This window comes from Leptonotus elevatus, chromosome 3 (genome assembly GCF_054856555.1).
Source record: "Leptonotus elevatus isolate MCC_2025b chromosome 3, RoL_Lele_1.0, whole genome shotgun sequence".
NCBI classification, from domain to species: domain Eukaryota; kingdom Metazoa; phylum Chordata; class Actinopteri; order Syngnathiformes; family Syngnathidae; genus Leptonotus; species Leptonotus elevatus.
Genome location: NC_141241.1, coordinates 18368908 through 18632480, shown reverse-complemented (window position 1 = coordinate 18632480; position 263573 = coordinate 18368908). Strand labels below are relative to the sequence as shown.

The window sequence follows — 263573 nt, the reverse complement described above, 5'->3', positions numbered from 1 at the left end:
TTCTCAAAGTGCAGGAGTTGAAGCGAGTTGGAGCCTACTTCTACTTTTACCAGAGACTTTTATTACACAAATATATGTACTTAACTTAAGTGCCTAGTGTGTGTGTGTGTGTGGTTTTGCCACCTAAATTGTCAGACAGTAGTTTTCAAAACAGTCAACTAATTTCAGGCACCATTGAATTCGTTCCATCAAAAACAAAGCAAACAAAAAAAGTATTACTTTTTTTTGGTTGTTGACAGAAAAGTAGGTAACATTCCTCTGCATCCCAACAAGACCACGTGTCTGTTGGAGCCCTGCCAATTCACATAAAGTTCCAATTTTATACTCCACTTACTACTACTACTGTTGCTGCTGCTGCTGCCAACCAACACTGCGTGGTTCACCCCCCCGCCCATCTTTGCTTGGAGCTAAAAGTTCACCACAGAGTGGTCATGGAGAGGGTCCAGACGAGGGAGGGAGCCGTCTAATTCTGTGACAACGAAGGCGAGCTGCTGCGGTGAAAACTGTCTTTTCAATGTGGCCACTTGTCATCACAACACAACATTTGTCTGTGCATTTTTAAATGCACTTGCAATGTTTGGATGCCAGAGAATGGCAATACGGGAGCGGTTGTATGTAGGGAACTGGGTCAGTAGATTGTTATGTAATACAAAAAAAATGTAAAAAAAAAATAAAAAATAGAAGCATTCTGGAGGCTTTAACGTGAACACGATTTAGGCTGTGTGGTGTACTTGCAAACGTAAAAAATGCAAAAGTACTGTATGTTTTCAGTACTGGTACTGATGCGCAGTTTGAAAAATAGCGATCATTTCTCCCAAAAAAGGTGTCTTACACTCCTTGCTTCAAGTTGTATATTAGTTACTCCTCTAAAATATGTACAATAATATTTTTGTATGTATTGTAGCATACTCTTTGAAAGATATTGCAATATGTTTTCAAAGCACCAAAATGTTCAACCTTACCACTTGATTTCATCAAATAAAAGTCCGTTAGCTTAATGCTAACAATTCCAAACTCACCAGTGACAGTCACCATATTTCAAATTATTAGGACCGTGACAGACTTTTTTATAAGGTTTGTAAACAATCGGCGCAGGATAATTCAAGGTGGCAAAAAAAGTGAGTGACTACCTCTGATCTGAAAAGAAGGAAATCGGAGAAAGATGAACCTTATGGAAATCTGATGGCACAAACCCTCAATACATCACATTATGGTCATTATTTCAGTTCAGGTAGTAGTAGTACAAGTCACACAGGTGAGGTGATCTCTCATGTTTTGTTTCCCAGAAGTTAACCGGAAACATATTGCTTAAGAAAATGTGGATGCACATGTCAACTGCATCTTTTAGTCAAATTAAATGTACTACTCACGGAACATTAGGGATATTAGGCTTTTGGGTGAAAGGTCAGGATGAACCGAAAAATGTACTATTACAACCTTTGGTGAACTTAATTTGCCATTTTCTAAACTCGCGAATGTCTAACTGTTCACTGTTTTGTTCTTTGCATTACTAACAAATAGCCTATGCGTCGACCCAACGGATATTTCAACACCAACATAAGTCGACAAAATATAACAGTAGTGATGAACATATATTTATCCTCTGCACTCTGAACTGCTCATTTGGCCAGAAACGGTTTAATCCTTTACATTCTATTGAATTATGTCATTACTGTGTGGTTCTTTTATAAAGTATGTACAATATTGAAGGATGCTGGGTGTTTTTTTATTTATTAAAAAAATACATTTGTTGCAATGTGAGGTTTTGAGTTATTAGCATGGTTACGGATATATATATATATATATATATATATATATATATATATATATATATATAATCACTGGGTATGATATTCTTGGCAGTTTAAAACGACATAAGACAGTAAAGGAAGGACAATAGTTGTCTTGGTATGTGTACTATTCCTAAATCATTGTTTCCCCCCCCCATATAAAAACACCACTGGCTAGAATTAGTCAATTAGACGCTCTTCCTGCAGGCGTGGGTGCACGGCATGCTGACAGTATGGGTTGCGCTCCTCCAAGTGTTTGGTTTGAACTGGTCTCCGCTTTTAGAAAGTTGGCTGTCAGAAAAAAAACCCCCACACAAGCCCCCTCCTTTCACCAAGCCACAGACACGGAGCAGGAGGAGATGATGATGTCGTAGCGGCCTGGCTTTCCTGTCTCTGTAAACAGTGATTCAGACGGACGGCTGAGGAGTGGGAGGCTGTGGTCTGCTTCAGACAGGCAGCACCAAGCCTCTCCCAGAGTCGCCATAACAGGATATGGTCCTCGGGCCCACACCGATGACGGCTGCGCGGTGTAATTATTTCCCTCAGGTTTTTACCATTGGGTCGGTGTGCCGGCATTTGTGCACGATGTTGTTTGGCCTTGCGTAGAGTTTGACTGATGACTCTGGAAAACATATCGCTTTGTGGTGTTTTTGACCAACGTGACAGCAAATGAGGTTACTTTCCCTCTCGCTTCGCCACCGCTCCTTATATAACTTCATACGCACGTCTGGCTTAGTGGACAGGGAGAACATTAGTAATTAAGTGTCCGTGACTCAACAGATACTTTAAAAATGGAAACTTAATCGAAACAGTTTGCTATGTGACCAATGGGATTTTCCAAAACGATATAAATAATCTACAACCAAAAACACTGCACTTGCAATGTCGTGAAATTGTGAACATGGGATATTTTTTTGGGGGGGGTAGACCACAATTAGCAATGATATTACAAGTTACAATGCAAGATGACGTTTACCTAAATAGACCCTTGGCATGTTTTTATAGCATATAAAAAATATTTTTAAGGGCTTCAAAAATTATTTTAAATAATCACATTCAAGAACATATAATATTGAGAAAGAGCAAGAGAAAAGGATAAGACAAAGCCGATTCCTCTATGCTTAAAGTGAGAAGTGACAATTACAATAGACACGAATGATTATGCCCGAAGATGTACATTATGAACCAGGCGCTTTCTGTGGGTGTAAAAAACAGGATTACAAAGGATTTTAACATTGAATGATCTGCAGAAAAAATACAATCATTTTGAAAGTTTACTTGTTTTGATTGTCCATAAGCCGAGTACATTAGAGTACACTTGGAACTGGAACTGTGTACTTGTTAACTTAAAGGTCTGAATAGTTTAGCTATACTGCATGTTTGGATGTCTGATCCCCTCGCCTTGTTGTGTTGGTATTGTGGCCAATTTTCTCCCAGAGGCAGACGAACTGAGAGTAAACACAGACGTTTGTGGCCAAGCGCAGGAGGTGAAGAGTTGTTTTTTTCCCCACCAAGCCCGCAGGTGCAGCGCTAGGCGGCTCTAAAGCACGGCGGTCTCGCCACGGTCACGTTTTCAAAACAAACCTTTGCAACAACTCCAGTGGTTGCTCAAGTTTTTACTGCCCAAAACCAACGCTTTCATCAGCTCCTCGTAGACTAGTAAAATATATAAATATAGCACATACTCGCTAAACAACTAAGTAGGCTTTGGGGATTAATCAAACACATGTGTTGGACACTTTAAGGTTAGGCTATATACCACAAAAACGACAGTCATCTCTCTTCATGTGTTGTCCTGTTTCTAAATTTAGGCTTATTTTTCGTTGTACAGACAAAAAACAATTTGGGACAACGTGGAGCTTGATTAAATGGTATTGTGTTGCAATTTCTTTCTGCCACTTTATTGGTAGCATTTGTTTTTGAAAATGATGCATTTTAAGGGTATAAAGCAGTGGTCCTCAACCCTGGTCCTTGGGGACCGGTATCCAACCTGTTGTCCATGTCTCCTACAGCCAACACAGGTGGGAATCGTTATCGGGCTTCTCCAGAGCTTGCTAATTAGCTGATGATATGAATCACCTGTGTTGGCTGCGGGAGACATGGAAAACAGGTTGGATACCGGTCCCCGAGGACCAGGTTTGAGGACCACTGGTATAAAGGACTTACATGAGGGTGTCGTTAATGATAGACCTGAAAAAAGTTTGTATTAGTGTTAGGCTTTGTATTAGAAAATGGCTTGAATGATGACTTTAGTATTCTTTTCTACTATCATAGTAAAATAATATGGTGCAAGAGGAAAAATTGCTCGGAAGGGAACTGGAACACTGGCTGTTATTTTCAATTTCGACAGGGAAGTCGATAATAGCAATGATGTGGCCTTTAGATGCTAAAATTCTGCTCAATTCCACAAACCCAACGATGGAGGTTTGGTTTCCGGTCAGCTCTACTACGCCATATAGTATGTGACTTGTGATTGACTGGTGACCAATCCATGACTTTCACCCTATGCCAGCTGGGATAGGCTGCAGCTCCCAGCGACTAAATAAGCGAGAATAGAAAACAGATGACTCGCTCTCTGCTTGAGTAACAAAGAAAGACAGTATGACGCAAAATAGTATGCATCCTCCCGAGGTGCCAAGACAAGTCAGTGTTTGCAAAGTCTGACCTGAGGTGAAGATGTGAGGTCTGAAGGGAGGATTTATGGTGTTGTTTATGTCTATTTGAGTCTACCACAGCAGACTGTTGCTTCCTCTGCTCCTCGGATCCACTGGGCTGAGGTGTGTGTAGCCCATTGGATAGAGCAGTAAATGCACACAGAAAAAAAAAAAGAAGTCCCCTCACGTATACAACAAATAAGATCCAGCAAGATCCAGTGCTGGAGGCCTACTAACCCCAGAGCGGCGGTTGGAGTGGTTTGAGGCAAACTTCAGGCTTTGTTATTGTCCAGAGACAACAGTAGTGTCAAAAAAACCACAGGTGGCAAAAGTACTCACACTCTACGAATACTTGTATAACAAAATGCAGTGGTGCCTTGAGATGGCCCAAAGACACAGAATTTAGATATTTTACATTCTTTTTTTTTTTAAACTCATTCACTGCCATTGACGGCTGTAAACGTCAAAAATTCATTTTTAACTATTTCTATTAGTTTTTTATAACTTTTTTTTTTCCACTTTTGTTAACGAGTATGAAAACCTAGACATTTTTTTAAATAATTCTTTTTTTTTTTAAGAAAATATTATTAGAAATTAGAGGCGTCAGGCGATTAAATTGTAAAAAATTAGGGGCGTCAGGCGATTAAAAATTGTAATTGTAATTAATCGCATGACTTTAATAGTTAACTCACGATTAAGCACAAATTTTAGATCTGTTCGAAATGTACAATAATTTTCTTCTAGGTTTTCATACTCTTGTTAACAAAAGTGACAAAAGAAATAAGTGAAACTAATAGAAACAGTTCCAATTTTTTACGTCTATAGCCGTCAATGGCAGTGAATGAGTTAAAATTATTGACTTCAGTAACTATGTCTGTCCTGCATTAAATAAATAAATAAAATAGGCCTACTCATGTTGTAGTGCACGGCAGTATAAGTAGACCCGTTGACATTTGGGTGTAAGTGCAACTAAAGCCATGTCTGCCATGTAGTGGTGAATGGTGATATTACAATTTAAAACAACAGTTGATGCATATTCACAGTTTGGCACCTGCAAATTCCCTTTTGTTTTTTTCCTGAATATTAGCCACCCCCCCCCCAAAAAAAGTTAAAAAAGTATATTGAATATTGATCAGTGTTTTCTGATTATGTTTTTCGTTTTGTAAAAAAAAAGGATTATTTCTTAAATGTAATCCATCGCCCATTCAGTGTGGCTGTGCATGCGGCCCGCGGGCTGCCAGTGGTCCATCCCTACTCAATAGTGCATTACCGCCACCAACTAACTAAATGCTGCCCTTCCACTGCAAGGAAACCAATATGAATCGATGGAGACGGGATGTTGTGAAGTTTGCTAGCACCATCTAACCAGTCGGGGGGGGGGGGGGGGCTTAAGAGCACATGCATGCTTGTACTTCAAGACAAAGAAGAAGAAAAATCAGCAGAGCGATAGACACCACTGTACTCTTGTAAAAGTACAAGTAGTGATTTAACTCCTTTACTTCATTAAAAGTAAGAAAGTACAAACCTAAAAGTAAAAAAGTGTCAATTATATGCAAGACACAATGTTTTTAACTGTAGGGAATCATACTGCAGCCCCCTCTTGTTTATGGGACTGTGTATGTGGATGCAGCATAATAACTTTCATCTCAAATAAATGTTTAATAGTCTTGAATGACATTGAATTCAGGAATAGAATAAGTTTATGGTTTTCAGGCTGTCAGAAGGAAAACCCATTCACAATTAATTATTTGTGGAGCTAAGCAACGTCAAACAATTCTCTCAAATATGTGTGTGAAGATAAGGCTCATTACATTTAAAAGAAAATTCTTCTTCTTTAAGGTTAGACTCTGCTTCACAGTCACAACGTTCCTCCTTTATTTACTGTAGCAAAAAGTGCTTAGCACCCATGACAAACATTTTGCAGCTTTTCACAAAGGCAGGCCATCTTATTTTAACATGGGTGTTAGGGCACAAAGCTTGCCAGTTGGTCAGAGTAAACTTGAACGTGTGAGATAAGTGGTTACATAACTCCACTGCTGCTGTTGGCCGCCCCCTGTGAGAAGAAGAGGGAAAAAAGGCTTCAGGCTGTCCCCAACACTGCAGCCATCCAATCCTAAATGATTGACTTCCTTGTGTGTTTGTGTGTGAGTTTACACAACATGGTGCAATAGTCAGCAAAAGGTTCCAAAAAGAGAAGTCATTTGAGTCCATATTTTTAGCATAGCGCTCGTTCGCTCAAGGGAAGCTATTGTGAACTTATTGTCTTTGGATATTGTGTGAATGTTTGTGTATGGTGGCGACAGAAGACTTTGTCTTTTGCAGTGGTTGGTTGTAACCAATTAGCTACAAATACTTTGTAAATAGATTTTTCAGTTATCTGTATTTACTGACAACTTTTTAACGGGAGGCTTAACCACAATAATGCGGCAGATTTGGAGAATCGAGTTCTCCGTCCATGGATTTGATATAGTTTACTTTACATACCCAAAATACACAGACATTCCGTGTCTACTAAAAATGAGTTCTTAAATTTAACAGTGTGTGTGTGTTTGTGTGTTTATGTTTGTTGATCTGGGTCAGTACAGACGATCTTTTCGTCATAAAGCACTTGATGGAAATGCCGAAGCACTTGCCGAAAGGTGCGCATTCATCAATGATGGGCTGACGTAACGATAGAAGTTCCCACTTCTGGTCTTTGAAGTGTCATGGGGGAATATCGGTCAATAGTCCGAGTCATCCTCATAGGCCAGTGGGGTCACTATTCATGGGGGACTTTGAAACACACCCGAGGACTGTCTGTGTTTACCCCATATTTTTTTCAGTTAGTTTTCACTGTGTTCATACATAAATAATTTTTATATTTTTTTTTTAATCATCTAAATTCTCAGAAACAATTGCCCTGTTGTGGCCATTTTACAATCAGGAACCATTAAGAAGACCCACATCAAAAAAAATAAAAATAAAGAGTAATGATGACATTACCGAATGAACAATACTGAGCTCTTTAAAAAGAAAAAAAGAAGAAAAGAAAATTGCCATTAATTTCATGCGATTTTAAGGAAAATGCTATATTGGGTTGTATAGATCTTTCTTTGAAATGAATTGCTTTGGGGAAAATTTTATGTATCAAAAGTACTAGTGGTATCGGTGACTACTCAAGAGTTGAGTACTTGTACTGGTATCGCTCTTTTGGAATTGCTGTACGTTTGTAGAGAAGAAAGAACGTCAAACATTCTTGCACTTGACAAGTACTCCATAAATGAAAATAACTAATGCTAAAAAACTAAAACGAAGCAAAACGAAAAGCAAAACAAAACCCAATAAACCTGCTTTGGAACTAATTTAAATTGAAATAAAATAAAAAGTAAAAATAAAATAAAAAACTAACTATAAAGCAAAACCCAAAATTATTATAACCCTGTCTCAGACAAGCTACTACCACATTTTAAAGAGATTTAGTTCATAATTTGATGCAGACAATTACAAGGATATTCTTGGACTGAAAATGAACAATATATAAGCAATAAACATAAAAAACACAATAAATAGACAAAAGCAAGCATTTGAATGTTTGTTCTGAAGGAAACTAAAGTAGGTTGCAGGAAATTCCCCCAATGAATAGTTTGTAATGTAATCTCTGACTTGCTCACTGCTCCCCAACTTCAGTTCACACCAACCGCCATTAGAATAACTACAAACCCAGTAAACCCGAGTGTCTATTTTTTAGCTTGTCATATTGTAAAATTGTGTACAGCTTGAACGCTTCCACGTGACTGAAGGCTCATATAGCAGCTCGGCTGCCTGTCAAGTCATGTGCAGTACTGCAGAGGAACTGGGTGGAGCATCACAACTGGCATATCTTTAGGCCCAGTCACGTGACCACATTTGAAGTAAATGCCAACCTAACAAGATTCGTATTATGCCATTTCACTCAAAAGGCTGCTCATAATTGGAATTCGTTATTGTATACAATACTCTAGAATGGAAATTATTTTCACTCCATATATAGGCTTTCCAACACAGTAAGGCATTGACCTAGTTTTGTGTCCAAAAGCAGTATGCTTGCACTATGTAATGAGAATAAATTCAAGAACTGTCTGAACTGCCTTTGGCTAAACATATTTTTAGTACACTATATATGGATGTTTTTTTTTTTAATACAGTAATGGATACTTTTAGTTTGTACAAGACAGTCAGTGAGTGGAAGCATAACATGTTATGCAACATACAGTATGTTTGGAAAAAAAAGAAGAAGTGACTCCCTGTGAGGCACCTCAAAGGGTTGTGGACTTGTGACTTGCATCATTGCAGCTCCGTGCAGTTGCTGTGCTTACATTTAAGTCATGTTTGCTTTTACAGATAACAGGCCATGGCACACTAATCTATATGCAAAATGAATCAATGATGTTGGATTCTAGGAAGTCAGTTAAAAAAAAAAAATGCATTACATCCACATGACCACGTGATAATCTCGTTCAGATGTTTCTTCACCGTATCTGAGCAGCTTCACCCAATTTGATCCCATGCAAGAGATGTGTAGTTATTACAAATGACACACAACACTACAAATGATACTGGATACAAATGACACACAAAAAACACACTGGACCTTATTTTCTTTGTATGGAGTTTTGAACATCTGTTTCTGTAAATAAACATTTAAGAGTAATTTTTAAGCACTTGCCAAAATGCCTTTCACTGGCAATAGTGTGAAAGGTTATCTTCACAAGGGACAGGCCATGTGTTTACTTTCTCTGTACGCCACATCAGACATCATCATTGTGCATCTGTCGTCATAATATGTATTTATTTTGAGGAACCCAGGCCCTGTCTAAATATAGATAAGGCACACGCACTTCTAATTGGAGGTGAGGAGGGAGGGTCTCAATCTCGTGACTCCGCTTATCACCCGTACCAAGAGCAGCACGGCCTCCGATAGTGGGCATCACATGCTTAGAGTGGCACGTAAGGGGCGCCATTTTGAAAAGGTCTTATGACTTATTGCAAGTTGAATTGACAAGACGTTTTCCAGTCATCACAACAACACAAAGTTGGCTTGAGGATCATTTATTGACGGTATGCATCCATCCTCTGAATATATCCATCCACTCTCTAGTGTAGGCCGTATAAAGCAATAAATACGCTTGATATAAAATTAAGCCAGCATTTGATGCCGCCAGTTACATGTGTATACTTTTTTTTTGGAAGGTTTAAAAATCATAGCAGTCAGCTAAATAAGCTGCCAGGTAGAAACTTAAGGCGAGCAGGACTGCAAGCAGGCTGGGCTGAATACGTGCTCCTTTTTAGCTGATCAAGTGACCTGAAATACAGAAAGATAATGCAAATGTTGACTTCCAGAAAAAAAAAACATTTACAGAAGGAAGGATAGTCTTTATAAAAGGATGATACCTTTGTTAAAGAGAATGTTGGATATTATTCAGGATGTTCCCATAGACAAAGTTGAACAGCTGTTCCTTTGACTTGGTTCCATCTAGTTGCACTGTAGTGGCAAACAAACACAAAAATTGGCGCCGTTTTATTATTAGCAGTTTTTTTTTCCAGTTCAAAAATGTCACGAGAGTGGACACTTACAAACATCAACACCTGTCCTCTCCATGGTGTTCTTGTGTTTCAAGTACATGGGCCAGACGTGGCCGTCAAAGAGGCCGGGGGGGTCTGGCACCGTGTAGTTCCTTGAGCTGTAATGAACAAACAATACATGCAAGCAAGAACATTTCTCAAATGATGTAAAATTGTCGAAATACCGATTGAGAGACTTTAAGTTGGAACGGTTCGAATCTGTGGAGTCATTTATGTACATGTGTCTGGGAATTTTATTGTGAACAATTGGTAATAATCGCCATGGTGACATGAATGAGCTGAACATTTTGAAGTTTGAGTCCGTCGAGACATGTGGTAGTAAGATAAATATGCGATGTTCTGAACTAGTTTAACATTTAGATGTTGGAATGGGTCAAGAAATGAGGAAACAGTAAAATCTCAAATTTTATTTGTAAAATTTGGGCACAGTTCCCAAGAAGTCCTGAATGAGAAAGATTATTATTTTATGTATTTTTTAATATTATTACGCCAAGAAATATGGAAGGAGGAGGCAAATATAAGAGATACAATCGAATAGTTCAAAACTAACTGAGATGTGTTTGGACACTTACCACCTCCTCTTTTTGCATTCTTCATAGGGGATGGAAATAAAGAACCGCTGGTTCAGCACGTCGATCAAAGGTCTGCAAAATGACAAATGAAATGAATTTCTCTTTCCCGCCCAAAAAAAACATCACAGGACAGAAGTGTATCCTTACTGGTAAGTGTAAAGCAGGAAGCCCTCCACAATGAGGATGTGAGTCTCCTCTTTCTGGTCGGGCTTGGGGAGAATCTCCGCATCCAGGGTGTTATTGACTCCGTGAGACTTCTCAAACTTCACTGGGTTTTCCAGCCATGCGTAGATGGTGCTCATCATGGCATCCATGTCCAGAGCAGTAACGACTGGAGATGGATATGAAAGTTGGAGGGAAGGAAGAAGAAAAAAAATGCAGCACACAAATGAAAACCTAACTTTTATAAAGTCCACAAAGCATGCATGTTACAGATGCACACACAAATCCTTCCATACAAACACAGGCTTACCATCATACTGCTTAAAGCCATCTTCAACTGCAATCTGATCTTGGGGCTGAAACATACATTGATAAGATGTACCAAGGTACATACACTAGTGCTACACGCTAAATGGAAGGCTCTAGAAGTGGGACAAAATCTAGTAACGACATGGTAATAGCCCACCAACCCCTGCTGGCAATCCTGATCTTAATACCGAACATTTGAAGGATGAAAAAAAACAAAAATGTGGAAGCTCACCTTGAAGAAGTCATCCTGGTGTACGACACAGCAGTTGGGCAGATTCTTGATCAGTCGGTTGGTGAGGGTGGTTTTCCCTCCATTTGTTACGCTGGAAGGAATAAAAAAAAAAGGTTTAGGTTAATGGTAAACAAATGTTGAATGAGTCATAGTATTTATCAGGAAGCAAGAACAGCATTTATCAAAACTACATTGGTGTACTCTATTGTGCATTTCTGAACTTTGGTTATCAGATGTTGATAAATGTTAATTATAATTTCAAAAATACACAAATGATAAGTAACATGTTACACACACAGACACACACACACTAGAGTTCATTTTAACAGCATGCATCTTTATATTCTGCTTTCTCTCTCTTTCTCTATGCTGAGCAATATTAGCATTAGCTCAGCGTTACAAAGAATTACCAAGGCTCGTTTTCACGCAGGATCATCACTTTCAATGCAAAAAAACATTTTAAAACAGGAATGTCCTCCAACGTGCGCACAATGAGCTGAGCTAGGTTTCATTTAGAATACACCTGAAGAGCGCGGATGTCGCGACCGCTCCCCACGTGTCATGGCCTCCTACCCGCTTAGCAGCTCGGCTAACCCCGGCTAGCTTAGCAAACCGCCCCCCGCTCCATTCATTCTTGTTACTCACCCGCCGATGCCGATGATGTACTTCATGATTTCCGCTGGTAGTTTGCTGCTGGTCGAAAAAAAAAACGCCGCGAAGTCAAAAACGCCAATAGACAGGTGATAAGTGATCGGACGGAAGAAAGCTTAAAAAGAGAAGGTTACAGGAAACGTCAACTACTCGACTCATCCATGGTAACGTTTGGTTTTTGAGTGGTAAGGTTAGCGAGATGTCGCACGGACGCGGTCTTGCACCGAGAGAGGACAGTGAGCTGCTTGACACTTCCACACATACGCCACAGAGCCACGCGATTGGCTATTTAAACACTTTCTCCGGTTGACTAAAGGCAGCGCGGCCAATCAGAGGCTTCCGCAAACCGCAGGCCGCGCCCTCTAAAACGCCGCCCTCTTTCACACGCACCCATTTCAAGATTGAAAAAAAAAGCAAAGCAAAAGCAGGCGTTCATCTCTTGAACTCATTCGGTTTATAGCTATATGTTAACTAACATGTAGGTTACATTATGCCCCTTATTTACCTCCTTCGTGGTTAATTTCACCTGACAAATTCTAAATGGAAAGCGTTTTTTTCCCCTCTCAGTATCATTGATAATATCCATGTACTAGTAAGCAGAACAACCGTGTCATATTAGATGTCTAAAAGTGGCACAAGAAGTGTGGGAAAAAAACTACAGTCGTTCTAGTAGTGGATTGAATTGTCTGACGAATGAGGACAAAGTGTGTACATAGAGCTTTATATGAATATCAAGGTCTGCTTCTGTCACCTGTACCATCACAACTATTAAAGTATTATTTACTCTGTGGTCCTTGAGAACAAATCACGCCAGTGTGAAAATTTGTGCGATGACGACGTGACACCGCTCATAAAATTACTGGATGTACTATCGTGCATACATTACATGCCAAATGTTTCTGTCACCATACAGAATGAGAACATTTCTCATTTTGTTGAATACATTTTTTTTTGTTATCTTCCTGAAAATACCAGGTTAGTGTACAAATTGTACATTTATATTTGAATGTTTCACTGAATTGTGCAGTAAAGTAGAGGGAAGAAAAGTCAAATGTGATTTATTTGGTGGTTTTAACAATAAGCACTCTCACTTTTGCTGCTCAGTATGGCCTTTTGTAGTACACTGGATCACTCACATCAAATGTCAACAATATGTCAGCGCTGCAGATGATTCGATGAAACTAATTCATTTCCTATACAGTATTGGTATGACGCGCAGTCAGATGCTTTTGAGACATTTTCAAGACTTTGTCCAGCTTTTCTTCCAAGTAAGCCATCACTAATTAAGATACTGCAATGTTTCTCAACCCAGGTCCTCGGGGCACACTATCCAGCCTGGTTTCCATGGCTCCCTATTCCCAACCCAGGTGATTCCAATGACAGCTCATCAGCTAGCCTGCTAACGATCCTCACCTGCGGTGGAATCGGGAGACATGGAAAACAGGCTGGATAGTGTGGCCCGAGGACCAGGGTTGAGAAACACTGATATACTACATGACTTCATTATACGTTTTATTACCCACATCCAATATGGCAGTTGATAATATTTGTGATTAACAGACATCCTCAGTTCATCCAAAATACTGAGTGTCCTTACATTAACCTGAAGAATATAAATACTGTCCTACAGTAAAATGGAGGTTAGTTAGTAGTACTAAAACTTACATTCTTACTTTATGGTAAGAGGTGTGACACAAAGTTTACTGACTAGGAATTTACAGTATGTACTGTACATAACGAGCAAGTATAGCACAGTACATGGTGGCGGAAAGGCAGAGGCATTCCTATTATTTGGTAAAGGCATATATATATATATTTTTTTAAAAACAACCCTGCAACAAATTCCCCCCACTATCCCAAAGTTGACCTCTCCTTGGAAATGTATTTATCAGATCCATATTTTGAGGTTGAGTTCTCCTCCTGCAAAACTATGATCAAAGTCGCCAAGTGCATCATGGAAGACTTCTATTCGTAGCGTGAGTCATCACCATTTGCAGTCCAAGAATATGTTGTGGATTCTTGCATGATAAAAGTGTTTCCAGATTAAAAGATGATATTCTTTTTGTTCATGACCATGAAATACACTAACAATGACCTGATGTCACCCCTTCAAAAGTGACTATGAGCCCGAAAGCATCGCAATCGCTTGATTCGATTTTTATGCGAAAAAATGTCTTCCGGCCTGCGATGTGTGCGCTTTTCAAGTCACTCACTGACATTTGAATTCATTGAATTGGATTCATCCCCAAAAAGTGCTCATACTCAAAAGGGTCTATGCAGTTTTATGCTTGGATTTGTGAAGGGGAATTGAAAACAGAGAGCAACGTAAGCAATTGCTCTGAATCTGTTATTCTGTGTCAACCCTATGCTGCTCAAAGCATTTGCATCTAATGATTGCTTGGATTTGCTGTGACGAATCAACTATACATACTTGACTTCATTGGCGACATCATTGCAAAACAGAGGGGTGACTAAATAACTGATTGACCATAGACCAAAGAAGTACATGATAACCATTTACTTCTTCATTCTTATACATTTCCCCGTACATAATCAATCAATAATCATATGATTATTATTATTTTTTTAATAATATGGCTCTAAAATTCCACACAACTCAACAGATCCCAACATCAACAGATTGCATTGAACATAATTCCACTGCAATCCAGCCGAATCTCTCACCATGAGAATGAGTCAAAGTATTTTGCTGGCAAAATTCTAAACTTTAAAGGTTTCCTAGATTATTTATCCCCATACTTTATATACTGTATATTGCAACTTTAGATTAAAAATATTTATTCAGAGGTTCAAAGTGATTGGATTCCTAGCAATCATTTGTTACCTTAGCTGACGATTCCACTAGTCTTAACGCGGAATTCTGATTAAGATTGCTTACTGATAAATAAATGCAGTATTAATTGACATACCTTGATAGTGATTTCAAGTGTTGTGTCTTACATCACATGTCCCACGTACACGAGAGATACTACAGGCGCTATTAACATACTTGACAGACGGTACATTGAGTTATTTTATCACTCCGTGCTGCATGTCAGTAACATTTCACCTCAGACATCTACTTTTCACATCACATAGTTATCCTTCAGACTTCATATTTAAATTATATTTCACAAAAATTATATTTAGCACGACTACAGTTGCAAACGATATAAATCAAATACCGGTAGTCCGGTACTCAGTTTGAGTGTGCGATACAGTTTTCATGCGTCATGTGTTAACTTTATATACGAGTGCATAATATTTTAAAACACAATATCTGATTATCCACTTCGCTCTGCTCTCGAAGCACGACAGCAACACACATTTGAATTCTAAGAAGACATATCAATTTTGTGTGGTTGCTCTGACAAGTTTGAAATAAGAGCAGGTCAGTCTATCACATTTACATGAGGGGCTGCAACGCCGCGTGATGTTAGTTGGCCACATTTCATGCAAAGCAAACAAGCAAATAGCAACCAGATCAATCACAAAAAGATACAATGATGACATATCATCCGGAACCATCAATTGTCAGTAGTCACACTCGTGTACTTTGAAAATTCTCAGAACGATTGACTACTCCTTGATGAATAGAAATTGCCATTTGACCATCTCACATGGCTTGAGCGGATTTGATGTTTTTTTTTTTTTTTTTTTAAACCGAGCTGCTAAGTAACATTGTGACTTAATACAAAGAATGAAGGACGTTTTGACTTATTCTTTCTCTAAATGGGTTTGACTGCCATCTAGTGGACAACAGGTAACGTCATTTTTTTCTCCCTTCTACATACTGTATTCAGTAAGAAACCAACGTTTTCATGTTAACTTAACTGCCCATGTAGTTAAAAAAAAAACATTCTAGTCACACACTGTCTGGAAAAAAAAAATAGAAAAAAAATGAAGCCATTATTTTAGGAAGACGGCAACGTACCTTTACGTCAATAACAGATGACCACATACTTATGGAAAAGGGACTTTTCAATTGTTTGTAAATAGTTGTGTCTCTGGAAAATTGTACGCGTCGAGTGTCCACCCATAGTTATGAAATTAAATGACCAGGTACATCGCAAAACGTGTGTGAGTGAGATGCTCAGAATTTCCGCCTCACTTTTATGCATCAGTGTGACTAATTCACATGTTATTACGACAACTGGGAAACGTTCCTGAACCCTGTTTTTAGAGGTTCAGTCAACTGTCAATGTTATTGACCAACTTAGCTCTTAGGCGTGAATAGACATTTCTCCAGCAGAGAGCGCCATTGTTGTCTGTTTGAGAAAAACATATGGTAATCTTTAGTCGCACAAGTGTTTTTACTAAATTATAGTATACAGAAGTTATAATATTATTTATCCCCCACTCAGTATCTTCCATGGCAACACCGCAGCATGTTGGTTTGCACATTTGCCTCATAGCTCTGTGATCTGGAGGTTCTTCCATTAGCCTCTACCATGCGTGTTCTTGGAAATGTGGGAAGCTGTAGTGCCTACCTGCAGAAAACCCACTCAAGTGGGAGAACATGCAACTCCACTGAGATTCAACCACATTGGATGGATGTTCTTACATGTTAACAACATTGTTCAAAACCCATTCTACTGACATGTATTAAAAATAGTCATAAAAAAAAGAATTCCAGAAAATATGATTCTTTTTTTGTTGACATTTACAAGAAGGAATTTTGTATATTTAAAGAGATGTCATTATCAAAATGTTCCCCTTTTATGGCTTTTAGCACACTCAGCATGAGGAAGCCTTCAGAGTAAAAGACAATATCATTGAGTCACCTTGCTGAACCTCTGGCAGCCCAGAGGCAAGAATCCAGCTGAGATTATATACTGCAGAGCTGCACTTGACTGTGCATACACCCGACAGCATGTGTGTTCTTTTCTGTGGGTAAATTAGTGTGTGCATAAACACAATAAATCACGTCAAGGTCAAAAAAATTTAATTGGATGAGCCGGGAAATCAGAAGGTTATACCGCAGTGTGTACAACAATAATACAATATTGAGTCTGTTTGAAGACAGTTTGAAAAGGGCATAGTTGATAAACAAATATGAAGGAAGATAATCTTTATTAATGTTTCACAATTATACTTGACCTTACACACAGCACTGCCATTAATTGACTGTTAGGTTACTATAGTACTTCTGAAAATCTGTATGTGTAACAAATATTTGGATGTGCAGCCAGTGAATCCTGTGAATGCTCACAGGAATCTACAATAGAAGTTATCTCGCTTCTTCCTGCACTCAGATGCCCTTTATACCGTTTCTCTATACAAAGGATATACGGTAAACAGAACCTGTCAGGATATATTGTCGATGCTGTGCTCGGCACTCGGAAAGCCTAAAGTGAAATGAAGCTCTGGTAAATAACACTGTTTAATGCAGTGTAAGCACATGTCAGGAAAGGCTCTCTCCTCCAAACAACATTACAAAGAAGATGATGCAGCCAAAAGCTTCACTTACTGTATGGTATACACTCACTTCCTGCTGATGCATAGATGCATGTTTTTGTTTATTTTATACAGTCACAATGTGGAAAATAAATAAAGTTACAACATCTAAGGTAGAGCAAATTATGTTCCTTATGTTCAAATTTCTAAACAGGTTTTCCCACGGGTGCAAACCGAAGTAAGGTGTTTCAGGACCAAACTGACCTGATAATCATTGTATATATACACACATATATAAATATATATACTTACATATACATATATATATATATATATACATACATATATATATATATATATATATATATATATATATATATATATATATATATATATATATATATACACACACACACACATATATATATATATATATATATATATATACTTACATATATATACACATATATATATATATACTTACATATATATATATACACATATATAATATACACACACACAAACACATACAGATTTTGCTTTGCTGCGGCGTAAAGAAGTCAACACGCTGCTTATTTAACAGTGCTACAAATAACACAACAAAAGTGAGTGTACTCCGAAGTGAAAATGTTCAAATTTGGCCCAACGGGTCAATATATATTTTTTTGTGGCCACCATTATTTTCCAGCACTGCCTTAACCTTCTTGGCCATGGAGTTTGCCAGAGCGTCACAGGCTGCCACTGGAATCCCCTTCGACTTCCCCATGATGACATCACAGTGCTGGCGGATCTTGCAGACCGTGTGCATCTCTTCTAACTCACATTTCAGGGTGCCCTGCCAGTTTAAATCTGGACACATGTTTGGCCAATCCATCACATTTATATACTCAGGTGAGGTTCTTTTAGCAAGGCAGTAGACGTCTTTGATGTGTGTTTAGGGTTGTTATACTGGAATACTGTCCTGGGGGTCAGTATGGCTCAGAACATTTTGCCATTCGTGGGTCCCTCGATGAAATGTAGCTCTCCAACGCTGGCAACAGTCATGCTAACTTGAAGGCAAAACACACTTTTCTTCATATTTCTTACCTGGATGCCGCCACACAAGTTTATCTTGGTCTCATCAGACCATAGGACATGGTTCCAGTATGTTAATGCATGTCCTTTGTCTGCTTGTCTTCAACAAATAGTTTGTGGGCTTTCTTACGCATCATCTTTAGAAGAGTCTTCCTCCTGGGACAATCAATTTAAGATACAGTGAGCGGTGTATGGCTTGGACCCTGTCCTGTTAAACTGTCGTATGGTTGTAGCTGCCAGGCTGTTTTTCAGAGTTCTTGCAGTGACCAGCATGTGAAAGTAAGTCAATTCTGTAGAGTACATTTTACTCTCAACTGAGTCTATTTGGACCCACTCTAAATAGAGTTGGAAGAGAGTTAAAAACAAGAAAGAAAGTTACACAAGGGTTGAGGAACAAACTCACGACCTTCATCTTGGGAGACTGCCACTCTACCACCTGAGCTATGCCACTTCAAATGTTCGCTTATATCCATGAGGAGCTACGAAGATTGCCAGCTGACACGAGCGTTACACCAACACATTGCAGGAGCTGCGTGGCTCAGGGAGTAGATTGGCTGTCTTCCAACCTGAAGTTGTGGGTTTGTTCCTCGACCCTTGAGTGACATTTTTATTTTTATTTCACTCTCTTCCAAGTGCAAATTTTACCAAATAAACCAAATAAACTCAGTTTAGAGTCAAATTTACTCTCTAGAATTTACTGTGAGCGATAATAGCAAATTTAACACACCTGAGGCCTTGCAACACTATCAGGTCACATGGCAACGAGAGAATATATGGCTGATTAGGCCAAAGTATTTTTACATTTTCACTTGGTACTGACTCATGAAGTCGGGATTTTTTCCCTTGCCATAAATAGGTTTTCTCACAATTTAAAAATCTGTGTCTACTGCCTACCCTACTTTACAAGGCACATTTTATCTCGTGGGCCACATGCTGGTGTTATATGCCAGCAAAGCAGCACATAAATCCACTATGCACCCATTACAGTTCTCCACTACATCTTTCCTGTGGACAACTTCATTGAATATTCAATTGTTAGCTGCAGGTTAGAACTTCAGCCGGACACCACAAATCAGCCCCTATAGACAGACTTTGGAAAGTTGTTTGAGCCTTTTTTCGACACTGGTGATATTCACGCTTTTCGGCTTCAAAATATGTAAACTCGGTGTCTAACAATTTAAATAATCATTAACAAATTCTACCAAATTGCTTCTCGTTAAATGACTGTCCTCCAATCCTAGAATATGGAGATGTATGAAATGGGTCATCTTGAAAATCAATCAACTCGAATACACTACACAAGTTGGGCAACATATACCACACTGCCATCTGCTTAGTTCATTGGCCCTCGCCACTCATGCAGTCAAATTGTTTGGTCTAGTTGATCTAAAAAACACTCAATAACCCCATCTTATATTCGCTATCTGCCCACCATGCATACCACCAATTGTATTAACCTTTTCATTCCTAAAGTCCGCACTACTTCTTTTCACTTTTCTGCCCAAAATGACTGGACCACTACAACAAATAATCTTTCCTCACCCGCTGGGTCGGTATGGTATCTCCTCCAAGATGGTGTCCTCTACCAGATGCCTAGGAGCTTGAGGATTCTGCACAGGATCTTGGCTATTACCAGAGGTTGATCCTGGTATATGCTGGAGGCCTTCATTCATGCATCTTGGAGGTTACTGACCCCAGTATCCCCAAACACTACTGGCACCACCATTGCATTCACTATCTCCACATCCCCCCCCCCCCCCCCCCCACACCCCCCCCCCCATCCTGCTCCATTAATGTCTTGCTTTTATCTCAGTAAACAAATTCTCACTAGCGTCCTGGTTCCCATTCACCAGATGAAAAACTTGTTGACAAAGGCGACAGCTGAGTCATTATGACGCTGTCATTAATTACATTTAAAATGTTTTTCTTTCTTTCTTATTTTGAATTGCTAAAATTACAATCAATTAAGAATTAAGAATTTGAAGCTTCATGTTTTGGCATTCCACAGCTTTTACTCATGGTTTCAGATTACTTATGGTATGATAAGTTACAACACTAGTTCTAGTAAACCACAGTCCTTCTACTAGTCAGTGTAAGGAATTGTTCTACCGGTGAGAACAAAGAGCGTACTAGTAGCTGGCAGTGAAGGATATGGAATAATTCTCATACGGCTTTGCACAACAATCGCTGCAGCGGCAGCGCGAGGTCGATGGCGCCTTCGCCTTTCGGCCCCTTTAAAAGTATGCAGCTTTAGCGGTGGGATTATTTGAGCGACGACAAGTCGGCGGAGCGAGAAGGGACGAGCAAGAGAGAAAGAGAGAGGGACGGCGAGGGGGAGGAAGGGGGGAGAAGTAGAGCCGGAGAGGAGGAATCATGGCGGCACCGCTTGGACGGGACACCCTACCTGACCACTGGTCCTACGGAGTTTGTAGGGATGGCCGCGTGTTTTTCATCAAGTGAGACACTTTTGATATAGTTACCCGTCGGTACTTGTTGGAATACTCACCGCCAGGTTTGTTCTTAGATTGTGCGCTAAGTAACAGGTGTCTTTCTTCCAGCGACAAAACTCGCGGTACCACTTGGCTTCACCCGCGAACAGGCGAACCTGTTAATTCCGGACACATGATACGTTCAGGTACGCCACCGATTGTCCGATTCGCGGACGCCTGCCGTGATTTGGCGGACGTCTCGTCGTAGTTTTGATTCGGTGTCCTGTTCCTCTTCCAGATTTGCCAAGAGGATGGGAAGAGGGATTCACGGACGAAGGAGCAAGCTACTTCATCAAGTGAGTGGCTCGTCGTTTCATTTTTTGGCTGGTTGAAATGCGATCCCGTTTGTATTTTAAGTGTTTACCGTGTGCAGTTCAGGCACGTCTGGAATGCCACGATCGTCATCAATCGCTGACGCTGCAAACATGTTGTCTAATCAGTTTGAGTTGAGAAACAATAATAGAGTAAGGAGTGCCACTGGGTTGGTGACAACTAATTGCTGCTTGCGGTGTGAGTAAAAGTAGCAGCCTAAGCAGAGCAGGAAGAAGGAAATTAAAATTCTCCTCACATGCTCCATGCAGGACCTCTACTCTCTCCATTAGGTAGGTGTGGAGGTTGTGTGAGTGTGTGTGTGTGTGTGTGTGTGTGTGTGAGAGAGAGAGAGAGAGAGAGAGAGAGAGAGAGAGAGAGAGAGAGAGAGAGAGAGAGAGAGAGAGAGAGAGAGAGAGAGGGGGGGGGGGGTGACCTTGTGGTGACAGAGATGTATAACATGATTGCATTATTGAAGTGGGGAGGACAGATTTTCACAAAGTCACAAACTACAGTGTGATTTGTTTTGGCCATTTTTCAATTGAAGCGTTGATAGCAGGCTAAATCACCAATAGCGCAGTGAAGCATCCTTTACAACTTTTGGAAGTGAAGGATGCAGTGTTGTATACAGTATTTGGTTTTACATCAAAAAGTGGATTGTGTACGTTTTAACATCTACTGGAAGGGCATTAAATAGTTTTGACCATCACCTTACTTTACATAGATACTGTAGTTGAACAGAGATACATCATTCGTAGTAAATAAATAATTTCCGGACCAGGTACATTAGTGAAATTGGATGATTTCCCACAGCACACCTGACTTTCTTTTAATGCAAACATCGCTAATGCATCAAGCAGTTGAGCAACGCACATCTACTGGCCCGCGGCGACGGAAAAAATGTGAGCCTGCATCAGGTTTTGAGGCTTCATACTGTAGTGTATTGTTTAAAAATATATATATATTGAACCACAAAAACATGCCGTGATTGTCAATAAAGACTCTGATACCGTAGCTCTAAAGAGATGCAACGGGTGACAATAAAGGATTACGTGTGGATTCTGAGGGGCTGTTGGCAATGATTGATCAACCCTTTCATTGTGACCTGCACACCGCGTGACAATACGAACCCTTTTTGCCGCGTGGCCTCGTTGTGCGGCAGAGGTGGGAGTAAGGGAAATACAGTGCGTGACACGTGCAAGTCTCAAGTCGCAACCTTCAAATCTCAAACGAATCCAAAGTTACTGTGAGAAAAGGATCAAACAAGTCAAGATGAGTCAAGTCATTACTTGTTTCAAGCAAGTTGCCAGTCAAGTCATAAAACATTGCTCAAATGGAACAAAATACTAAAATAATTTTCACTGATCACACTACAAAAAAAGTAATTTATCTCTATAAAGCAAATCATCTTTTAAAAATTAAGTGGAACAATTTAAGAATATTGAAATGAATGCATACACATACATGATTATAACATTGTGTAATATTGTAAGCCTTTGGTCTTTTGCATTTTGTCATCAATCACTTTTATGGCAGTAATTTGAAGTTTATTTAGTCTACGTCAGGAAAAAGTCACCATTTTGTTTGAGTGGAACACAGCAAAAGATCAGTGACTGTGCTCATCAGGAAGAAGGATCAATGTGCCCTGTCCACCATTTTGAATGATTCATGCGTCCATCATGAAGTAAGATCAATTTGTCCAACTCTACTGTATTATAAAGTTATATTTAGTCTACATCATGTAATACGGTGGCATCCACTGAAATGTGTAATTCATCGTAAAACAAATCAATATTTCCTACCGAAATGCCATTATTGCATTACAGCTCTTCAAACAACCACCAAACTATATTGCACAAAAACATAATAAAAGAGAATGTAAATGAATGGAACTGGTTTGGTAAACTATATGTACTGTACGCTGGGTCAAGCCAAGTCACAACAACAACTGTATAGTCTTGCATTTGTGTCTTTAAACAACTGGATGTACATTTCTCATTTTGTAGTCGCACGTTTGGCTGTTTGGCCCATTCAATAAACGTCCGAAAGTGGCTGCATGTCTGAAGTCTGCCTGTAATTTTGGCTTGCAGCGCAAATTCGACCATGTTTTTGCTGCAATGAAAAGCAACACAATAAATAGTAATTAAAAAAAAAAACACATCACAAATAGCCAGCATTGTGAAACTTGTATTTCTTTGAAGACCTGTGCAAATTTTTGTTTTGTTATACAGAGAAGCCTAACAGCAAACCTCATGCACTTCCTTTTGGCACAAAAATAAATTATGATTCAAGAAAACAAACCAAAACAACACCCCCATCACTAGAATTTTCATACTGTATACAATTGTTAGCTCTGCAGCATTTCTTGAACGCACAATAACCTTTAGGTCCCTAAGCCACGTCATTATTGACTGGGCAACTGCCTCCCATGAATAATTATCACTGTATCCACCACAAAGAAGGATCGGCTTTTCCAACCTTAAACCGTGACATGCACTGCATCTTGCTGAAATCATGCTCATTCTGGAGAAATCACCACTGTGTCTGCAGTGGCAGCAGAGAGCTCACTGCTCCGGGGACCAGCGTAGATTCTATGCAGCTGGGTATGCTGCAGGCCGACACAACTGCAGCAAAATCACATCTAGGCGGAGGTGCTAAAAGTAATTACATTCTACTTAAGTAGAAGTAGTGATGCTTTTCTGATTCATATTACATGTGTGGAATATGAGTTATGAAGCAAAATCCAGCCATTTTTATCCATCTCAGTGGGCGGCCATTTTGCCACTTGCTGTCGAATATGAATATATATAATATATGAATATGGCATCAATGATGCTCAGGGCTCTGGCAACGACAAATCACGGCTCACCTGTTTTCTGAAGCTGAGCTAGGGCTGCTCGATTGTGGAAAACATAATAATCATGATTATTTGGTAATAATTTAAACCAGGATTATTCAAACGATTTTATGTATATCATACAAATCACAATTCTCATTTAGTACGATTCAGAATCAATTTTAAATGCCCCAAAATCGATTTTATTTAAATTATTTTATACTGTCTTCCCTTTGTTTGTGTGTGCATTTATTGGGAGCGCTGTTCATGTTGTACCCGATTTGGCCACTTAGGGGCAGTGTGGTTCCACGCGGTCTGATACACTGTTAAGTTGTAGCCAAATTAGAGAGTAGAAGGAAAAAGTCACGATCAAGTTATTCCAATAAAAGTTTTTTTTTTCCAGCGTGGAGCCGTTCTTTTGAGTGATGAAAGTGCTGCGAGTAGCGCGCTAATTAGCATTAGCGCGTCAGACTGGAGTAGATCATCTTGAACATCTATAAATTGAAGCAAAAATCATTGTCAGTCAAATCAATTTGAATCAAAAATTATTCCTGTTCTGAATCGAATCGCACACCCAAAAATCGGAATCGAATCGAATCGTGAGACATTCAAAGATTCCTTTTGGACCAAAACAAGATTTATTAAATTAGTAATATTAAAATAAAAGTGAAAATATATACATTTAAACAACTCAAAATCATCTTTTATTTTTGTTCACAATTACGCCGATTTTGTGGAGTGTAAAAATTGTAATTGTAATTAAATTTCGATTAATTGCACAGCCCTAAAGCTGTGATTGGTTGTTACCTGAGACCTGAGCAACATTGACGCCATCTTCAGTCGACAGCAAGTGGCAAAATGGCCGCCCCCTGAGATGGATTAAAAACAGATGGATTTTGCTGCTTAACTCATATTCCACTAACACAATATCAACCAGAATACCATTTTTTTTTTTATCAAGGACTGTCTAAGTAAACCAACTTTTAGACTCCCGTGCAAATTGACAGATCCCCTATGTATTTCAAAATCTGTTATTGTTACTTGCATGTGAACGTGTTTGGTCGGAAAGCGTTTCCCCACCCTGTAAAACCCCCTTTTTTTTTTTTATTGTCGGAAACAGGCTTCCCATTTTCTTGTTTTTGTTTTACTGCCGGAAACGATCTTCCTGTCCTGTTTAGTTAATACTTTCTGGTTCACTGCTGTCCCTGTTTTTCCGCCTTATAAACTTACCGGTACGAAGATCCCAATTACTCACTCAATCAAGAATCCAAATGCAGCTGTCTTTCTCTGGCTTTTTCTTATTACATCGTGATGTCATTGATGGAGGTTAAAAAAGAAAAGAAGAGAGCAATACTTCACACCGCTGCTTCTAGGTAATATTTGGGAAATAATGTGAGTAAATTGCTCGATTCTTTGGTGATTATAAACTCATGAAAAAGTAAAAGTCTGGACTGTCAGCCGCACACAGCGCTCTGTCACTGCCATCTATAAATAATTGGATATTCAAGACAGGTACATTTTGGTCTGACATGCTTTATAAGGCCCTGGGTTTTAAAATGACTTGTTCAAGGTTGGTTTGTTGCATCACCCTTAATCTTGTCATGACCCAAACTGTTTTATATAAAGTGCAGTCTTTCTGTTTGTCGCTGGCTGATAAGATGTTTGTACTCTATACGCTTTACAAGATGCTCTAAGTATGGAATTGCTTGATAGCAACTGCATTTGTTGTTGCGAGGACATTTATTGTGCTCGGAATACAGATGTATTTACTTCCTTCTGCCCCTGCAAAAAGACAGCACGGATTAATAAATGCGAGCTTGAATGTCAAGCCTATCAATTCAGTTGGCAACGTATTGCCCAAATGCGTTTGTGTGAGTTTGTTTCTCAGGCTGGATTCACACCAAGTGCGGCGAGGGTCTACGCCGTGTTTATTTGTAACGGTCATGCCAAGCATACTGTACATCACAGATTAACGTATTCCAGTGATAGCAAGCTCAAATTGAATTGACGGTGCAGATCCGATCTGTTCTGTTACGCTGCAGTCACATCGGCAGATATCTGACACATATTGGATTATATCAGAAAGAAGCCTGATTCTAATGTAAGAATCCTATTACATGTGTTTTTTCCCCCCCTCTTTACATTGTCACACGTTAATACATACCAAATTGCGCACCTCTTTTTTTGCTGACTTTTGCCTATATATTTTCTTGTATCATGTGACTGATTGTAAAATTAAAACTTGTCAGGTAAAATATCAAATTTAGCATCTTCTACAGTGAAGGCATGCTAATTGAAACGTTAATCGAAACAATGAATGATTCTTCATTAGCTGTAACCACGGCAGACAAAAAAAAGAAGAAGAACAACACACAATCAAGTACCGTAGCTGTACTTCATACACGCATTCCTCTCTCCTCTATTTTTCTCGCTGCCACCCTCTGACTCACTCATCCAAATGTGCACTCAGACACCTTCGTGACATTGCAGTCGGAATTTATTGAAACGCCAATTCGCATAACATAACTGCAGGGTCACTATAATACCTTTTTTTTAGTAAGTCTGAAGGATACTTTGTTTATGATATATTTACTTGTTTAAAAAAACGGCACGCGCATTGCAAACATGACCAAACGAATCCACTTTTTGATGAGACGTTGGCCGGTCTCCGTTGGCTCCTTAGCTGTAGTCATAGTGAGCTGTAGCCATGGCAAAGACTTCAGTCAAGTTGGCTGTGACATCATTGAAGCACGGAAGACACTTCAACATTGACCACCCGTGTTTTTGGAATTAAACACATTTTCCCAGTAGCCACAAAGCTCCTTAAAAGCCTCGCTAACTTTTATTTGGATTGGGCCCAAACAGACCAAATAAAAATGAATATATATTTTTTCATATCCTTGTGATGTGGTTAAAATGAGGGGAGACACTTTTCTGTGTGTTAATAGCTTTTAAACTGCTTTGTTATATTCCAAAACATGCACAAAAAATGTGCCCCCAGAAGTGTGCATTTCGGCACGTACACTAGATTTATTTGCACATTTTACACACGGTAATAAATGACATTTTGCAAAAGGGGGAGCCCGGCCCCCACAACGCCCATGGCTACTTTAACACACCACTGACCAGCACTCTCATTCTTTTAGCCACTATTCAAAGGTTGTGACTACGGGATACGGCTGGAACTTGAATCAACCGCTCAGTCAAAGGCTCAGCTATGGAAATTAAGATGTTGTTTGTTACACCCCAAATTTCTGACAAAATAGTTCATATACTGATCGTTCTGCCTTATCTGCTAACCAATGCAAAAAAAAATAAAAATAAGGAATACTCTCAATATTAATATTATTATATCATAGTTACCTTGATTAATTTGTCGATGTGAATGTTGCCAGGTTTCGCCATTTGTCGCATGTGTATCATGGCTAATTAGACATCTGTGTCAATTAAAAGTGCTGTATATGTTTTGAACAGCAGCCAATTAAAGTTTAAGAGGGAAGACTTAGCCATGGTGCATTTTACTATGTTGCTCTTAAAATATGTATTTCATTGGACAGCTTAACGATCAAGACTTTCAAGGAATATTCAACAGCATTTGGTGCAAATATCATCCACATGCTTTGAAACTCAATGTTCATTTATGATTTAATTACTGCTTTCGAAGACACTCTTCAACTGAACATTAACTCATTCACTGCCATTGACGGTTATAGACGTCCAAAAATCATTTTAACTATTTCTATTAGTTACATTTTTTTCCTACTTTTGTTAACAAGAGTATGAAAACCTAGATTTTTTTTAATTGTACATTTAGAACAGATATAAAATTTGTGATTAATCGTGAGTTAACTATTGAAGTCATGCGATTAATTACGGGTAAAAATTTTAATCGCCTGACGCCCCTAATTTTTAATGATCATCTCGTCAGGCGATTACAATTTTAAGTTATAATTAATCGCATGACTTCACTAGTTAACTCACGATTAATCACAAATTTTATATCTGTTCTAAATGTACATTTTCATACTCTTGTTAACAAAAGTGGATTTTTTTTTAAACTAATAGAAATAGTTCAAGGGAATTTTTGACCTGTATAGCCGTCAATGGCACTTCCAGCACAGTGTTCTTTAAAAAATAAAATGTTCCAGACTTACCTGTACATCAATCCATCCTCTCCCAGTTGACTTTGGTCGAGAGGCACAGCACATCCAAGCCAACCCAAACCTAAATATTCACAGAGCCTTTGCTCAATACATTTTTGATACAACTTTGGCAGCATTTACAGACTCACGTCTTTTTGAATATGATACCACAAGTTGGGCGCACCTGCAGTATGTTTGGCAGCTTTTCTCATTGCTATTTGCGGCAGCTTTCCATAAAATTTAAATCACAGTGCTCTTCTAACACCTGCTGCTCTATTTAACTGGTTTCACATGTAAACGTATGGAACATAATTCGGACAAAGCAATATTGAGATAGCACAGGTTGAAAATGAATACATAACAGACTATATGGCCTAAACTAATGGAATATGGTAATGGGATGTATGACTAGAATCCGATTGCCAGGATGTTTTTCTCTGCAGCCTCAGGGAAGTATCCTTGAGGAAGGTACTGAACCCTCAGTTATTCTACAGTATGCCGACAGCGTGTGAATGAAGCAGTGGTAGCATACATCATCGTCATCATCATTATGTGAATGGCTGACTGAGGTGACATTGGAAAATCACACCTTGAAGGGAGTGGGTCGCTGTATAAATGAAGCCCGTTTACCATTATCTCCAGCAGTCAGACCAGACTTTTGTCAAATCTCGGAGGAAGCATAAATGACGACCATTTCAGGGCTAGACGGATGATATGATATTTATAACACGAGTCAATATGTTTAAAATTCTAAAATCAAGCAAGAGGAGAGGAAAATAGTGCAAAAAATCAGGAACAAAACATGAAATATGCTTAAAAGAAAGATAAATGGTTACCATAACTAGTCAGATGTTACTCCATAGCAAGTTACAGGTTCACAGATTTTATTTTATTTTTTGTATAGTAGAGGTGTGAATTGCCTAGTACCTGGCGATTCGATTCGATACCGATTAATCCCGATACGAATCTATAAATAGATTATTGCGATTTTTTTAAAACTCAAATTTAGAAAATACAAATCAGTAAACTTGTACATGTACACTGTAAGATTTGTATGAAAATTTATTTATTTATCTGAAAATTCAGGCTTATGACTGAGCCACTGCGTTTAACAAACAGGTTGCAGTCTGTTTCATGTTTGAACAGCACTGAAATAAAATATTAAAGCTTAATGTTCCATTAATATAACATTCTTCCATGCTTAATGTGTAAATCCTAACCCTAAGTAAGACATTTTGTTGAATATTCCCATAGAAAATTAATGTTTAAAAATCGATTCTTCCGCATATCGAATCAATTCGAGAATTGCGCGCTGTAATATCGCGATATATTGCCGAACGATTTTTTCGAACACCCCTATTGTACAGTTAGTAACTCTATTTTGGTCTAACTCTCCTGTATACTGTTTTAGGTGCACCGTAATGCCACTTTTGACCCGTAGGGGATGGCACTTATTCTTTTTTTTTTTTTAATGGTGCAAATTTGAAAGAAGAAGAACAAAAGCAGCCTAGCTAGTTATCCACTCTAATCCTAATTTTTAAGCATAACAAACGTGATGGCTGTAGGTCCATTTAATGATGTACACCTTTGGACATGATTATTGGTGTTTATTGTGAGATGATAAGTTTGTTAATTATTTGCTGTAAACGGGGCTGGTTCACTGTTTGAACCATATTTTTTTTGTTATCTATTGCTCCTGCTCTCTCTCAATATTTTGTATTATTTTGAAGTGGGTTTAAAGACTTAAAAAAAGTTTCAGAAATGCTAGAAAAAAGATGCCTATAGTGTATTTAATTAGCATATTTCTATATCCCTGCAGGGTTTTTCCTGTGTACAAAATTCAGAGGTGGCCACCTCCACCTTATTTGCTCATCACCACCTCCGGCCTGAGTGACTGATAATGAATGAATGCTTTAATATGATAATAGTCTTATTCTTATTGGAACTATTATTCTTATTATTGCAACATGGACTTATTATATGTTGCCTGTAAAAAATGAAAGCAAGTCAGTTGAATTTACAGAATACACGTCATCATGGCGCATGGTCCGGATTAGGGATGTTCGATACCACTTTTTTCCCGACCGATACGCAACTCTTGATTAGTCACCGCTACTGAAACCAAATACCGATACCACTAGTGAATATAATTCCCCACCCATAAATGACAGATGATTTTAAAGAAAGACCTATATATCCCAATATATTATTTTTCCTTAAAATTGCATGAAGTTAATGGCAAATTTTGTATTCATATCATTTCTAATTTCTTGTCCCTGATCGTAAAATGGCAGCAGGAGGGCGGCCGATAATGGTATCGGTCACCGTAAGACTGGTATTGGCACCAATACCGATACCTGGTATCGTATCGGCAGTCACATCAATTTGAGCCAGGAAAAACCCTGCCCTGGATTGGCTGGCAACCCGTTCAGGGTGTACCCGGCCGACTGCCCGAAGCCAGCTGGGATAGGCTCCAATACCCCAGCGACCTTCGTGAGGAATAAGCGCTTAGGAAAATGGATGGATGGATATTTATATATGTATATATATATATATATATATATATATATATATATATATATATATATATATATATATATATATATATATATATATATATATATATATATATTGCATATTTCAATTCTTGCGGGGGTGATCTGGAACATAGCCCCACAATTGTAGCAAAAAATCAAAACAATGATCAAGTAGACGTCATTGGTCAACTCTGAAGAAGTTAGTCTCTAAAATGACACAAAATTGTCTTGTAGGACACAGTTCATTTTGTGGAATGGGCCAACGATGGTGTGTGTGTGGCAGTGCAGAAGGAAGTGTTTGTTAACCGCAATGAAAGCTAAAGCTACCAATGCTTCCGCCTAAACCTCATCAAATGTGATTGCTCTATCAATATTTTATTTTCTCTCTGTAGCAAGCCTGTAGGCGCTTATCTTAATCCCCATTTAATGAAGCTTTCCCCTCCTGCAAACACAGCATTCTATCTATTCCAATCACTCAGCTCAGAAAATGTAGTTCCACCAATTTACACCAAATGACCTTTGTCTTCTTCGAAGTACTTCTGAAACCATTTCATGCTTCTAATCAAGGGGGATGAAAACATGGCACTTTTCAAATTGTCAATATATTTGTTGAATTTGACACTTTTGTTTGTATCTCAAAACAGTTTTTTGGATTTGATTTCTAGTAGCCACTGAAAATGTTTTTTTTCTCTCTGCATACTGTTTTTTTTTTTTTTCAACTGACTCAGCACAATTCGCACTGACTGCCTTCTAAACTTTTAAAAGCAGGTTGTCCAAGTCCATTCTGAGAGTGAAACCTGCCAGGATATGATTACCCTTTTGAAGATTCTCTCAACTCAAATTCCTTTGGGATCAGGCAGGATGAAACCCTGGAAAGGATATCAAACAGAAACTTGAATGGCTTGTCAGATATTGCTGTCCGCAGAAGAAATACTCACAGTATCCCCCCTTTTTTTTTTTTTTTTTAAGTATGCCAAAGAATTTGGTGATATTAACTCATACACTGCCATTGACGCCTACAAACGTAAAAAAAACATTTGAACTATTTCTATTAGTTTACATCCCCCCCCCCACTTTTGTTAACAAGGGTATGAAAACCTATACATTTTTTAATAATCTTTTTTTTAAATCAAAAGATTACTAAAAATTAGGGGCGATTACATTTTTTAAATTGTAATTAATCGCATGACTTCAATGGTTAATTCACGATTAATCACACATTTTTTATCTGTTCTAAATGTACAATAATTGTTTTCTAGGTTTTCATACTCTTGTTAACAAAAGTGGAAAATAATTAAATACATTTAAAAAACTAATATGAATAGTTCAAATGAATTTTTGACGTCTATAGCCGTCCGTCAATGGCAGTGAATGAGTTAATCTGAAATGTCTTTATTACAGTTGAGGCTGACCTATAGATTTGAGTGTACAACAAATGATGGTTGTAAATGACCTCTGTTTGGTAATGGGGAGAAATATACATGTTAAAGACAAGGGCACCATTACTAGATATCAATCAGATAGATCACATTGCGGTAGCCTGGAGGAGCGTCAATAAACTCACTCGACAGTGCAAGACACCTGCTGTTGACAAACGACAATACAGCTAAATTAACCTTTCATAATAAAATGAAATATCTTGTTTAAGATTATTTTTAGATTACTATGATTTGTCCATGTGTGTGCAAATAAGAAACATGTAGCAGCACTTGGCCATATTTTGTCATGTTTGGGATAAAGAGAGGCTTTGTTAACATTTTCTGCAAATGAGGCCCTTTGACCATGCAGTTAAATTGCTATTGAAGTATAGCGCCAAGAACGAAATGGATGACGAGCTGAACTATTTCTGACAGGACCATTAAGCCGCTGCTTCCTCGTTTAAAACTCGCAAGTTGATGCACTACTTGCCAAATTCCCAGCGTGGCAGCATGTGTTCTGAAGGTGAAACACATTTTAAGGTCAAGGCATTTGCAACGTGTTTGCGTGCTTCAAACATCTGTCTTTGCAATGCGCCGACACCGTGGCAAAACATTGTTTGTTTGCTTCCACACACTTGTTTCTCTTATTAAACAGCACACACATGCGCATACCTGGTCTTGACGTCTGAGTTATTAATCACATAAGGCATGCTAATGCCAACTGTCTCGATGTCAGGATTCATGACCACTAAATTGCCTGATGGTGATATAATTCATCCTCTTTCATGTTTACGCTGATTTATGGTCCATTTATCTATCCATCCACCTCGAACCATTTTTAACGTCAGCTGTAGCCAAGCAAGAAGGAAGTTCTGCACCTCGCTTTTTCCAGCTGCCTCTTGACTGCGTGCGTGCGCCCACCCTCTGATTTAATTCAGATGAAAGTTGCCGCATTCTGTCAGAGCCCAGTGTGACTGGAGCCACTGCAGAGAAAGAAGGTGCACTGTTCTTGTCCCACCTCACAGGTGAGAACGGCAGTGATTCGTTAGTGTTCACAAAGGTGCGTTTGTGAGATGAGAGATCTGAGAATGGGTGTCATTTGGTGGTATCAAGTGAGCGCGAAGGTTTTGGCATTCGATTAATAGAAATGTTTCGGTTCACTGGGAGGCTTCAGCATGTGACTTCTATTAATTGCATACTAGGAGTCGAAATAATGAGTCGACTCATTGGTCATAAAGTTGGTCGTCCATGTGAAATTGATTTTTGCTTAACTCATTCACTGCTTTGGACGTTTATATTCTTCCATTTTTTTAAAATTTATTTAACCATTTACTGCCACCGACTTGTCAAGTATGTTTTTCAACGGGTTATTATTATTGAGTTTTGAGTTCACAAGTTTGAGCTTGGAGAAATATGTGCATCACTGAGATAATCTCACATAGGCAAAACTGCATAGATTTGTTAAAAGTACGGTTTCCGAAATAATTGGTCATTTAGAAAATATAATAAACAACAATTGATGATGAAAATTGGCAGTATAAAAATTTACAGAGCTGCCAGCTTTTAAAGATTGTCTGTATTTTGTTACGGAAATCACTGAACTTGTAACTGACCGATCTGGATCATACAAAAAACAAACAAAACAAAAAAACATTGTTCAGATTACTCAATCAGGTTGAGAACGAGCAAACATACTTTGGGAATAATTGCGATCATTTGACAGCATGCCACAGATGCGTTGTTCTTCTCCAGTGATGTAGTAGGACAGTGGAAGCTAGCTGACAAGTCAGATGTTAGCCGAAAGCTAACAACTTCAGGCTATCATTGCTAACACTAAAAGATTCATATCGGTGTCAAGGAAGGGCAGTGGCACAAAAAGTGAAATTCCTTCGCCAGATTATGATGTCCGACAATGCGCAGACAACAACTGTGTGCTAGCGACAACTTTATTCACCAAAGAATAACAAGCGCTGTGACAATACACCGGGTCGCTACTATACTTATAATTATCACTAGCTAGAATATGCCCGTTAAGGCGTAGCTACTAGCTAATTGGTAAGTGATACTTTGAATCATTATCATAAGTCACAATTTGGTAAATATAATATTTTTTCCAAAAAGCTATACTTTTGGTCAGTCCACACCTGTGTAAGTGTCATTTTTACGAATTATTGACCAATTTATTAAAAATGGCTTGTTCTCTCTGATGATGCAACGTTAATGGTGGAAAAAAACAACATGTCGTTTTTTGGGTTGTAGGTACAAAGTTTTGGACCAACGCCAGCAGGTGTTAATGCCAAATATTCCCCCCCAAATAACATTTCAATAAGCTCCTGTTCGTTAATAGCGTGTGCGGCGAAAACTGTTTGCCATGATGGCTTGATTCAATATTGTTCTGAAACAGAATGGAATATTGAGTACAAAGATGAATAAACAGCTTTATATGACTGATGGGAGCTGGTCTTTGGGTTTGTGCAATTTGTGCCGCTTTTGTTGAACTCAACTTTGTCAATTCTCACAAATGAATCCATATGCAATTTTGTTAAGGGCTGCAAGTTCCAGCCTCATTTCTTATTCATGAAACAACAAATAATCAATGTATTCTTTTGAGCTCTCGATTAGGCTCCAATGTGATACGATGCCGCTTATTTCCGAGGCACTGCAGCACTGGTGTGAATAAGTGATGATGTAGATTAGAGGCAGATGGGATCTGTCAGAGAGCAATTGAGACCAATGGAGGAATGGGTTGCTGTTCTGCGTCTTGCCACTAGATCTTGCTGTTGAGGCTGCAGATTTTTATTTATCGCTTGTTTTGGTCCTTGGGACCTATGCTATGTTAAAACCCCGAAAGTGGTTGTCAAGTGTAAAATATGAACATCGACCTGGTGGTCCATTTGATGGATGGAGCACAACCACCCTCATCCACGCCTTATTGCTCTTATCTATACGTCTGTCTGCGCGTTATTGACTTTTCTGGCAAGTCGGACCGAATTTGCCACTCGGCTATAGTCTGTCCTGCATCCTTGTCTCCCTGGCCCACTGGTGTCATCTGATAAGGGGAGATCAGGCGCAGACGCAACGTTTTGGTTGCAGACAGAGACCAAGGTCAGCATTTTACGTAGAGGTGAAAGCTGCTCATCCTCGGTGACCAATAGGAACGACGGCTCCCGGCGGGGTTTCCTCTTCCTTTTATCTTTAAACGGAGGAAGTGGACGCTGCTATCGTTTTATTCAGCCCCTGAGAGGCTTAAGAGGGCTACACAATGAAAGTGCAGGCAGTTTGACTCGCAGTGATCAAGACTGGCCAAAGAGAGAGAGACAGCTGAAACAGCAGCTATAGAGGATATTCCCATCTGGCGTTGCTCTTCACTGAGCTTCACACTAAAACAAGTCAAGAGCAACCCACACTACTATTTTCTTTGCCATCAGGACATGATAGGAACTTTGTTTGAACTTGAGTTGGATTGACTTTTTATTGCTTAAGGGTGAGTAGCAACTTTCTGTTTAAAGCTATATTGTTATCACATGCACCTAAAACATGCAGCTGTTAACTTTATGCACTTGGTTTTATGTAAAAATCAGTTAAAACGGTGAACAGTATGTCATCATTATTTTGAAGTGGCATATCAGTAATGAATTTACCTTGGAATTACGGTGCTAAGTGTTATTTTATTACACTTTTGAGCTTGAACAGAAGTTGCTTCAATGCGTAACTGTTGTACAAATTGAACACAATGCCAGAGCTGGAGCTGACTCACCTAAATGGAATGCAGCCATCATTATGTCCACTGTTCCAATAGTGGAAAATTCAAGTTACAGTTATGCTCGCAATATTTGCGAGGCCTCTGTTCTTGTGAGAATTTAGACAGATTTTTAGATCAAAAGTCATTTGCAGGAATTAGTCCAGAATGTACATTGTTTAATTCGTAGTTAATATTTAAAGTAATATGTTCTAAACATTTCGAAATATAATATATGTTTTGTTGTGGCCACATGGTGGAATAGACTCGCTGTTGTTTTATGTGGTTCATCTTTTCATTGTGAACTCATTGTTTATTGCGCAATGCAGATGCGTTGATACAAATTTGTGTGATAACATGACAGAGGCAGTTCTTTGATGAAATTGTAAGTAACGACTTCATGCTGAACATGGCTAGATCTATCTATCTATCTATCTATCTATATATATATATCTATCTATCTATATATATATATATATATATATATATATATATATATATATATATATATATATATATATATATATCTATCTATCTATATATATATATATATATCTATAATATACACTGGCAGCCACGCTTCCGTCAGCCTGCCCCAGGGCCGCTGTGGCTACTTAAGTAGCTTACCGCCACCACAGTGTGAATGTGTGAGCGCATGAATAATGCAACCACTGTGAAGCGTCTTTGAGTATCTGATTAGATAGAAAAGCGCTATATAAAAATCCGATGCATTATTATGAGATTTTTAGTTATATACAGTAAGTCTTATGTTAGTTATTATACAGCATGCCTTGACATATTTTGCTAGGCGTTGTTTTATTTGCTCTTATGATTTACTATTTACATTCTGCAAAGCACTTTATAACCATTGTAGCCACTCCTTCAAGGCAATGGCTGGGAAACATTATTATCTTATGTATACACTCTTTATTATATTGCACTGTTACAAAATGGTACTCTTTGGATATCTGGACTGCATGAAAAGAAAAAAAAACAGTGGAACTGTTGAACACAGTCCAAGTATCGCTTGAACTCTTGACTTGTTTGAATGTGGAAACTTTTTTTTCTTTTTTAAATAACACAAGATGTTGCCATTATAAAACCTGACCACAATTTATTTTAAACATTCTTATCATTCTTAATCATACATGAATAAGTTAACTGCTCCGAGTAATGTTTTAAAACTGCTGTCAAGGGCCACATAGTTGGTTTCCCTCAGAGAGCCATTGAGACTGTGAAAATCGGAATATCTCATCATAATACAATTCACAATTGGCCTTGCATTTTAATTATTACTCACCAAAATTGTAATTTTAAATGAGAAGTTATGCTAAACAGTCACAACCAAATACTTCAGTATACATTAAAACTTATTTTTTCAATTCATGTTAAGACAGGGATTTTGTGAAAAAAATGCATGTAATGTCTATTAAAATTGTAGAAAAATTGCAAATCCGATACAGATTTTCTCCCAAAATGAAAGTAACATGAAGTAAAATGTGGTGGGGTACATAAAATGATGAAGCTGGGAACGGGAATTCATAAGCTTCGGCTTCATCCTGTCAGCCCTTTTTCTTTTTGGATATTGTCCGGAAAAAAAAAGAACAAATAAAAACAAATAAACAAATGATGGCAGGTCTGATCTGGCTCCTGGCCCTTGAGTTTGACACCTGTGCTTTAAATTGCGACCAATATTGGGGCTTTTCAAATTAATAATAATTGCCCAGGGAGGAGATTTGTCAATTAAACACCGATATCATCTTACTTTCTCAATTAACAGTAAACTCTGTTGAGTCGATATGGGCAGAAAGTAAAGAACATGCGTGGCTGACAAACCGTCATTCTGAATGCATTGTATCCTTCTCTTCGTCTCATGTCTCAGTCATGTAACTTCACGTGACATGTACAACTTTGTAGGCGTACTTGTACCACAACTTATGTTCAATTTTTAATTGGCCCACCTCAGGTACATTAGTTTCACTGCGCTCTAATCACAATTGACTTCATCTGCCAGAAGCGTGACTGTATCCCTTTCCTGTCACGACCCCTACATGCACGTTGTTTCTGGATGACTGCAGAGAGAATGGAGCAGAGAGGGCGTCCTGCTCGGGGAAGCGTTGTGGCTTTGTGAGAGAATATGGCTACGGGGAGGGAATGTGAGGTGGTGAGGACGATTATGGCTTTTGCCTAAAAGCTTTATACCTGCGGTTTAACTTTAACTCTACGGGGGCCTCTCAAAAGATACCTCGTTGAGGTTGACTAGTCTTAATATCCATCACAGTGGTAATGCCCCCGGAGACGGAACAATCCAGTTATTGCGCGCAATTGCAGCTGCACCTTAGCGGGCTCACACGGGAGCGGTGGGAAGGAGGATGTTTTGAATGAATCAATGCCAGCGTGCTCAGCAGAGGACGTCAGCAGCCGGAGCAGCAGGAGCGGCGCAGTAAGCCGAGCGAGCAGGCGCTCGCTCAGCACACCGTTGAGGAGAGTGCAGCAAATCACAGACCTGCCGCTAACATGTTGGGCCAACCAGGACGGTGCGCTCAAGTCGGTTACAAGAGGCGGCCGGTGTATCGCGCGGCTTCCAGGTGTGTATCTCACGCCCTCACCCTCACGTGTAATTTATGGCACTCGCTTGCCAGCTAAGGCGCTTTGGACTGCACGCCGTTTAATGTTAATGTGAGAGCAGGGGAGGGAATTTAGCGTGCCGTGCATGCGAGCTGATGTATCATCTGATCGAGTGGGCGAGGGGACGGCGAGAGGTCCTCACTGCGGTGCCTCGTAAACGCAGGTCACTGACCGTTTGGCGGTTTATCTTCTCGAGGATCAAGGGATGCGCTTTTGTATTCACGGATATACGGCGGCATCTCTGTAGGTAGCGTGTGCTGCAGTCCTAAGCACTCCTGGGGGGAAACAAAATTGAATGTTTACATCCGTCCTGAGCACAGCCCAACCGACGAACAGATTTACAATACAGTGATGTATCGCATGCAGTACACTCAAGGGATGGCAACACAAATGTCCTTCATCTATTGATCTGGAAAATTAACGGCCAGCGATTAATTGTCATGCTTGATGAAGTAGAAACTACTAATGAAAGTGTTTGTCCGCCCAAAATGAAATTTATTGTAAAAATAGTTCTCTTTAGAATATTTAATACCTTGTTTGATGAGATTTCCATTTTGTCACATTCAAATCACCTGTCACAACATGCAGTATACTGCTTCATGATGAGAAATCTGATCGTCAATGTCCACATGAGTGCATACTAGTGACAGTCCAGCAGATGAAAATCATCTGTTCCGTATGCAGTAAATTCACGAGTGATATTCTGTACATTATGCTATAGTTATGTTGACCTCTGCGTGTTGTTTGAATGGCAAGTTCACATTCTGTTTTGCTACTTGTGGAACTCAGCATGAAACTAGAATATATACCTGTAGTGGTGCCTTGAGATAAGAGTGGCATGACTTACGAATTCTTTGAAGTTTACAATTTTGTTTTGCAACGCAAACTTGACTTACAAGCGGCGTATGGCGACAGTGACTCAACTCATTTCACAACAATTCCAATGATAGAATCTTTTTTTCTTCTCTTTTCAAAATTGAAGAAAGGAAAGAAGAGGGAATTCAAGGCTGCTAGATTGGTGATAACACATAATGGGAAACGCCAAAGGCACAAGCTAACAATTAGCATCTACTTAGCAGTTTAGCAGTACAGTAGTGACTGCTGAGGCGTAACGTGTACAAACCACAATGAGCAGCACAATGCGCATTGAATTAAAGGACAAATTGTGTGGAAAACAGTTTAATTTTGAATTGTTAAGTCACTACTCTGTTTTTACAAAATGCTATTTTTAAAGTGTCATTTTTCTTTATTTAAAAAACACATTTTTTGTTTTCTTTTGGGAGGCTGAAAGATTAATGGTGTTTCTTTTCACTTCACTGGGGCAAGATGATTTGAGATATGACTGTTTTGACTTAGGAGCAAGGTCAAATCTTAAGGCGCCTTATTTGTATTGTATGTGTCCCCAATGGTTTCTGCCAAGTAGTGAAATCCATTATGGCTCCTTTCTTTGAATTTTAGCTCAATCAACATTCAATGACTATAAATTTTAATCTTGATAATCAAAACTCAAATCTACTTCCTATTGTTTAGAATGTCTCCGTCTTGTCCAAGTGAGTTGTTTTCGTAAGTCATCCAAGTTACACTTTCTCTACTGCACTGTGGAAACTCTTATCAGTCTATTCTGGATCAATGCACGTTTATGATGGATCTCAGTGTCAGCTGAGGTTTTTGTCCCCATTTATAAGCCATCTTGCAGTGGTCAGTGTAAAATGTCGCCGAAGAGCAGCAGGGAGTTATTTTTGTTCGTGAACTTTTAATAGGTATCGTGCCCATTTCTGTGTGATGCCATTTATGCAGCGTGACTGAGTAATATCTACTCTGATGTCAAAACTGTTGGGATCTTGTGGCCAGCAGTCACTGGGCCTCATTTGTATGCTTAGTTGCTACAGGTCATGGCTTTAATAACTGCAGCTTTGAGTGTCCGGACTTGAAAAATGACACACCTAAAATTGGCTCATGGGACATTACACCCAGAAATAGGGAGGACATTTCCTGGGAGACGCCTTCGAAGAAGAGACATAATGGTGATACTGAGAAGGTTGCGGTATTTAAAAATGAGGAGTCTCTTCTCTGCTTATTAAAACTGTAACCTTTTACATTCCCTTGATTGTAATAAACGCAAATCACCCCGTGTCAAGCAAATTCCAGTGTAAAGGCGACGGTTCAGCTAAAATCTCACTTCTGCTCGCAAGTCTTCTTTTAGAGTTGTTCGACTGTAGACCTTCCACCACTTTACTGACTTAATGAGCCTCTACACAATCTTCTACTCTCTTTATAGAGAGATCTAAAAATAACCAATGAATTCAGTTATCCCTCTCAGCCAAGTAAGCCAAACTCCCCCGAATGTATTTAATTAATCTGTTTAAATTGATTGCGCGATAGCCTGCCAGCGTCTGTGAGCAAAGTAAGGCAAACCATGTGGGTAAACCTCAGCCAAATGTGTCTTGTTAATATCCGTCAAAGAGACGTCGATTCAGATTCCGACTACAGTTCAATGATAGACGGCAGACATTCTTCTTCTTCGGCGCTTGTAGCCCGACTTATTATTATTTGCTTGGATTTACGAGCAAAAATTAGGTGTTGGCAGCATGAACTTAACAACACACATAAAAGGAAACCAAGTCTCAGTTGAAGTGAACTGTCAAGCTAAACATAAAAAAGATTTTTTAAATGCATATTGAATACAAACAGTGCAGCAACACATGCAGACAGACAATATAACAATAGTCACAGGGACATACTCTTAATATTCTGTGAAAAACAATTACTGCAGCTTACTGAGCATTTGCTATCGTCTAATTCTTGAATGGACAATTCTGAACATCTGGACATTTCTGATATTTCCGAAACGCAACAACGCCCCTTACTCTCTCTCAGAAAATCATGCCTAGAAGTAAGTGGTTGTGTGGTTAGATGTCCCAACCATAATCTGATGCAGACTAAATGATCATTTCATGTTTTTCTAATGGAACATGAACAGGTGAGAAAATGTGTAAAAGCAGTAAAAGATTCGAATTGAACGGTTCGAAAAGGAACCAAGACCACAGTGCTTTGTAGTGAGCACTTACGAGGTTGTTTATGAGTGTGATAAAATGTATTATTTTTGTTTTCTACATATTTTAGCCATTAATCAGTTTACATCAGTAAAGACCCTCCGCTCTCCTCAGAGTGATGACATTTAATTGACATGTTTTTCTTAGCAACATCAGGGCATACATAAGGATTGACTAAATCAAAATAGGAGAAACATCCCTCTAATCGTCGAAATCGCTGAAATTATTGACGCAAATGTCCTACACTTGGCTGGCCTGCTTAACTCAACCCGAGATCAAACCATCACAGCTCTGTGCTAGCAAGTTTTTACATTGTTAGCCTAATGTACCAAAATGAATTTTTTTGGGGCAGAACCGAAAACCGAAAATGAGAAATGCTTGGCCGAAAACCGAAACACCGAAAAAAAAGCACATTTGTTATTATCATTGCATTTAATTAAAAATTACAATATTATTATAGAATATTTAGGCCTATTTAGCACAGGCATTTTAACAAAGCACAATATAAATTGAAATGCGTTCACACCAGAGACATCAGAGACATGTTGGCGAATGGTACATTAAACACCAAACGCGGGGTGAGCAACTGAGCATTTTCTTGTGGTGCGATTGCACTTTATAGCCAATATACAGTAGATTGCATCGGCGGGCATGGCGTGCGGTGCGGTGCGGTGCGGTGCGGATGATGCATTTGGCTATTTGGAGCTGAACACGGTGCGGCGCACTTAAAATTGGCACATTCACATATTCACCGTTTAAAAATAAATACATAAATTTCTTCGCACCAGCCAATCGGCTTTGGGAACAAACTGCAAAGTCACACAAGGCGTCCTGTACAGATCTGTAGTTACCTGGAGATAGGGGTAAGTGTTTACTTGCTTAAAACTGTTGATAGCAATAGTGCTAATATTAGCTAAAATATTTAGCACGGCCACCAGAATGCAAGTGAAAAAGTGGAAGCACTTGAGGGCCTCTCATCAAAGAAAAATGTCCAAATCTGTATGTCTATTTTATAGTGCCCCTTGGTGGCTAAGCACTGCATCTTATGTTGACGTGCTTAAATTATTTGCATCCAAAGAGATGACAATCTAATCACCTGCAACTTTAACAATTCCAAAGGACTAATGGTGTTATCAATCTGCATTATTTTTGATTCTGCATGCTGCATTTTACATCTTAATTTGATAGACTTTCTCACTGTCATCTGTCTTTTAATAGTTTTTGTTTCACTGTAATTTAAAACAAGTTTTTAGGTGTTTGACAGGGCAATCAGGTCAATCTCACTTTTGGAAATGTCGACAGTAATGCATTAATGTATCGCTATATACACACACAATACAAATATACACTGCACACTTACTGCTTATGCTTGAATGGACAGCAGTACCACAGTCTTTTATCTTTGGTTGGATGTCTCGCAATAGTGAAAAGTGCTGCGCTAAGAGCTAATTGTATTTAATTAGTCTGATGTCCAGGCTCAGTGGGGGTTTAATGGTGCACTAAAATGAGAAAGCACGGGGTCGTTCAGAACCCGGAGATTTTGTGTCTGTGTGTGTGTGTGTGATTTGTTTCGGATGTTGAGGGATTATGGAGATCAGAGATCAGAAAGATAATCTTACCACGAACATATGCAATTTGTGTGAGCGTGCGTGGCAGTTGACAGGAGTGTGTATGTGGATTGAGCGCTTGTCTCGGTCAAATCAGACAGGGTCATGTTGCAGACGAGAGAGAGAGAGAGATGACAGACCTTTGCATAAAAGTGGCACTGGCAACTTGCAGGTAGGCGGCGTTTGATGAATTTAGTAGATTGTTCTCCATTTTGAGTCCCTGTTTGAATGTCATTACTTAATCATCAATCATCAGAAGTATGATGCTAGTTCACCATATCAAACTTGCTGGAAATTCTGCTGACAGTGCAGTGATTGTTTGCTCGTTAAGACTCCTACACATTGGTGGAGCTCTCCTGAAGGGACTCGAGGGTGAGTCGGTCAAATTTAAATGAAATACTGTAAATAATGTATTAAGTGTTCTAAAATAGACTGTTTTTCTTTTTTTTTATAATAACGGCACTGTCACACTAAAGTAATATTAATAGTAGTATATAGTGTTTTATGAAGGGCCGTTTAGTAAATTTGATTTGTATAGAATATTTTCACATTTAGTTACCTCACATAACACCCTGCCTTGCTTTTCTGTCTTTTCTCGTCTTGAGCTTATTGTGTTCAAGCCCATTGTCTATTTCCTGCTGGAGATGTTCAGCTTTCCCTCTTTTCCAAGCACTTAGCATCCCCTTCTGTCCTACATTGCACGCCTAAGCGATTAGCTGTGTTTGGCTTTGGACTGTTTAGCTGCAACAGATGCGCAGGATCAGAGATTTGCGAAACTGACAAAAGGAAACAGTATGGAAATAAAACAATTCCGATTTCTGCTATATTCAGTAACTTAACACAAGCAAAGTCATCTCAAACTGCAGAGCGGGATTTGGTTCAAGAGGAACCGAGAGGCACCTTCATCAGGCTTGCTCTTGACGATTCATTTTTTAATTATCTTTCCATCAACTTCGGTCTACCATCAAATAGTCTGCTGTCAGATCCAATTTGCAACCTCATTTTTTTCAATGACAAGAATCATTGTGATAATGTCAATATATGGGTGTATAACCAAGACATAAAAAAAATGTGCTGCAAATCAAAGAAAGTTAATTCATCAGAAATATATGTTCGATTTATATTGAATGCTGACTGAACGGTTGCTTAGACTTATTGTATTTTGTATATTTGGAGCACTCAGTAATTGGTTTAGGTGATAAATGGTGTAAAAGGGTTGCGGATGACATATGTCTCAAAAATCTTTGTAGCAGTCTTTGCATAATTCTATCTGTTCTGACCGTATTGAAAACAGGACGAGATGAGATGACAAATGTATTCAGTCTCTATTGTCGAGTTTATCTTCAGCGGACCACAAAGCAATCATGCATTGCAGTCACAGTATGTGCTTTTCTCAATGTGAAATATAGAGCCAGAATAGTTTAAAATTCAATTCAGATCCAAAGTGTCCCACGACATCAGTTGTTGCTGTTGTCCTGCGACACTTTCCACGAGATGATGTACATGCGATTTATCCTCCGTTCTCGTTTAAGTGCCGTTAATCTCAATTACATTCTGACCTACGGTACAGTATATCACAGATCATGGAGGTGAAAAGTCATTCTGTTACTGTTAATTAACCTGAGATTTCCTGAGGCCTTTATGTCGATGGGCTTGTCGTCTGAGACCGGCCCTGACCTTTATGGCGCTTGGCACACTTCAAAACTATCTATCTGGTCAAAGTTCCTGTAAAATGTCTTTTTTTGACACACCGAAAATAAGACTGTAATTGTGCCAAATTTGATTGTTAAAAAAAAAAGGCAAGTATATAAAATGAGGCTTTACATTTGTGAAAAATCAAGTCTCCTACCTCATTCTTCTGCTGTCTCTCTGCGACACTCACAGCCCCACAACAAGGCACTCTAAAAGCCATGCCCCAAGCCCTGTCCAAACACGGGCTATTGTCGGACCTTTTTGTAGGGGGGGAAAAAAACTATTCAACCTCTCTCTGTGTGGCATGCGTGCGCTCACCTTGACAATAAGGCGCTCTAAATTGGCCACGACAGCAGACTATTTGAATGGATGATTTATTTTCGTGGTGTAGACAATGAGCATAAGTTGCATAGAAAAGATGGATGGATTATAGTTGTTGCAAAAAATGCAGTTATTTAAAAGAGGTTAGTTAAAAAAAAAGAAGATATATATATATACTCTTTTGTAGTACACCCACTCTCACAAAGTCCTATTTTCTATGACTTACAATGCTTTGATACTCAAGCTGCACTTCGCTGCACTTTTAGTGGCTGTTTGTGGTTTGAGAAGCCACAAACTGTATTTCCAGCAGTGTGTATAAATGTAATTAAAATGTCTATTGTGAATAAGAACTCCAGAACAAATTTCACCCTGAGCATAAACATAGTAGCATTCATAATTTGCTGAGAATCTGGCCACACAGTTAGCCGGCTGCCTTGCTTGTATTTGTGATTGCTTGTGTTTTTGAGCGCACCACCGGGACGACAATAAAATGTGATGTGTCAGAAGGGTGGGTGTGCCTTGAATGTTAATGAGGTGTTAGCCAGGACCTCTCTTTCAAATCGTGCCAAACCCTTCGACCGACTGTATTTAAGACACCGGCAAGCGTTGGGACATGTTTTGGAATCTTTGCCTTTCGCTTCAGCTGCAAACTCCCTCAAGCGTTTTATACCTCCGCCAAGGAGGTGCCGTTATCATTTCATGTGGTATTGATGTTGTCTTAGATTGCATTTATTAGCAGACAGATGACAGAGTCGTAAATGGCTGCAGCCTCTGTAGAAGAGCTGCTAGTGGTGATAATGACAGTCATGAGTGACAGTGGGTCATTATTTGATTTGCAGTAGAACCAACCAGGAAGGATGACTGGAAAGGCTCAAATGTAAGGCTGCGGTGAAACTGATGGAGGTCGGTCAACATGTGCAAATCTGGCTGCAGAATGCTTATCTGCTTAATGGCTCGCTGAGAGACAGCGTGCACTATTATTAAGGCTGATTTCATTCAGCTTGCCTGACTGGATGCTGCTGCATGATGCTTTGGGGTATTTCTCTCACACTCACACTGGGTGGGCTGATTGACTAGAACTTTGCTGTTGTGTGGGTATAGAACTGCCTTGTTTTCTTTTATTTATGTATTGCTATTTGTGACAAAGCAAAGCAAGTGAGAAGCTTAGCTGCGTTAAATAGCTGTTGTTGGGTACAACGTTGATATTTGATTTGACTCATTGCTAATTGAAACAATAACAATATGTTGTTAGTAACATTGAGCTACACTATCCGTGCAAATTGAACTGCAGTGTAAGGGCTGCGACCGAGCATGAATAGCAAAAATCCACGATTGACAGGCACCCCCGCCAAAAAATGTATAGATGCCACAAGATGGTGGCAAAGCGCTACTTATTTCTAAATGGAACTCCTCAACCCACTGCAACATAGTTCCTTGTCATCGAGCTGTCACAAGATGGCAGCAAAGGGCTACTTTTGTATTAATAAAAGTCCTCAACTCACTTCAACAGTTCATTGGCATCAAGATAGCAGCGAAGGACTCCTTTTGCCTAAATGAAGTTCCTTAACTCACTTCAAAATAGTTTCTTGGCACCAAGATAGCAAAGTGATATTTGTCAAAGTGAATTTTGTTTTGTCCAAAGCACTTTTTTTTTTAATTAGTTACTCAGCAAATAACAGCGTGTATGATCCTTCCAAAAGTCTGCAAATAGATGAATATATGAATGCCCATACATGAATAAGTATGTAAGGGTTCACTGTAGTGCAGGAGTCTCCAACCTTTTTTTCAACGCAAGCTACTTTTAGAAAAGCAAAACAGCAGCGAGCTACTCATGTTTCACAACATTTATTTTATAGGCAAATTTGTATTTGCAGTGGTCACAAAATGCATATGTTGGCATATAAAATAAATGTACCAAAATTATGCTGAATATGCATGCTAGTAATGCAACAGATCACAAAGGCACAGTATAGATCGGATCGTTTTTCGGATCAGCAAAAAAATTAAAAAAAGATACATAGTATTTGTCTTAATTTATTTTGTAAAATGCTTTTGCCCATTAAAAAACTAAACATTTCTAATATTGCCGATTACGATTTAAGAACACAACTATAAGTGCAATATGAAGCAGATACATTCTTATTTTATGCATGGTCCATGTGTAAAATAACAAAGTATTAATTTTAACCCGCCGGTCACAATTGTGATGGATCTGGGAAAAATTTGGGATTAAATGGGTTTAATGGAGAGTTAATTACAAAGTAGCCTTCGTCCAGAATAAAGAACGCAAGCTAGGTACCAGCTGTCAAACTTATTTATGTTACGAGCCAGGCATTCGTTACTAATGCTAACAGCTAGCTGCTAGCCACTAATGTCGGAGATTTGTGCCATGCCATACAATGACGACGTAATTAACTAGCGGTTTCTTAGTGTCCTAAATTAGCGATTGAATATGAGTTTGGAATAGCGTTGTTTTGATGTTTGTCACAACTATATAATGTCAATAAAAAGTATGATAAAGAAATCCTTAAGGTCGAAAAGGGAAGTTAAAGTAGCCATCACGCCACGAATTCAAAATAAAAGTCAAGGCTATTTCCATTGCCATCAGTGCATTATTTAGTCAACTTTATTTTGAAGTTAGCCTTGGCTATCTGTCCGTGAGCTACTCAAACTACGCCACGAGCGACCGAGCTACTGGTTGGAGAAGCCTGCTGTTGTGTATATCTAAATATAAACTATATTTGTGAATTTATGCGTAAAATACTCTGCTTGATTTACTTATTTTCCATTTTATGCCCCATATTGTGAAGATGACAACTCAATAAACTGAAGGAATTTCTGCAATTGGACTGATTACACATCATTTCTTGTTAGATGTCACTTAAGGTTTCTCACAATTTACTCAAAATGAATAATGGTTCAATGTGATGATGATGATGGTTTATGAGGATACATTTTTTTACACATTTCTTGTTATCATGATTATACGTAAAAAGTATGAGAAGACTAGGTATCAAATAAGAAATACCATTTATGTATATTTGGCAAATCCCTAAAATGTTCCTCCATAGTGAATTACATAAGCCAGAAAAAAACAAAAACAAACCCTCACACAAGTACAACTCATACCATTCAATATTTACTGGAAGCTTGTGCTGGTACCACCTGCTCCCTCGACCCGCATACCTCAGCCAGGATTAGTTTGGAATTCCTTATTAGCATAGATCACAGGTCAATGTGCCTGATAAACGAGACCTTGCGGTGCCCTGGCCTGAAATTGTAAGTTTATTCATGTGTCACTGGACTGCATAGTCAACTGCATCTTGGGTGGATTTCTGGTTATTTAGCCAATTAAAGATCAATATGTGATTTAAGTGATTGCCTCTTGTTGAGTTCATTGTGTTAATTCCTTTCCTGACACCGGTTAAGAAACACAAGAAGCTTTTAACCCATTCACTGCCATTGACGACTATAGACGTTAAAAATTCATTTGAACTATTTCTATTAGTTTCACATTTGTTTCCACTTTTGTTAACAAGAGTATGAAAACCTAGATTTTTTTATTGTACATTTAGAACAGATATAACATTTGTGATTAATCGTGAGTTAACTATTGAAGTCATGCGATTAATTACAATTAAAAAAATTTAACTGCCTGATGCCCCTAAATTTTAATAATATTTTCTTCTTTTTTTTTTAATTAGGGGCATCAGGCGATTACATTTTTTTAATTTTAATTATTCACATGGCTTCACTAGTTAACTCACGAATAATCACACATTTTATATATTTTCTAAATGTACAATACATTTGTTTCTAGGCTTTCATACTCTTGTTAACAAAAGTGGAAAAAACTAATAGAAAATAGTTCAAATGAATTTTTGACGTCTATAGCCGTCAATGGCAGTGAATGAGTTAATGACATTACTTTGACGAATGACTCGCAGTAAAGAATGTTCTCTAGGGCTACATTTCACACATTAATGTCCAATACTTTGAAAAGTGGGAGTGTAGACTTGTGTGTGGAAGTAAAACATGGAGAAGGAGGAGGATCTGCTAAGCAGCTGAGGTATTCCCCTGATGGGAGGGAGTTGGATCTTTATCATCCCGGACCGGACACTTTGAGGCACCACGTTGCTCCGATTCATTTGGATGCCAGCCACTACAACAGACCACCTTCGACATCCTACACCTGCCCTGATTGTTCTGAGAGAATTCCCATGAGCACTTGCAACACAGCTGATTCACCATGACTTGGTGTCCGACACCAGGTGAGATACGGTACCGGTTCTAGTAGGGGTGGCTATTATGTGTTATGATGATCAGATAAACGTCATGTTTGTGGTTGACATGAGGCGTCTATGCAAATATTGTAACTGCTTTTAGTTTATGGTTTAGACCAGCACACAAAACGCTCCAACACAAGAGCTGTACTGAAAAATGACCTTTAAATAATGCTGAAGATGGTGAAGTTATGATGTAGTGCCCTGCAAACCACAATAATCAACATATTAATTGAATATCCTTCCATTTATGGCAAGCAAAACTGAGCATTATCCTCTTTGTGAAGGCAGCTCAATAGAAACAAGGCCTGGCGAGTGTACACAAAAGCTTTGAACTTTGGTTTATGTTTTACTTTTACTGCAACACACCTTATTTTCCACCAAGGAATGCAGCTTACGATTGTAATGTGCATTTGCACTGTGAATGTAAACAGTGCCACATTGAGAAATGTGTCCATGAGTCATCCTCCTCTGCTTATGGAAAAAAAACTCCAACTGACTAAGTGGTCCGGGTTTCGTGTCCAGCAACATGATGACGACAGTGGCTGTGTCCGAGAAAGAGCACCGTGCGTCGGGTTGCTAATCAAATTTAGTTTGGTCGTCTGCTGGGAAAAGTGCAGAATAACTACGACAAAAAATACATAAACAACTTGATCATTAGGTATTAGTTCAAAGTGTGAGTTGAATTCCGCCTTGACTCGTATGTTAATGAAAACAATGATGATGGGATGCATGAACAAGCACTTGAAATAGCTTTAGACTTTTAAAGTTAAACCACAGATTTATTGTATTTACAATATTTTATTATTAAGGCTCAAAATGTATGAAAAGTACTGTAATGGATGTTTATAAACTTTTTTTTTTTAATTACCACAGCCATGCATTACAGCGTGAATGAGATGTTTGGTTTGTTGGTTAGTTAGTCATCAAAAACTGCAGAAACAATTTTCATGGAAGATTAGTACATAAAAAAACATTAAAACTGACTGCAAATCCAAATGGATTTATATACCGTAAATAGAATACAGAAATTTATCTTTTCTTCGTAAGCTTAAGTCACACACAAACTATTCTTAGTCTTAAGGCATTCTTTGGTTACGAGTTTCTTCTCTTTTCCATTTTTAGAGAGATTAATGTTATTGACTACCAGTTGGATACACACTTCTGAAATGACAAAATTGCTCAAATTATCTTACTATGATGTCCTTATTATATTATATGTTGTTATTAATAATGATTGATTTTCACTTTTGAAGAGACACCACATTAATGATTTCTCACAATACACAGTAATTAGGAAACAGATAAATATTAACATACACAATTTTATTTCTGTAAATCTCTGCCAGTGTTTACATTTTGAAACGATCACTTTACCAACATTCCTAAAAAAAAAAGAAAAAAAAAAGATCAAAATGCCCCACCAGCTATTTTTAGAATAGGCCCTCGGGCTACTCATGTGGACCACATTCTCTATTTTGTTCTTCCGCCAGTTTATTTTGGGTGTGATTCCACTTTCGACCACTAAATGGCAGCACACCATTTTAATCCATCCATCCATTTCCTTAACCGCTTGTCCTCACAAGGGTCGCGGGGGGGTGCTGGAGCCTATCCTACCTGGCTTCGGGCAGTAGGCGGGGTACACCCTGATGAACTGGTTGCCAGCCAATCGCAGCACTATTTTAATTCACACGTAAAGCGACGGCTTTTATTGTTGATTATATATAGGAGGACCCAAGCTTTTCTTAGTGTGCAGTCACTCCAGTGAACAGTGCACATCCACGCCACTCCGTTCTGTTGGTTAGGTTATCTACAAGGAGTATTTTGCCGTTAGGGACGGCAGCGCCACGAGCACCGATGAAGCTGGCTGCAAACAAATAGCTGTACTGTGCTGCAGTGTTGCCGCACTAACTGGGGATGCTGCGAATTCCGTGACAAATAGTTCAGAAGTAATGTGGCTGAAACAAAAGGCTCAAAGAATGCAGCTTTCTAATTAATGATGTGTCGGCGGTGCAGTGCTCGACAGTGAATGCAGTGCAGCTCGGCCCATGATGAGCTGGTACCAGGAACAAGCCTGGCCCAGTGCCGGTGCATGATTCGTGTATACAGTGGATGGGCAGTACACGAGTACGTATAGAATTTTTGGATGTTTGTGCGTGCGGAATCACTTGGCATCAATCCTGTTCAATATGTTGTCGGAACTCTCCCAAAATGTCAACTCATAAATCTCGATGCGGGAGGCATTATTGTATGTTTGTATCATTCAGCACTGCTGTTGTTTTAACCCATCACTGCAACACATCAAGTAATCTATTCAGTGCATTTTAAGCGACGAGTGTGCTGATATTTTTCATGAGGAGCGTGATTATAGAAAAGCCACAGGAGCACTTGTTAGCTCTATTTTTAGTCAAGGCTTATAAAATGAAAGTTATGATTAGGAATGAAATATTACCTCTGGCTGATGGTGATTAAAGATTAAAGATTAAATGGTCGGGGTGCTGGGCATAGCAAACAAGCTGCCCTGCTTACATTTGGTGGCATAAAATGGTGCGTCTTGAAAAACAGTTTGGTCCTAATCCAAAGTAAAAGAACCTTAAAGGATTTGGTGAGTCAATGAGAGTTGCCATGACCGGCCTGCATGCTCCCGTTATCTTCTTTTCTCGCTACTAATGTGAAAGATACACATGTGGGTTTTTTGAGATCGATAATATTTCTCTGTTTTAACAGTGATTCTTGCCCTGAAAAAAATCTGTTCTCAAAAATCTGTTCTCAAATGTTTTACACATGGTGCTTAAATAGAAATAAAGATTAAATACAACTGTATTGCACTTCTAGGAGGAAGTCAACCTTAAACATTTATTGACAATAATATGTTTTATGTGACCTCACTAGTCTAAATATGATATTCTGGTTAATATTTCGTTAGTGGATTACGAGTTATGAAGCAGCCATTTTTGTCCATCTCAGGGGGCGGCCATTTTGCCACTTGCCGTTGACTGAAGATGACATCACAATTGCTCAGGCAACGACCAATCACAGCTTAGCTGTTTTCTGAAGCTGAGCTGTGATTGGTTGTTACCTGGGACCTGAGAAACTGTAATGTCATCTTCAGTCGACAGCAAGTGGCAAAATGGCCGCCCCCTGAGATGGATAAAAACGGCTGGATTTTGCTTCTTAATTCATATTCCGTTAACGCAATATTAACCAGAACACCATATTTAGACTAGTGGGGCTGCGTAGAGGATATTACTGTCAAAAATGTTTTTGGGGTTGAGTTAAATACAATCGTGAGTATGACTTACTGGATAAAAAAACAAAACATGAATCATATGTTTGATTGTATTTTATGTTTTAAATGTTGTACATTGGAATTGTATTAAATCCAGAGATTCATTCACGAGCCACACTTTGAGACTCACTGATTTAATGTACAGTGTGTGATGTGCCACATTTTTACATCTGCTGAACGTTGAAAAATAGTTTTCTTTTTTTTAAAGAATACGTTATATGTGAGACCTTTAGTCTAACAACAGCATTCTGATTAAAATGGTGGGATAATTAAACAGATTAATTCATCATGTTGGCAATATCGCCCTCTGCCGTCGGCCAAAAATAACGTCACAACTGCTCCTACTCGTACCCGTGTGTATGCTGTGCACATTTTTGGTTTCAAGTTTGGTTTCAAACCATCATGTTGTCAATGTTGTCTGTGCAAGAACCCGATTCCTTCATTGACATTTCTCTTCATTTCTCTTCTCCTGCAGCCACAACGTGAGGTGTACATCATTTCGGCACCCAGTTACCGGGCAGATTTCACCCGAAAACACCGAATACACGCTACAGGACAAGTGAGTGCGTCTTCCAGTTCAAGGTCAGGGAATAAGAGATCCAAATTAGACTAGGAAAGAGCCTAGTCAATGTTTAATCGCCTGGAACAAGCACAGGAGAAGCTTTCAATTAAGAGTTAATGAGAAAATGAGTACAGCCACGCAACACTTAGAGCAGTGGTTGTCAAACTTTACATAAAACATCACCTCATAAAATACACTGTGCTTAAATAGAGGAAATCACTAAAAAACTATTAAAATGTATTGCCTGTAACAGTATATAAAATAATAATAATTAGATGGGAAGTCAACCCCAAATTTTCATTACAATATGTTCTATGCAGCCCCACTAGTCTAAACACAGAATTCGGATTAATACTGTATTGTGCTTGTGGAACATGAATAAAGCACTCATAATGCAATAAAGCGTCCTTCTGTTTTTGCTGCAGGTCCCAGTACCACAACAGAGTAGCCAGCCTTTATGAATAAAGAAAGTGTTTGTTTTTTTTAACCTTTATTTTCCTTTCCCTTAGTATGGAACGTCTTGTGTGGCAACTGGATTTACCGCCTTTTATGACATTGTCAGCATGTGATGCTTTCAAAGCCATCAAAGCCGCTTGATGGCTTCACAGCACAATTAGAGCCATCTTTTTTTTGCCGCGATTATATTCCAGTCGGCAGGTGGAACATGAGGCGCATGCAAGATGATTGAATGTTGTCTGCTCGAACAGCGCAAACGTGACGAGGGTTGATTCGCATTCTCAAGTTTGTAACGTGTCAGGTGAATGTCCATCAGGGATAAGCAAGATGTCCGGGAGCCAATTTTCACAACGTCGACATTTATACAGTAAGTGCAGTATAAATAATGGCAAGCTACGCAACCCTTTTTACACATCAGTCAGTTTGTGTTAAATGTTGTTCTCAAAGAAGCCAATTTTTGCTTGACTTGCAGAATCTTAAACTTGCATCAAAAGAAGCTACCAGACCAGCTGAATTTTATTTGAATTGAATCAAACGCACTTTAAATGATGGCAGGAGTGCGCTGACTCCCATTTAACATAAGTTGAAGGGTTAAAGTGACAGTGTGTAATCTTTAGTGCTGTCTAGTGGTAAACTAATAATTCATTCAATTTAAAATCCCACTACAGTATTGATTTCAATAATATGCAAAAAAAAAAAGTCATATCAACATACATTTTTTTGTTACACAATCGTAAATGTAGTAATGACGAACCTAACAAGATGCTGACATGTATTGCCGCCATCTTGCTGCTACGGGTGCCCAAAGGATAACTGCGCGAATGTCGGACCCAATGGGTCGACCGCCGCTTACCTTCCACATCTGGAGTCTGCCGGTGCCCGTGATTCGGGATCCCGTCGCTTGTCACCTTCTGCTATGCTCTCGCAAGCTTTTACTAGCTTTTATTTTTATTTTTTTTAACTAGCTTCTCCCACTAGCTGCTCGTTAGCCACTCAAGCCTATGGCTCAGACTAATTTCCGCTAGCCGCTCTTGTTAGCTGATCCAGCTAAATCTGGCTCACTCGTTCAAACAAATCAAAATTTTGATCAACAAAGACCATTGGGAAGATGAACTTTTGCATCAATCAACAACTTGATAATCCACACAACTAGATATGTGACGGATTACCACTTTGATTATCTGTGGGAATTAATAAACGTCGGCTTCATCCCGTCAGCCCTTTTTCTTTTCGGGTATAATTGTATGTGAAAAGTGAATGTTGTAACTTGTAAATTGTCTCTATTATTGTCCGAAAGGAAAAACAAAAAACTGTCACTTTAATTGTAAGCACAGCCACATCAGTTAAAAGCATACTTACGCAACCACATTGTTTCAGTTGGTTATTTTTCAATGCTTTTTCTCCCTCCTACTGAGTTGTACATGTTTTAGGCACCATTTATGGTAGAAAAAGTTTGTAAAAAGTATTTTTTATTTATTTATTTATTGGTAGCACCAAAACTTGATGTGTAAAATTTTTGTATAAGTTTTCATACTCACGGGATGGCAGCTATGGATTCACCTATTTGCGTATTTAAAAAAAAAATAAATATATATATATATATATATATATAGTTTGTATTTTTTTACAACTACTACTTCTAATGAGGAGGAAGCAGGTTTCTCCAGGGATTAAATGACTGTAATACAAAAAAAAAAAGGTTTCGTATTTGGCTTACCAACAGCTTCCCCAGTATATTTTGGCCTTTTAAAATTGGACTCTTTTATCAATTATCACACAGATAATTAGCTTCTCAGCTAAACCATCCATTCAAGCGCTTATCCTCACAAGCGTCTGATAGCACAAAAAGGACCAACATTTAATATGATCCAATTCCCATTATTGCAGCAGGAAATCCAGCCTCGACCGTCTAACAAATGTGAAATATAGCCCCTCTTCAGCGCACACGCCACAACAAATCTCCGGGGAAACTATTGCAATGACGGACGTGGTAAACACTAGTGGGTGTCACATAAAACAGCCCCCTTCATATGACAGCAAACATCCCTGGAAGAGGAGACTGCTGCAGTGCAGATCGTGCAGCAAAGAATAGATAACAAATGTTCACTTGGATTTGGCTTTCTGCGCTCATTCACTCGTCCGTCCCCAGCTTGATTGTAGCGCTGCACACCAAGCAGGAAGAGGTGAAAGTTTATTTTCACCTCGCTGCGAAACAATGCAGGAGCGTCGCTGGCAAAAAGAAGGAAGTGGGTCACGCATTGTTTTTGATCGTGAGCTCACTCAAATTGGGAAGTCGATTTCAAAGCGATGGACCATTGGAAGTCGTAAAGTACGAATAATTTGTTACTGTACTTTTTTTCCATCGTGGTTAGCACAACATTCTTTGAAGCTTTTTGTCCTCAGCAGGACAGATTGTGGACATAGTAAAGTGTTAAATTGCAGCTTCATCTCTTAAATATCTATTTAATCTTAACGCTAGTGTGTTTGTGTCAAAATACATTGACATTTGCATAATCAATGCGCATGATAAGACCACTGATGTACGAAATCAATAAGGCTGATGGGACAATGTCATGCAACCACCACTACAAATCAATGATATGCCTTGCATAGCAAGTATTTGGAAATGCAGTTTAACGGCTCAATCCAAATGCTGGATTAAAAAAATGAAATAAAAAACTTGTGCAAGAGACACTTTCGTGATATATGGAGTGTGCTGTTTGTTCTTATCAATGTCTCCTCTTGGCGTTATCTTGCTGCATGTTCAATGTTCTCCCTGGACTCCATCACAAGTGTCGCTGGTGTCCCGACAGGCTGTGTTGCTTATGCCAGGAAATCGTCACATCCGTGTTGACCAGAAATCTGTGTTACAGTGCAGTTAGTCAAAGGAAATAAGCAGAGGTGGCCAAAGTAAGTACTATACTTTAAAAAAAGGACTCAGGTCAAAGTGGACGTACTGATTCAACTCCTGTGCTTAAGTATAAGTAACATTAAAATGTCTAAACCGCTGGCAACAAACGTGAGCACACCCCTTGGTGAAAATGTCCAAATAAGTTAAATATTTTGCACGACCAACATTATTTTTCCAGCACTCCCTCATTTAGTTCACTAGAGCTTTAGTGATTTCTTCATGGTTGCACCTGAAAAATATACTTAACTCATTCACTGCCATTGACGGCTATAGACGTCAAAAATTAATTTGAACTATTTCTATTAGTTTAACATTTGTTCCTACTTTTGTTAACAAGAGTATGAAAACCTTGATTTTTTTTATTGTACATTTAGAACAGATATAAAATTTGTGCTTAATCGTGAGTTGTTGTTTTTTTTAGTTTATCAGGGGCAGACAAAAAAAAGTTTTACTTCTTTCTGTCCCCTTTAATTCTTTTGCTTTACTTGGAATTTGAATATTGTTTTTTAATGTCTTTTTTCTTTTAAAAATTTATGAAATCAATTGATTAATTGAGTTAACTAGTGAAGTCATGCAATTAATTATGATTAAAAAAAATCACCTTACACCCCTAATTTTTTATAATCTTTTCTTAAAAAAAAGATTATATATATAAAAAAAAACGAAAGAAGAAAAGATTATTAAGAATTAGGAGCGTCAGGGGATTAAATTCCCCCCCCCCCCCATAATTAATCGCTTTACTTCACTAGTTAACTCACGATTAATCAAAAATTCAAAAATCTGTTCTAAATGTACAAAAAAAATGTTTCTAGGTTTTCACACTCTTGTTAACAAAAGTGGAAACAAATTTAAACTAATAGAAATAGTTTTGGGGAATTTTTGACGTCTATAGCCGTCAATGGCAGTGAATGAGTAAAATACAGTAATGGATGTGAGACTGAACACTCACGTGCTGCCTTTTGTCAACCGTAGGATCGAGTCCCGCATGTCCAATCACCGATCACCCATTATGGTCACGGAGTCCTCCAAGCTTGTGACCACAACAGCAATGGACGTCTCTTCGGTGTCAAAGGTGAGAGGATTTGTCCCGAAAAGTATTTCTTTTTTCGTATATATGTTGCTTTTTAATTGTTTTCTCCACTCTGGGTGACAAGAAACACTAATGTTGATAAAGTGATTTAATCAACTCTAGACGACGCTATCTTCATTCTGATTAATGACCACATTGTTTCATAATTTAGTCATGTTTCCATACATAATACAGTAACTGGATTGCAACACAGCAAAAGGCAAAACTTACAAAAGTCACACCATAAAAACCTTTCGCAGATTTTTAATCATCATTTAAGATGACAGATTTTTCGCTATATCGTGGGATTTAGTGGTGGTCATTTTTTTCCACATGGACAAGCAGCAATATATGCGTACCAGGAGGAAAGAGTGTATAAAATACATCAAAGAATTGATGGTCATGACAGACAGCCGCGAATAAACTTTCCATCGCTTTATGTAACAAACGGTAACAAAATAAAGAAGTAACAAACCCATTCATACACTATCTGCATGAGGTCCAAGTGTTTACCGTATAACGCAGACTGACTAACAGGTTAGCCAGGGAACACCAACTCGACACTCTTTCGCTGACTCCCACGTCACTCACCAGGTCAGGCCCCTTCTTTTAAAGCCACATACATTCTTATACACAGAGTTGTTGTTGACGTTTTTTCGCTTGTGTCACTGTAGTGAATAAACACTTTTCTATACATACACAACAATACACCTCCTGTTAGTGAGCCTTTCAGGGAGACAGCAGGTCAAAGAAAAACCTGTGAAAAGTAATTAAATGTCACACACTCTCGAAAGACCTCGTATGGTTTTAAATGGATGTGCACATCCTTGGTTGGTTCAGTTCTCATCTTGTTGTAAGGCCATGACACTTTTTGCAATCTACTTTTTGAAGGTTAATACACTCCCAACAGGTAAGCACGCTATTGTTTTTTTTTATTTTATATATGTGACCATAGCATCTTAGTTTATCCTTGTGTCCTTGCAGGTATCGAGAAGTCTGAGCAAATGTCATAGTTTTGGCAAGCGGGATCAAGCTATTAAACGGAACCTCAACATCCCGGTGGTAGTGAGGGGCTGGCTCTATAAACAGGTGACTGATCATGGCATCGAGGCAAAAAAGAATTCTGCAGTACTTAGCATGAAAGCTAATGTTTTGGAACAGTGGTTCTCAAACCTCTCACACCATCCCGAAAAATACTTATCTCCAAGTGCTACAAGTATGACCAACGTGTAATGTACTGTAGTAGCTTGGCGGGCCCAAGTGTTGATCAAAAATATGGATGAAATTGTTCCTAAAATGTATCTATTATATCGTTAAGCCACTCTGTGAGCAACTGTGATGTCATTTGTAGTTGACAGCAAGTGGCAAAATCTGAGATGGACAAAAACAGATGGATTTTGCTGCTGATGAATTCATTTTCCGTAAATGCAATATAGAAAAGAATGGCGTGTTTAGACTAGTGTCGTTGCTAGGTGCTGTCACCATTGAATATTTTTAGAATCGATTAATCTATCGATTATTCTATCGATTAATCAACTAATCGGACAAAAGCACTTTTTCCCTCTTGTTACTGTTTATTAACCAGTGATTGGTGTTTATTTCGGACTTCGTATTCATGTAGTGATTAAAAAAAGGGATATTGATGTTGTGCTATGTTACCGATTCGGTCATTCTTTTCCCAAGTCAAAATAGATGTTTGCGCTGAAATCAAAGGATTTAGACAGTTTTAAATTAAAAAATGGCTCCAAACGATAAAAGCTGATAGATGCAGTCAGAGTAATACAGTCAGGGCTCTAAATACTCATCTGGGCATTGATGATGTAGAAAAAACTTTTTAAACACAACAATGCATCTTTAAAAGTTAAATACAACTGAACTGTACTGTAAAAAAAAAGAAAGAAGTACTTCTCTCTTGACATTTCAAGGTCTTTAAATGTGTCTTGTTTCCCAATTTTGCAACCTTCTCATGGTTTCATTGTAATTCCCAACCTGCAATGCATCATTAAAATGCCATTGAAACTGTTATTTTGTTACGTTGCTAACCCGTAACCGCAGGCGCAATTTCCCTGTGAACTTCCAGGACAGCTCTGGAATGCGACTCTGGAAACGAAAGTGGTTTGTGCTGTCCGACTTCTGCTTGTTTTACTACAAAGGTGAGTGTGAACCATTTTCGATATCAGATTTACATCTATGTATACGGGAAGATCTTTTTTTCCCCTTTTTTTTTCAACTAATCAACAAACTCCCGAGATGTTACCATGGCACCTCTCCTCCCATTCTGCTTGCTCAATAACGGATAAAGCAAAGGCCTCGTAGTGCCACATGGCCTCGCTCATACAGTTGTCACCCACGAATTACAGCACACTTTCCCGCCACTCGTAAATCCCAAATCTCTTGTAAACATCGTAAAACATCTTGGCAGAACTCTGCGTTTTGTGTGTTTTGGGCACAATTACTGACATGTTTGTGTGCTTGCTCGTTGCTTCAGACAGCCGCGAGGAGACGGTCCTCGGTAGCATTCCTCTTCCCAGTTATCTCATCGCACCAGTCGCGCCTGAAGACCATGTCAACCGCAAATATGCTTTCAAGGTAACAATATTTCTTCTTGCCAACGTGATGGTCAACACACAGAGTTGCCGCTGCTACCAACATAGCCACAAATTGATACACAACAAATAGAAATCTTTAAAAAAGAAAAATTGTTTTATCTAATTGAGCAATTTAAGTTTGATTGCTTACGAACACTTCATTTTTGGCAAGGCTGGCTAGTATAGTATTTATTTCCATTTATTTATAGCATATTTGTCAGCCTCCCACTATTGCTTTTCATTACTGTATCACATTTATGCACACTATAGAATAATGAGTTAGTAGTGAGTCAAAATTCTAGTAGTGACGCGCTATATGTAAACTAGTAGGAATTTATTACATCACTACTAGTACTAGTCTAGTAGCACCTAGTAATGTTTATAATTGCCTATAGAAGCCACGGGATGGCGGCAAAGGCCTGCTTTTGTCTAAATGCAGCTCCTCAACTCATTTCATCATAGTTCCTAGTGTCACTAGGCGATGGCAAAGCACTACTTTTGTCTAAATGATGCACTTCAACGACATTCATTGGCACCCAAGATGGCGCCAAAGCAACGCTTTTATTGCTTTGGCTGATGATGAATCTATCACACCAGAGCGTTGTTGCTTTCTGTTGTGCTGAATATGAAATGTGGAACAAGAAATATTTTGCTAGCACGTCAGTGAACGAGCTCGGAGGAGTTCTTCCAGATGGTCGGGGTCTGGTTGTTAACCTTTTTTTTAATAACAACCCCCCCCATGCCCCCCATGCCCCCCATGCCCCCACCCCCCCCATGCCCCCCCCCCACGTGATGGCTGCCTCTGCTGCAGTGGATCTTTTACGTATTCCAGGCATGATTCCTGCATGAATTAGCATACGTACAGTACGTCAAGGACAGCAGACCTTTTTTTTTTTTTGCGCGCTGATGGTGGGCAGGGAGCAGAAACATTAGGGTTTTATTTTCGCTAATTGTGCTAAATAACAATCCAGTTACTGTGAAATAGAGCAAAATCACACCGATTTTGTAATGATGTGAATAATTGCAACGGGCAGCAATACTGCAGCAAAAGTAAAGTTTGAACAGGTGAGCGTGATGCATAACATTTAAAAGCGAGTTTCCTTCCAAAGGGCGGGAAATGCATTCATTTCTTTCCGCTCCAGTGACAATGTTCTATACTGTACCTCGCCTCTGTGGAAATATAGTGACTGAATATTTGATGTAGCTCTGCAGCTGTAGGCAATTCTATGTTGTACTTACTTGTTGGATTCACATGAAGTGTATGTGCCTTAAACATCTGAATGAGTCACACGTGCCTTTAAATGTCATACTGTAATGTGAGTTAATTGCGCAACTGGGAATATACATGATGGATGGTTCTTGCTTCCTTTCCCTGCAGCCTGCAGTTAACTGCGGCTTATATGCAAAGTGGAGTGAAAAGAGCTTGTCACGTTTCTTTTTGTTTTTTTACACCTATGAGAAATCATCCATTTAATTGTATATAATTCATAAATATCCTGACGACTCACAGTGTTAGACTGCAGCAAAATGTATAGTGAATGCTGTGTTGGATGAAGACATTAACTAGAAATGATGTTAGAATCATCATTATTGGGATTTTTTTTTTTTTTTGCGTGTGTGGGACGGGGTTGATGAAAGTGTAATTAACCAAAATGTCCACTAAATAGAAACTCCGAAGGTGACCGCATTTTGTCTCATGAAGTTGTTTATAATTAAGTTATAATTGAAATATGAATTCAAGCTGCGCTTATAGACTAGTTGTCATTTAACTGCCAAAAATAAGTGACACAAATAACTGTAAAAAAAAAAAAAATTAAAAAAAAAAACGTGCTAATTTTCTAACTTGCTTTTATCAATAAACACGTACTGGCCGTGTCCCCTGACCTGTCAAGGGAAGTTAACAGTCTGAGCTGTTTATTGTTTTTCTTTTTTAAATTATTTATTTATTACTCATCTCACTGTGTCTCTCTCATTCCCTGTTGGTCAATTGCCTTCCATTGTGACCGGGTGTGTGCGCGGGCGGGCGGGCGGCGTGAGTACTGTTCTCTCTGCGAGCGGCCGTCCTGTGAATCGCACAAGCTTCCTGTCTTGCATGAATACTGTACGTATTTGATTTCACTTCAGCATCATCACCAGTGATCTCCCGTCACCATGCGATTCCACCTCATTCTTCCTGGCGTACAATGCGCATTCCTAAATGTGCATTAGTAGCGCGTTGTCGTGATACCAGCAACATGCGGTGCATCGATACCAGAGCCCTTTGGGGTGCTATTAATTTGAGCAAATTGTGTTTGCCTTATTTGGATGGCGACACATTTGATATTGGATCTGCACTTAAGGAAATTGGATCAGCAGGAAATTGCAGTGTCAGTGCTGGAGTGACATACACAGTGTTTGCACTATTTACCAAATATGCTAATGGCTTGATGATTCTGGTTTTCTTACAACGCAGGGCAACAAAGGTTTAATCGAGTTAAGCAGCCACCATTAACAATAGTGCTCCCATCGGCTCTGGTCTGTGTCCTTGTCATGCTTTTTATCGTTCATCATTTTGTCATTGTCATCATGGAAAAGACCAGTGGTGGGAGACTTTTTTTTTTTTTTTTTACTCAACTCATTCAATGCCAGTCAAGTCATTTTCAGAATAGACAACCCCCGAGAGTGCTCGACTCAACAGATTGGCCTGTCAGCCGTTAGTGGCTGTTCACATGACAACCTCACACATACTTCTGCTAATTATGGGAACATATACTCTGTGTATTCTATACATACTGTATATGTTGCCTGTCCGAGTGTTTGTATTCAGATTGTCCGAGTGAAAGCCGTTATTAGTGTTACAGTGCACCACCACGGAAGTTAAAGTCCTTCCCCCCCCGCACATTGTAAACAATTGGGAAAAAGAGGTGATTTCATTTCAAAAATGGTAACTCACTACCCTCTACTGACAGTTTTGCGTCATTACCACTCCTCAAAGGTTTGGAGAACTGCACCGAATGTTTTGATTTTAAATCGTTTTTGCGTATATTCTTTACATGTGTATTTTTTAAATTTTATTTCTTTCTAAGACAGCACATTTGGGCCACGTATATATATATATATTTTTTTTTAGGGGGATATTATTCAGAGAAAAAACACACAAATGTATGAGAAAAAACTTGTGTATTTGCAACATTAAAAAGTGGCAAATTTGCAAGAAAAAAACCTCACAAATATATGAGAAACAAACTCGGAAATTTGTGACATTATAAAGTGGCAAGTTGACGAGAAACACTCAACGGGACGCTAAAGTGGTCATATCAGTGGACTTAATTTCCTAAAAGTTCTTAATTCTACTTTTACGAAAGTCTTTTTTTCTTTTCAGTTTTTTTTTACACAAGTATCTTTATTCTTTACTTTTATGTACTTAAGGATAGAGTGCGAGTACATTTGCCACCTCTGGAAAAGACACATTTCACATTCTGCACATTTCATTGTTTTTATTTTTTTAAACATTATTACTGCTTGTCTCCATGAATACCTTGTAGTCCTGCAGTTTCTAAATCATATTTAGGATATAGCCAGTGCATTTTATTGCACCGTATCTCACAAGTTCCCCGTTATAACTGAGCGCTGTTTCTATAACGGAATTGTTAAATTGCCTCAGTGAGTTTAATGGTACGGCTCCTTTCCAGACTTTAGCTCCATATGTGTGTTTTCAAAGGCAATACGTTTGACTTCTAAGTGAAATAGTCTACCAATTAAAGCCATACAGCCTGTACACTGACAATCTAGTTTTGATAGATACTTCTGTTTTTTTTGGGTGCAAACGACCCAAATCAGGATGATATTTATAGTAGTAATTTGCAGATATCCCATTACTAATCCGTCTTTTCCATTGTATGGTTGGTAGCGAGTTGTTGCCATAAACTGAACAATGCTTTTGTTTATGATGCGCCACTTTGCTTCCTGTTATTCTTTATCAGACTTTGCCAACTTTACTGCTGGTCATTTTGGTTGTCACATCTGCATTCGCTCTACCTCCCTCTGACAGGCGAGCCACACGGGAATGCGCTCCTACATCTACAATAAGAACTCTGTGATTGGCTCGCAGGCGGAACACTGCGGGATGCGGACGTATTTCTTTAGCGCGGACACGCAGGAGGACATGAAAGGCTGGATCCGGGCTATGAAGCAGGCGGCGCTGATGCAGCAGAGTCACACCATTAAGAGGTTGGTCTCGCCCCGCGGAGTAGAGGCCTCTCCTCTCCCATTGGCTGGGGGCTTCCAGCTGTATAACTAACGTCCTGCCCCCTCCATAAAGCACAGCAATCTGTGTGAACCGAGTGAGGTGATGTCGTTAAAAAGCAGGGGAAAAAAACTGGATGCAGCATTTGGACACAAGTTCTACTTACATTTGCATTACCATCGAATATGATTGATAGCTTCCCTGCCTTCTGAGGCTTCATTTTAGCAGGTCAGACTCTGGCCATCTGTTCGGGGCCTTGATAATGTTTGACGTGCATCTAGATGACGACTGAAGCCCTCAGCCAGCTGGACATAAGCCCCTTTTCTTATTACATCTCAAAACGATGTGAGCAGTCCCCGTACGACGTAATAATCAAAATGTAATCATGATTTCAATTTTTACTTCTCATGATCTTAAAAATATTAGAATTTAACTTAATGTGTGGAACGGCATGGTGTGTGTTTACAAGTTCCTATTAGGCGCCCCTGAATGCGCCGTGTTGCTTGTGCTATTTTAAAAATACTATTTTACTTTTGTTTCATTGATGTTATTTCAAGTTAAAAAGTTTAGTTTTCCACCAAGCCGTAGCTAATAGTGTTTTTTTTTTCACATTCAGCCTCGTTGTGGACTGTGTAATATTGCCACCTGCTGTGTGTGTTACTTAATAGCAACACGCTTAACATCATGTTCCCCAAACATTATTGAGCCAAGGCACATTATTAGTAAAATCAAGGCTCAGTATCACTATAGAGTGCCTTTAGTCTCCTGAGTGTCCTCAACAGAATCACTCAGTCATCATGAAAATAGAGCAAAATAGTGAAACTCTGAAGTCCCATTATAAGTGACCAACCATTCTCACACAAACCAGTCCGTAGTGATAAGCCTCTTGAAATAATGCTATCTTCATTTTCTATCATTTCCCCCCCATTGGATGTGTCCCTAAAATTGATGTCCACCCTGTCATTAACCGGCTTAACTGGCCCTTTAAAAAAACACCACATGATTCTCAATGGAGGCTGAAATAGTGGCTAAATAAATAATAAAGCAAAATAAATATTTACACATATATTTCACGAGTTTAATGTTGCATGTGTAGTTGGATCTTGTCAAGCCTGTCTTGCATGTCTGCTCTGTCATATACAGTAAATTATGTAGCGTAAATTTGACTCTATTTAGAGTGGGACCATATCAACTCAGTTTTAGAGTAATATTTACTTGGAAGAGAGTCAAATAAAGAATTGAGAAAAAATATATAAAAGTCACTCAAGGGTTGAGGAACAAACTCACGGCCTTCAGCTTGGGAGACTACCCTCTGAGCTATGCCCCTCCTACTGTTACATCCAACAGGAGACAAAAAAACATTGTTACGAAGATTCCAGCTTACACGAGCGATATACTAAACACACAGCAGGAGCTGCGTGGCGCAGGGAGTACATCGGCTGTCTCCCAAGCTAAATGTCGTGAGCTTGTTCCTCAACCCTTGAGTGATTTCTTTTTTTCAACTATTTATTTTACTTTCTTCCAAGTGTAAATATTACTCTAAAACGGAGTCTATTTGGTCCCACTCTAAATAGAGTCAAATTGCTCTCGAAACTGGATGCATGTGTCTTCAGTCTAAGTGCATTCTTATTCTTAAATGACCCTTTGTGAACGTCCTTTCAGAGAAATAGAGAGACCAGAGAAAACCATACAGCAGGCCCTTCCTCAAACCAACCACGTCAAGCAGACGACACCTCAGTCAGAATCATTTCCGAGGACGGACCGGGCGCACTCTTGGGATGACGGCGTGCGGCTGTCTCCCGGAGAAGAGGGCAGGTACATGTTGGAGGTCCAAGGAAGGCCCAGGTTGTCGGACCCAAGGGAAAGACTCTCTCCAAACTCGGTGGACGCTGTTGGCCCTCAAAGGAACGGCCATCTGAGTGTCCCGCAAGGTCCTGTGTCGTCCGAACACCACAATGGAAACCTCGCGTATCAGAGGGGGGCTGACACAGAGAAACATGCACAGCGGAAGAGCACGCTGGCTCAGGTGGAGCACTGGGTCAAAGTTCAAAAGGGTGACCCGCCAAAGAGGTCAGTGGCAGTCTTCCTGGTGAATTGCCATGTAAGTGTTTTCCACTCTGTGAAGCAGTAGGATAGAAAGATAGCTAAATATTGCCCTCCGGTGGCCAACATCGCATCCTGAATGCTTCACTTGAGTTCTATGGAAAGCATTTATTCGATATCCTTGATATGACCTTGTACTTGGACACTCTCGGTCCTCAATTCAGTGCACTCGCAGTGCCCTTGAGTTGCAGTTCAACTAACAGTTTGTCATTTGCTTCTCTGTCAGCACTCCCTCCGCTGAGTACAACCTCCCTCGGCGAACTCCCCCCTTGCATCCCAAAGTCAGCGCAGCAGACGCGTCCTGCCAGTCACTGCCAAAGTCGCCCCGCCTCCCGTCCGGCAGCAACTCTCCGTCCTTCAACCTGCCCAGCGACTACAAGTACGCCCACGACCGACTGAGCCACTTCCGCATGTCCTCGGACGAGCGCGTGGCCACCAAGGAGGGGATGGTGTGGCAGCTGTACGAGTGGCAGCAGAGGCAGCAGTTCCGGCACGGCAGCCCCACGGCGCCCGTGTACTCCGCCGGCCCCGACTTCACCGACTCCTCATCGTTCACCGTCACCGTGGAGATGCCGCGCTCCATCTCGGTGCCGCCGTCCCCCTGCGAGGTCCCGCCGTCCGTCTCGCCGTCCTTCAAGCCGCTGTCCCCCCGCAGGCCGCACACGCCTTCGGGCAGACGGACAGTCGGGCCGCTTGATGATTTGTCGGGTGTGGACAACACCGGCGCCGCCTCCCCGGGGCACATCTTTACTCGCCTCTCACAGGTTTGGCATGTTGCGCTTTGTCACGGAAAATCATCTCATCATTTGACAGCTACAATGTCTTCCCACTCTGTTGGTGTCGTCAAATACAGAAAACCGCCACTATTCGGGGGCTGTCATGAAATTAATCTTGAAAATCCACGAGTAATAATGACCTTCCAAAAAGATTTGTATTTGCCTTTAGTTGTCACAAGCTGGCATCAAAGCACTAATTTTGTCTAAATGAAACCCCTCAACTCTCTTCAACATTGTTTCTTAGCAGACAGACGCCACAGTCTGGTGTCAAAAGCACTACCTTTCTCTAAATGAAGCTCCCAAGCTCACGTTGATATCGTTCCTTCCTGGGCCCCAAAATGCTACAAGACGCCGGCAAAGCACTACTTTGGGCTAAATGAAACTCATTGACTCAATGCAACATAGTTCCTTAGCACAAAATGCGTACAAAGGTGACATAACACGACTTTTGACTCTATGAAGCTCCTCAACTCACTTTTAACTAGGGATGGGCGGGCACTACGTTTATATAAATGGTGCGGCATGCCTCAGTGGTGGAGTGGTCTTCTCCCATCTGTGAGGTTGTGGGTTCCATCCTCACCTCCGGTGACCATGTCAAAGTGCTCTTTGGCCACATATGGTGTAGATAAAGCGCTATATAAAAAACAGTCCAATTCAATGAAGCTCCTCAGCTCACTTTATTATACTTATGTGACACCAACATGTCATACAGTAAAGTCGCGGTGGCGTAATCCTTTTATTGCCTTGGCCTTAGTACAAAAACATTGACTTGCTGGGCTTCCAGCACATAACGGAGGAAAGGTTCCAAATGCAATTTGCAAATGCCGAACAGCACATAGGTGAGAGTTCACCGTTATATCCGTTATGCAAAAATACTGTTCAGATTTGACTATTTGACGATATTCCCTTATTGTACAATACCAGAAAACTGAAAATGAAGCTTCATGAAGCACTTGCGATAGGCTTTGACTCCTCTCGATGGTGCTCATGGTGTAAAGATACAATGGAAATTCATTGAAACATTTCAGTGGGAATTTCATGAATTTCCACTGCATTAGAGGAATCAAGTGCTATCTGGAGGAATAAAAAAAATGCTTCATGAAGCTTTATTTTCCCATCACTACACTGTACAGTAGTTTATCAGAACCAAAAAAATGACTGTTTAAGGTATGTAAAGAGACAAAGTGCAAAGCTGAATGCCCAGATTTGAATGCATGTGCTTATGAAGTAAATTGAAAGATAAGTTACTAAAGTACTCAAATGTGGTCCAAGCGGGGTTTGAACCCAGGTACTCAATGGTTTTAGCCATTGAGCTAACGTGACCTGTTCAAAGTCATGGCAAAAGTGTATTTATTTTGAAAAGTGCAAGCTAACGCATCTATTTTCAAAAGTGTCATCTGATGCTGAAAGCTAGCATGCGTTTAATCATTTCAGTGAAATGATAATGCATTTTTTGATAGTGTAGTCAGTTGGTATACATGTATATCACTTAGCATATTGTGCAGTCCCAAGGTGGGATTCAAACCCGCGACATCCCAGTTATTGAACAATGCACTTTACCGACTGCGCCATTGAGCCGTATCAGACAGATGCTAATGATGATAAGTTGCGTTTATGTATGGAATTGGGTGTGGAAAGTGGGACTCAGAAAAATGTCAACGTATGTCCCATTGAAAATGAATGGGGAAAAGTTGATATTTAACATTAAATTGTGCGAATACTGTAAGTAATGTGAAATCAGACGATATATACCCCGGCAGGCGTGAATTTGTGCAGTCGAATGTCAAGAGGGCGACTTTTTTTTCCACGTTCCACTCCACAGGTGGTTGCAGCCTGAGCTCTCCTGTGTGATTCCCTCCACAATTTGCTGCAGTCAAAGGGCGGGCCCGTCATCCACGCCCTCCGACCACATTGGCCGACACACCTACACAAGGCCTCACATTTGACCCCTTACACACGCGCATTCTGCCCCCATAGTGTGTTGGGAATAATTATAGGCGTATGCTTACAATATGGATGAGTCGCAGTATATTTTCCAAACAAAGGCGACCACAGTGACCAAGCGAGGGAGCAAATGTTTGTGAGAAGTACAAGCAGTTGAACTTGAGTTTTGGTGCACCCAGCATCTTTCAGGCTGAGGAGGCTGTGGTAATAGCGATGCGTTTGGTCCCGGCGGACTATCATGAAGAGAGATGTTTTATTAGCATCTAATCCGATGTGCCCCGGGCTCGCCAGCACCCTATAAACATCTCCACTCGATCTCATACATCAGCAGCGCGCTCTTTCTTCTCATCCCGCATTTAAATAAAAAACCTATTATACAGCAAAAAATAGTGGCTTGGGAATCTCCGAGGGAACGGCTCACAGTGCTTCTCTTGCTGGTAGCAAACAAATGTTATTTTAAGAAAGCAGGTTCGCTGTAATTTATGTGGAGTTAATTAAATCTCTTGTTGTTTGTGTCCTTTTAAGGCTGGCTATAGTGGGCCTGCCTGCTTTCCACTAATTCTGTGTGTTAAGCAAAAATGTCAAATCTTTCCAAGCCCTGTAGCGTCAGAAAAGTCAGGGCACACCTTGTTTCCAACAGGAAAAAAAAAAAAAAAAGTGCTGTGTAGCCATATTTGTTTGTGAGCAATGTTTTGAACTTATTTAAGCCTGTCGGTGAATTAGACATTCTGTTTGATTTGAACACTTTGTGAGCTGCGGTTAACGCGCGGATGCGCTCGCTTCCTCCGCAGACCTCCCAGATCGCCAGACGCTCCATGCCAGCCATGGGCTACATCACACACACCGTCAGCGCACCCAGCCTGCATGGCAAAACGGTATGAAGACCTTCCATTATATCTCATCGATACACTATAAAAGCTATCTGATATCATTTGTGCTTGCACAGTATAGTGAGCCCTCTTGGATGGAACCTCTGCCACAGTTCTTAAAACAGCACACGCTTTGGGATTTTCACCGACGACAAGTTTAGACTTGGCGTCCATTTATTAGAACTTAGCGATTTGAGAATTTACATTCTCAAATGTCTCGCAATTGTTTCGCCCCAAATTTTAATTTAATGAAAATACATTGATAATTTTTTCAAAATGTATCTGATTCAAGAAAAAATATCAATCGATTTGGAACAATTTTACATATCATTAGCATAGTAGCATCATTGCACAAGTCAATTTCAGATGTTTTTGGAAACAGAACAAATTAGACAAACAACAAGTGTCCACCCACATTTGACTGTGAATCAACAATCAATCAATCAAAACATTAATTTTTTTTAGCAAGCACTGCGGTATTTCTTTTTCAAATGTCTTTTTGTTAATATTGTGAAAGTAAGTTAAATCTCCTGAAATCACTTTTGAGGATATGTTTTTTTTAAATTCAGTAATTGATTAATAAATTATAATTACATGAAAAAACAAAACAAAACAAAAAACATGAATTTGAGTAATTTGTTCGTTGCATTAATTTTTTTTAATTTTCCCCTACAATTGCTTATTTAAAATACTTCAAATATTTTCATGTTTTTTATTTAGGGCTGCAGCTAGTTTAAACATCAAATAATCTGCCAATTTATTGTTTTGATGAGTTGATGAATATGATAAAAACTGTTTTTAATACCATTACATTATTAAAAATCTGGACAATGCACAGTGATTATAAATGTTACTGGTTTGGTCCATAACGTAAAAAAATAGGGAACATGTGAATCATTGTTTTCAATAGTAAAAACAGATGTTTGCAAATGTCTTACATATTTGAATTAAACAAATTCTGATGAGTTGGACACTCTTAAGGTAAACAAGGTCTCTGGACGATTCATTAATCAACAAAAGAGTTGTTAATTTAGTAGCAATTACATTACAATTACAATTCAAGTAATTTAGTAATTGTTGCAAATCCATTATTTGTTTGATATGTCGTTTTTTTCATTTTCGATTTTATTGATTTCTAAATGTGTTAATAGCATTTTTTTTTTATTGATATCAGATTTTTTATTACATAATTGTACTTTTAACATGTATTTAATAATTGACTAATTCATTATTATTTTTAAAAAGAACATAAAATATTTCATTGTTAACTCACTGCCATTGACGGCTGTAGACGTAAAAAATTAATATGAACTATTTCTAGTTGAAATTTTTTTTGTTAACAAAAGTATGAAAACCTAGATTTTTTGTTGTTGTATTAGAACAGATATAAAATGTGTGATTAATCTTGAGTTAACTAGTTAAGTCATGCGATTAATTACGTTTAAAAATTGTAATCGCCCGACGCCCCTAATTTTAATTATTTTAATTTTTTTTAAGAAAAAGGTTATTAAAAATTGGGGCCATCAGGCGATTACAATTTCTAATCGTAATTAATCGCATGACTTCACTAGTTAACTCACGAATAATCAAAAATGTTATATCTGTTCTAAATGTACAAAAAACCTCTAGGTTTTCATACTCTTGTTAACAAAAATGGTAAACTAATAAAAATTGTTAAAATGAATTTTCGACATCTATAACTGTCAATGGCAATGAATGAGTTAAATTGAACTATTTTACATTATACATACAATACACAATTCTTGCAGACCAGGGCCCAGTCTCTTACACTAATTCTATTCCCAATCAATGGAAATCCAATTTCCCGGAATAGATTTTGTTCAACCTTGGAGTTCCCTATTGGACCATTCTCAACAGCCCATTAAATCTTCTGTCCAATGTCCATTGATCAGCTTTGGCATAGTTTACGTCCATCAATAAAAGTGCTCTTGGGCCCTTCAATATTACCACTGTTGAAATTGGGTTGGAATACATGTTAAGTCCCAAATAACTGCTGGCTCCCTCTGTGTTATGAACCCGGGTGCAACTCCAGCCCGAGGAGCTGACTCTGCTCCTCATTCAGCTGCGGCGGCACCAGGCTAAGATGGCCGGTGTGCAAAGCCCCGCCGCTGGTGGCGGCGGCGCGTTCGCTCATCTGCGGCATCAGCAGCACAACGGTCTCCTCGGCCCCGCCATTCAGGTCAGGGGTCTCGCACTTCAATGGTGCATCGCGATCCGCCAACCACCCAACCACCCTTCTCCCAACCCAGCTGATCCCGAACATTCCCGCCCTGTCATTCATAGATAGTAGGTCGCCTTGGACGCCTTTGCACGAGAGAGTGCACAGATTCGACACATACGAGTTGACATTGAAAGCATGTTGCTTGTTGTTTGCACGTGCATTTATAGGCCGACCAATGATAGCCACTCATGCCTGCGTTTCTCATTTGGAAGAAGCCATTATTCCACTCTGTAAGAGAGTAAAGCTGCAAAAGACAACGCTGCTCATACTTGATTGCTTGATTTCAGTTTTTGTTTTAAGATAAAAAAAAAAAAAAGACAAGTGTACTATTAGGAATATGGACCTTTTCATTATGATGTCACACCTTGATCTTTAATCTTTCCTGTACAATTATTTACAACATCCATTTTCCTCACCAACAGATAAATTTTTATTTTGGGGGGGGGGGGGGGGGGGGGAATCGACACAAACCTAAATCAAGGCAGTCCAACGCCACACACAAGATTTTGGCATCATTTTCAGCTGAGGTCAGCAGTAGTCGATCACACAAAAGTGCCCTGGCATCTCGTCCAAACATTATGAAAAGAACCATTGGGAGCAACTAAACTCAAGTTGTTTTTGAAATATATTCCATAATCCTTTGCGGCTTTGTTTCAAGTGATGTATTTCTTCACTGCTCATTTAAAGGCTGATGATACTTACATACAACTGAAGAAGGACCTGGAGTATCTAGATCTGAAGGTGGGCCCCATTCAATTAAACGTCACTCGATGCCTTGTTTCTCCCGTTTGTCTCCCTTTTGTGTTCAACCATCCCGCACGTTCTTTCTGCTGTAACGTCTCCTCTGCTTTTCAATGCCTCAAACAAGCGTGATTGTCACGCTTGTTCATATTTGTCACTTTTATAATTCAATGTGTGATGAAAATACACCACAGTGACTTTTCTGGCTTATTATACTCTATGCAAAAAATGTATTGGCTTCTTGACGCATGCTGAATCCAGCTGATTTGGTGAGAATCAGTCTGGATGACTAAGCAATTTGTGTAAAGTGCACCAGGACCTGGGGGGTGTGGGGGGGGGGTGCATTCAACAGCGGACGGTTGCTTTTTGTAATCCTCTTCATGTCCTGTTTCGAAACAGATCCAAAGTCATGAGCCGCTGATTGTTTCTGTTCACGGCGGCTTTGAAAACGCACCTCCAACTTTTGGATGCTTTTGGAACGTAAGGAAGGTGTTTATACAAAGAGAAATGGCCTTGGAATCAAATGTGATGCGTCTGTTTTAAATTTGGGATTATGCATGTGGTACTTTGAGCCAATTATGCCCAGTCAAGAATTAAAATAATGGGGAGGATACGATTAAGGCGAAAGGCTACTTTGGCTTTGTCTTTTGTTTGGCTTTTGAAGGAATTGGTGATGGGATTGTGGTATATTGATGCATATTTGTGGTGGTGAACAGGATTAAAAAAAAAAAAGTAGAACTTCTAATGTGATTGCTTGAGAATTAAGTAGGATATTCTGGAACCAATTAATTTCTTTATTTAGAAAAAAACAATTTTCCTGAAATCCTGCTAAATTCTCCTTAAAACTGTGTACTTTTCAGTCAGTGGCGGTTTGTGGCATGTGCGACATGTGAGGCCGCACCAAAAGTAATTGCTACCTGATAAGGTTTTCTGTTGCGCCTATTAAAAATGGGTGTTTTCATGGTGATTTAGCACCCCCTTGTGGAGTTCCCCTGTAGTCTGTCGGAGGAGCAGAAGAGATGTGCGGTGACGGGTCATCTCCAAAAAGTTTTCAAAGCTTGTAAAGATTCCATCTTATTGTTGTACTCACTTGTTATGCATGATTTTGGTTGTACCCTAAATTAAGTGAGGGAAGGCATAATCTAACAATTACTGTCATCTACATAACAGTTACATAATCTAACAATGATCACAAACGAAAATTGATGCTGAGATTAAAATTGATGCAAGACTGCCACTGAATACAGCGCAATCCTGTTCAGTAGTAAATGTTTACGTCTCTAGTTTCTGCACTAACTTTTGTTTTTCCAGCTCATGCGCTTTTCTGCATCTATGATTCCGCACCCCTCCCCCTTCATTATTTGATCTCCTCTAAATCCATCTGACTTGACTTGTCTTGCAGCCACGCTTGTTTGTTGTTTGTTAAGATTTTCTGAAATATTTATGTGTTAACTGGAGAGCATCGAAACTGTGTGGTCATAATGGTGTTAAATATTCTATTTTGTTTTGCGGCTACGGGCCATTTCAGGTTACTGGACGGGAAAGCCTCCGGAAAGAAGCGCAGAGGCCTGTGAAAATAGCCGAAAGTGATGCTGACGTAAGCGGATCATGATGTTTATGTGTCACTGATGGTGGACACAGGGGTGCGACTTCGAGCGTGCCATGTGTGTTTTAAGTTATGTTAAACAGAGGGAGTGGAGGCAAGGGAGCGTAAGTACACTGCAACACGGCGCAGCGAGGTCCTGAGAGTATCGACCACAGCTTTTATTTTCCTCGCTGCAATTTAAAGGGAAAAATACATGTAATGGGACTTTTGGATGTGGAGCTGTTAAATTTTTCAGTTTGATTTGCCTGCCGCCGCCTCACACGCTCTTTGTTTTGCGCCGAATGGAGGTAAATAGGATGGATGTCCTGGCTTTTCATCATTAGCATTGTTCCACTTTAACAATTTATAAGAAATTTGTCTGAACGATGAATATTTCATGCAATTAAAAACAACAATATACGACGGCCTCAGCAAAATAAAAACAGCTTAATAATTAATTGAACAGAATGATAAGTAGATGTGAGAAAAATACACAGTGTGAGCTTGGCAGGCTTATGTTGTTTTCATAAACACATAACCCATTTCTGGGAAAACACATCTGTCACTCCCGATAAACACACTTTGGACCAAAAGTGAATTGGAAATGTTATGGATTTTTCATTACAATTGCTCATAATGGCTGTTACTACAACTGGAGATTTTTTTTTCTACGTTGTGGAGAGAGACTTTCCTCTTGAGATTGAGAAGAGATAAACTTATTGACATACAGATGAAGATCAATTTGTTTTATCTTGCTGAAGACAAACACTGAACACAGTCGACAGGCTATGCTCAGTTTGACTTCATACTGATTTACGTCAACACTTTTAGAAGGGAAAATGACATCAATTTGAGTGTTTTAAATTGATAATAATAATAACATTCCTAATCACAACTATTACTATTATCTTTATTATTATGACCTTTTTTGTCTCTCCAGGTGAAATTAAGCCGACTGTGTGAGCAAGACAAGATTCTTCAGGATCTGGAAGCCAGGATACGCACATTGAAGGAAGACAAGGTTTTGTTTGACACATTTTTTGTCTTAATTAATCATATTTACGTTGTCAGACGTTTGACCCGCTAAGCTGTTTTTCAATTCAAATACCATTTGGTTAAGAACAGTGATTGCTTAAGTGATTAAGTCATGTTGCTTTTAACCGACTGCCAAACGATTCAAGATGAAAAAAAGGTCAGTTGGGAGTGTTATTTAGACAAAAGTAGTGCTCAAGGACTTACAGTATGTTGAAGTAAATTGAAGAGCTTCCTTTAGGCAAAAGTACTGCCTTGCTGCTGCCGAGGAACTATATTGAAATGAGTAGATGAGCTTCATTTAGATCAAATTAGTTATTTGCTGCCATTTTGTGGCACATTGCTGTCAATGACCTATGTTGATGTGAGTTGAGGAGCTTCATTTTGAAGTAGTGCTTTGGCACCATCTTGTGGCAGCCTGTATATTTGTTAGCAATGATTCCAAGCCATTTGAATTCACGTTCAGATACTGTATCACAAGATTTGGGGTGCCCCATTTTGAAGGTCACCAAAAAGTGGTGGCTATGTTACGGCACCCTTCAGAACAAACAGAAAAGAAGCAAAGTGTGTTCATGTGACTCCCCAGGACAAGCTGGAGTCAGTGTTGGATGTGTCCCACCAGCAGATGGAGCAGTACAGAGATCAGCCATCCCACATGGAAAAAATTGCCTACCAACAAAAATTGCTGCAGGAAGATGTGGTGCACATCAGGGCGGAAATATCCCAAGTGTCCACAGTAGGTTACGCGTTTGTCTCACAAGTCCAGTTAAACGAAAAAAAAAAAAAAAGATTAAACACGGTGGAAAGAACCTTCGTCTCGATCTGGTCAGCACCAAAATGTACTTAACATTCTGCACAGTATGTCAAAATTTACATTTTGTCAAGATCATACTTTTTTTTTTTTTTTTTTACTCAATGTCAATGTCAGATAATGCTCCAGTGTTTGAAAAAAAAAAAAAGTTGAGACTATAGACTTAAACATGTGTTGTGCTGTGCAGGAGATGGAAAATGCTTGGAAAGAGTACATCAGGCTGGAGAAAGATGTTGACTGGCTCAAAGCGGCTCTGCATGGACACATGACTCGTGCTGACCTTTCTCAGGTATGTAGTCTCTCTCGTACGATTTATTCATTTCATTCAGAAATCTTGACATCTGAACCTCATATTGAGTTGTTTGCCAGCAAGGTGGACGTAAATATGTTTGTTTGTGTTTGAGCAGCAAGAAAAAGTGCAGATGAGGAAGGAGCTTTGGAGGATTGAGGATGTTATCGCAGGCCTCAGCAGCAGTAAAGACAACTACAAAGTCACTATCTCCTCTGTCACCAACCCAGGTGAGACGCACTAAGACGTACACACGTGTATTCACAAAAAAAGTTAGGAAAATGTTTCTTTTGTGTGAAACGTCAGCCTAGTAAAAGCCTAATATTACCAATTTTTTGTCAATACTAGTAAATATTTCATTTCCCCACAAAGCATCTAATGTTGCCATCGGTGTAAATGCCTTGAATGCACCCATTGGGGGAAAAAAACACACTGTGATGTTACGTAATCATTTCACATCTCATCCTCCCCAGAGAGGAAATTTGTGCCTTCCGTGTCGGCGTCATCAGTGCCTTCAATGTCTGGAAGCTCGCCTGCTATGGAGATGAGATCGTCGTCCCATCAGCAGCAGCAGCAGCAGCAGCAGCACAGCCCTCACCTCAGTCCGAGTAGCCACGATGCCACAAACCTCACGCTACTCTTCAGTCACAGCCAACCGCCACTCTACTCCACAAGCAACACTGCTGGCCATACAGGGGTGAGTGACGCGCAGATGTATGGAAATATCCTAAATATCCAGCTTTTGCTCCATGGACTAGTATCATTTTTGTCCTCACTAGAAGAATGACCCTGTCTTACCATTACCAATTTTGGCAAATGTTGTGGGTGAAAACCTTTTTTTTTTTTTTCCCCCAGCCCTACTTACAAGTCAACTACTGTGCTTTACCACTAGTAGTCTCCTAGATCCTACTAGTAGCACCACAGTATCATCGTTATGGATATCCAGCTTTAAGTTGTGCACTAGTACACTCTTTGTGGTCACTAGTAAGACAATTCAGTGCACTAATAGAATGACTAGGGCACACAGGTGGAAGGACAGAGCTGTAATAGAAAAGTGACACCCCCTTAAAAAGTTGAAGTGCATAATATTCATAGTTTAAACTAGGGTTGTGTTCATTTTTTTAATCGTAATTAATCGCATGACTTCAATAGTTATCTCTGCCTAGTGGATGTGATGCAAACCCCAGGGACTGTAGCAGCTAGTGCTTTCATCAGACCTTCTGAGTTTTCATACTCTTGTTAACATAAAAGTGTTAAACTAATAAAATAAAAAAATATGGCTGCATATTTTCATCAATGATACAGTAAATTAATAATAATTCATAAAGTTGAGTTAAAATTAAACAGATGTACTGTACTGTAAAAAACGAGTGTGATATGAATTCATGTTAAGGTAATTTTTCTGCCACTAGATGGCATAATTGCATTTGTTTCTCCTTTTTTTCTCCTTTTTAGAGAGAGCTCAGTATTGGTTATTCAGTAATCTTACCGATTCGACATGTCATCAGCATTGCTCTCTCTTTTTTTCCCCTCTTTTTCTTTTTTTTGTATGTGCGTGAGTATGTGCTAGTGCGAGTGTGTACTCATTAATTCACCTAAAACCTATTAAAAATCCCATACCGTTCACCTAAACCGAATACTTCAGAATCCAGCTAGAGTCGTGAGGTTGTCAGGAGACCCGAGGAAGGATCAAAGAAAAGAAAGGAAAGTGAAATCCAGCACCGACCAGACATCACCTACTACCCACCGGGTTACCAACCAGAATCTTTCACCAACCCCAGAAACATCTACATTCCAACAAATTAGGGAGATCTCAAGAGACAAAAGGAAAGACTGCATAATTGCATTTGCAATAATAATAATAATAATAATAATAATGCATTGGATTTATATAGCGCTTTTCTAGACACTCAAAGACGCTTTCCAATGGAACGGATACATTATTCATGCATTCACACATTCACACTGTTATGGCGGTATGCTACTTAAGTAGCCACAAGCTGCCTTGACGGAAGCGTGGCTGTCAGTGTGCGTCTACGGCCCCTCCGACCACCACCAAACATTCGCACCTTCCATACACCAGTGTGAGTCGCAAGACGTTGGTTGGTGACAGCTCAGTGCATTTTTTCTTTTCATATTAAGAGCTATCTAATCTTTAAAATGAAGTAATTTGTGAAATTTTGCACATTTTTAAAATTGTAAACTACAACTTGACCCCAGTCTCCACAAATATATGCATTATTATTAAATTTATTAATGCTAAGTTTTGACGTGGACGTGGTCTGCTGCATTTTGACTGAAATTCCCCCAGCACAGGCAAGTAGTAGTAGTAGGGGTGGTCTTTAATCGCTGATTCAAAAAATTTGTGGCGTTAAAGGAACTTTAAATTAAAATGTACTCAAAATCTACGCACTAACTTAAACTTTTAAGTATAATGCAAACTATCATTCCAAAGCACTCAAAAATAATTATCTTTAAAAAGAAAGGGCTTATTATATTTTACTTCTACAATAAACCCATGCTTACTAGCTTCTCCTTCCCAACATACCGTGACACCATGACTATTTTCCTATTACCCAAGGCCTCTGGTGCCATCTTGTGGCATCTTAGGGATTACAGAAAGAGCACCAAAACACAAATGGCTGACGATTGGGTCCACAAAATCAAATGTGATCCAGTTAATTGGCAAACCCCCGAATACAGCTTGAAGTAACCAGATGGCGTTTGCGCAGGCTGAGGAAGACGTGCCTCCCAGACCGCCTCTACCTCAAGTTTACAGTCCTGATGAGAACCCACCGGCCGTGCCCCCGCTGCCCAGGGAGACCACCGTCATCAGACACACCTCAGTGCGCGGGCTCAAACGACAGTCTGATGAACGAAAGAGGGACCGAGAGATAGGCCAAAATGGAGACGTTAAGGTACAGTTGGCGTAGGGCTTGGGATATTGAACATTTTTGAAGCAATCATATTTTTAAGGCTTTTTACAGTGTAGTCCAAAATATAACGGTCAGTTTGGTTTTGTGCTCCGTTTGTGTCCAAATATTTTGAAGGTTTAATTATGCTAATTTCAATCAGCCCACTTTTCACATTTATATGTTCGCGTTAAGCTAGCCAACTTTCATTGGACAAAATGTTTTGTTTTGTTTTGAATCATAGAGATGTTAATTGTCTTTTGTTTTATGTATCAGGTGGAGCTCAGGCCTTTCTTGAGCGATCCTGAGCTTGTGGGTGTGGATAACGGTTCTGGCATCACCGGCGTCACATCTTCAGGACACGATGGAGGTTATCAGACTTTACCTGGCAGAGGTGGGGGTCACGGTGACGTCATGTAACACGTCACACATCTACTAAGTCCAAAGCTATAACGTTTGAAAGAGTTTTCTTTTTTTTCATGTCAGGCGTAGCCGGCTCTTCGCTCAGACTGAATCACTCCTCAAGCATCTCATCTTATGTGACCCTACGGAGAGCGACGTCAGCTCCCGGTGTGAAGGTGAGACCCTTTAAACAACGTCACACTTGTCAAATCATTAACTCATTCACTGCCATTGACAGCAATAGACGTCAAAAATGTATATGAAGTATTTCTATTAGTTTAAAATGTTTTCCCATTTTCGTAAACAAGAGTATGAAAGCCTAGAATTTTTGTTTGTGTACATTTAGAACAGATATAAAATTTGTGATTAATCGTGAGTTTGTAGTAAAGTCATGCAATTAATTACGATTACAAATTTTAATCACCTGATGCCCCTAATTTTGAATAATATTTTCTTTATTTTTACGATTTTTTTTTATAATCTTTTTTTTTTTTTGAAAAGATTATAAAGAATTAGGGGCATTAAACGATTAAAAATTGTAATCATAATTAATCGCATGACCTTACTAGTTAACTCACGATTAATCACAAATTGTATATCTGTTCTAATACAATAAAAACAATTCTAGGTATTCATACTCTTGTTAGCAAAAGTGGGAAAAATGTTAAACTAATCGAAATAGTTCAAATTAATTTTTGACGTCTATAGCCGTCGATGGCAGTGAATGAGTTAATGATCACTTCCTCTCTCTCTCTGTTTTGCTTTTGCTTCCCCTCCCCGCTGTCATCCCAGGAGCGATCAAAAAGTGCCTTGGAGCGACTGTATTCTGCGGAGGCGGCGCCTCAGCGCGGGAGGATGAGCGCCGACGAGCAGCTGGAGAGGATGAAGCGGCATCAGAAGGCTCTGGTGCGAGAGCGCAAGCGCACCTTGAGCCACGGGGACCGCCACGCCTCCACCTCATCACGCTCGTCCTCGCGTCCCCTCTCGGACGACTTGGGATCTGTATGTTTCTAATCTAGAACAACACCACACGTCACACTCTCACGCATGGCGCCGGGCGAAACCGAGAGTGGCCATCGAACATTCGCCTGGCATGAAAAACATGTGCCACGCATGCTAAACTACGTTTTAATGCATGTTTGCAAAACGCTACGTTTATTTATGCTTCACTGACTTTTAAGATCAAAAGGTGTTATGACGTTTCATACTAAAGGTAAAGAATGTTTGTTCTCATGCCAATGATTTTACATTGACTGGAATCATCCATACATTACATTAACACGTCCCTCTCAAAGCACGCCTGTTGTCTTTCTAACGCATCTTGTCCTTGTCCTCCGTCCCTTCATCTAACAAATTTAAAAATCTGCACATAGAAAAACATTCAGCCACAGTGTAGTAGTATATGTGAACATTTCTCATTTTCGACTGTACACCACTTTTTGTGTTGCAGCACTTTATCTTCTCCTCGTCTCTCTCAATCAGCCGTCCATTTTGCTGCTTATAGTCACCAATGTTGCCTTCGAAAAGTAATTTCTTCTTTCGTCAGTCACTTCTTTGGTTTTTTGTTCACCCTGACAGGAAAAAGCCCCCTCATTCTTTTTTGTTCCAAGTAGTGATATTTTGGGCTGATCATACAAATATTTGTACTGTAATTGTGACTTTATGATTATGGCAGCATATGTTACCGAACGACTATGCTGTGTTCTGACAGTACAAATTTGGGTATATCATTTGAATAGAATTTTGTCATCAACCCACTATATGTTCCAAGACTCCCAATTGATTAGCATTTTGAAACAATTTTACCCATAAAAAATGATGGACTATGGGGGGTGGGGTCATTGAATAATTATTTTTTTTATCCGTTACACAAAAAGCTTAAGAACCGATCCATCCATCAATTCTCGATACTGCTTATCCTCACAAGGGTTGTGGTTGTGCGAGAGTCCAGTTGACTTTGGGTGAGAGGCGGAGTTCACCCTGAACTGGTCACCAACCAATCACAGCTTAAAAACCTCTTTGTTTTATAAAACTGCAATCTGTCAACTGCATATTTTAATTAACAATCCGACTGACTGACACAAATCTTTGCTGCCAATAGAAATTACTAAACTAACATAATGTGGATACTTTTATAGTCTATCATGTAGATGCTATGTGTGAGCATGTGTGTGTGTGTGTGTGTGTGTGAGAGAGAGAATCTGAGCTATGCATATCTCCCATATATTTTTCATGTAACACCATTATAACAATTTTACTTGATGATTTTTACTACGATAAACCTCGTCATTGCTGATCTCGTCTTTGAAAGATGACCGGTTAGTGTTTTGTAGCCCAATAATAGCACGTGCTAGCCCACAACATGATGAGATCCGATACAAGAGCTGCATCCAAAATGCATGTCTTTATAAGATAATGCAGCTTTGTATTGGATCTTACAAGCCTGTGCGGGTGTACCTAATGAAGTGTCTCATGAGTGATTTTGTATAGAAAATAACTCTGGAAATAAAACATTGGTAGCGTTTTCTCACTGTTTTCATTCAAATTGTTGAACCTTTTAAATGAATAAACATGTATGAACTCATACTGGCATGTTTTCTTTTTGGTTTTTAGTTTTGTTTGGTGAGAATGTCATCTTGAGTGTGCTAATGTATGTCTGCGTTGCACTTTACTGGCCGTGTGTGTAGCTTATTAGCAGCATTAGCATGTAGCATGTAGCATGTCTATTGCGCATGTTAGCATGCATGCTATGGTATGTTTTCTTTGTTTCAACGCTTTTCCCCCTACTTGACCTTGACACCATACACACAAAGTACAACCTTATTATTATTATATTTGTTAATAATTTACAGTTTTATACTATATAAGTGTACTATTCTGTATTTGAGCACAACGGTTGAGCAACTTTGCCATACTAATGCTACATGTTCTTAGTAAAGCAAAACTGCAGGAGCTGACATCTGTGCAGGAGATCAGATGTAAATGTGAAACGGGTTTCCTTAAAGCTTTTTGAGCATTTATTCAATGTCCCTGATATCCAGCTTAAGATCAGTGTACTAGTATGCTCCTTGTACTCACTAGTAAGAATTCACCACATTTGTAAAATGGTTGTCTTACTAGTGATGACCCCCCAACACTGCTGTATGACATAACGCCATCCTTGTTAATGTACTAGTACACCCTTATCCTCACTAATAGGACAACTTCATGTTACTAGTGAGGCAAAAACTAGCTGACATCTCTGTGCTACTAGTGTAAGAAAGGATACTGAGCATTTTGTTGATATCCAGTTTAAGATCCATGAATGACTACACTCTTTGTCCTCACTAGTAGAACAAGTACTAGTAATGTGTTTTCAACTACTGTATAAACATTTTGGAATACTAATAGGACATGTTAATGAGGCAAAACTGCTAGTGGGAATTTTGATACTAGGAGCTTGCTAGTATGTACACTTGCCTACTAGTCGGGTCTCGAGTTAACTTAATACTACTTATGACACTTTTCAAACTACTGGGTTAAAAATAATGTATTTTTCCCAATATGGGTTATTTTTATTTTTAACCAAGCAGCTTAAAAGGTGGAGTGCGGACAAAAGTATACTAGTACACGGATCTTAAACTGTATAGAAAGTACAGTAGGCTATTTAAAATAATTGCTCTTCCATAGTCTTGACTTTCTGCCTGTTACTGATAACCTGGTGTGTTTACGTGGTGTGTGTGTGTGCGTGTCTTTTCGTGCAGTGGAGGAGAGAGCAGGAGTTTGACCTACAGCTGCTGGAGAGGGCCGTCCAGGGCGAGGAGGCTCAGGCGGTGAGGAGCGTCCAGGGGGAGGAGAGGCCCCCCGAGCACAAAGAGAGACCCCGATCGCACTCCGACGACTGGCTGAGCTTCAGCTCCGCGAGCGGGTCTCCTCAGACGCACGACGGCCTGGAAACATTGGATTATGATGCCAATTTAATCAAAGAGGTACAGCAAGTGACCTTGTGCTTTTAGTGCAGGCACATAAATAGTGTTATCCCACACAGTTGGCTAACCTCTTTAATCTATTACAATCCTTCTCAAATGGGGGTTCGGCCCCAGTGAGTGTTTGGGACACATGTGACGCAAGGGAATTTTATTTTTTATTTTTTATTTTTTTAACATAGCCTACTAGAATAAAGTGTAATTGCACATTCCTTCTCGTAGGTGGCAGTGGCGCTTCTCGTCAGAGTGCAAGTAGTATAAGCAGTACAGAGAGTTCAAATGTGGCAGACATTTTATATTTAGATAACTCTCTCCTCGTAGAATTTTGACCCTGTGTACACTTCTAATACTGTTATGCACGATTATGCTAATTAAGGTTTTCCCCCTGATTTCTTTGCACAGCTGTCAAAGCCGCAGAAGGTGTTGATTCCAGAGCGATATGTGGATTTAGAGCCAGAGGAGCCTCTGAGTCCTCGGGAGATGGAGGACCGTCATCGGAAGGTGGAACGGATCAAGAGCATTTTGGCAAAATCCAGGTTAGTTATAGAAATACAAAAAGGAAAAAAAAATAAACATATTTTTGACCAGTGATTCTGAATATGGCTAGCGGGCTCCCTCTTGTGGTATGCGAAACAATCTCTGAATTAAATGTTCAAAGTGTCCATAAAAAATTATAACTTGGGAGCGGCATCGTGGTGACATTAGGCAGCACATCCAATAGGAGAGGAGTTGGCTAAGTGATTTCGGAGTGCAAACAGACCAAGTACCATTTGAAAAAGCCACTATTTAATATATATATATATATTACAATGCTTTCATTATCCTATATTTAAGCACAGTGTTAATGTAAGTATTCGCAATGTGCTGCAGTGGCTTACAATAATATTAATATTTTTTTCTTTTTAGAATGTTTTTTTTTTTTAACTATACAGTTTTAAAGTTAGTCAAAGTGGTGCTTGGTGTAAAAAGTTTGAGAATCACTGTATTAGAACACGTTGAGCTTTGCTATTTTAACAGCATATGTGACATCAGTCTTGTTGACATAGTAAAACAACATGAAGGACATGTTTATGTTGGCATTGACAATTATTTTGATTCCTGCTTTTTCTCAAGCGTAAGTGCCATTTTGCGTGTTGTTTTTTGGTATTTTGTGGTTGTATTTGCACTTTAACAACACAAGTAAGCGCTGCTAAAACAACAAACCTGTTTGTTAGTTTTTTTTGTCAGTAAATGTTAATACGGCGTCATTTTAATTTCCTGTGTGCATGTTACAGTGTTCAGAAGCTGGCACCAGCATTATGTGCCGACAAGTCTGAAGTGAGCCTGCTGGGTCTGGACTCGGTTCTACAGGAGCAGGAGAGGATCATCACCATGTCCTACATGCTGGCCTCAGAGGCCTCCCTCAAGAGCAAACGGGTCACAGGTAAGACCAGTCTTGTGTAAAGTACCTGAATGCCTTACTTGGTAAAAGTTCAAGTGTCTTCATATAGAAATTAAAGTCACCTTGTAGAGTTGATTGGGAGTATTAAAATGTCGGACATTTTCTGTACTTAGGTATCAAAAGTAATTTCCTGATATGAAAAGTAATTCAGTATGGAGAGTAAGATTATGTTTAAAAAGGAGCTTTTCACATTTTTCCTATGTTTTAATTTATTTAAATTTCATAGTAGTTAAAGATCTCTGTGTTGGCTAATTTAGCTATTAAGCTAGCTATCGCATGTTAGCCTGACCATTACATTTGTTATAGAAAACTATAGGGAGCTATTTTACTTGTATAAGTTTTTAGTAGACTTTTTAAGACATGCTGATGACACTGCAATAAAATATTGCAAACGTGAACATTTCAACACACTAGTTTGTTTGTTTGTTTTTACGCCAATATTTTCCCCTTTTACTGAAAATGAAAATCGGCTCCAAATATTGGTAATCAGCATTACTAATGATCAGTATCGATATCAACCCCTAAAAAAACCCACATTGGTTTATCTCTAAAATGAAGTGGTGTAAAAATTAAAGTTGGCAGAAATATGAATAACAAGTGTAGTACAGACAAGGAAAAATTATACTTAAGTGTAGATCTCTCATTTTACTGGAATATATTACGAGATGTTAAATTGCTGTATTTAGTATAAGGAGGGCAAAATTAGCCTTTTTTTTTTTTTAATAAGAAAATGGTCCCGATGGTTTGAAAATGATGGAAGGCGGAGAAGAAGGTGTCGATTCAAGCAGGGCTCTTCATTCCTTAATAACTTGACATTATTCCGTGTCAGGAGCTCACATGGCGTCTAATTGCAGTCCGTGTGGAATGTTTGAAACGGGGGAGGACTCGCTGGATGAGGCCATTTTGTGTGCTGATCAATGACCCAGTCAAACGCTGCATAGCATTAAGACTTCTTTGAAGGCACGGCACCTCTCTGAAGCCGCATGAAAGACACTGCGCTCACATTTCATCTTTCTCCTGCTCTACAGCAGCCAGGCAGCGGGAGTTGCCGGTGCGCGCGCGCACGCACCCGCGCACACACACCTGTCACACACGGCAGCACTCAAGCTGTCGAGCCGTTTGGAGGCTTCATCAGCACGCTGAGGCAAAGTCAACAATTATAACATTATTTCCAGCGTGGAGCAATGTCAGAGAATATAACTGGTGGCATGTTGTCAGAGGAGAGGGGAAAGAAAGTACTAACGCCCTTTCACAGCCTTCAATTGAAATCAGTCTTGCCGTCTTTTTCCATACTATTATGCATGATAGCGTTCCTCAACAGGACTATATGTAACATAGTAATTACAATTTACATATAGTAACATTTTATAGTGCAAAGAAAAAGCACATTTGGGAAAGTCAAAATGTGGCCACATCCTGAACCATGTGATTCCTCTCAGCCAATCAGCAACATGAATGCTGCTGATGAACATATGATAAATTATGGTAGTGATCAGAATGTAAAAAGTTAAAAGTGAAGTTTTTACGATTTATTGTACAGTATTAACAATTTTGATTAAGTATTAGATCATACATGGTAAAAAGGTGGCAAATCCAGGTCCAGAAAGTAAAATCCCTGCCACAGTTTGGCTTTAGCCCCAGGTGCTAGTTAGCTAGCTACATCCCATGGTGCTCATTTACCTGCTAGGGAGCTAGCTATCTAGCTAGCATGAAGGGCTAAACTGTGGCAGGGTTTTTACTTTCAGGTGTTAGCTAGCTAGGTTGCACACTAGCTAACTCCCATGGTGCTCGTTTACCTGCTAGGGATCTAGCTGTCAGGTCCTAAAGCCAAACTGTGGCAGGGTTTTTACTTTCTGGACTTGGATTTGCCACCTCTGTAAATAGTCACAATTAAGTAGTACAACTAAGACAGTACAACTATTTTAATGTAGTATGTCAGACCCCACCCCCCAAATAAATTCTGATATGTATTCATTCCTATGTATGCACTTGGATTTGGGTATTTGTAAGCGGAAAAAAAGGCCTAAAATGGACATCAGCGGACAGAAAAAAAAAAGTCTACACACCCCTGTCAACTTCAAATGTCAAGTTTTTGTGATATAAAAGAAAAGCAAGTGGATCGTTTCAAAACTTTTTCCACCATTAATATGACGTGTAACACGTACAACTCAAAATCTTTTAGAGCGTTGCGAATAAAATAAACAACTGAAGTAATATGGTTGCGCTAATGTGCACACATCTTGACAGTGAAGTTTGGTGGTGACAGCATAATGGGACTGTTTCAGGAAATTAAATAATAATAATAATAATAATAAATAACAACAGTTGAGTTGAACATGTTATTAGTCACAGTAATGTAAGAAAAAGTTTTTAAATGATTTAGTTTTTATACTACAAAAACGTGGCATTTTAGCAGGGGTGTTGTGTAGACTTTTTTTTTTAATATTTTTTTATATATCCATTTGTACTATAATAACACCGATTGTAAATTACATAAAAAATGTAAAATGTAAAAAAAGATGGTCACTTATATTTCACTTGTACACTTATGTGAGTGGGTTTGAGCTATTTACATGGTCTTGTGTGGTTGGTTTATTGTAATCTATTGTATGTCTGTGATATACTGATGCATATCATTTCTAAAAGTGGATGACACATGACACACCTTGTTTTCATTACTTCTGTAAATGCTGGCGTTGAGTTATATAGCAGCCCATATCATTCCTCCTCGTCCCTTTTCCTTCTATGTCTCTCGTCTTTAGTTCCATCACAGGCTAACAGCCCCGTCCCGCCTCCTCCGCCTCCCCCTCCACCTCTTCCTCCTCCCCCTCCTCCTCTCCCTCCTGTATCTGTGGCGCCTTCCTCCTCCTCCCCTCTAAGCAACGGGATTCACTACACGTTTGTGTGATACAAGAAGAAAAGTAAGGCTGAACTGCATGTTTTCTTGGAAGTCTGCATGTGCTAACTGTACAGTACAGTATGTATCTGCTCCCAGGATAATCGACATCTGCTTTCCCCACAGTGATAATTGTGTGAAAATTGTGCTTTGGCTCAAATATTCGTAAATGGCTGACAAAAGAAGGTTTATGTAATTAACAGAAGAGTCGCTGAGTGATTTAACACCTGGCGTGTTCACTAATTGAAAAAGCAGCATTCCATTTAACTCCTGCACTGGCGGGAAAACAATGGAATTACAGCATTGTTGTGATTGACGCATACGGTACGGTGTTATCTACAAAAGTATTATTTCAAAATTGCATTTCATCGTTTTCCATCTGGCCATAGAGTGTTTTTCTCAGCAATTTTTTTAAATGGGTTTTTATTAAGGCCCAATTGATTATCAGCTGACTGATTTATTCATCCAATGTTAGCTTTTATAATGGGTAAAAATAGGCAGATTTAAAAACACATTAAAAATCTACAACATAAGACAAAAACAATGACTCCCCCCAAAATACCCCCCCCCAAAAAAAATATTTGTGGAATATGAATAAAGCAGCAAATCTACCCATTTTTATCCATCACAGGGGGCGCCCATTTTGTCTCTTGTTGCCGACTGCAAATGACATCACCGTTGCTCACGCCTCAGTTAACAACCAATCACAGCTCAGCCTGCGAACATCACATGAACACTCAGAAAACAGGTGAGTCTTGAGTGACTGTTACCTGAGCAACTGTGATGTCATCTTCAGCAGACAGCAAGTGGCAAAATGGTCGCCCGTGAGATAAATAAAAACAGGTGGATTTTGCTGCTTAATTCATATTCCACAAACGCAATATTAATCCGAATGACACGTTTAGACTAGTAAGGGTGCATACAATATAAAATCGCAGAGATTTTTTTGGGTTTACCTTTGATTAATCGGTATCAGAATTATATTCTGCCAAATATCAAATATTATTATTATTTTTTTTATGGCTTGGCTTATGAAGTTCTCTCTTGCTCAAGCTTTTGCACAAGAAGACCTCTTCTTAATTAGAAGCCTTTCTTCAAATAAACACATTGAGTTGAAAAATGAATACACAACTTTTATCTTTCATTTCTATGGTTAATGTATTGTTTTTGTCTTTTTCAGCTCAAGCAATTTCTGGACACTTGAGGTCCTCCATGACAATGGCAACAAACGTCAGGATTCTTCAAGAGAAGAAGCTTTTGAAGAATCCTGGATATATTTGCATACATCACTAGATGAATGTAGAACATATTTAACCTCCTCATACAGCGCCAACAACCTCTGAATGGATTTTTGGTTTCAAAAAGAAATCTGCAGCACTGAACTCTTGAAAAATATATTTTCTATACATGCTATTGCACTTTGAGCTCACTGTAAAAATGACTGAAATATTTTGTAGTTGGCTATGAATCAACCTTTGTTGTTTGTTCATGTACATCATGTCAAAAACATGAAGGACTGAATCTGTAATGATTGTAGATTTGTATCACAAAGAAAGATGTTTTTTTTTTTGGGGGGGGGGGTGATTTTCAAACAATATCATATCATGTACATATCTACCACATAACACTGTATTCTTCTCTTAGCTTTTATTTTTGCCTACATCCAGATGGAGTAACATTTCACATATTTTGAGTGGGACTGTGAAGGTCGCACAAAAATATGAATATTAAAGCCATTTCACACAAATTGGATTCATTACTGTATGTGTCTTACTTGCAGTTTGAATGGACAGAATGGAACATGGAGTGACAAAGGTGTTCAATAATGAGCAACTAATGCTACGTCTTGACAACATTTAAGAAGTTAAGACTTCGACTTGGAAATGTAAATTGCTTGACTCCTTAGGGCTGGTGGATGTCATTTGAATTTTTTTTTTGTGAATAGTCGATGCAATTTATTATAAAACTGAACTGAAATGAAACAACACTGCTTGGCAACAAAGGCTATTTTCCTTATGAAATGTGATTACAAAAAATGTGATATTTCTAATAAATTGATCACCACACTTGACTATACAAATAACACCTTTTCACCTTTTTTTCACAACAGCGCCCTCTATTGCCTCACTTGTCACAATAGCATCAAAAGTGACCTTAATGTTACAGTCATTTGAATGGAATTCTGGATTGCAGTAAGAACAACATTTTGGAGGACATATTGTACTTTGTGGTCCAACAGCTTCTCAGCCATGCGACAATAACACCGTCTTTGTCACTATTTAGCAGAGGTGTGCACTTAAGTCATGTGACTTGGACTCGAGTCATCAATTTGACGACGTTAGACCCGACTTGACAAAATGTTAAAAGACTTGCAACTCGACTTGGACTTTAACAACAATGACTTGATTTCACACGTCAGGGAAGCTGCAAACATACTCCGCCTACGCTAAGGCTAACTTCAAAATGAAACGGATTAAATAATACATTGACGTCAATGCATTAGCCTAGGTGGGATTTTACTTTGAAGTCGGTCTGTATGGTGGCAAAACCATTACGTTATATGTTTGTGTTTAGTGGAAATTGTGCATTTAGCTAGTTAAATGAAACCAACCACTTAAATTAAATTAGCCCTTTTTTTTTTGTCATGCTTTCACTAGTCCGAAGGAAGAATACAAAGTCCGCCCTCATTATGACCCCCACGTATTCTTTCATTCTCCACATTGACGGTTGTGACTTGTTCATCTGCATGGTATCATTTGGAGGGGGATCCCAAAAAATTCAAAGCCTTATTTCCATTCCTTTGCTTAGACTGTACATGCATTTTCCATCCACGCTAATAAGTGGAAGTATAGAATGCACATATCTAAATCATGAACTGCTGTATGTCTCCATTTCAACTAATAACTGCATATCATGAATATCATGATGAGTGAAAGTGCACAGATACGTACAGTGGCACCTTAGCAGGGTCAAAAGAGTCAAGTTGTAAGCGGATGTACAGCGCGGGCCCATCGGGAGTTTGCCTTGTCGGTGTTAGGGGCAGCTCGGGATCTGGTTGACGATTCTGTAAAAGCGTAGAAAAGTGATCATCATCCAAGAAGGAGAATTCCAATTCTCTTTTATTTGCAGAGATGAATGGCATTTCCATTCATTTCAATTGAAAGTATCTTGCTATGAGCAGAGCCATGGAACAAACGGAGCTTGTAAGTCAAGGCACCAGTGTATCAGGTTTTAGTCTTCAGTCACGTCCTTCCATGCACGCGCACACACAGTCCTCCGCCCTTCCCACTTTTATCTTTAATTGGTGACTAATGACACAGTGTGGTCTGCAGCGTGGTGCGCTTTGAAAGCACCTGAGAGGGAGGATGCACCTCCCTCTGCTCCTCAGTGGGTGCAGCCACATCCTCCCTCCATCCCTCCCTCCCTCCCCGCCCGTGACTCTCCTGCAGGATAGAGGCCCCACAGCGCCCACCGGCCCTGGTGGCAAGAAGACCCCGCGCAGCCTCCGTTCTGCTTATTCGGCAATAAAAAGTGGGATGTTTTTCCCCTCCTTGTGCAGAAATTCATTCAAGGCCTCCCACGAGCTTTGTGGCATCTTCATGTATTGACGTTTGGCCGCTGGTTCATATACATTTGTTATTCCGTGCTCTGGACTTCAAAGGGAATGGAAGAGGGGCCCATTATGCTAATTGGGTCATGTTCTGTTAAACACAATCAAGGCCTCCCACCGTAATGCCTGACTAAATACTTTCTGGCTCCAGAAATGCTCACCCATGAAAGTCAGACACGTGACGCTCCCTTTCCTGACGAGCTCTTTCTTTTAACGCGAGAGCCACATTTTTGTAGGAATGGAAATGAAGGTAATAAATAAATAAGAAAGCATAGCAGAAACGAGTCATGCGAGTGTTGATAGAGCACTTGACATTCAGTTGAAAGCTTTTTATTCTTTCCTACGGAGGCCATGTGGAGGATTTTGCGACCTTGCAAATTGTTCTCTGCTTTTGTATTAAAGCGGCGCTTCTCCCCACAGAGAAAAAGAAGCGTTTCCTCCCAGTGATCCCTTTTTCCTCGACATAAATACGATTGTTACTCGCCGTCGACGTTTGGGGATTAAGAAACACGCTCGGTGCTGCCTTTGCACGCAGCGGGGATCCTCATTGTACTCCAATTGTACAAACACAAAACCAAGGAGGCCAATGCAATAGGTGCTTTGATTTTGAAACGGCATATTATGCTGTTTTATCATTCGCAAGCTTCACATACTGTACATTTTTTAATATGTAAGAAACGGAATAGTGATTTGCTGAATAATTGAAGAGCTTGGAACCACTGAATATTCTTACCGCCTGCTGTAAAAAGAATAGAGCAGAGCTGGATTGTAGTTGAGCTCAACGCTGACTTTTTTTTTGGCTGAGAAATATAACAATATCATTCTTAAAACATCCCATTACAGGCGTATCACCCTTGAGGAATAATACAACAATGTTAAATATGAAATCAGGCACTAAAGCGGCAAGACATACATCAATAAGCGCGTATTGAAAAGGTGCTGTGTTACATTAAACAAGGAATTCATCTCACGCTCCTTAAACGGCAGCCTTTTACAATACCTACAGTCAACGGGGCTTTTTTCCACATAAAAGCAATTGCTTTGTAAATGAAGCAAATGCCCCAGAGCTCCTTCTTTAATCAGCTGCGCACACACAAGCTGAGCCGAGTGAAATTTACTTCATTTAGCGACTCCCTTGAAAAGACAATAAATGCGGCTCCAGATCTACAGCACGGCATCAAGGCAACACATCAGCCTTTGTTACCTCAGGAAAAATACTCCGGTGAAATCCCATTAAGCTATTTGAATACACCTTAACAGCTGCATGACAATTCAGTCGGTTCTTGACTATAATAGCAGACTGAATGTCAAACCTTGATTCAACGCATTATGTATTGTTGTTCTGATTTGGAAACCATTTTTCAAACAGAAAATGGTTGTCACAATAGAGAGGTAGTTTCGATGAAGTGTGATGGACGGATGAAAATAACCGAGAAGTGAGTCGCTTTACATGACGGCGACGTGTTGTCGCTATCCAATCTTTACAATTGATTATCCGATCGACTGTTCCATCGAATGATTAATGGACAGTAGAATGGACATTCTCCAAGACAGGCGTCCATGCAATGGATTTTAGACTACCTAAAACCAGGTCTAAATTTTGGCACAGGTTGTGTAATGGGATATGATCAAGGCACTTAGCGTACATTAATCGTGTTTCATTCATAATTATGACAACATCTAAGCATTAAACCTTCGGAATCATTGTAGAGATCAATTCATTGATCAAATTATTATCATTATCATCAAAAAAGCAGTCCATTTACCATTTAAAAACTGCGGTGAATTCAAATGGAATGAGTTGAGATCTGTGTGGATTGGCCGGCAGTCAGATGCGTTCCCTCCCACAACGGCACATAATGGGGCAAACCCATTCTTCTATCGGCGTAAGTCGAGCTAGCAACACAGCAAAAGAAATAAAGACTCCACCCATTCACACAGTTAGATTGCGCTTTGTGTTACACTTCCGTTGGGCACAAAAATAGGGCCTGAAATGTCTTTATGGATGACAAATGGTACTTCATTTATATAGCGCTTTTCCACTTTTGCATACATAGTGCCAGTGAAGCCTCATGGCAAAAATGTTTGTGCTTTTTGTATTTTTGTGGTCAAAATATTCAACTTGGTTGACTTTTTTTTTTTAAACCAGGCCTAGTGCCTTTCAATGTGAGTTCAATGACCACACTCTTAACTCAAAACACTTCTCCATTGAAATTAATGAGTTTATGACCTTTTTTTTTAATGAAAGTCAACCTTAAACATTTCTTGACAATAATATGTTATATGCGACATCACTAGTCTAAACATGATATTCTGATTAATATTACATTTGTGGAATATGAGTTATGAAGCATCCATCACAGGGGGCGGCCATTCTGCCACTTGCTGTCGACTGAAGATGACATCAATGTTGCTCAGGGCTCAGGCAACAACCAATCAGAGCGCAATTGTTTTCTGAAGCTGCGCTGCGATTGGTTGTTACCTGAGACCTGAGCAACATTGATGTCATTTTTAGTCGACAGCAAGTGGCAAAATGGCCGCCCCCTGAGATGGATTTTGCTGCTTAACTCATATTCCACTAACGCAATATTAACCAGAATACCATATTAAGACTAGTCGGGCTGCATAGAACATATTATTGTAAAAAAATAAATAAATTGGGCTAGACTTCCCCTTCAAGAATTGTTCATTTTTTGCTGATTGTTAAATTTGCTCTCCCATCTAAGTGCTTTTAGCATAAGACAAAAAATGGGCTTTGTGATAGCTAGTTAGTCGACATGCCACTATACATGAAACCACAAGGGGTAAAAAAAAAAAAAGGTCCACATGCAGTCGTGAGTGCCGCAGATGTTGATGCTTGCTCGGGGCTGTGTAAGGACGTCCCTAAAAACTATATGCAGTAATTAGAATTGGCATGTTGCACTTCTTATTGCGACACGACTAATCAGTGCTTCTCTGTTCACTTGAAAGGAAATATTAGATTCTGACTAAACTTTGATGAACTTCAGAGTTACAAGTGAGGGATTTGGGTCAACTAATAAGAACAGAGCGTCCCACTTTGCAAGGCGGACAATTTGCATGTATGCAGATGCCGTCTCGGTTAATTGCATAACTTTGCATTCTCTAGTGACAGAGTCGTCGCGTTCCAATCACAGATGGCCCTTCGCCATCATGTCGCTTCACGTGACCCTTGCTGGTGGGTCACTGTGTGCACGCGTACTTGATGGTGCCCGAAGAAGGTCTTGGTAAACAAACATTTACACTTTTCACCCCATAAAAAATATCAAGGACAGCGCTGTGAACTGCAGAACAACGAAGCCACAGCCTGCATTTATATTCAGAAACTACAAATCTCAAAAGACGACGCATCCCTTCATTTTCACATCACTTATCCCGCTCGGTGGCTTAGTGGTAAATGTGGAGCGGAGCAGCAAAAATGTCCTTCCCCTCCCGCCTCTTTAATTCTCCTTGTCAGCCATGCACTGCTACAGCAGTCAAATGAGTGCGCCGCTGATTAAATACAGCAATATACATTAAAAATGTCTGTAAAAAGCAATCCTGAGGGGAGCAACGGCTGAATAGCCGTCATCATAAAAACACCGCCGCTGCTGCTTCTCGGCTGCATTTGCAAAGAAAGCTGGACGACACAACGTTGCGAAGAGCGTTGCAACCTACAAAGTCGAACACAATCCACGTCGTTTTCACTTCAGAAGAATTATTCGCTCAAACGACCACCAATACAATATTCGTTATGAATATAACAACAGGTTCAACTTATTTTTTATAGAGCACTTTAAAGAATAACTGCAGCTGTAACAAAGGGCCATCCAAACTAAATCTCAAGCTTAAAAGATAAAACACAATGAATAAAATAATATGAAAATACAAAACAAATACATTTTAAATTTGAGTAATGACAAGTTGTTAACACTGAAAAGTGTTAGATTTGAGTAAAACTTGTGTTCAAGAAAAGTTTGTTTTTGAACAATATTTAATGACAAAGAATGAGTAAAAACAAAGCACTTTTTTTCTTCATCACAACTGCAAAACAAGGTTTTAAAATTGGCACTCTGCATCTACTCAAATAAAAGTATTTGTACTCAATCTTGGTCTGAAAAAAAGTGGTATTGTGTATAATGTACATTGCAGAATGCAGATATAAACAAAGATGACGGTCACGACTGTTCAGTAAGATGATTTTTTTCAGATTTTGTTTTTGCTCGTTCTCCTCGTATGACACTGATGCCATAGCGCCGTTGTTGTGTCATTTTGCTCCTTGTTTTTACACTGGAGCCTATAATAAAAACAAAAAACAAAACAAGCCACCACTTGAAAGCAACCGACAAACATAAGCGCTAAATTGCTTTGCTCATATTGTACTGAGCAATTTGATTTTTTCATGTCACAGTATGTCTCATTCGATGCGATGGTTATCTTCACCCTTTTCCCTTTTCTGTTCAGCCACACACACACACACACACACACACGCACACACACACACATGTTTGTTTTACTATTTTTGTGGGGCCATCTCATTGACATAATGCATTTGCTAGCCCCTTCCCCTAACCCCAACCATCAAAAATGATTGCCTACCCCTTTTCCTTACTCTAAACTCAACCATAGCCCAATTCAAACCTAAACTCTAAAACCAAGTCTTGACCCTCAAAAAGAGGTCTAAACTTGTGGGGCCCAGCCAAATGGCCCCACGTGGACGGGTGGGCCCCACAACTCTGTGAAATCCCGGAATGAGCCATTGAAGTCAATCCAGTTATATTTAATGTGTACCAACTCACAACTGAAGTTATCTCTAGCCACTTTACAGATGGAGCAGGTCAAGAACCGCACACTCCCCATATGTTCAAGAAAACTGCCTCAAACCCACATGAGCAGGAGCTTGGCAATGAAGACCAGGAAAAATTTCCTCTGAGGAAGAAACCTCCAACGAAACCGCGTGGTCTTGTTTTTTTTAGCTCGAACAGAACAACAGGTACGACAACAGCCGTATGACAACAGCAATAGTTGCATGGTGACAGCAACAATTACCATGACCTCACTTATCAAGTCAGTAAACATTCCAACAAACATTCCCACATCTTGACCTCATTTCATTGTTTAGGGTGGATTGGAACCAATTTTTGGGAATACTATCAATTGTGTATGAAGCTATACAGTATTCCTTAAAAAATAAATAAATAGCTAAATAAATAGCTAAATAAATAGCTAAATAAATAGCTAAATAAATAAATAAATACAACTGCCAGCTGGAATAAAAGCAGAGGGCTGCTGCTCATCCTCCCTCACATTGAGCATGCAGAACAGGAGACGAACACATGTTAATTTATTGTAACAAAAATGTTGATTTTCATGCACTCTCCTCTTCAAATATTTATGGGCTAGACTTGCGTTTCAACATGCATCAAAGGCTTATAAAGATATGCAAATATGTCTGCATTGCTGCCCCCCCCCCCCCCACTAACATGCCGGACTATCTTTTGAGTGCAACCATGTCAACACTCTACATCTGTCAATACAACACCATTACCGTCCATTCATCTCGCTGCTCAGGTTAAAACTTTGTTAACAAACTAAATTTAACAACTTTTTTTCACATCAAATTTCAAATTGAGCAAAAAAAACCCAAAACATCTGGATGGTTTGAATGCACTCATTAAGTAACTTTTTTTTTTCCGTTAGTTTTTTTGCATACATTATTGTCCTGATCTCATCTCTCCCAACTTTTTTCACTAGTAATTACCAACTCAAAAAATACTTCAAGTACTACCATGTCCGCATCAAAAATGAGGGTAAACGTATAGTTGACATTTTTTGTGGGCCACTCTACCATTTTGCAGTCAGTTCTTACAGTAAATATATTAAACTAAAAAACTATTCAAATGTACTAAAATGATTCAATTAAAATGCATTGCATATACAAGTTATTAAAATGTTTACTTAAATTAATGTTTGAAATCAAACAGTCCATTTAGTGTACTGGATATATATATAAAAAAAGTTGAATCCACTGACTGCAGGACGTCTCAATGCATTACCAACAGTGACCAAAAGGTGGCGCATGAGGCACGTCAAACATGCATCTGAAACCTGCGAGTCACAGATACAGTTAAGTTAGCGCTAAATAAATTGTATGGGAATCGTTACATGAGCTCGATTTTATATATGCATGTGGGTTATATTGCTATTAAAATTGGCACCATAACATAATTTTATAATGAGAGTCTTCAAGTTCACACACAATTGCTAAAAAAAAAAAAAAAAAGTTAATTTGACTTTTTCTATTTTTTATTTATTTCAATTATATTAATATAACTTTTTGAGATCACTTGGTTTGAATATGGGGGGGCTCGTGGTCACGTGTGAGGCGTTAACAGTGGTGGGACATCTGAGCTTTGGTGAGTTTAGGGGCAAATTATGCAAGCGCGGGATTGTGATTTGATGTGGTGTCCTTGAGTTGTACATTCAACTCTCTTCCCCTCTACTCACTCTTTCAGCTCAATGTTACTCTACAGATAAGAATCAACATTTTTTTCTCCTGATGGCTCATCAATGTGTAAGTAATAATTTAATATTCCTTCATATTCAGTTTTCTTATTAAGGTACGTCCGGTTATTTATGCGCACCCTGCTCCCCCAAAAAGTTTCTTGTGCTTTATGAATTGAACGCGTTTATAATATAATCTGGAAAATGAGAGGTAAACTTGATGATTTAAAAAAAACTAAACCAAATATGATTCCTAATAATTTTATACTTGTTTAATCTGAAAACAACAGACTACGGAATTGATTTGGAACGTGACAATTGACATGGTGGTTAAAACTTTAAAGTGGAAATAGCCTATATATTTTTTTTACAATTTAATGACCAATTGCCATGCTGTATAATAATAATAATAATAATCTTCGTGGAATAGCCGAAATTATTCAGTTATTGCCTCATTTGGAACATTTTTGTGGCGTGTATTTTTCCGTTTATGTGCTATTTCTAAGACATGTTCTTGATGTTATTTCCAGTTGCGATTATGGAATGCAACTGAATAATACGACATTTAAAATATATTGACTGAAGTTTTTAAAATAAAGAAATCCACGTCGGCTACTCTGACAAATGTATGAGCCGCATTTAGAAGCTCTGGACAGCTTCACATCATTTATCGTGCAGATATTCTCAAGAAAAAAACTTGTAATGATTTTTGACGAAGTTGTGCTGCAGAAAAGAATAGAATATAAAGCCTTTCGTCACCGCATAATACACACAACAACATTGGGGCGCAACTCCCTGTTTGTGGTAGCATTTTTTCATTTCTTCTTTCTTTTTTGTGTGTGTTTTTTTTTGTTTTAACACTTCCATTCTTTCTTTCCTCGTCTGTCCACTGCAAGCTTTATTTTAGTAGTCTTATTAAAGCGACTCGCTCGCGCTCATCTGGTAGGAGGAGGAGGAGGATGGAGGAAGATGATGGAGGGAAAGAAGGAGGAGTAGGTGGGGAGGGGTATTGAGGAGGAGGAAGAAGTCCTCCCTCCCTCCAGATCAATGCCCTGGCCACTCACTTTGTGATGTCTCGCGTGGGGGGAAATGCTTTGAATACCTGCGACAGGGCAGCGAGCATTGATTGTTGAGATTGACAGCACGAGAGAGAGAGAGGGATAGAGAAAGAGAGAGAGCGAGCGAGAGCGAGCGAGAGAGAGCGAGAGAGAGAGAGAGTGAGAGTTTGAAAAAGAGGGAGGGAGATAAAGAAGAGAGCAACAAAAGCTATACTTGTACTTTTGGACAGCGCAACTTCGGCGAGTGCATGCGGGACCTCTGATTCTGATGCCGGCGCCGCGTTGACAAAAAAAAAAACAACAAAAACGAACAACAACGACAACAAAGAAGAAGAAGACTTTTTAATTGTACCATTCATTCACTTGTATTTTTGTTACGACACGGAGAGGACACACGCGCCGCGTTCTCCTCGACTTACGTCGTCAAGGTAAACAACTCCTTTTACTTGTTACCCCCACATGTTGTCTACTTGTTTGTTCCGCCATTCTGATTTAAAATCAACTCGAAGCGTGGTTTTAAAATAAATTAGTTAATTAAACTGTCCTTTGCGGCGTGTATTTAAAACAAACAAAAAAACAAAACCTTAACTCGCTAGCCACAACAAGCTAGGTGCGCACGAGACAAGTGATGACTCAGATGCGTTTGCTTTCACTCCAACCTCTATAAACTCACCTCCAAACTTGACTCTCCTCACTTAATTCACTTTTAACGCTGTTCCGTGTCACGGTTTGTCTTTGAGTCGCGGAGCGTACCCATTTCCACGCGGACACCGGCTTGAAACTCCCAATCTGATAACTTGTTCGCCACGCGCGACATCAATGACAGCGGCATTTCCCACTTGATCCTGAATGTGTCATGCCAGTGGTTAAGTTGCTTTTTGACACCTTCACGTGTATCACGCAACTTTTCCGGTACCGCAGTATTCGCCAATCATTGCGGTGAAACGCACGCGCGAGACCCCATACGCCCGCCGCTCCGCTCGTGTCTCATCGCACACGACTCTCTTACCCAAAAACTAAATTTTTTACTATCTTTTTTTCCTCCTTCTTCTTCTTAAATGACAGACGGCATCCGCGTTTAGCCTGGGAATGAACGCGCTCTCCCTTCACTTTCCCAGAGGTCGGGGGAATTGACCTGTTAAGAATGCACAAGTCATAAATTAAATTGAACAATCGCAGGGCTTGCCCATTTACAGAAGATGCCCTTGCACGCAACTTTTCTCCATTTAAGAGCAAAAACCGGCAACTCGGCGATCTGACGACTGTATGCTGAACTTTGTGGAAAATGCAAATAAGCTGCTAACATTAAAATGAATAAATAAAAACAACAACAAAAAACGAGTAAATGTTTTCTTGCACTTTTCTTTAAATTAAATAATTACATCTCACGTGAAAAAAAAACGTTTCAGGTTGCAGTGTGCACAAAAGTGTATTTTGGAGCAGTAGAAACACAGATATTGTTTATTAGAATGAATTATAATTGTGTATGATTAATAATAAATTGAATATGGGAATTAAAGTAACTGCACAAAATTAATTTGAGACCTTTTTGAGGGGCCTGCTACTTTTTATTAGTTAGTTTCAAACACAGGACCACATATTGTAATTACACTTTTTTTTGTCTTTCTATTGTTTTACATTTAAACTTATCATTCATGTTTTACGACACGCTCCATGCAGGGAGCAATTCAGTGGACACCTACAAATTCTCCGGCCCCATATAGCATTTTTTTTTTTAAAATTCAAAACATAATCAATTTAATTCGCGCATTAACTTTATGCAATTGCCATTTCTTTGACAACACGCGGTAGTGCGCAGCCGTGAAGTTTCCACATAAGGTAAGGTGGTCGTGCGGACACCAAACGCACACGTCTAAATGGCACATGTATAATTAGACTGCCCATTCAGCACATTGTTGTGATGGCAGCGCAGGCTCATGAGTGCACGCAGAGTGCACAAACTTCACGCACATTTTCTTCAATACTGATGCTTTGCTGTAAATGCTTTTCTTGTGTTGCAGCAAATGATGTCTCAAACGTGCGTTTCATTTGCGGTAAAATTTGCTCGATTGATAGAGGAACGCCACACTCACGTCACTTGCCTTTACGTCACATGTTTGTCATTTGAAATTGATTGTCGAGTGTGCTTGAGAGTCCGAGCAGCACTTGAACTCAGCATATAAAATGAAGGAGATATTTACATTTTTTTTTTTTTTAGGGCTGACAGGCATGAGGGGCACCTGGCTCACTTGTCTAAACATACCCCGCATTCTAAGTCCAATGTATCGCTTTTACAAGAGGAACTTTTGCCCCGTACCATCATATATTGCTATAAAAACCGTTATTAGGCACTGATCTCAGTATACAGTTGTTTAGTCTAAGTGCCACAAACTACATTTCCTTGAAGATCTACAGGTTTGATTCACTTAACAGGAGCTTTTTGAAGAAAAAGTATAGATGTGAGGAGGAGGAAGAGTGCATTTTATCACATTGCTGGTACACATTTCTCTGAATAAGTACACCGATTTTGGTCCTTGCTCCTCTCTCTGAGATGCTCAAAATAATTTGTACACTAAAACAGTTGTGTGTTGTTGAATTTCACAGCTGTTACATTTTTGTAAACCACCCTATTAAAACATTGCAATCGCCAACTTTAAACAGTCGCTATGCATAAATAATTTTTAAATGACATTACAGCACAGTGTGAGTGAGTTATTACTACTATGAAAAATATTTCTGCATCATCGTCAATATTTTGGCTTGGATGATTGAATGTGACTATTACTCTAATTAAGGATTGCCTTGCGAGTGTGCGTATGAGTATAAACCTAGCTTGTGATATGGATGTGAGATTTCACAATCATTTAAAGCAGCATCCAAGTGACAGGACATGTGTGGTGAAGTGTGGCCACAGCACACTGGAGTGTGTGCGTGGGTGTGTGTGTGCGTGCGTGCGTGTCTTCGGATGGCGGCTGGAGGGGCTTCTCCTGTTCTTTGTGGTATGAGAGAGCAGGGTAAACAAGATGGCGAGAGGTAAACAACAGCAGGCCTGGTAAAGTTCCAGCAGAAGGCTAGCAGATAATAAATGTGGCGACACATGTTGTGACATCTGTCTTAAGTGTTAACCAATTTGCAGACACAAGATTTCCGCAAGGATCCAAAGTGACGTCGAATGTATAATCTGTCCCTTCCGGCGAGAAGTTGCTGTGAGAGTCGTGATGCTCTCATTCGGGTATATGCTAGGACTGGGCTGTATGTTTCTTCATAACATTGTGCATGTGTGCATTAATGAAGCAGCAAGCCGCAGTTGAAAACAGCACCTACAGTAAGAGTGCAAATGGAGAACAGCAACCAGGTTATGGTTCTTCTCCATCATTGCTTACAAACCTTTTGCATCAAGTACCAGTTTTCTCGACAGTAGTGTAGAAGGCCTTAAATGGTCATCAAAAAACGGGACAGCGGTTAAAAAGCAAATGGTGCTTAAAGGCAAAATGTAACTGTTTTGTAAGTTAAATACAACTGAACTGTACTTAAGCAATGTTTCTGCGTACCACTAGAGGGAGCCTGCGTGCCACTAGTGGTACACGCACCCCACTTTGGGAAAGTGCTGTGAGTGAATAACACAGAATTGTCGACATAAAGGATTAAAGATGAAAAAAGAAAAATCTAAATATGTGCGTCTTCACAGGATTCATCTAATTGCGCGAGTAACTTAAGTGGCCCATTTTGGCCTGTATCATTCATTCTCCCACCCAATGTTTTTCTAAAAAATAATTGGCCATTTTCCTTTAGTCCATAGCATAGTTGCGCATATAATTAAGGTTGACTTCAAAATGCAACAGTCCAGCCTCTGTTGATTTTTATGATTTTTTCCCCCTCCATTTTACACCGCACATTAATATGTAGAGTTAATTGGACAGGCCTTGGCGGGTGTGTATTTCTGACACAGGTCTTGGCTGGTGCGGGTGCAGGAATTAGCCGGGGTGATTGTTTCTTATGAATCAGACGAGCACTTGTACAGCGGTTCTGTGAGGATGCTCGCCTTGATTGCCACATCAAAGAGAAACACGCAGCAGCCGGGCAGTAATTAAAATGTGTTGGATTTTGGAGTGCCTTTACACACACACACACACACACACACACACACGCTCACACACAATTTAGAATAATTTCTCGGACACTTACCCTAAGCCAGTGTTAACCTTAAACTACTTCCTCGGCCTTAAAATGTAGCTAAATATTGACATACTGAGGATGTAATTTTGTCCCCAGAAGGGAGGTGAGTCGCCGCAATGGCTGTGTAAACACTTATGTCCCCACAACATGAACAATACACGCACACACGCACGGACACACAGGCGACATGCAGACCAAGGCTGAGAACTGTCAGGTTGTGTAAAAAGCGCGCAGGTGGTTGAAAGTGAATTTTAAACAAACACTCATGTCAGTCGGTGTTCATTGTGCAGACATTTGCTTATGAAATCCAAAGAGAACAAGTTAGTCTTCTCCCCTTCTGGCAACCATTTGAAAGCGTTTGTGTAATTATTTGTACCACAGACACACTCATGTTTTCACTGCTTACTGACGCTAACCTTTATGCGCAACGTATGTGAGTGTCCTGCCACTTGGTTAGGGTTGAGCAATTAATCAAATTGAAATCGTGATGTAGTGGAATGCATTTTTCGAATGGCAAATGCTACAATTTGGAAAGAAGAAAAATATATTTTGGTCTGTTGTTAGACTTCTTTTTTTTTTTTTTATATAGCCCTACATTTTTAAAATGTTATTTTTTTATTTATACAGTGTCTAGATAGGTTCAATGCTAAAGGAGTTCAGTCCACATGTTTGATGAAGCCAAAGATTTGTTTGCATTATTGATTTATGACTCGCTGACGTATGTTTAGGGCACACTTGTTTCATAGGATTTTGTGAAACTGTTGTAGTGAACGCTTAAGAGGCTGCAAGTGAAAGTGTTTTGTGTCTAATTAAGGAAGATAAAAATGTGTAATTGGTCGTTCATCTGGCTTTATTTTAGTGAGTCTACTCTATAAGACCAACACATTTACAGTATGCATAACAAATCTGATATTGCCCATTGCCTGTGTTTGCAAATAATAATACTAATCACATATTAGATTGCAATTACAATTGCAATATGGAGGAGCAAAAATCTATTTTTCAAAATCATTCAGGATCTCAATAACATACAGTGACCCCCGTAATGGAATGTCAGTATTGCCACAAAGAAGGAGTGATCAATACGTTCCATGTCTTGCTGGAATCGCAGCTCTGCAGACCCGCTCTTGTGTCCCGTGAGGGAATAAGGCAAAAGAGATTAGTGTAATGTTAGCAGATGCAGCTCGCACAAAAGGCGTCACGGCAACCCTCGCGATCCCTCGCATTATACTCGGATCAGGTCTTCTCGCAGACGAGCCGGTGCTTCGGAAAAAGTGTTGAAGGACTCGGCACTCGAGTCCTTCACGTGAACTGGCACAGGCAGCTGTAAGATGAGATATATCCCCTTAAAGCCTTCACCTTGTGTGAGATGGACGGTGCGTACACATAGCACAGGGGAGCCTGCTCTCGCAAGAATGTAACGTTTGCTGTGGAAAGCAACCAGTGACATACTGCACTTACAACTCCTTGATGCCAAACGGTTTGAAATTCAATCATGTTTGTTGCAAAATGCAGTACGGCACTAAAGGTGGACCAACGTAACGCATTCCAGGATGACTTGCTCATTTTTGGATATAAAATGTACTGAGCATCCAGTAAAAGAGATGCGACTTTGGTGTGTCAAAATAATGTTCATTTACTGCTCTGGGGTCATCATCACAAGGCTAAAACATTTGAGTTAATCCTAAACATCAGAATTTTGTGTTGGTGATACAGTATGCTTTTCTCATGTACGTTCACAGCTCACAATACCATATTTAGCTTTCCAATGTTTCCAAGATGCAAAAGAGGATCATTGTAGCTCCCCTAACACAAGTCTCCCCTGTCTGTGCGCTTACAAATGATGTAGTAGGTGAACGCTGACAGACGACCGCGTATCTGCCAGCTTGATCTGACATGAGATGTAAAATATGCTCCACGGTTGTGACTTGGCCTGCCAATCTGGCCTCTTCTCTCCCAATTACAACCATAAAGACGCTGGAAGCCATTTTTATTGGCACGTGAACGTTTTCGCATTCAGCTCGACGACGCGATGCGTTGAGTGGTGGTACTGTAAGTGGTGTTCACTTGTGTGTGTGTGTGTGTGTGTGTGCACACAGAGGGAGATTGTTGTCCTGTGAATAATTCGAAGCTTCAATTTGAATCTGTACGTATACATTTGGGTCATTGACGGATAGGGTTTTTACCAGACCCAGCACAGTTATTTTATTATAAAAACACTAGAAATATGTATTCTTTATTATTATTCACTTCTATCTACAATTTTACTATTATTTACAATTTAACACGTCTATAATTTAGGACACACATGAGGCTAATAATTAGCCATCCATACAAAACAAATTAGCTAGCCACACAATAAAAATTCTAATGACAATATTTATTTGCTTGACAAAATTATTTAATAATAATAATAATAATAATAATAATAATAATAATAATAATAATAATAATAATAATAATAATAATAATAATAATAATAATAATAAAAATACAACATTTCCGGTCATACCACTTGATGTCCAAATATGACCATTATGCATATACGTATAGCTCAACTTAATCTTGAACTATCTACTTCGAGTGTTATAGGGATGCTGCATATTTTCTGGATGGAAACAAATATCAGTGAAAAACTTTCATTGTGAAGCAGCTAATGTGACATGTAAAACAGACGGGGGAAGTTATGGAAAAGACAGGACATACTGGGCTAGAAATCAAATTTGTGATTGTTATTCCAATGGAACGCGCTAATGCCAAATATAAATCAACGTGACAAAGAGCGAGGAGGTGGAAAGGGTCTTGTGGCTCAACTTCTGATGATGTAAACCACAGTGTCTCCTTTTGCCGAGTTTTTTTTTTGTTTCTGATTAATTTGTTTTAACACCGACTTGGACGTGTAACAAGGATATGTGATATGTGAGAAAATGTATCTTCTCTTGCCTCGATGAAATGATTGAAGGCATTGATGATGAAATGACGGCCCAAGAAATAAAGTGACCTCAGACTCTTGTGTACAAGTTTCTAAAGTCATTATTTAGTCTTACCGATACACTAACTTATGACTTAGTCATTCTTTTTTTGGAGTGGTTAAATTGTAGCAGTCTGGATGATGTGAATATTATATTGTATTACGCATATCTCTGCATATCTCAAGAATAGATTAATTTCAACGATATTCTATGTAAAAAGAAACACATGACATGAAGTCCCTGTTCCACTGTCTTGTGTTTGACAAAAAAACATGTGAATCACGAGTCAAAGGGAAAATGCTGTAGCTTACGGTAAATGTACATCAGTTTTAGTAGTGTTAGAAACATGCAATCATGCTACACATAGCTGAGGGGGTTTGGTATTTTGAGAAGCATACTGTAAAGTAAACAACAACCTTCTGTTCTAAATAGCAGACTTTTACTCTCTCATTACGTATGCTTGTCACCTGATTCAACGGTGATGAGATGCAGTGACTTTCCATGTTCATGTCGGACGCTCGCAACGTATCAAATCAAGAATCGGCTGGGAGTGAAAATGTCTGAAAACGCATGAACTTTAATTACATGTAAAAAAAAAAAGAATGCGAGTGAACAATTATCAACTTTAAAAGCAAGTGGGGAAAAAAAATGCCCTGCCTAACAATGAATTTAAGAAAATATTGGATTGCTGCACGTTTATAAGCAAAGTGCAGCTGTGGTAAGGAAAACCCAGAGAGCCCGAAGAATAAAGCCAAGAAAGAAAGTTCTGCTATAATCACTTTCTTGAATGGGACTAAAAAAAGAGAAATCTGCTGAAATGATAGAGAAAGCTTGTGGTTTGGCCCTTGCTGTAAATTTCCCATGAGCCTCTTTGACAATCTGAGGGGATAGCCACTCTGGCACACGACACCAGCCCGCATAGAGAACACACACACCCACACCCACACATGCAAAGCACACACCCCCACACACACACATCATCAGAGTAAGCTTGTTGAAGGGGGGGCGGATGATTGGCACATAAACGGAGGGGGTCTTAGATGGGAGGGGGCTGTTGGACATGAGAGGCAATGCTAAACCGGATTTTCTCAAAAATCTTACAGACCTTTGCTGAGGTCAATAGAACAACAACGTGGGATGTTCTTTAAAAAAAAAACACACACACACACACGAAACGGATATGATACACTAATTACAAAATGTTTGCAATTATTCAAAGTGGACTTTTTTTGAACTGACTGTTTTACAACCACAACCATATGACGCTGTGACCTTACGCCGTATATTGTCTCAACAGCAATGTACGCAGACTATACATTAGCAAGCAATGTATCAATGTAAAAGCTTGGTTTCAAACTGAAGCTGTGCAAGAGAGCACAAACACTTCCCCTAGTTCTGCCCTTTAAATGTATATGTTTAACACAAAGTATCGGGTATGTCTGTTGCTCTGTCATTGGCCTGTTGCGCATTTTTCCGCAAATGTCATTCAAATAAGGTAGTTTGCGTGTAATTCTCGCTACTGTTTGAAGCATGGGGAAAGTTACCATCGAGGGTTGAGGTAAAGATAATGAAAGAATATCGAATGTTGTACAGCAGCCAAAGTTGACCTCGAAAATGTGGAACCGATTCCAACAGAATGTATATGAAGGCAGAGTATAAGAAGCACGGTTCCACTCTTCCAACACACATGCACGGAGCTGGTTGTGGTTGTGTGTCAATAGGGAGCAAAGCTTTATGTTCTTGGTTAGGGGTGGAGCTGAGGATAGACCGGGGAGGTACAATGTTCCTCCTCATCCTCAAAAAAGCTAAATTTATTGGTTACCATCTGCAGGGTGGAGGAGTTTGGGTTATGGTCAGGCCAAAGAAAGGCTTCTAATTAAACAGTCATCATTATCAACTTGTGGCCAGTGATCATCATCTCCAACACTGGTTGTCCAAGATGAACATGGGATCGTTGAGGCTTCACTTGAGGCCAATGAGGGCCTGAATTAGAATAGAAGAAACAGCGGAGAAAAGCGCTAGCAAGAATGTTTTTTTCCAATCTTGGCTGGATAGGCTACGCGAGGCCGTGCACCAAATCAGGTTTAAACAATTACCCGACATCAGAGAAACCAGTAAAGCCTCACTGCTGGCTGTACTTCCAACGTCCAAAGCCTGGGCTAAGCTTTCGCTAATTTCAATTAGCCTAAGAAGGTCTGCCTTCGGTATGACTGCCGCAAGAGAAGCGCTCCTTTCGAGTTTGACAGACCCTTAATTTATTATTTCATGGTCTGATGTGTGAGTGACACAGAGGCGCTCAGAGAGAATGGGGAAAAAGCTTATTAGGACCTAATTAGAAGCCTGTGATTAAGGGGAAAGTGACTGTGATTAGGTGACCCGCAGATCATGTGGCAACATTGATGAATATTCAGAAGACTGGATTTATTAGTCTGGCTGGGTTTCGTTGACTGGGGGACACTAGGCTAGACTAAGAGGTCGCCAACCTTTTTGAAACTGAGAGTTACTTCTTAGGAACTGATTAATGCACAGGCTACCAGATGGGTACACACTTAGGAAATAACAAATTTGCTCAAATTGTCATTGTTGATGTTCTTATTCATTATTTAACCACTACTCATGAACTTCTTGGTAGCTTTTTTTGGTGAGCCCTCCATCTCAGTCTTAGGAGAGCTAATGTTTACATGTACTGTACATCTATAGTGTTTGATCATGAAAACATTTTTATTGCTTGCTATCGGTTCCCATCGGGTCATCATGGGGCTTCTTCGGTACACAAGCACAAAGTCAAAGTCCACATCAGACTACCAAATCCCCGCCCCCACTCGCTCTTCTTTCTCTCTGTGGTGTGCATGCACTTATGGCGGACAATGAGGCGCTCTTAAGCCGCCACGCCAGCAGACTATACGTATAGGGAAATTTTATTTTCGGGGTGGAGACATAGCTCAACGTAACTGCGCCAGATAACCACTGAATGGGGAAGTGGCGACTCCTGCCAGATGTCGAAGGGCGTCATCCAGCACTGTTTTTACCCATATCTAGGGATGGGAATTGATAAGATTTTTACAATTCGGATTCTGCATAACTATTCGATTTTTTTATTTAATCTCTTATCGATTCTTTTTTGGGAAAAAAGGTGAATATACATAGATTAGCATCCACTTTTTCCATGTCTGTAAACAAGAGAACTGTTTAAAAGTAACATGGCATTTCAAACCCAATAGTGAAGTTTTAAGAGGTCCCACATTCGAGGACTCCCAGAAAAAAAAGAAAAGAAAAAAAGATTTGAAAATAAGCATAACTACATTTTTAAAATCATCTTCTGTAGGAATTTACCAAATACAACCTAGATTATTTTGTGATAACTCCAGTAACATTTTAACACTATGAACTGAGCACTGAAAAACTCCTCCTCCTTGCCTCAGTCAAAACAGACGCAGCAAGTAGACTGGTGTGTGACTCTTGTGAGCAGATTCAGAATGTGTGGAAGTAGCGAGTGTTGCTTTTAAGTCATGGTTTGTTCTATACGTCTTTGCACGTTAGGCAACCTTGAATGAACCCTGATGAAAAAAACAACAACGCTCGCAAGCCAGCCTTGCAAATATTGCAAGTTGGCCTTTTGTTAGCTTTTTTTTGGAATATGTCAACAAACTTTCGAGCGTGGTGCCATGTTTGTTGCTCGAAGCGCACGGAAATGATGCGCGCGTTGTGACGTCATCGGCCCAAACGGAACCGATAAGGAAATCGTTAGCAAAAACGGCAAATGATGCCAAATAATTTAAACACTGGGAGCCGGTTCTCAACAAGCACCGGTTTTCGATTCCCATCCCTAACCATATCCAAATAAATAAATCAGAAAAAATGCAGTCTTTTCACGTTTTCAGCAATTATCTTCCAATACATATCATGTATTTAGAAATAAATCCCTTAATTCACTCTGCAGTTCACATCTTGTATTTTTGCACTAATCCTATCTTGTGATGTGTCTGCTATTTAATCAAAAATATATATGATCTAACTATTATGAACCTCTAACAATGTAAAGATTATCTGCAGATTTTCTTTTTAACACAGAACTGGAAACATTTTTTTTTTCCACAGCTGTGCCGTTCAAAGTCTTTTATGGGAGCATGCGGAGGACAGAATATTGTGAAATTTGACAATTTCACAACTGACTTCCTCCTTAAAATGACACTGGCTTACCTGCCCATTACTCCTTTTGATTTCTGCAGTACATGCCTCTGCGCTCGGAGAGGTATTCATAATAAGCTTAAACTCAACTGGCTGCTTTACTAAAAGGTGCTTATCTCTTGGCTATTCAGAAAAAAAGGGGGGAGGTGAGTTAATATATATATTTTTTTACCAATTTCAACATTTTACCATTTGGCCACAGTTAAACCCCCCCCCCCCCCCCCCCCCCCCCGCCCCCACACACACACTCAGCATCGTGTATGTTCACATTCACTGAAACAAGTTGACATGCTGCCTGCCCATGGCTGGAAAAATATTATTATTCCATTTAGGAATTGAAAAAAAGCAGCTGTGGAAAAGCTTTTGTTTCTGTAGCTCGGTAGAAATACTAAATAATTTAATGCCAATTTATTGAAGTATTTTACTCTATGTTTTGGGTCATTAGTACCTTCCAGGACACTGTTTACGCTCCCGGCATACTTCTCGATGTGTACATAATGTAACGACCAGTTTGCGGCGAGTCACTCTGGATGGGAGCGATGTCAATTTGTCATGTGGAATAATGAGAAGCATGTGTTGAACAAGCGAAATGAACTTGACTTGATCTTTCATGTGACCCACCTGTCATGCTTTCAGCACTGTTAACACCAACCTCATGTTACTGCTGTTGGGTCAGCCACTTAGAAGAACCTCTGTGTCCTGCTGCTGCTCCACGCCACACTGGAGTCACTCTTTTGTATCGGGGAGCTCTGCAACACAGGAACAAACAAATTCAAGTGTGTGTGTCAGAATTTCAGTGCTCAGGTTTTGACTGTAATACAAGCAAAATCTTTGTCTGGATCTTAATTAAAAGTGTGCTGTGAGGTTGTACAGATTCCATCCTGCTGTCAGTCTGTAGAGTTTTACAGTTTCTTGTCCCATGCTGTAATAGGCTCACAGGACATGATGGGGCTATAATAACTGCTGGCCAATGCTTTTACAACCCCCCTCATTCTCCTCTAAATCCAACATGTACGCTGAAATATGGCATACATGGCACACGCTGTGATGTCAGTTGTTATTGCTGGACAACGTGAAGCAGTAAATTTGGGATTATTTTCCGCAATCTGCTGGACGGAGCGCATTATGTCACAAAGGCCACATTGTGGCTGGTTGGGTGTAGAGCGCTGTTGCCTCCTTCCCTTGTTCTGTTTCAGTCCAGACTATAGATTTGCTTTATGCCCATTTCCTTTCCTTGTGCTGGAATCAATGGACAATGGGCCTATGGCCCAACTCGTATAATGGGAGAACATTTAATGCACTGGCGGGTGCAGACTAATAGGGAAGAATGATATCCATATAGAGTGTATTTTTGGACTGTATATTTTGTTCAACGGCTGTGTTAAAGTCAAGATAATGACACTGGATATATTTCCTTTCTTTGCTGTATGATTGTTAAGCCTCGGCCGATTGTTGAGGATCAAATAGAGAGCCTCCTGTTTTCTCCCTCTAATTAAATTTCCCTTTAGCATTTGCTGGCAGGAACCTCTTACCTTGTTTGACTTATTTATTGCCTGACTCTAGAGGTAATTTGACCTTTTATTTCAAAGGCTCTTTTTTTTTTTTTTATCCAGAAAAGGAGTGTTAAACTCAATTAAGCAAGTGATCAGTGGCTCAAACACTACATTTGTTTTCTCTGAAGGCAACAGCCGAGCCGAGTTGTGCTCTCAGCCCCCTTCTACCTCACTCTTGGCCCTGCCACCCCGGGGGCAACAAGGGGGAGAGGTGAATTAGGAGGGAGAGATGAGGAGAAGGGGCGGAGGAGACATGAGTGAGACGAGAAAGGGAGAATGGGGAAACCAAAGTGCCCTACAGTTCCTGCCATGTCGCTGGAGATTTGTGTCTTCCTTCTAAATCATTGCCCTCTTTAGAAGATTACGAAGGCAGAAATATTCTCAGAGTCCCCCTAAATGCACTCATTTGCATTTTCAAATGCTGCTATTATTTGCAGTTTATTTATTTATATATTGTTGATTTATTTATTTTTAGAGATATGACCTGTGCAACTGTAAATAAGAAGAAATGAAAAGAGGTTATAGTGTTATTTGTGTAAATGGCTATAGTGGTGCTATTATTGCACATTTAATTTCCTTGGCTGTTGATTTTTAGTGTGTCATTCATTCCTTCGAATAATAACAACAAATTCTTTATAAAAGATGCTGCACATCAACACGCAATGGAATGATGTCACCTACGAGAGCACAAATGTTTTCCACCTCAGCCCTCCGTTGGAAAATGATTATTGGTCAACCTAGGACTACTTTTGCACAGCAATAAAAGTCATTGGTGGAAAACCATGCCCCTCCCAAATTGTGCTAAATGCTTCTACAAGAGGGGGGAAAAAACCAGCATAATTTTCAGACACCACTGCCTTATTGTAACCTGATCATTTATGGATCAGTTGTTTCCTTTCTGGTTTAATTCACCATGTGATTGATTTTCAGTGCAGTGCTGTTGGAAAATATCCACACTAAGCTGCACCTAAAATAGGGGATCATTTGAATACAGATGCTTGGGGCTTTGGCCTCGTCACTTCGCTGGCAAACACTGAGTGGTGAGACATTAACAAATTGATTTTGTTGCTTCTGATGAAAATCGCAACGTATTTGTACAAGGAAGCAATATGTGTATCTTAATGTTTATTGTTTACATGTAGATAGAATAAGCAACGGTCGTACTTACCAGCTGTTGGTTTGGAATACAGTAAAAAAAAAAGAAAAAAAGATTGAATACATTTTTGAGTTGGCATTTTAAGTGGATTTGCCCAAATGTAACAATGTTCTGTATTTCCTCAGATATTAGCCGGGGGCATTTTGTATATGGTGTCTGAAGAGGGACGTTTACTAGCAAGATTTGAATGTAGCCTCAATTCACTAATCTCCCCACTGTCCAGTTTGATTTTCACACATGGGCTTTCACAATAGCTTGAAAATATGAAAGTACGTGATAAATAGTCACAAAGAACACACGTCCAGCTTCAACAAAATAGCAGCGCTACCAATGCTAAGCTAACATTAGCACTGTGAATAAGCCACATTAGGTCGGCTGCTACATTGTTAGCATGACTTTGGAGTGCTACGATAGCGTTTAATGTGATCTGTTTGAAGTTTTATTTTGTGGAATGTACAATCAATTAAAAATCAAAAAGAGGTGAGAAATGTACCTGTCAAGCAGAGCTGTTGCTAAAGCCGTGTCACTTAGGTCTGTTCACTTTGCTTCTGTTCATGAGTCTTATGTTCAGTTCTTGGCAAACCAAGGATTGGCTTTTCTTCTTCTTCCGGATCTGGACATTTTGTGAGTGCGCAGAAAATGATTGACACCTTGTCGGTTGCACTTTCTCGCTGTGATTTGTTTTTTTTTTCTCTGGAACAGTGATTTCTTAAAAATCCTATTACAGATGGAAGATGGCCAGAGAGGGCTTTTTTTTTTCTTCACAGATAATTTTACTAATATAATACTTCTAGGGCAGACTGGCAGTTTAAAAACTATGACTTAACATGATTTTTTTGTGTCTTTTTTTGTTTGTTTGCCCTTTCAGAGCAGCAGCTAACCTTTTGAGGAATTATGGTATTTACAGTTAACAATATTGTGTTCAAATGTAATTCATTTAATTAACTTCCCACGATCAAGTTGGGCAAACGCAATAACGACAAAGAGCACTGTATTTGCTTTTGCTCTATTCTATTGAAATTGCAGTTAGCTGAAGCTACACCTATATGCATGTTCAATGATTCCCTTCGCATTTAGGTGTATTTACAGTATACTCTATGTAGTTGCATGTGCGCGGCTGCGTGCAGATTGATGCCCCCGCTGATCCTGCTCGTTGAGCTCTTTGTCCAGCACCACTCTGTGTGTCTGCCTCCTCTGGAGACTGGCAGCTTTCTGTAGTGCGCCTCCACAAAGACCTAGCCTCTTTTGAGGTGTTAAAAACTTCCATTATGCATCTCCCTGGACAAAAAAAATGCCAAGCCCATTTTAGTCCAGTAGCAACACAGGCGTACATTGTGGCCACGCTTCTCCAGCATTCATTTCACAGATTCTAAAACCAGTATGTGGTGAACAGGATTTGAGGGGCTAAAGTGCCCCGCGAGGGCCAGGCGATAAGAGGGGAGAAACACCGGCACACAGTAAACTAGAAGATGGGCTCAGGAAAATAAACACATTACCTGGGTGAGAGAGAGAGAGAGAGAGAGAGAGAGAGAGAGAGAGAGAGAGAGAGAGAGAGAGAGAGAGAGAGAGAGAGAGAGAGAGAGAGAGAGAGAGAGAGAGAGAGAGAGAGAGAGAGACGTGTTACACTCCTTCACCCCACACAGAAAAACACACACCACCCACACACACACACACACTGATAAAAGAGACAGAGGCAAAAATAAAATATCCGTGTATAACTTGGAAGTCAAAAGAAGAGGCCTCATTGGTGTGCAAGAAGACAAGCCATTTTCTGTGTTGTCTGTCTTCGTAGGCTTTGTAGTGAGGAATATGTGGGGGAATCAAAGAGAATTAGTAGGTTGCACAGCCGCCTGTTAGGAGCACTGGGACCGAAATATTCTTATTCTCTTGTATTTGACTTATAGGAAGAATTTTTTTTATATTTGCAGAGCAGCACATGAAAGCTTTGACCAGTCCAAGTGTTGTATCTTCACCAAGCTGCTCCCTTTAAACAAAGCACTCTTGGGTGGATGTTCTTTCCCTTTTTGCTTTACTTTTGCGCTTTAGCCAGAAATGCTAATCCCAATTGTACCCTCGACAAAGATAGTTTCACCAAAGTGTCACTCCGATAGACATTCCTGACACACTGGTGCAAGACGTTTTTTGTGAGTGTCTCGTCTGTGGTGGCTCAGGATGAGTTCATTCACAGAGACAAAGATGACAAGGGGATAAAAGAGAGGTTAGGAAGGCAGTGACAGTTAATGCTGTGCTGGTGAATGAAGCAGCTGTTTGAATGAGACTGACCTGTTTCCAACACCGAATAACTCCAACCAAAATGGGGCAGACTGGCAGAAATGCTGTTAAAAAGTAGACAGAAGAGGACTTTGAAAAATGTTTAGTATTATTAGACAATTTTTAAATATGCCCTTCAACTTCCTGTGTGGCTACTTATAAACCAAGGCAGAATGACAAGATCATTCTACTTATTTCAGGATACTTATTACTTAATTATCTTATTAATCTATATCTAATAAATAAATAATACATCTCATAATAATTATCTTAATTGTCTTAGCATTGAGTGTTAACAGCCAGTTTTAAGTACTGTGAGGCTTAAATCAAACATTTTCAACATTTTAAGTTGACTACTAAACAACATCAAAGGTCCTAAGAGGGGTTTGCATAATCTAGTAATAAAATAAATGGAAAAAAAATGTAAGTATGAAAACAATCAGACAAAAGTGCAATATAGCTAGACACTCAGGCTAAGTTGGTCAAACGTAATTAAATGCTTATGTATAAAGAAAATAGTTATATTTATTACAGCTTGAAAAACGTCAATATTACTTGTTTTTAGTCAAAAAATACTATTTTTAAGACCCCTTGGGTTGATATGGGCCTATTATTATTTTCTTATTTTTAGAAATATTACAGGTAAATTTAAATAACATTTTCTTGTTCTGTTGGCACATAAATTTGCTTATTTGAAGTAATAATTTTCTCATTTTAAAGTTAAAGTTATCTTTCTCCGTATTACTATATTTTTTTCTTACATTTTTTTACTGTCCTTTTTGCAGTAAAGATAGAATGCTTGATTGGGAAGCTAACTTTTAACAATGATATACATAACTATTATTATATGTTTGTAGTACAAAAATGTCATTGTGCCAACGGTCTACAACAATCGACAGTATAAGTGTATTACTGTATGTCTACGTCTGAATTATACTGCCCCCGGTGGATAACGTGAGGACACCATTATTTTTTTTAATGTTCCATTTGATGATGTTACTGCATTTCATATAAAATACAAAACTGTGGAATGCAATTTAATAGCATTTCCATTCATTTCAATTGGGAAAGAAAATATGAGATACTACTGGCGCCGCTGTACAGTGCAGATTTTTTTCTTTCTTTCTGTTAAACTCACACGATGGCTGGAAAACACACTGGGAAATCAAATGTAGCCCACACCAAACACACACTAAACTGCTATCTTTCACAAAGCCCTACAAGAGGCTTCAGTTCAAACAGCAATCCCGGGAGGCTTCGCGTTTGCTTGATGTCTACTTTAAAGATACATGAACATCTTCAACATGGGAGGTGCTAGTACAAAGGAATGGCCTTTGCCTATGTTTTTGAAACTCATTCAAGATATCCATCCATTATCTAAACCACTTATCAGGGGGTGTCTGTGAAAAGCTGGGTGAGAGGAGAGGCGCACCCTGGAAAAATCCAAGCCAGTTAGAATGTATTAAAGTTGATGTGCATTCATCCATTATCGATAGCGCTTGACCTCATTAGGGTCGCGGGAGACAAACAACCACAACCACAGCTATGAACAATTAAAGAGCCGAACTAACTAACATGCATGCCCTTGGAATGCGGCGGGAATACCTGCAGAAAACCCCTGCAAGCATAGGCTGAACATAAAGTTGAAGTTCAGATGTTAAAAGTCCAACACAGTATCTAAATATTGAGCTAATTTGAGTCAAGATCAGTACTGGAATTTAGACTCGGTGTGTATACATTTAGGGTCATTTTGGGTTGGGTTATATGTGTGTGCGTGTGCGTGCGATAAAGATCTGACCCATGATCGCTTGAGGAAAGGTCACTTTATGACACAAATGATGCTGGTGACTGTGAGTTCTCTGTCCCTTTTACTTTTTATGACACAGCCATCAGCCTGTTAGAAATATGAATTAGTGTCATAGCATAATTGCTTGGCATTTTATTAAACTTTTTGACGAACACGATTAGTAATTTGAAGATTCCAGATTACTTTGACCTGAATGACTGAGAATCTAAACAGCCGTAACGAAAAACAATAAAATTAAATTTAGCAAGCACATTGCTATTTTATAATGACTTGACAATGACATGTTTTCCGTATATAAAGCTGTGTTTCCCAATCTTCACTAAAACAAAAGCACATATTTTATTTTCATTAAAATGTCATGGATGGCACCAAAAGGTGGCCACAGGTTAATTGGGTTAATTTGGCGGATGAGCATTTCTACTTATGACTATATGTCACTGCCACAAACAGATGAATTAGTGAATTGACCAATTAGCCTAAATGAAATTGGACAGTTTCCTGCAGCCATGGGCCGTGATTTTTTTGGGGGGGAGGGGTTGGTAATGGGAGGACTCTGTTCCCAAGTATATTGGGGGCCCCTTATGATTCCCCTCCAGTGACACCTTTATAAAAATAAATAAATAAATAAATAAATAAATACCCCAGCTAGTAAGACAACATATTGTAATTCACAGCAGTTTTTGTTTGTGATTGTATGTGTCATTGGGAAAAATATCTCATGGCAACTACTTAAGGGGCCCAGATTTTTGTGCTACGCCCCTGTCTACAGCACGCTGTTCATGAACCAGTGATATTATTATACATATAATAACTAGCGAAATATAATCCGTTTAGCGGATGTTGGTTAATGTGGAATATTTCACCCTGTGGAACCTCCAACATACTAATGGAAAAAATGGATGTATTATTTTATTAGGGAAAGTGTTTTGACAATTGGTTAGGAAAAATGTGGCGAAACTAATAATTTGCCCTTCACTGCAATTGTTTTTAACAAGTCCCCAGTCCTCTAATTAGGAGTGCTTTAATGTTTCCTGCCTGTAGGTCTAATTCACAGCAGGAAAAGAGCGGCTGCATGCTGTTACAATAGGCCAGTTGACACAGACTCTTATTACTCTGCAGGGATTGCAGCATTTCATTATAGCATCTTTCGGGCTGGCTCATTATTTTCAATTATAAATTCCTTTGTTGTTATCCCTCAGTCAAATAATTGACATAATAAGTCATGAATAAGAAATACATTTACCCATTTATTATTTCCCCTATTGTTCTCAATTACCATCAGACGACGAGTTCAAGGTTTGCTAAACTCTGTGTAATTATGAGAGCTCCCGTTTACTGAGGCAAAACAGGAATTAGGCCTGCAGTCAGAAGTCTGACAAGGCTGGTGTATTGAATTAGCATCCATGTTGTGCGCGCTTTCTCAAGCCAGAATGAATAGCTGGAACACAAGTTACTCGTGTGTGAATGCAGAGGTGGGTGGTTGCAGCTGAAGTGCAGCTCCAAACAGTGAAATTGTGTGCGCTTGAAAGGCCCGATGTGCTATTCATGCAACAGCTTCATATTGAGCCAGGGTCAGTCCCGGCTCCCCTCTCCTCCATTGTAACCTTGAGGCTCAAGGCTACCACATTCAGACCTGTCTGTAACGCGTTGCCTTTATCTTCATGCTTGTGTTTATCCTCCAGCTGCCCACACGCACACACTGATAGCAATGAGCTGGCCGCATTTGTCGTCTCTTTTCGTTGATGACCTGTGGGCTGGACGTGGTGCGATACTGAGGTGCCGGAGCGCAAATTAGTGACAGATCAAGTTAAGCGTGACCTTAAAAAAAATAAAACTTGCCCTTGCTTAATTGGCAGTGCTGATGCAGCCTAATTGCATAAATCAGCTGGTAATAAGATGGTGCTTTATTGTGGAAAAACAAGATAATGCGAGAAAATTTGCAGGAAATAGTTACGGAAATGTTCTTCTTTTGGTCATCTGTCATCAAGAAAGATGCAGGCTTATAGGCCACAAAGTAACATCTCTAGGACTGGTTGTCACAAAAGATATATTTCAAACCCAAACACATACATACATTTTCTGTTTTACTTGACATATAGAACAGGGTGTTTTGCACGATGAAACGCAGCCGACTCTTAGCCATACGAAGCGGCTCCCCTCATTCTCATTAAAATCAGGGTGGTGGGAGTGCACACAGTGCTTGGCAATGCAGAGGCAGAAATAGACTCACATGAGATCGCCGCACGCAAATCGCTGTCATGTCGATTGAACTTGTGTCATGGCCGCCTTGCAGCCCCCGATTGTGCATCTGACTCTAAGGGGATTACTTCCAAAGCAAAAACGTATACTTTGAATAAGAAAAGTCCTGGAACTTTTCTGACACACCACAGACACAGGATGACTTTTTAAATTGTGCACGTAGAATCATTTTGTTGTCGTGCTTTTCAACATATTTCAATATATAACTAAATAGAGTTTGGGCCCTGAAACAATTGTCAGGAGATTCAAAGTAGATTTGACAGAGAACCACAAGCACCGTATTACAAAGTGACCTTGCAGTAACAGTCACCATGGACCTGATTCTCTTTCACTTGTTCTTTCTCTGTTTGTTCTAATGTCGGTAAACACTGTTATCAAAGGGCCATGTTGTTTCAAAACCACACACTATGTTCCTGTTGCATTCTTCAAACACATACCTTTCAACGGCAGTTTCTAAATATCAGTGATACTGACTGTACTGCCACTTTTTGTGTTGCCGTTTAATACCACAATTAAAGAAGCCATCTTTTTCCCTCTGTGCTTAAATTTCAGGTCATTTACATGAATTCGAAATCAACGTGCCAGTGAGTAGCTGGAAAGTGGGGAGCGAGTCTTTCAGTTTTTGTAAGTATCAATTTGCCTCTTGAGCTGTTTCTGTTCTTGACACATGTCTCGTCTCCTGCTGTTTGTCACCCACACTGAACACCTGCAGCAAATGAGCTGGACAATTGAACCGTTACAATGCATGCACAATTACACACTTTTATAGAAGCAAACTTCACCATTGAATCCTACAACCATTATCTTTTCAATGTGTATACTTACCATTTATTTTTTTTATTTCAAGTTTATTCATTTTTCAAACCTACAATTAATTTCAATAATATGCACACCAAAAAAAAAATCTATCACATTAATGTATTTTCTTATATATATATATATATATATATATATATATATATATATATATATATATATATATATATATATATATATATATATATATATATATATATATATATATATATATATATATAAGTCTAGTAATGGCTAATTATATTACATGGGTCACGCTTCACCTTACAAGAAGAGGACATGTTTGACCTTTCTGCTACGGATACTCGAAGGAGACAAACTTAGCGAACGTAGTAATTGGTGGTAGGCTTGCAAAGTGTGGTCTCTCTGAGACACCATAGTGTGCATGCTTCAAAATGCAAACACGTCGAGCTTAGGTCATTGCATTCTATTAGTTCACCACTAGATGGCAAAAACTTCTACACACTGTTCCTTTTAAACTAGTACTGTGTATCCCAATACTAGTATGCTGTATCACTATCAATTGTGAAATAATGACAATCTTGTCTGGGCCTGTTTAGGTGAACTCAAAGCTGATATACAGTATTTGTATGGACTGAAAAAAACCACACACACGTAGATCATAAATAATAATTTTTGGGACTATTTATGTGAAATTAGATAATATCCCGCGTAGGGGTGTTAGAAAAAATCGATTCGGCAATATATCGCGATATTACAGCGTACAATTCTCGAATTGATTCGATATGCGGCCGAATCGATTTTTAAACACCAATTTTTTTATGGGAATATTCAACAAAACGTCTTACTTAGGGTTAGGATTCACACATTAAGCATGGAAGAATGTTATATTAATGGAACATTAAGCCTTAATATTTTATTTCAGTGCTGTTCAAACATGAAACAGACTGCAAACTGTTTGTTAAACGCAGTGGCTCAATTATAAGCCTGAATTTTCCGATAACTAAATAAATTTTCATATAAATCTTACAGTGTACATGTACAAGTTTACTGATTAGTATTTTCTAAATTTGAGTAAAAAATAAATCGCAAAAATCAATTTATAGATTCGTGTCGGGATTAATCGGTATTCAATCGAATCGTGACCTATGAATCGTGATACGAATTGAATCGCCAGGTACTAGGCAATTCATACCCCTAATCCCGCGTTTTACCTGGTAATCTTACTGCGCAATAATGTGCCACTAGTTTCTAAATCACAAACGAAGTGCCTCCCTAATGGCGAAAACCCATGTACAATTGGCAGCCCTTATGCATTGGAGAGAAAGGAACAAAAGAAAATATTTACCCCCCAAAAATCGCAAATTTTTTGGGATAAACATTAAATACGTGTTTTTCACTAAAAACGTGGATACAATGGGGAAAAAACATTTCCCCAAATTAAATATTGTTGAATATTTATTTTTTCAATTTTGAAATGAATGAATTAAATAAAAATATTGGCGGGGGGTGCAACCACAAATATTATGTGAGGGTCCACTGTATATAATAGGCCATCAACTCCCTTCACGCAACAAAGCCGAGGATTTACAGCTCTCATTCCAGGGAACCTGGCGTAGCCCATGGGGAGGTATCATGTTACATATTAAATAACTGCACTGTAAAACAAATAGTAATTTGTTTCTCTTTTACACCTCACATCGGCTTCTTTGCTTCAAAGCTCAACACCAATCACTTGGCAAATACGACCTTACAATTGTTTTTAAGTTTGACAACCTGCATTACCTCAAATGATACGCGGAAGCTAATTTCTGAAGCCATCATTATCGTACGAGCATGTGAAAGCCCCACTTGAACTTCATAAATCGTCCTCAACATGCATCTGATAAATAGACCTCTGTTTTGCATGATGTACGATCTTATGATGAAGTCATTAAAGTAAAATATGCTCTCAGTGGATTAGATGCGGTGTTGTCTGGCTTCTCTTTACAGTGGTGATTAAACATGGACGATATTGAGTCGCAGCAAAAGGATCTAACCTCTAGGTTTATTGTTATTATTTAAATGAATGATAAACATGATTTATTTGATGAATAAAAATCCAATATAGATTTGGCTGCTGTCCTGTATCTCAAGGTATGATCCCTCCAAGTGTTCGACAGAGTTCACTTAGTAGCACTATACGGCGAAAAACAGGAGCAAAGAACACACCATTAATCATCTTGCTACCCCAGCTGTGGAAAGTAATGCATAACTAAAAGTCCGCTTAAATGAATTAATGACTTCAACCATGAACTTTTCTCCCAAAACGCCATGAATCGTCTCTGACTGATAATGCACCGCGACCCTGGAGTGTGAAGTCCCTGTTGCCTTGAGAGTAGCCACTTAATTGATTTGCAAATTATTTAAAGTTTGTGGTGCCCAAGGGAGTACTCGTCTCTAATGCCGGCCCATTTTGAGAACCGTTACAGAATCCTGGCAATAAGATAACCAATATGAGAGTGGAGATAAACAAGCAATTGAATTGTCTTAAAGACCCTATAAAGTAAATTCCAAACGTTGTATGTTATATGTTACAATAAAGTAGCACGAAGGAACTTTTCAACCTAAATAAAATATTTTCATAACTCTTCTGATGAAACACCATGGCCTAAAGGGGTCTGTATCATTTTTACTGGCGCTAAGCAACTTTGAGGAAGATGGTAGGAAGACTGCCACGCAAAAAACTACAAATGTGCTGACTGCTTTATGGCATACGTCACTTCCCCCTTTACCCATTCGCTACAAAGACCGAAGTCATTTTGAATGTTGACGCACAAAGCTGTAAAACAACTGAAAAGTTTTGTCTGAGTAGACAAAAAAGAAAAAAGAAAAATGGAAGGACAGTCAAGGATCAGCATTGGCCCGGCTTTCACTCGCTGGCGTGAGTTCAAAAACAACGCAATGCGCTTGTCCTTGTGGGAAATGAGATCTTCCTTCAGGTATAACATTACCATAATCAACATAAACTGAAAGTTCCTTAGTGTTGCTTTAAAAAAGTTTGAAGATAATTGATGAAAACGTGCAGACAAAGAACTATGTACTATTCAATTGTGGAGATTTCGTGTTCATCATTTTCCAGATTTTTTTTGGGGGGGGGGGGGGGGGCGTAGCTAAAACAGGGCTTCTACTATTCAAGAACTTGAGCGACTTTGTTCATATTAGCTAGCTAGCTATACCTATGCTTTAAAAAAAAAAAAAATCCCTTTTTAGGTCACTGGTCTGGTGGCTTAAGAGTGCCTCGTTGTCATGGAGAGAAGGCGGAAGAGCGAGCTGGGAAAAAAAGTACAACTTGACAGCCAGTGTTTGGGCACAGGCTTCACGTTAGCTTGGCAACTTTAGAGCGAGTGCCTCGTTGTCTTGGCGTGAAAATACCCTAGCCGGATATATTCCAACCAACGGAGGCTATATTGTAAGTAGGTATATTTTTGCAGTGCACACGGTAGTTATGTGTAGGCATAAGAGAGACCATAGATGAAGTAGCATACATTTTTTTTGCCATATCACTCGTATTTGATTGACATTGGATAATTGAGTGGGACGTGATTTCTGTGCATTCAGTGGACACGTCCACAATGTTTGAGAGTGGAGAGAAGGGCATGCATTTTTTTGTCTCATTTTGTTCAACTCGGCGCTTTCCTTTTTATCATTCAACTTTGGCAGGATTGTGAACAGCATTATTCTTTGTTAGCAAATACAATCCAAGGAAAAATCAGATACTTCAGCTGTCATCTTGTACATCTGCACAACAGTATCATAAATTGAATAGGGTTGTTGACACAAGACCAGATGGAGTAATTGGATCATTGTTGAACAGGTTAATGCGGTGGCTTCTACGGTTTTCATTCAAATGGCGCTGCGAAGAAATCTCTGCGTTAATATCAAGGAGGCTCTAATCTGGAGCCATTAGCAACCGCTGTCATTCAGACACACGGTGTCGGCCTGATTTAAATAAAATGAAATGAAGATAGTTGTTTCCGGTCCCTCGGCTTCACTCATTGCCATAAACATATGCTCTGTGCCCCGCTTCTTTCCATCTTATTTATGACTTTAATTTGTTGTGTGGGCTGCGCAAGAAATCAAATTTAATCCAATCCTCCCAGGGACGCTGTCATATAATAACATGGTAATTTCTGTGTATCCTTTTGAAAAATGAGGAAATTAATTCCTCCTGACATGTTCTAATTATTCCAGTGTGAATGGCGGATGGGCTCCCCTATTCCCTCCACCCCCCCCCCCCCCCCCCACACACCCCAGACCCTCCTAAGTGTCAGTTGCTGACGGGTGGCGAGGTGCTAATGCTGACCAGCAGCGCGTTTAATTTGAAACATGGGCAGACACCTTTCAACACACCTTGCTAATGTTGGAGTGGCTCACGCAAATTAATTCACTACTCATCTGGCAGTGCTGACTGAGGTGTGTGCGTCTATATCAAGATTGTGTGTGCGGGTACAGGGATATCTGTAAGCGAGGTCAATTGAAGTCGACTGACACCAACCGAGGTGTGCATACGTTTAGTGTATGTATGTATATGTGCATCCAGTACTTGTGAATATGTGCTTGACAAAGCATCGCTATTCTCATGTGACTTTGTGATGAAGACTGTTTGGACACCTTCCCGGCTAACAGTACCTTTTTCACACATGCAGAGCCTTTATTTAATTAAACTGTCATCAAGCAGTCTTTAAATTGTCATTTAATTTCAATATAGGGACAGTTGTGGAAAAAATGTGTCCAATAATGACAAATTGGTGTGTCTTTTGCACACTTAACATTGATGCTCCCAATTAGAACAGGGATAAAGTAACACGCATATTGTCGCTGATGGGCGGAATCCTCGCATTTCCCTAAAATGACAAATATATAAATACCAAACAACACATTGTTAAAATTGGTATTATGCTGTAGATTGCTGTCATATACGGTTGAGCACCAACATCAACAAAACACCTCCCGATATTGATTTTCAATCGGTATTTATTAATTTGACATTTAACTAGCTAAAATAAAATGGCAAATTTATTATGCTTTGCCAACTAGAGAAAAGGCTCTAATTAACCAAAGCTTATATGTAAAATTCAGTATTTAAAATATATTATCAAGTATTTCTAAGAACAAAAAAACATGAAGTGCTGGCTAGACAGTGTAAGGGGGAAAGTCATATTTACGCAAACTTAACTTGGTGGCTGATGAGCAATCTTCTACAATGAAGCATTGAAAAAATGCGCTATGTATCTAACCCTAAATAGCTTCATGAGTTTTTGTCTGAAAAGCAGGCTTTTAATCTTGAGACAACATAATGCTGCTTGGCCCCCACGGAGTCAAGTAGAGGCGGAGTTATACGACATCTTGGACAGTTCAAGTGTCCAATCAAGTTAATAGATTTGCTTTCAAGCTATTTTCAACAGGCTAATCATAGAAAGCCTGAACCAAGAAATCTACAGCATGAGAGAAAATTCGGAGTATTTATTGGTCCTTTTGAACAAACACATTTTTTATTTATTTTTTAAATCAACTTCCACATTTGACTTTTGATTTGTGTCATATTTGATACATCCGGTCACTATGCTTTAAATTTTTACATTTATAACTGTCAAAAATATAATAATAATAAAAAGACAGCTCAAACATATTTGCTGGAAAAACCGTCAACTGGTTGATACTGCCCTCTAATGGATGCTTCGTGCAATGCATGTGTCAGATCATATACGTCAGGGTTTTAACGGGGAAAAAAATATTATACCCATGAAATAGAGGGCTCAAAATCTCTTGTAATTTGGCATTATAGGGTTCAATTGGGTAACAATTTGGTGGGCAAAACAGTCATTACATCAGGCGAGTGTTTCCACATTTTCGGATTGACGGACGCAAGCCTGCTTCAGGTGGTGCTCAGTCCGTGTATTTTGTTGAGGCTTTGCGTCATTAAGCACATGCCGAAAATGCGTATGCACTCGCCAAAAGGTGGGCATCGTCAATGATGGACCAATCTAATGACCATTTTGGCCATTTGGCCATGTTGTCATTAAAATAATAGACCACATGGGGACTCACCATTAGTATTGATTTGTGGAAAAAATGTAATGATATGATTTGGACATATGAGGTTTCGATGATAAATTGAATGCAAAATGATGATGTGATGCTATTTTTGAATTCTGTTATGACAGAAAGGTATCATTTATCAAGATAAATGGCTTAAACGAAGTAGGCAAGTGGTAGAATCCGGGCTTCCTCCCACATTCTAAAAACACACTTCTTCGGCTAACTGAAGACTTTAAATTGACCTTAGGTGTGAATGGGAGTGTGAACGTTTGTATAATATATATGCCCTACGATTGGCTGGCCAAACCAGTCAACGTGTAGCTCGCCTCTCACCCTAAGTCTGGTGGGATAGACTCCAGTTCACACATGAACCTGATGCGGATAAACAGTAAAGTAAATGGATGGATAGAAGTAGTCCAGAGGACTGTATACTGTGCATGCACGCCTCGGTACGAAGAAATGTGTTTCCACTCTAAAGCTGTATAGTATCTAAGCAGCTGAGACAGGAGGAGAAAAAAAATAAACAAACAAAACTTAGCGAGCATTGGAGTCGCCTTGAAACCACAGAGCTGTAATTGATTTGGTGTGCATGTGTGTGCGTGTTGTCTCTGGGACGCAGAACAGAGGACTCATGGTCGTGGCGTCATGGTCGAGGAGAAGAGAGCACGGCTTTGTGAGCGGTGGGTGGGTCCCCCCATGAGTCAGAGACGGGAGAGGCGTCAACATGGCCGCCACGGCCCACTGGGACTTAAGTCCCCCCGCCTCTACCCCTCGCCCCACTTACACCCTGTAGGGTTAATCACTGTCACTTTGGATCCATGCGAAGGGAGCAAACGCTCTCTCCATCCGTGTGGAAGGACTGAGACACAGGGCGGCAGTTAGAGCGCTCCTGTTGCCACCCTGTGAGTCTTAAGATAGTTTCCTCTCCCCGCTCTTTGAGCGGAGTCCTACTTGACTAGTTTGGAGAACTTTTCGAGACTTCTTCCTCTCAGCGTCCTTCAATCTGGATGGTGATATCACGGTGAGGAGTGACACCATGGCAGGATCTGTGCAGCTAATTTCTGAAGCTCACAGTGCACCGCACACTACGTGAGCCTGTTAATGACTGGAGACTGAGAGCGCCGTCTCATGCCAAGACCCGCATGGCTGCTGGTGATGCATTAAATCAGCAGTCAATTTGACTGGAAGTTTGAAATCTGGCCTAGGTTAAGGGGATGTGCTGAGGCCGTGTTAATAGCGAGCTTGTTGTCCATATGGTACTGCTTTAATAGAGCACATTTGTTGCAGATGGTGGGAGACTTGGTGAGGCAGAGGGAGCTTTTGGCAGGGGCTCATTCTTCGAAAGGGCTGCCGCGCTGCTCAAACCAACCCGGGCCAACTTAGTGATGTCGATCCTCCCTGCCCTTGGATTGCGGTTCTGCCTTAATTTAAAGCCATTCTTTTTTCTCTCTCTCTTTTTTCGAAGAGGAGCAGATATATTGGAACTCTGTCACATTTTCCTGAATTTGGTCGTTTAAGTTCCAAACCGCACCTTTGCTTCCATACCCTAAGTTCAGTTGTTCCTAACCACAATGGGACTGCAGACAGCCGACACAGCTGAGGAAACACAAGCGGTCAGAGTGAGAGTGAAAGAACAAGGGGTAATGGAATGAAACCCAAGATATAGATAGGACCCCAGTAAGCTCTAATCTTTTGATGAATTGAGGCCACACGCACTTTGTTATCCAACAATATGCCTTCAAATCTAAATTTAGTTTGTATTAAAATCACATTGGATGTAGTCATTGTGTTTGTTGCTGGTGGTAGCTTTTGCTTTTTGCACTCAGAGAAGTGAGGAGACACGCTTGATCTGCTCTGCACTGTTTGACGGGTGTTTTCTCACGTTGTCACCGGCTTGGTGTGGTGATGGTATTATGTGCGCTGGGCCCAGCTGAGTGGAAAAAAAGAGCGGAGCAGCAGTGCCCCTGGCTATTGCTCTCCCGCCTCCCTAGACACCTTATTGTGAGAAAAGTCTCGGCTGTGCCCTCTGGGTCTTGCGGATCCAGTGCCCCACTAAGTGCTGGCCAGACTGAAAGGCACGATGTCCTTGGGCCCGGTTCATTCTTTCCATTGTCTCATGAGCCAAGACAGCAAGCGAAAATGCCAAATTACACACATATCACTACAACTCTTATGTCTAATGTCATTACTTCTTGTGGTTTTCCTGATGAGGTGATTGAGTTATTGGGACTGAAAATGAGTGACTTTCGGCATACTAGATAGCATTTTAATCGGTGGCTTTTGAGTTTAAAGACCCTGTAAAGTGAACCCTGAGATTTGCTTCTAAATATATATGTTTGAAGATAAATGCTGAAAGACTGAGAACTACGTAGAGCTCAATTTTGGAGCGAGCAGTAACCGTTTTTTCCCCACCAATTCAGTTTTATGATTTTTGGGGGTGTCTGGCATGAGTTCCCACCTTCTCCCCTCATAAAAAAGATTGTTTATCTGTTACTGGCCCACATCAAGATCCACACAAGAAGGTTAAAAAAAAAAATCAAGGATATAGCAATTTTGATTATATTGAATGTAGTGTGCTACGATAATCTGGTCCATCTAGAATGTAGTCCAACAAAATAGAAATCTTGCGTGATTAAACATGATCTGAAAAAAGAAGAAGAAGAAGAAGAAACACAGGAACAACTAGGAAATGAAAGGCGCAATATGGTAGAGGACAGAGGAGGGAAGGATGGTGGTTTTGGATTTTTGTTTATGTAGCTAACAAAAAAGACTATGGACAAAATCCTGAAGACAACAAGAAAGCGAATTTCTAGTCTACTGAGTGAGCTAGAGGTCAAATTAAGCTAACAGCCGGTGATCGGCTGTTGTTGACTTGGTAGTGCGGGTCATCCAGTGACTGAAGGATCAGCAGTTCAATTCCTGGCTTTGAGTGTCCGCTGTCAAAGTGTCATTGGGCAAGACACTGAATCCTAAATTGCTTCCAGGTTAGCATTGCAAATGAAAAACTGTTCTCAATTGCCTTCCCGGGTTAAATAAAGGTTATTATAATTATTGAAGACTTTTGACCATTAATATTGAACACCTTAGTAGTTAAGATCGCCATTTTGCTATATTATTGGGACAAATCCACTCTTAACACACCTCAGACCACATGATCATTTTATTGGATAATCTTTTAAAACATAAAATAATCTGGTGTTTGTAGCCCATGGTCGGGAAGTGGCAAAATCGGAACAAAAAATTTCTTTATGTGTGTACCAGGCTTTAGTTTTAATTAGTAGGTCTCTGTTCCTTGCCCGATAGCTCGTGGGCTAACTGGTGAGCTAGCTGGTGGCTAGCAGGTCTTGTTGCGGCGTGGATACGTTCGTGATGACTAGATGGGATATATTTCAGGCACCGGAGACTTTAAGTGGCTACATTTTCGTCGGTCTAACATGTAGAGATGTCTAGGCATAAGTAGCATCCATTTTTTTTATTCGTTTGGTTTTATTCAGTGGACGCACTCACAGCATTTGAGACAACATTCAAACTAGTGATTTAAATATGGCATGATTGTTAGGCAAGCAAGCCTTATTAATAAAGCACATTTAACACACAGGGTAAATCAATGTGTTTCACATAATTAAAAATACAACATTTAAAAACATTCGTAAACAAAACAATTTAAGATATTTAAAAGCAAAGTAAAAAATGTTTTTTTGTTAGCAACACTATACTCTGTGGTGTATGTAAAAATTAGAAGAAAAAAAAAATAGAAGACATACATATTTTCACAGGGGTTTTAAGACATTTTGAGAAAGTGATATTTTGTATCATACTGTTTGGGCAATGATATATAAAAATTAGCTGTGCGATCTGAAATCTCCAAACTGGGATTGTGTCCTGCCTTGCCACTCGAAGCACATGGAAGTCCCGATCCTTTCAAACCAAGCTTAACACAATAAAAGTGTATATTCTGTGCGCCAATACCAAACTGTGCTGAAAGTAATTTTTAGCTACGCATATCGCGTACTTTGTGGATAAGGCTTCTGAACGACCCCTACAAGCGGTGACATCATGACCACATCCTCCTGCCTCATTGACGCTGCACGCCTCATCTCGGGTCCCTTGTGGCCGGGCTCCCAGAAGCCGCAGCACCCTCGCCACACATGTGCTGCAGCTGGACCACCATTCGCTACTCTGAACAAACCAGAGTCGCGCTGGGATCTGCGGTTAGAGTGCTGGATGTTCATGTATATATCCGTACACAGTTGTGGGAAAGGGCTGTATAGTGATCAGTAGTTTATGTGATGCTAACATATCATCAGGCTCTCAGCGCAAACCGACGTTGTATGCAAATTTACTTCCCCGATGCAACAAGGTATAATTAATGATGTCAGTACGTCAAAACGAGCGCATGGATGCATAGCTGTGTTTCTGATTTAATTAAAGACGTGCCGCATTATAAAGAGGAACATGCATACTCTGTGTTTTCTTTCCTCCATTTTAATTTCGATTTTCTGTTTCTTGATTATTACCATCGTTTCTTAGTGAAAATGGTTCTCTGTGATTTCTCCTGCCAGAACCCCACACGCTGACATGGAAGGCTTTCTTCGTAGCAGCTTTTTACTGAGGTTAGTTTCATTTCCGTTGTTGCCTTTGAGGATCACAGGTCGGGCGAGGGTGGATGCGGGCTACCAGGGGTTAAATTTCTCCACACATTGTTAGCTTCAGACTTTGTCCTGTGTGTGCGTGTCCGTGTTTGTGTGTATATTTGAACTATGTGGATTCTAACATATTTATCCAAGCTGTGTGTGATGAGAGTCTGTGTGGTTGCAGACAGGCATGCTCACCCCGTTAGCCTCCAGTCAGACTGAAAGCACACATCAGCATAAGGGTTAGATGTAGATGGGGTGTCCCCTTTCTTTCCCCTTCGCGTCTTAAGGGATCAGCAGATCAGACTTTCTGGTCTTTACACCGCATGCTTCGGGCCGACCATTCTCCCCGTCTGCCCTCCCTCTCTAACCCACCTCATCAGGGCCTCTGTGCTAGGGGCCTATCATCTTTGCCATGTACTGCACTTTCCTGTGGTGTTCCTCTGTTTGCACTCGACCCACCATAAAGAATTACATTTTAATGCCTGTGATTCTAATTAAAAAAGTGTGCTGTCATTAGACACAGTGGAAGTAAATAAGAGAACGTTTTTACCATTGGCTTCTTTCCTAGTCAACCACCTTCTCCAGGCTCCAGTGTTGCTCCCTAATTAGGGTTGGCTCATTAGAAGCCACAGCAGCAGCATCTGCTTTTCAAAGCCTCTGTCAGCCAAACTTTACTAAAGCTAATGAATCCTCTTTGATTTCTGTTTCAAAAGGTCACTTATTTGATTAAATTAACAGCATTTTTTCCCCTCGCTCTGAACAGTTGGGGCCATTTAAAAGGAGCGAACAATTTGATACTATTACCCTCGCTGGTTAAAACATCATCAAGGAATACAACCCAAACGACTTTCATGCAGTGAAATGTATCTTTTTCATCAAGACTATACAATTATTTTGATCACAACAAATATATATTTTTTTGCAAATGTATTTTCATACTCTTTAAAGTACAGACCATCTTTTATTTTCCAGGCACTGCACCAATTTAATCTGTGAGGTGAATCAGTTCTGACTTGACAGGAGTTATCCGGGCAGACATGATGCTCCGTTTTTGGCATGACTACACCCACTGCTATTTCTTTAAAGTAATGCTGAAAAGTAAATAGCAGTGTTTATAAGTCTTGTGCAGTGGGGGGAGAGCAGAGTGCTCTTGAAGAGACTATTGTAAAATGTAACAGCAAGATGTTGTAAGCAATGAAAATAGGGGGAAATTGACCTCTGACTGTTTCCTTTTATCCCATAGCTGTGAGAAGACACAGCGATTATTCAAAGTAAACACATTATTCTTACACTAATCTACACCCTTCTGTCAGGATGTGTTCTAATTAAAGGAGAAGCGTCAGTGGAAGGATAGCACACACTCTGGTGGGAGATTGGCCAACAATCGGACCACGATTAAAGACGGGTTTTGCTTTAAGGCTAGCCCATTCCCTTGGATTGCACTTGAACCCTGGACTGGGCTATGTGCTTTGCTGTGGGTGTGATCGGAGTAAAGGATAGAGGTGGAGGGATGTGGCATCTTTTCTCAAGCGACCAAATGAGGTGAAAGGAAGCTTTGTTGGGTGCCCATCACTGCTGTGCACTTCATTTGATAATTGGAGACGTTTTTTTCTTAAATGCGGAAAGTCACCATTTTGACTCAAAATGAATCACTTTGTGACAAACTGCATCTGAAGATATTGTGCAAACTTTTCAAAAGATACAATGAAGGAACCCAAACTTCTTATTAAGCCAAAGTCTAATAAATCTGACAAGACTGTGATTCACTGCTACAATTTTCTTGTAGAACCATTTTATGTGCCATAGTTGTGAAATTACATTAGTTGAGTGAAAACGAGACTGTGAGAGAAAGGGGAAGGAAGACAAACAGAGATATGAACAGAGAGAGAGAGGAAGGTAAGCAAAGAGAGCGAGCAAAGGAAAGAGATGTCTTCAGTGCCTGTCTACTCCCAGTGGGCTGGGACCCCCCAACCCCTGCATTTCTGCCATTATTTGATGTAATGAAAGGAGAAAGTGTGTAACACTGAGATTGTTAATTAATTTAGTCTAACAAGATGAAGATAAATGAAACCCACTGAAGGTTGACTAGGCTAAGGGGCCCACTTAGCATTCCTCCTGCCCTCAAGCTCTGTCTCTCTCACTGGCTCACAATTGTGCGCTGCTCATAGTGAAGCTCTGTGCTTGTTACAACTTTCACCCCACAGGAAGTTTACAGATAAATGGATATAGAAAGTCTACACACCCCTGCCCAAATGCTTTTTGCTGTGTAAACAGACACCAAGGTAAGCTCATTTCCAGCATAAAAGCTATCTGTAACTCAATTCAATAAAACATCAACATGTTCATGCAGGTAAATTACAATTAACCAATGAGATACAATAATCCTGTTGCACAAATGTGCACACCCTTAATAACTGCGTTCAAAGTGAACTAATCACATTATAATTCATATTAAATGGGAGTCATGACGCACCAGCCACCATTTAAAGTGGCTCATATTAACCCTAAATAAAGTTCAGATGTTCTAGTAGGCTTTTACAGAAATGTCTTTGCCTTCTAGCAAAAGTCTGAAGGTTTTTTGTTTACCCTAACTGACATTTAGAATGATTCGTAATTCCCTCACCTTGAACCCAGTTAAGGCTAAAGCAAATCACCAAAGCATGCCAGCATCACGCTTCACTTTTGGTGATGAGCAGTGATGTGTTTGTGCCAAACACATCTTTTGGAATTATGACCCAATACTTCAACTTTGGGTTCATCAGACCATAGCACATTTTGCCATATGCATTTGGAGTATTTATTTATTTTTATTATTTGTAGGGAATGTGCCAATTTTTCCACCTTATGCCATAGTCCAGACATGCAACGGTTGTTGTCATGTGTTCTAAACAGCCAGAACTTACCATAAATTCCTGCAGCCTCCTTGAGGCAGTATTCCTCTCATATTTTCATCAGTTTTGGAGGAATGTCCAGTTCTTGGTAATCTCATAATTGTGCCATATTTTCTCCACTTGATGATGACTGCCTTCATTGTTTTTAATGGTATATTTTATGCCTTGAAAATTCTTTTGTACAATTGACCTGACTGATACTTTTTAACAATGAGATCCCTGTGATACTGTGGAAATTCTCTACAGACCATTGTGTTGGAAAATATAACTTCAAAAATGTCAGAAAAAGAACCCTAGAACATTTGAACTTTATTTGGGGTTAATCAGAGGCATTTTAAATGCTAGCATGTGTTGCTGACTCTCATTTAACATGCCTTTGAATGTGATGGGCTCATTGTGAACAAATACACGCCCCTCTATAGGGTGTGCACACTTGTGCAACCATATTTCAGTTGTTTGTTTCTACCTCTACTCTCAACAATGGTCAATTTTCTTCAATTGAGTTGCAGAGGTGGAATAGGTTTTGCTTGTTCTCAATTTTTACATATCATAAACTTGACATTTGACCAGGGGTGTGTAGACTTTTTATATCTACAGTGTGTACAGATATATAGCCATTTATCTTTGTCTTCATTTCCAAAGGGGTTTGGCCAGATTTGCAATGGCGCATAGATTAGCAATTATCTAATGGAGTCATGTTGACATGTTCAATAAAACTCAGCTGACATGCCCGATTAGTGAATTAGAATCATTTGTCAGATGTGACAATATGTGATTTTGTCAAGCACATCTACTCATATAGACAACCCTTTTATAACCATTTGTTAAAGGATACGACAGAATGCATTTTCCCACAAAATCGAGCTTCAAGTGGCCAGACTGTCAAACAATGTGCCCCTCCACACATTTGAGCGCCAAAAAAGTGAAAGCTTTTGTGAAGCCAGAGCGTTGACATTCATGAGAATATCTGAAGTCTATCAGGGTCTATGAGGGTCTTTCTTCCTCAGTAGACCCTTTGTACAGGATCTTCATGACAGCACAGGCCAATCATTATCACTCCCATTCCTCATTCCCGTTGTTCTCAAGTCCTTAACAATGGCTTGTTGATTGTATGGAAAGCATCAGAACAACTATGTCTTGTGTTTTGTCGGCACGACATCGTTTCAAAGTGCAATAGTTGATAATGACCTCATTATTGTTATTCTTGTCGTTGGCCTCAGGAGAAACAAGCGGCACATCGCTATTTACTAAAAGGTCGATCAGCTCATCACAAAGATTCCAAGCCAAAAGAATCATGGCTGATTAAATGTGAGCAAGCGCTCTTGTTTGTTACTTAAATGCTAACACGGTTTTTTTTTGGACAACAATGTGGGATTTAGGCCAATTAGGCTCTTCAGTGCAAGGTGTTAATCAAGATCACTGGTGGATAAAGGAGCACAATGGTCAACATGTTACCATGGGCCCATTGAAATTGTCAAAGATTTTTACAATGGCTAATGTCGGTATCTGGTGGTCAGTCTAAGACCTGCTGTGCGGTAGATGTGCGGCAGCGGGGTTGTGATTGCTTAGTTCAGTAGTTACCTCGGTCAGTTATAACAACCGAGCACCTTTATTAAAGCATTCTGATGTACACTACGGCAGTGTTTCCCAAGTTTTCGTGAGCCAAGGTACTTATTTTACATTTTTTTTTAAAAATCTCACGGCATAACATCGAACAAAAGTTGGATGTACAGGTTAATCGCGATCTTGTAGAAGAGCATTTAATTGTTATGCCTGTCACTATATGTCACTGGCATAGCTAGATGTACAATGGTACATTATTTCTAGTAAATAAATCATTTTCGGACCAGTTAAGGTAAATTTGACAATTTTCCACGGCACACCTGACAATTTCTTATGGCTGGGAATCACTGCACGGGAATAAAACCACAAGTTCAGCCCATTTATACAAAAATACACGAAAAACGGCACCTTATAGCCAATCTCTTTTACTGTAGCCTTCATAGAGAGCAGTGGTCTAAAAATTACCGCTCATATTAATGCAGGCCACAACAACTGTCAACGGCTATTTTGCATTTCCACAAACTCATTTCCAAACCATGTCCTCCGACTGGATCACAGTAATCTCAGTATGTGTAACTATTGTGCAGTGTTGTTGGTTCCAACTACAAAATGGTCTTCTTACTTTTAGTCAGCATTTTCAGAAATGCTCAGAGAAACTCAGCACAAAACCGCAAAGCAGATAGTGTTTTTTTAATTTTTTTAAATGTGTCACTTCAGTTTGTGTTGGGCTTTGGCTACATCATGGGCTCTGTGTTGAGCTGCTACAAATCAGACTTCAACAGTATTGGAAAAGGACCTCCTACATGAATCACTTTTTGTTGTTGTTGCTGAGTTATTGACTCAAGTTCTTTGACTCAATAACAGTGGCATAGGGACATTTTTCAACCGCCACTGTTTAAACACAATCCTTAAAAAAAAAAGAAATGCTGGTGCAGCATTGTTCCAAAGCATGCTCATAATAAATTTTTTAAATGGTCTTTGCTTTAAAATAACTTTCACAAGCCCTACCAAAATATGAAGAGAGCTGCTTCTCTGAACGCGAACGCTCCCCAGCTATAATGACCCATGACTAGCGAGGAACACTATCTGCTCCCTTTGAGTTTTATGTCCCTTATTACAGCTGCAGTACGTCTGCTCACATTAAGCTAATTTATGGCCGAGGCCAGCGCAACAGCAGTATAGGTTAATGAATTTGGCATTACTAATTAAATGTTATTGAAGGATGAATATGAATCCTGTGCTTGGGCGGCAATAACAGGGCAAGGCGGTGGAGAGGAGAATGGGACAGAGGACTTTTCTGCACTTTCACTTTGCTGCAGTCAGACAATGAGCAAAACCTGAGATGCGAAATAGACATGGAGGTGAAGCGGAGGACAGACGCAGTGTCATCAAATGCTCTCCTTATTAAATGCTGAAGAATATATATTTTTTTATATGATTAGATGCGTATTTATATTTACATGACTATGCAGTATTTGCAGCGATTACAAGGCTCACTCTCAGACGAAAACGAGCCATCAAGCAGGATCTGCTCAAGCAAAAAGGGACGAGGGTAACTAATGTGGAATATTGTGCAATTATTGAATTCTGACGCAAACTCTCCACTCAGAATGTTGAGGAAAAAATGATGTCTGGATTTAAATATTTCCTATAACATGTAAAAGCAAATATATAAACCACATGTAAAACATTAGCTGCCTACGCAAATTCCTATCAAATTGTGTCTAACTTAACAACAAGGCGCAATTTTATGATTCAAAGAAGCAAATGAGGATGATTTTAATCCGCATGGCATCTCTTTTTTGTGGTGGTTCGTGCCTATATATATTTTTTTAAATCACAAATTGCTAATGGCTCATAATAAATACAGTATGTAGTTCCAAGCTTACTTTTCACACTTGGTGAAATATCAGATCTTCTTTGTGAGCGCTAAAGCATTCAATTTAGATTTCAATTATCATGTTAGTTTAGTGATTAGACTTTAGTCCTCCAGGAATCAGACCTCTCAGCTCCACTCTATTCCACTTCCCCTGCAATCACATCCCCTTGATGAATTGCGCATATAATTACGGAAGTTATTGAATATGCAGATCGCTGCTGACTCTTCACATGTGCTTCATATTGCATCAACTCTAACTATATCAAACAAGGCATTTTTAGGGGGTGAAAAGTCACGCTCATAATAAGAGGGATGCTCACGTATGAGCTCATACGACGTTTAGACTCTCTGGTGTGACTGCGTTTTTTGTGTACTCTTGGACAAGACTCAGGTCGAAGCAGATACTTGGCACCATGCAGCCAGGTGTGCCATTACAAGCAGTCTGAGTGGCCGGCCAGCCTGTGTTCAAGGTGTTTATGAATCTGTCCAACATGAGGTATTTCTTCCATGTTACAGTGTTTCGCTGCCATGGTCTTACACCCTTCCCCGTGATGCAATTCTCAGGAGCGGCTAGAGCAGCACTTTGCAGGCAGGCACACCCACAGGAGGGGGTATGGGAAATTCTGAATCTTCTGATAGTTTCATGAATACTTGCTTAAAATCTTTGATAATTGTGCTATTTTTTTGAAGCATTGACAATAGAAATTGAGGAAATGCATTTGCTTCCATCTCTCTTTGAGTTTCCCAGGTTAGGTTTAATACACAATTGAGAATGCGGGGAAACTGAGGAAACCGGGTCCTGTTTGTGTTGAGGAAACTAGGAATGTATTTTGAGTCTGTACTGCAGGAATGGAGCAGCCATTTACAGCTGATAGGATAGGTTGATGCTGGGTGATGGAGAGTTTTTGGAAAAAGTTTGCACAATACATTCCAGTACAGTAATTACGCACAAAAAAAAAGTGAGGATAATGAGAACTTTTTTTTCTTTCTTTTTTTGCATTGCCAAGTTTAACTATAGGAGTTTTTAAAAGAAGCCTAATAACCAAAATGGTGCCTATGTGTTTAATTTGTATATCTAAGCACAAAATGCGGCCATAGATTACTGTTCAAACATGACAAATCCTGATTTTTTTTTTATTACTCCAAAACTCCCCCCTTTATTTAAGGTAAATAAATTCTCACAACTTTTTTTAAGCCCAAACCATTGTTTGTGAACTTGTTACACATTCAAGAATCTGTGAAAGATGCAGCTGTTACCTAAACTTGAGTATAAAGCAAATACAGAGACGCATGGTTCAGGCGTGTGTGTGTCGAAGCAGCGCAAAAACACAGTCGAACAACTTGAATTCTATCCCCTTATCAAATATTTGTCTGGCCTTCGCTCACTATTTGCCTTCTGTTTCATTTGTGTATCTTCAAAAAGATTGATTATGGCCTCTTTGCTATTTTGACCATGGCATTGGTCATTTTGGACCGACTTCGGTTATTAAACAGTTATTGATGAAATCACTTTTAAAATAATTATTTTCAAGTGACTAAAATAAAATGTGTTTGTCCAATACCGTTGATTCACTGTTCGGGATGAAGGCTTGACAATAGTCCTCTTTGTGTAAACGAGGCCCCAGTTGAAATCAAGGAATATAGTTTGACATGACCAGATTATTTCCTCGTGGGCTCGGAGAGCGGAGCAAAGCGAGCTGCAGCTCCTGCACCCGTGCTGTGCTGAGGCTGAGCATAATGATCGCGGTGGCAGGGAACCACAACAGAGGCGGCCGGGGCAAGAGGCTGCCCGGGAAACACATGCTCATAGATCGTGACCAACCACACACAAACACTGCTGCAGCAGCACACTTGTGGCTTTTTAAGAAAGTAATTGATTTAATTGTTTCAGTTCTAAGTCTGACCTTGTGATTTGCATGTCTACTGTAAAGCACGTTGTAGAAAAGGTATTAGTCTAGTTAGGGGCATCTTTTGAGGACTTGGCAAAAATTATCATAGAGGCTGCCCTACTTTGATTAAAAAAAAAAAAAAAATCGGATGAGTTAGGTTTTTTGCAAAATTGTCAAGCTGATTCCAAAACTGCAAGACTGTCGTAAGATTCGATGATTACAATTGATTTATTTTTGTTTCCAAAGCCTGTAATTATTCCATTTTAGTGTTTTATCTTCATACATATGTTTATTTATTCTTTTTTTTTTTTTTTTTTTAAGAAAACAGGAATTTTATAGCTAAAAGAAAAACTAAGATCAGAAATTGACATATAAAATGAGTAACAAATGACTAAACAAGAATTTAAGAATCACTGACAAGCTGGCATCGCTGTTCTCATGTAACAAATTACCACTTCTAGCTATTCCCATTTTATTTTCATCCTCTTCTTGTTATATCACACTTTCTTTTTGCACGCACTGACTAATAGATTTGCTTAATTTTGTAGTTGGTGTCTGATATACCAATTGGGAGCCCCATTAGGGAGATTTCCAAATCTCCATGTGTTTTTGTCATGTCTACAGTTGTGTCATTGATATGGACCAAATCAGCCATCTCTCGGGGGGCCCTACTAGCCACCAGTGGGCCCTATGTGGGGGGTTGCCGACAAGTTGCCATTGTAGTGTCTGAAGTTGAGCAATGCCAGTGTTTTGTCATTGATAATGGCCAATGTCAGTCATCCATCTGGGCCCCACAACTCGGAATAATGCCTGAATGTATTCAATATCTCTGGAACATGCATGGGGTAAATCAAAAGCAGTTGAAGCCACTGATTCCCCAACAAGGGTGCTGTTGCAGGAAAATTATCTAATATCACTTCATGTGTCCGAAAAATATGATTTTATTATAAATATATTTGTTCATCTATCTATGACATTGAACAATTAAATGCTCTTCCATTCGATGTCAGAAGGTGCAATAGATCTTTGTATCCATCTGTTGCTTCCTGCGAGTATTTCAGCTTTGTATTCAATTAAACAGGTCCATGTTTCACACTGAGTAATTCATATGTTATTCATACTTCTGTCATGTTTTCCTTTCGTTTGGTGGTGGATGTGGCATTTTTCTAATGTAAAATGGGTGCGTTTGTGAAACACTGGTCTGAGCAGTCAGACGCAAGGTTTGTGGCAGACCGGTCAGCGTCTGCTTCCCTGAAGTGCTCAGAAAATTTTTCTTTTCAACCATGACTGTCAGACCGTTGATTTTTACGACCAGTATGTTTCACGTTCATTTACTCAACCTTTCTCTGTGCTGACCCGTGAATCTCAGTACTTTATTCATGTCTTATGTGAACCAAATTTTGGGGCAATTACTAGGATCGGTGGGTTGAACTATTTTTTTTTTATCAGCTGTCAATCACTCGAGGTAACTTTAAACCGCCTCCAAACAGAGCTTCTTCTAGTCCTCCACATTTGCTCCGCTTCTTCCTGTCCAACCTGTCAAAATGCCACACACTGTTGACCATGCTTTCTATTCAGTGTGGGCAAATTAATTGGTTTCTGTGGCTTAAATCAGCAATCAATGTCAGTTTCCCAAAAATAATAAGGCTTAATCATAAATCTTTGAGGAGTGGCTCGCCTGACCCTTCTTCCTCATGGCTTTCTGGTGGAGCAAATGAATTACCCCTGTTTTGATTTTCCAATTGACGTGTCACATAAAACTCGGCTCCCCCACCCCCAGCCCCTATTCCTTCTCAGACGCAGGCTCCAAAGCGGAAAAAGAAGAGAACAGACACTTTTGGTACACTCTAGTCATTTATTTACAAATTGATACTCTTAGAGGCACGTTGTCCTCCTGACCCACTGATACAAATACAGTAATCCCCCCCCTCCATCGCGGGAGGTTACTTTCCAGGCCACCCGTGCTATAAGTGGAATCTGCAATAATGTTTTTATAGCATTCAAGGCCCTTATGATTTTTTTAAGGCCTTCAAAAAAAGAATACGACCCACATTTAAACACATATTGAGAGAGAGCAAGAGCAATGGATAACCAAAATATTGTAACATTGTACCGCTATGTTTCCCATTTTTCCACACAAACAACTTTATAATCTCACAAAATGCATCAATAATGACCAACTATCTACATTATAAAATCAACCTTCAGCTGTCACTTTCTGTAGGCATAAAAAAACAGGATTACAGGGGATGACATTCAATAATTTTCAACAACTTCTGGCTCCGTTCTTCTTCTTTCAAATTCAACTCAAACAAAACAAGTGTGCCACCATCTAGTGGTTAACAGTGGAATTACACCCACTACAAACAAGAGTTTAATCAAAATAATGTAACTGTATAAAATAAATAAATAAATAAAATCTGCAAAATAGCAGGACTGTAAACAAGGAAACTGAGATGGAGGCTGGTTTACTGTACCGGTAGTTTATTTTTTAACCATGTCGGCAAGCTCTTAGTGGTGCCCTGAGATACAAGTGTCTCAATTTACATGTTTTTCAATCGTTCGCCCAATTCTTTGCTTTGTCTCACAATCACAAACCTAAGACAAGAGGAATTGTATTTAAAACGTGTATTCAAAACAATTACATAGCTTAGCTTATCGGTCTGCCACCTTAATGCTAACACCAAAGTACACTTCGACCATTGGATTTAAAACCCAACGCTTCATGCCCTTATCCATCACAACTTGACTGTAATAATGGAAGCAAACACACTTGCTTTTCCCTTCGCTAGGCCATGCAAATTTTCCAGTTTCTTAACCAAGACTGGAAAGGACTGGGGCACTGTGCGTTCACGCTCCAGATGTCTGCTCCATTGGCATTTCTACCAACCCCACTTACTGTGCCAATGATGACCTCATGGTGGTAAGACTAAAGACCGAGGCCCACAGTTCCCCTCCCATGTTGTTCTTCCTTCAAAATAACCCATTGTCATGAAGCATTTGTCTGTTTTAGTCACTCAAAGGGCCCACTTTCTGTTTCCTGACTTCACTCTCCTATTGGTGTTTTTGATGAGCACCACTGTGCTTCTCTTTGTTAACATGGGATGGTGCGCTCCCCGCTCCTCAACTTACTTCTCTGGCAACTGTATGAGACGTTACGCTGGATTTGCATTTGCAGCAAACTTTGCAGCGCACAGAAGAAGTTATCTTTATAAATGACAGAGTGGACATGGCTTGAATGGCGCTTTGTTTACGGTTGTACAAAAAGGGGGCCCCACTCTATATTTCATCTGTCACCGTTGCTTTTCTTTGCCTCAACAATGCTTGATTGTTGCCATGAAAATTTCACGTTCCACGAACAGGAGATTTCTGTATTATTATGCTGCTGCCAAATTCCAATCTCTGTTTTCCTTCTCCTGTTCACAAAGGGCTCATAACTTACTGTCAAGTGTGGAAAGCCACAAAGCTCCACTGTTGCTCGGCAAATAGGCTTGTGTTGGTGGACGGCCTGACTCGTTGTGAGGTTTGTTTTAGAGCAGCAGCAACACAAGACCCTTTGGGGACGCCAGGTTTAGTGAAAAATTGGAAGGAAGAAAGACAGAGAATAAGAAAGACGGCAAAAGCATCAATAGCTTTTCTCGCCTCTGTCTTTAGTTTTCCATCAAACAGTAGCTTAAGACCACTGTACGTAAAATATTAAAAGTCGTTAAATTGATTTCTACTTTAAAAAAATAAGGCCTTAAATGACATTAAAAACATTACAGTATATATAATGTCTAAAGCCATTAAAAAGTCAAATACAATTGACGTATACAATACAATTGCTCTGAATATTAAAAGAAAAATGTACTGTTTCTATCACCAATGTCCAACATGAAACACTAACGCCACTTAGTGGCATACAATTACCTCAAAACAAATCTATGATCCTTTTAACTGGGTGTTACTATTAATTACTGTTACTTTAACTATATATATTTTTTTACTTCAAACTATTTTATGATACACTTACTCTAAAATTAATGAATCAATGAACTGAAAGATTCAACCACATTCGTATTTGGTAACCATATTTGTCCACTTTTATGTTAACAAGAGTATAAAAAAAACTTGAAAACAATGTTTTAGTGTACATTTAGAACATATATAAGTGCGATTAATCGTGAGTTAACTGTGGAAATTGTGCACTTCATTACGAAAAAATTTAATCGACTGTCAGCCCTAATATCTAAACAGGATATGTGCGTGCATGTGCAGGTGTGTGTATATGCAGTAACGACGTGGGCATTGAATTCGTTTTAAGTTGCATTAACTTAGATTTGCTGATTCCTGCAGAGACCCTGTACACATCATACAGTGTATAAGGTGAAATTGTATGTATCCCGAGGAACAGAGTTATGCCATCCAACTCTGAGAGACTTTCCCGGGATCAAGAAAGGGACCACGGGCGCAGGGGAGGAGGTAGTGGAGGAGAAGGCGTGGAGGGATTTAGTGTGTGAGTGCTCATCGACCCTTCCTGAGGAGTCAGACAGGAACACTTAAGCACTCTCACACCTGCGTGTGCCTTTGCCTGGCGCGGCGCAAGGACACCAACCACACAGTCGTGGCAGCTGCATGAGTGTTTAAAGTGAGCGACGAGGCGCTTCCTCTCGCGGCATAATATTGCAAATAATTTACCCTGCAAAGTAATTATCAATACTCGGCTCGATATGCAAAGTGCGCACTTCAGGTGGCTCGCTTAATTTGCTCTGGGCGCCTGTCGTTTGGGTTTTAGCAATGTGGTAACGGCGGCCATGTCTAATAGAGAAGGTATCAGGAGAGAGAGTGAAGTGGGGATGAAGTACAGATGTAATTGAGTTGACTTTTTGCAGGGGAAGGTCAAGAATAATGGAGGAACAATTTTACAAAATTAATTTGGACAACTCTCCAGCCACTTCACCGCAGCAGTTGGAAAAATTTGGATCTTCCTGACCATTTATTTTATTTGAATACCATTATCTTTAATTACATTGTCAGCTGAGGTTTAAGACATTCTAACAGACTGCACAGAAAATAGCAAAATGTGTTCTATTTTTTTCAAAACTCCACTGTTGGAATTCCACAGCGCCTCAAAATGTGTGTGCGCCTGCCATTCGGCGAGTGAGTGTGTGCGGTTTACAGCCTTTTATTACGAGTTGATTATGTACCCAGAAAGCTGGCGGCTGCACAGCATGGCACAATCACAATGGAGGGTGATAATTTAATTGTGCTAAACGGTGGATTCCGTGTCAATGCTCCTCCAGCTGGGAGCTGTCAGGTAGTAATATCTCATTATGGCAGGTGAAGAACCCTGAGGAACCCTACCACGACACCTGTTAGAACAGGAGGAACCCCTGAAGGGAAACGAGCAGATGATTTTGCTCATCTCACACGCACGCACGCGCACGTCATTAAATCCCCTAAGTAATCAGTTCACAAACTGTATTCCAAATGTTTATACAAATATGCATTGTATTTGCCTTACATGGTAATTCAAGTAATTAAACATTAAAATAACAGACCTTGTGGGTGATTATTGGCTTGATGACTAGACCGTGCATTACACTAACTAGATTTATAGACCACCTCGGTTAATTGGTAGTCTCCTTAAAGCCAAAAAGTTCACCTGATTTACTTACTGTGTTACAAGTACAGTATTTGTTTACAAGTTGACTTTCTCTGCAAAGCACGTCTTGCAATCCGTTTATTAGGTAATAGGTTTACAGCTTACAATTTTTTTTGTAGTCGACTATAATGTGATGAAAGTTGAGTCAATGGTGATTAATTGATGACATCATTGATGTTTTTTTTCCAGCGCAGTACAGTTGTCTCCAATCTTGTCTGCACCACGCACCAGTTTCTCGTAAAGACATATTTTGACGGACAGGCATAGTAACAAATAAAAACAAATTATTACAAATACAAATCAACATTGCACTGAATAATGGTTTGCTTTTGTGTTTCATAGCATTGCGTGTTGTAAGATTGAACATCACAGCCAGCTCCCAAAAGTTAGGCATCTCTCTGCTTTACTGATTCTACTTCAGTTGTTGATTTTTTTAGAATATGTTTGCATATTTTGCAAGTCACCATGCTTCCGGTCAAATTTTGGGGTGAAACTGTCACATTACAACAAGTGATTTGACACAGTGTATAGTGTTGTTGTTTTTGAGATTGGTCTTGGTTTCAAGAACATACTTTAATTGTCTCAGTCTTGTCTTGGACTCAAAGGCATTTTTGCTTGGTCTTGTCTTGGTCGAGGACAGGATGGAATCAGAATATTTAAAAAAAAATTTTTTTAACTGGTTTAGGCCAGGCCAGTACTACTGTGATCAGTGAGAAATGCATAATGCCGGTGCTGCACAATTTTTGTAGACAAATTTGTGGAAGAAATGCAACAACAAATTTGCTTGGATTTGAGATTTGTTTCATTGTGCTATTTCAACATTGCTGAATTTGTTTTTGTTGCAAACACAATGCAAACAATACTGTTAATTTTGTTCTGTTTTGTGTGAGTGTGTGTACAGTCTTGGTCTTGGTTGTTGTGCTCCAACACAGTGTTGTAAGCGGACACAAGTTTTGTGATGTTGTATGTGTTGTGTCATAAAACGTTCATGATGAAAAAGTAAAGTTATAATTAGTCAGGTTTCCATTCAATTGTTTCATATTTTTTTAAGCGAATTTATTGATAATTCTCAAAACGGACATGCGACTTATGCCCGTTTCCATCTGTTCTTCTTTTGCGAATATTGAGAAGGGACTCCATAGCCAAAATTAGCATTTTCCTTTTTTCTGATATGCTTCCAAATCCACCCCCTCCAAGCGTAAAAACTTTTTTTTTGCAAATTTATTTCCACATTTCTTGAAAATTCTAATAAAAATGGGTGGATGGAAACCCCACTATTGTTAACACACAGTAGTTGACATAACATTTTTGCTTTACGCTTTGTGCCTTGTTCTTTACTTACTGAATGAATATTTTAAGGCTAGCTAGGACAGCTGAAGCTAGCTAATCACATCCACAACAATCTTATTTTCATATTCTCAAACCAATACAAATGTTTGAAGACTGATTTGTTGGTTGGGCATCTTACCGCCAACAACGGGCCAGTTAAAAGTCTCCTGTAAATTTGCTGCTGGTAAGACAAGATGCCAAAAACATGCTTTAAACATCAATACGGAATAGTGAAGTTGATTCATATCCTTATGCAAACATCCCACAGGAAGCCAGGACGTTTACTGTGATTATCTATCTGAATGTTATACCTTTTTCAGACATCAATAATTTAAGTTTTAAACCTTGCTTACTTTCCCTGGTCGGGTCAAAACCAAGAGCTACAAGACACTCACAGTGGGATCGACGTGTGGTTTTATGGAATCTGACGATGAATTACTTGGCACTCGTGTCAATAAGAGGTTAATGGTATGGCCGGGCAAACACAGCAGGTGAAAGTCAGTCGGCCCCTTTCACCATGAAAGAGGAGAGCGGATAGCAGAGGACAGTTTGCCCCCCAAGGCAAAAGAACGCATAGATGAGTGGTGCACAACATCCACTAATACTTTCCAATTAAGCAGAGGTTGTTTTGCTTGACGCTGAAACATTATCACAGGGAACAATTCATGAGTCAAAGCATTCCAGGCTATATGAGCTTGTAGCCGGGGAACATAAGTCCTTCTCCTTCAATATTGTCAGCTCTATATATATAGAGCCCTTCTCTTTGGGAGCTGACCCTTCCCCTTGTGACTGCTTCGACTCGTCCTCAAGATCACTGGGGCTTTGTCTTGGAGAAAGTGGGCAAGAAGACAACATTTCGTGCACTTATTGATTAGTTTGGCTTGTTAGCTGTCCATTGTTATGGTGTAATCAAGCATGAGGGATGGCAGCCTGTCAAGGATTTATGAACTTTAAGCTCAGCATGATTCTTACGCTTTACCATATAAAGGCATAGTTGGAGCTTATTTTGAGGGGAGAAATTGACTGAGGCTAAGTCACTACAAAAGTTCCAGAACACACTCGATGAACAAACACGGCTGTTTTGTTTGCATTTGAGGCCAAGCTTGTAAAAAGTGTGATTTCTTTCGGAGAAGATGATTCATTTATACATACTTACACCCACACTGAAATGAATAGAACTTCTTATTTTCTCCTCATAAATTGCTTTTATTGTGTCAGCACCGATCTGCTGCTGAGAAAAGCCTTTAGATCAAGTCGCTGTGTGATCCACACGCCAGTATGAGAAATAAAATGCCATACTTGCCGTTAGATATTTTCAAAGAATTATTTCCCCTTTCAGTGATATGAGGAGGTATTGTATGGAGCTTGTCAGGGGAGGGGGTGGGGCCGAGTCAGTTCTCGGCACTCTTTAGCTGCCTGAGCGCAGACCCTCCTTGCTCTGCTAATAAATTATTAACTCCTGCTGACAAATACGGTTATGGAGCCTGCCGCAGATCTGTTGCATTCTTTAACAAGATCGCTGTAGACACATGTTACAGGAGGATGGAGTCTCCATCGCTCTCCCTCCATCCCCTTGTCTTGCTCACGCCTCAGCAGTTTGACTGATGGCTGGAGACTCAAGTAAAAGTGCCTGAGAGACTGAATATTTTAGTGGTAAAATAATGCCACTTGATTTAGTGTGTAATACAAAAGCAGTGCTTTGTTTCACTCTCACACTCCATTGAAGACAAGGCGTTTGTTGGACTCCCGGCTTCGGCTTTTTGGGCGCATTAATAAAAAATACGTCAGTATACTTGTCCCCTAGTGCACACGACCTCCTCTTCCAACTTCCATTTCTCAGCCCCCGATTACAATTGTGATGCACATTCTAAGCATACCTCGCATTTGGGAATTTTCAATTAACACACAAGCCAGGAAAATATTTAATGGCTGATTAAAACTGAAGGCCGAGTCTTGCAACACAAAGAAGGCAACACATCCAAGCACACTAATTGACAGAAGCATGAAGACACAGACAGGTAGACATGCAGGCCAACAGACACACAGACAGGTTTCAGGCAGCTACCTGACTTAGTGGGCTTGTTTGTTCAGCTGCCGAGACACATGACATGAACTTAGGCCACCTTTGTTTCGGCCCACTCTCTGCTCAGGCTGATCTGTCACAGTGCACCAGTGTGTGCATGTGAATGTGCAACACTTCAATAGACAAGTGAATGTTTGTCAGCCACCTACACTGGTCATTTAAAGTAGTTTAAAACACACGCAGGTGACTGTTTACTAGATAAATGCTCAAAATAATTTCGTTAAAAAGTTTAAAAATAGACAGTAAAATTGGTTTTTGAATGATCACTGCATTGCTAAAATAAACAAGAGCAACAAAAAATAGCATTTCAGAATCTAAATGAAAATAATTGAAAAAATGTGAATTGTTACATTATTTGTGAGGTTTTTTTTCCTGGCTGATGGCCCCACTGTCTGGCTGACCCACTGCCCGAGTATCTTGGGGTTTGGCCCAGGCCCCACGCAGGCACAGTTCCAGGCAGAGATCAAGCCATCCATCTGCATTAAACAAAAGATTAGGGACCCCACAGCCTGCTCCAGATCCCTCAGGCAGTCAGGTTGAACGTTGTAGCACAGGTGCACGTCTTGTACAGTAGTTTCAAACACCCAAACCCAACTTCTACTACTTCCTTATAGCCTTGTGCCTTGCATATCACTCATTTTTATACAGCTAATATTAATAAAGTGTCCTTTTGTCACTCTACAGCAGAGTCATGTCTTCCAAGCAAGCCACGTCTCCTTTTGCCACTGTGGTTGATGGAGATGATGCCATGAGCCAGGATCACTTGTCTTGGGAAAAAGAGGAGACGGCTGACGCCCACTGCACACCGCAGCTGCCGCTGCACAATCTGCTCCATGGAAAAGCCCATCCCGATGAAATTCAGCCGCTAAGCAGTGTACCTCCAGAGAGTGACTGGGACAGCTTGGTGTCTGCCCAACAGCGCATGGTGAGACACAATGCAAAACATACAATCGTGCCTGCACTGAGGTTGCCTAAGAACGACCACAAGAACGAATACAAGACTTGAAAGGAAAGAAGCAAACCAAGAGAAGACTGATGTTTGCAAAATTCTGTAAAACTTTTTATTCTTTAGGCTTCAGTTTTAGACTCAAGCACTACAGTATTACTATGCTCCCCTTGGTGTTGCAGATCCGGTCTCAGTGGGCACTCATTGTCCCTGGCTTGTACAAAGAAGCCACTATTCTATCCATAGCTCCAGCCCCTCGGAGTAATGAAACCTCTAAGGTCTGAGCAGCTCTGCCAAATACTAAAGCATCATCTATTCTCAGAGTAAACAGAGAAACGTTTCCCTAAACATTAGCAATGACACAAATCCCAACTGCATCATGGCCAGAAGACTTGGCCTTTTCTGCTTCCCTTGAGCTTGCATTCTTGTTTCTATAAAAGAGGCATGCCTCGTCCTTGGTAGCCGCGTGTTGTTAGCCGGCTTGTTGTGTCGCTGCTAAATCGGCAGTCCCTCTCCAGATGCTGTACGTTCCAAGTGCATAGCTACTTTGATGTTAGCGGAGTGAAGGGCAGAGCGAGCACTTGTGAGCTAGATGCACACAAGAGGCAGGTGGTTTGTCTTTGACAGATGGCACAACAGTAAAGACACCCAGAGGGCCTCTGAAGTAGCTCCGCAGTTGGTCGCAGAGACCCTCAACAACACAGGATTGCAGCACAACACATACAATATGCACACACATACACACATGCTCATGAAAAGGTTCAGTATGAAAATCTCTGAGTGATGTGGGCGTAAGATAATGAAGAACAACTTTGAATTAGCTGCTCTCTGCCGTCCGTCAGCAATGGATGTGCGTGCGGAAACACAAAATATTGGTTCTGGTTCTTCCGGGTCGGGCAAATGTATATATATTTTTAAAATTGCTGTATAAAGTATCTTGATGTAAATATCGACTTTAACGGTGAAATCCGACTAAACTCGAATTTGGGTTACATCGCCAGCGTAGGAACGGAACTGGGCCGTAACTGGAGGACTCCCTGTACTTTTGCTAATGCTAAATATATCTTGATAAGTTACTGGTTGAGAGTTCAACAGCTGTAAATAAGGCAACTCACTCAGCATTATCCAACCTTTTTTGCTCGATGCCGGCAGCTATTGGAAGATACCCGTGCCCCCAGAAAGCTCAGCTCAGCTAAGCTTGTGTTGGTTCTAACTGGCAACCACATTAGGCTATTAGGCTAGTATGATTACATTTCCCTTAGGTCAATTCATCGCTATCAGGGGCTTTTTTTCTCCAGAAAAAAACTTTACATTTAAATACAACATCAAGTGCTTGTGTTGGGATAGTACAATCAAAGCTTTTGGGAGGAAGGGGCAGGGTGGGAATAATAATAATAATAATGCACTTTTTTGGGGGGGAGGAGTGGGGTAAAACCTTGCATACTTGAAGGATTAAGGTGCGTAAATTCATGGGATTTCTTAGACACTAAGGTAATAAGAAAAAATATGACGGGGTTATAAAGGTCTGAATATTAAGAAATTGTTCATTTCAAATAGATAATGTTGCTCTCAAGGGTTGACTGTTTAATGAAAACAACTGAAAATGAAATGCTGAGAGCCAAGGGTGAGAAGAGTGAACCAAAACAAGGTTATGCGAGAGAAAATTATCAAACGAGGGCGTGGCATGATACAGAGGAGAAAATAGAAAGGCATAAGGCGAGAGGAATGAGAGTATGCTGATTACCTGACTCCACTGCTGTGCCATGCGTCTGTGTAGGCTGTGCCCTGAACCCATGCCAGCTGATTAACCCAGCACTCCTCCACTAGCCTCAAGCACTCTCCACTGTCTCTGCCACGCTGCATAATCATCCAACACAAGGTTGGGAGGTGCACAGCGGGTCGGTCAGTCGTGTCACCCTGGCGCTTGGTACCAGACCACCCGACACACCGCTGCAACTCCTAGGGATGAGAGGGATGAGGCCCAGAGCCCACATATATGACTGTTGATTCAATCTCACATTGTCTGTTGGATTTAAAAGCATGTCCTCTCCTTACTAAGAGGGCAAATGTTTAAATCACACCTAACTGTTCCCCTGTTAAAGGCAGAGGCTCCTTGCTGCTTAGCGACCTTCTGCTCCACAAACCATAATTAACACCACCTTCTGTCAGATGTAGCGCTCAGCCGTGGCCCGTGTGCCGACTGTAACCTCACATCTGCAGCGTATCGCTCCCTCTCTCTTCCTCTCTCCCATTCAAGCTGCATCCCATTCTTCCTGTCTCCCTTCATGTGCGCTCGTGCACAGGGAGCACTCAGCCAGCCGGCTAGAGACAAGACCCCAAGTTAAATACTAAACCATGCACAGGTGGGACTGAAAAAACAACAACAGCTTGAGACAGGACACAGATTTACGACGTCTCCAGGCACTCAACCGAGAATTGGTCTGCACTAGAAAATGAACAAATTACACAGCAGTCACCTGAACACAAATGCACACTCAAGAGCAATTTGACAAATTACAGTTGGGAGGTTTCTCTGTCTCGTCTCGGCAGCCGAAGTCAAAGCGTATTATGAATGTACCCTATGCAAGCGTACCTAATCATTTCATCTAAATTTTCCACATCAAATCCTAAATAACAGTGCAGCGAGTTCTATTGAAGACACAAACGCTGCTATATGTAATCACAAAAGCAGCTATTTCACATGTCCAGATCACCATGCATAGAACTGAAGTTGTGTCAGAATTCTCAAAGGAAGAGCCCAGAAAGCACTCATCTCTTGTCATTGTGGCCCCTTTGTTTGTCATACAGGAATCTGACAGCAATAAAGTATGTTCCCTGTACTCCTTCCGCAACAATTCCGCTTCCCCGCACAAGCCTGAGGAGGGGGCACGGGAGCGAGGCGACCTGCTGAGCGCATCAGCGTTTGGAACTCCGGAGCGCCGCAAAGGAAGCCTGGCAGACGTGGTGGACACACTCAAGCAGAAGAAGCTGGAGGAGATGACAAAGACAGAGCAAGACGGTAAGGCCCTCTTCTCCGTTTGTGCTGGTGGTTGAAGAAAAACGCTCCCCGGGATACAGCTTCCGATGTGCCTTTCTGTGATTTCTGACTTTCCTCTTATCTCTCCCTGTGTCAAAGCAATACTGCTTTTTACTTGTCAAATGTTCTCCAAACATACCTGTGTATGAAACATCCATTTTATTGCCAATGCAAAACCATGAGATCCCACCACGAGGTTTCCTGCATCATCTAAGACATCTTCCCATGTTCGTGTCTCCCTGCCACAGCCTGCAGTCTATAAAGCGAACGGTGGTGAAAGAAACAAATATTTGAACAAGCCGCAGAAACACATCCCCCTTCTTAATTAGGGCTGTAGTAATGTAACTACATCCAATCAAATGTTGAACCCCTTGGGGATGCATGTGTCTCATTTAGTGTCTAGGGAGCTCTTAGCTTAAGCACTTCATCAGATGAATAAATTAGACTTCTGTTACCCTAAAAATAATTTTCTCTGCGTCTTTTAAATGTTCGTCTGGTGGTCTTTTTATTACACCGGGCTGGACATATTTTTTCAGGAGAAAAGAATGTTCATATATTTACAGTATATCAGCCTTTGGATTAAACCTTGGAGAAAGAAACAAAACACTCTTCTGCAACGCTTGCACTTCAGATGATGTTTCATACCATACGCGTCTCATCAAGTTGATTTTCAGTCTGAGCACTCTGTGGCAATGCCGGGCGTTATGGTAATGAACCCCAGCTGGTGAAGCCTGTTTGGTGCAGTAAATTTAAATGGTCAAGTGCATCTTGTAATCCAGGGCCGTATGTCATTGCAGGGAGTAGAGGGTGTGCTGGAGTGCCATACAGCTGTTTTAATCTCCTGTTAATAATACAGACTTGGTCTGCCTCATGCACTGTGTATCGCTGCCTCCAAAATAAAGTCCCCTGTCACAGGAAATTAGTTTCTAAGAAGGAGAAATGGCAAATGACAAGAGAGGCACAAAGTTCAGAATACTGTTCCCATGCTGCAGGAACTGAGAGTTTTGGAAAGCACTTGAGGAAACTCCAGTGGTGATGATCAGTGATTACTGTAAAAAAAGGAGGGAGAAGGACTCTCAAGGTATAAGAAAAGGGAACCTCACTGAAAACTAGCAAAATCAAATTGGTACTGTTTATGGAAAGAGCTATAGCTGAAGACTGAAAAGGGCAGGATGGGGAGAACACAAGAAGGTTAGAGAAGCCATTTGTTGTCTTAATGACGCCGCTAATGTGCTGCAAGCAACAGATGAGCTAAATATACCGCTTATCTAAGCATGACAACTGTTGTGTCCAATTCCGCCGCTTTGGTGTCTGTGTGATCGGGATCACCGAGGTCCTCGGAGACTATACCATCTGCTACCATTCTTCTAGGGGCTTCCTTGCCTGGTCAGAACAGTTCATTGGCCTCACACAGTTTGGATTAAGTGTTAAGTTAACATTCTAAGTGTCAAAATGTCATTTTTGTAAAATTATTGGATACCGCTTAGCCTCACAATGAATTTTAATCACTGAGCTGGATTAAAAACAACAGCCTCTGTGCTCAGTAGTGTGCATAATATTACTCGGACATTCCTCTATCTCTATATTTGTACCCTTTTACCCCCGGTATCCTTCCACCCTTCTTTTCCATTGTGGGTCCTTAAAGTGCTTTAAGTGCTTGTGACTGTGCTAATGAATGAAAATGTCCTCCAAGCAGCGCACAACGCATTTAGCTGAATAGTCACCTTTGCTGTAAAAGCCCTATTAGGCGCAGTTGCCAGCAGGGCTAACGATTGTGCCCCATGTTTACTTACTAGCTATTGTAAATGCATTATTTATGGACAAGTCTCCAGACAGCACTCGTCAAGAGTTAAAAATGTCAGGATCAAGTATAAGGGGTTGGGGCGGTTGGGGTGAAGAAAAATAGCTACCATTATAAAAAGTGAAGGTGACCGGGATTTGATTCACATGCAAGTAGAACACTTTTATATAATGTACTAATGTAAGTCTGAATCAATACTCTGCAAGTCAACATAGAAATACTTTGTGTGGGGAATCTTGGTGGGATCAAAGAAAAGGACGGGAAATGACGCTTTTAGCTTCCTGTCTTGGCTCTTAGGGATTTTCTCTCACACTCAGTTGTACTTGTTGAATCATTTGTAGTTCTACGCATACCAGCACTAAACTTGATGAGTTTCTCTTTAGTCATCCTATTCTTGAGTAACATTCAGAGAGGAGTCATGTGTATTAGTTTTGAATCCTTGTGGCCTAAATAATGGTTTGCTCACAAGGACGTCGTTTTAGCCAACTTATTTGCAATCACCGACCAATTTATTTTTAAATATTTATTTAGTTACTTTTTTATTCATTTATTTATTAGCAGCCAACCAAACAGTAGATTGTGATTGCAAACTTCTGAGAAAATAATACCTTAAACCATAGAACATTTGTGACCAGTGTAAGGCAAGCTATTTGGACACCAAAACAAATGTTTTAATTGTACTACTACAATATAAGTGAACTCTTACTTTTAAAATCTTTTGAACAACCTTGCTTAAGACTACTGCAATGTCAATGTCCTACACTAATGTAGTGACATCACTGTGTTATCCTTTTCCTCTCTTAAATTAGGGCATTTTTAGTTATCAAATATCCAATTGATTATTATTTTTTTAAATAGACCACAGCAAAAAAATAATAAAAAATTGTGGGTAAAACAACCTATACTTTACCCTTTGACCTATGCCAATATTTCTTAGCAATATAACCCAAAAAGAATACTTTTTTTTTTTAAGCTTCATCTGTCTTCTCATTTATTTCTTCTATTAAATTCTCTTCACCCACACGCAAACTGACACACATTCACACATACACATGTACTGTTATATTGTATCGCACTGCTAAGAACATGTTGCTAACTAGTGCTATGTTAGCTGTTTGCTAATTAGTCATGATGACCATCTTAGCTGGTGGTTGTTGTATTATCTTTGCGAAATACCTGAATGGTATGTCCTTAAATTGTTCTTTGACGTCTTGGACAAGAGCTTCATATTGGGGTTGCACAAAAAACACACAAATGTATAACAGACTTATGAAGGCTTGATACAGTAGCACACATTTCTCAATGTGTAGCTCTAGGGATTGACACACCTCTGCCCCCTCCTTTGCCATTGTCTGTCACTCCATGTTAATATCAGACAATTAATTTGCACACTTTTTTTTTTATATACATTGTTGAAGGCAGTGATGTCAGTTGCCAGGGGAAATGTAGCTTTCGCGGATGCTTCATTCATGAAAATAGCTCCGCAACTGATGTTGAAAAGTGTCGCACCCACGCTACTGAGTACTGTCAACTAGTAATGCCGCTACTGCCCAAATATGATTTGTTACCTCCATTACATTCAGTAATATGTGTTGTGAACGTGTCCACATTGGACCCATCTCTGCCTTTATGCCACACTCTGCTATTTGTAACTGTAATCCCCTTGGTGCGATTGTGTATTATCACTGTATAATGACTGTGCACTAGGCTGAGTGATCATCATTGTGCGGTCATTATGCTCTATTACGACAGGCATGTAATGAGATTCGGGGCTGTGGGAAAGCTTTGGGAAGAGAATAGTTTGGGCGCTGATTAGCGCTGATCAACTCTCGACTCTGTTGCAACACTTTCTCCATCAGTGTCGCGACCCCTGCTGAGTCCACACGCAGCCTCCCAGGAAATTGACTGCAGGTGCAACATAACACCAGCAGGTTTATTTTAGGGTAATTTAATTAGTTTGGAATGCTAATGAATTCAATAAAAAAAATCAATAAAAATAAAGGCTTAATATTACAAAACTAAATCTGATATTCCGCAAAATGCAGTGTATATTCGATATGATCAAATGCTCATTCCCTTGCCCCAGACAGACTGATGCACTTTCTCCCCTCCTCTCCTCCTTCCCTCCCTTCTCCCCTCTCATCTCATCCCAGCTGCCGTGTCATCTGCTTCTGCTTTATCCCACCTAATTAATAGGAATCTTTGTTATAATGATCTGAGCATGAGCCTCTGACTCCATGCATATGCAATGAGGGTTCGAGAATCCAGTTGCCTTGGTTGCAGATTTTGAGGCCTTCTTCAGCCACGTAGCTGTTTGTGTTTCCTCTGGGTGCAGCATCCTACTGCTTAGGTCGGGACCTTCCTGGCAGGACTCAAGCGCACGCTGGCCAAATACCAGTCAAGCATTTTCCCATCCCCTTTAATAATACGCTGCTCATTTTTTCATCCAGATCTTTCAGCCATGGATATTGATGCAAGTAATCTGTTTGATTAAATACTTGCTACAGGTTTATGTCTGCTACAGCAGAGCGGCCTAATGAATTATTTTATTTTTTTGTGCATATGTGTGTGTGTTCTCTCTTGGCCCGTGGCACGGTGCGCCAGCCCAGCGGAGCAGCGCTCTGGTCTGTCACTTTTGTTTGAATAGGTAATGCAGATCTGTTCAGGCTGAAGAGACATGAGCTGGAATCGCTTGTTAGGACATATGATCAAAAGCCGCACTCTGCTCTCTGCCAATCAACCCTCTTGTCACCCTGTGAAGCAGACGTTAAATAGATTTTTCGGCTGTACGGCGCGGGCAGTCTGCCAGTCTGACATTTGAACTTGGAAAAAAAAAAAGCCCAGTAGCCAGCCCCTTACTCTGTCCTTTATCTCATCTGATCGCAGCAGCCTTCTTCCAAAGTTTTGCCCCTTGACAGTAGTCCCTTGAAACTGCGTTTTTTTGTTTGTGTTTTTTATGAAGGAAAAGTAACACTTCATAATATTATACTTGAGAAAAATGTAAAGTCAAATTATGCATCGGATTTATATAGCGCTTTTCTAGACACTCAAATACACTTTACAATAGAATGGATACATTAATTATGCACTCACGCATTCACACTAAGTAAGCCACAGCTGCCCTGAGGCAGGCTGATGGAAGTGTGGCTGCCAGTGTGCGCCTACGGCCCCTCCGACCACCACCAAACTTTCGCACCTTCCATGCACCAGTGTGAGTAGCACTGGAGGCAATGTTTGTGAAGTGCCTTGCCCAAGGACACAAAGACACATGAATTGGGGCGAGCAGGGATCGAACCGCCAATCTTCTGGTTACTGATCGACCGTCTCTACACCCATGGCCGCCACTTCAAAACCATACAGTAATTAAAACAGAACGTAAAGAATAAAACCGTTTATGCTGCACTTCGTTTCATTGTGTTGCTCCTTCTAGTGTGCTGTCTTTTTTTTTTGGTATTGTTATATTATCTGTCTACATTGCTCCGCTGCTTGAGTTAAAATAGCGCAATACCAATGCTAACTGTCAACATTAGCATATCATTTACACAGCCTTGTGCTCAGAGTGCACAGTTGTCATCGATATAATTAAATCGATAAACCAATTAAAAAGGAATTTAGCTATTACATTCCTTCCTATGTATTTACTTTCACGTTTGCGTCATTCCGGAACTAGAACTATACTTCCTGCTTCCATGTCTAAGGATCATGGGAAATGTAGTCAGACCCAACGCGAGCTGAGCACTTTTGTGTTTTTTGACTTTCAGTTTCACAAACAAAGTTTTCCTTCCCGCCTCAAAAAAGTGCTTGCATTCAACGGTCAATAGTTGCGTTAAGAAGCAAACAAAAGCACGTATTGTACTCACTCGTGTTCGGCAATTGACTCGAGGTGTGTTCAATGATAACTCACACAGACTTCTCAAATATCCATAGAAATACTTATTCAGTGCACCAAACAGCAATGACTAATATGCGAGAACATTGCAGGGAGTATGTGGAAACATTTTATAATTGATTTGATACACCAAAATCAGAGTTGCAGATGATAACATTTTTTTCGGGGGAACTACATTGCCTCAACACTGAGATCGAACAAAAAAAGTTGAATAATGATGAGTGCATTGCATTGTTTAGTGTTGCTGAACTGTCAATCAATATAGCACTTAGCATTTAGCTAACATAATAACACAAACAGTCACCAGAATGACCATCAATTAAATTTGGTCTAAATCAGGGGTGTCAAACTCCATTTAATTCAAGGGCCACTTTCACTCAAATTTTAAGTGGGCCAGACCCGTCCATCTGTCCGTGGCCTCATAAGCTATAAATATATGACAGGTGAAAAATAATTTTCCTTTTTTTTGGGGGGGTGCAAATAATTACACATAATATTCCTATTTATTTTTAGTTTATTGCAGAGTAATGGGAAATTTCTAAGCAAAAATGAGCACACAATATTTGCATCAAATCCAATTTCCATTTTCCTGAAAAACTGAGGTTTGTGTTAGACCTGTTCTGGCCCACGTGCCGTATGTTTGACATCCCTGGTCTAAATAGTTCCTGGTGGGAATTTATTGCATGCAGTATTTGATTTTCAAAAAAAATTGTAGTGTCCCAGTTTTTAATTTTGAAAATCTGGTCACCCTAATTTTACATTAGATGCTAGCATTAAGTTAGCAGGGCAACATTTTTTTTTCCTTTTAATACACAACACATAATTGTCTTTGTTTTATGTATAGTTTAACAGTAAACTTCAACTCGGAGCGACACTAACCAACTTGTGAAGGCTCGTGTCTGGAAAAGCTTCAAATTTGTGTCACTCGTATTATATGTCAACCTCACTTAATCTAACCTTTGTCCATTTTTTTCATCTGCCTCCCAGCCTCGCTCTCTGGTGACAAAGTTGCTCCTGTGCCAGGCAGAGATCAGAGCCCAGGGCTAAACGGAGGGTGTATGGGCTAAACAGAGTGCCCGGTCCCCTCCTGAATTATGTATTGACGATCCGTTCCAAAGCAGATCCCTCACACAACACACACCGACGCCGTCCCCGCAGGTTTCGCTTTACACAAGCGAAGATATAGATTTTGTTGCCCCTTTCTGCCGCTGTCTTCGTCATTCACATGACAAAACAAGCAGCTGCTTCTTCACTGTGCCATTCTTTGCATTCAAGATCACCTTCCCCAGTTCTCATATTCCGATTAGTCAACAGTAGCAACTGCTGGGGAGCATTCCAGGGGCCATCTTCCCGGGTTTCAGCTGTTCAGTGCATCCCCCTTGCACCCGCGCGGCACAAAACTCCCATTGTGATCCTGGCCATTCTGGCTGCACAGGAACCCCTTGATAGGAGGAAACGGGTGTTTCTTCCAGACAAATCACAGCCAGAATTACACAGAGGCTTGTTTGTCCTCACACACAACACACACACACACACTCGCATTCACGCCCGAGTCCTAGGTAGACCTCGTCAATTGCTTATCAAGTCTAGTTAATTATATCACTACTCGCCCAGTGGGGACCTTGTGTTTTGTTCCGCGAAGAAAAATAGCAGCAGTATCACTTTGACTGTTTTATTTGACATGGCAGCATTTGGAGAGGTGCAATGATGGTGAAATGCTGACACATAAGAAGGCAGAGGCCATTAATGCGGCTATATTTGTCAGTAGGCTGTGAAACCTCCCTCTCCATTGAATAAATAATAGCTGGCTTTAGCCAGTGAAACGGGGCACGACAGGGATGAGAAACAATCAAACTCCAAATTGTTTGAAAGAAGAGGAGGAGGTGACATTTTGTGAGAACAGTGTATACGTATGCATGCGGTCCGTCGTGCCAGCTCAGTATCGCCGCCCTAGCTGTGGCATTCAGCTCTCCAACATTGTTCACATACAAAGGAGCCGGTGTCATCTGACCAGGGATCAAAATAGTTGACATGTAACCCACACCCTGGGCACACACGGCCCGCGCGACTCGCTAATGATTTCAGAGCACATCGCCGGCTTGTTCTGTAAGTCGCAGGTACGTCAGCCATGCGGCGCGCAGATCCGCCTTGACACCAGCAGACATGACAACCAGTGTACATGCGGCCTATTAACATATTTGCATTGTTTTCCTCCTTGCCGCAATCACGCGCGTCAAACAAAGAGACTCTTTAATCCGTCGGGTTGAAACAAGTGTTTCTTCCCACTCTGCGCTTTTTCTTTTCCTTCTCCTTGTTCAGTAACATTACAAATGACAGGAGATGAGACGAGCGCGTCAGACCAAATGAATAGAAACGTGTTTTATTGCACTGTATAGCCTGAGTGGCAATGACTGTAATTATCTGACAAATGTCGTCTTTTTTTGTATTGGTCGCAATCATATTTGTCTGCTCCAGTCCACTGCCTACGAGGCTTTAATCAAATGCATATCATCAACTTCCAATGGTGAGCAGTAACTTGTGATATAGCTGACATAGCACTTTTCTTAATATTCCCAACTTATCATAACATTGGAAAACAAAACTGTACTCACCCTGAATGGCAAATTTTGTCTGAAATAAAAAATTTTTGGTGCCGTTTGCTTGTGGCAATGCTGAAAATACATATGCCGAGCAACTTAAAGGGATACTTTACACATTTACACTATTTTCAGCAATAAAAAGTTCATATTTCGTATGTAACTAATTTGATAACGTCCACATTTTTCATGTACAATTAATATCTTTAAAAACACATGCTGTCGAATGAAAATGACTGCTCAAAGCTCAATTAAAAGTCAATCATGGCTCCGCTGTTTTCTGGGTCAGGTCATGTGACGTTTGCCAGCTGAGACGTTATTGGTCGTTACCTGAGCCCTGATCACACGGGATGCGATTTTCAGTCGACAGCAAGTTGCAAAATGTGTTTTTAAAGGTATTAATTGTACATGTAAAATAAGGTTATCAAATTCATTTTAGAAAACGTATTCAACTGCTTAAAATGGCTAAATAAGTCAAATATGCCTTTAAAATGTGTATTGACCACATGTTTTCAATGTGATTATTGTTGCACTGAAACCTATTTTGAGTAACTGAAAGTAACAGGAGTGACTTTTTAGCATTCAATTAGCATTTAGCTACATTAGAAAATAGCCACTTAGCTTTTAAGCTAGTAGCAAGTTGACATAGCACATAACAGAGATTCAACTAATTGTATGTTAAAAAAATAATAATTTTGGAAACTGGACTGAGCTGAGATTTTAACAACTCCCAGTTGAAATATAATCCACTCAGCTTTTTAAGGACCATGTGATTTTTTTTTTCTTTTCGAAATGATTGTGTAAAAACCTGGGAACACACATAGCTTCCCGCCAAAAAAAATGTAAACATAATAGGATAAGGAGTGGCGTGAATATGTGAAAAGTAGAACATTTCTAAAGGATTTGAATTAGGGATGAGCGAGTACCGATACCAGGTGTTGGCATCGGACTGATACCTGATCAAATTTCAAGGGCGCTCGCGATGACAATCAATACCAGCATTGGCCTTTCTCGTGGACGTTTTACTGTGAGGAAGAAGACAGAAAATTAGAAGAAAAGAAAATTGCCATTAATTTAATGCAATTTTAATTAAGGAAAATGCTCTATTATGATATATAGGTCTTTCTTCAAAATGATCTGTCATTCTTTTTTGTGTGGGAATTTTTACTTTCAAAAGTACTAGTGGTATCGGTACTTGGAATCGATATTGGTGACTACTCGTACTGGTATCTGAAAAAAAGCGGTATCAAACGTCAAATTTCATGGTAAAGTCAAATTTTAGCAATGCTATTTTACCAGTGTTGAAGTGAAAATGTAATTTAAATTTATATTTTAAATGGAATTTAATAAACATGTAAACCAATCAATCGTATTGCATTTTAATTCCATGACACCGCTACGGTGGAACGGCCCTTTTGCTTTAAAAAAAAAAAAATCATGATTGAGATGCTTTTATTGCCAATATTTATGTATCCAGTTTTCCCGAGTGAGCTCAGTCCACCCCGAGAAACAAAGTGGTCTGCCTGTCTTCGATTGTCGTCATGGCTCAATCTCCTGCAGAAAGGCAACCGGCCAATTAAAGAGGGAAATACAGTTTGCATTTGTTACTTGATACTGTAGTATCTCACCCCTAAATGAATGAAAATCTGGTGTGGAAAAAAAATTCTACTTTTTATATTTCTTTGCAGAAGGCTTTCATGTTCACACTTTGTGTTTCAAATGTTGCTTGTGGTATGATCATGCACACAGAGATTTTGGTACATACTCCTCTTATTGAACATTAATTATAAAAAATATTGACCTTTGGTCTTACGCTAAAGTAAACAGAATGCGTGTATCCTGAATTCTGGCATCTCTGTAAACAAACTAAGATTTAGATTGAATAATTACCTTTTAACTACTTTTTAAAAGAAAATGAACTGTGGTAGAAATTCAATACGCTTTCGCCTTGACTTGAGTTCGTTTTCTAAAGAGAATTTGAATGTACTGTTAAATACGAGAATGTTCCCACCCACACAGGCTTTTCTAGTATTACAAGTGGTCGTCTCCATGTTGTAATGTAATTGGCTAGTTTCTTTTAATACCTGATGTTACGGTTCAATCTTGCACACGTCGTCCAGCGTTTATGAGGAAATAAAGTTTTGGTGTCCATACAAGATACTTGGCATGGCTGCAAATTGTAATGCATTCATGTGGATCCTATTAGTCTCTTTTTTGTCCTTGTAGAGTCAGGCAGCCGTTAATTTACTAAATCGCACTGAACGGCCATGATCACAGCGCTTGACGCTTTTCCTCACACAGCTATTAACATAGATGAATAAATGGGAATGTTTTTCCAGCATTGATTAGTTGGCGAGTGTATATTTGACAGTTAAATTGCAGGGCACCCAAAAAAATAAAAATAAAATAAAAAAATCTCTCCATTGCATGGCACCCGGTAATTACATTTTTGTACTCAATTATATTAATTTATTACAGTGTGTGGACCCAAATGTTTACTGACATCAAATGGAAATTATACATTTAAATCAAGTCCATGTTGTGTTCATCTTGGAAAGTGATGATGATCAGCACTGTAAGTAATGTCGACCACTATTGAGTAACCAAGCACACGATCACACTTTATCATATTATGAAAAAATCAAATTAGCTCTGTAGAGATTTGGTTTTAACATTATGCTTTATTTGATTGTCATTATTGATACACTTCAAGTCAATTGACTTGACTTTTTATAATTAGACATTTATAAAAAAAAAAAACTTTCTTTTCTTCCATGATTGTACTGATTAGGGCCCGACCAAAGTGAAGATTTTTAAGGTCGAAACAGATTTGGCAAAATTAAAGTCTGCTAACCAATTAATTAGCTGATTACTTTAAAAGATACAATTAACCAAACAGGGCTCCTCGATTATGGAAAAAATAATACAAATAACAATCTCATTGATTGATTATTGTGGTAATAATTGAAATCACGATTATTCAAACGATTATTTTTTGGTACAAAACAGGAAAATGTTTAAACATTTAAAAATATTACGGCAAATAAAATTATTTGAAACACTATATATATATATGTGAGTTCCTTTTGGAGCTTTATGAAATTAAATTTTAAAATAAAAAGGTGCAAATATATAAATGTATACAACTCAAAATGAGTATTAATAAAAAAAATTTTTTTTAAGATTATGCCATTTTTATTTTATTTTGGAGTGTAATGATTGAAATTGTAATTGGATTTTGATTAATTGCACAGCCCTGTAACAAAATAACTTCTGTTTTGGTCTCTTAACACTTACAACAATAAAGTTATGAATTATAGGCAAATTTAACAGTTCTGCAATACTATGCAATTTAGTATTTTGTAAACAACAGAGAGAAAAATCTGCAAAAATCGGCTGATTATTTTGGCTGATTTTTGGGGGGGACGAGGGTAAATTATGAATATCATTATATTTGTGTTATTCTGTAATGTGTTAATGCGTGAAAAAAATATATCCTAAAGAGCTAATCAGCCGATTAATCGGCCGGGCCGTGGTGTTGACTGCTGATGCTCACCGCATCGGAATAGAGAGGCGAGTGGAAGAAAAGTTGATTTGGCTCTCGCAGCATTTAATGGGCCTAGTTCTTAAAAGTGACCTTGTGGGGTGGAGAGCGGAGCAGCACAGCAGCAGCTCCTTCCAGCTGCACACATGGCATCCATCGGGGGCACAATCACGCACAGTCCCAACACCTCAGGCTCGGACATATGTTGAGTTTTATTTCATTCTTCTGACATTAATCCTATTCACCAGCTGTTCTGCCAGCTGCCACTCTCCGGCTTAAGGGGAGATTGCAGTTTTGGGGGCTCTGAGTACTGGTTTATCTTGGCTCCTTGTAGCCTCCTCGCAAAGTTTTGATTGCATCTTTTTCTTTTCGTGTCCTCTTGCAAATTCCGTGTTCCTTGAGTTGAAAACTTCCCTTCAATCTTTTTTATGGATTTGTTTGCATATGTCCAGAAGGCTTCATGCTAATGTACCTTTGAATCAGTGTTCACGTCTTGCCTACTTATAAAGTATATGCTCTGACAAAAAAATACTTTAAAAGCCTGTAAAGTGAATTCAGATATTTGTTATTAATACATGATAGAACTTCAGTGCCGTTGTTCTCATCAGCGGTTATCTAGGGAAATTGTGACATGCAGTTAAATAGCTGCTTTAGAGTGCCTCGTTGTCAGTCTTGAGTCACACGTGCACGTCACGCTGAAAAAGGCGGAAAAGCAAGGGGGGGGGGATTGGGGTTAATGTTATCATAATTGTTTTAATACAATCCAACTTGATTTCCAGGCTTTAGGTTGGTGTGGCCAATTTAGAGTGCCTTGTTGTCAGCTGTGAGTACAGTCACACCGCAGGTGAGCGAGTTAAAAACATATTTTTTTTAAAGCCTGACATGACAGCGGCTTTAGAGCGCCTTGTTGTCACAACCAATTGGGACACCCCTGAGATTTTAATATTCACTTTACAGGTACTTTGAAGGAAGAAAAACGAGACAATGTGCCAACGCTCAGCACTGCTCAGAACGCAGCTCATACATCTTTTGCCGTCAAACTGTATTTCTGGCCATGGCCTCAGCCTGTACCGTTATGATTATTGACATATTGGGTCCGACATAAGTCACATTTATGCGCATTGTCTGGAAGCACACTCAAGTGTTCTCAATGTCATTTCTGCTGAGGTACGAGCGGGCGGGCTGCGAGCACGGGCCGCAATGAATTGATCATTGCTCACTGCTCACTTTAATAATTCAAGCCTGATTGCCAGCGAGTGCCGCAGTAAAATGGATCGGGAGAAGTCACATGATGCTCGGCGCAGGAGGTGAAGCCTCCTGGGGATGCTTAATTCATATGTGCTTGATAGACACGTGTATTTAGAGGGGTCGGGCTGCTGCGTCTGTGTATACGGCCTCTCCAAATGGCCAGGTCACCGCTACGGGATTAACACCTTGCTCACTTGAAGGCACGGGAGAAGGGGGGCGGCTTACACTGAGTATTGTACCGTCGAGAAACGGCTTAAGCGAGCTAAAAACTGCTTCTTCAATGGCAGACATATTTACCTCTGCTGAGGTAAATGTGTTTTTACTTTTACTAATTAGCCTCGACTCAAGTCATGCAAATTGGTGGCTATGAAGATGGTGCAGATCCAAATTGGGATCATTCGGCCTTGACGGTGGCCTGTGTAGCATTCTGGCGGGTCGTTTACACTCGCGCCACCGAGATTTCCAAACCCCTCATAAAAACCGATTGAGAAAGTTCGCAAAATTATTTTAGCCTTAGTTCACGTGCTTAAAACACAACATGCTTAATCTGTCATGATCATTTTGAGTGCTTCCCATACCTTCTGACACAATGGACTATTCCATGTGCAGACTGATTTAGAAAAAGGGGAGCAAAACAATCTTGTTGGCGCATTGTGAATAGTAACAGTACATTTTGTAGAGTAAATTTTGCTCTAAAAAAGGCTATATTCGGGCCCAGTCTAAACAGAGTTAACTTTACACTTGGAACAGAATATATATATATATATATATATATATATATATATATATATATATATATATATATAATCTCTCAAGGGTTGGCACGGGAGACAGCTACTCTACCACTTGAGCTATGCAAAGCCTGCTGTTCATTAACGTTGCGAGTCCAAATGGAGACCAAAAATGGTCTTGATGGTGCGAGGAGTCCAACTGACACCAGCGATTTATAGTGTTCTCTCATTTTCCGCTGGGGTTAGGTTCCCATAAAAAAAACCGCAATAAATGAAAGCGGCGAAATAGTTAGCTTTATGATTTAAATGTTTTAAGGCTCTAAAATCCCTCACCACGCAGTTTATACATTTTTCTTATCAGGGCATTTACATTTTCTCACCTTTCTCTATTGTTTTAACATTCTCAATGCTCAAACCTTCATAAATTTTATAAAATAGGTACATTACTATAGAAAAAAAACCATGCAAAATTGCACCAAAAAAAAATCTGCTTTACAGTGAGGCCGCGGCAAGGGAACCACGATATAGCGAGGGAACACTGTACTAAGTAGTCGTGGCATGGCTCAGCAGGTAGAGTGACTGTCTTCTAAAACTGAAGGTTCTGCAATCGTTCCTCAACCCTTGAGTGATTTTTATTATTATTATTATTTTACTCTCTTCCAAGTGTAAAGTTTACTCTTTTTAGACTGGGACCAAATATAGTCAAATAAACTCTAGGAAATTTACTGTGTTAGCGCACACGTCGGCGATGAAATGTCATATTGAATATTAGCAATTGGAACCAAAAATGTGTTAATTTCATCACATGTATTTATGAAATTTGTCCCGGCGAACCCCGGACCCGCCGTGATATTGTCAGAACTTGGTCAATGCGTTGAGATGATTTACCAAATAATAACCCTAAAGAAAGATGTTAAGAATTTTTCTAGCACAAGAAGTAAGGACACTTTAGTTGCTGATGAAAAAAAATAATTTTGAAAACCTTTGCATTATATAGCCAATGAAGATAACTTATAGTGTGTGAACAGTGAAACATTACCAAGGAAAGAGACTGATATACAATTTATAATAAAAAAACAACAAAAAACTGTGAGCTCGTGGTTGATAAACAGAGCCGCATATCAAATAAAGCCGGGAAGAAACGGAACGGTAGCGTTCCTGAGATGAGGCACATCCCGTTGGATGAGGCCGCCTATTCATAGCAAGTGTTTACGTGAGCCAACTGGATATTCCAGAGGTGAGGAACATTCGATGTTCACCGAGCGGAATAATGATTAGGTCTCAGTTAAGGTGCAGGTGCTCCACAATAGTCTGCCATGTCTCAAGGAGGTGGACCTTTTTACGTATGCATGCCAGAACAAGTAATTACATCTTTGGAAGCGCAAATTATTTAACTGCAGCGAAAAAGTCGTCTTGAAACGGTAGAGGTTATTAAAAGTGTTGAAAACGTGGAAAGGTAATTGCCTGAAAATGAGCGACAACGCACTGTTGTGCTCAGAATGTTTTTTCTTTGCCTCTTTAGCATTTGCATTGTGCGGCATCACCCGGGTGTGTAACCTATTGCGTTCCGATTGCTCCCTTGCAATTAGCGCCCTTTTTGTCTTCGCTTCAATAACGCCATGATTATGGAGAGTTCAGGAGTATTTGTGGCACTAACAGCTGTTGTCTCGGGGACTACCGGCTGAATGACAAAAACATGTTTTCTCTCTGCATTTCACTTCCCTGCCTGCCTCTTGTGATTATTACGTTTTATTTGCTGTGATGATGGGGGTCTTGTTTTTAGTGTGTCTGTGATTAAGATATTCAAAGGACTCCTCAGAGCGTGTCACTCATTTTCTTCCCCCCCCCCCCCCCCCCCTCCCCATCAATCTTGACTTTTGATTTGTTTGGAGGGATGGCAAATGACTTTCAATGTCTGCTTGTCATTGTCTGACTGCCATTCACAGAAATGTGAGCCAGGATTCAATCTGTCAGTAATGTGAAATGCGCAGAAAAAAAGAGACGAGCTCTTAAAGGTACCAAAAGCACGCCATCTTATTTTACACATTATGGAATACACAGAATTTTCCTACACATGAAAATGTCAATAAATTACACAGACTGTATATTTTCAAGCAGATTCATAAAATAGTATTGATAGATACTCCTTAATACAGTACTTCCTCCTGAAGACCCCCATTAATCCTTTCTCGTCTTTTAACAGCTGATTTACTGTGAACATGTGCAAGACATAATCTCTGCCATTCATCCTGCTCTGTCTTCCTAAATCCTTCTTTCTTTTCACATCCTGACTCAAGAAGCTTTTCATAGTGTTTTATGTCTGACAAGATAAAATAAATGTGCATTCTGATATTCAGAAGCAAACTTAATTGATTGGTGATTTTGTAAAACTTTGCATGAGAAAGGCGCAGAAGTAAGTCATCAGTCATGTCTCTTATTATCTTACAGATACCACCAGTACTTTGATACATAAAATCCCCTACATAAAATCCCCCCCCCCCAAAAAAGACTGATAATTTCAAAGAAAGACCTATATATGCCAATCTAGCATTTTTTTTGTTAAATTTGGTAACACGTGTGAACTCACCAACAGTATCGATTTTTGAAAAAATATATTAAATTTACCAATTGTGATATATGATATACCGTATGATTTATGATAGTGGGGAATGGGAAAATTGCAAATCAATACCTTACAATACAACACTAAAACCATTCATGATGGTTTTAAAGGTGATCAAGTTTGCTGCTAAAAAGCAGGAGAAAACTTTTCAAACTGCAACATGAAAACGACAAAATATGGGTTGAACTGATTTTTTTTTTCCTGTAACTTGCAGTCAAATCATGCTGAGCGGAGAGCCCCGAGAAGAAAGAAAGCTTAGATTTTTTTTTCCCTTTGCCATTTCTTTTCTTTGTGCTTATTCACAAAAAGAGAACAGAGATTTTCCTCCTCATATTCCGAGTTTTAACTTTGTGGTCAGTCTGTGGTGACAAATTTGGTGCAGTGGCCATTTGTATAAATTTCCATCTCCTTCCAAATTTGGCACCCCAGAATTACTGCACATACATATTTGCCTGAGCACGAACACACAGCGCCCATGCTTTTCTTTCATTTAACTGAAGCTGGCCGCCGTCTGTATTGAATGAGAAGAGACACCGCTTAGCATAGAACACGAGGCTGCAAATCCTTCGGAATATCCCCCACAGACTGTTTTCCTTGACTTGTGGCTAATTTCTTTCTAGATAGTCCTCTCCTCTCTGCCAGTGGCTTTTTAACTCAGCAAACACTCAAACGCGAGTATCATCTTTCTCCCAGGAGAACGGTGCACACGGAGAATGTGGCGGCAGACAGTTAAGACTATTTCATTGCTGACAACATGCTGTAATCAAACACCCATTGGTGGCGTGTTGTAACAAACCATTTTTCAAACATGGTGTTGTGTTGCGCCCCAAAAATGGAATCACTTAAGATTTTTACTGATTTGTTCGTTTTAATATAAACTGTATATCAAAAACATGTGCGAAATCATGATTTATTCATTTTTAGATTTGCAATTTTTTTTTTTGGTACTATTTGTGAGGGTTTTGTCAAATAATATGTGGACAGTAAAAGTATCAAATAAGGATGTTCAATGCCACTTTTTTTTCCCGGACCGATAACAGTATGAGTACTCAAATCTAATAAGTATTGATACCACTAGTACTTTTGATACATACAATTCCTATTAAACCAATGACAGGTAATTTTTAAGAAATACTATGTATCCCAATATCCTATTTTCCCTTACAATTGTATTAAATTAATGTACATTTTCTAATATATTTTTCCTCATAAAATACTTTTTTTTTTTTTATAGAATCCCTATCCATAGTATTAAAGCAGTGAAACAAAACTGCGTTAACTGAGCAAAGTCGACTTGCCAAAATCAAGTCCATTCAATGACAATTTTTTTTTTAATAAAATAATTGAAACACATTTTTAGAGACTTATTATTGTACTGGTATGTGCGCAAATGTTTGGCTACTAGGGTGAATCTTTGACTGTCTCACGATTCGATTCGATTCCGTTGTTTGGGTCTGCGATTCAGAATCGATTTTCGATTCAGAAGGATTTTTGAATGATTTGATTGACAATGATTTATGCTTCAATTTATAGATGTGCAAAGAATCGTCATGATCTGAACGTCTGACTCGCTAATGCTAAGTGCACGCTACTCACTGCACTTTTCCCGCTCAAAAGAATTCATACAAAACGCTTCAGGAATGTAAACAGAGAAGCATCTTAACATTATTCACCGGCATATGCTCTTCCTACTCTGCAAAAAACAACTTTTATTGGAATAACTTGATCGTGACTTTTCCCGTCTACTCTCTTATGTGGCTACAACTTAACAGTGTATCATTACGTGCAGAACCACACTGCCCTAAGTAGCCAAATCGGGTACAAAATGAACAACGCTCCCAATAAAGGCACACACAAACAAGGGCAAAACAGTATAAAATAATTTTAATAAAATCAATTTTGGGACATTTGAAATCGATTCTGAATCGTACTAAATGAGAATCGTGATTCTTATGAGAATCGATTTTTCAGCACATCTCTATTGGCTACTTATAACAAGACCTCAGAGTTTCATTATTTTGCAACATTTTCATGAAGACCGGGGGATGTTTATGAGGACAGGAAATGCACTTTATAGTGATAATGACCTAGAATGACATGATTTATTTACAAAATAACTGAGGAACCTTATACTGGTAAAAGACAAATGTGCTGAAGTGATGCAACTGTTGAGCTGTATATTGTCATGCATACAACCATTCTTTCGTCTAGCTGTGTGTAAATGTTACTTTGTTATTTTGAACGGGGGGGGGGGGGGGTGCAACTGTAGTTTCTATCTTCTCATCTTTTCGGTGTTAGGTGTCACCCACATTAATAAGATCCCATGTCTACAGGAAGATGATAGTTGTGACGGAAGATAAACATTAAATTTGGCAGATGGCTCTTCACTTTCAGAGTGCCACTTGGAAACGGAAAAAGTCTCAGGAAAGAAAAAAAAAAAGGTTAAGGGCGTTTTTCCAGCAGTACAGCACCAGCCACACAGGGGACAATGCGACCCAGACAGGCTTAGCAGTCCAGAAATCATCCCCCCTCTCAATGGGAGTACGTCTTGGACACACACTCCTGTAGTTTTGTATGTTGCTATCTGTGCTCGCTGCAGAGCCGAGGAGGTCCGTGCCAGGCGAGGGTCCGCAGGGAGCGCTGGAATCGCTGGGGCTGGAGGAAGTTGGTCCGGGTCCAGTGGGGTGATGTGGGCTTGGTGACAAGCCAAGCTGTCTAGTGCAGCGATGCTGGGAAAATGTAAATAAGCGCCTGATAAGGGCTATTGTTTTCATTCCATTCTCATCCCAGCTGAATGGCCTGCTCCCGAGCTACAGAGCATTTTATCGGGAGAGGGGGAGGAAAAGCAACGGGAGGGTGAGGGATGTGAGAGAGTTAGGAGCCCCCTTAAGAAAATAAAAATAAACACTTAAGTCTCTTCTCTTGTCGGAACGACTTTGCCACAATGTGATGTCCTTGTATTGGAAGAGAACAAGAAGCAAACTCCAAAAATGTACACTAACGTTTTGTTAGCGAGTTGTTTAGCAATCAAAAAATGTTTGGACTGTCAGAAATCATTTATAATGATTATAATAGGATTCAGTGTCAAGGTAATAATTAATTTGTCAATACCAATCGCCGGCATTTATAATTGCTGCCGAGAAAGCAGAAAGCATTTCAGAAAATGTAATAGCATACTTTCCATTAATTGAAAATTTTCTTCAGAAAATTTGTCTTTTTTTCTTCCCGCACACCTGCTTTAAAATACTGCGTCTGCATTCACTTGGCGAGGTGTTTTGTTGACAGCGTCTAAACACTGAAAGGTGTTTGGGAGTTATTTTATTGACTAATCCAGGCCCATTATTCAGTTCTTCCAGGTGGAAGGCAGGGAGGACAGCGGCGCATTCCAGCTGTAGCCTCTCCTGTCGGAACGCTTGGCAGGTCGGGTCTGGAGAAGTGAGGGAGTGGCTGTTCTCCTGGGAGGGAGGTGGAAGGGAGGGCAAGGACTGGAGTAGAATGGAAGCTGGCACCACATTATCTCCAACAGTTGGCGCATTCCTTAATGATCAAGCACTGGAGCGGCATCTGCCATGAAAGCGGATGTATGAAAAGGGGAAAAACAAGAGCATATGCGTGCCTCCTGACATACGTTCACTCACTGCGTTTGTTTAATACCCCTTTTAAAAAAAGCCTTGTCCATGCTTCGGGGGGCTGCAATGTCCGGCGATGATTTTTCTCTAAAGACAATGATATGAGGGGCTATTGTTTTTCCAAGCAAACTTGGGGTGAGACTCCCTTTTAAAATATGATCTTTGTGCCACACAGGAAGTTAAAACACATGTAGCCTTTTCACTCTTTCCCTCGTCGGGTCAAGGGGACACACTGTGAGCTTGGAATTGGAAAGTCAATAAAGCAGAAATAATGTTATAATGACCCTGAGCTGAAGATGTCCTGCCGACCTCATCACATTGGAGGAAGTGGACAATCAAACAAAATGGCCACTCTGCTTGATCTCGCAGAAAGTCCTCCTTAAACAAGGCAACAACAACCACTGACCCCCTGTTACTCCCCAGTCCCTCTGAAGTTAGTTTGTTGCCAGGGCTAGCAAATACTCTTTGCTTGGTAAGAGCAGAGGAGCCAAGAGATGGAAACCGAAAAATAAAAGGAGAAAATGTGGGATAAAAGAAAACAGTTATTTGGGGCAGTGCGGTCAACGCTGCTTTTTAATGTGATTGATACCAAAGTTGATGTAAGTGATGGCATAGCTCACATTTTCAAATCAATTTATTCACTGCCATTGACGGCTATAAACGTCAAAAATTCATTTGAACTATTTCTATTAGTTTAACATTTTTTTCCCACTTTTGTTAGCAAGAGTATAAAAACCTATAATTTTTTTATTGTACATTTAGAACAGATATAAAATTTGTGATTAATCGTGAGTTAACTATTAAGTCATGCGATTAATTACAATTAAAAATTGTAATCGCCTGACGAGATGATTATTAAAAATTAGGGACGTTGGGCGATTAAAATTTTTAATCGTAATTAATCGCATGATTAATCACACATTTTATTTTATATCTGTTCTAAATGTATAATAAAAAAATTCTAGGTTTTCATACTCTTGTTAACAAAAGTACAAATAAAATGTTAAACTAATAGAAATAGTTAAAATGGTTTTTGATGTTTATAACCGTCAATGGCAGTGAATGAGTTAAAAAGGCACATTTTTATACCAAATTGTAATTAGTAGAGAAGGACTAATTTGGGATGCTCAGAGCATTGATTTGATTGCTACTGGACTGTTCTGGTTGTTTTGGAAGCCTTGTTACTAACTGATGTAACCTGCTGGGATGAGAAGCATATAAGTGTGTATACAGACAAACATTTTTGCCAGAAAGACGGTGTGAAATGCCGGTAAAAAAATTTTTGTCTATTCCAATTAGCGAGTGGCAAAGTAAGATGGCCGCTATGCGTACAAGACCAAGAATCCTTGCGAATGGAGCATGTATAGAACACAAATTAATGTTCCACTCAATGGAGGTACCCCAATACATACATGACCAAATTTTCCAGTTAGAAAAGGGGTTACCCAAGGGTCTTATTCGGGTTTTGAAAAACCTGAATATGAGCATGTTTTTTGTTGTTGTTTTTTTTGCATATATTTATATGGCCTTTCAAAACCTGAATATATTGCAATTAGGTATGTGTTTTGAAAGAGTTATTGACTAGTCATATAGAGGCAGACGAGCATTCATCCTGTCAATGAGTTGGAAATGAACTCACACTTCACCCAAGGCAGGCGAGTATATGACTACACAATCAGCGATCCTTTAAAAAACAATGTAAGAAAAACGTGGCGATGCAACCCCGACTGCCGAATCACAAAAAAAGAAAAGGAAAAAAAAGGTTATTTTTAGTAGTTTCAAAGTTTGAGGATGTGCTTTGACTTGCCCTTTCTTTAGAGGGCATCACTACGGGGGTTTGCCTCAGAGCGAGTTTTTGGTTTGGCTTCCAACTGGACTCTTGGAATGGAGCACACAAATTCCATAAGAAACATTTGAATCAATTCAACAGTTTGCGGACATGGAGCGTCAAGGTGGAGGATGGCGTTCGCTGCTTGGTGTTTGATGGGAACAAGTTGACCTCTAAGCAGTGCCGGGATTGGCCGAGGTCTGGGTCAGCCGTCCCGGTGTGTTCTTTATCAGCTACCCCGGCGACAGCGTGGCAGATTGCTGTCATTCCTCCTCTGATTCATTGTCTGCTGGACAAATGTTAATTGTTTTCATCATTGGCAGCCATGTGCACGCACACACCTACCTAGTCTCAGTACTTAATATATGCCCTTACGCTATCCCTACAATGTCTGCCTGCTCCCTTGCAGATTCCTCAGCTCTTCTCTCACTTGCCCCTTACACCAACAAGAGTGTGTAATTTTATCTTTTTTTTTTTATTTTTCAGATTCATCCTGCATGGAGAAACTACTTTCTAAAGACTGGAAAGAAAATATGGAGAGACTCAACACAAGCGATCTTCTAGCTGATGTAAAAGGTAACACAGCATCAAGAATGGCCAACATGCAGCACAAATACCACAACAGGTCCGTCATTCCTACAGTATCAGTTTCTGCGTTATCTCAGAAACAAGCTTTTTCTTTTACTGAAGACAAAGGCCTTTGGCTGCACTCTTCATTGAGATCCCCCCCATTTATCTTTTGTTGGAATGTCCAACTCTCTCCAAAGCGCTGCTTCTTTAATTCCGGACAATTTACACCCATTCTCAGACTCTGAACATCATAGTGTATTCGTCACATTCCAAAATTTTTCAGCATGCAGAGCATTATTGGCATCCTGGTATCCGTTGAAACTGGCGTGTGCTTGATGTAAACAGAGCAGGAACGATGACATTCAAATTGGAGAGGAGCACAATTGCCTCTTCGCCGAGTCTGCATCGGAGTGGAATGTCTCCACTCTGACAGCGAACGCCCCGTGCTGCGCACAGTACAGCAAAGCACAAATCAGTACTCCCCGAAAAAGGTTGTTTATGATCATCTGAAGGTGGGCCGCGGATGGGCAGGGCTGCTTCTGAGTTCTTAGCACCGACTGTTACTGAGTACTCTGGAGTGTTTATACAGCACAGGAAAGCACAATACCAGCTGGCTGATAACACCGAGCTGTCACCGGCTCTTCATCTCCTCCTTCGTCATTCCTTTCAGCAAAACCAAAACAAAATCATCATCATGGCGGTATAATTCCATCTGTTGCAAAATAAAGACTTTCCTAAAACGTACCTGAATCATGCATTGAGAAAAAGGACTTCTCGGTGTGCCTGTTCTTGCTTACTGAGCTGTACGATGTATACCAGAAAGGTTCCATGAATAGTGTCACAAGACATATCTTAGGTCCAAACTACAAACTACAAATTTTTCCTCTTGGAAGTAATCTTCTTGGAAGTAAACACATTTTCTCATCCTTTCCTGTCATATCTTTATGCACTCCCAGAAGGATTCTTCTACACTTGTTCACAGTTCCATCGCCATAATGTCATTCCCGTCTTCAAAACGGGTCCTCTTGAAGACCCACTTAGGCAAAAATGAGAAGAAAAAAAAAACGGGTCGGGTGAGTGGGGAGGTCGCTCGAGCACTGCGATGTTGCTCTCGGCCAGGAAGTGTCAGATGCTCAGAGCATTACATTGTCATGGTGAAGCAGCCCCAACTAGCGATATACCGATATTTTGCATTTTGACTTTTTTTTAATAAAGCTGATGGCCGATAAAAGATCAATTTAAAACTATGTTAATTTTAGGGAACTATTTATTTCACATTTCAGTTAACTTTATAAGAGATGATGCTGACCCTGGAAGTGCCTGCAGCCCTGCACCTCGAGTTTTTGTTTGAAATTAAAACTAAGATAAGTGGAAATTTAACATTTCAATTATTTTTTAATTTTGGAAATCTTTACTATAGAAAACATTAGGTAGCTATTTACTTGTTTGAGTTTTCATTATTTTTTTTAAGAAATGCTAATAATGACCCTGCAAGCTCCTTGAACTTTTGTTAGAATTTTAAAACAAAAATGTCTATTGTCTAAAAACATTTCAATCAAAAGTTTTTATGCCAATATAGTCAGTTTTAGTGAAAGTTATATGGCAACATATATTGGTTAATGGGCTCCTTGGCTAATTATCGGTATTGGTACGTGCATCCATTATCTGGAAAAATCATATCGGCCTGTCTCTAGCCACAACCTGCAATTGCCGAAGAATCTTTTTATAGACATGCTAGAGGACTTGTAGTTTGGGTTTGGAATATATCTTTTGCGACACCAGTCCTGGAACTTTTCTGACACAACTCGTATGTTATTCTAGAAATTCTAAAATATTTCATGGGATTTAGCCTCTTTCAAAATAATTTTGTTGAAATAGAGGCAGTGCATTTTCGCAGTTTGCTGAATGGCGAAAAGAAGATTGCTTGACGGTCTATAAACAGCTTGAAAGTAAACATTACAGCATGTGTCTGTTGACGCGTTAAAGAGATGGTCCATGCACCTTCGTTCCTGATAGAAATGTTTCTGCTATCACAGTGGCAGACTTAGATTTTTAATTAGCATGCCATTTCAGATGACTGTAGACATTTCAAAGGGCTGCTTTGTGCCCCCGCTTACAAATGTCTCGCTCTCTCTCCCTCTCCCCGTTTGAAGTCGGCCTGATGTAAATATGGGCAATTAAAAAGAAGCCCAGGGTTGGAGACTCACAAGGTCCGCCTAATTAAAACACAAACAAAGGTGCCAAGTAGAAAACACCTTCTGATTAAGATCTTAAGTGTTACGGGGAATCAGATGTGCCATTCATTGTTTGGTTAAAAATCAGCACAAAAGACAAACATGCATTTATGTTGGCGATGAATAAAAGAGGGTGCGTAATAAAGGCTGACAGTCCATACTGAATGTGTGGCCTTGTATCATCTGTGTTAAACGCTCACCATTTACTCCTCCAATTATAATGAGCTGACAACCTTTTGTCATTGCTCTGTCGTGTGATTGTTCTAATGCTGAGCAAAAATAATTTCATTTGACAATATGTGCGACACAGGTTGACCCTTGGCTCATTTATTATTATTACATTTTTTTTATCCATGAAAATACATCCTCTCCCTCGGTTTATGTTGCTGCCTCAAATACCTTTTCCCCTTGAGGTGATCACGCGCGTCCAGCAATCAAATAGGACGAAGCGCATCACAGCTAACCTGACAGGACATTTAGCAAAGCGTAATTACCGCACAATATGTTTTAAAATCCAATACACAAAAATACACAATAGTGTTTTAAGGGTTTGCGCGTTGAGATCTCCAACTGTTGTTTGCGTCCGTATCAACAGCAACAGCCGGCAAAAAGCAGAGCAAGGCGTATTAGTGAGGGATTTCTTTTCAGCAGTCAATTCCTCAGCTTCTATTTGTTTTCATACCTGAGTTTAGCTGTCAGTCTGCAAGCACGATGAAGAGGGAGATGAAATCTCTTGGACAAAACCACAAGCGAAGGTTGGCTGGAAGGACTCCAAACCGCAGAAAGTACAAGATAAGAAAGAAGAATAGAAGAGCTGGATATTCAGTGGACATGTTTACTGTAGCTCATCTGCTAATCATAATACATCTTGAAGCCGAATACATACACCGGGACAATGTGATGCACTTTACTAAGACCAATCAGATCATAGTGGGTGGCATTCGCTTCAACAACTTGTTCTCACAAGAAGTTGAAGAAAATTTAAAGCACTGTAATATTGTCAATGGGGTTACTTATTTTCAGTGCATCACTGTAAAGGTTTGCAAACAGACTTGTAAGTCTTTTTAAGACTTGAACGGCAAAGTTTCGTCAATGAAAATATTCATGTAGTCTACTTAAATACTAAACTCGTCCGAATATTAGAATAGGACATCTGCAGTTTTACAGAATCTAAATTTAAGACTTTTAAGGACCTTTTTAAGTCAACTTTAATGGCATTTAAGCCGTTTCATTTTTAACTATGACGCGGGTGGAATCAAACAGTTTTTTTTGTGTTTTTTTTAACACAATAAAAATTTGGTGTACTATTTAGAATTTTACAAGTAGATAACAGTACTTTCTTTGCAAGGTTTTCTGAAGACTCATTTATTGAGTCTATGGTCTTTTATCTGGTTAGTCAATGCCTTAATTATGGAAAATATTTCATAAAGACATCCAGAAGAAACACCGGAGGAGTTCAAACACATAAGCCGACAAGTGCCATTTAGACATGCTTTGTATACTGCCTATCGTGAAATCTTTCAATGTTGTTGAAACCAAACAACTCCTATGTAAAAAAAGGTTTTATTTCATAAACCGATGAGTGCCATGCGTATTTTATTGCAGGTAGCTTGATCTCTTTTAGAGCCTATCACACATTATCACATGCTCTTCAGGTCCACAGATTCTATGTTTCAGATGTTAGTCGACAGGATCTTGAGGTTAGTAGCAACACAAATAATCGCAGTCTCATTTTGAAGGGTTAGGATTAAGATTAAGGGCTAGTTCAGAAACTGTAGTTCTGGTACACTGATCTGTTATCATTTTTTGACAAAGCACAATTACTATTTCAGTGTAATTGTAGATTAATGTAAAACTTGTTGCCTTGTCTGTGAACAAAACGATTTTTGGTTTTAAAATGATGTCAAAGACCTCTTTGAAAGACTTTTTCCCAAAAAGTTTGCCCCCCCCTCCACCAAATGAACCTTTTAATTGCTTAATTTATATTAGTTTAGAAAACATTCAGTACAAATATTAAATTTAATCTGAAAACCAGAATTTTTTTTATTTTTATAAATTCACAAAAAAATGGAGACATCTGCTTTTGCATTTGAACTCTTCCCCGCTCATTCAACAGCATAGACAACTACAATTGTATAATAATCAATCAATTCAAAGCTAAACTACTGTAAAATCCCGCAAATAATGCTCTTAAAAAACTATCCCATAAATTAGTGGGGTATCAAACAGTGGGTTTAATAAGAAATAAAATCACTGATTTACAGCGTATTTCATACACAACCTAACTCAATATGCTTCACTTACTGTAATTAAAAGTAGGCTACAACATTTACAACATCATACATCATGCATACAACATATCAGTTAAAGAGATTTAAAAGCAAAGTACAGAAATAAAAACTAAAATGACAAAAAAAAAGTGTACAGTGCAAGAACAAGATTTCGAAAAAAACATGATTTTTTTTTAAAATACATTGAAAGACCTTTTTCGGTTTTTAATTGATGAAAGAATGTTTGTGTTTTCTTTTATGTACCAAAAATAAAGCACATTTTTATATCTAGATTTAAAACATTCACACTGTATTGGTAGGTTTTGAATCTTTAATCATTCAATTTTCAGTCTGATAATAAAGGTTACCAGAAAATAGAGGGACCTCATTATATGCAGCTACAGAGGGGGGGTTCTTTATTTCTTTATTTTTACATTATACATAGGTGTGTGTTATTCACAGGATTTTTTTGGTATAACACCCAATCAATCAGAACACGGATTGGTTATTTATTTATTTATGTATTTTTAAAGGCAGAATTGTGGAAAGCGATCAAATCAGATTGTATCTAGCACAGTGGTCAGTAGTGGACACACACAAACAAACGTGGCAACAAACAACATGCACACACTTGCACACAAATACAGTAATACGCAGTGTTATGGCAGATAAGGTTGCTCTGTGCCACATGCGTTGCTATGTGCAGGGGCTTTGAGCCTGCTACTCAACAGGGCTGTTTACGTTTCCCTGCTAAGTGCCAGTTTCCAGGGGGGTGGCTGGGAGGCAGAAAGAGAAACAGCAAAATGCTCATGAATGTACTCAAAGTGAAGGAAAATATCTAGTTACTAAATTGGAACACAAGCTGTATTCATTCTTTCGGAATTTGCAAAAGTGGGAGGGGGGTAAAAAAGCTTAACATTGTACGCTGACGTTGAAATGTGCAGCTCGAAATCTGAAGCACGAAAATTGGGGCTCTCGCACTGTCGCAATCAATTTGGGAATGGTGTCTACATGACAGTGGTCGGGCGCACGCAGGCGGCCCTGTGGCGAGCAGATAAGTGCAAGCGCTTTAAGAGGAGAACACAGGGCAGGGCGAGGAGGCGCCTGAGGCTGATTTGAGGCGAGCCCGGCAGTACCTGTGCTGCAAGGCTGTTAACACACACAGATTTGTTCAGACACCTGGATTAACATAAATAAAATTGGAATATAACAAAACACAATATATTTGACTACAACTCAGTAAAGGGTGAAAAGCTGTGATGAAAAGCTCTTAGTATAACCCAGTGCGGTACGCGGGGCCCACAGCAAAGCAGGCCGCCAAAACGACTACAATAAATCAACACCTCGCATATTACATTTGCACAAACAAACAAACAGCACAAAACAGTATCTGTCCACTCGCTCGCGTCCAAAATGCCTCCGTTAGCATTTTGTGCAAAACACCTCAGTCAAGTGTTTGCCCTGTGCACTCAGGTGAAATATGAGCCACAGTAAATCATTATTCCTCAGGCCACAGTCACCAGATGAATGTACTGGAGTGTTGAAGTGTGTGTTTTTCTCCTCTAATGAATTGTGGAATTTAACTTGTGGCAATGCAAGTCACACAGTAAGTGTTTATGTTTGATGGCGTGTGTTTTGAGATTTACATTTTGGGGGCTTTTTTTAGGCCGATTGTAAAAACTGCTTATATGATTAAGATTGACATTTGGCTTTATAGTTTTGTGTACCGTATTGTCTCATTTTGTTCGACAATGTGAGTGTCTTTGACACTCTTTGGAGTTTCAAAAATATTTAAAATAGTTTTATTTTAATAGCTGAAGCTGACTGTCCAACTAAACATAAAACAAAGAGAATTACGCCTATGCCTTGCGTATTTACCCCCCCCCCCCCCCCCACACACACATATCTTAGACTTTCAGTAGCTAGATTAACGCTAACACTAAATTACATCTACGCTGCAGTGCAATTGGAGCACCATATGGTGTAGAAAGTGCTGTATAAGTTCACTCCATTTGCCATTTAAGCAACAGATTGAACACTATTGAAGCAGCAACGCATGTAGACAGACAATATAACAACCAACTCCTAAATTCTTGGATTAATGGCATGTCCATCCATTTGAATGGGAAAATATGATTTGAGATACAATTGATTTGATTTATGAGTATATTCACAGAAAGAATGACATGCGTTTCTCAAGGCACCGGTGTATTTAATTTGTGGTATCACACACGGAATGAAGATTTTTTTCGTCAGACTGAAATCTTGAATGCGAAAACCGTGTATTGTTGAAATAAGAAATCATTTATAGTCAATTTAGTGGCATCATTCACATCCTTGATCCTTGACTGATGGATATGATCGTATTTGAATGTATTATCAGCACAACACCGTCAGCATTATTATTATTGGCTTAAACTCCCATATAGCACTAAGGCTGCCACTCTGCCACTCTTCAACAGCAATGATCTGAAAGTTTTTGAAAAAGTGTCTTTTGTGCAGTCCAACGGAACAAGTAATGTACATCCGTTCCGAATGACTGCAACCAATGAATGCCCTGTGAAAAGAATGAATTAACATTACCTTGATCACTGCCTCATAGTCATTAGCGCTTTGTACAAAGCAGACCTTGAACACTGTTTATGTCTTTGATATGTTAAGGGCTCAAGGGTCAAAATATTGTGAGAATAAGCAGTACAGAAAATGGATGGGCTGACAGATGAATGCAAGGGTCAAAATCATCATACGTAAATGGATAGGAAGTATTCTTTGTCATGTAATATTCTTAGTTCAATTCTGATCCAGTGTCACAGTCTCGTCGTTGTCACATTCCCCGATTATCTTAAATAATGAAGACCGCAACAACAGCAGAGACGTTTCTGTTTCTCTTGTGCTAGAATTTCAGGGCTATTGGCATTCACGTGGGTTGATATGTTTAGGTCGAGTAGCTATCTTGATTTAGATGAAGTGTGTTACCTTGTCCAGTGTCACGGACAGACAGTGAAGTGCTGGGGCTTTCATATTAACATAATTAAATTGAAGAGTGTGGCTTTCTCTATCATCAAAATATTAGTCTCCATCAGTGTACATTTGAGCTGCGCAAAATGAAGTGGGCTGTTATTAATAAACACAAGATTTTAGAGCGTCTGCTGGGGCCCCTTAAATTGTTTTAATTCAATAAAATAACCCCCAAATTATGATGTATGTGGTCATACGCTCTTGACGTATGAAGCATGGTGCTATGATAGCTCTCAAGTGCATACACTTTAGGAGTGTTCGAAACGGAGAGGGTCAGACTTCCTCAAACTGGATCTCAAGATGTTCATATGGTAAAGGATAAGTTTTGTATGAAAAGTTGTCTATTTCTTGTCAAGGATCTGATCAGCTGATACAGGAAAGCTTGTTGCTTTGAGATCAGCTATGAGATGACCTAAATGGTTGAAGCAGTCAACTGTCGTATCATTTAGACACATTTTCTTTTTCTTAGGCTCGGGTTGGAGCATATGCACACATCCGCAAAGCTGTCTGATAAAGAGACAAAGACATTCCAGTCTTGTCGCACAAAAAAGAAACAGTTCAGATCTGGCTATAATGGCTCAGCTGTCCCAACCAAGGGAGAGGAAGAGAATAGGGCGCCTTGTGATTTTCCCCCTTTTCACCCTTGGCCTCCCTCGCTTTTCTTCTTTTTTTTGTGCCTGAATCTTTTATCTGTGTTATTCACTCGGGACTCTTCAAAGTAACAAGCCTCCTTCTTTTCCCCTGTACTGGACTTGGAACCCAAATTAGAGACTGCTTGATTAGAGCATAGAGGAGGGAGCCAAAGAGAGAGGGAGACGTGAGTATTGGACAGAACAAATCGCACCCCTACAAAGTGCCTTTTATCCAAAGACCCCAAGGCTCAAATACCCCCATTCCTCCCCGAGCAACCGTGGCTCGGCGTGTTTTCCTCTTATCATTTATTTAGTCACCCGTTGCTGCTTTCTGCCCTACATTGTGACGTTTAAAAGAAGCAGGAGTGTCAAAAGGTGAATGTTGAGGAGACTGAGACTGAACACAGACTTTTTCTCCTGCGTGTGTCAGTTCAGAACGTTTGTAGCAGGAGTCAGGGACTGCAGACAGCAGAAGTCCATCCGGGGATATTCCCTCTGTATTGTCCTGCTGTGGGTCACTCATCGAGGAGGAAGTTGTCACAGCATGTCATGTGATCTTTGCTGCAACGTGAGGAGACATGCTAACGGGCAGACCCCAGCCCGACACTGTTAAAAGCCATACAATATGCAGGAAACTGCCTCTTTTGTCGGAAGCCTGGTCAGACACAGACCACAATGTTCCTCTTCTGCACCACCCAATAAAACTTTTATCCGCATTTTAAAGCTTATCTATAATTTAGAGCAGGATGAAAGAGATTTTTAGACCAACCAGTGAACAAAAACATATGCGCTTGATTTACTTCTAAGCTGTCCAGGTATACCGCTGAAGTTTTCAATCTTAATGTTATTTTAAAGGTGCGTCGCTATCATATGTGCAGGAAAAAAGAGAGCAAAATGAGTACATAGCAGTGTAGCGGGCCGTCTGGGCTTCCCACAATTCAGCTCACCCATCTCAACAATGGGCCCTCTGTTCGTATTCTCTTAAGAGTCTGGACAGGACATTGAGTGGAAAGCGCACAGCGGATCCTTTTGTGGGTCGTTAGCACCACATTAACACAGCCGCAAAAGTAGATATACTATACACTTGTGATTATTTTTGGCACTTTGAGCTCTTTATTATCATTGTGGACATTCCTGAACTACTGACTGTAATTTGAAAACGGCCAACTATTAGCCTCCATAGTGATTTTCTTTCTCTCTTCCTTTGTGGAATACGCATCATAGTTCGGTAGTCCCTTCCACCTTATAGCTTATTTATTGTGACAGGGACTGATGCATGTCGCTGGTGACCTGTGATAGCACAAACACTAGCAAAGGTTAACAAAATTGGTGGCGATTGCATCAATTTTACAGATAAGCCATTCACAACAAGTCTAGTCGGGCGAATAAGAAGTCAATTCAAGCCGCACACTGGCCGAATGAATGGCTGCTTTTAGGTGCTTTTTTTTCTTTCCATAAGAAGTATAAATGGAGAAATGCAGCTCTCTTCCATTGCAGCAGGCGGCGAAGGAAGAGCGAGATGAAGTGAAGTTCATACGAGCCAGCCAATAAATTGCCCTGAATGGCTTCTGGAGCTTGACAGGCCCTATTAAGACAAACGGCTTTCCTCATCGGAGAGATAAAATAAATCAGGTGTTTAGTCAAATTAAAATAGTTTGAGTGGAGAGGGCCCCTGGGAGCTCTCGCAGCAACACAAGGCAGATGTGGCCAGAGACGAGAGGAAGACACCCAGGAAAGAATCGGCTTCTGCTGGCCCCGGGCCAGCTTTCACTACGCTGTTTTGTTATATCAGCATGGCTTCGTCGCGATCACCCTTCTCTGTCACTTTTCCCTGTGCTCTCCACAAACAGCTTGTCACACAGTAGTGCAGTCGGAGGAGAGTGAGTTACTGTCCAGCCTCTCACTGGCAATTATGTTGGCTGTGTAAGTCAATGGTGGGATCACTTAGCATTGATTAGGCGGATGGAGAGAGCAGTGCAACCGAGCAGTGGACCGCAGAACGAACTGAACGTATGCATGCAAACATTGCCTGTTTGTGGCTTGACTGCATATTTCCCCAGATGTGAAAGCCGATTCAATAACCGGGCACACCTAGAATTGCGTTTTCCAAATGTGTAAAATGGCTGTGCAGTACTTTCTGTCTGCTGTTCGAGCAGTATAAGCAACTAGGGATTCTGACAATCACAAGAAGGAGTCATGCCTTATCATCTATCCTTTCAACTCTGCATTTCCTTGGGATCTGGGTCATTTCAGCACACCGCGACAATTAGTGCTGCCCCAACTTTAAAACACACACACCACACTGCCAAGTACTCATGATGTATTCAATTTAACAAAACATAGCTTTTGCGCAGTTGCTGGTTTCTCCGCAATTATCGGAGTGATAGCTTTCTTTCCTGTAACTCAGTAACGTTTGTTTGCCTCTTCTACTAACACTTCATTCATTTTGCGTTGGCAGTGCTCTCCATTTCGAAAACCACAATAGCTACTTATTGAGGAAAATCCTCTTTTAAATGCCGGCCTCCACGGTTTTTGGTTCCTGTGAGAGTTAATGAACACACAATCGAACATCTAATCTATTTGGCATCTTAGTAATTGATCACAATCTTAGTAGATCACAAGCAACTTGAACACCGCACACAATCTGTTGGCGTGAACAAGTAATTTACTATTTGGGATTTTAGTAAATCAAGCCCTTTATGTTCTTCACACCCAGCCTGACAGAAGCTTCCATTTTAGGCAGCTCCCTGCAGCTCTTTGTCTATGCAAGGAACAATTGCTTCTCTTTCTTCTACTAAAAGCTATGACTACCAGCTCCAATCAAATGGCCCATTACAGACTGTGTGACCTTAACACTGCTGCAGTCGGGTTCTCTGCATGTAGTTTTCTTTGTGCTATATATTGTGTATGACACAATAGGCCAACATAATGATCGGTATGGTCAGCAGTCCTCACTGAGCTAAGGCACTTTGCAGACTTTCTTAAAAAGCATTCAGCTGGCTTGTTTTGTTACAGCTACGAGCATTATTGCTTCTATATGTGAATCACGTGTGTTTCGCCCTATGGTGGTCTTATTCTTTTTCGGCTCATGCTTTTGCATGTTAGCCATTCTTCTCCATCTTCCTCTCATCCTCCATCCTCCAACACCAACTTCCGTCACTACATCCATCAACCTTCTCTTCTGTCTTCCTTTAGCCGTCATCCACATCCTTCCACCAATATTCTCACCGTCTCTCTTCTGGAGGTGTCTAAATAGTCGAAGTCTGGTTTCTCTAAAACATCAGAATTTTGCTGTCCCTAGAGGTAGATAACCTTGCCAGCAGGCTGAATTCTTGCGGGGTTTGTTCACAAATACTACGAGAAATGCATCTCGTAGCGCTCCCGCTGAAACATTTGCAACCAACCTTTTTTTTTTTTAGGTTGGACCAATCAGGCGTTCTTTAGGGCGGGAGGAAACCAAGAAGCGCTAATGGCCGGGGGGGGTCGTGGGTCGGGGTGTGGGGGGTTTGCGGGGGGAGGGTTTACAAACAAACCTAACAGACGAATGGAGGCTGCAATTATTATTTCTGTTCTCTCAGAAATACTCACCGTTTCCTTGTTGAATGTTGAACAGCGACAGGCGCTTCGTGCATTTGTATCTGATAAAGATGTTCGTGCTTTTTTTTTTTCCCCAAGACAAGACCGATGACGACATTTTCATTTTTATGAGGTTAAGAAGTAGGCGCGTCTGTACATTTTGCCGTTCCATCATTCGTAAGCGACCAGAACACACATTATTTCAAGCTGAACCAAACTGTAATCGTTAATGTTATCGCTAAGTTACAGTTCGTTACCACTACAATTACAGTAACGCTTTTTTAGGACCGACAGCTCTTCTTTTTCTCCTTGACTCGGTTAGTGACGATTATGTTTACGGACGAAAACCCACTTCCATTAATGTGTTGTCCTTCATTTAAAAAAAAATAAAAAATTTGGGGGTTTCTTGTCATTCATCAGCAAAACAGGCATTCATCAGTGACGGACTGACAGACCTTCTGTCAGTACTGACAAAAGCTCTTTTCTATTCCTATCTAAGGTTGTCACTTCTAAAGAGAACCAGCAAATCTTTATCTCCACCAGCTTCAGTTTGTCCTCCTGTTTGTGTCTTCAGTGCCACATAGCCGTACATCACCGCTATCTTGTAAACCTTTGCCTTCATCCGAGCTGAGACTTCTATCACACAACACACCTGACACTTTCCTCCTCTCATTTCAGCCCTGACATGTGCATCTCTCTATCTCTCCTTCTTAGGTACTCCTGAGAGCCTGGCAGAGAAGGAACACCAGCTCTCCACAATGATCAGTCAGCTGATCAGCCTACGAGAGCAGCTCCTGGCTGCCCACGACGAGCAGAAGAAGCTGGCCGCCTCACAAATGGAGAAACAGAGGCAGCAAATGGAGTTGGCTCGTCAACAGCAGGAGCAGGTAAGTGTTCGAGACCCTTGACACCCCACAGCCCGCCACCTGTCCTCACCTTGGGTTACGGCATTCACTTTTAAATGAGTGGTTCCTAACCTTGTTGGAGGCACTGAAACACATCTCCATGCAGCTTAAGGAAGCGTTCCTTTAGTTTTGCCAAATAGCTAGTTGTGCAGGACTACACAGTAAATTTTACTCTATTTTGAGTGGGAACAAATAGACTCAGTTTTAGAGTAATATAAGAGAGTCAAATAAAAAATAGAAAAAAAATAATAATAATAAAACTGACTGGAGGGTGGAGAAACGAATTCACGACCTTCAGCTTGGGAGACAACCAATCTACTTTCTGAGCCACGCAGCTCCAGCTTTCTGCTAGTTCCATGGACCCTTCCACCAAAAGACCAAAAACGATGCCTTTGGTCTCTTGGAGATAAGCAAGCAGTAAGGGGGGTCATAGCTCAGGTGGTAGTGTGGCAGCCTCCCAAGCTGAAAGTTGTGAGTTCGTGCCTCAACCCTTGAGTGACTTTTATTTTGTTTGTATTTCAATTTTTTATTTGATTCTCTTCCTAGTGTAAATATTAGCCTACTCCAAAACTGAGTCTATTTGGTCCCACAGTCAAATTTACTCTAAATAGAGTCAAATTGACACTACAAAAATTGACTGTGTAGAATTGCTCAAATTGGCATTGCAAATCATTCAGTTAGGATGCTGACTTTCATCACTCAACTAAACTAAATATTTAGAGAGCACTTTAAAACGCTGTTTTCTCAAGAAGGGACAGCAGATACAATGGAAACAGTAGGGCCCCCAGAATTGAACCCTGTGGAACACCATGCATTCAATTATACAGTACATATGAATTCATACCACTTTTTTATTTTTTTTGCTCGACAGTTAGTGTGTGTCTTGACCATGGGGTTCGATTGAACCCAGGTTAAGAACCACTGTCCTAGATATTCGATATCCTTTTGGTGATAACACGCACTAAATATATTAGAACTTAAGTGCCACATAAAACACACTTTCTTATTAAATGTTATGCCTGGTGTATAAATAAAATCGTACTCTATGCAAGCAAATGGGGATAATATAAGATTCAGTGGATGCTACTTTCTATATGGCTTTGGATATTTTAGTCATGCTCTCCCGCACACGTTTATGCTCTACAGCAGGAAAAACATTATTATGACTTGTACTAGGAAATGCAATGGGATGTGAGAATTAAATGTTATATAAACACGGACGTCCTCTAGATCTTATAAATTGACTTCTATTAGAACGAGGCCGGCATTAGATTTGCGGCACAAATCAGGCCAATGAGCCATATTGTACAAATCAGCAAATTAGCAGAGGCCATGAAGTGTGTTAATGTCTGGGTAGAAATAAGGACACAAACTATCCACACGGGCGACACTTTTATTATCAGCAGCCAGCCTAATGGCCATGAGTCAATTATCAGCAAGGAGTTCACGCAGAGTTTTCTCAGCACACTCTCAGACCTTGCTGGGCTAAATGAAGAGATTGACCATATACCTTCAAGTGATGCATTTGCTTAAAGTACACTAATAATACATTAGCTGTATTGATTTCTTTTTTCAATCCATGATGTTCATTTGCAAACTACATTCAACTCCGCGGGCTTTGTGGACATTGTGGCATTACGGACGAGTCGCAGAAGATGTTTTATTATTTGAAATTGGAGGAATATTAATGGAGTGGGGAAGAAGAGAGAAGGGGGAGGCCGAGGGAACCCGCTGAGAGCTACTGTAGAATGTCATCAAGCCATCAGCATACAACGCGGTAATTAGCTGTTGACACTCGTGAGGGAGCCAGCGCAAATTAATCCTGACACATTTGCAGACGGACGATAGCTTACAGTGAACACTTTGTAATTATATTTAAAAATGAAAATTAAATGACACTTAAAACTAGGTTGTCATGCTCAATCAAGCAGGCATGTAGGAAAGGAGACTGCTGGAATGAGAAGGATTACTGTGTGGCTGATTGTCACTCAGACATTGCAGGACCTTGGCTTGTTTGTCCTTTTAATCGTTTAGGATCCTTTGCTACTTCTTTAACAATGCGTTTCACAATTCAGTTCACGTTTACGATTACATAGCTATATAACAACAGCATCTATCTTTAAAGAAACGATTTAGTCAAATGATTTGTTTTCTGTATTTCTTATGATCAACACCTCAATAATAATATATCTGCAACAAACTAGTGAACACACTTAGCTGTCTTTCACTTGTTTCGTTATGCAGTATTGTTCATTTCTCATCTCATTTCCCAATTCCAAACAGATCGCCAGACAGCAGCAGCAGCTTTTGCAGCAGCAGCACAAGATCAACCTTCTACAGCAGCAGATTCAGGTCAGTACATCTGTTTCTGTCCTGCATTGATGGACCACTAACAAAAACAGCACCTCCTATGCAGTACTTTTTACCTTCTCCAAACAATCTAGTCCAACATTGCTACCACTTGCTTGACAAAAACATCGGGCAAAATGTAAAGGGAATATCATCCTTTAATAGTATTGTATTTAGGTCCTGACCGATTAATCGGCTGGCCAATTTAATTCCCTGAATTTAGCTCTGTTAAAATTGGCAGAAATAGACAGATGTGTTTTTTAATTATTATTATTATTTTTTTAAATCAACACATTACAACATAAGACAACGATAATGGCATTCAAACATTCCCACATTACCAAAAAAGACACACACAAAAACAGGCAATTTTTTCTCTCTGTTGTAAAGTTAAACAAATATTAAGAACGACATTGTATTCGTTAAAAAGTCAAAGACTGTAATTCACGTCTTTATTGTTGTAAGTGTTAAGTATATTATTATTTTTATTAATCGTTTGATATATTTGGTTATTGGAATTTGATTCTGACAAATATTGGACTCAGCATATAAATGCGTTGGGCCCTAATTATATTCTACGTCTCCACATATTCATATTAACCATTGGGTGGGCTGGGGGGATTTGGGGTGCTGTGAAATACAGGGGAGAATAATTAGCACATCTTAATTAACAGAAAGAAAGTAACAGGATCTAATGAGTAGACGGAGTCGAGCCTGGAGGTGGGCAACATGAAAGGGGCTGGTAAATGCCTCTGAAAGTCAGTCAGTCTCACAAGGCCAACATGGCACACTTTTGGCACAAAACAAGATTTATCGCCATTCTGCCACATGGTTTCTTTCCTTCTATTCCTTCATCTTCGCACTTATCAGTTGGCATATGTGATACAGTATGAACCGTTGCAGCGAACAGACCACCCAGGCAGGGCGTTGCCGGGAACGTACTGGGCGCTTCAGGGACGAGTGCTTGATGTGGTCAAGGTTGCAAGCCTCCCTGGCCAAATGAGGCTAATGCAGAGCATGCAAGCCTTACGACAGCTATGATGGAAACGTTCAAACGCAGTCAAATACAAATGAATTCAACTTTCAAGTTAAATACAACCGAACTGTATTTGGGCAGAAAACTCCACACAGGTAACCAGCCGCGATTCAATTGAGAGACAGACTTTCTAAGCAAACATTTATACAACCTAAAATATTTTATTTTACATTGCATCCCACCAAGCAGAATCGAAACACACGAAACAATCTCGGAAACACTCTCAAGTGAAGCACCATACACACTGCTGAGTATTGGTGTTAGTGCAGTCATGAAGGGCCCTCCACATGAGAGGCCACATCCTTAATTCATCTCACTTTTAGTGGCCCCTACTTACTGTAGTCCAGTCATGTAGTTAAAGGTAAATGACACCTGAAAATTCCACTTGATGCCGTTTTGAGAGCAAGCATGTGGTCCTAAAATGTTCACTTCCAAGCACTTGAACTGAAAGAGCAGTTTTGAGCCACAGGTTCGTTGAGCGGTCGATTCAAACCCTACATTCACGATACTTCAATTCAATATTTATTTTCTTGGGTTAAAACAGCTCTTTTTAACAAAGTTCCTCTGAACAACTCTAATGTAGTGACAGAGCAGAAAAAACGGAGATAATGGAAGCATCTTGTTCTACTTTCATTGTTATTTTTAAATAAAATGTAAGACAAAGATAATGACATTCACCCCGCACCCCCCAACACCTCAAAAAAAATGTGGCAACAATTTTGTGCTTATTTTTCTCTCTGTTAAACAAAGTTAAACAAATACTAAACGACAAAGTAAAGTGGGCATGCATACTTATGGGTCTGAACCCGCAGATTCACCTATTTACCAAATATCAGAATTTGCATGGGCCTAAAAAAAAAATACCTGGCCTCATGTATTCAAATTAGGGCCCGACTGATTAATTGGCCGATATTATCATTTTTTTAAATGGTAAAATTAGAGGATTGTATCGGATTAAATTTTTTACTTATTGAAACATTACATCATAAGACAAATGTAATAATATACATTCAAACATACTCACCCAAAAATCTGCCAATTTTGGCCAATTTTTCTCTCTGTTGTTAAGTTAAACAAATTCAAAAGTACAATGGACCTGCATACTTACGGGACTGCACCCGCTGTTTTTTTCCCCATAGTTTAAAAAGCACTTATAATATATATTTTACCGGTAATATTTTTTGTTGGTTAGTTTTTTTGAGGAAAATTCTGTGAGTTTACAAAGTACATTTGTTGTATTGTTTTTCAATGCATTTGTAATGGCCGTCAATTGACTGCTTAAATGTAACTTGTAAAACAGTCAAATATTTCCCCCCTAATTCATGTTTTTTTCTTGTATAGCATTAAGTGACCAAAACACCCGTGCATGTTTTTTTTTTTAATTAATCGGCCTAAAAAAATCTGTCGGTCGGGCCCTAGTTTGACACATGACATCTTGGCACCGACCTTTAGCAAAGCAATGAGTGTTGTTGAGAGATTAAGTTACTCTGCCGTTCGCTTGGAGAGCATTACACTTTATTGAAGACGTCACTGGCCATCAAAGTCCTTCTGTTTTGGCTTGATGGAGATAACTTAAAATAATGCATCATGCCGGAGGCATCAGCAGGAATCGTAAACTGTCCGGACAGTAAAACCACGGGCGCTGCAACCTCAGACTGTTGTTGACAAGCTACATTTGCCCTTTCAAGGTTTTCTTTCTCTTTTTTTTTTTGGCCTCGTATGTGGATCGAAAGGAATCTGACAGAAGTGAGTCGGTTTAGTAGTTGAAGAGGTTGAGAACAAGGCTGCGCGGAGTTTAATCAAGTGGCTGCTCTCTTCATCCTTACTCACTGTTCTTACAAGAGCGAGGGGAGGATTTAGTCTTTGTCCTGCGGGATTACAATGTCACTTGTTTTAAAGATAGCAGATGTTTCGATTGCAATGTTGGGGGCTTATTGAAAATGTCAGCTCACAGCTTTGTGCGTTTCCCCCCCCCCCCCTCCTTCAGTCAGTCGATCCTTGTTTTTGGCATTAATTCAATCCTACGATGAGATTAGCTCTGAGTTGATTTAGTTCAGAGTTGTTCACATGTTGCCGCACATGTGGCAAATAAACATATATATTAGCAGAGGAGGGATTTGTCCCCATTTTAACTGTGATGTTCTGCAAATGTAACAATGATGAGCAAACCACTTATTTTGTTTTCCAAGTGCCGGGCTTTTTATTTCACAATAACACACTGTTGCATGCTCATAAGCGCATTCGCACAGATGACAACACAGGACACCACACACTGATGCAAACATCAAGAGAATAAATAGTAGCTCAAAGGTCAAGCTGAACTTTATCTTCACAAACAGGCGAGAGAAAGCACAGTGGAAGTCTTTTAATCACAACAACAACAAAAAACACAACGTGTCTTTTTAAGTGAAAATCATAACATGACACCGTCGGTTTGAAATGAACACGAGGCATTCTAGTGCCAACTGTGAGAAGTTCCACAACTGGAGAGATAACGACTTTCTAAGAAAAGCAAAGTCAACTCATGTTGCAATATTTTCGGCTACAAACCACTCACCCCCCATGACCTCCCACCCCCCCTAAAAAATACTACCTACTCAACAACTTTCTGTTCTTCACATTTCAGTGCCCTATTTTGATCTTTAATTCACGGAAAGTCACAGATTGTATGTGTGTCATGTTCATTAAAAAAACAGCAAAGATTAGAGGATACAAATTTTTTTTAGAGGTAGTAAACGGAAAGGGACATTTACTTCCATCATAGGAAAAAGGTGTTAGGTACTGTAGATGACAAAACACACGCACATAATTAATTCTTTACATTATATTTCGTCACACTTAAAATAATTGCCTACATCATTTTTTTCTTCGTAAATAATCTCCTCATGATGCAAACGGTTAAATTTTTTGTGTTTCCTGAAAATTTTCAATTTTTTTATTATTATTATTATTATTATTTTAAGAAGGTGTCAATTTAATTAATTTGCCCAACTACTTTCTTTTTTTGCTCAACATAGTAAGTATGAAGGGACTCAAAAAAACCCCACAATGATTATCTATGTGAAACTTGGATGGGGGAAAAAAATAAAAAAAAGGACACAATTTAAAAATAGTTCTAATAATATGCAAGTCCCCCAATTAGTGAAGATAAATCGGAGTTTTAAGCATCATACTAAGAGAATAAAAGCAAAGGGATGATGATGATGATGTGTGTTCTCCCGCGAGTAGGATTATGAGGAAGGAGTGGGGGGTCGGTGAAAGGGGGGCATTAACAGCCCAGTCAGACACACTTGGCCTGCACCCACGGAGGCTCAGTCCAGCCTGTTCAGCCCCCATTTAAGGAGACTGTTAGCTGATGAAGATGTGTACATGCAAGAGTGAAGATAAAAGAAAACCATGACCTGACTCATTAGCCCCTGTGATTTAATATATTGACACTTGGATACAAACAATTCCCTTTAGTGGACTCGACTGGCAGGGGAGGGCTCCATTTAATTAGTTATGAAATGTGACTTCTTGTCTGGAGGCAGAAGAAATGCTGATGTTATATAGTCGTGTGCAAATTGAACAATAAAGCCATCCTCGCGCTGTTAAAACTTAATCATGCGCAAAAAAAAAAAAAAAAAGGTGGAGCGGATACAATCTCAGCAGTGTTCGCTAAGTGAGCGTTGGCAAACATGCGGAATAGTTAACACTAATTCGTGTGTCTTCTGGGAAACAAAAAGAGGCTATGCTTCACATTTGCCAGCATGAAATGGGAAAGTCGATAAATATGCATGATAAGGTGTGGCGATGAGCACAAGCTATTGAACTCTCAACATAACTCAGTGCCGTGCTCCGCCTTCGCCCGTGTGTCAAGACGGTAATTAAACAAGCGCTCGTTATTGTTGGGAATTACACAATAAAAGGTTTGCTTTGTTGTGCGTTCAGGCACCTCAGCAGTTTCAGCAGGGATCATTAAGAGGCTCCGCCCCACAGGTGCCACATGAATGTGTGTAATGTGCGAGATCACACTTGGTAGTCTATTATTGTAGACTCAATGGAGGGGTTTCTCAAGAAAATTTGGTTTCTGGATTAGCATTCGCCATAGCGACAAATCTCCTGTATCAGAAGCTACATGTTGTCTTTTCAATGTCTCAGTCTAAACTTACAAATTGCAGTCCCTGTTTAGTACAAATATGTATTCTACATGATACATTTGAATGATTAAACAAATCACAAAATATCAAAAATGAGGCCAAGAACTTTGAAAAATCATCCTACTGTCAAATCACGTCCCACTGAAAAGCATGCTACAGTTTTGTTTTTTTGTCTAGGAACTTTCTTATGCCTACACATCACTACATTTTATGAGCCATAAAAATATATCCACTGAAAGTCTCCAGTGAGAGGTCTTAGCCATCAGCTCGCTCTCAAGCTAGCTTCCAGGCTCATCCACGGGCTCACCATTTCTTTTGAAATGACACAGCTGTTTTGCAAATTGTAGCATTCAAGGAAGGTGCATTTCCGGGGTGTAGTCATAGCTAGCTAGCTAATTCCACTACATTCTGTAGTGGTGAAACCATTCATGCGAACAAAGTCAGTGAAGTGGGAGATGGGGGATTCATTCTAGAAGCAAAAAAAAAATCTGAAAAACTGAAATGGTGAAAGAACGTTTAATGTTATATCTCTACAATTCAGCACATACGTCACTGTATTTCTATAAATTTACAGACAAAATCTATCATTCATTGCATAGTGTGTTAGTCTTGGTATTACAATGAGGCACCTGTTTTCTTAGACCTTGCAGGCAGGAGTGGAGTGGCTTCAGTTGAGGGAGAACACATCTCGCAGTGTGATGCTAATCTGGCTTCTCTTACCATATGCATAAATCGTGTTTTTTCTACTAATGTTGTGCAAACTGTTGTCTTTGCCTTGGCTTTACATGCCCATCGTCTTTAGCGGTGGCCACACTCACAGCATTTGAGAAAGCATTGCATTAATAGGATCCACTATGTGCGGGGGGGTTGTCGACAGCGTGAAGGGGGTGTGTGTTTTCTTAGGGCTGGGGGTGGCAAAGCAAAGCATTCAGCCCATCGCTAACGTAAGAAAGGAGCTTCTTGTTTTTGGGGTGGAGGCGAGTTCAAGCATTCCGCCACGGGAGCACAGTGAATGGGCTATGTTTCCTTGCAAAGTCGTCCATAGGAAAAGAATGGTATGGATTAAGTTTGTTGATATTTATCACTTAATCAGCTGGGAATGAAGAATGAACAAAATACTTTTTACTCTGACACTAGTGTAGTGTAGTGTAAAGACTACACCGACCGAGACCAAAACATGAACGAGACTAGAGAGTATCGAGGCCACGACTTTTGGAGTTTGAGACCAAGACTGTCGACATCACAGGAAAATCACAAAAAAAACAGAACATGACCAGTATAACTTTTTTCTATTATGTTTGCAACAAAAACAAATTATGCTATGTTGTTTTTGAAGAAGTACAATGAAACAAATCTCAAATCTAAGCAAATTTCTTGTTTCGTTTCTGATCGCAGTAGCATTGGCCTGGTCTTGATAAATAATACAGACTCCTCCCTATGAGGCAAGACCAAGTAAAAGTGCCTACAATTCCGAGACGAGACCGCGACCCTTAAAAAATGGACACAATAAATAACCCATCTTACATAACAACTGTACTCCGCGATTAAATTATTAAACACAAATAAACCACCTTAACATGAGGTTTAACAATATTATTAGCCATCATAGTATCCTAACTAAATCCCTTGCACAACACACCAGCTTCACAATAGTATAAGCTAGGAGAGGAGCCTAACATGCTAGCACAACACGCTAGCTTCACAATGATATTTGCTAGCATAGTAGCCTAACTAACATGCTAGCACAAACTGTTATGACAGCGCACATGAGTCTACAAAAATGCTCACTAGCACTTTACAAATAGCTATAAGTAATATAACTCACCTTTTACAATAAAATATATCGTCGCTGTCCTGTGACAAACACTTATGTCCATTAAAATGTTTTTTTATTTTTAACATTTTTGGTATGAAACGATATGCAGACATCCCAAAAAACGTAATAAATAAATCAATGGACATAAGTGTTTTTCACAGGACAGCGGCGATATGCAAATGCAGAACCGCAAATACGGTAGGATTCACCGTATTAAGTTTGGCTGACTTAAGCCAATTTTTTGCCTTTCTATTGTAATTGGTCTAAAAAATTTAAAGCCGCAGCCTTTTGTTGAGTTAGCAATTGTTCCCATGTAGACACTACTAAATTGGCAAGTGAAAAATCCATGACAAATAATTTCAAGACCTTCCTGCAACCCCACAATGATGGTCCGCACCATTTCACTCGTTCCCATTTTCACACAGTGTGGATGATGTATGTGTGATAAAATGATGCGCGCCTCAGACCCATTCGTGGGTTTGTTTGTCTGCTCGCTCTTTCTCGTCATTAGAAATGCTGTTTAAGGGAGTCCCTGTGGACTGGCGTGTTCTGTGCAAATCTTTATTTTGTGGCGAGACCTTAAAGAGGTATTAATTTAGAGGACGGCATATCCCTTGCAAAAATAACATTTACGTTTAATGTTGCAAAAGTATTTTAAGGGTGAAATGCTGGAAATGTGCATGGGGGAAAATGTGATTGTGTTTGTATGATGAAATGCGTTCGCTTCACAACATAAAAGACCTGAATTCAGACATAAATAATATTTTTTGGGGGGGGAAAGTCCGTGCAGATATACCAGAAGTTATACAGAGAATTGTGACGAAGTAAGGTGGTGTGATGGGGAGGAGTGGAAGGATTTAGGCTGGGGTGTGTAAGGCGGGTCAGTGGGTTGGTCTAGCCTGCTTTCAAGCTTCTGCCGAAGTATTGCAGACTTATTGAAATGGCTGTTTTCCAACAAGGCTTGTTTGACTGTGTAAGGAATTAGTGGAACAAGAAGTCATCTATTGGTTGTTCCCTCTTGATGGCTTGACCTCATGACGCTCAAATTCGCTGCTCTTCATCCTTAGCAGCACATGCGCATAATGAACACAGCACTAACAGATGTGCAACGTCACACTAAATCCTTGGAAAAGACTGTTCAGTGAAAATGTTAGGGGGCTTTTTTAGCGTAGTTACAGCAGTGCCTTGAGTGACCTAAATTATGCGTTTTTAAGATGGAACCTCTGGGGGCACTTTAGGCAACATATTTGAACACAATTGGTGAGGAATCAACACATGTGGACAGACAATATAACAATACAGTACCCACAACTATATCATCTTTATCATCTGCCACTAATATATTACTGCATCTTACAGTTGTTGAGTGACACTATTCTTCATTTGTCTGCCTGGCCGTATGATACTGCCGCCATGTGTCCATGTCATGTACACTAAAAAATGACCATATATTTTTTTATTAGGGGTGTCAGGCGATTACAATTTTTAATCGTAATTAATCACATGACTTCAATAGTTAACTCACGATTAGTCAATTTTTTTTATATGCGTTCTAAACGTAAATGTACTATAAAATGTACAATAAGTTTTCATACTCTTGTTAACATAAAAGTGGAAAAGTTGTCAAATAGAAATATGGCTGCATCTTTTAGTCATTGATATAGTAATTTAATAATAATTGTAAAATTTATAAAAATATGTAATGGACTGTAAATCTAAGTGTGATGTTGGTTTGTGTTTCTGCCACAAGCTCAGTGCATTTTTTTTTCATATTAAGAGCTATCTAATCTTTAACATGAAGTAACTGAAATTCTGCACATTTAAAAATTTGTAAAATACAACTTGGCCACAGTCTCCACAAGTATCTGCATTATTATTAAATGTATTACTTCTAAATTTTGACGTGGACGTGTCTGCTGTATTGTGACTGGAATTCCCCCAGTACAGGCTTTCCAAGTAAGGGGCGGTCTTTAATTGCGCATTTAAACAATTTGTGGTGTTAAAGAAACTTTAAATTAACGCACTAATTTTGACACACCAAATTTTTATGATTTACAAAATTAGAGTCCCATTTTCAAGAAAAAACACACTACAAGGTTTTTGTTGTTGTCGTTTTTTTTTTTTTTTATACCTGGAATGGATTAAACACATTTCCATTAATTTCAATGGGGAAAGATTATTTGAGTTTGTGATCATGGAATAAATTAAAGTTGTATCTCAAGGCACTACCTTATTTGACTTTCCATGTCTTTCCTTGAAAATGGTCATAGACTTATTTCTGCAGACCACTGTTGAATGTGACTGCCATGTGATGTCAGTGGATGATCAATTTTCAGCTCTCTGCAGTCAATAACTGTGCTTGATGAAGACGTCCATTGTTTCAATTACGCTGTACGCTGTAGAGACGATTCAACCTCACGGGTACAAGTGATTTTCAACTTATTTTACTCCTGATTAGAGTCCACCAGAGGACTGTGTACATCCAGCGGTACGTGTTAAACTGTCCACTTTCTGGTACTGCTATATATCTCATTAGATGTCCTTTCCGAATAAATGTTAATACAATGAATACTACCATCTATAGGACATTACAGAAATTGTAGTTATTTTCATTAAAAAAAACCTGTCAATTCACAAAGAAATTATGGTAAAATTACACATTTTTACTGTTAATTTCTCAGTATATATATATTTTTTTCTTTTTTAGGGTTTTAAAGTTGAATTTTACCTTTTATTCCTTTAAATAACAGACAAATATTTGTAAAATTATGCTACATTTGTGAACATATTTTAACAATCAATATATGTAGCTATTTCTATTGAGTTTTTTTTTGTAAAAGAAGAGAAATATTGTGTGTTTTTACAGTTACAGTGCACATTAAATTATATTTTTAAAATACAGAAACAAAAAGCTAAATTCTGTTATATTACTGGGGGTTTTTTACAGTGTGGGGTGAAAGCCAGACAGCTTCCCCGTGATCGCGCTCCATTTAACTGGATCACAAAAAGGTGATTTCTTCTCACGCACGGTGTTCCGTGTGCAGCTCCCTAGCCAGCAGGGGGGGAGAAGTGTGATCTTTCAGTTCTTACAGCAACAGCTGGGTAAAATTACAGAAACTCCATCCTGTAGAATATATGAAGAAGAAAGTGAGAGCTGGCGATATGACAGCTAATAAATTGTTGACGTATGTATTAAAATGAGAACTGAACGAAACATAACAACACTCGTTAAAGATTTTCTTTTGTGTGTTTGTGATCTTTAAAAAAAAAAAGTATATGTACATTTTGCCTGCAAGCTTCTTATTCATTACACACCTGCTTGTCTTTATTTTTAAGCCAGCATTATTACAAAATACTTGTAACGCGCTACTTCCTAGAAGTCTGCTAGAGGCAGATAAATTCTGAGCATCTGGGTGAGAGGTGTGCTTCAGGCTGTCAAGTAGCAATGAATCAGGATATTAGACGCAAAAAGTCCTTTCAAGCCAATAACCATGAAACATAGCGGTTAAAGAGGCAGGAGTTTTTCTTTATCTTGTCGACGCTCAATGATAGTGACAGTAAAAGCAAGAGCCTCGCCCTGTTCTCATCACTTGCCAGTGCGTACAGAAGCGAACCTGAGCGTGGATCAGTGCATGGTTGTTCAAGGGTGAAGGCATGGGGGTGGGGGAAGGGGGGTCCTAACGCCCTGTGGGTGTTTTGAAGAGGCTTCCTCAGTTGACAGTGAAGAACACGGGCGCTGACAGGAGGCCCAGGCCAGTGCTGTAATGCCAAACACATCTCCATTTGCATTCTGTGTTTGGAAGATGCATGCTTGGCTGTTGTGGTTCACTATTGCTAAATATAGTGCTACCTATCTGACCTTATAGAGTAAGTTCAGTTACAGTCCACAGTAGAGATGTGCTGATCATATTTTTTTCTCGACTTCAGTCTGTGTCCTTGTCACTCTGGGCTCTATATTTGTAGATAGTGCAGGTGTGCTCGAGTTTAAAAACTGGTACATCTTGATTTAGGTGCCTGGAAAAGTCGTGTTTGGGAATTTGACAGCTGCTGGGCACGCCAGTTTCCTTTGATACGTCCCCGGCGCATTTGGCAATTTGGTGGCAAGTAGACTAAACTTTACGCATGCTGGAACCACGTCTAAGAATTGGTGCAGGTATTATAATGCGATTTTGTTGAATTTGATCTAAGTGCAGGCAAAGATTAGAGTCTCTTCTTTCATCAGGAAAACAAAGTATTTGTGCATTTGTTTCAGTTTTGCAGAAATTAGTTAATTATAATATGGCTACGTTTCATCACTATTCACAAACCTGTTGAAAACAATGGGGAAAACTGCTTGTTTTAACATGGCCCTGGCCGTTCTCTTATACTCTGCTGCCACCTGCTGGCCGTTTTTTGTAATAACTACCATTGCTTTAAGTGACCTCTTCAGGTCAGAAGTTGTATCAAAGCCTTCTGTATGCTCTAGCATAAAAAACACACACACACAAACGTATAAATACGTTTTTGGGACCATGGCAGTATTTAAACTAAAACGTGTTTATTCATTTTTGGGAGCAAATGAGTTAAACTAATGATATAGGCTTATATTTTATTTAATGTCACAGTGGGAAAACCCTAGTATACAGCGACGACGCGGTTATATGAGTTTTTCATCTAACAATGGAATTTGTGAACTTCAGATACGCCGCCACTCAACTGAGGTGCAAGAAAACTCAGTTGCCGATGCATTATTAAATGGGACAGAGTCAAACATAAAATGAAAACTCTTGCAAGGAGCATGGAGAAGACCTTCGCAGTAAGCTGGAGTCAATGGCATCAATCGTTCAAGACACAGATACTACAGTGTGTTATGTGTGTGCGCATTTGTGTGCGCGTGACTTTCAACTTAATTGCACTTAAGAATAAAACCACATCATTTCTTTACAATCCATTTCATTGTATTTGGGGGCGTTTGATACACGTGGCATTTAAAATCATTTGAATGTGTTAAATTAACTTGATTCACAAAAAGGAAAGGAGGAAAGAAAAATTGCGAATGGACTGATGAGAAAGATGATCAATCAACTTGTTTTCTCAACAATCTGACTAACAACTGCAGAAGGTTTCAATATGTTTTTCCTTGCCGTACAACTGCAAGTGAGCTCCATTTATCAAACACTCAGTAGACTCTCCGCTCAAAGCCAAACAGCTTGCGCGCTGGCCTGTTACAGACTTCTTCGGGTCATCTGAATTGATGATCTATGTTGCGAGGAGGCGAAAACCTCCGCTGGAGCGCGTCCTGGCAGAGAGCAGGGCCTCAGCCAAGTCTGTCTGACTGATCACTACAGATGCTCCTCTTCAAGTATTCCGAGTCAGATCCTTAGTGCCGGGTCTTGAGGGACAAACAATGGCACCTGTTCCTCATAAGATTGCCCACTCATGGTTCTTTAATGAAGCCTGAGGGCAGATGGTGTGAAATTACATTATCCAGTTGTTAGCGGCGCTGTGACAAAGAGCGGCACAGTGACACGTTGTATCTACAGTACGTACACGGAAACGTGAACGACGGCATCCAAATGGTGTGTAATACAGGTTTTGCAAAAAAAATTATATATATATGGGAAGTGAATCTTGAAATAATAATTGCATATTAAATCGCAATTGCAATACTGAGCCCTATTCTACATAGACAAACTTTTTTGTTGGTCCAACCGTATTTCTTCTTTCTTGTTGCCTTCTTTAAAAACACTCGGAATTATGTTAGAAACAGCCCTGCAACTTGCCAGCATTTAATTGACAGCCCAACTAAGCTCCACTATTTGTTCCCACCTTGAAGCGCCTCACAATTTGATTCGCCTCGCTCTGACGTTAGTTGCTGCTTATTAAACTTTAATGCTTGAAGCTCATTACTGCAAATCACGTCCATTCAAACTCGATGCGTTTATTTCTCAACTAGTGCATATTTATGCTCTCAGTTTTAGCTGGATAAACCCAGTATATTTTGTGCCATATTTTTAAACGCTAAAGGTAATAAAAGCTGATATCTAGTAATAAATTACGTCATTTATAGTAATGTTGATGGGGGGATGGAAGAGGCTCTAACTGCAATTAATGGCTCATTTACAGAAATGTAAAAATCTAAGGCATACTATTCCTTGTTTTTTTAAATTTTATATAATAATAATGATAGCAGTAAAATTAAATAGAACCATTTTTTTTTTCGTACACAGTAGCACCCATCTGAAGCCTGAAGTTTTCAGGAACGGAGCCCATCTGGTTTTACTGTCCAAATAGCCAGACACAGAAAAGCTGTGTCCCTTTGCTTGACTCATGTTATGTTATGACATCAATTATTGTGTTTTTCCATATGTTCCGCACAAGTGAGGCCAAGATCCATTGCTCAACCTTTCAGCTTGGAAACACAGAGCAGCAAATCCCTATAAAGCAATTATTTGTCACCGTCACCTTGACCTTTTTTTTTTTTATTCGCTAGAAGCACAGTTTTGCAGTACATTTCTATAATTCTCGAATGGACCGTCTTAAGTCCCTCCCCCCCCCCCCCTTTTTTTTTGGGTTTTGTTTTAGTTGGCTGTGTAGCTTGGCACCTCTAGTTGGATCAATGCTTACTTTTTCTTTTTTTTTAATGTATGTTCCAAATGTAAGCAAAAGTAGGATCATTACTCTGTTAATATGAAAAAGCAGGGCTCGTACCAGGCTGATTCAATGCCCCAATGCAGGACCAGTAATTGCACCCAGTCCTTTATTTATTTTTTTATTTTTTTATTAGAGCTTGGTTTTAAAAATGGTTGAATGGTGACACATTCCATAAAGTGTTTATTTTAGGGGATGACCTTTATTAACCCATTTCCCAGGCAGGTTCCCCCCACGGTGGCCTAGCCCGATGTTAGATTAACCCTCTCGGGGCCTTGCTAGTCGGGCTGCTCCCCATCAAAGATCGTCATGAAGCGGGGAGTGACAGTAAGATTGGACCTTGCCGCATGCGTGCAACCCCCCGCACAGCACTTTGGATACACAAGATGCTCGCCCACCCTTGACGCAAGTGGGGAGTTTGTGTTGATATTCCCTTTAGTCAGCAATTGACTGGCTGGTGAAGGTTTAATGTGAGACTGTGACAAAAAGGCACAAAGTGGCAGGCTCATGTTGTTGCAGCAAAATGACTGTATCTTGAGATAGGAGGGACTTGAATTCACTTACTCGTTTCACTTCACAGCAAAGCAGTTGAAGCAGAGAATTAAACATTCTATTTAAAACAACCACGTCTTAGCTACACTGTAGTGCCAGCACAAAATAGAAACTAACATTTGAAATCAAAACTGGTTATCTATTTCATATTGGTTTTTGTTACACCCCTCTTATATGCTTTATCCTCTGCGAAAAATGACAAATATTAGTGCTGGACTGATGAGCTAAAAGGAGTCGAGACGTCACAATGAACAGTCATTTCTCAGAAAGAGCAGCACGATGGCCATTCAATTGATGCATGTGAGGAAAACAGTTAATTAAAAAAATATATATCTTTAATTATTGAAATATAATATAATAAAGTGTTATTTTTCCTAATTATTATATATAACAGTTTGTTGTTTTTTGATGAAGGCTGTAATAGATGAATGGTATTCCCATTCATTTCAATGGGAAAAAATGTGAGTGTTTTAAGTTACGAGCTTGGTCACAGAACAAGTGAAATCCACGTCTCAAGACTCCACTATACTGTCCAAAGTCTCTTTTTTCCCTTCCCATCCACGGAGATGACTTCATATGCGAGGTGTGTAGTCCACTGAGCAAATCCTCCCACTGACGACTATCTGTTGTAACAGTCAGGGAACTCCGTACAAGATTTGCAGTACTTCTCTGCAGAAGTCATAAAGAGCCTCTCAGTCATGCTGCGACTTCCACTCGCTGGCGCTGGAACAATAAGTGCCGTCTTTGATGTCTTCAAGCGAAACAGTGGTTTGGTTTGGTATCTGCCGTTTTTTTTGTGCGAGGACACGAGGGTCCGCCATTGCCATAGAGCCCCCTGTCAGCACGCGTTAGGGAGACCTGTGATCTGGATTCCCCCTCCCCACCCTGAGCGTAATCTGCGTTTCTGTGCACCGTGCCTTCGCTTAGGCCTCTCTCTGATCTCCGCTCTCTATCTGTTCAGCAGGTTCAGGGTCACATGCCTCCGCTCATGATCCCCATTTTTCCACACGACCAACGCACTCTGGCAGCAGCCGCCGCCGCCCAGCAAGGCTTTCTCTTCCCTCCGGGAATGTCTTATAAGCCAGGTATGCTTTGCAACTTAAGTCATTCATCCCGTCCTGTGATTTCTCCACACATGTTCTTCTGACATCTTCACTTTTTAACACTGCCTTTGAATAAATAACAAAGGAATTTATCTTGTACTGTATATTCATTAGGGATTTTTGGTACCATCTTTTTTTTTTAAGATTGATATCAGTACAAGTACTTAACTCTTGCTCTTGATACTGATACCAAGTACTGATACTACCATAGATACCTATACATTCCCGTAGAGCATTTTTCCTTAAAATTGTATGACATTAATAACAATTTACAATTTTTTTGTAAAATGGTTAAAAGAGGTATCGTCCGCCGTCGCGAGTACCGATATCATAAAATAAGGCTAGTATCAGCACTGATACCGTTAGGTGCTACTACGTCGTTTCGACTTTACGGCGCCTGTGCCTCATCTGTAGCACCTTCTTTTTCATTAATTTCACACAGTAATGAGCCCATTTTAAAGTTATTTAAATTTGTGCTGTTGTTACCTTCAGCAATGGACGTTCATCAGCAGGTCGGCTCGCCATCAGGCGCGTCACATTTTCGTGTTTCCGTCAGCAATTAATGTCCGTTCGGAAACACGAAATATTGGTTTTATTATATATTTTAAAAATATTATATATATATATATATATAATAATAATAATAATAATATATAATATATATATGAAAATATTCATATAATTCTTAGATGTTTTTTATCATTACTGTACATATTATTTTGATGTAAAAAATTTCTTTAACGGGGAAATCCGACTTAAGTCAAAATTCGGGTTACATCACCAGCGTAGAAATGGAACTCCGCCGAAACTTGACGATTCCCTCTATATTAATATATATATATTAGTTGTCTACATACAATAACAGATATGGTCAATGAGAATGAGCCAGCCAGCTGCACCTAATGGGTTTTCCAATGACACAAAAATAAGAACCATTTTACTGTTGCATGCGACTACTGTATTTCTGTAATAAAAGTCATATGACAAGTATACATCAATATGATGTAAGAAACAGGTTTGAGAAATATGGCCAGTTAAAAAAGGGTCCATTGCCATCAGAAGGGCAAAAGGGGAAAATAACAACCAAAATTGCACAACTTGAGCAAAAACCAAAAAGCCTGATCTCCATTATAAATGTGTTTATCCTTACCCCCTGAGTCCTTTTAATTTAAAATGAGTCTGTGTTTAAATGTTACATGAACAATAGAGTAGTTATTCTAAATAAAAGTCAGCGTAGCCTTGATAAAAATGTGGTCGCCGGAACAAAGTGAGCCCTTGTGTATTGTAAAAGTTAAGCAGAACATGAAAGATGACTGAAATCAGCAAAGGGAAACCCAAGGAAGTCAGCAGGTTTGCAGCAGCAGTACATTAAAAAGGTGTGGAAGTGCAGTTAATGAATTAACTATAAAACCACAGGATGAAATGTCAGCTATTTTGGAACTATGGAGCCATGACAGCCTAAACAAAGTGCCTGAGGGAGGGAGTCTTTTACCACTGTGCTTTTTGCAATAGGTTTGACATCGAAAATGTTTTAGTTCAAATAACAGAAGCTATTAGGGAATCATGGTCAGAGGTCGGGGTGTATATGCTTGCTACATAATGCATGAGTTGATGAAGAAAAAAAAAGCTGCGGGGAGGTCTGGAAATGACTTTTACAGGAGAGGTATTTCAGAACGTCTATTATATCTCCACGACAAATACAATCCACACAATGCAGCTGGAGAGGACAATGTTATCACCCCCACCTGCAGCGCATGCCGCGCTCTTTTTCTTTCACGGAAGTGGCCGGGCATTTACTTCCAAGACCAAAGCACACTAATCTGATGCTATCATTATGAGACAGCTCGCAGGGACCACTGATTATGACCCCAACCCTGTTGTGCTCGCAACGGCAACAAAGTCACTCAGGCACCGTGGTGGTAAGTCATCACCCCATCCACCGGCTGTGCTCAATGGCCTGCTATTGTACGCTAGACAAGCACAGCCTTTCAAGCAGAAGCTCATCTTTTAAACAAATAGGACTTTCCACCCCATCTACACTGTTTACCAAGATGTCAAATCATTCAGGCCTGTATACGGCTCTCATGTTACTGCATGATGGCACCGCTGTTTCCTTTTGCTCTCACAGCACATGGGCCAAGAAATAAAACAACAATCCACCATTTCAGAGACCTACATGTCTCTTTTTGAATTTTTTTAAATCAACTATTACTTTACTATTACAAATTATTACTATTGGCATTTCTTTCTAGTCAAAATACTGTTGCAGATATCTCAATATGGAATCAATCTGAATTTTTTTTGGAACATCTTAAGGTGAAAGGTCGTTGCAGATATCTGTAATTGAGTTGAGCCCAGATTCAAACACCCATCCTCAGGCATATGTTACCCACGAGTTCAGCGTGCCACTCAGTGGCTTTTCCATTCACAAGATTTATATGCTACAGTGACCAGGTCAACGAGGGACAAGTCATGGTTAAAACTGGTTTAAAACATAATCCCCATTTCACCAATGACACTGAGCTGGCACAACGCCCGTTCTGCTGAAGCCAAGTGCCTATATGCTGCATACAGCCAAGACCCACATCACCCTTCCCCAACGCTCATTTAGGACATGACTCTCCCTAGGTTTCACATGACATCTAAAGACACCCAGCCATTTATTATTCCCAAATATCTATGTCACAGGCAGCACAGAGAGACAAGAGGGAAAGCGATACCGAAATGAAGGAGGTGTAGAAATAACCACAGCGCAATGCCGCACGTCCGAGCCAGCACTATTTGAAACCACTACTGCCGTGTGATTTTATTTGCTCCTAAATGGGGATTGAATTTCCATGTCCCGTATCACATTGTGCTGTGCTGTACAAGATTGCAAAGTGAGGCAAGCGGGGCGAGGGCAAAGTGAAAGAGAAGGTACACACATTTACCTTGTCTGTGGCCTAATGGCTCTATATGTTTGTGAGGAGAAGTGACAAGAAGAAGTGGGGTCTGAGGGAAGGCCAACTCTCCCAACTCCCCCTCCCTGCTCGTGCTTCCAACCAGCCGCCCTGGGCTGCTCCATCTCTAAAGATTGTTCTGGCCAAGTCAACCATTGGTTAACATCTAACGGCTAGACTGGATATGTGTTGTAGATAAAATATCTGTGTATGTAATTCAGTTTTGCCTGGTCAGTATCGAATATTTTTTGTACAATTGATTATTCTATCGATTATTACAATGATCAATCGAACATTCAGACAAAATTTCAATTTGCATTAAAGTGTATACCAAACCTTACTTTCCCTGTTTATTAACCATTTTTGTTGTTTATTTGACTTAAAAAATGCTCAATATCAGTTTCAGTTTCTGGTTTGGTCGCAGATGTTTGCAAATGTCTTCTTTTGATTCAACACAAAATATCTTAAAGCGAGTTAAGCAGTGGCTCTAAACAATTACTTGGTTATTAATATAGTTGTCGATTAATTTGATCACTGATTACATGTCAATTGATCAATTCATTCTAACACATCACTCTGCTCCCTGTCAGAAACATTATTGTGCTGAACAATAGCCTGCTAAGCCTAAAGCGGTCTGAACTGCCTGAGAGGATACACCGGGCCTATTGCATAATTGCTAATTGAATATCCGCGGAGCTCCTTAATTGTACTTCTGAACCCAGCAAGCGCACACAAGCCTCGAAGAGTTCCTCAGAAGAGGACGGATGGCGTGCGACGTTCCCAAGTAATCCTGCTCCAGTCAAACCAGTTGAACCTTTTGTCCATGCAGATGTTTGGGCTCGATTGCTGCCGTGTGCCACATCGCCGCGTTAATAATGCACTGCAGGACGCGTGATCCGTGTTGGCGCTTGCCTGCGCGCTGTGGGCCGGCTCATTGTCTCAACCTGTATACATTGTTGTCTCTTCCTGACAGGTGATAACTACCCCGTGCAGTTCATTCCCTCCACAATGGCAGCTGCGGCGGCATCGGGACTCAGCCCCCTCCAGCTGCAGGTATGTATACTTCGTCGGCAAAGAATGCTAGGGACACCCGCCAAGCCTTAGGCAGAAAGAAAGGATGGCAAAGCAGCTGTGCGCTAAGTAATGAGCTGCACACTAAATAATCCTGGAGCCCGCCCCCCATTCCTCACACACATGCTCATCATATTACATATGTAATTCATCCCGTTTTATAGAGGCTTTAACCTCTCTGGCCTTCCCACACAGAGGAGGTATGAAGATAATAGTTATCAGAGGGAATGAGAATCACTTTGCTTGCTTTAATGGCCCACCAGCAAATGTATCAGAGGGCAATTGACAGCGTGAGCAAGGAATCTTTCTTATGGCTTTTTATCTTGCAAACCCACTGATATACTTCTTTTATCAGTTTCTCTTATCCGAGTGGGGGAAACAAAAGAAGATAGGAGCAAAAATGTGAGCAGTCGTATCAGGTTTTGTGTGCAAAGAAAATGTTGGGAAAGGCTCCACGCCCTATAGACTGCTCCGGGATGTTTCTCACACACTATTTCAAAAAGGGGAAAAAAAAGCTGAACCCAGGTCAGGGCCTAACCTGAGGCCATAATGTTTAATATAGATGATTACCTAGGTTCTATCCTTCACATTTGATGACAAATACAACTGTCAGAAGAGCTCCTCGCAGCATGAGCTTTGTGCCCACGTGATGTGGAGTACTGTGACTATGCACTTTGACAACAAACATACAAAAATGACTCCATAACAACACGATGGTGCCTTGAGATACGAGTGACGCGATTTGCGGATTTTCCAAATCCGAGCCGTGAATTGAGTGACCCCAAAATAAGGCTTCAAGCTGTTTGTTGTCACTCTCGGTTGAAGTTTACTGTCAAACTAAACATACAACAAAGAGAACATAGCTTTGCCATTAGTCCGGTAGGTTAATGCTAATGTAGGGTGACCAGACGTTTCGATTTTATATGGCAGATCTTAGGAAATACAACGTTTTCAAGAATGTCGCAAATGATCAAAGCACATTAAATCTAATTCACAGAGAGTCACTAAACAAAAAATGTTTGTGTCAAAGTCCCTGCATAAAAGCTTATTTGATCAGTTTTCACATTATAACTTAGTGTCACTCAAATTTACTATTTTCAAATGGTGATTACAAAAGAACGGAATAAGGTCAAATCATAAATTTTTTTCTGATGTGAAAATGGAATCCAATCTTTCATACGGTATCCACCATGTCATTGCACACAATATTCTGCTTGCCTTGAAAGATGAGTGGAAATGCTCAAAATCGGCTGGCACTGCAAGGGTTGTCTTTTTGGATAACGAGTGCATGTCGGCCGTCTTTCAGCATCCCTTCTGCGCCGAAGAATAATTAGCGATGACATTTATTGTATATTTAATAGACCCATCCCGGGTTTTAATTTTGAAATTAATTACCCTATGCTAATGCTAACACACAGTGAGAAACGCTATTGGCACAGGCTAACCAGTAGCATGTGGCGATGGAGTAACAAATGTAGCCATAGTCATGCATTAGCTTATTTATCCTCTACTAAGAACAATGAATATTACCACTGAAGAGTTGTGACGATGCCCCTTTCTCTGTTCAAATCTTTTTACAGCATCTGTATTTTGCTGTCAATCTGGTGCCAATACTTGTTTTTGAGTCATTTGCTCTTGTTGATAGTGTGTAGACAGTGTAAGGTCCAGCTGCAGCAGTAAAACGTTGTGAAAAGCTGTTCTGCGTGAGCTCAACGGCGTGTAAGAAGCATGTCAAGATTAAAAAAGAGAGCTGAAGACAGTGGATGATAGGAGGGGGGGGGGGGGGGGGCTTTCACACATTGATATATGTGGCATTTGTCCTTCGGAGGCAACCACTGTCAGTGTTAACGAGCCTTGGCAAGTTCTAACAGTGCTTGCAGCTGGCTCTGACGAGCCCCGTGTCATTACGCACCCATGAGAAGCGCTATCAGAGGCATGTAAGGTGCTCACCGCCGCTTTGCTTGTGTTTGAAGGGCCCAAATGGATATGCGTTTTGGATGTGTGGTAATGCTTTGGTTTTAAACATGTGTATGGTAGGCCCATTTGAGAGGATGGGTGGTTCAAACAGGCGTGCTCTTGTCTATTTATAGTACTATGCGAGGTCAAATGAGACAGTCATATATCTGAAGGTTAGGGTGAAGAGGGGAGACAGGTCCCGAGTCATTAATTGGGAATATGTATCTAACCCTGGGAATGGGCGAAAGCAGCGCCTCCACGACCGTGACTTAGCTGACCTTTCGCGGACATAGTAAACAAAAAAGAGGTGCATTTGCCATTAATTGAAGTCTGTCAGCCTGTCATATAGTCCACATGCTCTTTACCCTGCGCCGAGACTCCCCTTAAAACAGCAAGGCAAATAAAACAAGCATTTTTGGACACGGCTGGGACCAACAGACCATGTGACTGCCACGACTTCTTCTATGAAAGCATAACGAGATAACTAGGATGAAAACTTAACCTCCGAAATATTATTTCCTCAGAATGAAAATGTACAGAGGTACACGGAAATGTATTGCAATATTGAAATGAGTACTGAGTACCCGACTTACGAGCCATAGTTTGGCCAAGACTTAAGAGCAAACATTTTAGATATGAGTGATGTATGGTGGCAAGCTTCAAGCTATGTATTGCTACTTCCACTTGTTTAGTTGTCAAAATAAACGTAAAAGAGAATTACACGTTTTCAAAATAACCATATAACGTCATATAAATAAAGTCTGCTAGCTTAACGCTACAATATAATAGGAAACGGCATAGACGGGCTGGTGCGGTGTTAAACCACAGCAGTGATTTGAACACAAATGGTTCTGTAACATACTGTATGTAGACAGACAATAAAGCAATGCTGAAAGGCTTATATTCTTTATCCTCTGTGAAGAACAACTATTATTGCAGCTTACTGAGTCACTTCAATGTTTTCCAACCGGATTAAGTAATGTGGAACAAATTAAACGCAGATCTCAAGGCATCAATCACTGTATCACAGTAAAAAAAAAAAAGAAGCTATTTCATGAATCAGTTTGGCTGTGTTAAATGTCTCTTCGGTTACTACAATCTGTTTCTTTATCAGGAAAAAAAATGCATAGAGCTTGTAATGATAATGCCTCAGCGTAAAAAAAAATCTTCCTCATTTGCATTTTGTGGATGAAAATTCCACTAGCCTCCAATCAAACATTCATGTCATCTGCATAGCAAGGCGTTATGTTCACCAATTTACTCCAGTTAGATTATTCAATATATGAACGGTAAAAAAAAAAAAACACCAAAAAAAACAATCTTATTGGAATAATTAATTCCCACAATGCTGCCAAGGTAATAGGATCCAGTCAGGGAGGCAGGCTGCTGCGTCAGTCATAATGTTGCACATGCAAGCCCTTCACATTCTCCTCTGTCATAACATTGTGGAATCCAGCCCTCATTGAGAAGAAACCCCAACAAGGTAACAAAGCCTTGGAGCTGATGGATGTAAATGAATCTTGCCGGATGTGTTTGACTGCCGGAGACTGTAATTTGCTTGTCAATACAGGGTGGTAGCGTCACTGCGCTGGCTGGCAGTCTGCAAGTGGCTTGTCAGCACACACGGTTGTACCACAGGGCAATTTCACTCAATGTGTTCCTGACAGATTGGCTCGCGTCCTCAACTCACAGGAGAGAAGGCGGGTAAACTATCCCAGCGCGACGTGCCCCTCTTCATTAGTGCCCACACAGTGAGGCGATGAGGCCGGGATCAGCAGGAAACAATGGCTGCATCTCCGCCTGTCCTTGCCTGATTGCAAGCGACACCTTTCACCTAACACAGGAAATGGTGCTTAGATTGCGCCACAATGTGTCCTGACATCCACTATATTAAGCTGAGTGAAGAAACAAGAAGAGAATTTTCCTAATTCTACAAAAGACATATCTATTTGGGACACAAGTTAATATGTGGCTTATACAAGGCATGGATATACAAAGGCAATAATCACTCAATGCAAGCTTCCTCTATTTTGATGTCTCAATCAAATTTTGGGATTTTTGAGCATCTGCTGATACAGTCCCAGCACTGCTAATATATATATGTATATATATACGGTTTATAGTAAATCTGAAAATGTTTATTGTAGTACAGATGAATTTCCTTTAAAAAAAAATGCAATTAAAGAGGACCTTCAAAAAATAATCACATGCTAAATTGCAATCACAATTTTAAAGAAAAAAAATGTGATTCGATTATTTTCAAAATTGTTCGGCCCCAGTTCAGACCAATTATTATGCGATCAGATTGGTACAACTCTAAATATTAGATTGATAGATCATAAAAACATCACACTACGACTCATTTATTTATCAGTCAGCTTCTTCCAGACAATTTGTTCCTTACACTAATGTCACATTTGCTGGTAAACATTCACATTAGCATTACACATGGGCTCCAACTGCACGAGATGAAAAGCAGCCCACATGCTCGGCCGCAAGCAGACCTGATCTCACACAGACAGATACAGTAACATCTGAAGGATTTCTCATTGCTTTTCGATGACTCGTGTGATAAGGAACAGCGTCCAACGGTCTGGGGACAAACAGGAAGGAAGTGGGAGTGAAGAAAAGCGCACATTATCTTTTGTTTGGATGTAAATGCCTGTGTAGTGCAGATGTGAAGAAACACATTCCATCATTAACAAGTGAGGCACTTTTGACTTTGAAAGCGAGATGGGGAGAGAGGAGGGCAGGACAGAGAGAAGCGACATACTGTAGCGAGCAGCTGTTTCCCTGTTTATGAGCAGAGGAGGCCAGTCTTTGAAGGTAACCCCGAGCAGTGCAGCAATGCTAGCTGGCTAATAGGGTGGCTAGGTGAGCAGCTGGATGGAGGCAGTGGTGAACAGAGGGACAGATGGACAGATAGAGTGGATAATGCTGTGAGCAGCGCAGAATGGGAAGGCTGGCTCCGGGGCCTCGGGCCCTGGAGAGCCCACCACACACCCCATTTCAAGAGAAGGGTTGTGGTATTTATAAAGAAAAACAACTTCAAATATACAGTGGTGCCTTGAGATACAAGTGACCAAACTTATGGCTTTATCGAGATGTGAGCTGTTGTTGTAGATTTTTTTTGGTGCTTTCGCTTGCGATCGCAAACTTGCTGTTTATTGCCACTTTCAGTTGATGTTTACTGTCAAACTAAACTTAAATTAAAGAAAATTACACGTTGTGTATTTAAAATAACCAAAGTTTCCTTAGTTAGGGTCCCCTAGCTTAATACTAATGTATAATGTAAAATGTCTCTGTTAGTTAGCATTGATAGTCACAATTTTAGAACCATTGAAAGCTTATTCACTGCCATTACTGAGTATACGATATATATTTTTTAATGGGGGGGTTCTTTGGTTTCCACTCTATTCTATTCTATTCTTTGATTTGGTAGATTCGGTCTATATATAACCAGTGAACGGAATTTCCTGTCGATTTTGAAGTCACCATGCTCTAAAACGGCAGGTAGTGAATGAGTTTTTAAGCAATGGATATATTAACACAAACAGTTGTGCACAATATAACAATACTCATAGGAATATGTATTATTTAACCTGTATGTATATTTATAATATTATAAAATCTTTCTAACTCACAGTGGTTGTGAAACTACTGTATTTTTATTTATTCGTACCAGAACCGTATATAGAGTGTTAGGCACAGCGTGATTGGTCAACTGCTGGTCACATGACAAATGGACACGATCTTGTTACCCTGTTGAAACCAAGCTGGCCAAACTCTCTATATACGGCTCTGATTTGTACTGTATTATACTGCCCATGGTGGACAATTTGGGCACAACAGAAGGAGCAGTGCAAAAATGTAAATCGCAGCATTAAATCATGACGAACAAATTGTTTTTTAATAGTCCATTCAATTATGTTATTACTCTATTTTTTTATCAATTAAACTATTAAAAACACAAACACACAATTTTGGCTTTCTCTTAAGAGGATGGCTAGACTTGATTAAGGGCATTTGATCACCAAACAAATTAAATTCTTCTCTCAAGACACCAGTGTATACTGTAGCTGGAAGAACAAGAAGAACTGGCGAACGCAAGCAAGATGAGGGGGTTGGAGAGGAGCAGGTTGGGTGCCAGCAGATGAGACAGATGTTGGGCCATACTGGAAAGCATCGGCACAGTGCACCAGGACGCCTTCTTCCACTCTTGACATCTGGGCCTAGCCTGGGTCAGCCTGCCTGCTTGCCCTGGGCAATGAGCCTGTACAAGCCTTGTGGCAAACAGGGCTGGCGCTGTTCTGCCTTTTAAATGGTGAGGTGCACTGAAGCACAGTTAATGCCCTCATATCCAGCCCAGTGCTCAACGTCCAGGCCAGGCAGAGGTGAATGAGACATTCACACGCGCACAAACACACACAAGGCAATAGTGTGTAATTATCATAGGATGGTGAGCACTGGATAACGCTCACGGCGTATCAAATGCCGTGGAAGTTAATCGCTATGAGCAATTGTTATGGTTTCAAGGCACCGTGTTTGTGTTTTACTTTCACGGTGTAACAGGACGTAGTGGTAAATGGGAAACGTAGCATCATTGCTGGCAGTGGCAAGTCTGACAAATATCTGCCACTGTGTTTTCCAGCACACAATATTGCCACACTGAGCCACTGCCTTTCTTGAAGCGAAAACAACTGGCTCATTTGTTTTTCCACAGAAAGTTTTTTTTTCTCTCACTCTCTCTCTCTCTCTCTCTCTCTTTCATGGCATATGTCTACGCAGGGAACTCTAATATAGTAGCAGTGGGGCGGAATTCAGAGCTTTTGTATGAAGTGAGCGGTTAATGATTTTGATATCTGACCAAATCAACAAGACTTCAATGCTTTAATTACCATCATCTATTGAGCATTAGTTTTGTCCAACATCACCAGCAAAGAGTGTAATTTAAGTTTAATGTCGTCGGCAGCAAAGAAAGGTGCACATCCTATTTAACCTCTGCTGCAACTGGCGGGCTTGTTTTTAATTAGCACAGGCTAACAGGCTGACCTTGTGCATGCCATACTCACTTTAAATCCATGCTTGCTTGGATCAGTTCCACTCGATTGGGAGAGGGAAGATTGGAAGGGGGACCTTAGATTTAATTTATGAGTTCCCTTGTGAGAAACACTGGCAAGACGAGGCACAAAATCCTAACGGTAAATTATTTTGGGGGACTGTTCTAATGCTTGTTATTAATTCTGCAATGGAAAAGCCAACTGCAAGGTTCAGAGATTCATTCAAAAGTTTACCTTGTCCACAGATGACCCGAGTGTGATGGCTCAGTAGTATCAGCTTGACCCTCACTATCAACTGGAATGATCATTTGAGGACGTAAATGCAGCAACGGGGTGGGAGTGTACAGTACGCAGAAATGTTTTGCTTAAGGAGAACAGCCTTGAAGACATCACTTCATTATGACATTGGCAAAATCAACGCACAAAATCTGTCCTTGAGCAGTGACTGGCAGGCCAACTCTTATTTATTGTTCTCTGGTACTTGAGAGGTGGACTGTTCCTGCTTAAGAGGGTAAGCACTGCTTATCACCCCGTGGCACTGACCTGCTAATCAGCGCTGACGACGTCCATCCCGACAGCGTCTAATTTGCAGCAGGGTCTAATTATGCTCTCTTTCCGGGACAATAAAGTTCTTCCCACTCAAGGCCCGTGGACAGGTCTCTTCACAAACATATGTCCAACAGACTTCACGCTTGCGTTTTTTTTTTATGTAGACCGAAGGGAGTGTATGGTCACCCCAACGTTGATCGCAATCATCTTTTAATGGAACACAGTTACAATTGACATGAACTAAAACCAGTCCAGGGAGAAGAACCAGAGTTCAGGGAGACATAAGGCTGATTGTAAAAAGAGAGAGGGAGTCACTGCTATCATTTAGGAAACATAATCACTTTGTCATTTCCGCCTAACATGTGCTGTTGTTATCCCCATGTTGCCTGGTAAGAATTGACCGCTTGTACTGCCGCCCATGTGCCACAGATAACAGTTCTTGCAGGAGCATACATCTGCTTTGATACGTACGTGGACATAAAGCACTTGGTCCAGCTTTGGTCTCTAGTGAGATCAGATTACTTTTTTTTTTGCAGTCACACAAATGCCGTCTGTACATGACCAGAGGAATCAGGAAATGACACACAGGTTGCTGATTGGCCAGAGGAAGAGAAATTGGATTCCCCCAGACTAACAAAACATAAGACTTACCTTGTCTCAGGATGGCAGACGTGTAGGAGTTAAATGCTGCATTGTGTCTCAAGAAGTAAAGTGGAAGCCTATATCAAGCAACACTGTTTCTTATTAGTTGTATTTGCCAGACCTTTCACAATTTACCGCAGTACACAAAAGCGAACTTCAACACATAATGGATCGAAAGTAGACCGATTTCTGGGCTATTTATGCTTCAAAACACAAGCACAAACAAAATATTGTATCAAAAACTACATAATGACACAACTTAATCTTAAGAATTTAACTCATTATCCCCCAAAATATTTAACCACAGAACAGTCTAAGCCGGTGTGGAAATATAAAATGATGCTTTAGACTCCAAAAGAGGCTGAAGAGTTGTTAAGTCTTTGGCCGGTCACTTGAACCGCTCTCTTGTGTGGTAATGTCACTAACACTTGCATGTCGAACTGACTGAACGCCAAGGAAAATAACATCAGTGTTTTTCATGCAGCTTTCTAAGCCTTCATAATGCTTGTGTTTAACTTAATCTTACGATAGCTTTCCCACTGAGGCTTTGGGTTTCTCGTATTGTTTAATGGAAGTCTCTCACATGGTTGCGAGGGGTTAAATATCATGCCAGAAATGTAAATTGGAGGCTGTATATATAACTGATTTAGAGCTATGAGAGATCTTTGCTAGCACACTTGCATCACACTGCAAACTTTTCTGTGTGATAAGTGGAAAATAGGGGCTCCAAGTATTCTGAACGCCAGCCATCTCTATGCGGTTTTCAAGACTGCTGTCTCTCTCTGGGCTCCGCCTTTGAAACACAGTTAAGACCTTTGATGGAGGTTCTCTGCCAGCCTCATGGAAAGAGAGGAAAGACGCTAAAGAGAGAGAGATGAAGGCAAACACAGAAGCTCGGGAGAGGAAAAGACAGAATATAAAACTTTGAATGTTGGCTGTATCTGGATGTTAACATCTTGTGGCTTTCTCCGCCTCCTCGACAGCAACTGTACGCCGCCCAACTTGCCAGCATGCAGGTCTCTCCTGGAGCCAAGATGCCGCCGCTGCCGCAGACCCTCAATGCCAGTGGGCCCATTTCTCCTTCCTCTCTGAAGAATGACAAGAGTTCCTCCAGTCCAATCACTCAAGTCAAGGTACGACCCTCAACTTTCAGCCCAGGCCTTGAGTAGTACTTGACCCAACTTGTTGCTGTCCTAAAACTAGTAACTGTACTGCAAACAGTTTATCAATCTGTGGGTCCTTAACTCCACCCACTAAACACTGTGTGGTACCTCAAATGCCACAATGGGATTATGACATAGTGGGGGGAAAAAAGATCACAACTAATGGCTGATTTAAAAAAAAAGAAAGAAAGAAAGCCCTGTAAACAAATCAAAGGCCGACTGTATTTTTTGCTGCTGTATGGCATGGTTCCACTAGACCTCCGTGGAGAGGAAAGGCCATATTCAGTACATCATCCCCACTCGCCGCACTAATCAGAAACACACGGCCACTTGGAGTGGCTCAACTGAATAATATCACAATGGAGAAAGACCATAAATCACGTCTTGGAGTAGCAGGACAGCGCTTGATGTTTGACTCGTAGCAACTGACTTTTGATCACGTATGCTGCATCATAAACATAACATCAGACTGATCCACTTATTGGAGAATGAAATAAGACAAAAATTGCAGGCAGGACAATTATAAGTAATAGTATAAATAGAAATCAAATATATAGTGGCAACTCTCCATCTGTAGCCACAGTGGAAAAAGATTGCCTTTCGTTTTGTTTGTGTACTTTCAGCTTCAGTGCATGACAAACTGTTATTGGCACAGCAATAACAAGGCCTTGGGGCAGCCTATGTTTGAGCCATATGTTTGGACAAGGAGGCACTTGGGCCTTAAATAAGGCTGCCAACAGCAGCGCCTCTTCATACACTAAAATATTGCTTATTGATACATACAGCCGTTTACTGTATATCATAGCCAGCACATGTTCAACATCTTACAGTATTTATTGTAGTCTTACAAATCTACTGTATTTGACTTTTTATTTTATTTTAATGTGCATTCTAGTCATTATTTTTGGTATTTTTTATATATTTTAATGACTCTACTTATCACTCTTAACACATAGGTGTATATGACCAATAAATCAATCAAACTTTATTTATATAGCAGTTTTCACACATAATAATACAACTCAAAGTGATGCGTAATTAAAACATGCATAGTAAAATATAAAAATCCCCCAACTTCCCTACAAGCACACCTAGACTCTCACACACACATACACACACACAACCTGAGAAGTATGAAATCAAAAACTTGGTGGGGCACAGAGATACCATGTGAGGAAAAGCACAAGGAAAATACGATAAAAGGAGATACAAACTAAAAGACAGTAAGATTAATACATTCAAAGAGTAAAGGAGATCACTTAAAGGCCAAATTAAAAAGGTGCATCTTGAGCCTCCTCTTAAAAATACTAACCGTCTCCACGGAACTGATGCCCTCTGGCAGGCTATTTCATAGGTGAGGACCATAGTGGCTGAATGTAGCCTGACCATGTGGTTTGGTCCTCACCCTAGGTATAGTGCCCGAGGACCTCGGGATCAGCGAGAGCTGATACAATAAAAGCAGGTCAGATAAATAAGATGGCCCAAGACTGGTAAGGCATTTAGAAACTGATAAAAGCACCTTAAAATCAATCCTGAAAAACACGGAGAGCCAATGCAGTGATTGTAAAACTGGTCTAATGTGCTCCCCTATACAAAGTATTGTACAAAATACTACTTTAAATTTTTAAATTCAACCAGTCAGTAGTGAGCTGTAAAATGACAGAGAGCATACAGGTATGTGCAGATGATTGCTGCTTATCTCCCATCACCCTCAGTTCAAGCACGTACATCACCAAAATCATTTACTCCTCCTCCGACTTCAAAACTACACAATTTAGACATCACATTCTATATTTTTGGCGTGAACATATCAAAGTACCTAATAGCAAGTATTCCACGAAATGAGAAAACAAGCTAATTAAGCAGATAATGCGAGTCGACGTGATGAATGGAACAGCTGTCTTTGATCACTGGCAGCGGCGTTATCTGGTCATTATTTATTCTTGCAACCAGAGTGCACAGCCAGAGAGGAGGGAGAACAGATGAAGATGTATAGACAGACAGAATCTGCTTTAATTAGTGTGAACAAAGGCTCGGAGCAACTGTGAGGAAGATCACAGTGGCAACGCTCTGCAAAAGGGAGCATGATGAGGACAAGAAAAAGATGAATCGCATTACAGTACAATGCCGTGCTTGCTTTCGAACAAGGAGAAAAGTCCAAATTAGAGGGAGGGGCGAGGGCCCGTTCACGTGTCCTTGCTCATGCTTATTTGTATCTCTGCTACTGTAGGAGGAAGGAACACAGCCGCTCAACCTTTCGGCGCGGCCAAAGACAACGGACATGGTCAAGTCGCCCACTTCCCCGACGCAAAACCTGTTTCCCGGCTGCAAAAGCAACCCAAACAGTTTCGCTAACAAGGCTGGAATCCCCAGCCCGCTTGGAGGAGGCCTGGGCCTGGGCCTAGGCCTGGGCCGGGGCTCATCGTTAGGTAAGACCTAAAAAAAAAAAAGGACATTTATTTGTGTGAGTTTCAGAACTACTACTCTCAGTTTGCTGTTCAGGTTCTTGGAAAGAAACGAGGCCATCAGTGTTTTGAGTTTTTGTAAGCACAACATTCTCTTGCCATTTGCTATTCCAAATGTCATTGGAGCAGTTTTGCTAAATTGCCACTTGGCTAAAAACAATTCTGTCACCAACTTTACCAGTTTGAGAATCTTTATAGTCATCCAACTACTACAAGTTTCTCAAAATCAGAAATATTCTTGACAAACCACACAGGAGAAGGCCTGTTACTACCAAGACTAATTAAAGAGTTGAACTCTTAGAGCAGGCATTTGTGCAAAGCCAGGAAAACTTGAAGTGGAGGGTCACACTGGAAATTAGCATTAACAAAATTCATGCTTCGTCCATCCATTTACTACCACTTAGCTGGGGTCGGGTCGCGTGGGGAGCAGCTTTAGGAGGGAAACCCAGACTTCCCTCTCCCCAGCCACTTCAACCAGTTCCTCCGGCGGAATCCCAAAGCGCTCCAAGGCCAGCCGAGAGACGTAGTTTCTCCAGCATGTCCTGGGTCGTCCCCGGGGCTTCCCGCCGGTGGGACATGCCCGGAACACCTCCCCAGGGAGGAGAACCAGATGCCCGAGCCACCTCAACTGGCTCCTCTCAACGTGGAGGAGCAGCGGCTCTACTCCGAGTCCCTCCCGGATGACCGAGCTTCTCACCCAATCTATTAGGGACACCCTGCGGATGAAACTCATTTCGGCCGCTTGTATCTTGTAGTTTGGGATCTTGTTCTTTGGGTCACGACCCACAGCTCGTGACCATAGGTGAGGGTAGGAACGTAGATCGACCGGTAAATCGAGAGCTTCGCCTTTCGGCTCATGCAATTCAGGCTTTGGAGTGAGATAAGAGTTTTACCACTTGCTTCAAGTGTAAGATTATGATGCCCAACATCCTGAAATCGTTACAGGTCAAATTTACCATCATTAGCTTTAGGGACAGAAGGACAGCAATTTTGCAATGCTGCCCTTGTGTATATTGGTGAGCCATGAGCATGCTTACAAAAAGCCTAATATGTCAAATGCTGAATGACACCTGAAACAAAATAGAAAAAAAGATGTGCGCATTGACTTCTAGGACACCCTGTATAAACATTTTTTTTTAATAATAAGCAGTAAGTTCGGGTTTTTTTCTGGATTTTCGGGTGGCCCCTGGCCCTTTATCCGATTAGAATTGATCTGGCTCTGTGACGAACAGCATCAGAATCGAACCTCCACATCCAGAACCAAAACAGCACAAATCTATACTAAGGTGACCTTGACACAAAGCAGAAATGTAATCTTCAGTCATTAGGGCATTATGACTAGAAATGTTATGACTATTTTAGCCATTTCTGATTGGTAGAAAACAGTGAAGTGAAGAATGACTTCTCTTTGTCTGAAACTAGTACAATGCAGGTAAACAACACGAGGTAATTAAAAAGGGACAACAGGCCTTCGGACATCACTGACTTACTCGATGCGTTTGCATGCTCAGACATCCTGTCAAGCCTCAACTCCACGGCGCTGTTCGGGGACCAGGACACGGTGATGAAGGCCATCCAGGAAGCTCGGAAAATGAGGGAGCAAATCCAGAGGGAACAGCTGCAACACCACCAGCAGGGCATGGAGGCAAAGCTGTCTGCACTCGCCTCCGTCGGCCTCAACAACTGCAGGGTTGACAAGGTAAGACCCATCATTTAACAGCTGATTGTCTAATGCTAATGGTGCTATTTTTTGTTACTATTAATATGTAACAGAAAATATGTCCGTTTTTTAGGGCTGAAACGGATCAATAGAATTTTAATTAATTTTAATGGGGAATAGTGGTTTGATATTGAGTTAAGAACTTGGTCATGGAACAAATTAAACTCACAAGTCCCACTATGTTTTCAATTAAGACCTGACCTAAAAAACAACTGGTGTGCCAACCTGTCCTATTTTAATCGCCAATTCTGTCACCGTCTGCACTTAGGGTGCTATTTCTGCTGTGTCTGTCACCCTCACAAACTTACATAGTGCAAACTCTAAAGTGGCCCTCAGCACAAACAATGTGTTGGTGCCAAAAACAAACACGACCGACATTTAACATAGATTTGACACGTCATAAAACAATTATTTATTTATTCCCTGTTGCTACACAATCTGTTTACGCTGGCAGGGGAGACAAGGGTACGACATGTGCAGAGTGCACGAGAACAACACACCTGTTGAGATTTTTTGTTTCTGAGTGCTGTTATCGGGCTGTTTACAGGCATGGGTATACGCTACAAGACTGAACTTAATAGCATATTCATGTGGTTATTCAGCAGTTTCATATTGCCAAATAATTTATAGTTTTCCGTATGTTTGTTTCCTTTCGTTCAACAAGCTTGATATTTGAGTGCTGCATGATGCCAGTGAACTCAATTAAAATCACTTCACAATAAGCAGCAGTGGCAAATAGTTTAGCTGTTTAATGCCATTTGCAGTGGAAGTTTACATCAAACACAGAGAATGACACGCTGTGTGTTCAATCAAACAAAGTTGCCTTAAGAATGGCGTGCAAGTTGATGTTAACGTATAATGGAAAATGCCATTGAAATGTTAAAGTTGAGCAATTAGCATCGGTAATCGGAGTCGTTTAAGCAATGGATATTAATACGAAAGGTGGAGCAGTGCTTGGAGACTGATAATATACAAATATTCACAGTCAAACATGGTTTAACCTCTATTAAAAAAATAGTTATGTCATCTTACTGATCCACTTACAGTAGTAGTAGAAGTACAGTTTTTGTTTGTTGGTGTCTGCATGACTATATTATACTGTCGAGGGTGGCCAATTAAGGTGGGCACACCAGTAGAAGTGCAGGACAATGACTTCATTGCAGCATTAAGTTATGGTACTCAAAGGTTGTTGTTCTTTTGTTGTTGTTGCTTTTTTACATTTGTACATGTTATTATTTTATTTTCTCAAACACTATTTGTTTGGAATATTTGTGTAATATTTAATTGAAATTTTTTTTGGGGGGGTGTTTGGAAGGCAACCTTATTGAAAGTTTATCCCATTTGTTTTTTCCTTTTTTTCCCCTCATTGCATTTATAATGAACATAAAATATACATAATTGTTCTCTATTGTAATGGGCCATTACTAATGGCATTTTCCATTCCTTTTAATTAGGGAAAGGTGATTCAAAATGTGAGTTTTGAGTTACGAGCATGGGCATGGAAGCAATGGAACTTGTATCTCAAGGAACCGCTGTATTGCTTCATTCAGGTCACTCGTACCTTAATGCTGCTTTTTCTTAAAGTACATGGAAGTAGTGTTGGAAATCAACTAAGATACTGTAGTGCCTTTAATAAGAGTCATCTTCAGAATAAATGAGACTTTCATCCATGTCCAAGGTGAAGGACTTGATGATGTTTGGCGGTGTCCACATGCGCGTGCTGAGAGTGTTTGCTGATGTTGGTGTGAAGGCCGTGACAGGCCATGCAGTGCCCGGTGTGGCCGAACACCACTCTGAAGTCTTTGCCCACTTTAAGATACACGCAGCCCTCTGCCTCCCTCGACGCATGCAGGGTCTGCTTTGTAGTGGGAGCGCACACTCCCTGGGATTCCCTTTAAAAATATCTTCAATCGATGAGTCAATCAAGGAGAGAGGTGGTGGAAGGGTGGGGGGTTGTCCTGCTCTCTTTAGCTTGATGCCACGGTGCCAGTTGGCTGTGAGGAGCAGGCAGGAACTGGGAGCGATGCTCATTAATATTTCACCAACTAACACTTTTAACCAACAGCCTCAACTAGGTCAATATATATGTAAAAAAAAAAAAAAAAGAAGAAGAAAAAAAAGCAATGAATATCTATTTTGATTTTCCTCTCATTTGGTGTTTGGAGTGGATCGTTGTTTATTCAGGTGGTAGTCAAGTGTGCTTTTACTGAAAGGTTTGCAACACTATTGAAAAGTGACAGCAAAGGTGGTGAATACTCAAACTCTGGACAAGCACAGGCACTTGTGTCAAATAAGACTTGGCTAAACGTTGAAGTGCCGATTCAACTCCTTAAAAAAGTACTGACTGATATGTATGTACGTTTTCAAAGACAACACGACAAGGAAAATTAGGTTAGAGGTGTTCATTTGTGGAATGGATTATGAAAATGAATTGCTGATGTGTGGTTAGCTTTATCCTACAATGTTTTTGTTCTAAAATTTTGAATTATTTTTATGAATTTTGATGTGAGTGAAATGACTGAACTACTACTACTAAGTCCAAAAGTAAAAATTACGTTTTACTATAATTTGGAATAAAATAGAATGGAATTCAACAGGAACTCTGAAAATCTGTAATTAATATCCAATGTAGCCAATTATTTTTTCAGTTTTAATAAATTGACACAACCAAACCCAGAGCTAGACTCAGGCCTTCATGCTATCAAAACCAGCTCTGTTAATGATGTGAAGTGATAAATCAGCTAATTATTAAAATATAATACAAAAAAGGTGCATCTTAAGATGGAGAAGTAAAATGTGGTAAATATTCAAGTCAAGAAAAATGAAAAATGTATAGAAATGGTAAATAGTATTGTTATCTCCCACCACTGCGAGACAGTTACAGCTTTGTGTCCTCAAAGAAAGGACAAATACAGTATTTCATAAGTTAATTTTTACTGATTGATTTGACAGTTTTATTTATCAGCAAGTGTTGTCAAGACCAAAAGTTGTATGTACAGTCTATCCTTGGATTTCTTTCTTCAGGTCACATTACTGCATCAGGAAGAACGTACGGCTTGAGGAGTAAAACATTAGCAGCACACTCACAGGGTACCTTCGAAAAATGTACTGCGTAAAAACAAACAAACAAGTATAAAGAATAGTGCAGGACCTTTCCGGCCTTTCAAGGACACAATTCATGTTGTACAGATGGATATATGACTAAATACCTGGCATTGATAAAACATCATTAATACTTATTAGTTGGATGAGAGATTTTCTCATTGTTCTGAACTCCTGTTTCCACGCCAGGGTTGTATGGGCAGAACAATACAGTCACATCATGTGGAACCGCAAACTTAAGTTGAATAATGCCGTTGCAAAAACATGACAAAACATTTTTGTGTTTAAAAGGGGAGACTGGAGCGGATTAATGGCATTTCCATTCATTTCAATGTTGAAAGATGATTTTAGATATGACTGTTTTGAGCTACAAGCATGGTCACGGGACAAATTCAACTCATATCTTAAGGCACCACTCGACACCGTATTAAACGTTTGGTTAAAACTTATTTTCCTTGAAACAGTGTACCACTGTCCTTTCAAAGAAAAACAAAAACATATTACATAAGAGAGCAATGTATTTCTGTTCATTAACCCATTTTCGGGTCTCTCAATGACACCTAACACTTGCTAGGGCAAATTGTGCTGGAAATAATGTCGCCCCGTATTTTTAGTGACGCCGGCCCAATTAGAAATTGTTGATGTTAGGGGGGCACTTATCAAGACTGCTCACAGATTGGGGCCATTTGCTGCTGACGGTGATTCAGCGATTTTACTGACATGAGCTTACATAATGGGAAAGTTTTAACTTTTCCAAGTTGCACAATATTTGTATTTCAAGGAAGTGCCTCACCTGACTTACTGTAAATATGATGTGCTCTGTCACAGTCTCTTGTTTGTGTTTGGCATGGTGAGGGTGGCATGATCCGTTTTTTTGTTTTGTTTTGTTTTTTATGGGTTTTTCTTTCCACCTATTCTCATCTATCCTGTCCCTTGTGTTAATCAATCACCTCCTTGCTTCCACTTGTGCCTTGTCTTGTTTACTTGTTCCCTGTTTTCTGTCAGTCTAGGTCAGTTCATTCTGAAATGAGGTTTTTGGTGATGTTGGCAAAAGATAGAGCCAAGTGCAGCGAAGCAGGTTGATGCAAAAAGAAAGAAAGTAAGAATCTGTTATAAGAAAAACAGGACTGATGCGAATAGGTGGAAACAAAAACAAACGACAAGACAGAACATGAAACAAAACTAAATACAGTCGACCCCTGCTATGCTCGCTGTTCACAAAAAAACAAACAAAAAAGATTATTTTATTATATTACATTATATTATTTACTAAAACAAATATCCCCCTAATGACAGTTTTTTTTGTGAAGAATTTATTGGAAAGAAATATATATTTTCACCCCAGTGTATTTCAATAGGCATCAGTTATGCAGCTTTTCATTATTAGCGAACCGTCCCGGTCACACTCCCCCACAAATAGCAGAGATCCACTTTATAATCTAAACAACAAAAACACAGATCATGACAGAGAGTTTACAAGAAGATTGCGGAACGGTAACATAAATGGGATTAAGGAGAGGTTAAGATCATCCAGTGCAGCTGTTAGAGTGGGATATTAAATATTGATTTATCCCACTGTAATGACCGAGCTGAAGGGTGGGCTAAGTGCTGCTTACAGATGGATCAATTCATCTTTTCATACAAAGTGTGTCCGATCGGGACAATGCCTTCCTCCCTAACCTTTATCTCTACAACTCCGTCGTTCTTGGCCACCGACCTCGAAGAACATCACAGATCTAACTGTCTGCACGCCCTTAACCCGAAGCCATGTCAAATATTCATACTCGACGGGAGGCTTGTCTTTTTATTTGTCTGTTTTTACTATATCCCCTCAGTACAATAAAACCTTTTACAACCCTCCCGCAATTTATCTTTTTGAAATATTAATCCAAAGGTATTATTGTCTGCTGAGGGCAATTACTTTGTTCCATTATTTACTCCCGCTTCCTCACCCAGAGGAGGCTTTTACCTCGAACGCGCACCACTACGCCTACAGTCAAATACACTGGATCTCAAGCCATTTGTAACCATTTGAATTGTTTCCCTCTATTATGCGCTGCAGCTATAAACAGACACGCTGTATTTGCGCGTCATGGGTGAATGACAAAACAAGTATGTATGGTTTTACTCTTACAGTGACATACAGGCTCAGTTTTACATCATGATGTCAACATGGTAAATATAACTGGCCTTAGCCTTTTCAATGCACTTCTCTTAGTTAAACACAGAATACATTGTGCAAAAATACAAGCAAATACATATTTTTTGTGTCTGATTATCAAAACAATTATAATCGTATTATTTGTTTCATTGCTATTGCTTCTTAATGCATTATACATGTGAAGATCATTTCTCAAAAGGTGAAAAGACAGAGTATTATGTTGTACTGATTTGTGTAGCTAACACAAAGTGTTTGTCATCATTTCAGTTCACCATTTTTGGGGGGATTAGCTATAACAGCGCACTTTAACAGCCCCCACCAACTCCACTACAGCCATAACTTGAACTGCCCAGTCACGTAGTTAGCTTGCGAGCTAACTGGTAGCGCTGCCTAAACCTGAAAATGCAACTTCTCTTTGGATAGTCCACTAATTTGGCTGCTTTAGAGTGCCTTGTTGTGGGCCATGAGTGTGCGGACAAACCAGCAAGGAAAGGAAAAGAAAGTCACATGTGAAAGCAAGCATGTGAACCAAGACTTTGGATGCGCTTTAGAGTGCCCTGTTGTTGCCGTGTGAAAAAGTCCTGCAACGACCCAGTGAGATATATTCCCGCCATTGGAGGCTTTAAGAGGATACATTTTTTGTGGGCAGAAGAAAGTTACTCCACAAAGTAGCATCCATTCTGTCATGGACACGCCTACAAGTTAGACAAATTGATTGAGTGACTTTAAAACTTTTCATTTTAAACAGCTGCGCGGCAAAGTAGAATAGATGCTGAGTCATTTTTATAACATGAAAAGTATTCAGTAGAACACTTCACAAACTAAGAGTATAAACGTTAGCATTTGTTAGCATTTGCCTTTGTGATGACCCAGGAGTTCTTGTGCGATAAAATGTATTCCTGTGCTGACATGTTCTTTGCTGGAATCAAAAGGTGAAAGGGCAGTATTAACCTATTGAAGTGGCCTTTCTGCCCTAGAGCACTTCCTCTCCTCAGTATTGATGACTACAATTGTCCATTTCCCCTATCTAAATCTCAACCTGTAAATATTCAGATGGAGCTTACACTTCTCTTAACCTATTGCTTGTAATGGTTACACAGGTCCCGTCTGGCTGCATGTGTGTGTGTGTGCACGTGCGCTCGCGATGCCAGGGCTCTATTGAGGCAAAGCCTTCACAAAGACTTTGAATATAATCTTGTCTGGTCGGCCGCCCTGGAAGCAATTTTCTGCTCCTTTTCGACCGCTGTCTTGGAAAGTGCAAAGCAAAGCGTTTTAGCTGCAGTGTAAATCCTTGGCATACAAGGCTTTGCCCATCCAAATTAGATTACCCCCGGCTCCCAGACTATGACTACGGCCAGCAAGTGCCATTGTGACGATTACATGCACAATTGTTTCCCAAAGGAATACAAATAAATGGGATTGTGCCAGCAGGCGTAGAGTATTTAGCTTCTTCTAATCTGGTACCAACAAATCATGAAGGCCACGTTTTGGTCGGGTAATTTGGCGGTACCGGCACCACCATTTTTTCAACTGTTATTTTACATGGTGAATTTCTGACCGACAAGACAAAGAATGTTAAATTATGCTCCCCAAAAAGGACACATGACAAAAGATGTGGCCACAAACGATTGTTCATAGTCTATGGTTGCAGTTTAAATACATTGGCTTAATTGTCCAATCATGTTTTGTTGACGAAAGGACTTCTCAATAAAATGCTCCAATACTATGTCAATGATACTTTATGATGAACACCGACAACATTGTGGCATTCTCAAATAGCGACCTTGCATTTCTTTTGACTCACTTTATTTTGTTGTTAGCATACAGCAGTAACATGACATCCATATTCCGACTCATATACCCACCGATTTACATTCTTCTTTGTCTCTTTTTCTTCTTTGTCTACTTTATCTGCCGTATGTATTCTTTTTACATAGTGCCAACTAGTGTACGGACCGAGACAGCAAATAACTGAAATGCCTTGTGCATCAGGCTGAATGTAGGAAAACTGTGTGGCAGTATCGTTAGAAGATCATGCACTTGGATGTTAAAATGTCAAGTCGTTTTATGTTTTCTGTCTTGGGACTACGAAATGTAAATTTGTTGCATCTAAACATCACCACATTTACGCAAGTGTTGTACCAGTGTTCATCAATGCGCATTGTCCCTTTCACATAAACAATAAAAGGAAATGGGGAAAAAAAATATTCTAAAAAGAATAATACAAAAATAAAAAAATATATACAAATAGAAATGTTTTTAAAAATATATAAAATAATAATAATAATAATAATAATTGTTTAAAATAAAACACATTTTCATCACAATTGCAAGACAAGTAAATGTACTCGATCTGAAAAAAGTAGTACAGTGTTGTTCAAGTTGTTCATATCCTGACAAATATATTATGTAGTAATTTCCAGAATGCAATATCAACAATAAACAACATACAAATAATTACATTTGCATTAAGGACCCTTTAGTGACTTTTTCAGACTAAAAGTTTGACTTTTCTTTCAAACAAAAAACATCAAAATAATTCATCCTGAATAATGCTACTATATTCTTTTATTACAAAACAAACAATAAATGCCAAATTGGCAGCAAGCCCAGAAAACTATAGCTCCCTTCTCTTACACAATTTAGGCCACTTCATTTAATCAAAAGCCTTTCCGTTATTAACAAATGAGGTGATGCCCTCGCAGCGTACACGCAAGAGAAATATTCTGTCATGTCTCCTCCAATGCGACGTTGAAGACAACTAGCATGGAAACAGATGCCAAGCTTTTGCGGCTGCTACTGTTGATTCTGCTGCCGCCTGCATTAGCCCTAACAAAGGCAGAGCTGCGGGTTAAAAAAGAGAGCAACAGTCGGCATGAAAGGAACTGCGGGTTTTCCGCGTGGCTGGATATGCTTAATGTTGAAATGGCTCAAAACTCACAAAAACTACTGGAAAGCTGCAGGATTATAAATAACATGGCAACTGGTTAGGATCAAAATACAAACCAGATGAGCGCAGCGAAGCCTTTGTCTCCAACCGACTGTTGAGACGTCTTTTGAGGGCCGCAGACCACACTGATGACTGAAACGCGATCCACCAGACTCCAAATTGTGGTCACCAAGCCTTCAACTTGCCTCACACCAGGTGTGCCGTACTACCGGAGCCACTTCAGCACATTATCAAACTTAAGTGGCTGTTTCGGGTTCTGCAGCTGTTAAAGGTTGCATTTATGGAAATGTGATTGTGTTATTTTCTCATGAAAGAAAACATTGCTGAAATTTTAGCCATAGTTTCCAAATTGCGGATAATCCGACTGTCTGATTTTACAGAGATTTCTAAGCACAGCATTCATTGCATGAACCATACTTTTTTTATATGACCAAAAGTGCAGTTGGCATAAGTGAATCTGAGCGGTTTTGCTTGATAAATATTTTGCTGAAGCAAATTGCAAAGCCAGCTTCATATAATTAACTTCATTTTTGTTTTGTCCAGCACTTACACAAACCTGACAATGCACATTTCAAGTGTCCAATCTTAGTTAGTTGTCCACTGGAGACACTGTCCTGACTTGGCAATGTATTTGTTCTAGGCCAACCTCCAGTTAGGTATGTTTGATTTTTAAACAAACCCCAGAGATGGATTAGCTCGGCTTCTCTTACACAGCTTAAGCCCCCTTTTTGGTAAATGCAGATCAGGTTAAAGTTTAGGCTGGCTATGTTACTTAAATAGTGCGATACAAGGAGCATGTGATTAGCTGTTTGATGAAACACTTAAAATAAACGCGACACGGGAAAATAAGGTTTGCTAACACCTTCGCAAAATAACCGACATAGAGAGATTTTGTGATTCTCAAAGTTTTCTACCCAAAGAATCTCTGAATAAAATTTTCAAATTGTGCAATACGTTAAAGTAATTTTATTTCTTGTTTTTTTAAATTAATTTCAAAAGATAAATTCAGTCTTTTGTTTTCACATTTTTAACCACATAAATGTTCAAAACTCTTCATATATGCAAAAAATTTAATATTTTTCATTTTATTCAATTTATTTTTGCCCAATCTCTAAACTTATTTAAAATGCATTACATTTTATTTGACTCCTTAACAGAGTTGGATAGAGTAGCCAACAATTTTACTCAAATAAGAGTACTGTTGATTTAGAATAATAGGACTCAAGTAAAAGTAAAAAGTAGTCCTCCAAATAATTACTTGAGTGAGAGTAAATATGTTTTCATAGCAAATGAATGAATGAATGCATAAAGAAATAAAGTATTAAAATATATTATACAATAAAATTCTGCGCAAATTGTTGAGTACAGTTCATCTCAAATGTTACTTGAGTACATGTGACCGATTAAATTAAGAGTATGAGTACTAAGCGCCGCTCATTATTTAAGTACAGTCTTTCCCACCTATATTTAAGCACTCATTTTCAAACTGTGCATAATGTTACAGTGATTTATGATAATATTATTAAACGGCCTATGCATTCCTAGGAATAAACGCCTACTTTGTTGATGAACACTTGGGCTTTCTGTATTTGATTGTTGGTCATTATGGTGATACCCTGGGAGCAAAGTATTTAGAGGTGGTAGTTGTTGTGAAAAGTTTGAGAAACATTGCTCTCAATATGTATTGAGATTATGAACGAAACCCTTGCCGATCTGCACCATAGTTTAGCCCACTCGTGTTTGTTTTCCTTTCATCTGTATTTGAACAATTTCGAGCCATATGGCTTTGCCTATAAGCCTGGAGCTATTTACAAAGGGTCTGAAGGAGTGTCAGTATTGGCAGCGCGTTGCTTAAATATAGGGCAGGAGTACGCACAATGCACAGGGCCGTCCGCCACCCGCCTTTTGCCCAGAATACACCCTGTGGGCAGAGCAGCACATGTTGTGCGGTTTGCCAGATGAAAGCTCTCGTTACAGCACTGACAAGAGCTCCTTTTGGCTTCCTTGCACCCGACAACTTCTATTCCTCCTCATCTCGCTTCCTCTGTGACGCACGTCTTGTGCTCTGCAACCAACAAATGTTTTCAAAACAAGCAGATGATAATGTGCTATTGTGAACAGAGTTGCATCGGGGTGGAGCGAGACATGCTGAAGTCATTTTGGAATTTGGTTGCGTGCCAGCGCTCGTGGTCAATGTGAAAGTGATAAAAGTGTTCACTTTTAGCTTTTGTTTCCCGTCTTTTTAACGTCACCTCCTCTCATCAGTTATTCTTCCGGTCTACCTTTTTGTTGTTATTATTTTTAACACGAAAATCACACGAGCCGCTCCTTCTCCGAGATATCTTTTGCGTCAGCAAAATACTGCTGGGCTCTTCTTCTTCTTCTTCTTCTTCTCTCTGGCAAGACAGACTGCTGCGCCTCCCTCAATACTGCGTGTCCTTTGCTACTCCTCTGTATCAGAGTGATCAGTAAAAATTTAATGACACTATAAAATAATAAAAGTGCCATTAATTTATCACAGCACTTGATGCGTGGGCAATAAAGAAGCATTAGTTCAGTGAATATTTTCAAGGTTTAAAACAAAACCCTGATGCTGTGCGGTCATAAATTACCACACGTATAACCAATAAGTATATTATGCACAGTATATAACATTTTATGGAAATTTGTGCTTCCATATTGCACTGGCAGCATGATGATAATTAGCATATCAAGCACGGGAAGGGTAGGAAAGTTACACTGGCTAGACCTTCACATGAAGTATAAAAACGTAGGCTGCCATAAAGCATGTTTTGTGTCGGATGCATGAGACAAAACAAAGTGCTGATGCACAATTTAATCATGGGACTCAGCTGCTTGTTAAAGTCCCTGTAAAGTGAAAATACTGTAAATGTTTTCTAAATTTAACAAACCACAGAGAAGAGTGTTGTCAAATGGAGAATTCACTCATTGAGCCATTTTCAGCCGTAAAAAGTTAATATTTTGTCCAGAATTAATTTGATAACTTCAAAAGATATTAATTGTACATGACTTTTTTTTTTTTTAATCAAATTAATCGGCTTAGAGTCTGTGGTGGCTGAAACATATCCCACCGAGTCGTTGCAAGGTTTTTCCATGCGGTAACAACGAGGCGTTCTAAAGTGACTATGCCGGTCCATAGCGTGCACATTCATGGCCAACAATGAGGCGCTCTAAAGCGGACATGGTGGACTATCTGACGGGAAGATGCAATTGCGAGGTATACAGTAGCTAGTTGACGAGCTGTGCGTCACAGTTGCACGTTATGACTGCTTAAGTTTGGATTTAATGTGGACTGCAGAGAAACTGAAATGGTGAAAAACATTTTAACGCTGTACCTCAATAATTAAATCCTACATCGTTTTCTGTCTTTGCATGTTTTCAGCAATGATCTTCAAACATGTATAATGTATTTAGAAACAAATCTCTGAATTTGCTTTATGTGGTCTTTAATGAAACTTACTGATGGACGGTCCCTGTTCTCGCTGAGCTCCCCGGCCCAACGTGATGCTTAATGATCATGAGTTTATAAAAGGACTTGATTGATGGAAAGGGACCAACCAAGCACACGGGAGGAACGACATGACGACTTTATTACAGAGACACAGCACCCGTGAACACCGACTGTCCAAGTCGCATTTGAAGCAGCCCATTGCCCGCCCAGCTAATCAAACATCAGTCACTTTGTCAGCGGGCCGCTCGCTTCTTTCATTAAGAGTAATCATATAGCCGGCTGATGAATACGATACGGCATGCGTGCGCTGCTGTAAACAGGGTAGCACACTTAATCTTTGCATTACAAAGTGTTCATATGTCATCATTTAAAAACACTTTTGTAAGCAAAGAGCCACAAGTGCACAATCACTCAGGTTGCCACAAATGTTGGTAAAGATATAAAAAGACAAATTATCAATGTTAAAATCGAATATAGTGGTGCTTCGAGATACAGATTTAATTTCATCTCAAATTATCTTTCCCCATTGATGTGAATGGAAATACAGTTAATCCTTTCCAGCTTCCCCCCAAACAACACTTTTTTGGCAATGTTTTTTTATAAGAAATAAATAGCCGTTTAAGGGGCTTAAAGTTTCATTTGTGTGTGAGTGTGCAGCAGGGGAGGCGTTAACATTGTGTCGGGACTCTACCTGAGTCTCAGTTTTGACACAAGTAGCAGAGGTCAATGTGTCAACTCATCGTTGGCAGAGGGAGTAAAACAAATACTGTTATTTAGACTGGCGGCGACATGCCTGCCTTTCAGTGTGATCCAAACTAAAGCTGGATGGAAGGGAAGACGAGAGGATTCTTTGTATCATGCAGAGTCAAAGTGTCCATCTTCTACTTGAGTCTTTGGAGAACGAGACAGTCTCTTGCTAAAACCCTGTCTATTCACTAAAGAAGTAGGTCATTCAACAATGGCGCCGGCGGCAGTCGGCACTCTCCCCCTTGCATAATACATTAAGTGTAATGTGCATCAACTATTCAAAGGCTGTTATTTTATTCTGGAAATGCACATGGACATGACATTTAATATTGTCACGGCGCGTTGAATGACAGGGTTTCATTGTGCGTCAAGTACAACGCCGTGCCAAGTTTAATCGGAACTCAAGAGGCGACACGGCAAACGGGGAAATGCTGAATAAATGATGGCGGCGGAGCTCTGTGTGCTGTCGAGCAGGAGACGGCTTGTAAGGAGACGATGACAGGAGAAAATCTCAGTGCTGCAAAGAGAGCCACGACCCCGTGGGTGCTCAGATCACTAAATAAATCGATTTCCAATAACCCGTGGCCCTTTTGTGCTCCACTGCTTTACTGTTGACACACCACAAGCTCGGGTTAAGGGGAAGTCAACTCAAAAATAGTTTTGGGACAACAATATGTTCTATGCATCCCCACTAATCGAAATATGGTTTTCTGGTTAATATTCAAATAGTGGAATATGAGTTAAGCAACAAAATCCATCTCAGCGGGCGGCCGTTTTGCCATTTGTTGTTGACTGAAGTACATCAATATTGCTCAGGTCTCAGGTAACAGCCAATCACAGCGTAGCTTCAGCAACATGTGAGCTGTGATTTGTCATTGCCTGAGCCCTGAGCAACATTGATGTCATTTTCAAGATGGCTAAAAATGACTGGATTTTGCTTCATAACTCTTATTCCACAAATGTAATAATAATCAGAATGTCATGTTTAAACTAGTAAGGTCACATAAACATATTATTGTCCAAAAATGTTTAAGGTTGACTTCCACTTAAATGGTCTTTTTACAACACCATCACTGTAATATGTTGTGCGATTCCTGAATATATGTTCTTCATTTGCAGGAAAGGGCCCATTTTGAAGGACTCGGGCACCACCTCAGCAAGCTGGGTGAGGACGGGAAGATTGGCCGCAGAGTCATTGACCTCACCAGGCCTGAGGATCTTGATGGTAAGAGCATACTTTTATTTGAGGTATGATAAAAAAACAATAGTCTGTTTGAACCCAACCAAACATGTCAAATACGAACATCTTAGTGACCGACGTTGGCGGGACTGATGTAGAATTGAGTGCTTGGTAGACGTGTGGGGGCTGGGCTGACTGCAGCTCCAAAGGAGTGCAGGTTTTCACAGGTAGGTGAGCTGGAGGACGCGGGCACCTTAGGACAAAGCTGGCTTTTCTCCAAGCTTGGACTCCCACTGCTGTTGTGCTTGTTTGAGGTCTTGGGCACAGGAGAGTCAATGTTGCTTGCACCATAGTGACAAAGCGTCACCTCTCTTTGTGGCCCTGGCTTCTTCACAGGAGCAAGCGGTACGCACACAGCACCGGTGTTTGTCCGGCATAAATATTTGTGGCTGTTTCCATGGCACTTGAGAGCTAGCGCAAAGAAGAAAATGGTTGTGACTCATGTTTGATACCTCAGAGTGTCTCAGGGGAGGAGGAGAGATATTTCTCAGGACAATGCAACTCAACATCTTCAAGTGGCATCACACACACTCAACACCACATCGGCTAATGACATCGGCAGTGTCCTGGTTGAAATTGAAAATTGAAAATGAAATTTAGTGGGGCTATCAGGTATTTATTTTTATTTTTATAATCTAGCGATTACCTCATCAATTGGTAAAAAATTGTATTTTACATTTTTAAACAATTAAATATATGCATATGAGGTGCAGGTATTATTTTCGCACCCTCCGGAAGTACAAGTATCTGCCTGGTGATTGCCGTGGGAGTTACTCAATGACTATAAATGGTAAACCGTTAGCCAGTCTGCGTGTTGACTGCCAGGGAGTAAATTGTGGCCGCATGGCTACTGTAGTGGGCTTAATACGTGTTAAGTTTGTTACCGTTGGTGTCACGTGAGGTGAGGAAACCTCCACGTGCTGACAAAAGTGTCATTCAGTAACTCTCGTGAGGGAAATACACAATTCTATATGACAGAATAAAAGCCTATATGACAAAATTAGAGTGACTAGACAAAACTAGGAGTGACTAATATAGGCACATAGCAACTGCATAGCAACTGACCACGTTATCTCATTATCATCGTAAGGGGCATACCAGTTGTACACTAAAGAGATTGAAATGCATTGTGATATGTTCTAACAAGCAGTGAAAGGTTATATTAAATTATCTAAGGTAGAATAAATTATTTAACCTTGTTTATGCTGTTTTATGCGGACAATAGTCAATTCTACTTTGCAATATAGACACCGTTGCACTTAAGCTATTTTGTGTGAATTGATCCCCAAACTTTGGACATTTTCTGCCTTTTCCACATTTTGACTTTTGTGCAAATTTTAATGTGAGTACTATCCCTAAAATTTGAGAGGTGCCTATTAATTGATGTTGCACATGCGAGACACAGAGAGAAGTCATCCTCACAAGAGTACGTACGGCTGGCGCTTCTCGTGCTCATTCTCCCAGTGGGAGTCTTCCCTTTGGAGCGATGCTGGAGTCAGGCAGGGCTGACAAGGAGAACACACCAGGGCAGTTGTGCCCTTTTAATTCCTTTACGGGGCCAAGGGAAAGGCTCACGAGCCAGACGCCTCCCGTCAGCGTTCCCACTGGGCTACGGATTATAGGAGCAGGCCGGGGTCAAAGGAGAGGAGAGGTCCCGTTCCCAGAGGGAGAAGGCTGGGAGCCGGGCTAGCAGGCATGACTCAAAATACACCATCAACACTGTGAATACGGTGGAAGAGCAAAGCACACATTGTTGATTGATGGGGATCAGGATTTTATGATGTGAACCACAAAGTGTTAACTCTACTCACAACATTTTTACTCCTCAAACCCTTCTTGTAAAGATCTTGAACCGGTCGTTCCCTGGCTTGATATATACAAGCATCCAGCTAAATGCAGTTGCATGTGCTCTTTAATTATTGACAAAAGCTATGATTAAGTTATTTTCTGGTCAAAAGTCATCCAGATGTGGGGGGAGAAGAGGGTGACAGTTTGAAGCTGTTGTTTCAACAGATCACGGACAGAAGAGGGGATTTATGGAGAGCACACTTGTTCCTCAGTAGTACACTTTCATGAGGAGGAAAATTACACGGCGTACCTCCCAGTCGTTGCATAGGGTGTGAAAGCCCCTTAGTGTGATGCGGGTCCCCCTCCAGAAGCGAGCGGCCGCACTGAGCGGGCTCTGTGTGCAAGCGCCGCTCTGTCATCACAACGCTTCACAGGAGGCTTTAAGTTGCTTAAGCTAATATTTGCAAAGCGCGGAGCAACGGCGCAGACTGGAAAGCGGTGGCCGAGGTATGGAAAAGGGATAGGATTCCCTTCATTTTACAAAGCCACGAGTCACGCGCGTGATCTCACCACTTTTTTATTTGCTCTGATAAAAACATTAGGCCGCGGAGCTTTTGTGGCATCGATGACTTGCTGAACTTGTGTGTGTGCGTGTGTGTGTGTGTCATCATTGAGTTGAAAGCTGTAAACTGAATGAACGTAAAAGTCTAGTGCAATGATGTGAACATGCCTCACAAAGGTCCTCGTGGAATTGGAAGAAAAGAAGACAAGATTGCGTTATTGTTGCCGTGATTGGTGTCGTCTTTGTGTACAGCGGGTGCTTGGAGCCTTTCCAAATGTAATTGTTTGAAGACGATTTGTTGTTGTTTTTCTTTTGCTCAGTGAGGCCGTGGGATTTCAGCTCGGGTTTTTATTGCGCAGGAAGGCTTAGTCGGCATGGGCATACTAATCATTCATCACAGCGCAAATTGCCCACTTGGTCCATAGAACTAACAGGCAGAATTGATTGTTGATTAATCGTGTCTGAAAGCAATTGAGACATAACATATAAATAAAATGAGGGCCCTACGGATAAGGATTTTTAGAGGCCCATGCCAACTCCGATATTTGGCAGAATAAAATTCTGATAACAGATTAATCAGATGTTAAATTAAATTAAATATAAAATGAATAACCTTTTTTCTTGTATCTTAAATTGACAGTGTGTATTATTAGCAACATCTTGTGGTAAATTAAAATGGGAGTCAACATTGAACAGTTATATGTGACCTCACTGGTCTGAACATGACATTCTGATTGATATTACATTTTTAGAATATAAATTATGAAGGATAATCCAGCCATTTTTATTCATTTTAGGGGGCAGCCATTTTGTCAACTGAAGATGACATCAATGTTGCTCAGGGCTCAGGCAATCATGGCTCATCGGTTTTCTGAAGCTGTGCTGTGATTGGTTGTTACCTGAGACCTTAGCAATAGTGATGTCTTCTTCAGTCAACAGCAAGTGGCAAAATGGTCGCCTTTGGATAAAAACGGCTGGATTTTGCTGCTTAACTCATATTCCACTAACACAATATTAACCAAAATGCCATATTTAGACTAGTGGGGCTGCATAGAACATTTTGTTGTCCCCAAAAATTTGGGTGGTTGACATTCCCATTTATAAATCATTCATTTAAAAACCCACGATTAATTTTAATAATATGCACAAAAAAACAACAACAAAAAACTTGTCTTTAAAATATATCTTAACAACAAAGAAAAAGCCTGCAAAAATTGGCCATCGTTTTCTGGAAATCATTATCTTTGTCTTATGATGGAATGTGTTAAAAAAGAAAAAGAAAAAAAAGAATAATAAAGAAAAACAGTCAGTTAATTTCTTGCCTATTTCTGCAGATTTTAAAAGAGCGACTGATCAAATTGGCTGGCCAATTATTGGTTAGGCCCTAAATAAAATGTCAATAGCGATCAAAGAATTGATCATTGTGATTCTCTTAACAATGCTACCTTGACTTACGGACTTCATCCATTCCATAAATAAGCTTATAGCTCATTTAATTTGTATAATAAAACAATTGTTTCCATTAAATGAATTAAATTCCAATAATTTCATATGAGGCCCCAAAACACTATAATTTGCATTGTAGAATGTATTGTAAAAACTCAATATATATTTATATATTTTTAGTGGTTTTAAAGTCTAATCAAGCCAAAAGTCTCAAAAGTTTTTGCAACACAAAGCACATAAAAAAAGACCTACTAATGACTCATAATGAAAACAAACTTGGGTTGTGGCACTCAAAAGTCAAAGTACCATTGTGGTTAGGCAAGACATCGCATCGAATGTCCTCGACTAAGCAATTGTATGTGCGTCAGTCAGCATGCTTTCGTGCAAAGCTGGATGTTATGAAAGAAAAGACGGCAATACAATAGACAGGACAAAAGCACAAGTGACATGTTGATGCATGTTGGCTGTGTGTTTGTACGTGGTAGTAAAGTTAGTGAGGGAACACACACACACACACACACACACACACACCCACGCACACACACATTTTTAATGAAGAAAAAAGGGGGGATTGACATGTTAAATGGGGTTTAGCTCTCTCGTAATTTGTGTCACTTTAATTAGCATGCTTTGAGCTCTGCCTCCAGCAGCCTGCACCCCGAATGTCATGTCCTGTTTGCCCATACACATTAATCCAACATGATCCCGCTCCGAGGGAGAGGCTTCATTGTCGCCGCTAAACGCCCGCAGTCAGAGGTGTTAGCAGCCATCCCAACAGGTTTGCCCGATAGCGGCTTCATTCTCCCCAGCCAATTCTCTTAGCCGAGCCTGTGTTGGCAGAGCTAGCTGTCAAATGTTGGTGTGACGTCTTTCCACGTCACGCACACTTGAGAAAAAGTTGGCTTTTGACTCCTCCATGCTCAGCAAATGAAGGAGAAGGCTGCCTGCCTTTTTTTTCCCCCACACAGCAAGCATGCGTGCCCGAAGGCAGCCCGAGGAGCAGATGTGCGAAGAGGTGGGAACGACTGGAGCAATGTTACCCTCTTGCTGGGTGCGTGGTCAAGTCTGAGCCTGCAGTCCACGGGCTCTATTTCTTTCACTTTTATCCTCCCAACATTTTTATTCTGCTCCTCCTCCCCTCGTAAACATAAAGCCATTTTGCCTCACTGTAATTCATGCTGTTCATCTGCAAGGTTTACAGGAGAGACAAATTAAAAAGGGACTGTAATATCCCTCTGTCGCACGTGAGCCACGGGCCTCATGAATCACAATAAATTCTATTAAGCAGCACTCCCTCTTTGTTATCCTCCCCACAACACCACTAAAGCATCACCCCGTCTCTCTCGCCGCTGGCTAAACATCTGTGTTTATTTACACAATCACACATCCACCTAAGCGCACTCCACCACTCCAAGACAATGTGTGCTTTAACGCAATCGGCAAAATGTCAGAGCTGTGTCGTCACCTTCAAGCGGAGAAATTGGAACAATATTGCAGCAAATTGCTTGTTGGGAATTGAAAGGATTTGATGAGACAGGATGCTAATGTCAGGTTGTGTCTGATACATTCATATATTACCTGACAATGCAATGTGATATAGGTTCACGATTGTGTACATGCTAGAAGCAAGTGTTGGTGTTTGATGATCCTCTCTCTTTTAAACATGTTTCCTACGTATGGGAGATTTTTCTTAGGATCCAATGAAACCATGGTTAAAATTGTTGATGCCATCACCCAAAAAAAAACACCTTCTCTATAGTGAAGCATAATGCTTTGGGGGTGTTTTGGACCGAGGACCTTAAAACATTCCAAATTTTGCCAGAAAGCAAAAACATGTCAGGAAAAGCCAACTAGAACATCTGAACTTTATTTGGATGATTTGGATTTACACTTAAGTATGTTTATTGAATGTATTTTAAAATAATTTTTACATGTTAAATAGTTAAATATCATTTGTAATTCAACATGTCTGCTTTGCATTGCGTTGTTTTTAATGTGGAGACTATTCTATCCCTACATCCATCCGGGTTCTGCTGGAAAGCAAAAGAAAACAGGAAAAGCCTACTCGAACATCAGAACTTGAACTGGGAATAATCCCAGGCACTTTTAAAGGGTGGCAGTTGCGCTGACTTCCATTTAACATGAGTTGGAATGCGATTGGGTATTTCTGAACATAGCAAAATCCCAGTTATGAGCAACCTCCTAATTTTCACTTGTTCATTTTATATTTATTTATACATTTTTACTGCTTTGTCTGAAATTGTGTAAATCAGATTATTAGTGGAAACTTAATAATATTTTATTTAATGATTTCTAATTTTTATTATTGTTATTATTATTATTATTATTATATGTGTTTAATTTATTTATATTCTACATAATTTATTATTATTAAATTAATATATTATGATTTTATTATACATATACAGTATATAAATAAATAAAAATTCCACTATTAAATGGTCCCCCAAAAACCTTTCATTTGAACAGGGGTGTGTAGACTTTTTATATCCACTGTATATAGTGAAGAGGGTGTAATTTTTAACACAGCATAATTCAATCAGTTCAGTAAATTTCAGTAACAAATCAGAATCCAGGAATGGACTGTGACCAACTTAGCGATTTAGGCCGTCGGCGTAAAGGTACGATTTTATTTGACTGCATTTGCATGACAGTAACAAGAGGTGTGAGGAAAAAAAGAGGAAGAAAAACGCCCAATGTGGCTTCCCTCCAGTAGAGCAAGTCACGTGGCCGCTTTGCCGTTTAACTACGGCTGTGGCACGAGCTGATGGAAGGCAGTTGTTTTGTCCCTCCCCATAAGCGGCTCACCTCTGCCCATATGCATGCACACCAGTATATAAATTGCTGAATCAGTGTCAGTGATAGAGTAATGGGCCGGGATGCATCGTAAATTACGGCGAGCGCTCCCTGGGTGCAGACACTGGCTGTCTTGTCTGAGTGAGCGGCGCGCTCCTGAGCTAATGAATACCTTCATCTGGCCCCGGCAGTCAGCAGATTGCCCCGCGTTGATGGATACTGTCAGCCCTCCGCCACTCCACATTTCATTGCACAATAAACATGCTTGTCAAAAGCAAACAAAGTGAAATCAATTCATTCTGTACAGTGAGCGCATGCTAAATGAAATTAACCAACTGTGGGCTGCGCTGACAGCGGCGCGAGTGTATTATTTCCGCCTGCAGCCTTCTGCAGGCTAAAGACGGATGAAACGCAACACTTCCATTTTGTGCTTTGCTATTTTTGGAAGTGCTGCTGTGTGTGGCACCAAAGTATCGTCTGGAATGCTTAACAACAGCAAAATAAATGCCACCATTAGGTCTGAATATATCCAGTACAATTCATATTACATTTGTATTTCTCATGGGCCTTTTCAGTTCATCTGAGCCGTTTTGCATGTTTTAACTCTCTCAAATTAACTCATTCACTGCCATTGACGGCTATAAACGTAAAAAATTAATTTGAACTATTTCTATTTGTTTAGCTTTTTTTTCCACTGTTGCTAACAAGAGTATGAAAACCTAGATGTTTTTTATTGTACATTTAGAACAGACATAAAATTTGTGATTAATTGTGAGTTAACTAGTGAAGGCATGCAGTTAATTACGATTAAAAATGTTAATCGCCTGTCACCCCGAATTTTTAATGATCTTTTTTTAAATGAATTTATGGCAGTGAATGAGTTAAACATACGGTACATTTTTGTGTTTTTTCTGAATCTGACGCTACATATATTGACGCCAGAAGTCATGATGAAAATATCATCAAATATATGTGTGAACTTACGCTTGGCCTTCCCATGACCTTTAGAGGATCTGAATGATGCAATTTCCTGTGGACCATGTGACTTGTGGAATATTCTAAAGGGTTTAACAGGACTGGGTGAAAACCAAGTAACACCAGTAGGGATGGGCGAGTAACGATGCACAGCCTTATTTAAAGGTATCGGTACTCGTGACGATAGTCGATACCAGTATCGGCCACCCTCTTGTGGCTGTTTTGCAAACAGGAAGTAGAAATTAGAAGAATAGAAAATTGCCATTAATTGTATGCATTTTTAGGATAAATATTTAATTGGGATAAATATAAATAACATTTCTAAAGGATTGAAATTAATGTATTTCATGGTAAAATCTCATCTTAGGCAGGACGTGCAACAAATGCTTTTTTTTGTGTGTGTTAGAAGTAGTTTAAATGAATCTTAAATTCTATTTATTAAATGTTTGCATCATGCATACAGGACACCTTGCTAATTTTTTTTTAAGTAAATTTTTATTGTTTTATCGTATCATTTCTGCAAAAAAAAATTTCCTGGGGTCCAAATGAATACAGTACTGTTGTTTTTCTTTATTTTTTATTATATATATATATTTTTTAAGATTTTTATGTTTTTCAGTGACATCTTTCACTGGCTCTTTTAACAGCAGAATTATATATATATATATATATATATATATATATTTTTTTTTTTTTTGCCTAAAGCCTCAAGAGATGATTTTGCTCTTGACTGTTAAAGTGTAAACGTGGTGAAAACGCAAGCAGGCCGCAGAAACAGCAGAAGCATTCTCACACGCATTTAAGACCATCGAGCCGGTCAGGTTTGAAATAGAACAGCCAGAAGAGCGAGCGCGAACAAACGTCTCCGCGCGGCCCCGTTACTCATTAAGAATGTGATTTGGTTTATCATTTGAAATAATAATAGAAATCAAAGGCCAGGTAATGCGCGCCAGGCTGCTGGTGCGATGGTCTAATGAGAAGGCTTCACATGTGGATGATGAAATATGCATGAGTCATCCCAAGCTTTCTTTTGCAGACTTGAGATCATTAAAGATGTATCGTAGCATATGGAAGGCTTTTTTTGTCTTATTTTTTCCAGCCTTGTTTATCAACATGTTTTTGTTTGTTGAAATATTCATCGTGCTTTTATTTAATTCTTTCACATCTTACTTATAAAAGGAAGCAAATGTGCATGCAAACAGAAATCATTATCAGTTTGATGTACAGTTTAATACGGAGAGAAACTCTGCTCTGCTCAGAGTGAATGCCCTGATTGAGAAAGCAATCATCTCATCTCATCACCGACGTGTGAAGAACACTTTCTTTTCCAAAACTTCTCTGCTTTGCTCCCCTTTGCCCAAACTGCCTCAAGCCCTCTGTTGTGTATTTGTTTTGGCGCGCATGCACATTTTATGAATGCCGAGCAGAAATGTAAGCAACTGATGAGAGAAGTCAGCGCCTGCGCACAAAACATGCAAATTATTATAGTAATATGTAATGTGCAGTTGCGTGTTTGTTATTCGGGTTACTTTGTATTTTGACCCAAACTTACCAAAATACAGTAAAACATGTATTGTCGTGAAATTTGCATTTAAAGAGGGAGTTTGTCATATTTGTTAAAATACACAGGAAATTATGTAGAGTCAATTGAACTATATTTAGAGATGGACCAAATACTCAGTTTGAGAGTAGGCTAATATTTACACTTGAAAGAGAGTAAAATAAAAAATTAAAATAAATAAATAAATAAATAAAATTCACTCAAGGGTTGAGGAACGAACTTATGACCTTCAGCTTTCAAGACTACCACACTACCACCTGAGCTATGCCCCTCCTACTGTTTGCTTATAAGAGGGGAGCAAACACATTTTTGGGGAGCTGTTGGAGTTCGGAAGAGTCCAGCTGACACGAGTGATATACTAGCACACAGCAGGAGCTGCGTGGCTCAGAAAGTAGATCGGCTGCCTTCCAAGCTGAAGGTCGTGAATTCATTTGTCAACCCTTGAGTGACTTTTTTTTTCAATTCTTTTTTTTTTAACTCTCTTCAAAGTGTAAATATTACTCTAAAATCGAGTCTATTTGGTCCCACTCTAAGTAGAGCCAAATTTACTCTACATCATTTACTGTGTAGTCATGACCTGCCAGTAGTTCATAGTAAATATGATCTGTGAAAAAATAAGCCATCACTGGCCCATCTTCTCCCTCAAATTTGATAAACAAGAGCAAAGCATTTTGGGTCCTGATCCGATGCAAAATCTGGATTTTTTAGCCAAATAGCGATTAGCGAGTTTGAAAAAAAACTGATCTCCAAATCAATTCAAATAAGAGCAATATATATATATTTAAATAACTTCCATATCTACAGTTGGCTGCCGCCATTCGTGGGGGATAGAGACTGGCCCACGAATTAACGCCAATTTAAATGCATGGGGAAAAAACGAATACATAAACCGCAAAAAAATCTTCAAAAAACACTGATAAACATTGTATTTTATTTTATTTTTATTTACCTCGAACAAGTACAATAAAAGCAATGTTAAGTTGACTATAACATGTAATGTCTTATTTTTTGATCAATGACGTCTGTCGGGCAAATTACATCCGAAAGTGCTAAATATTGGCCGATCCCAATCCAGCCAATCAGATCGGTGTAAAGTCTACTGTATAGCCTGAGGTTTGAACGCACAGTGCTATTGCAAATAAAACATATTGTAGATCTGCGAGTCCAAAAAACTCTCACCACTATGTTGGCATTCTTATTTCTAAATAACCATTCCAAATAGGATTGTTTCATATTGTTTCTCTGGTGTAGACTTCTTTTAGCAAATACTTTTTTTTTTTTTTGTAGTGTCTGAAAGTCTGCACATTGTGAAAATACAGAAGGCTCTCTGGAAGGCAAAAGAAGGCCTCTGCATTGGGAAGTGTTTATACAAATGCGTGGCACTTGGGTTGAGTTTTTGAATATACCCGGTCGATGTTCACGGTATGCGAGTTAATCGCAGTCACTGAAGGCTCGTCATGAAACCAACATCTTGCCTCTCTCGCTCTTCTTGTCCCCGTTCCGACCACTCTAGGTTCCCATCAAGTCAATGGCATTGCTAATAAACCGCGACTATATTATCTTTGGCCAACAGGAGGCGCTGGGTCAGCCGAGGCGAGAGTCTTCAGGGAGACGAGAGGGAGGAACAGCAACGAGCCGCACATTAAGAGGCCGATGAATGCGTTCATGGTGTGGGCCAAAGATGAGCGGCGCAAGATCCTCCAGGCCTTCCCGGACATGCATAACTCCAATATAAGCAAGATTCTAGGTATGTCCTTACAGGGTACTGCACACAAAAACACAAGTCACCAAAGAAGAAACTACAAAAGTTCAGAAGTCCAAACATTGCATTAAAAATGGAGCATCCACTAAAAAGAAATTGCTTTTTAGTATCTGCAAAAAAAGAAATCACCTAAGAACACAGGTGGTTTAAAGCCCGTGGCTAGCATAAACGTTGTAGTGTAGTCCATCCATCCTATTTGTGAAAAGTGCTATCATGGAGGCCCTCACACAGATCAAATATCCTCTCTACACTGGCTTGTTGTTCCTTACTGTCTGACACCAGAGAATGTCTCTTGTCTCACTCAAGTGTGAAAGCCACTCAGACAGTGTGGAATGGAAAACACGTTTTGCGCTTTCAAACTGCAAATAAAGGCGGTGGCAACACAGTAGGCTGGAACGTCTGAGGTGAAACAATGCATTCCAATGGTCAACCTGAAATCTGGAATCATGCTCCTATGACGTAAATGGGGGTCAGCAGATGGAACAGCCAATCAAAAATGTGTATGCATTTTCACAATAAAAAGTACATTTGGGAAATGCACAGTTGCAGGTAGTGAATGAGGCAATCGATCAATGCAATCGATTATCTCAACCAGTTCCAGTGTTTGTGGAAATCCGCTTCTTCGATGACAATCACACCATGTTTTTGTGGTTCAATGATTAAAATAGATCATAAAATAATACAGTACAGTACATTGTACATGGAATCTCAAAACCAAATACAGGAATGGGAGTCAAATTATTTTATGCAAAGGGTGTCAAATGCAATCACACAGGCAGCCGAAACTTGAAGTGCACTTTAGGTAGTAGGCCAAACAGGATCAACATTTAATGAACAGACTAAGACTACAAGTTAACATGAATCGAAACAGACAGAATACATTATTATTTCCAAATAAATCCACTTAAGCTTGAAATAATTTAAAATATGTTGTTCTGCATGAAAATATCTTCCGTCACAGTTTCCAAATTGAGTGACATTGTGATATATTCAATGTAATCCTTGTCTTCCTGTATTGTGTAATGTAACGTCATATTTTTTCTACGCAGGCTCCCGATGGAAGTCCATGTCCAACCAGGACAAGCAGCCGTACTATGAAGAGCAGGCCCGCCTGAGTAAGCTCCACTTAGAGAAGTACCCCAACTACAAGTACAAGCCCCGGCCTAAGAGGACTTGCATCATCGACGGCAAAAAGCTGCGCATCGGCGAATACAAGCAGATGATGCGCTCACGGCGACAAGAGATGAGGCAGTTCTTCACTGTGGGGTAAGGCTACCAACGCTTTTCAAGCAACAACTATTTTATCATTTGTTGCTATGTTTTGAAGAAAACGGGTAATAAATTAACATATTGTCGCTGTCCTGTGAAAGACACGTATGTCCATGATTTATTTTTACCTTTTTTGGAATGTCTGCATTCAGTTTTATCCCATAAACATACACATTTAAAAAAATAAAAAATAAAAATACAAAAGTTTACTTTTACGAATAACCAACCTTTTACAGATACTCAGGTGCCTACAAATTTTCTAGCATTCAACTAGCCATTAACTATTAAATAAAGAGAGTTACATTTTGCTTGAATATTAATTTAAGTTAGTAATAATCTAATTAGAGTAACAGGGTTGCAAATCAATGCTCGGCAAGACTTTTTGCTTGCAAGAGTACATGCTAGCTGATTTAGCTGCTATGCTAACTGCTCAAGAACAAATTTAGCTATGTAAAAAAAAAAAAGTTTTATATTATATGTATTTTCCTGATTGTACAAATAACAGTGTTGTGTTGGTTTGAGCGACACACTCCGTTATGGCTGGAAAAAAATATGAAAAATAGAAGAAATTACTTGCCTTATTCCTAGCTAACAGAAGAAGCAATTAGCATGATATCATTTATCAGAAACACAACTTCAGAGCATAATTTCTGCTATTAAAATATGTCTGATAAAAACTAAATGTGTTCTTCGGAAAAATGTCCTCCATTTCTGGAATGACTCATAAAACAATAAATGCTGTTTATGATGTAACACTATTTCCCACAAGCACGTGTTGACTTAACCTTACTGCACACGTGCGTTTAAATCAATAGCAGTGGTTTAATCATTTTCAACAATAGCAGCCTGCAAATGGGGCATGAAGTGCAAAGCTTATTACACGATTAAAGCTGTAAGTATAGACTTCGGGAAGCCTGCAGGCGGGCAGCACTTGAATGTAGTGAGCGTGGTGTGCACCGACACTCTTCTCCAGGTGTTCCCATGTCAGTCACGCTCTTAAGCGGCCTGGCTGTCAGTCATTCGGGGGAATAGGAGACGAGTCAATATCACCATTGATATCAATATCACCATTAGGCGCCTCTGAAACTTCTCCATGTATATATATGTGTGTATATATATATATATATATATATATATATATATATATATATATATATATATATATATATATTAGGAGTGTTAAAAAATGTATTCAGCAATATATCGCCATCTTACAGTGAACAATTCTCGAATCGATTCTATATGCGGCCGAATTGATTTTTAAACGTACATGTTTTATGGAAATATCCAACAAAACGTTTTACTTAGAATTAGGGTTCACACTTAAAGCGTGGAATAATGTGATATTAATGGAACATTAAGCCTTAATATTTTATTTCAGGGCTGTTCAAACATGAAACAGACTGCAAACTGTTTGTTAAACGCAGTAGCTCAGTTATAAGCCTGAAGTTTCAGACAAAAACATTTTCATACAAATCTTACAGTGTACATGTACAAGTTTACTGATTAGTATTTTCTAAATTTGAGAACAAAAAAAGAAGAAAAAATCGCAATAATCAATTTATAGATTTGTATCGGGATTAATCGTGACCTATGAATTGTGATACCGATCGAATCGCCAGGTACTATGCAATTCACACCCCTAATATATATATATATATATATATATATATATATATATTATATATATATATATATATTAGATATAGATTCAAATTCAAATATACTGCCCCCCTTTATCATCCAGGCAACCACCACAGATTCCCATCACCACAAGCGCCAGCATGGTCTACCCCGGGGCCATCACCATGGCAACGACGACGCCCTCGCCCCAAATGACATCGGAGTGCTCGAGCGCGTCAGCGAGCCCCGAGCCGACCATCCCCGTCATTCAGAGCACCTTCAACATGAAGCTGGAGCCCAACAACATAGCTAAGAACAGACAGCCGGTCAACGGCGAAGTGGACATGGACATGTACGAAGACTTTGAGGACGAGCCCAAATCAGACTACAGTAGTGAAAACGACACGCAAGAGCCGGTCAGCGCCAACTAATGGACGCCCAGCGGCAAGTGTTAAGGCGGCACCACCGAGGTTTGAAAGTGTTGACAAGGAGGACGAAAACATCATGCAAGCCAGCATGCACATGTGGCTTCGGTAACCCCCCCCCCCTCCAAAAAAAAGCTATTTGGTCTTAAGCGTTTTTTCGTGTGTGTGTGTAGCTATATATTGTTTTTTTTCATCATTTCCTCATGCCATTGTGATCATGGGCATGAAAAACAAAATGGCTGTGACCTAGAACATACAGATCTTGAAATCAAACATTTGCTCATTCTTACGGTTATTGACCTTGTTTCGGAACCATTTCAGGACATGACAAACGTGTCTCACTCAGGTATTGTGTGCCAGCCAACAGCTTGTGAATGTGTCTGACCATCATGGCGACGTCACCAGTACGAAAGGTCACATGATTCCAAAATCTACCAGTATCGGTACAATATACTGTATGCTATCAAACTCCCGAGGCAATGCATGAGTGCCATTCAAGTCATTTCTAAGGTTAAATCGGTGACGAGTCATTATCTATACAAATACGAGTCAGGAAGTGGAGAACAGATTCTCCTAATCATGAACCGAACCTTTAGCCCAATCGACTCAGAACAAAGCAGTACCGCATCTCCACTCGCTCTTTCCCAGTTCTACTCGCCATTCCCCGTCAGCAATTTGTTAATCTTAGTGATTGTAATCAGGCCAGAAGGCTGCAGGGCCAACGGGCCGCCAATCCGCCGGATTGGAAGAGCAGCGAAAGGCAGCTTTGGAGGCATTACAATCTCAAATTGTGTAGCCACACAACATTCTCTTAAACGTTTTAGCCCCAATTCAAGGGCAAGTTTAAAGTCTTAGCTCCTCAACTTTTTTTTTTAATTCATTTTCGACATTGTAAATCTTAAAACGGACACTAAGAAGTCTTAAAGCGGAGCACAGTCGTTGGGTCGACGCAATGACTTGATTACTGGCGCAGTCTTGAGACGTGAGGACATTTGTACAATAGACAACCGAAAACATTGGACAAGTGCACTTATTCTCATCGTGTTCCCTTTTACACTACATCTCAACAAGGACATTTTTTTGTTTATGCTAGGGGTGTCCAACCCCCCCCCCCCCCCCCTCTCCCCAAGGGCTTCATACAGAACACAATCTGAGTCCATTCGGAAATTTCAGTCTACACTTATTGTACATATTTGATGATAATTACTCATTATGTGCTAACACTGAGAACGATGTAATCCTCCATTTCAGAGCGATAGCGTTAAACTGCTTTCTAACATTTTAGTTTTATTGTTTTTTTTGGTGGCTGTAGCTAAAACGCTGTCAAGTGGCACACTTCTGTACTGGCAGGAGCAATCTTATTTTTGTAAAAACTAGCACTAAAAGAAAAAAGATTTTTTTTTTGTCAATGAAATAAAATAAAAACAAAAATGCTTTAAAAAAAAACCCAAACTAACTGAAACTATTTGTTATGTTTAACTAAAACTAACTATAACTATAGTTCCTTCATTTTAGCCTTTGGTAATTAATTTAATGCATGAGCCTTTACGAATTATTTTAAATGTGATTTTAAGTATATTTATTTAATTGGAATAAGGACATTTGAAAGTGTATCACAGAAGTGATGTCATCTAGCAGCAGCCAATAGAAAAGTACTTTCAGATGAGGTCGCTTTTTCATTTAACTCATCCGAAATGCAACGCTAGGTGTGAAATTAGGTACTTTTTTCATGTTACCGTGGTGTTCATTAAATAATGTGCACAAGTTAAAAAAAACAAAACGAAACTAATACTGAAACTAACTAAAACTAAACTAAAACGAAGCATTCTTAAATAACTGAAACAAATAAAAACTAACAGAACCACCCTGAAAACTAAATACAAATAAAAACTAAATGTAAAAAGCAGAACTCAAAACGAAATACCCCTCCCCCACTACATAAGAACTCAAGCGGTTTCTCCAGGCATGTAGCTCGTTAGCTAGCTATGTCTACACCCCAAAAATGCATCTTGTCTTCTGATAGGCCACTGACGTGGCCACTGTAGAGGACTTCATTTCTGGGGGAAATTAAAAAACAAAAAAAGTCCAACTTGACCGCCAGTGTGTGGACCGGGGCTTTCGGGCTACTAGCCTAGCATGCCTGTTTTAGAGCGCCTCGTTGTCACGGCGTGGAAACCCCCCGCAATAATCCGGTGGGTTATAGTCCAGCCACTGAAGTTTTTAAGCATCATTTTAACTCAATTTTCCAGTACTAGAGATATTTGATTGACAGATCACAGTTGAGCAAGGCACTCACATTCAGCGGACACGCCCACAGCATCACGTTTCACGATTTTAAAGCCTTTTTATACACTTTGGCAGTTTTAAAAATCATTCACAAGAATGTTGTTACTATTTTAACTCATTCACTGCCATCGACGAGTGTACTCGTCAGACCACTTTTTACAATGTGAGCGGCAGGGAATTGGCTGTTTATGTATTTAATGACGACAGTGTTACTAAAGAATGGAAAAAAATAATCTAACTTTTTTTCTTGGCGAAATAAGAGATAATATTTAATTTGGTAGGTACGGCGTGTATATATAATCATATAACACAATGTTCTATGGATCTTGAAAAAATCTGTCAAAATGCTCAAATTTTATTTTTTTTCAAATCTAGACAAGCTTTATTCTGAAGCAATGTAGGAACGACACGGGCCATGCCAATTGTACTTTTTCATTTTTGGACACCTCTAGTCTAAAAGCTAACAAGTGACCTCCTTGGCTCGATAAAGCTCCTTGAGCAGTCAAAGCCTCCATTTTGAGACCTAGATCCTCTTGATAGGACACAAGGTTTAAGTGGCTCCCCCCTCCCCGATCCCGCCCCCCCCCGACGCCCTGCCTTGACCCCTGCCCAGAGTAGCCTGAGCCCACAGGGGGCGCCATCTGGCTCGGAGAGAACACACAAGGCCAACAATAGGCGCGAAGGTGCGCGTCCCTCCATCAAAGTGCTGGAAGCGAGGCCTCGACGGGGCTCGCGCGGCGGCCCCGTCGCCAGGCGCTGGCGAGCAGATGGAACAAGTACATCAAGCTGTGGGGGATTATTAAAATGACTGACGACTGGATATCATGTGAAATGCGCCATTATTAATGCATGACTTGGGTCATTCCCCCCGCTTGCCCTTGAATCCGTCCATTTTCGATCCCGCCGGCCGATCACTGGATCTCCGCTGCGTTTGTATCACTTCATCCCATTTTGGGACGCATCCGTCTTGCGTGTCGCACGAATGATTTCTATTTATTGTCCTTCTGTTTGGAATTGATTAAGCTACAACACACACTTTAAAGAAAGAGTGGATCTCCTGACAACTTGTGTTCCTCCTGTCTGCTGGTGGTTAGACTGAATTTGTATGTGATTGTAAATATCGTCCATATGACCATGCCTCGCACGTTCAGTGGGGGCTACACCTACAACGGACTGAAACTTGACTCTGCTCATGTGGCGAAAAGACAAAAAAAAAACAATAAGACGAACTCTTAAAGGAGACGCTGTTTCAGAAGTGTTTGAAGCACTGGATATAAATTGTATTTTTGATCAATTCTGATTAATGTGAATCTGTTTGAGGATTAAAAAAAAACTAAAAAAAACACCATGAATTAACTAAAGTCCCCAGATGGACTCAAGTGGGTTTGCTCTCACAGTTGCCAGATTTTTTTTTTGTCTGTTTAGTTTATTTATGCAAAGACACATGTGATGGATGAACACTTTGCTGAGGAGAAACTTAAAAAATTGACAGCAGGCTTCCTTTAGCCAGGAAACACATACGTTTTGTGTATGAATCTATTGTTGTATTTATTATTAGCTACCAGAATTGTCAGTAAAACAACAAAAGGACAATCAGAAAACCAGAATGACAAAAAAAAAAAAAGCTTGATGAATTGGGAGTTTGAAAATTCACCATCTCATTTAGATTTTATTGTACATATATAAGAAATCTATTTTTATTTGATTATTTAGTAAATAAGTTATGTATGTGGCTAATCTATTTGATTTCTTTCATCTTACTATGTTTAAAAAAAAATGCCATTGTACCTTGAGAAGATGCTGAATTACACTTATCCGGCTGACTTTTGATAATCATCCCTGGAATAAGTCAAATCAATCAATCAAAACAAGCTACAATGGAGCCTTGAGATATGTTATTTTAATTCATTCCATCATTTAAGACACTCTCTCAAATCATCTTACGCTACTGAAATGAATGGAAATGCCATTAATCCGTTCCAAGAACCCCCCAAAACCAGTAAAAGTGTACGAAAAAAATACTTTATATTATTGTACTTTATTAAAAAAAATAGCATACTTAAATAGGATGTTTGTACATTGTGACCAGATTTTCAAAACTAAAAACTGAGACACTGCAATCTCAATAGAAATGATTTATAACAAATGCATTCGCTATAGTCACTGTGGTGGCAGAAAAGCTCAACTTTAATTCATTGGGTCTGACGGCGACCACAGCATTCGGTTAGCAGGACTACATTTCCTAAGACAAAAACAAGCCTGTTAGCGATTAGATGTTTACATATTAGTTGTATGAATCGTTATGAGAACTGTGTGATTGACATACACATGGTCCAAACAATTGGATTGGTGGCTGTTCTAAAAAATCGGCACCAACACGAAGAAAGTGGGACAAAACAATGCGGATGGCACCGTACTGTCAATGCTGTTTTGTGCTGCGTTCTAGCATTAAGCTAGCAAAAGGCAACATCGTGCGGTTGTTTTAGATATATGATTGCATTTCTCATTGTTTTGTTTATTTTGACAGTAAACTCCAACCGAGAGTGGCATTAAACAGCTTGAAGCTACTTTTTGACAAATTATATCTGGCAAACTGTTGCGTGGTGGCAACAAGCAGCAGTTTTTAAGGATAGCCGCGATTGTTGCTAACCGGTCAAGATAAAAAAATAAACGTCAGAATGAAAACTTGTATCTCAAGGCACCACTGTATTTGCTCTTCTAGTCGAGTAATAGTAGGGTATTGACTTCAACAAGAAGCACTTGCTGTAAAAGAATTTGTTCATAATCACGATCCAACCAAACAGCACTAAATGGTGACGCATCGACATCATGAACACGTGTGATTGTTTTCAACACGTTTGCTGTTTTCTGTCATTTGAAAAGTGGGAATGTGCATATATTTATTAGTGGCAAAACGCTGTTCTCTTCTTGCCAATTGTTTTTTTTTTCTGCTCAAACTTGTAATTAATCATTTCTTATCCATCCATGTTTTTTCGTAATCCTCCATGCAAATGGCTTGAATGAGCAACTAAAGGACAAAAAGCGCATATGCTGGTTCAATCCTTTTACTGTAATTTGATTTTTTTTTTTTCTTCTTCTTCTTCTGTTGGAGTGAGGAATATGGTGGGAATGTTGTGTGTGTTAATTTAATCAGCACAATTCACTGACATGCTGGACTGACTTACTAGCTGCTGTTCAGAAGGGCAACATCACGTTAGGTGTTGTTCCATTGAGGTACTTTTGCTTTCTAGTTGTTTCTCCAGCAACACTGTTTCAGGCTCTTCCATCACCTGAGCCTCGATTTTATTAAATGGCTGGCAGTCTGCGTAGATATATAAATATACTTTTTTTTTCTTTTTTTCCTGGCAGGTACCTACAGTAGGCAAATGGAAAGTATTGTTTGGGTGTTATTAGAGAGAAAATGAATTACATAGTGTCTGTTGCTGCTTAAAAAAAAAAGTTTATGTCTGAATATGTAAATAGTTTATCATAATATCTTGTACAGTCCAATGTAAAGTTTTTAATTCAACTTAATAATGTTGCCATCATTGTGTTCACATTCTTTATACATGACAAAAAGATTATTTGCTAGGTGATATTGCTCAAAAGAACAAAAATGTTTTCTGTTGTTTGTTTGTTTTGCTTCGTAGTGTCCACCAGCAGCTCTTTGGTTTCCATGTGCAGTATTGACGTGTGCTAAACTTAAGGTGAATCATTTGACTGTGTGTGTGTGTGTGTGAGTGTGTGTGAGCGTGCGTGTGTTGCGCAATCTCCCAAGCTTTTGTAGTATTACTATATCAAGTTAAAACAAACCATCGATCAAGAAACGAAATATTTGGGTGCGTCGCGGAAATGTGTAAAAATAAAAAAACTAAATGATCTTGGCAAGAATCTGTTGAGGTATATTTGATGGTGTAATAGCATTTCTGTATGTGTCAGTCCATTGTAATAATATAACAGGAAGCTGGCTAGCGGTCTGTTTACTACTCTCATTTACCTCAAGAAGTTCCTCCCTTTGTGTAAAAGAGAACAAAATTGTGTTGCAGAGAGCTTCTCACATCACTCCATCTTTTGTACTGCTGTTGACACTTACACATTAAAGAGGCATTTTGTTTAAACACTGGACTACCTCACTGTCTTCTTTACAACATTTATTTCTACTTGACTGTGTCGGTTTTTGTAAAAAAAAAAAGAAAAAAAAGAAGAAATGAAGAAGTATAGCCTGGACGATTATTTGGCTGATTTAATCGGCTGTTATTAGCTCTTTTGAAATCACGAAAAAAAAAGGCAATTTTATTTATTAATTGATTTGTTTACGGTAAAACATTACAACATAAGACAAAGACAACAAAGTTCAAACCACCCCTGAAAAATGCCCCCCCCCCAAAAAAAAATCTCAGTAAAGTTAAACAAATACAAAGGAAAAGTTCCAAAGCACCGTAAAACAGTCAAATGTTCTGCCTGTGATTTATATTGTTGTAAGCATTAAAGCACCAAAATTTAACTTGTATTATTCATTATATATCATGTATATATTTGTTAATTAATTATTTATTAGAATTTTATTCAGACAATTATCAGAATCAAAAAGTCCATATTAGTTACTAAATAAATATTTAAAATCTAAAAATTGTTAGCCCAGATGTGGAATTGCCTATGTCACATTTCTAATTTACTGAGGCAATATCTATTTAAAATCAAAACAAACAAAAAATGGCCAAAATTTCTTTTTTTCTTTTTTTTTATCAAGGCAACTGGAATTATCCTGTTTGTTGAATTTGTTGTGTTTTTCTTGTTTTACGAAAACATAAAACATTTGGCAATTATGCTGTTTGGCAGACGATATGCATTTTATTCTCACCCACCACCGCAAACATGTTGGTTGAGGTCAACTTGAGACTTGTGTGTCCATCATCTCTGGTTGGCGTGCAGCCACATTACCATCCAAACCATTGTGGGCGGTCCACCCACTCGGCCTTTCACATAATGACCATCTTGATGCGAGTGGTGCTTCATTTCAAATAAACGTTGATTTTCGACTTCGGAATTCACAAAGGTAGATCCAAATAACCACTGTCACGAGTGGACTACTTACTGCAAATGAAGGCCAGCATCGGTGCAGCTGCAGTAGACATTTGTGGAACGTCCAAGTAGCGGTGGATTGTTTTAAGCATGAAAAATCTCAACATAACGGCTGTACAATCATTATTAACTCATTCACTGCCATTGACGGCTATAAACGTCCAAAATTCATTTGAACTTTTTCTATTAGTTTAACTTTTTTTCCACATTTGTTAACAGGAGTATGAAAACCTAGATTTTTTTTATTGTACATTTAAACATATATAAAATATGTCATTAATCGTGACTTAACTAGTAAAGTCATGTGATTAATTACGATAAAAAAAATTAATCGCCCCAAATTCTTTCAAATCTTTTTTTTTTATTCATTCACTGCCATTGACGGCTATAAACGTCAAAAATTCATGTTTACTATTTCTATTAGTTCAACATTTTTTCCCACTTTTGTTAACAAGAGTATGAAAACCTAGAATTTTTTTATTGTACATTTAGAACCGACGTAAAATTTGTGATTAATTGTGATTAAACTAGTAAAGTCATGCGATTAATTACGATTAAAAAAATTAATCGCCTGACACCCTGAATTTTTAACAATCCTTTTTTTTTTCATTCACTGCCATTGACGGCTATAAACGTCAAAAATTAATTTTTACTATTTCTATTAGTTTAACATTTTTCCCACTTTTGTTAACAAGAGTATGAAAACCTAGAATTTTTTTATTGTACATTTAGAACCGACGTAACATTTGTGATTAATTGTGATTAAACTAGTAAAGTCATGCGATTAATTACGATTAAAAAAATTAATCGCCTGACACCCTGAATTTTTAACAATCCTTTTTTTTTTCATTCACTGCCATTGACGGCTATAAACGTCAAAAATTCATTTTTACTATTTCTATTAGTTCAACATTTTTTCCCACTTTTGTTAACAAGAGTATGAAAACCTAGAATTTTTTTATTGTACATTTAGAACCGACATAAAATTTGTGATTAATTGTGATTAAGAACTAGTAAAGTCATGCGATTAATTACGATTAAAAAAAATTATCGCCTGTCACCTCTAATTTTTTAATAATCTTTTTTTTTTTTAATGAATTTATGGCAGTGAATGAGTTAATACAACTGTGTCGTTGCAAAGTCGCAGGATTACAGTCTGATAAGCAAATAGTGAGGCGCGGAATGAGAACAGGCATATTTTACGCGCTCGGCGCTACAGCGCTCGCACCCCGCAAATTTGTCAGGCAGCCCCCATTTCCCTGAGAACAGCTGCTATTTATCAGATTTTCTCATTAGGCTTGACTCATTACCTCATTGTACAGACTTTGGCAGTGGCATTACACGGCCTCCCAAAACAGCTGACTTGTTACGAGATGCGGGGATGCCTCACACCTGCCTAAGGAGGGCGAAACTTCCTCTTAGGCACAACAATACATTTTGCTTGATTCACACCTGCGCCTCCGTGTTCAATGTGCGCACATGAAAGGACGCAAGTTCATCCCAAGTGTCCTCCACATGTATACAAAGTGAGTGTGTACGAACAGCACAGCCCCTTAGTGATGTTTTAATCCTTGGAGGTGAAGGACTTAAGGAATCTTGCTCATTTCACAGATGGTTTCAAATAGATTAGTGTGGAGCAGCAGCAGCAGCAGCAGCAGCAGCAGCTCCCTGAGAAGAGCTGACCCACCAGGCTCCCTGCGCAGCTGCCAAAAGCCGGCGCCTGATGCTCACAAGTGCCTTCCAAAAGTCCGACAAGGTTAAACTCAAACTTAAGCGTCCTCAAACGCCACGCTGATTGCAAGATTGACTTCCAAGTCCGACAGAATTGATTGTGACCGCTTTGACTATTAAGTCTTGATTTAAACTGGAGGTGTAAATGCGAAATTCCGGTTTAGTGCCCACATCTGATGAGATGTGTCCAAGTTAAAATAGCTAAAATAATATCGAGGAAACCTGGATAAGCTTAAAGATGACTTCATATCCTCTCAGGAAGGAACAACAACCAGAGTTTTTGCGCACCATTCAGCCATGACCGCTGATCAGTTGCATATATTACTGGATCGGCTCTGCTAGCGGCTATCCAGTAATATATAGATCAGTGGCCATGCCCCGCCCTCCGCTGCCATGAGAACTGATGCGCCAATCAGAGAATGAGTAGGACGGGTCATGCGGAGGACTTTATTTGCTAACGCGTGGGTGCCAATGCCACTCGAGTTGATTGACAGGTCGTAAAAGTGAGTGAAACAGAAATAAATGAACGTCTTTCCTGTGAGTAACGGCAAACATACTGTACATACAATGAAAACATCATTCGCAGGTAAGTTTTAAAGTTATTTCCAAATAAATCATTGTTAACTTTTAAACTACCGGTAATATCACTGTACGAGGAGTTTTTTTGTCGCCAATACATTATAGTTAAACTGTGCGTTTCGGCTAGGCTAATGTTATGAAACATTAGCCTAAAGTTAGCAATTTAGCCCTATACTAGCTAGATTAGGATCATGTAGGGCAGTGGTTCTCAACCTTTTTTCAGCAATGTACCCCCTGCAACTTTTTTTTTCAGCCTAGTACACCCAAATGTTTCGTTCAAAAAGAACTGATCTTTTCAGTGAATGTGAGTGAACGGATGACTTTCTGAAGTGATTCGTTCTTTTCTCAGCTCATTTGAGCTCAGCCACGCTCATGTCGTCAATCTTCGCGAACGACCAATCAGCAGCCAGCGTCAGACACGGGCGAACGCACTGCCATGCTATTGCCGTTAGCCAACGCGGATCAGCGAGTGAACGAACGAACATGTTACCAATTCCGGTTGAGTGAACGTACTTTTGTTTTTGATAGAAACACACTCATGACAACAAATATGGCAACATAACATTAACTGTGTGTTTTATTTTTTTATTTTTACGACAAACAATTCGATGAACGAATCTTTGGAACGGTTATTTTTAATGAACTGATTCTAAAGATTCAGTTCACTTCAAAGAACTGTCATGCATTTTGGATGAACAAAACAAAACAAAACAAAGCAGTGCTGTGCCATCTTGTGTCTGGTTTTAATTTGGAAACTGTTTTTCACTTTGACCACAATCCCACTATGTTATCGGTCAAAAAAAAGCAAAGCAAAGAAGTAATAGTCTTAATGGTAAATAAATAATTGTGCAAGAATTATCAACATAACAAGTCCTCATCATGGTACAGGTTGGTTTTCAAAACAAATCATTTAAATAAAAGCAGAAACTGAAAAAAAAACACACCAAGATGGTTTCTTGCATGTATGATAATTTTTAAATACTGTATATTTTAAAATCCCATGTGCCCCCTGATGTGTTGTACACGTACCCCCGATTTGAGAACCACTGATGTCGGGAACCCCCGTTATTGTTTCAGTAATTGTATAATTAATCCAGTTTGCAAAGATTGTTATGCCAGACTGCAATGCAAGATGAATGAAACTTTAATAAATGCCAGGACCAGAGATTATCTCAGTGTCTATGAAGCCCCTCCCCCTTACCTTATTTTTAGGTCTAAGTAACGTTAACCAAGTTGTTGTATGCTGTAAACAATAATAACTAAGTAATACAACACTAGTTAACATATATGATGTAGCTTAATTTTATAGTAGATAACACATTATTCATGTTTACCTCACAATAAATACATTTTACATTACAAACTGCTCCTAATTCATTCATGATCATTTTTATTATTGTACGTAATTACAAATGATGGCTTTTCCCTCACATGTCATCGTTTCTAAAACAGGGTGTTTTTCTAGAAGCGAAAAAAAAAGTAAGTTCAATTTAGAGTATACCCACTTCACCGCTGACAACGACCATGCAGTGAAAGCAGCACACAACAATGTGCTTGTTCAAAGAATACTTTTTGAAAAACAATTTTGTGGCTTTATTACTTCAACTTTCATTTTTTTATGAAACAATTACGTGTCAAAAGTGTATCTTATTTGCCGCCATGGAGGCAGTGATGACCAACATAGGAGCGACTTTATAACACGCTTAGCCGTGCTAGCTAACCAACCAATGCTTGTTGCTAGCTAGCTAACTAGCTAGCTAGTGTGGCGTAAGTAGCACCGAGCTAACCTTAACCTCTGACTGGGAGCCGTTCAATTAACGGAAAAACTGAAAAATCTGTAATTCTGACCGCTTATTTTTATTTATTTATTTTTTTACTGTTTAGTCCTATTTTTTTTATACATGTGTAAGTTAGGCCCTGTTATCTTAACTAAACATAGATTGTGCTCTATCTGACTACCATCGTCTTCTCATATCCCTAGAAGACCGTCCCGTTTAACTCAGCCGTCCTCTTATTTAATTAAAACAGGAACCACATCATCAACCACAAACAGACTCAATTGTATTAAGCAAATCAGCAAAAGTAAGAGATGTCTCTGATTGGAAACTGAGTCAACACAAAGTCAAGTGAGTGAACCACTACACTCAACTCAAATCAACTTAATTTGATCTATAAAGCACTTTAGAAACAACCATGTCTGAATACAAAGTGCTGTACATGCAGTAGAAATCAGTCATGTAATAAAGATAGGTAAAATAAAATAGCACAAAATAAATTAATGAATACATATAATAAGTCGATACGTAAATAAGTAAATCAAATAATTCCATTTTTAATTCTGCCTTATTGTTGATGTCCTTGTATTGCGCTATGTGGCCAGGACAGCAATCGTGGCACGCACCGTATTTCTTCTGTCTTGCTAAAACTGGCACCCTGAACGTGTGTTGTCAATCGTTGACACGCTTACTGAGAAGTTAGTTGTGAGAACTGCCAACATCTCGTGATGTCATGCATACTCATAGCTTGCAGACGTTTGGCTTCGACCCTTTATTTGACCTTAACATTGAATGAAAATGCCATTATTTAATCAAACATCCCACTCGATTGAAAACATTCATTTGGGAATCAAAATCACAATAAGTTGAAAATGTGTTAATCTTAGAGCCATAGGCTATTCTGACATATGCGCGAGGAGTATCTATAGAAGTGGATCCAAATGGGTTTGTTTGGCTCGACTGGTGTCATTTTAGTTTATGGTTTGTTTGTTTTTTTTCCCCAAAATGCGTGGCCCTGGGAAAT

The 263573-nt window shown here is 39.7% G+C and overlaps 3 protein-coding genes across 12 annotated transcripts; 2 read left to right on the top strand and 1 right to left on the bottom strand.

The window, feature by feature from the left end:
• Positions 1-9495: 9495 nt before the first annotated feature.
• mibp2 (muscle-specific beta 1 integrin binding protein 2) lies at positions 9496-12247 on the bottom strand. The gene is made up of 8 exons (XM_086071969.1): positions 11966-12247; positions 11321-11411; positions 11090-11135; positions 10765-10948; positions 10618-10689; positions 10037-10143; positions 9854-9944; positions 9496-9764 (listed from the first exon to the last, which is right to left on the bottom strand). The coding sequence occupies exons 1-7, from the start codon at positions 11989-11991 to the stop codon at positions 9859-9861; spliced, it is 612 nt and encodes a 203-aa protein (XP_085928095.1). The 5' UTR covers positions 11992-12247; the 3' UTR covers positions 9496-9764; positions 9854-9858.
• An 8492-nt stretch (positions 12248-20739) lies between these two features.
• plekha7b (pleckstrin homology domain containing A7b) lies at positions 20740-90687 on the top strand. 7 transcript variants are annotated; one of them, XM_086070791.1, is made up of 30 exons: positions 20740-20898; positions 21001-21077; positions 21170-21227; positions 53261-53344; positions 57687-57786; positions 58768-58872; positions 59864-59936; positions 60272-60372; positions 64402-64580; positions 66259-66666; positions 66926-67463; positions 70211-70294; positions 72342-72488; positions 73218-73271; positions 73671-73751; positions 74800-74868; positions 75797-75877; positions 76475-76624; positions 76887-76988; positions 77107-77218; positions 77462-77685; positions 79721-79906; positions 80177-80294; positions 80387-80478; positions 81095-81304; positions 84046-84270; positions 84670-84803; positions 85542-85690; positions 88471-88629; positions 89785-89925. In XM_086070791.1, exons 1-29 carry the CDS (start codon positions 20816-20818, stop codon positions 88614-88616), a joined length of 4170 nt encoding a protein of 1389 aa, XP_085926917.1. In that variant the 5' UTR covers positions 20740-20815; the 3' UTR covers positions 88617-88629; positions 89785-89925. The 7 variants fall into 7 exon arrangements, with proteins under 7 accessions (XP_085926917.1, XP_085926911.1, XP_085926912.1 ...); XM_086070785.1 differs by lacking the exon at positions 73671-73751 and having other exon boundaries at positions 20742-20898; XM_086070786.1 differs by lacking the exons at positions 73671-73751; positions 88471-88629 and having other exon boundaries at positions 20742-20898; positions 89785-90687.
• An 8077-nt stretch (positions 90688-98764) lies between these two features.
• Positions 98765-257488, top strand: sox6 (SRY-box transcription factor 6). 4 transcript variants are annotated; one of them, XM_086071359.1, is made up of 17 exons: positions 98765-98785; positions 120708-120779; positions 131576-131626; positions 149613-149853; positions 152683-152893; positions 175288-175377; positions 187816-187988; positions 190290-190358; positions 205490-205613; positions 209544-209623; positions 218832-218981; positions 221242-221440; positions 222988-223175; positions 236748-236853; positions 247591-247764; positions 248829-249045; positions 250796-257488. In XM_086071359.1, the coding sequence occupies exons 3-17, from the start codon at positions 131592-131594 to the stop codon at positions 251100-251102; spliced, it is 2364 nt and encodes a 787-aa protein (XP_085927485.1). In that variant the 5' UTR covers positions 98765-98785; positions 120708-120779; positions 131576-131591; the 3' UTR covers positions 251103-257488. The 4 variants fall into 4 exon arrangements, with proteins under 4 accessions (XP_085927485.1, XP_085927486.1, XP_085927484.1 ...); XM_086071360.1 differs by lacking the exon at positions 98765-98785 and adding an exon at positions 99764-100201 and having other exon boundaries at positions 205493-205613; XM_086071358.1 differs by lacking the exon at positions 98765-98785 and adding an exon at positions 99764-100201.
• The last annotated feature ends 6085 nt before the right edge of the window (positions 257489-263573 follow it).

Bases quoted from the DNA above. Each gene is read 5' to 3' on its own strand.
- mibp2 (XM_086071969.1), bottom strand. From the start codon at position 11,991: ATGAAGTACATCATCGGCATCGGCGG. The intron at 11,412-11,965 runs GTGAGTAACAAG...TATTCCTTCCAG, and splicing joins TACATCATCGGCATCGGCGG to CGTAACAAATGGAGGGAAAA. The intron at 11,136-11,320 runs GTGAGCTTCCAC...TGTATGTTTCAG, and splicing joins ACCAGGATGACTTCTTCAAG to CCCCAAGATCAGATTGCAGT.
- plekha7b (XM_086070791.1), top strand. From the start codon at position 20,816: ATGGCGGCACCGCTTGGACGGGACACCCTACCTGACCACTGGTCCTAC. The intron at 53,345-57,686 runs GTGAGTGCGTCT...TGTCAACCGTAG, and splicing joins GAATACACGCTACAGGACAA to GATCGAGTCCCGCATGTCCA. The intron at 73,752-74,799 runs GTAAGGAAGGTG...GGGCCATTTCAG, and splicing joins CTTTTGGATGCTTTTGGAAC to GTTACTGGACGGGAAAGCCT.
- sox6 (XM_086071359.1), top strand. From the start codon at position 131,592: ATGGAAGGCTTTCTTCGTAGCAGCTTTTTACTGAG. The intron at 218,982-221,241 runs GTACGACCCTCA...CTGCTACTGTAG, and splicing joins GTCCAATCACTCAAGTCAAG to GAGGAAGGAACACAGCCGCT. The intron at 221,441-222,987 runs GTAAGACCTAAA...TTGCATGCTCAG, and splicing joins GGGCCGGGGCTCATCGTTAG to ACATCCTGTCAAGCCTCAAC.